This window comes from Vipera berus, assembly GCF_964194415.1.
Source record: "Vipera berus genome assembly, chromosome: 2".
Taxonomy (NCBI): Eukaryota; Metazoa; Chordata; class Lepidosauria; order Squamata; family Viperidae; genus Vipera; species Vipera berus.
Genome location: NC_138203.1, coordinates 131,416,575 through 131,704,932, shown reverse-complemented (window position 1 = coordinate 131,704,932; position 288,358 = coordinate 131,416,575). Strand labels below are relative to the sequence as shown.

At 42.6% G+C, this 288,358-nt stretch overlaps 4 protein-coding genes and 1 long non-coding RNA gene across 6 annotated transcripts in view; 2 read left to right on the top strand and 3 right to left on the bottom strand.

Annotated features, from left to right (window-relative positions):
• Nucleotides 1–30,273: 30,273 nt before the first annotated feature.
• NDUFA4L2 (NDUFA4 mitochondrial complex associated like 2) lies at nt 30,274–77,512 on the top strand (the record flags this gene model as incomplete). Its single annotated transcript, XM_081315700.1, has 4 exons — nt 30,274–30,312; nt 45,876–45,961; nt 77,046–77,103; nt 77,410–77,512. 4 exons carry the CDS (start codon nt 30,274–30,276, stop codon nt 77,464–77,466), a joined length of 240 nt encoding a protein of 79 aa, XP_081171826.1. The 3' UTR covers nt 77,467–77,512.
• A 16,897-nt stretch (nt 77,513–94,409) lies between these two features.
• On the bottom strand, nt 94,410–120,353 carry SHMT2 (serine hydroxymethyltransferase 2). 2 transcript variants are annotated; one of them, XM_081320887.1, is made up of 12 exons: nt 120,191–120,353; nt 116,189–116,380; nt 111,014–111,093; nt 109,131–109,331; nt 108,435–108,516; nt 104,527–104,649; nt 104,294–104,433; nt 101,455–101,620; nt 98,900–98,999; nt 96,969–97,124; nt 95,484–95,591; nt 94,410–94,826 (listed from the first exon to the last, which is right to left on the bottom strand). In XM_081320887.1, exons 1-12 carry the CDS (start codon nt 120,221–120,223, stop codon nt 94,699–94,701), a joined length of 1,509 nt encoding a protein of 502 aa, XP_081177013.1. In that variant the 5' UTR covers nt 120,224–120,353; the 3' UTR covers nt 94,410–94,698. The 2 variants fall into 2 exon arrangements, with proteins under 2 accessions (XP_081177013.1, XP_081177014.1); XM_081320888.1 differs by lacking the exon at nt 109,131–109,331.
• A 5,245-nt stretch (nt 120,354–125,598) lies between these two features.
• LOC308660873 lies at nt 125,599–147,743 on the top strand. Its single transcript, XR_014024835.1, has 3 exons — nt 125,599–125,687; nt 125,887–125,976; nt 147,473–147,743. It is a non-coding gene; the product is annotated as an uncharacterized lncRNA (long non-coding RNA).
• A 3,690-nt stretch (nt 147,744–151,433) lies between these two features.
• NXPH4 (neurexophilin 4) lies at nt 151,434–262,415 on the bottom strand (the record flags this gene model as incomplete). Its single annotated transcript, XM_081319913.1, has 2 exons — nt 151,434–152,201; nt 262,362–262,415. 2 exons carry the CDS (start codon nt 262,413–262,415, stop codon nt 151,434–151,436), a joined length of 822 nt encoding a protein of 273 aa, XP_081176039.1.
• Nucleotides 262,416–284,411: 21,996 nt separating this feature from the next.
• The window catches only part of LRP1 (LDL receptor related protein 1), a 323,131-nt gene continuing 319,184 nt past the window's right edge, over nt 284,412–288,358 (bottom strand). Inside the window, exon 90 of the mRNA XM_081319473.1 lies at nt 284,412–286,650. Coding sequence (XP_081175599.1) covers nt 286,510–286,650 — 141 coding nt within the window. The 3' untranslated portion in view covers nt 284,412–286,509. The remainder of the gene's footprint in view (nt 286,651–288,358) is intronic.

Here is a 288,358-nt window from a genome sequence, read left to right as displayed (position 1 = left end):
CAAAACCCTGAGAAGGACCTGCCTGAAATCCAAGAAGCTGCCACAGATCAGTCAGAGAAGACTGGAAGGCAGGATTTTTTCCAATCTCATGCTTTCTAGGGCAGGTTGGATTCGAACTTTTGTAAATCCAGCAAGCAGGGCCTTCAGCTCATTAGATACGATTTCTCAGATAATGCCAATTCAAGCTTCATGAAACTGGAGAACATCAGGCTGGGAAAAGCTCCCATTTGAAGTTATCACTCTTGGAGTTGCTGGTCCCTTAGAAATAGCCACCAGGTCTGCCATTCCTTATCTTTTTGAGATAGACCAAGCTCAGCAAGATGCTTGCTCTCTAGGTGGACATTTTCTAAGCACCCAGCTCAACAGAGATGTGCTCTGCATTCCTCAATAAATATACTGGTATTTCTTCCAGCCAACCTTGTTGAATAGTAATTAACATAGGAACTAAGAGTGGCAAATTGCTATTCCTGATTTTTTTTTAAGGAAACAACCAAAGTGCCCTTGATTTAAATTTGGGGAGAGAGAGAACTGTATTACAGGACCTAAACATTTTAGAAACCAATGTAAATCAGTCCTTTGGCTTTTCTGCATTTTGTACACTAAAAGAGCATTCTAAAGATGGATATGAGATACAGATTACAGTACAGAGTCTGGTGAGGGCCGAAGGGCATTTGCATGCCAGGTTCCCATATTCATTCATTCTCCCTCTCTCTCTTGCAGAATCCTGCCTCTTACCATCATTCTAGCAAATTCCAGCAGCACTGTTTTCTGTTTTTGGAATAACATTACACTCTGATAGACTCACTCGCCCATTTTTATTTTAAAAAGTCAAATTCCCCAAAAAATAAAAGAGGAACAAACAGACCTTACTCTCTCCAATATTGTTGCTGAGTCATGCCTATGACTTTCAGAGGCTGGAAAAAAGAAATACTTTCAAAAAAGGTTTTGCATCCAGAGTTGCTTGTTCTTATTTTGCTACATTCCCCCCTCCACCCCCACTTTAAACAGCCAGGTCATGTGGAATTTTTGGGACTGTAGAAAGTCAGCACCCACCCACCCTCCTAGAGAAGGAAATATTTTGTGGGATATTTTTTTTAAAAGGCAGAATATTATATTTTCCCAAAGGAATAATGGAGAAAAATCTTAATGGTTGGCAGAGAAAACCAGCCCCAGTCTCCCCAAGCAGAAACTTTACATATGCAGATTTTCTAATCCATGCAGGGAAACTGGGGCAGAAAGGCTATAGCTGATGGGATTAGGAAAACAAAGACTCCAAGGACAGGAACATGACCTTTAGGACATAATAGGATTAACCCCACCACCATTGGAATACCAAATGGGCACACTCAAGCTCAGGTCAAAGTACATTGCACAGAAACAACCACAAATACAAAGCCCAAAAAGGTATAAAAACCCATCCATTCCCAGCTCCATTTTGTCAGCCACCCCAGAAACATGCTATGTTACTGAGGTTTCTGGCAACTAAATTAGCAAGAACCTTCTTTCTAAGCAGCTTCCATTTTTATTTCTAGCATTTTAGCCTCCATTTTTGTTTACTCCCAGTTTGAAACTGGACCTGAAGATTTTTCTTTCAGCAATACCTTCCTGAAACCAAGATTTAAACAAGATTTAAACCAGAGGTCCCCAACCTTTTGGGCATCACTTAATGCCATTCCTGTGCATTTCCACACACACACACACAAATATGACTGAGCAAGTGAGTGGGACATTCAATGAGAGTCCTCAAAAGGAAGAAGCATGACTCTGGAAGACAAGCACGCCTGAGTCAATGCTATCAAAGAAGGGTTGGAGAGTCGGATTTCTGTTGACAAATAACTCTAATTTTAGACCTGATTCCTTGAATTTAATTTAATTTAATTTATTAATATTTCTATACCGCCCTTCTCCCGAAGGACTCAGGGCGGTGTACAGGGCAAGAATAAAACACAGAGATTTACAAAAGATAAAAGATAATTAAATACATGCCCAATTAAAAATACAGTAATACATAATAAAAAAAACCCCAATAAAAATAGTAAAAAAACCCCACCAATCCCCCCTCAGGCCAGGCCGGCTTGCTTGAACAAGTATGTTTTCAGATCGCGGCGAAAGGAGCGAAGATCGGGCGCCGTCCGGAGCTCAACCGGTAACTGGTTCCATAGCTCCGGGGCGCCCACAGAGAAGGATCTCCCCCTGGGGGCCACCAGTCGACATTCTCTGACCGGTGGCACCCTGAGGAGGCCCTCTCTGTGGGAACGCACAGGGCGGAGGGAAGTAGACGCCGGCAGCAGGTGTTCCCTAAGGTACTCCGGACCCCTGCCATGAAGGGCTTTAAACACCATTACTAGCACCTTGAATCTCACCGGAAGACAACTGGTAACCAATGCAGCTCACAGAGTAGAGGTGTGACATGGGAGTATCGGGAGACTCCCAACACAACTCTCGCGGCTGCATTCTGTACCAGTTGGAGCCTCCGGGTGGTCCTCAAGGGAAGCCCCATGTAGAGAGCGTTGCAGTAGTCTAAACGAGAGGTCACGAGCGCGTGAGTGACCGTGCATAAATCATCCCGGCTTAGATAGGGCCGCAACTGGCGCACCAGGCGAACCTGGGCGAAAGCCCCCCTAGTCACAGCCACCATGTGATCTTCCAAGGTGAGCCGTGAATCTAGGAGGACTCCCAAGTTGCGAGCCCTATCCACGGGGGGTAATAATTCACCCCCCATAGAAAGAGATGGAATATCCAAATAGACCCGGGATGAAGGTATGCAAAGCCACTCGGTCTTGTCGGGGTTGAGTTGAAGTCTGTTCCTCCCCATCCAGACCCGAACCGCCTCCAGGCAACGGGACATCACGTTGAGGGCATCACTGGGGTGGTTTGGGGTCGAAAGAAAAAGCTGGGTATCATCAGCATACTGATGATACCCAACTCCAAAGCCACGAATGATCTCACCCAGCGGTTTCATGTAGATGTTGAACAGGAGAGGCGAGAGGACCGACCCCTGAGGAACTCCACAAACGAGAGACCTCGCGGTCGACCTCTGCCCTCCTGTCAACACCGACTGCGAACGTCCCTGGAGATAGGAGGAGAACCACTGTAAGACCGTGCCTCCCACTCCCAATCCCCTGAGACGCCGCAGCAGGATACCATGGTCGATGGTATCAAAAGCCGCTGAGAGGTCTAATAGGACTAGAACAGAGGAATGACCCCTGTCCCGAGCCCTCCAGAGATCATTCACCAGCGTGACCAATGCCGTCTCCGTGCTGTGCCCGGGCCTGAAACCCGATTGGTACGGGTCTAGATAATCCGCTTCATCCAGGACCAAAGGGAGCTGATGCGCCACCACACTCTCAACAACCTTCGCAAGAAAGCGAAGGTTGGAGACCGGACGAAAGTTGTTCAATACAGCTGGGTCCAAGGCAGGCTTCTTGAGGAGAGGCCTCACCACCGCCTCTTTCAAGGCGGCAGGGAAGCTACCCTCACTCAAAGAAGCTGATATAACTGCTTGGAACCAGCTGCGTGTCCTCTCCCGGGCTGCATAAACCAGCCAGGAAGGGCACGGGTCCAATAAACATGTGGTGGAGCTCAGTCTCCCCATAATCCTGTCCACTTCCTCCGGAGTCACAGAATCAAACTCCTCCCAGGTGATATCGACAAGACCGCCCGTGTCCTGATCGCCAGACTCTGCCCAGTCAGAGTCCAGACCGGTCCGAATCCGAGCGATTTTGTCCGACAGATAATTGTTAAACTCCTCGGCACGACCCTGCAAGGGTTCCTCCCTCACCTCTTGATTAAGGAGGGAGCGAGTCACCCTAAACAGGGCGGCCGGGCGATTATCTGCAGACGCGATAAGGGTAGCGAAGTGATTAGACCTCGCCACCCTTATCGCAGCGAGATAAGACCTAATGTAGGTTCTTAGTCGCAATCGGTCGGATTCGGATCGGCTGGACCTCCAACCGCTCTCTAGGCCCCGTCTCCGACGCTTCACACATCATCTGAAGGTGTGCTGCTTCTGATTCTCTGATTAAACTTTGGCTCAGTACAGCTATCCTCACCTCTGATTTGAGATCTTGGCTTTAGCTGCATTTTGGAAGAAAAGTCTTCATCGTGGTTCAGTCCAAGCTGGGAATAAACATGGCAACTGCTTTAGAAAGAAGGTTGCAGTTTATTGAAGAGGAGAGCCAGACAGAAAGCTGGCTCTGGCAAAAAAAAGGAGGAGGAAAAAAGGCTGAGCACATGTAGGGAGTGGGTTTTTATACCCTCTGGAGCCTTTTGTTTGGAGGTTATTTCATGTTCCTGTGTCATGTATTTTGACCTGTGTCCCTTTGGCATCTGTGAGTTAATCCTATTATGTCCCTTAGACTTTGGGTGGGGTATGTAGATTTTAGGTGTCTTTGTCTTATTAATCTTCTAGCTGGGGCTTCCAACCTTCCTGGATGGTTTACATCTGCATTTGTACAGAGCTAGTTTCTACTTTGGGGGAGGGAAACCTGGGGCTATTAAGAAAACTGGGCATGCTTTTCTGCCTCTTTAAGATCCTTTGAAAAAATGTATTTTTCTGCCCTTTTAATATTTCCTTCTCTGGGGGGCTGACTTCCCACATGCACAAAGTCTCAGCTTCTGAAATAAGCTTGTTTGGGTTTCCCTCCCCGCTTCATTGTCTCTTGCATTCATACACTTTGGGAGATTTATAACTCTCAAGATTTGTGATCTCTATCTGACCTTCTGCACTTGTAACTTCCCGCATAGGACCCTACCAGCAGTGGTACAGTTCTCCTCCCCCTTCTCCCCCCCACCCAACATGCTTTGTGGAAACAAAAGAAAGTTGCATAAGAGTTGATAGCAGCAGACAGGCAAAGTTCCTTCCAGTAAAGAAAAGCAGATGCATTTAATTACCATCCCGGCTAAACTAGAAGCTACTAGCTCTATAACAAGCAGAGTGTTTCCTACAATGGCCCCTAGAGGATGCTACTAAGAAGTCTTCCTTAAGGATGCCATCCCAAACTTAAAGTTCATGTCTTACAGTTAATGACATCCTGATACAGAGTTTTACATTCTCACTCACATTTCAAGTGTGTCCCAACAAAAGAGTCTCACACACAGAGATCAGAAAATCAGCATCTTCTAAATAAGGATACTTAAGGAATTTGATCTGTGAGAATTCCAATATATATTGCCTTAATCCTGGCTTAAGAGGTAAATCAGAATTCAGTCCCTCTCTGGCTTTGGGAACTATTCCAAGACACCCAAAATATATCAAAATAGATTTACAAGGATATATTTCCCACATAATTTATTAAACTGAAAATTAATTCTGAGGGCGATCCAGACTAGAGGGCAAAGTCCCAATATAATATACGACAGGATAAGAAATTAAACTGGGAGGGGATGGTGGCTTGCAAGGAAGCACTGTATCATGTTAGGCACCAGTTTTGCTCCTTACACACACATACACAAGCAAGAAGCAAATGAGGGGAGATGCTAATGTTCTCTCCTCTCCTCTCCTCTCCCCTGACTCTTTTCCCCAAAGATGTATACATTTTCACCCAATCAATTAGGAACAGCTTTGTAGCACCTTGAGAAGTTATATGAGTGTCTGTGATAGCCCGGAGTGCATCTGCCAGACTCAAGATATATGCACTTCACCCCTCCCTCCCTCTTCTCCTGATATTGCCCATCATGTTTTTTCAAGTAAAGGGAAAGATTGCTCCGCACTCCAATGATTGCTAAACTCGAATTTCTGCAGCCATGGGAGCTGCATCAGGGAAGAAAGGATGCAATTTGTCTTGGGGAGTGGCACTTGATCAATTCTATTTCAAAACTCTAATTATATCAACAAAGAGCTCTACATGGTGCTGCTGGCAGAGATTCAAGTTTGTTTGTTTTTTTGTTTATTTATTTCCAGGCACATCCAAGAAAGTTCTCCCCTTTGTCCTTTTTAGACTTGCTGGAAGAAATGAGGTCAGGTTGGAGATGCATCAGCATAATGGCTCATGGAGGGGGGAGGGGGGAAGCAGGAAGAAGGGTTGGGATTGCTGGGGGCTGTAAATATATTATAATAATAATAATAGTAACAAGCAAGACTGAAATTTGGAGCAGAGAGGTGGAAAGGAAGAGGCTGGACTAAAGTAGAATAAGGTTTGCACAAGCCTGCTTGTAGCCGGGCTACTTTCATGTGTGAGCAGCCTGTCACAGAAGAGCAACAGAGATGATTAGGGGACTGGAGGCTAAAGCACACGAAGAACAGTTGCAGGAATTGGGTATGTCTAGTTTTATGAAAAGAAGGATGAGGGGGGTGACATGATAGCAGCATTCCAATATCTGCCACAGAGAAGAAGAGGGAGTCAAGCTATTCTCCAAAGCACCCAAAGGCAGGACAAGAAGCAACAGATGGAAACTAATCAAAGAGAGAAGCAACCTAGAACTAAGGAGAAACTTCCTGACAGGTAGAACAATTAACCAGTGGAACAACCTGCCTTCAGAAGCAGTGAATGCTCCAACACTGGAAGTTTTTAAGAAGAGATCAGACAACCATTTGTCTGAAATGGTATAGGGTTTCCTGCCTGAGCAGGGGGTTGGACTAGAAGACTTCCAAGGTCCCTTTCAACTCTATTATTCTGTTTATATCTTTGATCAGCTTTATCTAATGCTGGCTGGGGATTCTGGGAGTTGAAGTCCAACGTATCTGGAAAGCACCAAGTTGAGGAAAATTGCCATAGCTTTAAGTATTATGCAACTTGCCATGCAGACAAACCACACATCCAATTGCCAATGATATTTAAACTGCTGTCAAAACATCAGCCAGCACGCATGTGCTGGGAACTTCCCCAGAGTTCCATAAACTGATAATAGAATAACTGGATAGAGTATCTGGGTGAAACTTAAGGTTCATCCTTAAAAGATGTGAACCAGTAAAAGAGAGAGAGAGAGAGAGAGAGAGAGAGAGAGAGAGAGAGAGAGGGCTCTGCAGCACATAGACTCTTTCCCTCAACAACAAACCACCAAACACAACTTCTTCAAAGGCATCGGAACTGGTTAGTGAAGAATACTCTGTTTAGAAGATGTGGTTTTCAAGAATCCAACAATTCTCTGAATATAAGTATTAGGAGAGAGGAGGACAACTGAGAAAGTAGTGGGAGAACCGAGACTGGATCAAAAATATTGGGATGATTTTTGGAGGAGATAGGAATTGCAACTGGAGAGGGAGGCCAGGGGAAAGAGTAGGCAGAGGAGAAAGAAGGGGGGTGGGGAGGATATTAAACAATATTATTTCTAGGAGACGTTGAAATCTACATTGGCCAATCAGCCATATTCTTTTCCCAAGTATGGACCAAGTAGACTCCCAAAGCCACAAAGCGTCGAGTGTTAACCTGTGGCAAGGTCATGGATCTAGGTTCAGAATTTGTCAGAAAGTGAAGAATTCCATTTTATAGAACTTTGGTTTTTGTCTGCAGAAAAAAAGCGAGTTATCTTTTAGAGACATGAGGCTGAGCTTGTGAGTAATGCTTTCTGAAATTCATGAAATTCCCTAGGGGCCTGTCTAGACCTATTTATTTTCAAAAGCATTTATGTAGCATTTATCAATAGGTTTTCCACGGTAAAATTTTTGTTGTTGTTTTATTTTCCATACAAAGCATCTCAGCACAGCAATCAGCAACAGAAGTACTATAGCAGGGTAACTCAGCTTACATTTTTGGAGAGCCTGTTGCCCTAGTGCAGGGGTAGGCAACCTCGGCTCTTTTATGACTCATGGACTTCAACTCCCAGAATTCCTGAGCCAGCCATGCTGGCTCAGGAATTCTGGGAGTTGAAGTCCATGAATCACAAAAGAGCCGAGCTTGCCTACCCCTGCGCTAGTGCATTTGGGCAACAGAGCCCTCATCAGCTTTAACCTAACCAGGCAGTCCTTTCCCTCTCTTTCCTTGTTCAAGAAATTTAAAAATGTATGCAAGCCCCAGGCCAGGCATAGAGGTTTCCCAGTTAGAAAAGGGGGTTCAGAGGATAAGGGAGCATTGGATCCAACAGATCCAACCCTTTTGCTGGCACCACCTCTCTTGGAACCCCTTCGAATTTGGGGGTGGGTTGGAATTCCAGAGACCATTTTAAAACAATGAGAAAAAAATAAAGCAAAATACTCAGGGAAGAGCAGGCTATATAAATGGGTCAGTCAAACACATGAAAAAGTTACATAACGTTGCACCAGATTCGTGCAGTTTATATAAATAATAACATGGTTATTGTGAACAATGCTGTTGCATGAAACTACCACTTCCCATAGGGATGGGGACTGCTTATTCCCACCCCACATACGCACTTTTATGTTACTCAAAATCTCTTCCTCTGCTCCCATAAAACTGCCTTGTTCAATGAGACGAGAAAAGTCACTGGGAAACAACCTTTTCTCCCTTGTTTTTCTGATCAAATCTGTACTCGGCCATCATTGTTACTCACCACCTTTTTTAACCATGACTACGCTCCCTACTCTAAAAAGAAGACAGATTTCTCTTGGAACGAGTCCTCTGAAGATGGTCCAGGTCAAATCAAGTACTACTATGTTAAAACCATTTTGCAATTTTCCCAAAGTTTTCTTCCCTTATTAGACCCGGGGGGGAGGGGGGGAGAGGGAATTATACTCGTCATGCTTGCTTCCACAGCAGATATATTAAAATCAGAATGCTACAAAATTCATTCCCAGGTTGTTTGAGAATTTATTTGAAATATATCTTGGTGATGTTTCCATGCTTGCTTTATTGTTGGAGGTGGGGTTATTGTTTTCTGTTGCATGCTGTTCTTTACCTTTCAAATTCACTCTGGCTACCTAATTTTTTTAAAAAAAAATTCTTATGGTATTTAATTGAAATAGGGCTGAGGCCTTCAGAAGCCAAGGCTGCTGAAGACTGCTGGAGAAATGATTGCAGAGCAGATGGTGGGACATTTCCCAATTTACATAAACCTAGGTCAACTCATACTGTACTATCAAGTCAAATCTTACCCACTTGGGATACATTGTATTTCTGTTTATATTATAGTAAGTGTCCTTCTACAGCAGAGGTCCCCAGCCTTTGGGGCACCAGGGACCAGTTACATGGGGAGAGGTTTTTCTGTGGACCGGAGGGGGTGTGGTTTTGTGTGCTGCCTGCATCCTGCAGATGGGCCTTTTCTTGTTTGTGTGCACTGGTTGCTGGCATGCCATGGCCCGGTACTGGTCCACAGACCGGGGGTTGGGGACCCCTGTTCTATAGTATATTGGTGTGTTTGCATATGCTGTTTTGGGTGTACAAGTAGTTTTCAATTTATATCAATTAAGGCCAGAATTATGGTTGTTAAGTCATGCTGGCTGTAAGTGGATCGCCATGCCTGATTTTACAGCTATTTTTTTGTGGTGGTTGTTAAGTGAATCACTACAGCTGTTAAGCAAATCCATTGTGTGTAACGAGAATTTTTTTCACCAGAAATCTGAAATAAACGCCAGTTCCTGGCAAAAAATAAAATACCTCATAAATTGCAGTCATGTGGCCACAGGACACTGCAAAAGGCCATAAATGCAGGCTGGTTGCTGAGCATCAAAACTACAAACCCCTAACTGCACGGGGGTAGGGTAGTTGATAGAACTTTAAATCCATGTCTTAAGTAGCCCCAGAGAGGTCTGATGTAAGTTGAGCCCCACCTGTAGTGTCTTTTTAGGAGATGGCAGTATTCTGTCAGTTTCCTCTAAGACAAGTGTCAAACTGCCGGCCCGCAGGCCAGACACGTCACCAGGAAACCACGCCCACCCCATTGCCGGCAATGGAGAAAAAAACTCTGATACGGCGTGTGACATCATGTGACATCACGAGTTTGACATGTCTTATTATCTTAGAGTCTCAGATAATAAACTTCAGTCTTGGCTGTATCATTTTATACACTACATGAGATTACTTGACTGAACCCAGGTATATACTTCTAATCTGTGACTAAACAAAAAAAGGGGAAAATGCATAAATTACAGGGTGTGTGATGATGTCACAACACAGGTTTGGTCACACAGCCTTTTTTTTAAAAAATTCCATTTATATCCTGCCCTTCTCCGAAGACTCAGGGCGGCTTACAAGCTTAGCAGTAGCCTTCATTCTATGTATATGCCTGCTTATTAGGGCTTTCACACAAACCCCCAAGCGGCATTATTACAAAGTCAGCTTAATTGCCCCCAACAATCTGGGTCCTCATTTTACCTACCTCGGAAGGATGGAAGGCTGAGTCAACCTTGAGCCTGGTGGGATGCGAACCTGCAATAATTGCAGGCAGCTGGTGTTACTTAAGGAGGCATTAGCCCACTGCTCCACCAAGGAGCCTTACCCCCTCCCTGAAGATACCTATGTAACTAGGCGCTTCTCCTTCTCAGCAACACTTTGTAATGATTAAACTCTTCCTGTCATTGTGTTCCTGTAACACTTGCTTCCTTTACCCTTCATTCCAGTGCTGGACTCAGCCGGAAAGCGGGGAGCCTAATTGCAAAGTGACATAAGAAAGATCAAGAAGTGTGTAAGGCACGGGTGTCAAACTCGATCGCGTCACATGATGATGTTTTTTGCCTTTGTGGAACTGGGGAGGGCGTGGCCTGCATGTGACGCATCTGGCCCACGGACCGCCAGCTTGACACCCCTGGCATAAGAATGAAGCTGGTGCTGCAAAAATCAACAGCAGCAAAGGCAAGAACAGGGGTGGGCAATATGGACCCATTACGATCTGTGGACTTCAACTCCCAGAATTCCTGAGCCAATTGAAGTCCACAGGTCATAAAGGGGCCATAGCTGCCCACCCCTGATCAAGAGAATGGCCAAATATCTATTGATTTGAAAAGGCAGGAAAAAGGCAGTGGACAAACATTTCTGTGTAATACAGCTTCATTGTTGTCTTCATTAAAGAAACGTATCTGGCAGACTCTGTCTGAGAGTCTACAGTGTAGTAAGCCAAGTTCTAAATAAGAGTTTTTAAGGGTCTGAGAATTGTAATTTAAAGCCATGACAAGGTGTATAGCCTAACGAAGAAGTCTCCAACACTGAAGATGGCACCAAACGTACGCATCAGCTAAATAAAGTGACTTTGTCTGGCATACTGCTGATTCCTAGTTTCAGTTGGAACATCCATCTATAATATGCATATAACAGAAGACACCCAGTACACCCCCAGTGATGGTACCTGGCACAATGTATGCTCCTGCTAACCACTATGTTGTCTGGGCTCCCTTCCTGCCCCCTCTCTCATCCTTTTGTAGTAAATACCCATTAGGAGATATTATCTGTTGCTATGTAGGAAAAAAAAACCTAATTAGAATTACGTTTAAAGCCAAACCGGGCCCCTGTTCCTTGCTAGCATAATAGTTTAACAGGCCTCCTTTCAGACACACGTTCTGTCAATCTACAAATCTTTTGTTAAGAGTAAATGGATACAAATAGCTGTTTTCCATATGCACAGCAACATCTGTTACTGCCTGGAAAATTTGCATGGCTAAATGTAATTTGTATATTATGTCATTTATCAAAAAATATCTGGTGGGGGGAGAGAGAAGTGTGGAGAAAGAGAAGAGAAGTGATCAAAAGCTAAGGAGACAAAGAGAAGGAGAAGTGAATGTCCTGAAGGAAGGAAGAAATAAAGCAACTATGCCGATGTTTTTCTGACAGATTTCAATAATGAACAAGTATCAGCCGAGGAGCACTTATCTGAAAACTGGCAAAACACTGTGGGAAAGGTTTCAGTGAATTCCCACATGCACATTCAGCACAACCTTTTGCTCATGTGTGAATCACACTATTAAAAGAGACAGAAGTCTCACATCAAGCTACTGGTATCACCTCACATCCAAAACATTTCACTGGAACTTGTTCCTTCATATTGCTTACACCAGGAAATAACCACAGATCAGCCCTGGTTAATCAGCCAATTACTAAGTGATTCTGTACTTCTGTGGCATATGTAAGAACACTCTAATATGAGAATTTCAAGTAAGAGCATCTGCAGGAGGTCAAAAGAGTCAAGATGGTAGCAGTGACTGGGCAGTTGAAGTTCTTACACATAAAACTCTGTTCCTATTGCCTGTTTAATCTAGTGGTAAAGCACCAGGCTAGACACTAAAAGACTGTGAGTTCAAGTCCTGCCTTATCATGAAAGCCAACTGGGTGACTTTGAGCCAGTCAGTCTCTCTCAGGCCTACTTACCTCATAGGATTGTTCTTGTGGAGAAAAAAGGAGGAGGAGGGGGTATTAGGTATGCTCTCTGCCTTGAGTTATGTATAAAAAAACAATAAATGTGAGATATAAGTACATACATATATACATACATACATGACTGCGGCCACCATCTTGATTATTATTTTTCTTGCCACCAATGCACATGAACCTGAGTGGCTTTCAGTCCAGAGGAAGGAAAATGTGTGCATACTTTTATGTTTTTGTTTGTAAGAATAGTTGGGGTATGAGAGAAAGAACAATTGATGTACGCAGAAGGAAATCAATTCATGTTATAACTTTTACAACCTACATGTGTGTTCAGTATTCTACATATATGTTTGAATTGGTGTGAAGAAGGCAACAGTACATTGGGTTGTAGTATGTCGGATTGCAAGGTTATGAGGGTAGGACAAGAAGCAATGGGTGGAAGTTCATCAGAGGGAGATTCAACCTGGTAATAAGGAGGAATTTCCTGACAGTAAGAATGATTCATCAGTGGCACAGCTTGCCTCCTGCAGATGTGGGTGCTCCACCGCTGGAGCTTTTTAAGAAAAGATTGGATAACCATTTGTCCTGGATGGTATAAGACTCCTGGCTTGGGCAGGGGTTTGGACTACAAGACCTCCAAGGTTCCTTTCAGCCCTAGGAGTCCATGAATTTGCAGACATTGCAAAATAATGATTGGGTTGTTTTTTTCATAAGAAAGAGGGAATTAGTGAAAGGTGTGATGAAAGGTTCTGAACAGGAGGCACATCAGTATTTGCCAAGAGTAAAATTTGAGAAGACAGGGAAAGAAGAAACTAGACTGGCCGTAAAACAACTACACAGATAGAAAGTATAAGCCTTGTATGGAAACAAAAGAAAAAAAGAAGGTACATTAATTGCCAAACAGCATAATGTACGAAAAGAGGATGTGGAGTCTGACAGGGAGGAATCGAGTGGTCTTGCAAGTGTTATCTGGACTGAGTTCGATCCTATGACCCCCGATGAGGTGGACAGGATCATGAGAAGGCTGAGCTCTACCACCTGTTTATTGGACCCGTGCCCCTCCTGGCTGGTTTATGCAGCCCAGGAGAAGACACGAGGCTGGTTCCAGGCAGTAATAACTGCTTCTTTGAGCAAGGGTGTTTTCCCTGCCACCTTGAAAAAGGCGGTGGTGAGGCCCCTCCTCAAGAAGCCCACCCTGGACTTGGCGATTTTGAATAACTATCGTCCTGTCTCCAACCTTCACTTTTTGGCGAAGGTTGTTGAGAGTGTGGTAGCGCATCAGCTCCCTCTGTTCCTGGAGGAAACTGATTATCTCGACCCGTACCAATCGGGTTTCAGACCTGGGCATAGCACAGAGACGGCATTGGTCGCACTGGTGAATGATCTCTGGCGGGCTCGGGACAGGGGTTGTTCCTCTGTCCTAGTCCTATTAGACCTCTCAGCAGCTTTTGATACCATCGACCATGGTATCCTACTGCGGCGTCTCAGGGGGCTGGGAGTGGGGGGCACTGTTTTACAGTGGTTCTCCTCCTACCTCCTGGGCCTCTCGCAGTCGGTGTTGACGGGAGAACAGAGGTCCACCCCGAGATCTCTCGTTTGTGGAGTCCCTCAGGGGTCGGTCCTCTCTCCCCTCCTGTTCAACATCTACGTGAAGCCGCTGGGTGAACTCATTCGTGGTTTCGGGGTGGGGTATCACCCCGAACTAACCCAGTGATGCCCTCACCGTGATGTCCCGTTGACTGGAGGCGGTCCGGGTTTGGATGGGGAGAAACAGCCTTCGTCTCAATCCTGACAAGACTGAGTGGCTGTTCATACCAGCATCTCGGGCTGACCAGCCTTCTCCATTAACAATAGGGGATGAGGTATTACCCCCCATTGATAGGGCTCACAACTTGGGCGTCCTCCTGGATTCACGACTCAGTTTTGAAGATCATATAGGAGCCGTGACCAAGGGGGCTTTTGCCCAGATTCGCCTGGTGCGCCAGTTGCGTCCCTATCTGGACCGAGATGCTCTACGTACAGTCACTCATGCGCTCATGACCTCCCAGTTAGATTACTGCAATGCCCTCTACATGGGGCTGCCCTTGAGGACCACCCGAAGGCTTCAACTGGTGCAGAATTCAGCCGCACGAGTTTTGATGGGAGCTTCCCGATACTCCCGTGTAACACCTCTTCTCCGTGAGCTACATTGGCTTCCGGTTGCCCTCCGGGTGAGATTCAAGGTGCTGGTAATGACCTATAAAGCCCTAAATGGCTTGGGTTTGGACTATCTAAGGGAACACCTGCTGCCGGCATCATCTTCCCATCGTCCTGTGCGCCCCCACAGGGAGGGCCTTCTCAGGGTACCATCGGTTAATGAATGCCGGCGGGTTATTCCCAGGGAAAGGGCGTTCTCTGTGGGTGCGCCTGCCCTATGGAACCAACTACCCACGGAACTTAGGACTGCCCCCGACCTTCGCTCATTTCGCCGGGACCTGAAAATTTGGCTCTTTGATCTGTTTGGTCCAGACTGTGGGGTTGTTAATTTAACTGGGTTTTAGATTTACTCTTGGGGCTTGAATTTAATTTAATTGTTTTAATTGATTTAATTTTTTTGTATTTCATGGTTTTAACTGCCCTGTAAACCGCCCTGAGTCCTACGGGAATAGGGCGATATACAAATTCAATAAAATAAATAAATAAATAAATTGCTTAGAATAAAATGAGGAGGATTCTGTTACAGAGTATTGCAGAAGTACGCAGATGGGAAATTTGAAAAAAAGATGGTTAATGAAATCTGAAGTGACAGGAACTATGGATGAGAAAAACAAATGTGAGAATGATTGCTGCAAACAGTAAGGATGAGAAAGATATTGTCTAGAGTGTATCCAGAGACAAAGAGAGCTGCGAACTATGTAAACAAAGACAACAAGGAATGGTTAATATTATAATATAAAATGCTGAACAATTCTACTGGAAATAAGAACTTGCTTTGGAAGTGGAGGATTAAATAAGGAGCTACCAAGAAAGAAGATGGAATGAAAAGTAGAAGAGATCAGTTGAGGATGAAAATGAAGTAAGGAATTGGTGGAAGGATTCCCTTGTAAGAGAATGATAGGGGTACCACAAAGAGTAGAACAGAGGTCAGTGCTTTGTTTTGGCCTGAAATGAGCCTGAAGGTTGAAAAAATACTTTACTATTCTCTTATGCAAACAGAAAGGTAGCAGGAATAAATGCAAAAATCACAGAGGGGATTAGGTTGTTAAATGTACCCACGGTGTTATTTCACAGGATTCTGTTTTAAAGGGTATGCACGAGAAATAGGTGTGCAAAATCTGGAAGCACGGTACAAGCCAGTTTTTTGTTCTTCAGCAGGCTCTCTAGAATGGTGTGAATGTAAGAAAGTTTATTGCACTTTTCTTCCTTTAGAAAAAAGCATATGACTAAGTGAATGGGCTTGAAATACAGAATGTTTAGGTGAATATGGAATTGGAGCTTGATTGCCAATATGACAATAATAATATAACATAGGAATAAAGTATGCATGTGAATAAATGGAATGCTTAATGAATAGTTCCACGGTCAGCGGGAAGTGAAGCAGAGATGGATGAGGTCCCCTTGGTTGCTTAATATACTGCAGATAAAGGAATGCTTGTAGCGATAGCAGAAGTGGAGCCAGGGACGTGAATGGAAATGCAGTTTTGTATGCAGATAATGCAATATTGTTGTCTGAGAACATGAACGATTTGAGATGAATGTTACATAGATTCAGCATCAGAGAGATTCAGCATCAGATCTGAAAATTAATGTATTAGATGCCACAGTGCAAAGTCGCATGGTCACACAGAGAGACAGACACTGGAGCTGGGTAGTAACTTCTTTATTGGATCAGGAATGAAGCTGGGGCAAAGGGGTTACCTGGCGTCTATTTATACCTGCCCAGGTGAATCGCAACCAATAGATTCAAACCTGGGCTTCCCGCCAGTGCAGGTGGCCAATGGATTTAAACCCTGGCTTCCCGCCAGAGCTGACCGTGCCCTGGAGCTGTCAACGACTTGCTCTATTCAGGCTTTCCCGCCAAAAGCGGTTATAGCCTGGAGCTGTCCAGCCCCCTGCTGTGCTGACATCCTGTGTATGCTTAAGAGCATACACTACACACAGTAGTTTTGTTTGACAGAGAAAATTGAATGAACAATTGCAAGTTATGCACAAATGATAAAAATCTAATGTGAAACAGCTGAATTTGTGTGACTCGGTAGAACATTTATTTCTTCTGTGTCAAGATCAAACTTTAAATTGCCAGAATGAAGCCCTCTCCTTGGCTTTGTTATTGGCCAAAAATAAGTAATTATCAGCACATGTTTCTGGTAGTAACCGACATACTAGCAGGCTTTGTGTCCCTTCACATTCACACAGAATGTTGAGTCTTCAACTGAGCATACTGGTTTTATATTTAGGCACTTCAACTCTCAATCTATTCAGGGTCCTCCAAGTAGTGTAAAAGGAAGTCAGATCTTTTAATGTTATTCCTTGTTCGATGGTCTCCTTCCTCCATCTTTTAATTCAGTTTTGTTCTTGTGTACATTCTTGAGAATATTTATTACAGTTAGGGAAGCGGATGGAAGAATGTTAAGCCAAGCAAATAGTGCTAAGGTCTTGGGCAGTGTGTGATCTCTTGTGAGTCAATAATGCTTGTCCCAAGGAACAAAAATGGCTGTTTGTAAGAACATGCCCACTTTGTTATGTGGAAGTGAGAGTTGAGTATGTCAGAGGATACATAAAAATAAGTCGAATGCAATGGGAATGGGGTAGTTAAGTGTATGCAATAAACCAAAAAATGTAGAATGAATGAATTTTGAATGCAGGTAGGTTGAACACAAGACTGACAGTTACAAAAGGCACATGTGGAGGTTGTTTGATTATGTAAGAATACAGGAGGATCAAATCACAAAGCAAATATACAAAGAAAGAAAGAATGAATCCAGAGGAAGGAGAAGATTAAGAACATTCTGTTTGGATTAGTTTGTGATCTTCAGGAAGACAGAGAAGAAATTTAAAGTATAAAAGGCAGTGTATAATGCAAGGATGTTGGGGGGGGAGTGTGACTATTTTTGGATTTGAATCACCATGTAGACTTTAGTCCAACCCACCAAAGGATTTTTTTTGATAAATGTATTTATTTAGATAACATAACATTTATTGTCATTTTTCTGTGTGCAAAATGGCACACATTAAAATGAAAATCCTGTGCTCGCTCTATATCCATACACATACATACACACCTTCCCTAAAGCCTTACCTGGTCATGATTTATAAACTGAAAAAAATACCAAGATGCTTTTGGAAATATCAGCAGAATAGCTCACTTTGATCTGTACCACTTAGAGTTTGTCTCTATGGCTTTCTAGTTTTTCACTCACTTACTTTATCAATGACCATGGCATTATCTACCTTGTGTCCTATGTCACGTCATTAAACCTCCCATTTGCTGATAATTCACAATGCTCCCTAAAACCAGCTCATTATTTCTCCACATATTCCTCAAAATTTACAGGTTTCAATGAATGAAAAGTGATGCCTCAATGTATAAATTGGCAAAAAAAAAACCACCCAAAAAACCCCAACTGACTTGCTACTGTAGTACCGAGGTCTCAAACGCAAATGAAGATGGGGGCCACATTCCATAAAATTTGCTAAATAGTGGACCACTTTCATACAAATGCCAACATGCAGCAAATGTTAACAAAGAATTGAAAATAAAATTTGTATTTGGAACATACTGGATAACCTCAGTTAACACCGTGTCTCCATTGAGGCAACCGGCCCCATTTCCCTTTGTCCAGTGACTTTTTTTGCCCAGATCACTTTTTTGAGTGATAGGAGGTGCTAAAAACTAAATAATAAAAATATCAAAATTAATATTTATTTTTCCTGTATTTCCCACTGGCCTCATTTTTTTATCCAACAGCACCTCTGGCAATTCCAGGTACGGTTCTTTGTATCCCTGGAGGGTGGAATCAGCTGCCTCAGGTGTGAGAAGCAAAAGGCACCAAAGCTGGTATTGGTGAGAGGAGAAGTAAAGGTGATGTCAGGCAACCTTTCCCCACTATTACCTTGCGTGCAATATCCTTTGGCCAGCTGTTGTGATCTTATTTTCCATGGCATGGTTTGTACAGCACAGGCTTTGCTTCTCCCCCTGGCACCAGCTTGCACGGCATTAGCTTTACTGTGCAAGAGACAGAACTGGAGACAGTGCGGTGTAAGCCAGTGCTATGGGAGAGAAGCCAGTGCTGCAGGAAAGGGAGCCTAGGATGCAAAAATCTGGGATAAATGTTTAAAGGACATCTTTAGTATCTTAGCTTAGTTGGTAGAAAGTTGCTATGAGAAAAGATTGTATTTGGAACATACAACCACTGGTGGCGCAGTGGTTAGAACACAGTACTGCGGGATAATTCTGCTGGCGCTGACTGCCAGCAGTCCAAATCTCACCAGCTCAAGGCTGACTCAGCCTTCCATCATTCGGAGGTCAGTAAAACGAGGACCCAGATTGTTGGAGGGCAATAGGCTGATTTTGTGAACTGCTTAGAGAGGGCTACAAAGCATTATGGAGCAGTATATAAGTCCAAGTGCTATTGCTATTGCTTGTGAAATGGAAGCTTGCAGTGAGTACTCGTCACTCTGCTTTAAGCAATGCATTGTGATTGAATTGTTTACTGCTAGACAGTCCCTCCAATTCAAATTAACCATTAAATGGAAGTTGTTTACTTGATGGCTGTGCTGACATGAGTGTCAGCACTGTGTGTCACTGAGCCAAACATTGTAAAGATGACAAAGCGGGAAGAACTGCTTTGAGTGACCAAGAATGAAATAGATAACCTGGGATAGCAATCACATGAGAAAGGTTGATGAACTGATTAAGGACAATGAATGGATTGTTCTAAAGGAAATTGTTGTCAAGCTTGGCCTTTCTCATGTGCATGTGGGATCACATTATTGATGTTCTTCAGTATTGGAAGCTTTATGCTGCTGACAGCAGAGATGAAAGCTTCAGGAGTTCAAATTCGCCCACAATTGTTTTCACACTACAAGAACGTAGAGGAGGAATTTCTTTAAAGCACTGTGACACCTGATAAAATATAGACTCATCATTGTGACCCAGAAATGAAGTGTCAGTCCATAGAACATTGTCATAAAGCTTTACCGGCGGGGCGGGGGGGGGGGGGAATCAAAAGCCAGGCTTTACAGAAAAAAAATCATGGTTATAGATTTTTGAGGCATAGAAGGGTAATTCTATTTATCTCCTTGAGCCTGGCACCTCTATCATATCAGAGCACTACACTGCAACACTCAAAACTTTGAAGCAACAATTAAGCAATGTCTGGAAGCAAAAGAAGGACATTTTGATGCAAGCTGACAGCACTAGGCCTCACAGCACTGAGCCATTCAAGAAGCCATTGCAAAGTTGAATGTTGCCACCTTACTCCATCCAGTACACAGTTCAGATTTTGTTCCACGTGATTTCTACTTTTTTTTTCAGGAGTGGAATCTGTTTCACTACAACAGAGTTATTGTTGTAAGCTAGAGTCACCATGTGGTGAGATGGGCAGCGAACAAATTTTAAAAGAAAGAAAGAAAGAAAGAAAGAAAGAAAGAAAGAAAGAAAGAAAGAAAGAAAGAAAGAAAGAAAGAAAGAAAGAAAGAAGAGGAAGGAAGGAAGGAAGGAAGGAAGGAAGGAAGGAAGGAAGGAAGGAAGGAAGGAAGGAAGGAAGGAAGGAAGGAAGGAAGGAAGGAAGGGACAGTATCTAGTTGAAGAGACAGGGTATGAAGTTCTTTCAGGATGGCTTGAAACAGCTTGCCCATCTTTGGCAGAAAAGAATAGTAGGCAATATATGGAGAATATATACAGGTAATACAGGTAATAGAGAGATGGAGGAATTATTTTTCATTCGATGCTTATACATTTCTTATAGGGTTGACTATGTGCTTCCAAGTGAGGATTCTCAAAAACAATTTCAGACCCTCATTGCTGAGTCTGAGATAGCCAATAAGAGTGAACACTAGCAAACTGGAAACAAATAGGAGCAAATGGAAAATAGGAGGAGGAAGGAGTATTAAGGTATCTTTGCCTTCTTGAGTTATTTATAAAGAATAATAAAACTGGGATATAAATAAATAAAATAATCAGTGCTTCCTTTATCAGTTTTATTTGCTGAGCAGGCTGCCCTCAGAGATTCAGGCAGTTAGTGAATTAACAAACCAATTCCCCCTCCCTCATAAAAAGATAAATGTGTTTCTATATTCCTGTTCCTCAACCCATTTGATCTCAACAGCTTTCTGTTCGCTATGGCGCTGTATCAGTGTTACAGAGAGAAGGTGTAGGCACGTTCTGTGAAATGCGTTATCCCAGAAAATCTCGAGAGTGTTTTATAGCACCAAATCCTATGAGAATGGCAAAATTACATTTTCTCCTAGCTGAACTGAATGAGACACTAGCTAGGACCTAGCAGGTGGAGGAGAGCCTTGATAAAGGGTAAACAAGGAGCCCCAAATGTAAGGTGAATTTGTTGGAATATGAATTTCATCTGTCTCTGCAGTGAGGAAGAGAAAATGCAAAGGGTTTTGCAAGGATAGTGAAATCCTGAAACGTGGAAGTTTGCAGTGCATCAGTAGTGGCTTGCAGACATCATGCAAGCTATGTCTACGTGTAAAACCAAAGCAACAGGGGGAAAAAATTCCTTGGCAATGCTCTACACTACAGTATAATGACGCTATGACCCTTCAAAAATTGGAAATTACAATTCCCAATGTTGAGTAAATAGTGTGGGATACTAGAAGTTGTTTTTGGCAATGTAATAGATCCATAGGCTCCCTACATCTGCTATAGCATATGCCCCCCCCTCATCTTGAGTATTGAAGCATTTCCCATTAATTGTCTCCTTTTCTTCCCTCTTCGATTTCCATTGTCTTTCCTTTGGTTTCCCTCTCTTTTCATGTCTCCATATCAAGATTGGGAAATCTAATGTTCCCTGACTATAATTCCCAGAACTTTCAACTAGCTTGGTCAATGGTGAAGGATATTTAGAGCTTTGGGTTCAGTGGTATCTGGAAGGACAAAGATTACTAGCTGTGCTCTGTATCTGGTATCTCTTCCCTAACATTAACTGTATTGTTTTGTGTTAATTTTTTCTTAAATCCTGGCCAAATTGCCAGATTTTCTTTGCTTAGAGAAGCTAGCCGCAAATTCCTTTGTTCCATGCACTTGATGAAACATCACACTAGCTCGGCCAGTATTGGCAGTTTCACCACGAAAATATAATACAGAGAAATCATAGCCTTTTTCAGCATGCATTACAAATGGCTTTATGATCTCGCTTCCCAATCCATTCACAAGCTAAGTTGGGTGAAGAGGAAGTAATGACTTGCTCAAGGACACCCGTGAGCTTTATTGAATGGAAAATGGAAATATGATATGAGCCATTTTGATGTCTAAATTGAAATGGCCATTTCACTGGTTTGGCTGCCTTTATTTCTAATTCTGTTCCCTTCTATTCACTAATTCCATCACTGAACTGACAGCATGTTTCAAGAGTTCAGGGAGAGCCCGGGATAATTAGTTGCTTTCCAGAAGTAAAATATCTAATCATACTTCTCATAGTTTGGAAATAAACAAAAAGTTGACAAACTGAATGATCACGGGCTGCATCACTCTACTATCTGCCATAGAGTCATTCTAATGAATCTGATTTTCTGTTTTATCTGCTCCAGTCATAGAAACAGAGAATGTAAGATTTGGAAGGGATCCTGTTTCCAAAACGGTGCTAGTCTATGCTGCCCTGGTCACATCACACTCAGAACAGTGTTGGGTTCTGGTCATTCCAATGCAAGACATTTTGCTGAGGACTGTAACAAAAAGAGAAGAGCAGTGAAGATGATGAAGAGCTTGGAGGCTATGAAGGAACTGTGTACGTTTAGCCTAAAGAGGAGAAGATTGAGGGGATACAGGATAGCAGTTTTCAAATTCTTGAAGATCTGTCAGAGGAATAACAGGATAATAGAGTTGGAAGGGACCTTGGAGGTCTTCTGGTCCAACCCCCTGCTCAAGCAGGAAACATATCATTTCAGACAAATGGTTGTCCAATCTCTTCTTTAAAATCTCCAATGTTGGATCACTCACAACTTCTGGGGGCAAGTTGTTCCACCGATCAATTGTTTTGTTAGGAAAGTTCTCCTTAGTTCTAGGTTGGTTCTCTCCTTGATTAGTTTCCATCCATTGCTTCTTGCCCTGCCTTCAGGTGATTTGGAGAATAGCTTGACTCTCTCTTCTTTGTGACAACCCCTCAGATATTGGAAGACTGCTATCATGTCACCCCCTAGTCCTTCTCTTCATTAAACTAGACATACCCAATTCCTGCAAATTCTTTTTATGTTTTATACTCCAGTTGCCTAATCATCTTTGTTGCTCTTTTCTGCACTCTTTCCAGAGTCTCAACATCTTTTTTATATTGTGGCAACCAAAATTGCAATATTCCAAGTATGGTTTTAACATGATACTATAAAATGACATTAAAACTTCACGTGATCTTGATTCTATCCTTCTATTAATGCAGCCGAGGATTGCATTGGCTTTTTTCGCAAGGAACGAGAGCATGAATTTATTCTCCATAGTTCCCAAGAGTAGGACAAGAAGCCCCAGGTGGATGTTTTATACAGAGAGAGATCCCCAAAATAAGGAGGAATTTCCTGATTGTGTGAGTTATAAAGCAGTGGAACAATCCTCTTTATGGAATTGTGGGTGCTTCATCATGGAAGGTTTTTATGACAAATTTTTTTTTTAATTTTAATTCCATTTATATCCCGCCCTTCTCCGAAGACTCAGGGTGGCTTACAAGCTTAGCAGTAGCCTTCATTCTATGTATATGCCTGCTTATTAGGGCTTTCACACACACACCAAGCGGCATTATTACAAAGTCAGCTTAATTGCCCCCAACAATCTGGGTCCTCATTTTACCTACCTCGGAAGGATGGAAGGCTGAGTCAACCTTGAGCCTGGTGGGATGTGAACCTGCACTAATTGCAGGCAGCTGGTGTTACTTAAGGAGGCATTAGCCCACTGCTCCACCAAGGCTCTTTTTAGACAGCCATTTGTCTGGGATGGTCTGAGGATTCCTGCTCCAGACAAGGGACTGGACTTGAAGATTTCCAAGGTCTCTTTAATCCTAGGATTTTATAAGTCTATCCAACCTCCAGCCCAGGATGATTTTGATTTTGCTCTGAGGCTAGTGACAACAGGATCTTTACTTTTTAAAAAACCCAAAATGATTCTGCCCTGGCATCCTTTGGGTACCATTAGGGCTAATATAAAAAGTGATTAGACCTAGGCCCTTACAAGTCACTAAACCTCTTAGAGCCACTATCAGATGATAAAGCCAATGGGAATCCTTCTTAGCAATAGGACCTATCGAACACAATATCTTCCTGCTACACCCAAGCTTGCCACTTCCATTTGATTACATTGTATTTACTAACTAGAAGAGATGTTATCATCCCAAAATCCTTTATTCAAGTAAGAAGAAAATTCAGATATATCATGGCCCATCTTTTCAAATAAAATCTTGACTGAAGCTTAGCTTCTGTTGATTTCAAAGGACACCTGTGTTATTTTCTTGGGAGCAATACAGAAATAATTAGCTCTTTCTATCTTTTAGAGTGCTTTTTCAACTTTCCAGTGTCACCCATAGTCCTGAAATTTCCTTCTGGTTTTCCATCTGAGCACAATCAGGTCCCTAGTTTTAATTTGGGAGGATTAGGTGCTGCAGCTACAATAAAACACACTCATTGTTTCGATCTCTGTGTGAGCTAGAAATACTGTAAAACTAAACATTGTTTTAACTTCGTATTCCCTTACGTCACAGCTCTGTTCCTTTTCAGAGTCAAAACAACATTTTTCTATAATTACGAGACCAGCTTCTCTCAAACTTTAGGCTTCTAGTTCTGTTGGATTGCAACTCCCACCATTCCAAGTTAGACAGACTAGCTCCTCAACTGACCAGGGAGGATGATGCTTAGAAATTTAGCACATCCATAGATTGCGAGTTGAGAAAAATGGTATTAGATTCTGCAGTCTCTAGTAGCAACGGCTAGCCTGCCATAAGGAAAGGGGTTTTTTTCTATCCAAGCAATCAAGCAGAATGGGGAAAACACACACATATGTACGCACCTATCATATATACAAACCCTGCAGGTTGATGGCCCCATCAGTTATAAATGTCACCCCCGCCTGATGTGAAATGTAGAGGCCCAGAAGCAAGCATACCTGTGTTTTGTTTGTATGAAAAATAAAATTGATTGCCGACTGGCATATGGTGAAGAGACGTGCATTTTGTCAGTCTTGGCAAATAATTGCAGTTCAGCCCTGCAAGGGCTATGAAGAAGTGCAGTCATGAAAATTGTACATATTTGAAGACTGACATTGGAATCTGATCTTATAATGGGGTACTCCAGTGCAAGGAAGATGGGACAAAGTTCTCCCCTTCACAGTTGCTTCCTTAGAAGACAAGCGTTGGATTTTACCATAATAGACAGCTTAGCTACTTAGATAGAAAGATGTATATATCAGTCTCCCAGGAAAACTACTGATCTTCCTATCTTTCTTCTTTTTTCCCTTTAGGAAAAACAAATAAGAAACTTAAATTGCAAGGCAATGACATTTTCAAAACCCTGCCAGCCACTCAGAGAAGCTTCGATGGGCAGGACCCCCAGTGCACACAGCAAAAGGATTTTTCAAAAATGTGGAAAGAAGAACGCTATTCTTAGTTAGGAGTAATTCCAATGTTTTGAGGCACAACCATGGTAGTGCAGTGGTTAGGATGCAGAATTGCAGGCTAATTCTGCTGACTGTCAGTAGTTCAATCCTCACCGGCTCAAGGTTGACTCAAGCCTTCCATCCTTCCAAAGTCGGTAAAATGAGGACCCAGATTGTTGGGGGGGCAATAGGCTGACTTTGTAAACTGCTCAGAGGGGGCTGTAAAGTGCTGTGAAAGGGTATATAAGTGTTAAGTGCTATTGCTATTCTGAGTGTATGGCTTACAGGAGCTCTGATTCTTCAGCCTACCCTCCAACTTTCCAGTCTGATGCTACTGGCTTCCTTGCATTCCACCTTGTGGTGACTTGGCTGTTAGAGTTTCCAAAAGATTGTCCAATTGCCCTTGCTTCAGGCAGCCTTTCTGTTGTACACTCCATTCATTCTCAATCTAAGGCCATCAAGGTGGATTGAACTGCCCATCATCTCCAGCCAACATTACCAGCTCCTGAAATGAGCTGATAAGAGCTACCATCAGATGTTCCCCCTTTTCCCTCCCTACTGCGTTCTACTGTTTGCTTTTGTATTTTTGCATTTTATTCTATAATCTAATAAAACGTTGCAAATCGGATGTACAGATAGTCCTTGATCTATGACCATCATTGAGCCCAACATTTCTGTTGTTAAGTGAACCAGTGAAATCGTTATGTTTGTTGTTGTTGTTAGCTGCAAAGTCGTGTCCAACCCATTGCGACCCTATGGACAACGTTCCTCCAGGCCTCCCTGTCCTCTACCATCTTCTGGAGTCCATTTAAGCTCACGCCTACTGCTTCAGTGACTCCATCCAACCACCTCATTCTCTGTCGTCCCCTTCTTCTTTTGCCCTAAATCTTTCCCAGCATTAGGCTCTTCTCCAGTGAGTCCTTCCTTCTCATTAGGTGGCCAAAATATTTGAGTTTTAGCTTCAGGATCTGGGCTTCTAAAGAGCAGTCAGGGTTGATCTCCTCTAGGACTGACCGGTTTGATTGCCTTGCAGTCCAAGGGACTCGCAGGAGTCTTCTCCAGCACCACAGTTCAAAGGCCTCAATTCTTTGGCGCTCAGCCTTTCTTATGGTCCAACTTTCACTGCCATACATTGCAACTGGGAAAACCATAGCCTTGACTATACGCACTTTTGTTGGCAGGGTGATGTCTCTGCTTTTTAGTGTCCTCTCTAGATTTGCCATGGCTTTCCTCCCCAGGAGCAAGCGTCTTTTAATTTCTTGGCTACAGTCCCCATCTGCAGTGATCTTGGAGCCCAGGAAAATAAAATCTGTCACTACCTCCATTTCTTCCCCAACTATTTGCCAGGAATTGAGAGGGCCGGATACCATGATCTTGGTTTTCTTAATGTTAAGTTTCAACCCAACTTTTTCACTCTCCTTCTTCACCCGCAACAAGAGGCTCTTTAGTTCTTCTTCACTTTCTGCCATTAGAGTGGTATCATCTGCATACCTTAGGTTGTTGATATTTCTTCCGGCAATCTTAATTCCAACTTTTGATTCATCTAGCCCTGCCTTTCTCATGATGTGCTCTGCATATAAGTTAAATAGGCAGAGTGACAGTATACAGCCTTGCCGGACTCCTTTCCCAATTTTGAACCAATCAGTGCTTCCGTGTCCGTTTCTCACTGTTGCTTCTTGGCCCACATATAGGTTTCTCAAGAGACAAATAAGATGGTCTGGTACACCCATCTCTTTAAGAACTTGCCACAGTTTGTTATCATCCACACAATCAAAGACTTTAGCATAGTCAATGAAGCAGAAGTAGATGTTTTTCTGGAACTCTCTAGCTTTCTCCATGATCCAGTGTAAGTTGGCAATTTAATCTCTAGTTCCTCTGCCTCTTCGAAATCCTGCCTGTACTTCTGATAGTTCTCGATCCACATACTGCTGGAGTCTAGCTTGTAGGATTTTAAGCATCACTTTACTAGCATGAGAAATGAGTGCAATAGTGCAATAGTTTGAACATTCTTTGGCACTGCCTTTCTTTGGAAGTGGAATGTAAACTGATCTTTTCCAATCCTGTGGCCACTGTTGAGTTTTCCAAATTTTCTGGCAAATTGAGTGTAGCACTTTTACTGCATCGTCTTTTAAGATTTTGAATAGCTGTCACCTCCACTAGCTTTCTTGTTGCTCAACTTTCCTAAGGCCCACTTCACTTCACATTCTAGGATGTCTGGCTCGAGGTCAGTGACCACCTCATTGTGATTATCAGGGACGTTAAGCTCATTCTTGTATAGTTCTTCTGTGTAATTTTGCCACCTCTTCTTAATCTCTTCTGCCTCTGTTAGGTCCCTGCCATTTTGGTCCTTTATCATGCCCATTTTTGCATGAAACGTTCCCTTCATCTCTCCAATTTTCTTTTTTTTTTTTAATTGAAAAGTTTTACATACAATTTTTCCCTTAAAAAATCCCCCCTCCCCCCCTTCTCCCTCCCCCCCTTCTCCCTCCCCCCCTTCCTCTCCCCCCTCCCCCCCTCCCCCCCTGACTTCCCAAAGCTAAATACAAGGTATATATAAAAAAAAACAATCATAAACAACCATATACTAACAACCATAAACTCTAAAATCTATCACTCTCTAGCTTATATAGGATAAAACAAACCTTAGTAATATTAAATATATATAAATATATATTAAAAAAACTAATATAGAAAAAAAAACAAAGAAAGAAGACTTATTCAAATATAAAACTTCTTAACCCTATACTTGTTCTGAATAAACCCAAGCCATTTTCTCCCTTCCATAATATAACGTTCCTGCGAGTAATCTTTCAAATAGGCGGAAATCTTCACCATTTCGACCAGGTCAGAAACCTTTAAAATCCACTCCTCTATAGTCGGCAGTTCCTCTTTCCAGTACTATCCCCGTAATTAAATTCAACATCAACTTAGTATATTCCATCAGGCTTTTATCCAAAAAGCCTTGACTTTTTTACAAGTCTACCATATATGAAAATATGAAAATATGAAAATATATTACATCTTTATCACCACACCTCCAACATTTAGGCTAATAATTCAGATACATGCTTAGCTTTTTAAAATCTAAATACCATCTCTCCAATTTTCTTGAAAAGATCTCTGGTCCTCCCTATTCTATTGTTTTCTTCTATTTCTTTGCACTCTTCATTTAAGAAGGCATTCTTATCTCTTCTAGCTATTCTCTGGAATTCTGCATTCAATTGGGCGTATCTTTCTTTTTCTCCCTTGCCTTTCGCTTCCCTCCTTTCCTCAGCTATTTGCAAAGCTTCCTCAGACAGCCATTTTGCTTTCTTGCATTCCTTTTTCTTTGGGATGGTTTTGGTTGCTACCTCTTGTACAATGTTGTGAACCTCCGTCCATAGTTCTTCAGGCACTCTGTCTATCAGATCTAATTCCTTAAATCTATTTGTCACCTCTACTGTGTATTTATCAGGGATATGGTTTAGTTTGTATCTGAGTGGCCTAGTGCTTTCCCCTACTTTCTTCAGTTTAAACCTAAACTTTGCAACGAGAAGCTCATGGTCTGAGCCACAGTCAGCTCCTGGTCTTGTTTTTACTGACTGTATAGAGCTTCTCCATCTTTGGCTGCAGAGCACATAGTCAATCTGATTTCTGTGTTGACCGTCTGGTGATGTCCATGTGTACAGCCGTCTCTTGGGTTGTTGGAAAAGAGTGTTTGCTATGACCATTGTATTCTCTTGACAAAATTCTATCAGCCTGTGCCCTGCTTCATTTTGTGCTCCAAGGCTAAACTTGCCTGTTATTCCGGTTATCTTTTGGCTTCCTACTTTAGCATTCCAATCCCCCATGATGATAAGGACATCATTTTTTGGTGTTAGTTCTATAAGGTGCTGTAGGGCTTCATAGAACCGGTCAATTTCATCCTCTTCAGCACTGGTGGTTGGGGCATACACTTGGACTACTGTGATATTGAATGGTTTGCCTTGGATTTGTTATGTTAGTAACATGGTTGTTAAGTGAATCTGGCTTCCCCAGTGACTTTGCTTGTCAGAAGCTGGTCACAAGACCCTGCATCCATCATAAATATGAACCAGGTGCCAAGCATCTGAATCACATGACGACTGTTGTAAGTCAAGGACTGCCTGTATTGGAAAGGCTGGGGGAGGGTGCAGGTCCAGAGCCTTTTTCTCAACCCTCTCATTTCCTCCCTTCAGAGTCATGGGCCAAAAACACTGATGTCAAAGCTGGAATTGGGTATGTCTAGTTCAGGGTTAGGCAACCTTGGCTCTTTTGTGACTTGTGGACTTCAACTCCCAGAATTCCTGAGCCAGGCTGCCTCAGGAATTCTGGGAGTTGAAGTCCATGTGTCATAAAAGAACCAAGGTTGCCTACCCCTGGTCTAGTTTAATGAAGAGAAGGATGAGGGGTGACATGATAGCAGTGTTCCAATATCTCAGGGGCTGCCACAAAGAAGAGGCAGTCAAGCTATTCTCCAAAGCTCCTGAAGGCAGGACAAGAAGCAACGGATGGAAACTGACCAAAGAGAGAAGCAACCTAGAACTAAGGAGAAATTTCCCGACAGGCACCTGAGAGACTTGAGTCTCACAAAGCATTATCTTAATTCCACCTCAACTGGCCTTCCTTTTCTGAGACAGTACATTTTTCCCCTTCTTCCCCTTGAACACAAGGAGATTCTTGGCCCTTCCTCAGGAGAATCACCGATAGCCAAGCAAGCTGGGGTCCCAAGCAGGAAGGGAGGGGGAGTTACGATCAATGAGGTCCAAGGGATGAGCTCTATCTGCAAACGCTCCTCTGAAGGATTCATACCCCCAGCACTTTTGGCTCAAGACCCATAGGCCGGACACCCCCCCCCCACCCCTCCGCTCGCCTCACCTCTCCTGCAATCCTACCAAGTCCCCCAAAACAGACCCGGGCACCTCTTATTCCCTCGCAGGCAACCGCGCGCAAGTCCCGCTGCGCGACTGCTTTTCTCTCTGGCTAGTAGTTCCTGCGACTTGCATCTCCTTGTTCGTATTTACTCGGGATGCGAGCCCGGATCCCAGGACTGCCCCCGTCTCTTTCTCTCCTTCACGTCCCACCAACCCGCCCCCCTCCAAAAAAAAAAACAACAACAGGCGGAGGAATTACAGGGGGGGACCACCCCTCCTTCCCATCCTGGAGGCGGGGGCAGGCGCGGCTGGGATGCGCCGGGCCGGCGGGACAAACTGTTGCAGCTTCAAAAGCCGAGCCGTCGAGCCGAAGGGAATCCCCAAAGCTCCGCAGCTCGGCCCTAGAAGGAAAGACGCCCCGTCGAGCAACATGTCCCTTCGACTGAGACAAATCACGCGGGTTCCAACAGTGAGTCCTTTGCCTCTCCTATCTTCCTTGACCGGCCCTGGAGTCTTTATCTTGTAACTAGAAGGATCCCTGAATCCCCACGCCCCGTCCCCACCGCTCAGACTCTCGGTTTTGTACCAAAGCTTACCTTTCCTATCGCCTTTCCATAAAAAAAACCTCCCTTCTTTCTCCTTTCCGGGCTGTTTCCCTAACTTGCTGCAGGCGTGTAAGGTTTAACAGGTGGGAGGATGGGAGAGGGGAGAGAAAGGACCCAGTTGAGGAGAAGGATGTATAGGTGCCCATTGCCTGAGCAGGCAGGCGTCCCTTCCTACCCACATTTACGTCCTCCCCAATTCTGCACACAAATTCAGGTGAGCTGTCAAACTCTTTGGAAGGTGAGTTCGATCCTGACTGGCTCAAAGTTGACTCAGCCTTTCCATCCTTCCCAAGTTGGTAAAATGAGGACCCAGATTGTTGGGGGGCAATAGGCTGACTCTGTAAACCGCTGTAAAGCACTGTGAAGCGGTATATAAGTCTAAGCGCTATTGCTATCCTGGCTGTGCTTCATCGTCTTCACTGCTTTTCTTTTCAAAGGAAGCAGCCCTATTCGTAGGAAAGTCAAAGAGGCTTAAAAACCCTCCTCCTTTTTTTGTTTTGTTTTGTTTTGTTTTGTTTGGCATGTAATAGGAGCAAAAATGGAATATGAAGTTAGCCTGTGCATCCCCAGCATAATATTCCTTCTCTAGTTGTTACTTTGAAATAACTCTGTATGAAAACATTCTCTTCTATCATTTTCGACGTGCTCTGTCTTTGCTTGCACTTTGTGTTTGTTTGTTTGTTTTTAAACACTTTCAAGGAAGCAAAGGTGGAACTGCTCTGCAGTGTCTTATAATTAGGAGCACAATTAACCACTTTTCCTGGGAGCTCTGAACGCACACACCTTAGGAAACTACAGTGCTTTACAACATTGTGGTTCATATTTGCATGATTAAAAAGAAACCCAAAGCAGAATAGTTCCGCTTCTTGCCTATACCTTTACCTTACCCAGATTTTTTTTCGTGGGAACATTACAGAGATATTTTCACACATGATTTTGACAATTTGACTATACATACAAATGTTATTAGGGTAGACAACGTGTAAAAAGCGGCCATTCTTTCTTTCTTTATTTGCTAGATCACAAACTTTGTGACCACGTAATATTTTTTTAATCATGGAAGTTAAAAATCTGCATGTATATAAATGCAGTTCTGCCCATTTTATTATACGGAGGTGAAAACTTGGTGCATCGGGAAAAACACAGAAGTTGAATCTAGTGAGAATAAGATGCTTAAGACTTGCATGTACTATGCAACAAGGGGGGAAAGGGCCAAAAATGAATGGCAGCTAATTGAATGCCAGAGCGAGTCACTGGTGCGAAGAAGCAGCGTGAAAGAACTCTTTAGGCTAAAATCTAATCTTCCTGGCTTTCCCTAAATTCAAGATTATGCAACAAGCAATTATTTTGAAATAATTAAGAGTCATGTTTTCCCTTCAAAGTATATTTAATAATAATGAAATCAACATTCTCAAAAAGTCAGTAAGCAGAAAGAAAGTGTGCATTTGTCACATATCCCCAAGCTATAGATGTGGATAATTGTGTGGAACAAAGTGCGTAAAATCAGTGAGGTAGCATGAAATAAAATACATGAGTTCCAGTTGAGTCATTATACAAAGGCAAGCTGGCCATATAGAAACACCTAAAGCGAATCTAGACCTCTTGCATATTTTTCTAATACACTGTAAACTTTCTAATTCCTTTGCAGAAGGTCAGTGATGGGGAACTTAAGGCTCTCCAGATGCTGCTGGACTACAACTCCCATAATCTTAGCTGATCACACATGCTAATTAGGGTAATGGGAACTTGCAGGCCAAATATGGTGGTTTAGGAATCCTTTATCACCTAATGTTCTTTATGCTGTTGGAGTAAATATTTTATTTATTTTATTTTATTTTATTTTAATTCCATTTATATCCCGCCCTTCTCCGAAGACTCAGGGCGGCTTACAAGCGTAGCAGTAGCCTTCATTCTATGTATATGCCTGCTTATTAGGGCTTTCACACAAACCCCAAGCGGCATTATTACAAAGTCAGCTTAATTGCCCCCAACAATCTGGGTCCTCATTTTACCTACCTCGGAAGGATGGAAGGCTGAGTCAACCTTGAGCCTGGTGGGATGCGAACCTGCACTAATTGCAGGCAGCTGGTGTTACTTAAGGAGGCATTAGCCCACTGCTCCACCACTGCTCTAAACAAACGTGGTTTGTTTGCTTTTTCATAGTATATAGTACAATATATTAGTCCTGCTATTGTGGCTAGTTCAATCATTTGGGGGGGGAGGGGTGCTCTGAAAGTTAGCAGTTTAGGCCAAAAACGAACTTAAATTAAACCAAGCTAATTAAGTATTTAGTAAATAGATTACTGTATATGTATCTATGCTCCTCTTCTGACATGTTCAAAAGCTTACAAAGCTATTTTAAGGGACTCTGGAATCTGCAACCAAAGCTTAGGGCTCCATGGCACTCTGGCCTCAAGCATCATGCACTTTGCCCTAAAACAAAGGAAGGAAGGAAGGAAGGAAGGAAGGAAGGAAGGAAGGAAGGAAGGAAGGAAGGAAGGAAGGAAGGAAGGAAGGAAGGAAGGAAGGAAGGAAGGCAGGCTTCTGAGATTTGCTTCCCAGTCTAACCAACTACCCTGGGAGAAAAGACCATGGATTGCTCCAAGATCTGCTGCCAGGAAGGGAAAGAGGCTGCAAGTAACACTTGGTTCTTTTTCCTTTCTTGACTTTTCAAGAGACAGAACTGTAAAAATACAGATAGGGGTAAAAAAACAACAACATTGGCATTGCTAGCTTCAGTATCCAAAACATCCCACTGGATATTTTTCTAGGATTTTGTGAGAAAGAACCCCCTTTTGCGACTAGATTTCATGTCGATTCAAAGGACAGTACTGATCATTCCATCCCTTAAGTAGAACCTGGAAGGATTCAAAACAACTGCTAATTCTTCTCTCTTTCCAAAGACTATTTATTTATTTACATATTTGATGGCCCAGATCTTAGAACTCTTTGCTGCCTGCCTCCACCTGGATGGAAGCTTGTGTATATTTAATGCTGCGTACTTTGTTTTCTGACCCTAGACATCTGCAGCTGGCATGCACACACAATTGGCAAGAGGGGAGATTTGATGTGTTATTTACCTTGTTATATCTGATGCCTCTAAGGGGTTTTATTACACTCCAGAAATAAATCAACACACAGCAGGTTTCTAGCCTCCCGCTCACAAACATCAGCCTTCCCACTTTAAAAACCCGCTTAAGGTTTTAGGATATTTTTTTTGTAATGTGTTCCCAACGATTTGTCACCTAAATGCTCCAAAGCCCCACCTCACTTTCAGGATTTCAGTGTCAGAATGGAAAACGTACAACCCGCTCCCCCCCCCCCATTATTCCATCCCTCAAAACTATTGTCTCCTTTTCCATCAAAAATTCATGACAGGGATTTTGTTTAGAAAAATGAATAAACCCTAATAAATTATATATGCCTCTGAGGCCCTGATATAAATACAATTTCTCTTCTCATGGGCTATAGAAAAGGAGAGAAGATGGCCTTATTTAATATGTGCAAATACACACACACACACACACACACACACACACAACACAACACAAACTGCTTTTTTCATTCCCTGCGAAGTGGATATTGAATACATGAATAGCAGATTTTCTTCAAGGGTCCTTTCCCACCCATCACCTTGTCATAGATTTATACTTCATCCTGAGGAGGAATCTTTGTTCAAAGATTGGTACTAGTCTTTGAAATCCCTGGCCCCAAAACATGCTACCCTTCTCTACAAATTAAATTGCAATTAAATTACAATCTCAGAACTCAGCACGAGTAAGATCCTTCTATCGATGCTGCAGAGAACAAGACCCTGTGCAGATAGAAAACCAACATGTTGAGAGAGGAATTCAAGTCTTCCCTGCAACATTAATTTTCTCTGTTGAGGAAGGACTTTCTTCCCTCTATGGCAGACATGTCAAACACAAGGCCCAGGGGCCGGATCCGGCCCGCAAAGTGGTTTCATGCGGCCCACGAAGCCATCCTGGAAACAGTGAGGGAACGGCCCCCACTGCCTTGGCCCTGGCCCAGAGACCCTCCTTCTGCCAGAGACCCTCACATCTGTCCCACTCCTGCCCAGGCCCCCATACGCACCCTTGATGCGAACGATGTAGAGCTGGCCATGCCCACCCAGTAGGCCATATGCACTCTAGCCACGCCCACCCAGTAGGCCACGCCCACCCAGGCCATACCCACCCGGCCCCCGGAGGGCAACCGCAATGCTGATGCGGCCCTCAGTGAAATTGAGTTTGATGCCCCTGCTCTATGGGAAGCAGTCATGCATGCAACAAAGAAAACATGTTTGTGTGTTTGTATAAAACACCCTGAGCACAATTTCAAGGAGGCAGAGAGTGTGGTCATCTGCTAGCACCAACAGAAGAAAAGCAAGAGGGGAGAAGGAGAACTTCTCAGAGGTTCTGACATCCCATCATTTAACCATCCTGTTCAAGACTTAGCTCAGCTGTCAGGGCTTAAAGCAGCAGGAATGGAAGTAATAGGAAGCAGGAAGCTGATAAAGGCAGTCCTTGGTCACACTTCCCAACAACAATGAGATCCTGTAGCTTTTCCTCTTTGACTTGGCCCAGCATGATGGGCAGCATCAGCAGAACAGAGGAGAAAGATATTTTAGCCACCCAATGGCTTGGCAAGGGAGGTGATGTAGGTTCCTTGGAATGACAGAAAGAAAGAAAGAAAGAAAGAAAGAAAGAAAGAAAGAAAGAAAGAAAGAAAGAAAGAAAGAAAGAAAGAAAGAAAGAAAGAAAGAAAGAAAGAAAGAAAGAAAGAGAAAATTACAATAAACTGGGGTTTTGAGTGGAGGGTAGACTTGCACTAAAATATTTGCTTCGGTTGCAACTTCAGGACCTTGGATAGAGTTTGCCCCTCTCAATTCCTGTCCTTCCTTCCTCTCTTTATCATTTCCCCAGTGGGACTCCTCTCCCATTTCATCCTTTGCACCTCTTGCTCTAGGACCCATAGCCTTACTGTTTTCTTTTCGGGGGGGGGGGGATCCACTAGTGCAGGGTGTAGCCTAGAAGACTGTCCAGTCTCTTCTAATGTTTGTATTGAAATAATGTGGCATCCCACCTGGCAGATATAATGCAGGGAATCAGCTTAAGTAACGGCTGGTCCTGTAACCAAATTCTGCTCCTGCTGAATACCAGCTGGGTCTTTTTGCTTGCTTGCTTAAACCAATTTATTATCTTCTGATCCAAAGGTTAATACATCATGGAGACTAGGCAGCATGGGACATTGGACCTTGTGTGGTCCTACCTATTGTTAGCCAAATAGGTGTTAGTAATCTAGACCTAATGGTCTAGAAAGGGTAGCCACCCTTGTCCCTGAGGCTTTCATGACTTTTATTCCCAGACATCCTCTTCAAGATTTTGCCCTTAGGGGCATACAGCTTGTTCTGAAGGGTTAGGATAAAGACAGGGATTCTGTTTGTACACCAGTTGCTCTGCTGCCTAGTGACATCTTGGCTAAACTGATTCATAGCCTTTCTAGTGCTATCAGAGTCTTGATCTTGGAAATGTTCAAAACACAGAGATATATTTCAAGAGCATGGGAGAAGGGTTGGGAATCTGTGTGCTCTAGAACCACAGTCCCCAACCTTTCTGGCACCAGGGACTGGTTTTGGAAGAAAAAATGTCTTCCACGGACTGGGGTGGGGGGTGGGGATGGTTTCATGTGCAACCTAGATCCTGTGCATGGGCAGATAAAGCTCCACTGGGCTGTACAAGTGGCTCAACTGCTGTTTGTGTGGCCCAGTTTCTAACAGGCCATGGACTGGTACTGGTCTCTGCCCCAGGGGTTGGGGACCCCTACTCTAGAAACTTCATGGGAAGACAAGCTGAGTTGGGATTCCAGATAACAGACATTTGAGAAATTTGGCATTGGTGATCCCTGTGTCAATAACTTAAAAATTTGAGTTATTGCAATGTACTCTTTATGAAATAGCCACTGAAAATCCAGAAACAGCAACCAGTAACCAATTTTGCACTGATTACTGAGCCTACTGTATTAATTGTAAAGGACAAACATAAACCCCTTTCTCTTTAACCATTTAGTCCAACAAGCTTGAATGAAGCTCAAAATGCTTTCGTTTGTAATTTATGAAACTGTTTGCACAATTCTAGATTCAGTAAGCAAAGGCTTTATATTACAAAAGTGACACCCATCATTTTGTCTCTAGAATGCCCTAAAACAAAATTTTGCATGAGGCATTTTGGAAGGAGTATCAGGTACTGGTATCTAAGGATAGGTCAAGAACAAAAAGTGGAAAAGGGGGGGAGGGGGAGAGAGGGAAAAGAAAAATGACTACTATTTCTTTCACAGTCAATAATGATCCCATACACATTTCACTCTTCATCAAATAGGCCCATCCCTATCTCCAAGGTGCCCCAAATTTCCACATAATTTTATGCCAAAAGTTCTCACTTGAGATCTTTTAGCTTCTATAGTTTAATTACAGAACATCTGTTTAACATGCAGTCGATTTTGGCAATACTGTGGAAGAGAAACTAGTGAGTTCTACCGTTCTGCACAGCACTAGCCAAGTTTTTAAAAGACATTCCTGGATTCCTTCCCCCTCCCAAGAAACTAAAAAAATGAGGAGGGTTCGTGTTTACCTGAAACAGATGCCAGAAAATAAGGAGTTTCATCCTGAAAAAGAGGGCTGTTTGGAGGGCACAATTTGGTTAATTGCAAACATCTTTCTTTAATTGAAGCAAATGGGACAATGTAGGCTGCCGAAGAGATTCCTGACACACCATCCATTATCCATCATCAGCTGTTGTTTGCATCACCCGTGCAGATCAGCATTTTCACCTTGCAACAGCTACTCCTGCTGTTCTGTAGTTGCACTTCCTAGGGTGCCCAACTGCCTCAGCCTGCAATTAATGCCAACTCCACATCAAATCCCCACCAAGCCAAGGCAAAACAACAACAACAACAAAACACACACACACCATTTTACAAACCCAGAATTCTGCTGGTGGAATACAAATAGAAACAGAAACTGGCCATTTTAATAAAACGGAGCTAGAAAGGAGTGGCGGCTATATAATTCAGTGGCTGTGAATTTTTGAGGGCTTCTGACATTGTGCTTAGCAGGAGAGAAAAGCCTCGCCACCTTGACTAGCCTAGATGGAAGTCAGAGCTGTGGTTCACCTTCCATCCTTTGTATCCATCATTGTTTGGATAATCTCACAATGAAGCTGTCCCCATTCTCTTAGTAGGATATGAGTAACTACTTTACTCCAAGCTAGACCAATGTCCACATACTCCACGGTTGTTGGGTTTGGGGTTTTTGTTTTTGTTTTTTGTGCTGATAAGCAGTGACTGTGACTGATTACAGGCACAGTTTCTTTTTCTCATCAATAATTTGTCTTTGATCATCATCCTAATGGTTGTCATTGTAATTCCTGGCACATGCAATAATGAGAATGAGAAGGGTTAGTAAAAAAAAAATCTCACATTTCCCCAGGTATCTTCCATGCTTCCTTCTGGAGGTACAGTATATCAGCAGTGACAATACAATGGCAGAGTTTCTCCATTACCAGCAATGCTTCCAGTAATAGCAATAGCACTTAGACTTATATACTATTTCACAGTGCTTTAGTCATGCCCCCAACAATCTGGGCCCTCATTTTACTAATCTTGAACGGGTGGAAGGCTGAGTCAACTTTGAGCCTGGTGAGATTTCAACTGCCAAACTGCTGGCAGCTGGCAGTCAGCGGAATTAGCCTGCAGTACTGTGCCACCACAGCCACCACAGCTCAGCCCTGAGCTGTTGCTCCCACCTCTACCACCCAACCTGATGACAATACCCCAAACAAGGAACTCAGATGAATAAGTTAGCAGTAAACAACAGCCTAATCAAGGAACCACCAAGAACAACCCCACCAACATTGACATGGCAGGCCATTTGTATCTAAACCAAGAGCAAACTTCCCTCCCTTCTAGTACTGATGACGTTACCTAGTTGGGTATTGAAATGTATGTAAAAAAAAACAAAAAAAACCAACTGAACTCAGAGAGCACTAAGGATCCCACTGATGACATTGTCTAAGCTATCTTCCCACAGCCTGCCCTAAATAATAACTTTTCGCTACAAATGGCCAATCAGCAAATTGACGGATGGGTTCCTTTAGTGTCCTGAAAGCAAACGGGATCCTGTCTTTTAGGTTCCTTTAGGGCAGCTAATCAGGCTATTAATTTAAATACTGTATTAATCAAGCAGCCTTCCTGTTCCACTGGCTAACACTCTTCTGTTTCAAGATACTTTCTGCAACTGCACTTCAAGGGAATTGTGATGAAAGGGGGAGGGGATATCCATTCATTGCAATCCTAGAGAACAAGAAAATGTTGTTCGAACAAAAGCTTCTTCTTTGCTCTGTATGGTTTCCATTGCTGCTGCCATAAAGCCATGAGAGTCTCCTTCCAGGTAACAGCTTTAGTTAGCTAATTCATATGTTTATTCCCAGCGACTCACCCATCCTCAGATGTTTCCCCCATATTAATAAGCCAGAAGATGCCAGCAGCAGATGGTGAAATACGTCTGTAAACCCTGACTCTCCACAGAGGTGCCAGCAGTTCTTGGGACTGTGGCGTCATTCTTGATTATCCGGTGTATTGCGGCTAGCGGCCACTGCCAGGTCTACCTGGCACAGGGCCAGCACTCAGCGCAAAGAAGGAAAATGAGCATCTCCCAATAACTTTAACCTTCTGAATACACTAAACATCTGCTGAAACTAGGGTATGCCAAACCATGTTAATTCAGGAAGATGGTGCCTGAAAGTGAGCATGGAAGTATTAAAAAACAGAAGCAGAAATGGATGGGATGCTGTACACTAAAAATCCAAGGGGTCAATGGTAGACTGCTTATTCTGGATTTTCTAGTGGGCTCTTCCACTGTGGAAAAATGAGCTCCACATTTTTCTATTGTACTTTTAACTGTATCTGCTTCTCCTTAAATATCTGCTGGGGCTCTATGCCTCTTTTCCATGTTAATATCAAACTTCTAATTCTCATAACTAAAACTTTTTTTTTGTTCTCGTTAATGTCTATGGAGATCCTCAGATCCTCAATCATCCAGGGTCATGGTTGCCCCAAAGGTGTTTTCCAAAAGGCAAACTTTCTTGGGTTTTTTTTCTTTGAAAACCTTTTATATCTCATCCAAGATGCTTCTTCAGTTCTTCAGAAGCTTCTTACATGAGAAGCAAAATGTTTTCAAGGAAGTCCAGATGTCTTTTGGAAAGGCACTTTTGGGTTCCTCCTTAGTGTTCTTGCTGATTCACAGTTTCTACTATACTGTTTTTTTTGGAATAGCCATAATCTTCTCAAATCCCATGGGACATACCTACATTGTCCACCTTACTCATGTTTGAAACATGATCATCTTTGCTTCCATTTTACAAAATCTGGGGATTCCATGTCTATGAAGATCCTTTGAGTGGGGGACAGAGAAGAAAACAATCTTAGCATTTTTGTAAAATTATATAGTTCCCCTCCATTTTTCTGAAGGAACTATTGAGTCTCCATTTTATATTTTTCCACATCTGCTTGTAATCCTCGTTGGAAGGAGAGGAGCATATGTGTATTTGTGCACATGCACTTAGGCTTACATGTTTAATATAAGAAAAAATGATTAGTATATTCAGGTGGGGACTCAATTATACAAACAATTTGCAGGCAACTGATTTTAATCAGCAATTAATGTAATTGGGCAGAAGGGTGGCTGTTTTGTCCTTTTCTGTAATATGACTTTTAGATACTGCACACTTGTGCATATTTATTGCAAAGGGTAAAATTTTCTAGGACTGGTTTTAATCCAAGTGCACAAGTGGGGGAGCTGGACACAGCATCCTTTTTCCCCCTGTGTTTTTCATTTTTTTCTGTTTATACTTTTTTGAAGAGGTTCTTTGTAGGTAAATAGCTGCCAATCAAACATTGATTCATCTGTGAGTTTGGCCATTTTCTTACTACATGTTTCCAGTGACTACTTGTTAGATATTTTGGATCATGTAATGAATTGCATGGCATATTTTTAAAACACACATTGGAGGTGGGAGAGAGAGAGAGAGAGAGAGAGAGAGAGAGAGAGAGAGAGAGAGAGAGAGAGAGAGAGAGAGAGAGAGAGAGAGAGAGAGAGAGAGAGAGAGGCAAAACCATTTTGTAACAAAACCCCACTCTATACTATATTTGGCACCTATTTCTGCAACGAAGGATAAAAGAATAAACCTCCTGCAATGGTAGTCTATGAAGTGGACACCAAATTACAAGTGGTTTTTTTTTCTTCAAATGAGAAATAATTCTTGGTGACATCACAGATATTTAGGCAATCAATATGATGCACAGCCATCTACTGCTGTTTACAGTATTTGCAGAGTTAGCTTTGGTAATGTGCAGATTGAGTTCTAAATAAGCAGCAATGCCTTTGAGGTGTTTATTTTGTTTCCCTCCTTTTCTTTATGGGGCAGCTGTTAATTGTTTCCAGGAACTATTCAAAACGTTCAATTTCTTTCACCCTAAGGACCCCAAGAGAGTTTTCAGTCTCTGCCCTGCTTGTAGGCAGTCTATAATCATCTTCCCCAATAAGTAAGCCCATTAATTTCTCCTCTGTTTGTGCATTGCCTTGTTCAGGGTCCATCCTGATTTCCTGGGCTAGGCAATGATTTGCTTTGTTCTTATGGCAATTGTTAGGATTATATACATCTGGCTAGAGGGCAGGGGTGGTACCAGAAAGTTCATTATACTCCAAACACCTGCTTGGGCATGAAAGGCCAGTGCAATTTAGTAAAGGTCAAGTTGCTGATGTATCTGTTCAGATTGAGGCTTTCCACCTTCAGCCCCTTGAGGATTCACAGAGTAGGCTGGGAAGGAAATTACCTTGGAATTGGATACAAAAAGCTGTTGGCATTCAGGGTTACTTCGTTAAACAGGGATGGAGCCAGGGACCAAGAGTCAAGCAAACATTAGCATTCTGGTATGTCTTGGTGTATGTGGGTGTTTTTTTGAGCTGTACGTATGATTGCAGAAAATGGGAGAAAAGAGATGTAGGAAACAACTCTGTGGGCAAACCGAGAAGCTGAGTCCACACAGTACAGCAAAAGGGTTATTATATGGTTGGAAACCAGACTATATTTTTCTAGAAAGAGCAGTCTCAACTTTCAACCCTCCAGGTATACTGGCATCTCAACACCCAGCACTGCAACCAGTGCTGGCTAGGAAGAGAAGGTCCCACACAGATTGATTTGCTGGGAAAGCTATGTCAGACCCATTTTTTCCTTCAGTTTCACTAGCATTTTAATTCGGATAATATTTTCCAAGTTTGGGAAATACTACCCAAACCGGCAAAAACCTAGGCATCAAAAATAGCAGAGGAATGAGATATATACCAGGAACCAATCCTTTCTTTAACACACCCGAGTAGTAGTTGTGTAGCATTCTGTATTGCAGATCAAAAGTTCTACCTTTGGGCAGACCTAAATGGATTGGATGAAGCTAGACTGCTTGTTTGGACCATTGAATAGAGCCACAGGGAACATCCCCTGCCTTTGTGGAAAGCCATGGATCTTGCCACTTTAAAGGGCTGGAGAGATCAAGAAAAGAAAAGAAAAGTAGACTTGGGGCTTAAAATACAGTTGCTATTCCCAAGGTTGGAATAAAGAAGAAGACTGTGATCAAGAATTGATATAAATCTTAATAAATAGTGGATGGTCTGCCACAGGCCATTCTGATGACTAAGGCCAGAATCAGACTGGAAATTGTGCCTGTACTCTTTGAAGCAAAACAATGGCACTAACTATAGGGCTGAGAATATACAGCAACTCACGACTCCATGTCAAGCCCCAGCTCCATTTTTGCAACCTCTGGTGTCCCTCTAATATGATATTGCTGAATCTTAGCAACTAAACCCCAATTGGTGGAGCAGTGGGCTAATGCCTCCTTAAGTAACACCAGCTGCCTGCAATTAGTGCAGGTTCACATCCCACCAGGCTCAAGGTTGACTCAGCCTTCCATCCTTCCGAGGTAGGTAAAATGAGGACCCAGATTGTTGGGGGCAATTAAGCTGACTTTGTAATAATGCCGCTTGGGGTGTGTGTGAAAGCCCTAATAAGCAGGCATATACATAGAATGAAGGCTACTGCTAACCTTGTAAGCTTCCCTGAGTCTTCGGAGAAGGGCGGGATATAAATGGAATTAAAATAAATAAAAATAAATAATTTCAGCATCTTTTGTCATTTAGTGGAAAGAAAAACAAGAATACATGCATTAAAATGTAACCCATCCATTTGAGGTTGACACCTCAAATTTCATCTCCCAGACCAAAAAAATAAAAAAAGGTCAGCCTTGCCATTTCATCTAACTCACTGCATCATCAGGTATGCTTCCTGTAGCCCTTGGCAGCCATTTTCCTTTTAGAAGAAAGGGACAGAGCAGCCCCAGAAACAAAACAAAAAAATTGCTTACCCTTGGACACTCCAACATTGTCTTATCCAGAATACTTGTCCCTTCCATCAACCCTACCAAAAGCCAGGCTTTTGATAGATATGAAGAGGGGAAGGAGAGGTAAAGAAAAAGTAGCTATGTTGTTGTTGTTAGCTGCGAAGTCGTGTCCGACCCATCGCAACCCCATGGACAATGTTCCTCCAGGCCTTCCTGTCCTTTTAGAAGAAAGGGACAGAGCAGCTCCATCTTCTGGAGTCCATTTAAGCTCATGCCTACTGCTTCAGTGACTCCATCCAGCCACCTCATTCTCTGTCGTCCCCTTCTTCTCTTGCCCTCAACCTTTCCCAGCATTAGGCTCTTCGCCAGTGAGTCCTTCCTTCTCATTAGGTGGCCAAAGTATTTGAGTTTCAGCTTCAGGATCTGGCCTTCTAAAGAGCAGTCAGGGTTGATCTCCTCTAGGATTGACCTGTTTGATCACCTTGCAGTCCAAGTAGCTATAGAGCACTCTTTATTACTGGTATTTGAGAACATATCTCAGCAAAAATCCATAGTCAACATACAATCCTGATGTGAAAAGTGGATATAGATTGTCTGTTTCTCTCATAATGTTAGAAAACGAGCTTAACCTATGAATAGATAGATAGCAAATTCAGGACAAAGTAGAAATATTTTATTTCACATGGTAACAGCACGTGAAAGCAAGGAACTCTGTATCTATGTCTGCTGATCCTATCTATTCTTCTTAATTATCTCAACTGCTGTCTCCACATCAGCAGCTAAGTTTTTGTTATGCATTGCCAGTGTTTTTTCTAGCCAGTCTGTGCAAGCATGTGCTTTTGACAGTTGAAGTAATCAGAAAAATGAATTGCCTTTCTATACAATTCTGTACATCAAAATACTCTCAGAGCATATAACACCTTAAGGAATGCTGCTATCTAGAGAGAGGTCTTGTGCACAAAATTTCAGATTTATTACAATTTCACCCTTTATTATATTTGGTTCCTTGTATATAATACAGGTAGTCCTCAATTGAGCCCAAACTTTCTGTTGTTAAGTGAGACATTTGTTAAGTGAGTTTTGCCCCATTTTATGACTTTTCTTGCCACAGTTAAGTGACACTACAGTTGATTAGTTAGTAACCCAGTTGTTAAATCAATCTGGCTTCCCCATTGACTTTGCTTGTCAGAAGGTCACAAAAGGGAATCACATGACCTTGAGACACAACAACAGTCATAAATAAGAACCAGTGGCCAAGCATCTGAATTTTGATCACATGATCATGGGAATGCTGCAAAGGTCATAGCTGTGAAAAATGGTCATAAAGGGGGGGAGGGGTAGGGAGGGATAGGTAGGGGAGGGGGAGGGGGGGATTGTTAAAGATAAAATGTATTTTAAAACTTTTCAATAAAAAAAAATGGTCATAAGTCACTTTTTTCAGCGCCGTTGTAACTTTGATCACCAAACAAACTACTGTAAGTCAAGGACTACCTGTTTCCAGCATGAGTTTTAGAATATTTTATTATTATAATGGTGAAACTTTCTCTTATTTTTCACTGCAGAGGAGTCACCGCAAATTGGCTTACTTTTTTTAAAAAAGGGAATCCTTAAATAGAACAATTTAAACACTAAGAAGAAGCAAAAGCCGATTAATAGTTTCAAAAACAAGCAGAATTTCCTGTTAAATCAGCTTCTTAACCTTGGTGTTTTGGAGGTATTGGGAGAAGAATTTCCAATCACTGTAGACAGTTCCAATATATAGATCATTAGGAGAATAGACAGAATTCTCAAGGAATTTCATATGTTGGGAGCTGCACAAAAAGGCCCTTTGTTACATTTCTGAAAATTTATTTATTTGGATTCATACTTATGTGATATGACAGGGTAGAGAATAAAGATTACCTTGATGAATGCATGCAGAAGCCATTGTCTAGGCCAGGGGTAGGCAACCTCGGCTCTTTTATGACTCGTGGACTTCAATTCCCAGAATTCCTGAGGCAGCCATGCTGGCTCAGGAATTCTGGGAGTTGAAGTCCATGAGTCATAAAAGAGCCAAGGTTACCTTCCCCTGGTCTAGGCAAATGGGGCTGAAGCATTTTTAAAGGCTAGAACAAGAAAACATTTGGAAGTGAGTTAGGCAAAGGGCTCCCTAATTCATTAGCTATAAGAGGAAGATGTACAGCAGGATCAGACCTGGCAGATGCTATAATTACAGCCAGACTCAATGAAAGTGGTTTTAGCCTTCCTTTGGGGTTGATTTCCTGGTCTGGTCTACCTAGTGGGATTGACAGATGTAGAAGTAACTCAACGATGGGTGAGGTTTTATGGCAAGAGGTACCTCTATAGAAGTTCCTGTTTTTGTCATATACAGTTCATGGAATCAATGTTGTGTTCCATTGATTTGGGGAACAACAATTTAGGTGAAAGCTGGTTAAGAAAGAAATGATATTCAAAGGATGATAAATAACAGGATTGGAAAGGTTAAAATGGTGGAAGTGAAGGGAAATTGAATAAGCGGAGTCAAGGGCAGGTTAGTGCATAGTGAAAATCTATCTGAGATTACATCCTCACTGATAAAGTAAATGACATCATTGTCCATGATGAAATAAAATATCCCCGGCGGTAACAATTTTCAGCAGGTGGAGGAAGAGAAAGTGTTTGCCTTTTAAAGACTTTTCTCTTTAGTCCCCCTTGCAGAAAAGTCCTGCTCCCTTCTATCCTTCAAGATACCAGCCGCAGAGAGTAATTTCTCTTCCCAAGACACAGTTCCTCACCATGACATGGCGATTTCCCCTTTTTTAATTCAGTCACTCAAACTGACAGCTACACTATGTATAAGAACTAGGCTACACGATTGCTGTGCCATATTTTCACTGTAAATCTCTTGATGTGTAAAGCGCTCCCTTTCACTCCCCAATCCCCCTGATAAATATTCATTTTATTTAAGTATTTTTCATCTCTCTCGCTCTCTTTTTAGCTCTCCTTAATTCTCATCACCGGATTTGGACTTGTAGGTGGTTTTTATATCCTTGCAAGGAAGACCTTCTTTGTTCCTGAATTGAGGTACGTTTCTGGAGAAGTAGCTATGCTTAGATTGGAATGAGAGTCTCTGCGGTATTGATAAGGGATCCCTGATTTGATCTAAGCTAGCGCTTTAGAATCCTTGGTGATCTGCTTTGCCATTCCTCTTCACACACAACCAAATCCTGCCAGCATTAGTGCTAGAGTATCCGCAGAATGGGCAGAGCTGATCGATTTGAATGTTTGGGGCCATGTAAATGACCTGGGAAGTGGTCAGTATTTCTCTCAAGGCCTGTTGTCAGGCCAACCTGTCAGGTCAGATTTGACTGATGGGCCAAATGCTCCCTATTCCTGGCCCACATTATTCTAGGATTTATGCTAGCTTGGAGAGGAGAAAAAAAGTGAGGAAGGAAGGACTGGTTGCTATTGTTTATAGGAGTATAACTTAAAACATCTAGTTATTTATTTAATTTAAAGACCACTCATCTCACTCACAGAGTGACTTATCCTTGTTCATGTTTCCAAGAATCAGAGGTCAATGTAGAACCATAGTGCATATGGGTGTTTTCAGGTTTAGGATTAGAACATCTCTTCCTACTTCAAAATGTTAATGGAGATGCTTATGCTCATATTGTGTTTCCCCAAAAATAAGACCCAATTGGAAAATAAGCCCTGCCATGTTTTTTCAGGATGCTTGTAATATAAGCCCCACCCCCAAAATAAGCCCCAGTTAAGATTGTCAGCCAAACAGATGCATTTAGTACCATATTTCTCAAAAAATAAGCCCTAATGTGTCTTTTGGAGCAAAAATTAATAGAGGACCTGGTCTTATTTTCGGGGAAACACGGGTACTAGTAAATGGATCACAAGCTCCTTGTCTGACAAAGGTTTAGTACAGCTTTGGAGAGAACATGTTTTTGAGATTTGAATTTCATTCTTTGTAGCACTGCATATGTATTACCGAAGGAAGGAAACCTGAATTTAAGATGATACAGGCCCTAACCCCCAGACATGCAATGTCCATATGAAAAAAACACCTGTGAAATATGTAACCTCTTTACATATCAATCTAGAACTGCCAATTAAAGTTAAAACTATTCATGGTAATATTTCCCTTCCCAATAATTGTATTTATGTGCCACAGTTGTTACCAGTTGTTTAAGCACTAAGAAAACAGCTAATGTTTTCAGGAAAAAAATACAAATTTTGATGAAATATTTTACTGTCATTCCTGGTAATCATAAGATGATTGGTACTTTCATAAATATAAACAAAGGAGGAAAGAAGCCAATATTGTTTTAAAAATTGCTGTTGAATCAGGGAAAAACTCTAAAAATATAATGTGAAAATTGTTGATGATATCTGTTGCATAGTTGGAAGTATTATACCTAAAATCTAATGATGGTATTGGAATAAATTGGTAAGTTTTAAAGTTTACAATTAATTCAATTGTTTTGTCAAGGAAGATTTTAACAGTCCTTAAACTCTGCCAGGATTACTTTGATATGTACATTTCTCATTAATACTTCCTTGGCAAAAGAAGACTTGCTCCGTAGTGTTAAAAGCCACTCCACGCTTGCTCAGGGGTATTTTTGTCTCATTTTTAATTGGAATAAAATCTCAATGTTTTTACATCTTCAATCTGATCAATCTTGGCCCAGTGGAAATGGATGCCGAACAATGATGTTTTTGTTCTCGGTTATCTGTTCCTATAAGAGCAAGTAGAATGTCTGAGCAATACCTATCCAGGAAGGGGGAAAATGTTAGTGACAGCTACAGACTCAGGTATGTCAAGAACCTCCTCCAAAATGTAGACGTTCCATGAAAATGTGGAAGAAGAAAAAAGAAAAGGGTGGATGATTCTTGATCCCAAACTCTTGGGTTACTGATAACCTGCCTGATAAGCATCATGCTATGGGCCTCTGGCAAGCGTACTGTGAGTCACCCTTTGAAGATGTCTAATGCTTTTATAATAATATCTGTTTACTTGCTAAAGCGATCATTGATTCAATTTGGCACCAGCTGCCCAGGGCTCTTAGCACAAAAATTATCAGTTGTAGATTTCCTTTGTCTTTGACTGAACTGCAGATAAAAGTAGAATAGACATGTCTTCAAACAGCTTCTCAAGAGATACAGCCAAAATTAGCTCCAGGCTTGGGGGGAAGAGGTTGTTTATGGGTTCTCCCAGACATCTTCCATCCTTGAGAATACTGAAGTTCTTTCTCTTTCCTCTGGAGTATTCACAGTCAGCCCCAGAGGATCAGAAATTAAGGGGAAGGTTATTCCCCCTGAGTCTGTTACTTCAGTCTCCTAGATTGTGGAGTGCATAACTTCTCTTTGGTCGAGGAAGCCCTTGAAAAAGGTACAGAGCTACAAATTAAATGGATTAAATATTGCTGTTAACCATTTAAAATTAATTCTAAAACCATTCAGTTTTAGGACCGACAAAGTTAGGACGTGCGTCTCTTGAATTCCACGTTTGAAATAGATGAAGTGTGTGACCAAAAACGCCACCTCCCAAACAGACAAACAAACTTTATTCTCTTAGCTTCCCACATATACAAACACACACCAATCTCATATATACAAAAGAAGTGATGGGACAAGGAGGAGCAAAGTGACGATTTGGAGGGGCATCAGACTGGGGAACGTGACTTCCTAGTGGGCCAGATGTGGCCTTGGATTGCAGACTATGTGCCTGTTTTTGAAATCTGCCTCAAAGTGACCAGCTGAGCCCAGCAGCATAAGCAAGCTCAGGGGACACACAGTGCACAAATGACATCCATCTCTGGGTCTCAGCAAATTCATGATTTGGCAACAGCTATTGCTGGTCATAGTTGTAGAGTAAAACCCGGAGCTGGAATGGAGTGAAGTACATTTCTTTTTCTGCCTAGGCAACAACAAATCTCTTCTTTTATCAGACTCTGATTCCCAAATGGAAAGTTTGGTCTCTTGCTTCCTGCCAGGGGCCAAAGTGTTAGAGGAGCAGGAAAGAGTGCGTGTGTGTATGAGAAGGAGTTTCTCGTGGGAACTTTCCCAGCCTTGACTCCAGGGTTGTTTTTCTGGCTCAACTTCGCCCTATCCCCTTCCTTGCCTGATCACAAATTGTTTCCCCACAGACACCTCAAAGGGAAGAAAAGAGTAAAGAAAACAAAAGCAAGAGCTTAGAAATACTTGAGGTTCCAACAGCAAAACCAAGAGATTTTTGTAGATATTTTCTCCAGCCATCCCGCTCCTTGAAAACTCAGCTTCAAAATGAGAAAATCCCAAGTAGTGGCTACCAAACCCTTCCCATTACAATCTGATTGCCTTCTGAATTTCAATCTGTACCACCGTGGCTCTTTTTTCCCATTAAGGTACCTAAAATACGATGTTACAATATTTTATTAGCAATACTAATAAAATACTAACTAATGCCATAATAAAATTTTAGCTTTACATCAGGATGACACCAGCTAAAATTGCTTCCCCCTATAGAGCTTGTGGACTTAATTCCACTCCCCACTAGTTTTACTAAAGGATGGAATCAGAAAAGAAAAAATTGCCACCAGTTGATAAATAAATAACCACGGAGGGAGCTGATTTTCAACACCAATACAACTGCACACCTAAGATTAACCAGAACATTTTTTTAAGTTGTGCTAAACACACTAACTTTTTATTTATTTTATTTAGAGATAATCTGAACTGGCTGATGACCTTCCCCCTTCCTTTACAGGGGCCGCCAAACACTTGTGTCATGCAGGATTGCTATAAGCTAAAATATGAACTACACAAGACTTTTCAAAACTCTTTCCCCTTGCAGTTGCAATGTTGTTCATGGGTACAATGACACTTGACCACCTTATAAGCCCAACAGATATAATAGTGCTGTATTCATTATCATATGACCTAGCTGGAGTGTGAAAAATAACCCAAATTCTTCCACTGATCGATTGTTCTCAGTATCAGGAAATTTCTCCTTAGTTCTAGGTTGGTTCTCTCCTTGATTAGTTTCCAACTGTTACTTCTTGTTCCGCCCTCGGGTTCTTTGAAGAATAGGTAGCCCCTCAAATATTGGAAGATTGCTATCAAGTTACCCTTAATCCTTCTCTTCACTAGCCTAGAGGTACCCAGTATTTGCAACTGTTCATTGTACAGTATGTTTTATCCTCCAATCCCGAATCATTTTTGTTGCTCTTCTTTGTATTCTTTCTAGAATTTCAACGTCTTTTTTATATCATGGTGACCAAAACTGGATGCAGTATTCCAAGTACCATCTTACCAATCTTCATGTGATCTTGATACTATTTCTCTATTGATGCAGAGTAGGATTGCTTTTTTAGTAGCTAAAGCACACTGCTGGCTCATACTTACGTGATTGTCCACTAGAACTCCGAGATCTCTCTCATAGTTACTGCTGTTGAGACAGGTATCACCTGTTCTATACTAGTGCATTTGAGTTTTGCCTAAGCATAAAATCTTACTTTTCTACAATTGAATTGCATTTTATTGGATAGGGCTCATTGTTGAGGTTTTAAACCTATCTTCTAAAGTATTGGCTATTTTCCCCAGCTTGGTGTTGTCTGCAAATTTGATATGTTCCCCTTCTATCTCCTCATTTAAATCATTTATGAAGAGTTTGTTGTTGAAGAGTTTAATATCTCATCCCTAATTCATAAGAAATCCATGAAACATCAACATTTCAATTCTTGTTCCAGCAAAAATTCCATAAAGGATTGTCAGAATTTTGCAAAACAAAAAAAGTATGATTTTAACCTTGATTAAATAAACCAACTTTATATTCCTCGCTTCTAATAGTCTTAATCTTTAGTTCATTTAAAAATTGCAGTAACATTTAATTTTTCTTCAATTCTTTTTTATCCCCTCGCACAGGTTTTAGCAAGCCTCTTAGATAGATCCAATAAGAAAATATTTTCCATGCCATTCTTTTGGTTCATCAGCTATATTTCCCCTTTAATTTTTAAAACTTCACCCAATTTCTTTTATATAATCGATGAAGTGTCCTTTTCCAAATCATTTGTCAATGCTGATAACATCGGATGTTTTTGCATTGACAACAGATGGAGATGCAGCCATTTTCTTCTTTTTGCTTTTAGAGTTAGATGACGCTGGGGGGATAATGTGCATGAGAGTCTAGCTAGACATAATAACACTGAACCTAGCATGAGAACCAAGGTTATTGAAATAAGAGATGATAAGAATTGGCGGGCTGGAGAGCTGGAAGGGAAGCCCGTGCTTTAAACTAATTGGGGGATGTGATTTATGACTGTTAATTGGAGGAGGGAATTGTGCTTAGATACTATGTGCTCAGGGGAGGGGAATTCAGTTTTTGGCTTTGATTATGTTAGTGCCGATTCTATGCAACTCAAATAAAGATTCTTTAAGGTAAACAATGCCTTGAAGTTCTTTGAAGAGTTTCATCTGTCGGAACCATGGCATTATTCTCTTGGCTGTTCATTTGTAGTTCCACTTTCAGTACTTTCTCTGTCTTCTCAGACAAAATTTGCTCTACATCAGTCATTCCCTCATTAACATCTTTTTGAGATAATCTATATATAGAATCGACATCACATACTGATATTGTAACTAGTAATTTCTGACTCATTCTTCAAAGTTCTCTTTTATTATCTCCAGTGTTATGGCCTTCTGTAACATTTTGTAAGTCTCAGTTAACAGACACAAAAAACAGACTTGTCCTTTTTTCTACTTAGAGTCTTTAGTCCCCTTTAGTGCCCATTTCTAAACTCATAGTGGCTTATTTTTGTAACAGATAGTCAAAATAATTCTGAGAAGCTATTTATTTTTTATACTTAATTTTAAAATCTCATACTAAAAATCAATATTCCAAATTTAACTGGACTCTTAATCTATTTATAACTTAGATTTTTTTTAAAAAAATCTTATTCAGCTTTTTATGGTGGTCTATTTCAAATTCTTTCAGTTTTTAAGCTTGCAATTAATTTTTCATTTGTTCAGAGGTGAAGCTAAACCTACCTTTCAAACTTTTTGTTCCAAGATGTCTAATAGCTTTAAGATGGTTTATAGGCAATTTCGGCAAGTGATTAGCAGTTGTGAGAAAGATTACTGATACTGTCAACTCCCAGCACTCAAACCTGCAGAAAACTGCTGTCCTGTGGTCCCCTTGCAAAGACCAATCATAGCTGATTTCTGGTTATTCTATGGATAAAAGCTCTTCAAACTATGCTATCTCTCACCATATTATGCAATACTTGCAGGTGTGTAGTCTCCATACCCTGCCCATGGGCTTTCCTATTTACCAGTTGTTAAGCCTATCTGATTTTTTCCCTCAAAGCATCACTAGTTCCTTCTCATATTTTTCTCTCTTGAATATGATGACATCTGAATTGATCTTCTTGAAAAGTTTTTCCATGTATTCCTTCCATTTTTTTTCATGTTATGTTCCATCATTAACTCCTTTCCTGCTTGTTCCTTATGACAAAGCTTCTCAAACCTTAACAACTTTAAGATAGTTGAGCTTCGACCTCCCAGGACATCCCAGCCAGCATGCTGAGAGTTGAAGTCCACATATCTTAAAGCTGCTAATGCTGAGAAGTACTATCTTATGACATTGATACAAGCTTCAATGTTGCTGTGATTTCTCTGTATTTCTTAAACTTATTTGTAACCTCAATCTTATGCTCTTCTACAGCGGATTCTAGGTTATATCTCATAGGGAATGGATCTTTTCTGATCTTTGTGAGTCTGATGTGTATTTCTCTAATCAGTAGTTCATTAATCAGTAGCCACAGACAGCATCAACAGCATTTTGAAATTCAGCATAGAGCTTTTCTGTCCATTGCTACATAAAATACAATCTAACTATGGTGTTGTGTGTTTGGAGACAACAGGGTGTAGAACCATCTTCTCCTCTCCAATGTTTGCATTAAAGTTGCCAATAATTATTAGCACATCCTTCTTTGGTGTTTGATCTACTACTTGTAATTTTCATAGAATTCAATTACTTCTTCATCATCCATTGTCGTATGTACCCCTGTGTAATATATAAATTAAGCAGCTGCCCTGAATCTTGATGAAAATTATTCTGTCACTGATAGAGTTGTATCCCATTACATATGCTCTAATTTATTTTGGAATGATAATTGCTACACTGTTTTTCTTTGAGTTTCATTTCCAGGATAGAAAATTATAAATTTGTCTCATTGAAAATGTCACATTCTTATCCATTTTGATTCACTGACTCCTAGAATTTCTGTCCTAGTCGATACTTCTGCTTTAACACAATCCAGCTTCCCATAATTCATACAGCAGATGTTGCGTGCAGGTTTTTTGGCAAAATTTTTGGAATTAGTTTGCCATTGCCTTCTTCCTTAGGCTGAGAGAGAACAACTGGCACAAAGCCACCCAACTGACCTCCATGTTGAAGGAAGAACAAGAACTCTAGTCAGCTGTCTTTAATCACTAGCCCAGACTGGCTTTCTCAATATATTATATAGCAGGATAAAGAAGTTTTTGAACTTGCTTGTACCAACATCTTGGAAGCAGCTGTAGTGTGAGAACAGCAAGGAGTGTGACACTAGTAGTTGTCCAGAATGCTCTTCAGTGCTTCTAGAATATACTGCCTCACAATCCAGTTTCTTATTGTTTGGAAGTGAAGATGGATTGTTTACTAAATAATTGTGATCTCTTCACAAAGAATCCATCAAGCCTGATGAAAAACAAAATGATGCATGCTTCTCTGTAGGTGCTGTCACAACAGCCTACAAGATTCACAGATGATATTCAAACGATTTACTATTCCTGTATAGTGCCTCTAAACCCAGAGTGAAATGTGATCTTTAAGGAGGCCTCCAGCACATGCTCATTTGAAACCCAGAAACCAGCTGCAGTCTTTTCTATTATCCAAAACCATAAAGATGGCTCACTGCTGTAAAACTCAACTCTTCCTAAGCATTTTACAAGCCTTCCAGGATACCTAGGCTAAAGTCTCAGCTACATCATACAATATCTAGCAAAATATCTAATTAGCCGTGAGCTTGTTGGCACATGCCTCACTTAATTTGACGACCATCTCAAGAACAATAGAGCATTCAAAATTGTAGTCAAGCACTTAAATACTGGTGCAAATGAGGAATTGGACTAGTTGACCAAAAAAATGGGAAATGTGTCTTTATAGTACTTTATTCAGTGATTAAGATCACTGAATATAAATAACCCTAAAGAATAAATAAAAATAGCTTTTAAAAGATTGGGGAAATGCTAATAGCAGCCCAGAAACTATAGAACAGGCATTCTTCAAGAAAATAGTTTTCCTAAGATCTTTAACAAAGATATTATTCTGACCGGCTCAAGGTTGACTCAACCTTCCATCCTTCCAAGGTCAGTAAAATGATGACCCAGATTGTTGGGGGCAATATGCTGGTTCTGTAAACTGCTCAGAGAGGGCTTTAAAGCACTGTAAGTCTACATCTACTGGTATTATGAGGTAAGTGAGCTTGATGATGTACAAGATTGATTTATGTTTTTATATCTCTGTTACCTGGAAACAGTTTTTGGAGTAAATTCTGTAATTAAGAAAAATCATTCCATGGACCTCATGAAAAAAGGTTACACAAGATTCAAAGTACAAAGAGAAAGAACAAGTTGACTTTCCTGATTTATTTTAAAAGTTCATCCATGACCTAGTCAAGACAAAAAAGATCCAAGCTTCACATTTGAGATGATAACTACAAAGGATATGATAATATAATGGCTCACAAATTTCTGCATAACATTAACTGTATCTTTATATTTTTATTATAATTCAATTTATTATCTTATTAACTATATTTATTTTGTCAACCCCAAATCTAGCAGAAAGATAAGCATTATGGACAGATAAGGTCCTTTAGATAATCAATGGTATTTTCTAAGGAAGTACCAGGAGGGAACTTAGGGGGGGAAACCTGCAGAAAATTGCAAACAATGACATTAAAAAATGCTTCAGCTGTTTTCCTTCCATCCTCACACATCTCTTTAATCATTACAAAACAATGATCAAATATGCTAATTGTGGCAGTAACAAACCAAATACTACATCCAGATTTTTCCGAGTCTTTCAAGGTTTCTCTCTGTAGCTCAAAGCATGACAGAGAAAAAATAATTGACTGATGTCATAAGAAAATGCACAAATTGTGGTGAAGGTCAAAGTAGGAGTTCTGGTTTCAAAATGTACTAGTCAGAATGTAATACAAGAAGTAGTCTTATATGTTGAAGAAGTATGGATGCCAGAAGAATATAACTCTTTGTCTTATTTGATATCCATGAGGAGGATGCTCTAAACACATTGAACACTTCTGTGGAAGTGACAGAGACAACAATAAGAGAGGGTAGCGGTTGAAAGCCTCTACTCTGATAGAATGCATAAGATTGCAACCAGTCGGGGTGAGATTTGTCACTAAATGCTGCAAATGAAGTCCATAGTTAGTCCCATCTCACCTTTGGATTATGATGTCTACATCTTGATGCCTGAACCTTACTGTTTCATAGGAAATAAAAGGAGGAGAAAGTTCAGTAACAATGCAAACTTCAAATACAATGCTGCATAAGCTCAAAGATTTGATCTTGGATGGTTGATAGCGAGAGATGTTTGCGCCTTAGTCAATAAATACAATATGTATTTAAAAAAAATTGGCAACAAGCTTCTTCAGGCTATGTACTCTTTGTTATATTGGCAGAAAGCAAATTGGTTGCAAGGAATAAAATAATTGTACTGCTTAGCAGAACAGCCCCCCTCCCTCCCAGGAAAACATGCCTGGAATATGTTGGGATATATCTGGAATATGCAGTATTCTGGATGACAACAAATAACCTCTTCAATGGAAGACAAAGGATTCCTCAAAATGTCTTCTTTCGTGTGTAGATCAAATTTTAAACTGCCAGAAGGAAGCCACCTTTTTGGATTTGTCGTTTGGCTAAAAATAAGTCATTACCAGTACATGTTTGTGGTAGTAGCTGACATACCAGCAGGTGGGCTGGGCTCTGTTGTCTCTCCACATTCACACAGCATGTTGTTATTTGCTAAGAATCTCCACTTGAGCATATTGGTTTTATATTTAGGCACTCCAGTTCTCAACTTCAGGATAATGAATAAGGAATTCTCTAAACATGGTTCTAGCTGGCTTTGCTTCCATTCTGGACATTTAGTTGTCAACTACATGTCAAGAGAACTCTGCTTACAAGTTGCAATTCTGCACTGCAGCATAAACATGAAACAGCATTTGGACATGCCTTAATGCCTTAGAATGGACATTGAGAACTAGTTCCACCACACACAAACTGTAAGTAACCTCCAACAGTGGTAAAAATAGGTACAAAGATTGGTTAATAGCTTCTAGAATACTTGGAATCGGTATTCCCATCTCAGCAGAAGTATCATAAGTGGCAGTCCAGACAACCAATATTAAAGTTGATAATGTCCTTTTTTCTCCTAAGATTTTTATTTGCTTTAATATAGAGAAGGAGATAGAAAGAAAAATAATAAAAAGAGAAAACCAAAACCCCAAAATGTTATCAGACAACAGGAAAAAAGTATTTTTTACAGCATTAAATCTTGGCACACAGTAATATTTCATAAGATCAGTAGAAAACCAATTCATAAGTAGGGAGGAAACACATATCAAAACTCCAAGATTGTAAGCCCAATATGACACTGCCTTTTCTTTATATCATAATCATTCTATCTGCTATACTCCATTTTCATTAATCCAAAGTCGTTCATATATTGAAAAATTCGATATTTGCTAAATAATTCAAAATCATAATTCACCATAATATATTTTAATCCAAAAATATATAAACAAATTTATGAATATTAAACTAAATTGAACAATTATGGGGCAAGTGTGTAGTTTATATGTGTCGTATTATACATTCAGTATGAAGCTGACAACAAATTCTTTAAGACAAACCATTGATTTATTAATAAGGAATATTCCAACTTTTGCATGTAAATCTGATAAACATCGTAGTGATGATTGGATGGATGGATGGATGGATGGATGGATGGATGGATGGATGGATGGATGGTCATTTTCAACTTTTGGTGACCATATACATATTCTCCATGAACCCCTATCCTAACCTGTTCTTTCAAGTCTTCCAAAAGTGCACTAATTGCCACAATAATTGACTCCATCCCTCTTACTGTTAGTCATCTTCTCTTTCCTTCCACTTTTCCCACCATTAGAGCCATTTCCAGAGAGCTGGGTTTTTGCATAAGGTGTCTGAGGAGGCTAATTTCAACCTAGTCATTTGTGCCTTAAGTGAGAATTCTAGGTTGATTTATTTGATGATCCATCCACTTGATTCGTGACTGTCCAAATTATTATCAGGAGACTTCTGCAACACCAATGTTCAAAGACATCAATAGTCTTCCTATCCTGCTACTTTAAACCTCCACAGAGTGTCACGGGAATACACAATTGTGCAATTCTGATTCTTGTAACTATAGACACATCAAATTTGAATATCTTTTCTAAGGCCTTCAGAGATATCCTGCCAGATATTAATCTGACTTAGTAATACTCTTTAATGACTATAAAAACACAACAGATTTTGAATTCTCAAAAAGACATTTAATTGAACATATAGCCATTCCAAAGTTCTGGACAATACTTATTCCCCTAATAATATTTTGAAAGGTTTAAAAATTTATAGGTAATAAGCAGGTGCATATTAATACTCCTAGTAGATCATAAACTCCCAAAAAGAAAAAAAGGACATGCTATTTTCAAACTGGGATTATCCCAGAGTGTAAATTTATGATAATAATAAGGGTCAATATTAAAACTTCAGCCCAACATTATTCAAACATATTTTATAGTCTAGAGCTGGAAATGCAAGCGAGTTCCAACTAAAAAAGTCCCTGCAAAGATATCAGAAAGAACATATAATCACTTAATTGTCCATATAATGTTTTCTCAGTTTGATCGCTTGAATTCCTTTGAGAAATAAAATTTGAAATATATGCCCAGTAATAAAAATAAAGTTAAAATCCCTGTCATCCTATGTGAATTGCAATTTAGTTTGTGTTTATCCATCCCATGAAAATGTTCTTAATTATTTATTAACCTGTTTAAAGATATTAACATAGGAATCTAAGTACATACAGTATATCAGCTTTTTTCAGTTTCACAAGAATTGTCTTTTCCATAAACTCTTTCTGATTTTTAACCCTCAATTTATAACAACATTAATGTGAAATAACATTAATTTGGAATATTTTACATCTTTAAAGATTTTTTTCCTTTGAGGTAATTATTCTGAACTAGTTAAAAGAAATCAAACCCCAGTAAACCCTACAAATTTCCATAGATTTCTATAGACTTTATCATATGAGACTAAGTACTTAATATGTAGAAAGTAGAAAGATTCTGACTCACAACTGCACAATGAATTGTGAAAACCTTTGTAGAATAGAATAGAACCTTTATTTTAGCCAATGACCAGTCCATAAAACACTTGGATACTTAAAATTAATATTGATAGTATCTTAACTGATTAGTTTTAATTGATTAGTTAGCATCTCATATTGTAATATGATCACCATTTGCAATCTTCTTGCTGGTTTCCTACAAGCAAAGTAGGACCACATGATGTTGCATTTAATGACAGTGCCAGATTTGCTTAACAATTGCAACTGGAAGTGCCAGAACTGCCCTCGCAAAGTGGCATGGCCATGTGACATTGCACTTTACAATCGTGTAACTTAGCAATGGAAATTCTGGTCCCAGTTGCAATTGTTAACTAAGGACCACCTGTATAAGAGACTTTGGCACCAGATAAATCTTGACATACATCATTAGCAATAGCAATAGCTCTTAGACTTATATACCGCTTCACAGTACTTTATAGCCCTCTTAAGCAGTTTACAGAGTCAGCATATTGCCCCCAATAATCTGGGTCCTCATTTTACAAACTTCGGAAGGATGGAAAGCCGAGTCAATCTTGAGCCAGTCAGGATCGAACTCCTAGAGAATGAGCAGTGAGTTAGCCTGCAATACTGCATTCTAACCACTGTGCCACCATGGTGCATGGGAATGTAAAGCATATGGATGAGATTATTGACAATTGAAGAGAAATTGAAGAGATGCTTGTTCAACTGAGACATATGCAGGATGCACCATAAGTCAGGCTCCATAATCACAATACATTTTCTTAATTAATTTTTTTCAGAGAAAAAGTCACTTAGAAATGTTCAAAGGTCAGGTGTCAGGTGTCAAATGAGTATGGAAGTGTTAAGAAGAAAAAGTGATTAAGGCACCAGGCTAGAAGCCAGGAGATTGTGAGTTCTAGTTCCACTTTAGGCATGACTTTAGGCTGGGTGACTTTGGGCCAGTCAGCCTCTCTCAGCCCAACCCATCTCACACAGTTGTTGTTGTGGGGAAAATGGGAAGAGAAAGGAGTATTGGGTGTGTGTTCACCACCATGAGTTATTTATAACAACAGTAGAGCAGGACATAAATAAATAAATAAATAGCAACCATTTATTCAACATTTAACATAATTTATATGATAAATTATCTATGCAGCTTAACTTCAGGTGCACCCTGTGTATGTGGACAAATAGTTACCTGATGTAAGCAACTTAGAAAAAAAACACTTTGAACTTGAGCATGAAAGATAATCCCAGAGGAATTTAGAGCTACGAGGGCAACTTTTAGCTGACTAATATTATATTTGTTTTGAAGCTAAAATAATGCTGGCCTATAAGATTAGTAGCCTAGCGCACTGCAGGGACTAAAAAGATTTTTCAAGAGCCTGGCACATAGAGATGGGAGAATAAAATATATCTGACAAGCAGATACATATATCTGCATGGGATCAAATAATCTTGAATAGAGGGCATATGCATGATGTCAAGTTTCCGACGTATGGGCTTTTCAAATGTGGTTGAAGGGCTGAGGGCAAATGTGGTTGCTTCTCCAAGGGATTGTACAAACTTTTCTCCCTCTGAAACTACTATGCAAACAATTGAAGGTCTCTGTGGCTTGGGTGCCTGATGTTCTCCCCAACAGCTCATTCTCACAGCTACTGGATTCACAAGGAATCTTTCTTGCTATTAGTTTTTTAGTGTTGATTTTGAAATCTTAATTCCATCTTTTTGGCTTTACACACATAAATATCTTCATTCTCCCAGCAGTCTTTGTGACCATAGGGCAGAGAATTTCGTTTTGCATAAAACCTGTCCTTCATAGAAGAAGGATGCCGGGACTGGAATAATAGAAAGCCCCAATGACCTCGTAGCTAATTATTAGGAGGCACCATGGCCAGCTCGGAGTCACTCAGTTAACATCCATTTCTAAGGGACGACTAGAACTCATGGTGTCCCAGCTTCTACTCCAGCACCCTGTCACACCAAAAAGTTCTCTGCTGAATAGAAGATTCTAAAACAATGTTTCCCAACCTCAGCAACTTTAAGATGAGTGGACTTCAACTTCCAGAACTCTCAAAGTTGAAGTCTATTCATCGTAAAGTTGGTAAGGTTGAGAAATACTGCTTTGAAATCTGGGGCTAATGCCAATTTTCCAACCGACCCAGAGAATAGCAGGGGGGAGTGGTGAATACAGCTCACACACTCCCAGATTGATTGGTTGATTTTATATCCCACCTTTCTTTCTGGAACTCGGGGCAGTGTACATAGCGCTTCCTCCTATTTTCCACCAAGTGTATACATTTTTTGTAAGTTCTTCTGCTAGTGCTCCTGTAAAGAAAAGAGGGGATCATCTCAGCCACCATGAACCTGTTGTGGAAAGGTCAGGATAAAAAACAATATGATGCTATTTATAAGTGATTATCACTGACATATTCTGGGTATTTTGTCAGTATTTGACAGAAGATACACCACAGTTTTACCATTTGACAGTTGAGTTTGATGAGGTTTCATTTCTGACACCTGCCAAAAGTAAAGCAGGCAAGAAATGCCAACAACCAAGATGGCTAAAATTCTAAAGTAAAATTTTATATATAGATTGGCCTGAACTATTTTAAATCATATGCCCCTCATCATCAGCCTTAGGCAAGAGAGCCAAGTGGTTTCTGATTCAGAATGAACACAGAGGGATTGCCACCAGTCAGGCTGTATTAATTTCATATACAGTCTCCTTAAGAAGCCATTACTGAACCCAACAGTTCTGTGTAATTCATCAAATCTTCAACCTTCCTTTTCTAGGAAAGGATGTTGAGGAGGTGGTCAGTTGGAACATAGAATTGAGGTAGTATTGGTCATGCTTGTTGATGACCTCTGATGAAGCTGGGATGGGGGTAGTGCAACTGTCCTGGCTTGGCTTGGCTTGATTTCTCAGCAGCTATCCTTCTGGGCTGTCTATACAGATTAAAAGTAACTGGTATTGTATTGCAATAGGCTTCCTTCTTTCTCTGTGCCCAAGTCTCCTGAGGTATGGGGTGCCAGAGGGCTCTACTCTTTCCCCCTTCTTATTTAACATCTACATGAGACTACTGGGGACGTGAATCTGTAGTGTGAAGTAAAGCATCACCGGTATGCTGAAAATACTCAGCTATTTATTTTAACTCCAGGCCAACAAAGTGATGTGGTTGAATCCCACATCATGTAATGCTAATCCTACCGTAATGTGGCTGTGGGCCTGGGTGGAAAGGAACAGACTCAGGCTCAATCTTAGCAAGAGGTAGTAAGCTGCATTTGGACCAGTCGGCACTGGAGACTTCAGAAGAAAAGTCCCCAGTGGGTTATCTGAAGTTACTATGCGCTCTTCTTCATTTAGTCTTTGCATTGATCCACCACTGGATGGCATTCCTACCTGATCTTCCTTGGGCAGCCAAACTTAATTCAGCTGTGGTTTAACTTGCCACAAATCCACAATTTTGTTATTGGTGGAGCTGGAGCTCCATCCAAAAGACCTGAGAAGATTCTTGGGAACTTTCATCCCAGCCTCTTCTAACAATGCTCACCGGTAATTTTATAAGGGTAACTTAATCTTGTTGCCAATTCCTGCTAGCTTGCTTGCTTGCTCTGTTATTTATTTATTTATTTATTTATTTATTCATTTATTTATTTATTTATTTATTTATTTATTTATTTATTTATTTATTTATTCATTCATTCATTCATTCATTCATTCATTCATTCATTCATTTATTTAGTAAGTATATGCTGCTCATCTTGTGGTTTGAGGCGGCTCTTTTGGGCCCTGATTTTCCCTACGTATGCAAGCAGGTTGCACCTTGCCAGGGTCTTGCTTTACCTTTCTGTCACCCACAGCTTCAGGCCTCAAGGAAGTCTCTTTTCTCACATTCTACATCGTAACCTACAACCATGGTTGCAGTTAAGGAGAAAGCTGCAAGATCATGACGTCATGATGTCAGCTCATCTTTTGATGGGAACTGACATGATTTTTAAGTAATCCAAGGAAGCAAAATCTAAAGACAGAGAGAAGAAATACAAATTGATCTGTAAAAAGAATGCTCAGTAAATAGAAACTCAATTGGCTCTCTGTCCCATAAGCTCACAGGCTGATTCTGGACCAGAACAACCTTTAGGATTGTGGTAGGGGGGAAAAAATAGGAGAAAGCAGCACCTTGAATGAAAGATGATGGACTACACCAGAGGTAGGCAGCCTTGGCTCTTTTATGACTCGTGGACTTCAACTCCCAGAATTCCTGAGCCAGCTGGCTCAGGAATTCTGGGAGTTGAAGTCCACAAGTCATAAAAGAGCCAAGGTTGCCTACCCCTGGACTACACCATCAAAATAGACTCAGAGGAGTGTCTTGAACTCCTAAATGAACGATGGGACATAAATCAGATGAATGGATAGGTGAATGAGCCCCTTAGTCTTGCAGGAAGCTCAGTTGATAAACTTCAGTGTGCCTCTATTCTCCTTCTGATCTTACCTCACTGATGCGATGATTATTTGAGGGGGGGGATTCTACTCCCATTTCTTTTTTCCTTGAGCAGAGATGTTCCTAAGTTTTAATCTCTGTGTACTCCTTGGAGGGGGGGAGAAGAGATGCCTGCTAATAATAAGTGAGTAACAAGTGGATAGAAACAGCTGCCATCTTTATCATTATGGCTCAGGGCTTTTGAGTCTAAATTCTGGAGGAAATCCAGCTGCTTCTTCGCACTCAGCAGCTTCAATTTTCCCTATTGTTCTTCTTTACAATTGTGTTGCATTGGGAAAGGTGGTATAGTTTCAACCCTGACCTGGGAAGAGTTAATTCAGCCTCATTCAAAGAAAAGAAGGCTGCATCTGACAGTGAGGTTTCCATCCCTTGTCCTGGATACTAATTTAAATGGAAAGATCCAGGTTATTTCCCCTCTGGGCACCTTACCACAATCTCTGATTATTGCCTGACAGATAAATATGCATTAAAATGTATTTGTCAAGTCTATACCTTACTTGGCTAAAAGAGCCGGTAACCAGAAGGACTGAGCACCCTTTAATATATTTTTGCACATTTATTCCTAAGCATATATACGCATATAGTGAATTCCTTATCTTCATGCATTGCCTTGGTTCACAGAATATATGTGTTCATTGCATTGGATGTGTTTACCATTGTATTTGAGAAGATATAGAACAGGAAGGAGGTCAGATTTATAGCGTTTGAAAAGGTAATGTTTCATGGAGTTATGAAATTCTCACAAGTGTAGCATAGGGGTGGAACAAGGAGCAGAAACATACCCTTTCATCCTATCCCTTCGTCTCTCTTGCGTTTGTTATCCCCATATAAGTCCCACAATTCATATCTGGAGAGGGAAAGAATGTGTCTACTTCACTGATACATTTAGTATCTACAAACCACTATCATTGTTATGGTGGATTGCCTAATCAGCTCTTTAGACTGGAATTGGCCTTTTTTTATCCAGTTACTGACTCCTTCCCAAGGACCTGGGATGGGCATATGTGGATGTTTGATGGTGTTAAAGGTATCATCACAGGACGTAAGGCCTTCCAAGTAAAGCTGGGGTTTTTTTTGCAGTCAACTGATGTTGATTTTCAATGCCACTTGGGGTGTTCAAGTGATGCTCCAGATGTTTTGGGATTGCACCCAAGGCACCTATCTCTATTGGTACTATCTTTGCTTTCTTTTGCCTCAATTGTTCTATATGCAGGTCTTTTAAATTTTGTGATTTCTTCTAGTCAGGGCTTTTTTTGTCAGAACGCTCAGAACGGAGTTCCGGCACCTTTTTTGGATAGAACCTTAAAGGGTAGGCAAGGCGGGTTGTATGACATGTGTGAGTTCCGGCACCTTTTTCTTTTACAAAAAAAACACTGCTTCTAGTTGTTTCTCTTCTCTATCTTCAGGTATTACAAAGTGCACAATCCAGAGGATTTTTTTTGTCTTTCTTATTAACAATTGTTAAGACTGAAATAATAATAATAATAATAATAATAATAATAATAATAATAATAATAATAATAATAATTGCACAGTCAGCCAGATGTTCAGACTGGATTTGGCATTTTTGTCTACCTATCAAGTCCTTACCAAGGACCTGGGATAGGCAGATGTGGATGTTTGATGGTATTACAGATATTGTCACAGGATGGAAGCAGTTCCTAGTAAGGCCACCTTTTGCAATTGACTAATGGCGAATTTGTCAATGCCAATGGTGTTCAAGTGGTCGCCAGTTGTTTTGGGATTGCACCCAAGGTGCCTATTACTATTGGTACTACCCTCGCTTGCCTTTGCCACAGTCTTTCTATTTCTATTTGTAGGTCTTTGTATTTTGTTATCTTCTGCAGTTCTTTCTCATCTATTCTGCTATCTCCAGGAACTGCCACGTCCACTATCCAGATTTTTTTATCTTTCTTATCAACAATTGTTAAGTCCGGGGTGTTATTTTGCTTGTCTGTTTCAATTCCGAAGTCCCAGAGCACTTTAACTTTATCATTTTCTATGACTTTCTCTATTTTATGATCCCACCAGTTCTTGCTTACAGGCAAATGATATTTCTTGCAGATCTTCCAATGCACCTTTGTTGCTACTTGGTCATGCCACCGATCTTCTTGTAGCAGCTTACCAGGTGGTCCACTGTTTCTTCAGCTTCTTTGCATAGGCAGCACTTACTTGTGCAGCCAGAATTAGTCCCTCGGTCTCTTTCTTCAATTTTCCTGCTCTTAGCCATTGCTAAATCTTGTTATTATCTGCTTTCCCAGCTATTTTTTTAATGTACTGGCCATGTAGTGCTTTGTCTTCCCATGCCTCTATTCTGTTCTTCATTTGGTCTTTCTTGTAGGCCAGTTTGGTCTCTCCAGTAGTCAGTAAGCCTTCCTGATATACAAATTTCAGTGCATCTTCATCATTGTCCTTCAGATATTCTTCTAAAGCCATTTTTTCTTCTTCAGCCATCTGATGTACCTGCAGTATTCCACGTCCACCTATTTGCCTTGGTAGATAGAATCTGTCAATGTCACTGTGTGATGAATTCATTGTCATTATTTTTCTGGTTTTCCTATCCTTTGCTTTTAGTTCTGCTTGAGTTCAGTCCACTATTCCAGCTGTGTATCTAATGACTGGAATTGCCCAGGTGTCGATTGCCTTCACGATATTTCCTCCATTGAGTTTGGACTTTAAGATTTTCTTCACTCTCTTGATGTATTCACCTCTAATCTTTTTCTTGACTTCAGTGTGCTTGTTGTTGTCAGCTTGAAGGATACCCAAGTATTTGTAGTAATCTTCCTCATCCAGACTCTTAATGTTATTTTCGTGGAATTTTCGTTATTTTTTTTATTCCTTTATTCCTTCAGTTTTCCCTATTTTTCCTTGTTTGAGAATAAGTGTGGCACATTTGTCCAAGCCAAACTCCACTGCAATATCTTGGCTATATATACGCACAGTGTTCAGCAGCAATTCTATTTTGGATGATGTTTTTCCATACAGCTTCAGATCATCCATGTAAAGGAGGTGGGATAGTCTGGCAGATGTTTTTGATGTTTGATAGCCATGTCCTGAGTTATTCAGTATTGTTGACAGAGGAAACAGTGCAATAACAAATAGTAGTGGTGATAATGAATCTCCTTGAAATATTCCTCTTTTGATATTAACCTCTCCCAGTCTTTCACCATTGACCTGTTACTGTGTCTTCCATTGTGCCATCGATCTTTGCACAAATTTTCTGATGTTTCTACTGACTCCTGTTATTTCTAGGCACTTGATTATCCAGTCATGTGGCAGAGAGTCAAATGCCTTTTTGTAGTCAATCCATGCCACATTCAGGTTGGTCTTCCTTTTCTTGCAGTTTTCCAAGATCATTTTGTCTATTAGGAGTTGATCTTTTGTTCCTCTGCTATTGGGACGGTTTCCTTTCTGCTCGGGTGGAAAGAGATTGTTTTCAACTAGATGATGTTGTATTGCATCAGCTACTACACCAGTTAGCAATTTGAAAGTTGTTGGTAAGCAGGTAATTGGCCCGTAGTTGCCTGGTGTTGCCCCTTTTCCTGGATTTTTCATTATTAGGTAGGTTTTCCCAGTTGTTAGCCACTTTTAAATTTCTCCTCCTTGTAGTGTATTGTTGAACTGCTTGGCAATGAGTGGGTATATAACAATTAGATGTTTCAACCAAAACCCATGCAGTTCATCTTCACCTGGTGCTGACCAATTTTTGATCTTCTTGCTCTTTTTTCTACCATTTTTGTTGTTATTACTAGTTCTTTCATTTCAACTTCTGTTTTATTTGCATCCACCTCTTTTAAACAAGCCGCATCCTTGTTGTGTTTCTTTGGGTTATCCCATATCTGCTTCCAGAACTGCACTGTTTCTTCCTTGTCAGGTACTGACTTATTCATTGCTGTTTCTCCATTGATGGATTGGTAGAAATGTTTCTGATTGGATTGAAATTGGAGGTTCTGCCTATAATTTGCAATTCGAGCTTCGTATCTACTGATTTTCCTGGCTATAGCTATTATTTGCTGCTTTATTATTTCCAGTGCTTCCTTGATCTTCCTTGTTTCTAACTGGTATTTCTTGATTAGGTATTCTTTGGTCTTCTTGTTCTTCAGCTTCTTTTCTTTCATCTGTTCTAGCTTGCTTGCATGTGATCTTAACTTGCTGATCTTATTTTCTAGTCTAACCTTCCATTTTTGTGGTGCACTGTTTGTTTGTTTTTCTTCTTTGTTGATTTTGCATCCCAGGTATTCAGTTATAACTGCAGCTGTGCTGTACATTAGTTGGTTTGTTTCTTGCAGTGAATTAGTGCTTATACTTGATATTGCAGTATTTGCATCTTTTAATGTTTGCGCTAGTTGTTTCTTTGGAACAAGCTTCAATGAAGGCAGCCTTATTCTGTTGTTTTTGTGCTGTTCTAGATGCTCAGTTATTCTTTGTTTCAATTCTTTTATTTCTTTAGTTAGAGGACTTTGTTCTTCCTGAGGAAGAGGTGCCTGGTTTCCAAATGAGAACAGTTGTATATCTCTGCTGGATTCCTTCAATGCCAACTACCCCTGGCTTGCCTCTACATTCTGAATTACTCTGGCAAGGCTTTGATTTCTTTGCCCTGGGTAAACCTTTGCAGTTTGTCCAATTCTGTTTCTGTGAATACTTTATTTCGTATTATAAATTGGTGTTGATCTGCTAGTCTCTGTTCTTTCTGATTCTGGATGTTGTTCTTTCCAGAATTGGTGCATTCGTTTTAGATATCCTCTTCTTGTTGGACTTGATTTGTAATAACAGATCATTATTTCTTTGTTTTCAATCACTGTGTATTTGTGATGGGTAAACACCTTTTCTTCCAGTAGTTCTGCAGCTGCTGCCCCTGGTTGCTCAGCCAACAGTCTTGAATCCTGTAACCCATTTTTCACCAGATATCCAGGAACTTGCGAGACCACCTGCTGCCATTATCAACCCCCCCGTCGCCCGGTTCACTCCCACAGAGTCGGCCTCCTCAGGGTGCCATCAGCTAAGCAATGTTGGCTGGTGACCCCCAGGGGGAGAGCCTTCTCTGTGGGCGCACCGACCCTCTGGAACGAACTGCCCCCGGAGCTGCGGATGGCCCCTGACCTTTGGTCCTTCCGCCGTGACCTGAAGACATGGATGTTCCAACAATTGGGCCTGGACTGACTGTAGTTTTAAATTTGGTTTTATTGGGTCTATTGTTATGTATTTACTTCATTGTTTAATTCTTTTTTTAATTTTGTATTTTATGTTTTTAACTTTTATTGTTGTGAGCTGCCCTGAGTCCTTAGGGAGAAGGGCGGCATATAAATTTAAAAAAACAAAACAAAAAAACCTCCAATATCTAGTGCTGACCTTGTTAACCCGGGCAACATCCGAGCTGGTATGGCATTCTGAAATTTACGTCTTACCATATTTTTTATGGGAGAGACACTCTTTGTCTGACTCCTCTGATGAGACCTGTCCAGTATGGCTGAACCTCTGGCATAGCTCTCATCTTCCTCAGAGTACACAAGCCTCACAACCACGTCAAGGCAGTGCCTCACTGGGGGTTGTTGTTGTTGTTGTTGTTGCCAAGGACCTGGGATAGGCAGATCTGAGTGTTTGATGGTATGATAGATATCATCTCAGGATGGGAGCTGTTCCGAGTAAAGACGTCTTTTGCAATTGAGTGATGGTGAATTTGTCAATGCCAATGGTGTGCAAGTGGTGCTCCAGTTGTTTTGGGATTGCACCCAAGGCACCTCTTACTATTGGTACTACCCTTGCTTGCCTTTGCCACAGTCATTCTATTTCTGTTTGTAGGTCTTTGTATTTTGTTATCTTCTCCAGTTCTTTCTCTTCTCTTCTGCTGTCTCCAGGTACTATCACATCCACTATCCAGATTTTTTTTGTCTTTCTTATCGACAATTGTTAAGTCCGGGGTGTTATGTGGCAGGTGCCTATCTGTTTGAATTATAAAGTCCCAGAGCAATTTAACTTCTTCATTTTCTATGACTTTCTCTATTTTATGGTCCCATTATTATGATCATGATTATGATTGTCAATTTATGACACCTTGCAACTGCCTGGACTAGTCCCTGCAGTTTTCTTGGTAGGATTTTGGAAGTGCTTTGCCCTTGCCTTTCTTCCAGGGCTGAAACAGAATGACTAGCCCAAGGTCACCCAGCTTGCTTCATGCCTAAAGCAGGACTAGAACTCACAGTTTCCTGTTTTCTAACCTAGTGCCTTAATCACCCCACCAAACTAACTCTACCACTATGAGTCCTGCTTAATCAGGATTCCTACTAACCGCTGTATTAATTCCACGGGTGTGCATAGACTCTATCTTCACTTTAGTTCAAAATAAACTTGGGGCAGCCCCTCTTGCCCATACACAACCTGAGATGGTCTCGTGGTTGAAGTGAGAGAATTTAAGGCAGAATACAATTGTTTCAAGGAAACACATTTAGCTACCCTCAAGGATGGCACTATGAGGAAAAGACAAATCTGCCAGCCAGATTCAGGAGAAGCCAGCCAGCAGAAATCAAGAGCAGAAACTCCTAGTAAATTATGTCTCCGTGTTACAAAAATGTCCCATTTTATATTTTCTGTCTCCGAAATTTTTTTTAAAAAAGCTAAAAGAAAGCAAAAATAAACCCATAACTGTATGTTGGGTGCTCATTACTGTAAAGTTCATCAACTTTTGTGAAAAGGAAGGAGATGGCTGAACAATATACAGCTGATTTCACAACATGAATCAGAGGTGTAGGGCAATTAAAAACACGTTCAGGTAAAATTGATGAACATGAATAAAGAATTTAAAAGCACAAAGAGGTAGTAATTATATAATCTGGCATTTACCAGAATGGAAATGTATCGAGAGGCAGCATGGCGTAGTGGTTGAGGGGTTGGACTGTCACTGAGAGACCTAGGTTCAAATCCATTCTTAGTCACAGCAGCTTATTTGGTGTCTGCCTCTTGACAGCAAGATGTTTTCAAGGGGTTCCTGATCAGATTTGCTGAAAGGTTACAGCAATTTCAAGCACTAGAGGAAAAACCACTTTCTTTCTTATCCTGCTAAGCTGGGGGGGGGGTTCCAGCTTCTTAACCACAGCCTGCTCACAAATTGGCAGCAAGACCATTCTTTTGACTAATGAAACAGGAATGCCCAGATGTCCAGAATGGGAATCCTTCTCAGACTCTGATCATACCATGATACTGGACACCTTTGAACTAGACCTTTTCTCCCAGCCTGACTTAGCTCACAATGTTGTTGTTGTTGTGGGCAGAAATGGAAGGCGGGAAGTGCCTTGAGCTCATAAAATAAAAAGTGGGATATAAATCTTACAAATGAGAGGTGTCACTTATTAATAATGGACATTTAGTGATCTCTGCAGGATGAAAAGAGAGGTTTGGAAAGTTGAATTTTATTTATCTTTCATGTACAGCCAAGTTCATAAGAGCAAAAACGTTTAAATTTTAAAGGATCAAAGAAAACATTTGTTGTTTAGATCTCTTAAGCAATGTTTCCCCCTATCCCTGTGTCAATGGAACACCTTACTAACCCATTTAATAATTGACGTAATATACTGAGGCCAATAATACAATACTTTTTTAAAAAAAAAATAGTAAATATACAGATGAGATTCTCCCTTCTCCTATGCTTTCAAATATTTTTCCTAATGCATATGTTTAGGGTCAGTTTCATGAGTGGCATATTGGGATCCTGTCTGATCTCTGTAAATTCTTAATATACTATTACTGCACCTAGGAAGGTATTCACTTGGGTAGATTACTCACAGATTCCCTACAAGGTGAGAGGAGTAGAAATGAGAGGAGTAGAAATTTATTAGAAAGAAGAGTGACCTTATACTACCAACAGAAACTAAGCTACATCTTTCAGTATCAGGCAAGAAATAAATCTGTTTCTTACTTTTCATTAGCTTTTCCAGTGTGGTAGGCAATTTTACATGAGTATAGTAGAAATCTCCTTCAGGGCTCCACTCAACTCTCCCTGCCTCAATTATTCATTCTTTAATAGAGTATTCTCAACGGGCTCAACCAATCTAGTTTCACCAGAATTTCTGCCATCATTTTACCAAATACCAAATTGTTTCTCTACAATCTCTCCCACTCCTGCTGTCTCTCAATTGGCTGCTTCTTTGGGGGTTTCTAAAACTTACCTTTTCGGAATCTTATCACAAAACCCGGTTGTCTATGATTACATCCTAGGACAGAGTCAATCCATAAAGCTGACAGTGGTGAAGTAGTTAAGATGCTGAGCTTACCCTGCAGAGATCTATCGTGTAAAAGCTGCCTTCAGTCGAGACAATCCATTGCCTCACCTGATTCAATACAGTACAGATAGTCCTTGTTTAGCGACCATAATTGGGAAAGCAACTAAGTCATTAAGTAAAGTCACTGCTAAGTGAAACCGTAACTGTGCTTACGATCTTCCTTCAGCTTCCCTTTGCTTTGCAGACCTGCAAAGGTAGTAAATCAGGGGTGTCAAACTCAATTTCACTGAGGGCCGCATCAGCATTACGGTTGCCCTCCGGGGGCCAGGTGGGTATGGCCTGGGTGGGCGTGGCTAGAGTGCATATGGCCTACTGGGTGGGCATGGCCAGCTCTACATCGTTCGCATCAAGGGTGCCTATGGGGGCCTGGGCAGGAGTGGGACAGATCTGAGGGTCTCTGGCAGAAGGAGGGTCTCTGTGCCAGGGCCAAGGCAGTGGGGGCCGTTCCCTCACTGTTTCCAGGATGGCTTCGCAGGCCACATGAAACCATGTGTTTGACATGTCTGTAGTAAATGAACACAATTGATTGCAAAGTTACTTTTTCATTACTGTTGTAACTGGAAAAGGTCACTGTCAAAGGCAGTAGCTAAACAAGGACTACCTGTACTGTCAAATAATACAGTTTACAGAAGATCTATAAAGGCTTAGGGAGAAAGGTTTCTTTCAAAAAGCAATTTTCAAGGCTACTATATGGAAAGCACATGCCCAAATAGTTTCTTGCCTATATAATCACTGATGTGGGACTAGCATCCTTACACTATAACCTATCACAATCCAAAACATAAAATTAAGTTCAATATCCCAATCCTTTTCCTCACAAAAAAGATCATCAATTACATTGAAATTTTAACAAGTTTAGATTTGAATGAAATATTCCATCAAGTTTAACAAGTTTAGATTTGAATGAAATATTCCATCTAACAAGCAGAATACTTTCATGATCTCAGCTTTAAGAGAATTTTAGAAATATCAAGGAGTGTACCCATAGTATTGTAGGGCAAGTATTAAGAATTTAAATCTAGAAGAAACATTCTTTAACCACATTTTCCTTTTTAAATATTTATTTCATAATCTTGTTTGCAAAACTTAAATATGGGCTATTACTTAAAAATAACATTTGCAGTTAAGAATGCTGTTAGGCTTAAACGTTTATATCAAATGAAGCAGCATGGAGGTTCTTACTAGCTCAGGATTCACTAAAATATAGCTTTGAAAAATAAGAGTTCAATAAAGAGCATTCAAGATGATTTTTTTATTTTATTTTTTTAAAAAGAATGATTTGGTAAATTTTATGCTTACTATGCAATAAACTCAGTTTAAATGATGTTAAACATTTGGTAGGACTGCAATGAGCTAATTGCCAGGGCTTTTTGAACCATCTTGCAAATACTTCTCTGCAGAAATGACCCGTTTTTTTCCGTGACTTGGGACAATGATTTTCCAATTGTGTTCTTGTTCACTTCTAATATTTATTATACCTCAAAAGGCAATTTTGGGCAAAAAGAAATAAAAAATAAAATCTCTCTCTACATTGCTTATACAGTTAGTATAGTTGAAGGAAAAAGATTGTAACAAGGGTTGGCAGATTCTGCCTTACAACCATAATCTTGTTAGCTCATTGCATTACTTACTACGGAGCCAGTGTCAGCAGCAAAGCAGCAACACAACCCTGACATGTCTGAGATTGCTAGGGGGAAGGGGAGGCAGGACTGCTTCACCCATTCTCCCCAAAAAACAGCAAGATAGGTCCATGGAGCAGAAACTCTGAGGTGCCTTTCAGTTGCCCTCTGTGTGTCTTGGTTAACAGGAAAACAAATTGTGGGAAGAGGTTAAATGTCCACTAGTGTAAACTGGATTCTAGGCTAGCTTTGCTCTTGTTTTCTTCTTCCATTACAATATTTTTAATATATAGTATTAGAATACTATATATAGATAGATACTGTAGATAACCTTTATTGTCATTTTTTACTGTGGGCACAACAGCACACATTAAAAATGAAATTTAGTTGCTTGCTCTCAAAGTGTACACATACATAACACACATTTAAACATACTATATACAACATATGTAGAGACCTACACCCTTACATATAAGTAACATACAAATATTAATCACTGTCCATCTGAGCATTTATACTTTTACCAAGGCTCAGAAACTACCTTTCCTTTTGCTTTAATATTTGTAGGCTGACTTGCGCTTCATTGTTCACAAACCTTGTAAAAAATTTACTCAGAGAAATGAGAAAAGGTACAGGTAGTCCTCGACTTACAACGGTTCGTTTAGTGACCATTCAAAGTTACAACGGCACTGGAAAAAGTGACTTAGGACTGTTTTTCACCCTTACAACCTTTGCACCATCCCCATGATCACGTCATCAAAATTCAAACGCTTGGCAACTGGTTCATATTCATGACGGCTGCAGTGTCCCAAAGTCATGTGATCCCCTTTTCCGACCTTCTGACAAGCAAAATCAATGGGGACTCACTCCACAACCAGGTTACTAACTTATCAACTGCGGTGATTCACTTAACCATTTTGACAAGAAATGTCATAAAATGGGGCGACACTCACTTAACAAAAGTAATTTTGGGCTCAGTTGTGGTCGTAAACTGAGGACTACCTGTGTACATTCAAGGATTCTCCTTAGATCAGGGGTGTCAAACTCAATTTCATTGAGGGCCGCATCAGCATTGCGGTTGCCCTCAGGGGGCCGGGTGGGTATGGCCAGGGTGGGTGTGGCCTACTGGGTGGGCGTGGCTAGAGTGCGTATGGCCTACTGGGTGGGCATGGCCAGCTCTACATCAAGGGTGCCTATGGGGGCCTGGGCAGGAGTGGGACAGATCTGGGGGTCTCTGGCAGAAGGAGGGTCTCTGGGCCAGGACCAAGGCAGTGGGGGCCGTTCCCTCACTGTTTCCAGGATGGCTTCGCGGGCCGCATGAAACCACTTCATGGGCCGGATCTGGCCCCCGGGCCTTGTGTTTGACATGTCTGCCTTAGATAATTATTCTTAGAAACATTAGAAGCCCTGGCAAGGAAGGGAGTTCCTTATATGGGATGATGTGAAGAGGGGAGCAAATGAGTGAATGAATAAGGGGTGGGGGGAGATTGTAATATATATAATCTGTGCTGGATGGAGAGGATCTTTGCAGCTGCCCATCTAACAGCTTCCTTCTTGTCACTCTTGGGTGAAAAAAAAGAAACTTAATTCATGCAATTGCCCATTTCCTCGATCCCAGCTCAGAAACAAATTTCATGAAGAATAACATATTCCCACAATTTCATGTGCAATCCACTCCAGTATGTGGCAACCTTATTGCATAGCTATAACCTATGCAGGAGTGTGGTAGGACAAACAAACTTTATTAAAATGTACCAGCTTCATGCATTTTAATCACATCTGTTATTCTGAAAAGGTGCTACCATGCTGCTCCTGGTTTTTGGCTCTCACAGATGAGCACTACAATAATCTATACAGTGACTTATTATGCACCGTGCTTTCAAACTGGAATGAAGAATGTGACTATAAGCCTCCCTACCAAAGTCCCCAGTGTATCCGTTTGTCATTCACTGAAAGGCATGAAGGAAGCCAGTGCAAGTGCTTCAGGTTTCTGTGCTTATCAAGAAAGGGGTGGGGGGGGGGTTCCAAAGGAAGGAAGGTTAGATAGGGGAGGGTAACAGGGCTTGGGCCCAACCCAGGGATGTTCTTAGGCCATCTACAGTGATACTTGGGAGATGGCCTGACACATGCAGCCAAATTTAAAAAACCATATGCTGAGGTGGGTGCACACAATCGTGAGGCTTGCCAGTCCAGGCTTTCCCATCACAAGAAAAAAATCAGACTTCTAAATGGGTACAAAGCACCTTTACCTCATTCCTGACTATTTGGAAACATGATTGGCCTGGAAGGAAGATCTTCCAGGAAACAGATACACTTGAGGTTCTGCACTTTTGGTCTTGGAAATGATGTAACTGACTCAAAATCTACTCAGGACCCTAAATTAAATGTGGTCTTATACCAAGAAGAGTAGCAGGCAAGCCCAGGAAAACTTGGGCTGCAACAAGCAGCATTTATAAATGGCAACCCGCCTTGACAGCAGCCATTTTGTAATCTGGCATTGAGGACTTTTTCATGAGGCTCCTCTGGCCAAATGAGGTTGCAGATAAATTCATGCCCTTTTATCTCAAAATAGCTGAATTAATTACTGCTAGCCCATCTTGGCTGATCTCAAACAGCTAAGCAGACTTGGACCTGGTGAGCCCTCGATGGAAGATGACCAGACAATCCCAGGACTGTAACCTAGACTGGAAAGTCCTAAAAGCATCCTGTAAGGAGACAACAGTAAACCAATTTCATATATTCTTGCCAAGAAAATTACACAGATGTAGTTTTTATTATTGTGGGCTCAACGTGGCAGGCTGGCTGGAGAAGAAGGCTGCAAATACATATACAGTATTATCCAGTGCCGATTCTCCATTCACACACAGATACACACACCATCATATTCTGCAGCAGAAATAAGGTCATTTTTTTTACCACAAACCAATTCAGAGAGACTCTAACTTCCCCTGTCTGTTTTCAATTAACCATCGTTTATCAACTTGCCTAGAGGCACTAGTTAATCTTAATTGCATTTTATTCAAGCCAGCCAGCTAGATTCAGAATCCATGATTTGAAATTGAGTGGCTAGAATAAAACATAGTTAAGTGAACTTCGTGCAGGTTGAGAGATAAAATGAATGTTTATCAGTTTAACTTATTTATATCCTGTTTCTCAGGGCTATTCTGGAAGGAAAAATAATTACAGCATACAAAATCAGGTGGGCCTAAGGTTTATTCTTGGAACCGATCAAACTTTAACCCAACTTCCAAATTTATTGGATTCAACTCCCATAATGCTCATCCAGCATGGGTCAAAGAGAAAAGGCTACTTTACCTTTCCATTGATGGCTGTCACCTTACCTCTTATATTTGCCCACTAATAGTTTTGGAAACAAAGGGAGTAATCTTGCAAGAACATCCAGATAACCCAGCATTGCATAAAAATGAACAGTGCCACCAGCGGATGTAACTTTCACAATTGTTTTGGCTTAATTATTGTACAAGGTCTTAAAAATGTACTTATTTTGTTATTCCCCATTTCCTATCATTCTGAAATGGCTTATATAAACTGTTTTTATAAAACAATTAGTTCAAAACCTTTAAAAAAACCCAACCCAACAGAATTAAAATAGCAGGAAGCTTTTAAAACCTTACAATAAAAACAACATTATTTCCCCCTAAAATCCAGTTTATGTCCCAGTCTCTGAAAGAATGGGCAGTATAGTATATCTCTTGTCTCAGGATAATAATCCATGGAACTAATAAAGCAGACCATTGTCCGTAAAAATCAGACTATTTCAAATTTGCTATTTTTAAAGTGCCAGAATAATATTTGTGGGTTTTATCTAAACCATTCGTTCCCCTTAAAAGTGGAAGATTTGAACTACAAGTGCTCACAGTAATCGCCCTTTTAAAAAATGTATTCATACATTTATACCCCCCACGTACACTTCAGGGTAGCTCACAGAACAAAGAGTGATGTTTTATTGTCACAATCCTATGATGTAGATTGCAGTAAGAAATGGTGACTAAGTGAGGACTATAATTGTCTCCTTGGTCCCAGTCCACCACTTGTAGCTATATGACACCCATTTTGCCCACACTAGGGCCCCTTTTTATTAATGCTTAAAGTGCCAACATGAATTCAAACTATAACACATGGGTGGGTTGGTGAGTCCAGGTCCCCTTAATGGTCTTTCTGATCAAGATATCTTCATTGCAAGAGAATTCCCAAAACAGGCTGGGGATAAAAGCTTTACAAGCAGCAGAGCCAGGAGCAGCTCAGTTGCAAATTCCAGATGACGCACTCATTAAGTATAACTTCATTTTGGTTTTTTGGTGTTTTTTTTTCCAGCTGGGAGAAGACAAACCAAGAATTATGGAATAATCGGGGGCCCAATGACCAGTACAAGGTAGGTAGGTGCAGGGCTACAATGAGCACCCCAGCATAAAATTAATAGTCCGATAATTAATCCTGGAAAAACCTTGGCAGACATGGAAAGGAAGGGTTGGGAGTTAAGTGTGTGAGGATTTAAGGTAGTGTTTTTCAACCCCGGCAGATTGAAGATGTGTGAACTTCAACTTCAAGTTGCTGATGTTGAGACACACTGATTTAGGGAGTGCATTTTAAGGAAAAATGTTCGTTCCCTCACACCATAGTAACCTGATCAAGGTGCAGAAAAGGATTTGTTGTTCATGAATAATACCTTCTTCCTTAGTTATTTGCCATGACTATGGACTCCAAAGATCTGAAGAAGGATCGTCCAGACTGCTGAAAGTGTCACATTGAGTCAGTTCCCTATTCCTGCCATGTTGAAGGAAAGTTGCTGGACTTGTCACTGGCACAGCCGCATCTTCTGCCCTCTTGTCAAGCAGAACATGTCAGCCTTCCAAGCGTTCTCGATTAAGCTTCTGCCTAAGCCAAGATAACTTTGCAGCTGTTCTTCCCTGCCTCTGCAGTTTGCTGGTGTCAACCGCAAAGATCACCAATCAACATCTGCAGCTCATCCACCAGCATCAAAAGTGCACAGTGACCCGTTCTACCTCTGGGAAATGCCCCTAAATATTGAGCTGACAACAACTTGTTTATAAAAAAAAAACAGGAGGGCAGGGGGGGGAGAGGGAGAGACAATGTGACACAAAGCACATTCTTTTTGGTCCCATTTGTGCAAACTTCTTGGTTCAGTATTTTTCCTTCCCTTCCTACAAAAATCCTTGAACTTGACGTGTGGTATTTCCTGCCTCCCACGCTCAGTTTTACCATTCCCACAGAGACAGGACAATCCCAGCACCTAGATCAGTGATGGCGAACCTTTTGGGTATGGTATGTCCAAAATTTGAAAAATGCCTAATTTGACTCACTACTCCCCCACACCACCAGATAAAAGAAAAGCGATTCTTTACATATTCATTTGTTTAAAAAAGCATACTGTCGAATCATGTGTGTGATTCCCAGGATCTGCTGTATACTACTTACCCTCAGGTTGTGTTCTCTTTCTATTGACAGACCTCGGCGGCAGTTCTGAGTTGCATCAGGCCTTCATTCTCGAAGTGGCTTAGGAGAAGGCTTTTCCATGGCCTCTGCACCCTCCAAAAAAACACACAAAAGCACGCCTCATTTTTGTATGATTTTCAGAGGTTCTGGAGGCTGCAGAAATCCACAGTCCTTTCAAGTGACTTCTGGAGGGTCCAGAGGCCTCCAAAACATGTGCAAGAATAGGGTGTGCTTTCAAGAATACAGTATAGCCATGTGAAGGTTGGTGAATGTTGGCATGTCACCCAAAACATGGTGTGTCACTCTTGACATGTGTGTCATAGGTTCGCCATGATTGACCTAGAGATTGGAACTAATAATGTCAGTTGAATTCTTGGAGAGGACACTGCCCATCACCAATTCTGAAAGGAGTCTCAGGTGATCCAGTTTAGTCTGCAAATGTATCACATTATCACAGAACCTATCTGGGCCTCATTAGGAGTAGTTCAACATAAGTTTGTATGAGGTGCGTTTGAATATTAGTAGCTCGGGTTGGTAGTTGGGCTGTTGGTTTGATCTCCGAGCTTGGCAATTTGGCTGCAAAGGTTTCGTCTCCATTGTGGTCATCTGTCAGAGCACTGGCCTTTAGGTACCTTTTGTATCCTCTGTCATGAGTAGTACTGAATAGGTATCCACATTACTTGTGCACTTCTACATTTTTTGCACACTACTAAACTGTTTCAAAAAGAGTTGAATCTGTTAACTGACATAACACCAGCTAGCTCTCTTTTGTCTCACGCTCTTCTTGCCTCACAGGCTCTCTGGGGAGAATATAAGAAAACCTGTAAGACCATTTTCTCAGAAGCAAAGTGAGGTGTGGATATGCAGACCATAACCACCCAGAGACACTGGGAGTCATAATAATTGCATGATTCTCTTGCAAGCTGTCTTCACCTTTGGGAAAATTGTGTCTTGCAATAGTGGCTAATATCTGTAGCTCGGGTGCAAGATGAAGGCGAAGGTTTGTTCTCCGAGCTCATGGGTTGGTTTCTGAACGTTTCGTTACCAGGCTAGGTAACATCTTCAGTGGAGTTTAGGGGATGTCAGTATTCTTCTGTTTATAAGGGCTTCAGGTGTGGGTGTGTCAGGTGAGGGTCTTGTGATGGGTCAGGTGTGAGTCATCAGTGAGAGGCTTGTGATGGGTCTTGTGATGGGGAGGTTACCTCAGGTCAGGACCATTGGAAGGTGAACTGCTGGAGGGGAGGAGAGAGGGCTTGTATGGGTTGGTGCTGTCTCTGTTTAGCTATGCAGACTGATTTGGATTCTGAGGGTGTCTGTTGATGGAATTGCTTGTGGAGTGCCAAAATTGTGTCTTCCCTATGTGGCTTCTTTGGCTCCAATCACAAAACATAAATACAGACCAGAGACAGACCAACAAAAAGGCTACAAGTAGTAGCCTTATCTTATGACATTCGAAGTTATAATGGCACTGGGAAAAAAGAGACCTACAACCGATCCTCACTCTTACAACCACTGCAGCATCCCCACAGTCACATTTATGAAATCCAGGTACTTGGTAACGAGCACGTATTTACAACATTTGTCACCTTCCCAGTCAGCTTTCATCAAGCACGAAGTCAATGGTGGAAGCTGGATTCGCTTAAGGATCACGTGGTTCACCTAATTTGCTTAACAATAGTGTCAAAAAGGATGTAAATCGGGCACGACGCATCTTGTTTAACAACAGAAATTTTGCTCCCACTCGTGCTCATAACTCTAGAACTATCTGTACAGTGCAGATCCCAAAAGCTACTCAGAATTGAGCCCCAAGGCCCCGCCCTCTCCCCCACTCACTTCCTGCCCCTCCTCTTCCTTTTCTCTGGGTCCTGCAGCAGTAGGGAACAGAGTCACTTCCCCCTCTGCCGTTCAGCAGGTGTGTTCTGTTGCTACAGGACGAGACAAAAGGGTACCTGCCATTAGATTGTTCCCTGTTTCTGTCTCTCTTAAAATAGCAGTGGAGAGAGATTCCCCGTTTTCATTCCCATTTGGGGAGGGAAACTGTACACTCTCTTCGCCCCACAGTTTTCTGATGGAAATTATCAGCTCTGAACGAATTATCAGAATAATTCTTTCTAAAGCTGTTCTTTGCCTACTGGGTGTCAGAAACATAGGCCCAAAGCCTCCCCCCCATGTGCAAAAACCAACCAGAGTTATGAGAAAGGGTAACTTGGATTAGAAAATAATACAGTGTGAAAACATTGTCAGGAACTTACCTCTAGAGCTGCTGCTTCAGTCCCAACAGGATTTCCTCCTTGTTGCAGCTCTTTTAAAATAGAAATAAAAATAAATAATTAGCACCAAGGAACTCCATCCCTAACTCTCTACATTATTTTACTTAAGGTTCTAAGCTCTCTGGATTCTTTAGCTTCCTCCACTTCATGATCTAGGATCATAAGCAGAACTCAGTGACCCCAAAGCCAATCTTTCAGAGACTCCAAAATTTCAACTTTAATCTTTAGTTAAAGCACCAGCATCTACACTGGGGCTTGCAGGTGTAGCCTGCAATTTGGGGGAACAGCAGCAGTATTGATAGCACTAGGCGGTATGCTAGAGACTGGGAGACAGCGAATTCTAGTCCCACTTTTGATATAAAACCAGCTGGCAGACCTTGGACAATTCACTTCTCACTGGAAGTTTTTAAGAAGAGATTGGACAACCATTTGTCTGAAATGGGTTTCCTGCCTGAGCAGGGGGTTGAACTAGAAGAACTCCAAGGGCCCTTCCAGCTATTCTATTCTATTCTATTCTATTCTATTCTATTCTATTCTATTCTATTCTATTCTATTCTATTCTATTCTATTCTATTCTATTCTATTCTATTCTATTCTATTCTATTCTATTGAAAAGTTTTAACATACATTTTGTCTTTAACAATCCCCCCTCCCCCTACCATACCCATCCCTCCCTACCCCTACCCCCTTCCCCCCCCCCCGACTTCCCAGAGCTAAGTACAGGGTATAAAAACAAGAAAAAAACAATCATAAACATCCAAATGCTAACAACCACAAACTCTAAAATCTATCACTCTCTAGCTCATATAGGATAACTACAAACACTCTTACTATTAAATATAAAAAAAAGAAAAAAGAAAAGAAAGGAAGACTTATTCAAATGCTACATGAAACTTTTTAGTCCCGTATTTGTTCTGGATATACTCAATCCATTTTCTCCACTCCATAATGTAATGTTCTTGCGAGTGATCTTTCAAATAAGCCGATATCTTTGCCATCTCTGCCAGGTCTGAAACCTTTAAAGTCCATTCTTCTATAGTCGGCAGTTCCTCCTTCTTCCAATACTGACCTTATTCTATTCTATTCTATTCTATTCTATTCTATTCTATTCTATTCTATTCTATTCTATTCTATTCTATTCTATTCTATTCTATTCTATTCTATTCCTCTACTCTACTCTACTCTACTCTACTCTACTCTACTCTACTCTACTCTACTCTACTCCATTCCATTCTATTCAATTCCACTACTCTACTTTTATTCTATTCTATTCTATTCTATTCTATTCTATTCTATTCTATTCTATTCTATTCTATTCTATTCTATTCTATTCTATTCTATTCTATTCTATTCTATTCTATTCTATTCTATTCTATTCTATTCCTCTATTCTACTGTACTCTACTCCATTCCATTCCACTACTCTACTCTACTCTACTCTACTCTACTCTACTCTACTTCTATTCTATTCTATTCTATTCTATTCTATTCTATTCTATTCTATTCTATTCTATTCTATTCTATTCTATTCTATTCTATTCTATGTAGACAATCCACTTTCAAAATCCTGCCAAGAAAGCTGCAGGAGTCAACAATGACTCAAAAGTGCACCCATACACAAGAAGGAGCAGTGAATAAAGAAATTGCTATGGCTGAATTAGCAATTTTTTAAAAAAGAAAACTGCCATAGAAAAAACACGACAATCTTGCAGAACTGGGATTCAATCGTAAATGTAAATATAGTGTAAATAATCAGCTACACAACTGTAACACTAGAGTATAAGTTAGGACTGCAGCTTGTGTTGTACTCCCATTTTACAGTTATTACAACTGATGGCCCTTCTTCCCGAGATTGGTCACATTTCCTATAGCTGTTGTCTTTTAGCTCCAAAAGCAAGAAGGAGAGGGGGGGGATGACCCGCCATCTAACAAGTCTGCCGTGAAAAAGTGGCATGTGTTGTCTCCTGCTGCTCCCTTAAATCTCTAGTTTCCTGCCACCCTGTAAGAACAGATGACAGTTCTGTTTGGACCTGGGAGAGAAATGCAACATTCACTATTATTTGTGATTGCCCTCCCACTCCATTCCCCCCCACCCCCACCTAAGCCACACACGCCGAAAGCAAAATCCAATCGCGTTGAACAAATCCAATTTGCAGTAGCAGCTAATAGAGTTTGTTGCTGGTTTAAGCGATGGCAGCGTCAAAAAGGCTCTGAAAAGCATCTAAGCCTCAGGCCAAGTAGAGAAAGAAAGAAGCTGCATACCGAACCATCCACACATATGGGGCTGGCCAAGCTGTGCTTGATTTTTTTTTCCCCTTCAGCCTTTGATTGGACTCCAGAAAAAATGAGGACACAAAATTTACCAGGAGAACGATACAATTACATCTCTATGCCGTCTCCTGTTTCGACTAAGATTGGGCAAAGGCAAAGAGGAAAATTGAAGCGGGGCTGGGATCAAACTCCTGAGGGCAGCCCTCGCCTCTGTTTCTCTCATTAGTTTTCCTCTTCCTTCCTAAAGGCGACATAGCATTTGTGGGTCATAAATGCAGCCCAGCCTCTTTTGTAGAGGCCTTCCCTGCTGGCCCTCTCTTCTTCCCTATAATGCGACCTCTGCACTTCTGAGAGGTCAAAGGTGATGGGTTCAGGGCCAGAGGTTGAACAAGTTTCTATATGTCTAGGACAGGAAGATCCTGATTTGCTGCTGAGTACATCAGTCTATAATGGCAAAAGAACTGCTTTTTAGACACATGTATCTATAGGTACATCTTTACCACCTAGAAGGGAAAGGTAATAAAAAGCAGCCTTGGTGGCGCAGGTTAACTCTGCTCACATTGCCAGGAGTTTGGTTCCTTTGATCCTGACCAGCTCAAGGTTGACTCAGCCTTCCATCCGTCCGAGGTCAGTAAAATGAGGACCCAGATTTTTGGGGGCAATATGCTGTCTCTGTAAACCGCTTAGAGAGGGCTGTAAGGCACTATGTAGTGTTATATAAATCTAAGTGCTATTGCTTTTAGTAATGAAATGTTCTGAAATTATATTAAGACAAGCTTGGGGGGAAAAACCACAGCCAAAATCTAAAACCCGAGCTACAAGTATTTGCTATTATTTCAAAGAACTATTTCTTCTCCATCTGCTCTAGCAAACAGCCACCTTCCTACCAAATGTAAATTCATGCTTAACTGAATCATGTTACTGAATTAACCCAATTGCGTAGATGTGCACAATATACTTAATCATTAAGTCACCACACTGAGCCACAGGGAAAGCAATTACACTTAGATGCCCTTAACAACGCCCAGCAAATGCCTCGTTCCTGAAGGACACTTCTACACGATGTAGGCTTCCTCTCATCTTCAGTTCGTAATCAAGGTCAGTTATCTGATACCACGTTAAACTGGTGCCTTGTACTTTTCCACACCCAGGTGTGATACAATTCATTTCAGTACAATTAGTTCTCGTTTACTGACTGCCTCATGCAGCAACCGTTCAAAGTTATGATGCCGTGGAAAAAATAACTGTGTGACCAATCCTCACATTTACAATCATCGCAGCATCCTGCAGTCACATGATTGCCATTTGCTTACTTCATAACTGGCATGTATTTTTGCTGGAGTCAAGCAGAGTTAATACTGTACAATATGGAAGGAGGAAGTAAAATTATACGTCATGCTCACATAATTATTTACTTAGTAACCCTATGTCTTCACTTAATAACCAAAGGGGAAATAAGAGTATACAGTGTGTTCAGAAAGTGTTTAGACCCCCTTCATTTTTGTCTGCGGCCTGATTCTACAGTTGTTGAATTCAACCTAAATTTTTAAAATACTGTTTTCACTTTGTCATTATGGGGTACTGAGTGTAGACTGAGAGAAGAAAATGAATTTCAACAACCGTAGAACCAGGTTGCAGCATAAGAAAATTGACAAAACTGAAAGAGATCTCAATACTTTCTGAATGTACTGTAACTCCAATCATGGTCACATGGGTTTCCACCTAGTGACCATGTTGCTTAGCAACTGAGTTACCGGTCCCAACTCGCCATGGAACAACTCATTGCAGGACAATTCAATGTGGAATAACTCAAGAGAGGGACAAATAGAATTGCAGCTTATTCCAGTCTTGAGGACTTCTAACTTGAGAAGGTTCAAACCTAAAACATGACAAGGCCTGTGGCAATTCCCTTGTCCCTCTCTTGAGTTATCCCATGCGGAATTGTCCCACAGCAAGTTGTCCGGTGGTGAATTGGCCGCAGTGAGTTCTCCTGGGCAAGTTGATCAGGGCGAGTCAGCCACAGGGAATTGTCCTAGACCTGCTGAGTGGTGCCCAACTCACATTGACTACTTTTAGCCACTGCAAGCCCATCCTTCCCCTTGTGTTGCTGCCAACTTCCCTCTGTGACCATTCGGGTTCAGGCAGCAGTAATGCTTAGGCAGCCAGCAAAGCAGGATGGGTTTTCCCCCAAAACAAATAAAAGTATGAGAAGCAGAGCAAGAGAAAGGGAATGATGAGGGAGAGGCAGGCTGGTGAGAGCAAGTGAAGCAGAAACACACACTCACTCACTCACACACACACACCTCATTCCAAGGAACAGGTTCTAATGGATAGCTTAACCGATGGTTCTGGCCATCTGTCAAAATTTGTCTCCTTCCAGCCCAAGGCCATTAGGGAGAGCAACTGAGTGAGACTGGAAACAGGGGTAGGAGAGAAAATGCTTGCAGCCACTAATCACTGTCTTCTCTCTTTTTTAAAATCTTGTTCTGCATTAAATTGCCAAGGAAAGTACCGCTTGTTCCTTTGTTAATGAAGCAGAGTAAAGGTCAATTGTAGGAACAGAGCAAATTTACCCAGTCATCTTTTGTGCTACTTACAGAATGGAGGAAATTGGAATGGTGCTAACCTTTAGGCACTGCTGCTCGTCCTCGTACAGCAGAAAGATTTTGGCAAGTTTGGAGAAATCTGCAAAAGAATATTGAAATAATCTTATTTGAAGAAGATCCCTGAAAGCTGTTCAGTGGGAGTGAAACATATACAATGGCTGCAGAATATTGCTGGGATAATATTAAAAAAAATGTACAAGAGGAGGTGGAATGAGGTGCAGTGTTTAGAGTTTATGCCTGGCTGGATTGCCAGAGCCCTGAACAACCTTGCAACTTTTTGTTGCAGTTTGTTTTGTTTTGGTTGCTTTGGTTTCCATTACGAAAAGGATATACTTAGATAATAGAGGTCTTCAGTCACTCCATTGCTAAACCTATCTATTGCTCCAGACTTCTGAGTCAAGAGGAAAGACAAAAGGAGACCTGAATTCCTCTTTACTGTTATCAAATCATTAATGCGATATTAATGCAAGGTTGTCCAGGTTGCAGCCTAGTAGCCTTATGAAATGCAGTTCATCATCACCATGTGGACAGTGATCTACATCTTCTAAATCTGAAACTCTTCTACCCTATTCATGTTTCATGCAGCCAGTTTTCCTCAAGAATCAGGATATTTGAGGGTGAAGATTCATTCTCTGAGCTTGTGGGTTGGTTTCTGAACGTTTCATTACCAGGCTAGGTAACATCTTCAGCGGCGTTTAGGGGATGTCTGTGTCACTGACATTCGGAAACCAACCCGCAAGCTCGGAGAACGAAACTTCACCCTCATTCCTACACCTGAGGTACAGATATTCGCCACTATTGCCAACCAGGATATTTGCTAGACTTCCTAACCCATTCTATGTTGCCAATTAAGATAAGCATAGTTAAGAGCTACCTTTCCTGGATCAATAGCTGCAACAACAAAAACAAAAATGCCACCATGGCGAGCAGCTTTAAAAGCAAGCTTTGCAATCCCTATTAGCTGTTAGGATAGAATTTGCAGTACTTTAGTTGGGTCAGTGAGTTAGTTCAGTGACTGCTGCTACATTTTATGTAATATGTCCATTGCCATGATATCCTGACCATTAATCCTGGCTTGATAATTAATATTTTTAGAAAGTACCTAAGTTGCATAACCCACGTAGTTCTTTACAATGCATTGTGTTCACTTAGCTATGCAATCCCCCCCCCCCCCGCAACAAAGTTTAACTTCTTCTGAGTTGGCAAAAATGGATCTTTTCCATCGAGATGTAAGCAATATGAAACATATTTTTGTTTACTTTATTCCTTTAGTGGAAATGGATCATACTGATATGGATGGTAAGCCGTGATGGAACAGAATGGGAATCTTATGTTCTGCAGCTCTGGGATATTTTTCAGAGAGGTAGTGATTGTGTCATCTGTCAGTGTGCCAGAGCTCCATGACAGCCTTGTTCTGACAGGTGAAAGAGGTGATAACAAGGCTTTCAAGTTGTACTTCTGTGTCTGACAGGTTAACACAGAAGAAGTCAAAGAATGAGAAAAATGATAAATCTGAAACTGAATACCCTTTTTCTTTAAAAGGGGTTTTTACACCATGCTATTCGTTTAAATGTTAACACCACTTTGCAAGATTGTTTGCATTTCTAATTAAAAACTAAAGGTTGCATTTCAGCTGGCTGAAGCTCTTTTGTTTAAAGCTCAGTGGGATTTACAGGTTAAACCTCGGAAATCAGAAGTAAGCGCTGTGTGGAGTTCAAAGAGATGGAATCAGCGGTTGTTTGTTTTGGGTAGCTGTGTTGAATAAGGGATCGATATTACTTCTTGCTTTTGTGCTTCAGAGTGTACATGCCTTTTCAATTTCCTGGGGGCTTGAATATGGATGGAGCCTGTCATGATGAGCTCTTGCGGTGCCAAATTGACCATTACACAGATAATGAATTTCTGAAGGGGAGGGGGGAACTCTGCCCTAATGTCATTGAGGATTGGGGCAGGGATAGTATGATGGAGGTCAGGTCGATGTTACATATATATCAGTTGCACTCTCCCATTTCTTTAAGCAATTTTGAAACTGAGTAGCTGAGAAAGCAAGATTTTCATATGTACCTTCAGCCTTTTGGCTAGAAGCTCAATCTTTACTAGCTAAATACAGGTAGCCCTCAACTTACAACCACAATTGAGCCCAAGCAAATTTCTGTTGCTAATGAGACACTTGTTAAGTGAATTTTGTCCTGTTTTATGACCTTTCTTGCCACAGTTGTTACGTGACACGATTATGTGAATCTGGCTTCCCCATTTGACTTTGCTTGTCAGAAGGTCACAAAAGGGAATCACATGACCCCGGGACACTGCAACCATCATAACTATGAATCAGTTGCTAAGCATCCAAATTTTGATCACGTGACCCTGGGGATGCTGCAATGGTCGTTAAGTGTGAAAAACGGTCATACATCACTTTGAACGGTCACTAAATGAACAGTTGTAAGTCAAGGACTACCTGTATCCCAAGATGCTATGGCCCTTGGAAAGGAAAGGTTGTTGTAGTTTAATCCGAGTTGGAATACAGGGAAATAAATGTTTCAGTATTAGTATCACTTTATAAAGCCCTAGTAAGGCCACACCTCAAATACTGCAGCCAATTTTGGTCACCATATCACAAAAAAGATCTTGAGAGTTTGGAAAAATTTCAGAGAAGAGCAACTAAGGTGATCAAAGGCCTGGAGACCAAAACATACAAAGAACAGCTGCGGGACTTGGGTTTGGCTAGTCTAAAGAAAAGAAGAAATAGGGGAGACATGATAGCAGTATTCCAATATCTGAGGGGCTGCCACAAGGCAGAGGGGGTTAGGTTGTTCACCAGAGCACCAGAGGGAAGGACAAGAAACAATGGTTGGAAACTGATCAAAGACAGAAGCAACCTTGAATTAAGGAGAAACCTCTTGACAGTGAGGACAATCAGCCAGTGGAAAGCTTACCCCCAGAAATCGTGGGTGCTCATCACTGGAAATTTTCAAGAAGAGACTGGACAATCACCTGTCTGAGATGGTATAGATTCTCCTGCTTGAGCAATGGGCTGGACTAGAAGACCTCCAAGGTCCCTTCCAGCTCTATTCTGTTCTAATTTACACTCAACCAGTGACAGCTGTCATATCACAGGGGTCTGAAGAAGATTCTGATCTTGTGAATTTGAAGTGACCTGCATCTGCATTATAAAATGGGCTGCCTACTTTTCTGCAAGAGAGGGCAGACAGCCACATTGCATTCAAGGTATGTGTATATTCACAAATGAAGCCAGCCTCAGAATCCAGATGCAAATATTCAAGACATACTGTAGCATACATCAGGTGATAATGATTAAAGCAGATTATATGTCCACTGACTTTTATTTGTATATAAGGAGGAATACATTTCACCTCTGGAAGCAAAAGCTCCACTCTAAGGTAACAGGTGAGGAATGCTCCAGTAATATTATAAAATGAGCCATGGTGGCACAATGATTAAAATGCAGTATTGCAGGCTAACTGAATTCCACTGCCAGCAGTTCGATCCTGACTGGCTCAAGGTTGACTCAGCTTTCCATCCTTCCGAGGTCAGTAAAATGAGGACCCAGATTGTTGGGGGCAATAGGCTGTCTCTGTAAACCGCTTAGAGATGGCTGTAAAGCACTATGAAGCTGTATGTAAATCTAAGTGCTATTGCTACTGCTACTCCTTTTTTCCCCAGTGGGGTGGGGGAACAGTGAAAGGATTCTAAAGTAACAAAGAAATGATTTTCAGGACACCGAACTGCAAACTAGCTAACCATATCTTATGAAAAAACCTCTCTGATTTGTTGGCTTCATAGTTCATGCAAATCCACCCACAATTGGATTGACTAACTCATGGTTCAGTTAATTATGGACAAATGCCTGAAAATATTCCGTGTGATGACCTTATAGAATGAGAAAATAAAAACTCTTTGGAAGGCCATGATCATAATCATTGCATTAGCATTACAGGGATAATCTGCTAGAAGATAGAGCCTCATAGGGGCCATTGACTTATGACAGTCTTCCCCAACTTGGTGCCCTCCAGAAGTGTTGGATTATAACTGCCAGCATGGTCATTCAGGCAAGACAAATCTTCGGATGCAAGCAGCATCATGTGATTACAAGCGTTGCACAAAAAATAAGCTTAGTATCAAAATTACACAATCAAAGCCAGCTGTGGTAGAAGAAACAGAACATCTGGAAGTGGAGACCAGAGCAATTTAACTAAGGCACCAGTTGTCATCAGCAATAATAATTAATCTTCAGGATAAGCTGGCTGGGTATGCAGGGAGGAGGAGGAGGAGGGAATAGAATTTCCTGTAATGTGCAGTTTTCCAGTGATTTAAGAACTTCCCCCATAAAGCTAGATTTGAATGAAGTTGTCTGATTTATTAGTAAGAGGAAAACAGTATGCTCCCCAAACAAGGGGGAAATAGATAATATTAGAGAGATTATTTACCCTACAAAACTATTAATCTGGAAGTTAAAAAGATAGGACAGCACATTATCCCAGCCATGAGGTTCAAAAGCACCCGTCTTATGTGTTATTCCAAATATTATATATAGAATATACAAATGTTTGTGTCCTGAGGTGGGGGTAGGGAAGAAGACCGAGAAACGTTCCCCTGGAAGCTGTGCCTCGAAGCACATTGTATCTGCAATGGTCCCCTTGGGGTAGTAACAGTAGCATCACCCCCGACCCTTTCATTCTATTGCTGGATCCTCAAGGACAAAATAAGACTTTCTCACGGAATTCTGCTGCAGCCACTGCCTTCTTCCCAAGTTTATCACATCAGCCTCAACCTCAGCTTGCTCCTTCACGTACAATTAAAATTCATATGGCCAAAGGCCACAGTGAAAATATGTATTAATAATAATAATAATAATAATTTAATTTTTATACCGCCCTTCTCCCGAAGGACTCAGGGCGGTGTACAGGGCAGTACAATAAAATACAATATATAAAAATTAAAAGAAATATTAAATACAGTAGCCCAATTAAATAGATTAATACAAAATGTTAAAATACCCCTAAACCCATCAGACCAGGCCGGCTTGTTCAAATAAATATGTTTTTAGGTCACGTCGGAAGGAGCAAAGGTCGGGAGCCGTCCGGAGCTCCACCAGTAAACGGTTCCAAAGGTCTGGCGCGCCCACAGAGAACGCCCTCCCCCTGGGGGCCACCAGTCGACACTCTTTGACCGACGGCACCCTAAGGAGGCCCTCTCTGTGGGAGCGCACTGGACGAAGGGAAGTTGATGCCGGCAGCAGGTGCTCCCGTACGTAACCCGGACCCATGCCATTTAGGCCTTTATAGGTCGTAACCAGCACCTTGAATCTTACCCGGAGGACAACCGGAAGCCAATGCAGCTCACGGAGTAGAGGTGTTACATGGGAGTATCGGGAAGCCCCCACCACCACTCGCGCGGCTGCATTCTGCACCAGCTGGAGCCTCCGAGTAGTCCTCAAGGGCAGCCCCATGTAGAGAGCATTGCAGTAGTCCAAACGGGAGGTCACGAGTGCTTGAGTGACTGTGTGCAAGGCATCCCGGTCTAGATAGGGCCGCAACTGACGCACCAGGCGAACCTGAGCGAAGGCCCCCCCTAGTCACAGCTCCTATATGATCATCCAAGGAGAGCTGTGAATCTAGGAGGACACCCAAGTTACGAGTCCTATCTACGGGGGGTAATATCTCACTCCCCATAATTAGCGATGGAATATTCTGAATTTCCCGAGACGCCGGCACACACAGCCACTCAGTCTTGTCAGGGTTGAGTCGAAGCCTGTTCCTCCCCATCCAGACCCGGACCGCCTCCAGGCAACGGGACATCACGGAGAGGGCATCACTGGGGTGGTTTGGGGTGGAGATAAAAAGCTGGGTATCATCAGCATATTGATGATACCCAACCCCAAAACCACAAATGATCTCACCCAGCGGCTTCATATAGATGTTGAACAGGAGAGGCGAGAGGACCGACCCCTGAGGGACTCCACAAACAAGAGGCCTCGAGGCCGACCTCTGCCCTCCTGCCAACACCGACTGCGAACATCCCAGGAGGTAGGAGGAGAACCACCGTAAAACGGTGCCTCCCACTCCCAACCCCCGAAGACGCCGCAGTAAGATACCATGGTCGATGGTAACAAAAGCCGCTGAGAGGTCTAATAGGACTAGGACAGAGGAACAACCCCTGTCCCGAGCCCGCCAGAGATCATTCACCAGTGCAACCAATGCCGTCTCTGTGCTGTACCCGGGCCTGAAGCCCGATTGGTACGGGTCTAGATAATCAGCTTCCTCCAGAAACAGAGGGAGCTGCTGCGCCACCACACTCTCAACAACCTTCGCAAGAAAGCGAAGGTTGGAGACTGGTCGAAAGTTGTTTAAAACAGCTGGGTCCAGGGCAGGCTTCTTGAGGAGGGGTCTCACCACCGCCTCCTTCAAGGCGGCGGGAAAACTACCCTCATTCAGAGAAGCAGTTATCACTGCCTGGAGCCAGCCTCGTGTCCCCTCCCGAGCTGAATAAACCAGCCAGGAGGGGCACGGGTCCAATAAACAGGTGGTGGAGCTCAGCCTCCTCATAATCCTGTCCACCTCTTCCGGAGTCACAGGGTCGAACTCCTCCCAGATGACATCGACAAGATCACCCGTGTTCTCACCGTCAGACTCTGCCCAGTCGGAGGCCAGACCGGTCCGGATCCGAGCGATTTTGTCCGACAGATGCTGACTAAACTCCTCGGCACGACCCTGCAAGGGCTTCTCCCTCACCTCCTGATTCAGGAGGGAGCGAGTCACCCTAAACAGGGCGGCCGGGCGATTATCTGCGGACGCGATGAGGGCAGCAAAGTAGTTTGACCTCGCCGTCCTCATCGCCGCGAGGTAAGACCTTGTAAAGGACCTTAGTCGCAATCGGTCGGATTCAGACCGGCTAGACTTCCAACAGCTCTCTAGGCCCCGTCTCCGACGCTTCATCTCCCGGAGCTCTGCGGAGAACCACGGAGCCCACTGGGATCTGCACCGGGTCAGGGGCCGCATGGGTACAACTTGGTCGAGTGCCTCAGTGGCTGCCTTTTCCCAGGCTTCCACTAGGGGTATTAGGTGGATTCTTCCATGCATGTATCTTCTTCTGTGGTGAACATTCAGATTAGAGTCACATATGCCTCATTTAAAAATGACATGCATTGGCATTTGAGGAACTCTTACAGTTCTCCTTTTTTGAGTATTATTTAGTAGTGTTCTTTCTACAATATGTCTACGCCAATGGAGCTTTACTGTACCACAGGCTTGCCAGGCTGATGCTATCCAGCTCCTCGTTGAGTAGCAAATCTTGAGAAATGCAACAAACACTTCAGGGGAAGACACCAGATTTATGACGGCTGGTTGATTAGGTAACAACTTGGCAAGAGTGTCCACACAGCCACTTACAAGCTGATGCTCAGCACTGCCTCAATGAGCAAAGGCCTACCCCACAGCTGCACATTTGTTAAGGTTTAGGTTATGGATCTCATATTTTTAATCATTCTTTTTGCCTGGTTGTGAAGGAGCTGGGTGGATTAGTCCACTTGCAAAGCTCCACAAGACTTTGTCATGGTAGATAGTTGCCTTTTTAATGATGATGATGATGATGAAGTTGGAAGGGACCTTGGATGTCATCTAGTCCAACCCCCTGGTCAGGCAGGAAACCCTATACCATTTCAGACAAAGGGCTGTCCAGTCTCTTTTCTAAGGAACTCCTTCAGGGCATTACCCTGCTTCTCAACATGTGGCTCAGGCTGGCTTCTCCATTCCACATGACCCTTGGGAGAAGGGCCTCTCCATTGCACTGCTGGTTTCCGATGCTGCTTAGCAATCTACCATGACTAAGTGAGGAGGAGGAAGAGGTTCAAGTATAGATGCACTGACCTGATGACATCTAGGGGAGGAAGGCTCCAAAGCCTATCTCCCTGCTTCCCACAGACCCATGATCCACGCAATTGTGGTTTCATTTGCTGAAGGTTTACACTGGAGAAGAGCTTCTGTGAATAGCACAGGTCAAACTTTCAGGAATGAAGGGAATGGCAGCAAGATGACTGTCCCCATTTAAATAGATAGTGCAGACTACCACCTTGTTGTGTGATAAACCTTCACTATTAAACCATGATACACCTATTCAAAAAAATGGAAATAGGTTACCATAGATGGCCACCTGCATTCACGAAGTGAGAGAAGCGCAAAAGCGTTTCCGCAGAGTTTATGTTGTGTTTAGTGGTTACTAGTCACAATGGCTCCACGCTGCCACCAACATCAGAAGTCACATATTTTTGATGCCAGTGGCCGGAGGACAACAATGGAGAGGGTGTTTGCCCTTTACCTTCATCTTCCTTGTGGAGAGTCAGCAGGATCTATTTAATTAGAAAAGCCTTTGATATGATGCAATGTGTATGAGGTGATCTATTGTTTCAAGGCATGATGTTGTCTACTTCTGTGGTATGTCAAAACATTACTATGATGAACAAGGGTTACATTCACCTTCACATCTTTGACTGTGCATATCCTAGAGGAGATCAGCCCTGACTGCTGTTTGGAAGGCCAGATCTTGAAGTTGAAACTCAAATACTTTGGCCACCTAATGAGAAGGAAGGACTCACTGGAGAAGAGCCTAATGCTGGGAAAGATTGAGGGCAAGAGAAGAAGGGGACGACAGAGAATGAGGTGGCTGGATGGAGTCACTGAAGCAGTAGGCGTGAGCTTAAATGGACTCCAGAAGATGGTAGAGGACAGGAAGGCCTGGAGGAACATTGTCCATGGGGTCGCGATGGGTCAGACACGACTTCGCAACTAACAACAACATACATGCAGAGAAACATTTGCATTATATACGTACATATAGAAGGCATCTGCAGGCAGAAATGATTAAAGCAGCAGTTCTGCTAAGTACTGCTAAGCTTGTAAGCCGCCCTGAGTCTTTGGAGAAGGGCGGGATATAAATGTAATAAAAATAAGAAAGAAAGAAAGAAAGAAAGAAAGAAAGAAAGAAAGAAAGAAAGAAAGAAAGAAAGAAAGAAAGAAAGAAAGAAAGAAAGAAAGAAAGAAAGAAAGAAAGGTTCAAGTGTCTTCATTCATAGAAAGAGGTGAATCACTTTAATTCTTAAAAGTCATCCCGCATAATGTGATACATGTACTGTCAATCAGAGCCAAGTCCTGTTTTTACACAAGTAAGTGTTTTTTTTAGTCATTATAAAATGGGGGTTAGGAACAGAGGGGGGAAAATGGCCAAGGAGATCACCTCTCTGAAAAGGGGCTCCACTAGACAAATCTCTTGAGAGACAAGGCTTCAGGGGCTCTTCATGTCTAGCTTGTTAGCCATCTAGGTGTAACGGCTGGCCAGTTTTTGGTGGAACCATATCTCAACGTTTGTCAAAGCCAGGCATGGGGAAGGCACGGGCAAAGGTTTCAACGCGCTGCCGAAGATCTGACAACCTCTGCTTTGTCTCTGGATCAGAAAGCAAAAAGGATTTGAAGTCTTGCAGTTTGGCTGTGGGGGGAAAAAAGAAAGCAGCTCAATAAACTGGAGGTTGTCAACACATGGAAAAATATGAGTCACAGGAGAAAACCCTCTGATCCAGCAATTCTCCCAAATACTTCCTACTTCTCTATTATAATTATAATCCCTAAGGCAGTTTTCCCCTGCCCTGACTGGTGAACATGGGAATTCATCCGCTGCATCTGGAGGACATTATATTGAGGAAGGTTGCCTTTTGGCTACTGGGTTTCCATTTCCCCTTTGGTATTATATATTTGCTTTCCCTCTATTCCAGGACAGAGAGAAAACTAAAACAAAAACAAAAATAACTAGACTAGTTGGTGTTAGCACATTAATCCATTTTCATTTTTTGGTGGGAAAATTTGAATGTATGTTGAACATATGCTGAATGTATGTTGACATTACATAGCCAGATCACTAACAAGATGGTAGGCAGCATTTACAGGATGCTTGTTACCATGTGAGTCTCAGCTGAATCACAATTAAAATATAGCAAAGGATGTAATGAATGCACCAAACATAACCAAGTAGTTCCACCATGTCTCCCTTTTTTCAACCAATGCAATTTCTACTTCAGCTCGCTGACTAGAAAAGAACTTGGCCAATAAGTACCAGCAGATGCTGGCTTTGTATAACACATTGACTTACAGGTCTTCTGCTTGACATCCAGTCCAATCTGGATTCCTTCATCAATAAACTCAACAACCTTTTGGAAATCAGCTTCCTGGAACCGCCGGGAAGTAAGCGCAGGTGCTCCTGTGGAAAAAGTCGAAATGAACTCCAGAGGTGTTGCTTTTACCATCTAAAGACCAAACATACAAATAAATACTATACTGTGAAACCCTGGGTGGGTAAGGCTGTGTGGTGCATAAGGAAGACAAGAAAAGTTCCCACGTATATGGGAGTGTAAATTCAGTTTACGAATTCCCTTGTGTATATACAAGTTCTTCCACAGCAAGGTAAGGGATGGAGATTAATGTAAAATGTGTATAAGAAATGGTCAGCAACAGATGATTCAACATGAAGAATGGTGTGCAAATTTGCCACATCTGGGAGACGTTGCTGCAGAATCACAACCTATAATTGTAGAAGCTCTCATCAATTCTTAGCCTTTGAAGCTCTGAGGGAAGTCTTGAAGGAATGAGCAACAGGGCCAGGTGTGCAGAATGAGAAGGCTTCAATGATCTGTAGAACAAATCTGAATATTCCACAGCCCATGCCTTATGTGTATATCTGAGGGAGAAAGTAGTTTTAGCCTGTAACAAATAGAAATCTGCCTTCTATGGCTATTATTATATACTCACCCACTCTGCTTAAATTTATTTGGCTAATAAGGCTTCTGTGACATTTTTGAAGCTATCTCTACAGGACTTTAAAAACATAAAACTCTCAATATTCTGAATCTTGCAACCTCAGTGTTTGCAAGGATTATATCTAAATAAGTTCAGCAGCTAAAGGAATAGTAGGCGTTGAATGGATTCTTCTTCCCAGCCCCCATGGGTCTTCCCAAAATAGCTTAAAATGCTATAGATTGAGGATGCCCAAAAATGTCACCGTATTTGCTGAACAATGTTTGTGTAACCTTGGATGTAGTGCATTCTGTATTAATGAAACATGCACCCATTCCTGAATTTCTAAATTAGTTGGCCATTATTGGGAAAAGCAATATTTTCAATGCATCTGAAATTAGGGTTGCTATGGTGCAGAATCATCATTTCAAGAGATTATCCAAAGCTATGAAAAAAGCTAAGATAACCTTTACTGTCATTTTTTTTACTGTGGGCACAACGGCACACATCAAAAATGAAATTTAGTTGCCCACTCTCAAAGTGAAACACATAGATGACACACACCTAACCATACTATATACACATATGTATAGACCAGTGTTTTTCAACCTGGAGCCCTTTAAGAGGGGTGGACTTCAACTCCCAGAATTCCCCAGCCAGCGATGCTGGCTGGGGAATTCTGGGAGTTGAAGTCCACCCCTCTTAAAAGGCTCCAGGTTGAAAAACACTGGTATAGACCCACACCCCTACGTATACATAACAAACAAATATTAAATACCGTCCATCTTGAATATATGACGGAAAGAGGAACAACCACAACTTTTTTTTAACTTCTTGCTCTTACCAAGTCGTAAACCTCCAGGTGTCAAAGCACTTTTGTCCCCAGGACAGGTGTTCTTGTTAGCAGTGATGGACACTAGTTCCAATACTCTTTCAGCCCGGGCTCCGTCAATGCCTTTTGGCCGCAGATCCACTAGTACTAGATGATTATCTGTGCCACCTAGTCCAAAAGAATGAGAAGAGTTAAGTTTTCTCTAGGCAATCTGTCTAATCGCCAGTAATCCTCCATAATGCCTTTGCCCAGCCTGGTAGGGTATCCTCCAGATGTAATGAACAACTCCCATATTTCCTATCAGCAAGTGCAGACTGCTCTATACCTCTAGAATTAGAAGTCCATTCAGAATTTTTTTTGATGACAGTTAACATGCAAATAAAATTTGCCCTGCTGATTTTCAAGGCAAAAGTGCTTCTTGTCCAGCTCTTTCTGTCTAAATCACCTCTTGATCACAGCTCAGATACGGTGCATATCTCCTTCATGAAGTAAACAAAGTCTTTCAGGTTACTGACTGCATACTCCAAGCCAACCAATCTTATGTCGGTGATTTCCATAGGTTAACTATGTCCTCCTTGAAGGTCTCAGAAAAGGGTAGAGAATTCACCTTCCCTTCAGCTCCCAGAGCAGAGATGCAGATAATAAAAGCTGCCCTGCCCCCCTGTACAGGTTGGTTTACATGACTTCTTTGAAAAGTTCATTTTCACATCCATCTTGAACTTAACGTTTATTCCTTTTTATAAGCAATAGCCGAAACTGCTAAAAATATATATATCTCTAATCTGATTTTCCTGAAATTGTTATAACATAAGAGAAGGCAATTTTTACTAGGAAAAGATGACACAGAAAACTCTTAGAAAAGCATATTTTTTTTTACTATAATGGGCAATATTTTTACTAAATCCCTGATTCACCTGGGGACAATAGTGACCTCCATTGTACCCACTAAGAATTACCCCATTACCAGGCACATAGCTCTGAAAACTACATATACAGCAATATTAAGCAAACACCTCCCCTGACACAAATCTCATGTTATGTTTATCTCAACATAATAGGGATTCTATCTTGCTTGAAAATATTGTTTAGTCCTTGACTGAATATGCCTTGCCTCCTATCACAATATTGTTCACATTCTTTCATTGACTGACTACATTACCAAGCACGCATCTGCCAATAACTAAAGACCTTCCTATCTGCACTATATACAGGTAGTTCTCGACTTACGACCACAATTGAGCCCACAACTTATGTTGCTAAGCAAGATATTTGTTCAATGAGTCCCATTTTACAACCTTTCTTGCTGCAGCTGTTAAGTGAATTATTCCGTTTGTGAAGTTAATAGCACAGTTGTTCAAGTCAATCTGGCTTCCCCATTGACTTTGCCTGTCAGAAGGTCACAAAAGCAGATCACGTGACCCTGGGACGTTGCCACGGTCATAAATACGAACCGGTTGTCAAATGTCTGAGTTTTGTTCATGTGACCCAAGGAGATGCTGCAACGATCGTTAAGTGTGAAAAAAGTGTCATAATTCACTTTTTTTTCCTGTGCCGTTGTATCCTTGAACGGCCACTAAACAAACTGTTGTAAGTCAAGGACTACCTGTACAGCCCCTTCTTCATGAATATTGCCTGAACAACCAGTCTCTTCATTCATCAAAAGAAGGAGGACATGGTGCAACTTAGCTGGGTTTTACCAATTCAGACTGCTGGTGGAGATTTCTATCCCACATGAAAAAAATCCATCCACCCACCCATCATATGGAAAACTAGCCTAGAATTATCCTCTCTTACCTAAGAATCATTCTATATGGTGGCTACTAACAGGGGAGAACATTAAAACACATTATTTTCACATAGTGTGGTCAACACCTCAGCCCAGACAAAATCTGCTGCTCCCATGTGTGCTCTTGCTGAGCGGAAACGGCAGGTCTTCACTATACCTGAAACAAGATTGTATCCTCGTTGTAGCAATGCCTCTGCCATGGCCTTGGAGTTCTTCAGGACTTGCTGACAATACTCTCGGAACATGGGTGAGCTGGCCTAAAGAGAAGGAAATGCAAGGTTGGGAAGAATCAGCGTTACTTCTTCTACAGTGTAACTTATGACATTATAGGACATCATGAAGGCTTAAAGAACAACTTTATAGGTGAGTTCCCACATTATGCTAAGCTTACTCAGAATCAATCACAATTTATTTTAGGGCAACAACTCTTTGTTAGAAACCATGATTTGTTCGTGGCTTACCAATTAAAGGAGGGGGGATGGTAGCACAGTGGTTAGAATGCAGTATTGTAGGCTAACTTTGCCCATAGTCTGGAGTTCAATCCTGACAGGCTCAAGGTTGACTCAGCCTTCCATCCTTCCAAGGTCAGTAAAACGAGGACCCAGATTGTTAGGGGCAATATGCTCAGAGAGTGCTATAAAGCACTATGAAGCGGTATATGTAGTATGTCTGTGTCTATTGCTATTAAAACTATACTATTATATGAAAATAGGGGCACATGGTTTTAAAGTGTATCTGGCGATACTGTCCCTCACTCACCTCCCTAACCAATTCAGAGTTATAAGACAAGAGCAGCTTAAAAAGTTAGACAAAGAAGCCAAGATGTCTGCAAGAATAATTCTGCCTTCTTTACAGCTTGTTCAATTGAGCATGCTGAAAACAAGCATGGCTTAGTGTGATGTATTAATAGAATCTATTTATCTACCCAGCCAAACTAATATATCCAAATAACTAAGGCTGCATTCCAGAGAATCTCTTAAACTGCATTACACTGTTGTTGTTGTTGTTGTTGTTCTTTAAAAAAACACAACCAACAAATGTATTACTGGTAAATGTTAAATTACTAGGATATTGTATGTGTAACACAAGATCACAGTGCATGTAGGCAATTTCACAATTTCTCAGTGCATGTAGGCACACATGTAGCATCTGTCAGCAACTCCTTGAATCAAATGCATCTTTTCCCAGAATTGTTCTGCAGCTGCAAAGAGCAGCTGCATAATCCTGGGGAAAGGTGAAGATGCTTTAAGGAGTTGCCAACAGATGCTACCTAAATGTCTCTGCATTCTGCGTTCTGAAGCAATTTTTTTTTCTTTTAAATCCAAAATGTTGCACAGGTGTAGCGTGCTGCTATGTAAATCCAAAACCTCCCATCCTCTGGATTACTCAGATTCAGTCCAGGATTCCCTAGCTCCTGGAATTCCCACCCAGCATGGAACTGAAATCCAATGAACTTGTGGAGAGCACCAAGTTGGGGAATGCAAGTCTTAGTTTCTCCCAAGAAGTATTACAGCCACCATGCTGAATCAAATAAGGAAGACAAAATGCAATAAACGCAGTTGTAATTGACTCTCCACCGTGATGAATTCATGTTTGTTTGCCCCAAAGTAAATCCAATCTAAGTTGGTCACCAGGACTAAAGGTTTATTCTTCCAAGCTTTCGGGTTTGTGCTTGAGCTCATCCTCAGAATGACACATTCTGGAGAGAGAAAGGTTTCCTGAGGATGAGCTCCAGCACAAGCCTGAAAGCTTGGAAGAATAACCCTTCGTTCTGGATTTACAAGTAGATTGAGGGATACAAGTAGGATAGAGAACTTGAAAACTATCCACAGGACAGCAGCGACCTAGTTGGCCATATTTTGCAATGGTTGAACAAGAGACGTTGTTCTGGCACCTCAGCAAAGCAGGCTATAAACACAAAGGACCAAGGCAGGTTAGTTGCTCTTAGCAAAATTCTTCTTAGCTGCCTGTTGGGAGCTTCCCTTTTCTAAAGGCTGCTAGACGGCCAAGACTTTAGAAGACTAAGTTTTGCCCATTCCATGTCAAATCAAATCAAAATCTTTATTACTGTTCATGGGCCAGAAAGCCCAACATAAATACATCAACCTGTAATTATGAATAAAACTTTTTTTAAAATATTGCAATCGAAGTACATAAAACACACTGTGGTAACAATCATCGTAGCATAAATAGCAGCACCAATCACAACATTTGTGCTGAATTTCAACCACAGGTAGGATGGATGCAACGACAGCACAAAATGGGGCAACCTGGAAAGATGTGTCAGGGTCTTGCTCAGATAACGGCAGTGACGGATAGACATTGTGCTGTTTATCAGGGTAGTTTTTTTTAAATGGAATGAGTATATATCTTCCTTGATTCCCTATAGAGAGAACAACAAAGGGGGAAATGGCTTAGAGATTCTACAGAGCCATCTCCACAGAGACATAAGCCCGGTTGGAAAGGGATGTGCAGAGGTTGGAACATCCACGTCGGCCAAGGTGAAAGGCCAATTAAATTTCCGACTTAGAACTGGAGAGAGATAAGAGGATGCTACGTGCCCACTTGAGAGGAATCCATAAACTGAAGGCTTGACTACCAATCTTAAACTGGTTCAAAAATCAATCTCTTATGCCAGTACCAGTAAGTGTGCTAAAATCCACTCAAGACCACCCCACACCCCCTAAAGAGAACAGGGCCCTTCTTCCCTACCTGTTTCAGTGCCACTGCCACTGCAGCAATGGCATGGTTGTGGGGGCCGCCTTGCAAAGAGGGGAAGACTGCAAAGTTGATTTTGTCCTCCAGGTTGTAAAGGGTCTCCTGGCCACTCTTCTTGTCCACGGAACGGACACCCTTGCGATAGAAAATCAGCCCTGATCTGTGTGCAAAACAAAGATGCGAGCGTCAAAACAATAGTCTCTTGGCTAGATGCTTATTGCAAAAATTCTCAGATATTGCTCCAAAAGGTGCAAGGCTGAACATATTCCCGCTTTGAAGTCAGAAAAAAAAATCCTGCATCCGTATCATGTCCTCCATCAAGACCACGTGTTTGCAGTAATTCTACAGAAGCAAAAACAGCAGCAGCAATTATAGTGAGAGCAAATTCACCTCCTTTTTGATTCCATTGATAAACAAAAAAAGCAAGTTTCTTGTTTTCGTAACTACTGAAATCTCAGAAGTCATCAAAGAAGGTAAAACAGAAACCCCCAAGAGCTGTTGGCTCTGAATCACCTTGGGGTGAGATGGGCAGCAAACAAATTTAATAAATAAATAGTCAGAGCACACACAGTCTTATTGCACTGAGATAACCCAGGAGTAAACACAGTAAACAGTGTTCTATATTAAATGGCGTTTTATCTTACACTATCTACAATATCATATACCAGGAACAATATACATACACATGTTAATACAGCAATCTCCAACACGCAGCAGTTACAGCAGGAAACAGAAGAGACACTCCAGCAAAAGCCTTCTCTTTTATATTCATGCTCTTAAAGGGATACAGACCCTGCTTGCTCTTAAAGAGACACAGACCCTGCTGAGTCATTCCTATCATTGTATCATCCACCTTATGTTACATTACATTGTTACATAAGCTGTTTAGCTATTAAATCATTATCTTGACATAAATAAACTAAAAATTCTGTATTGTTACCATTCCAAAATTTGATATATAGATTAGATTAGATTAGATTTATTGAATTTATATGCCGCCCTTCTCCCTAAGGACTCAGGGCGGCTCACAACAAAAAATTTAAGAAACATGGAATACAAAATTTAAAAAAGAATTAAACAATAAATGTAATAGATACATGACAATTTAACTCAATAAAAGCCAAATTTAAAAAACATAGTCAGTCCAGACCCGCTTGTTGGAATAACCAAGTCTTCAGGTCACAGCAGAAAGACCAAAGGTCAGGGGCTGTCCGCAGCTCCGGAGGCAGTTCATTCCAGAGGGTCGGCACGCCCACAGAGAAGGCTCTCCCCCTGGGGGTCGCCAGACGGCATTGCCTGGCCGACGGCACCTTGAAGAGGCCAACTCTGTGGGAGCGAACCGGGCGATGGGAGGTTGATAATGGCAGCAGGTGGTCTCACAAGTGCCCCGGGCCTAAGCCATGTAGGGCTTTAAAGGTTATTACCAGCACCTTGAATCGCAGGCAAAAAGTCAGGCAACATTCAAGATTGTACTTTCTTTGACTAGCAATTTCACTTATCGCTAGTCAGCAATGCACCATCCTTTTCTGACTTCATACTGAACTCCAAAGATAATCTCTCTGAATTATCTCTGACATAAGTTTACAGGAAAATGCTAATGGCAATAGAAGGCAATAGAAGAAGGGGACGACAGAGAATGAGGTGGCTGGATGGAGTCACTGAAGCAGTAGGCGTGAGCCTAGATGGACTCCAGAAGATGGTAGAGGACAGGAAGGCCTGGAGGAACATTGTCCATAGGGTCGCGATGGGTCGGACACGACTTCGCAACTAACAACAACAACAATGGCTTGAATCTGGTAAAGCTCAATCTGCTTGCTCAACAGACTATGCACAGGCAACACAATGCTTCCTATGTTTCCCTAGTAACTCACACTTTCTGTACTGAAAATGGCAGAGAAACCACAGAACCTATAAACCTAGAAGATACAAGTAGGTCAAGTGAAGAAAAATGGTTTGTGCATTGCATCAGACCCTTCATTATATCTGTCTCAACACTGTATGGGCTCCTTGGTGGTCTCTGCAATAGCACTGATAATGTTACCTAGCTGGGTAATGAAACGTCTGCAAGGAAACAACCAAGCTCAGAGAATACCAAGACCCCAAAGTTTGACCCTGCACTACAAATATTCTATTCTATTAGTCAACACTGTATATAGTGATTTGTCCATGGGGTTGCGATGGGTCGGACACAACTTCGCAACTAACCACAACATATATATTGATGTCAACTACTCGCCACAGATTCAAACAGGAATCTAGCCCAATATTATCTATAAATGCCAGGTTATAAACATGGGATTTTTGAATGCAAATACCTTGAAGTCATAGTCCTTGGCACAACTGCACAAAAGGGGGATACCATGGCTCTTAAGATATTATTAGATTACTGTAAAAAGGTAAAGGTAAAGGTTCCCCCGCACATGCGTGCTAGTCGTTTCCGACTCTAGGGGCCGGTGCTCATCTCCGTTTCAAAGCCGAAGAGCCAGCGCTTGTCCGAGGACGTCTCCGTGGTCATGTGGCCGGCATGACTAGACACCGAAGGCACACGGAACGCTGTTACCTTCCCACCGTAGTGGTCCCTATTTTTCTACTTGCATTTTTACGTGCTTTCGAACTGCTAGGTTGGCAGAAGCTGGGACGAGTAACAGGCGCTCACTCTGTTACACGGCACTCGGGATTCGACCCGCCAAACTGCCGACCTTCTGATCGACAAGCTCAGTGTCCTAACCCACTGAGCCACCGCGTCCAGCTCCCAAAATCCTTGGTCCCTGGTTGAGAGGCATATATTTGCTGCCTGGATAAAATGGCACATGCCCACCTATATCACACTTACCTTGCACCACGCAGAGTCTTGTGAGTGGTGCTAGTCACCACATCAGCATAGTCAAAGGGTGATGGGATGACTTTGGCTGCCACCAGACCACTGATGTGGGCCATGTCAGCAAGCAGGTAGGCCTTCACCTCTTCACACACCTGACAAAATGGGACAGATGAGGACAGGTAAGCTCACACCACTTTATTTTTGTCCAGTTTAAACTTTTGTCCTCCCAATCCACTAAGACATACCTTCTTGATGCGGGCATAGTCAATCAGACGGGCATAAGCACTGGTGCCAGCGATGATGATACGTGGGTGGAACAGCCGGGCTGTTAACTCAAGCTGGTCGTAATCAATGAGTCCTGTTTTCGGCTGGACAGTGGACAGAGAAAAAAATCAATACAGGTAGTCCACAATCTACGACCACAACTGAGCCCAAAATGTTATGTTACTAAGTGAAACATTGGTTAAGTAGTTTTGCCCCATTTTAAGGCTTTTCTTGTCACAGTTTTCTTGTCCCCACAGCCAACCTGTTACCCTTTCAAGAAGCAATCTGCCAGAGCCAGAGGGAGGTAACCCATGGGATACCTTCAGCCTGTCCATCTGAGAATCAGGCAAAATCCAGAAGCTTTTTGTTGTTGTTCAGATCCTGATCTGAATGCAGACTTGCTCCCTTTGAAACTGAAACAGTCTTCATTTGTTGAGAGAACAGGGATAAAGGCCACCACTGGATTCAAAAGGGTGAGATGATGATTTTTGCCAATTCTCCAAGAATTACCCAACCACCCAAACCCCCACACTCTATTGTAGAATATCTTTTGATTCTCTCTCTCTCCCCCACCCCCCCAAAAAACAGCTTTTCAATGGACACAAGATGCTACAGAATAGTAAGGTAAAGGTAAAGGTTCCCCCGCACATGTGCGCTAGTCGTTTCCAACTCTAGGGGCCGGTGCTCATCTCCGTTTCAAAGCCGAAGAGCCAGCGTTTGTCCGAGGACGTCTTCTGTGGTCATGTGGCCGGCATGACTAGACGCCAAAGGCGCACGGAACGCTGTTACCTTCCCACCGTAGTGGTCCCTATTTTTCTACTTGCATTTTTACGTGCTTTCGAACTGCTAGGTTGGCAGAAGCTGGGATGAGTAACAGGCGCTCACTCTGTTACGCGGCACTTGGGATTCGACCCGCCAAACTGCCGACCTTCTGATCGACAAGCTCAGCATCTTAACCCACTGAGCCACCGCGTCCCTTACAGAATAGTAGAGTAAGCCAATATATGGGGCCTCACCTCTTCATTCACTGCGATTCCGCTCAGCGTTACAGGCAGTCCTTGACTTACGATCAGAACTGAACCCTAAGTTTCTGTTGTTAAATGAGACATTTCTTAAGTGAGAACTGCCCCATTTTGTGACCTTTCTTGCCACGGTTAAGTGAATTGCTGCAGTTGTTAAGATAGTAACACGGTGGTTAAGTGAATCTGGCTTCCCCCATTGACTTTGCTTGTCAAAAGCAGATCATGTGACCCTAGGGCAGGGGTAGGCAACCCTGGCTCTTTTATGACTCGTGGACCTCAACTCCCAGAATTCCTGAGCCAGCTATGCTTGGGACGCCGGCTTGCTTGGCTATCGGTGGTTCTCCTGAGGAAGGGCAAGATAGGGCCGAGAATCTCCTTGTGTTCAAGGGGAAGAAGGGGAAAAGTGTACTGTCTCAGAAAAGGAAGGCCAGTTGAGGTGGAATTAAGATAATGCTTTGTGAGACTCAAGTCTCTCAGGTGCCTGTCGGGAAATTTCTCCTTAGTTCTAGGTTGCTTCTCTCTTTGGTCAGTTTCCATCCATTGCTTCTTGTCCTGCCTTCAGGCGCTTTGGAGAATAGCTTGACTGCCTCTTCTTTGTGGCATCCCCTGAGATATTGGAACACGACTATCATGTCCCCCCTCGTCCTTCTCTTCATTAAACTAGACCAGGGGTAGGCAACCTTGGTTCTTTTATGACTCATGGACTTCAACTCCCAGAATTCCTGAGCCACACTGGCTCAGGAATTCTGGGAGTTGAAGTCCACGCGTCATAAAAGAGCCAAGGTTGCCTAACCCTGCCCTAGAACACTGCAGCCGTCATAAATATGCACCAGTTACCAAGCATCACATGACCGTAGGGAATGCTGCAACGGTTGTAAGTGTGAAAAACGGTCATAAGTCTCTTTTTTCACTGCTGTTGTAACTTTGAACAGTCACTGAATGAACTGTTGTAAGTTGAGGACTACCTGTACTGTCCTCTTCCAAACACTGGCAAAATTAGTACAAATACTTGTGTAGATCAACCTACAAGAAACGCATCATCTCTAGAGGCTTGCATTAAACCCAGCCAAGATATTGAAATAGATATTTTTTAGACATCACTTCCCAGCCACTGTAGTTAGGTTAACACTGCCAACCATCAGTTTCCTGACTTTCTAAGAAGGTTAAAAAAAAACCTGCAAGAGAATCCAAACAAGGGCATCCACAGAGAATCTGGCTAGAACTAAAACCAACAGAAATCCCTTTCAAACCATACTAGATGCCTAAATATATTCTGATGTTCTCCTTCCTCCTTCAGTGCTGACAATGAGGATCCTCAACCTCAAGCCTCTTTCTATACCTCGATGGTAGAAAACAAGCAACTGGGAGTGGGAATGACAGATAAGATCCTTTGAATTCGCCTTCCTCAACCAGACATCATCCAGACACATAGAACCGCAAGTCCCAATGTCTGGAAAATTCCAACCAGCACGGTCAAAAATCCTGTAAACCACCTTGAAAGTTGCAAGATCATACATTTCACATTTAACACACACACACACAGATGTACCAAAGGGCACCAGTTGAGAAAGTGATCCCATATTTTAATTAAAAACAAAATAACAGCTGACAGCAGACATCGAGGTTAGATTTAACCACCCAAGCATAACAGTGATTGCTTCATCCAGAATCTAAACTTTAAAACATAAACTTAAAAATTTAAATAAAATATAATTCAACACAGGGCTCTAGGTTGGGACGATTGTTCCACATTTTTGCAAAAACAGAAGTTGAGAGTCACTCGTGAAGGTTGGACGAAGCCATCAAGTACAAAAAATACATAAGTAGAAGAACACGGACACCGACACCCCAAACTCCACTGAAGATGTTACCTAGCCTGGTAACGAAGCATTTGGAAACTAACTCACAAGCTCGGAGAACGAACCTTCACTCTCAAGTGTAAAAGATCTAATTTACTCAGAAGAATGATCTTCAGGCACAGCATATCCAGAAGAGAGATATCAAAGCTATTAAGAGTGAAGGGATGATACAATACTGAATTGGGGGCACAAATGAATGAATAAAGTTGGTGCTCATGAATCCTATTTCTGTAACTTAAGCATATCTCTCCAATATTTCCTTTTTTCACAACTTAATCTACAGTTTACCAATATGGCAATTTATTCTAATTTCTGTCAGCTGCAGGGGAGTCCAGTCCATGTGTAAATGAAACTTCCCACCATCCCCTCAGCTACTAGAAAACGTATTCAGCTGTAACTCTGATTTCAGAAAATATACTGCTCACACACTTACAAGGCTACCTTGGCAGTGCAGAAGCTAAACTGTGTGGTTTGGTTTTTTGTTTTTTTTTAATCTTCTCTGAAGACTCAGGGCGGCTTACAATTTAAAGCACAAATCAATGTGCTTAGCAATAGCCTTCATTCTATGTATATGCCTGCTTATTAGGGCTTTCGCCCCCCCCCAAGCGGCATTATTACAAAGTCAGCTTATTGCCCCCAACAATCTGGGTCCTCATTTTACCTACCTCGGAAGGATGGAAGGCTGAGTCAACCTTGAGCCTGGTGGGACTCGAACCTGCACTAATTGCAGGCAGCTGGTGTTACTTAAGGAGGCATTAGCCCACTGCTCCACCAAGGCTCTCAATGACCAAGGTTGGTCATTGAGATTAACATACAAATCTAGATTTTTACAAAATTCAGTTTGATCTTCATCCCCATCTTCTGCATGCATCCAAAATCACAGGCTCCATTAGGTTTTGGTCAGAAGCTCTTTAAGCACAGCATTCTAGACCTGCATTTTCACCCTGCTGTCAGAAACAGAAAAGAAAATCAGGGCCCTGCAAATATTTTGAACTCCTATTTACTCACACTGAGTTTGTAAGGCATGGACTCAAAGAAGATGGACGTGGCCGAGATACGCTTGACATCAGACATGTACCCGTGAGTCAGGCTGCCAAGAAAAAGGAAGACGTTCTGTCAAGACAAAGCTTCAGCCTCAATCATAGCTCAACTCAAGGCAAGAAGCTAAGAGAACAAATTAACCAGGCACTTTCCCCACAAGGCTATCATGAGATTAAGCAGCATGGAGAGAGGTGTCGTTTATTGGGGGCGGGACGAGAGACAGCAGTCCCCAGAAAGAGAAGAGCAGATGCTCTTCAACATCAGCCATGGCCGGAGAAGAGATCAGAAACGTCTACAGCTCAAAACTGAAGAAAACACGGTCATGACTAAATCAGAGACAGACAGTGAGGAGGTAAGCCTTATTCTATGAGTTTTGTATATTTCTGGTCAAAAAAGGGTACTCCAAAAATGCCACTTTTGAGTCATTCTAGGTCTTCTGCCTGTCTCTTCCAGCTTCTTCAAGCTCCTTCGTCTCGTGGATCAATAAGGCCTTCAGATCCTCATCCTCCCAGTTATTCTTTGCACCATCCTCCTCTCTTTCCCCTCAGCTATCCCAGCTGTGGCAGCCCAATCCTCCCTTTCCACCTCTTCTGATATGCTACTAGACTGGAACACCTCAGAGGCTTTTCTCCCCAATTATCACTCCCCAATCCACACACGTACTGGCCCCCATCGGGTAAATCCAGGCCCATGAGACGTTCATGCGGCTGCAGCAAGGCTGTATAGGCAGCAAAATTGGCCGGGGATCCAGAATAAGGCTGGACATTCACCCCCCAGCGCTCAGGATCCAGGTCAAAAGCTTCGAGAGCGCGGCGTTCACAGAGCAGCTCAATGCGGTCCACCACCTCAGAACCACCATAATACCTGCATCAAGATATCAATAGCCACAAAGGAAATCTTAGTAATAGAAAAACCCACAATGCCACCATAATCTCTGAAACAGAGAAAAACTGGAAGAAAATTTTATCTATCTCCTCCATGCCATCACACTGTACAAAGAATATTACTTTGGCAACCATTCCTTAATGAAACGTTCTGGACACCCCTTCTCTTCATGTTAAGTCTCTGCACCTCGTCCATAATAACTGTTTATACAACACTTTCCCCCTTGTTTCCAAAATATAGCTATAACCTGTTTCTTATCTTCACCATCAGGATCAGAGGTCAGTTTCAGAGCCAACATATAACTGCATTTGGCCCGAAATGGACCTTACCAGGCATCTTCTGACAGCAAGTCATTTCATCTGGCTGGCAAATGTCAGGCATGTGGGAAGGATTCAGTAGGATCTACCTGTTCCCTTAGCCTTCACTCCCAGATAATCCAAGAGAACAGAAAATAGGGCTTCCTTCTCCTGACAGAGGAATGAATAAGTGACTACATATATCTGTACCTGTAAATAGAGAATAGAGAATAGAGAATAGAGAATAGAGGATAGAGGATAGAGGATAGAGGATAGGGGATAGGGATAGGGATAGGGATAGGGATAGGGATAGGGATAGGGATAGGGATAGGGATAGGGAAAGGGATAGGGATAGGGATAGGGATAGGGATAGGGATAGAATAGAATAGAATAGAATAGAATAGAATAGAATAGAATAGAATAGAATAGAATAGAATAGAATAGAATAGAATAGAATAGAATAGAATAGAATAGAATAGAATAAGCGTAGAGGAATAGAATAGAATAGAATAGAATAGAATAGAATAGAATAGAATAGAATAGAATAGAATAGAATAGAATAGAATAGAATAGAATAGAATAGAATAGAATAGAATAGAATAGAATAGAATAGAATAGAATAGAATAATGGCAATAGAATAGAACAGAACAGAACAGAATAGAATAGAATAATCTTTATTGTCACTGTGCATCTCACAACGAAATTAAGTGCTGTCCACAGTGCACACTATACACAAGTAAGAACCACAAGTAAAAATATACATCATATACACATATCCTTTACATTCTATTCACCATTGCTCTGCCCCTAATATTGCACTTCAACATTGCACTATACAGTGGTATTTAATACGGTTACAGCTCTGGGATAAAAACTATTTTTCAGCCTATTTGTCTCTGTTTTTGTTAAATGAGTTTTGTTCCATTTTACGACCTTTCTCATCATAGTTGTTAAGTGAATCACCGCAGTTGCTAAGGTGGTAACATGGTTAAGTGAATCTGGCTTCCCCATTGACTTTGCTTGTCAGAAGGTTGCAAAAGCCGATCACGTAACCCCAGAAGACTACAACTGTCATAAATATGAGTCAGTTGCCAAGGGTCTGAGTTCTGATCCTATGACCATGGGGATGCTGCAGTGGTTTTAAGTGTGAAAAATAATCATCAGTCACTTTTTTCAGTGCTGATGTAACTTCGAACAAACCACTGTAAGTTAACTAAACAAACTAAACAAACCATTGTAAGTTAAAGTCTACTTGTATTTTCCTATTCTAAGGCAAACTTCTGTCTCTTTTAATCCATTCTCATGTCTATTATCAATCTATTACTATCTTTTTCCCTACATGGTCCCATAATAAAGTACATTACCTCTTGCCTGGATATCCTTCTGAATACTTGTTGTTGAGACAGGATCCCAGGGCCTCCAAAGCAGCCCGGCTACAGAAATTCTGAAATTGAAGAAAGTGAAAAAAGAAAATGAAAAATGCAAAAAAAAAAAAGTGAACCTCAATGACATTTCTGGTTCTCTTATGCTAAACAAAAGAAAAATGCCATATTTTATGGAGTGACAAATTAATTCAGATAAAGACAATAGGAAGATCAAGCTGTTCCTTCTTTCAACCATCCAAGTGCAGCCAATGCTGTAATGGCCGCTTTGGAAGCAAAGCAATAAGTAGGTGGGGGTGAATATCCAGCAGAAGGCGAGAAGGAGCTGCTGTTTTTTCCTAACTCCAAATCCAGAAAGAAAGAAAAAATGGTTTGTTTTTTTTAAACTCTGGCTAGGCAGTATGAAAATATAGGTTGTTGGTTTCTGGTTAAAGGCAATTATAATCCTTTCTTCATCCATTAATATCGCAAGACAACAGGAAAGGCACTCCAGACTTGTATACTTCCTACCACAATTTCATAAGATAGTTTGCAAATGTTGTTGTTGTTAGCTGCAAAGTTGTGTCCGACCCATAGCGACCCCATGGACAACGTTCCTCCAGGCCTTCCTGTCCTCTACCATCTTCTGGAGTCCATTTAAGCTCACGCCTACCGCTTCAGGGACTCCATCCAGCCACCTCATTCTCTGTCGTCCCCTTCTTCTCTTGCCCTCAATCTTTCCCAGCATTAGGCTCTTCTCCAGTGAGTCCTTCCTTATCATTGGAGGTGGCCAAAGTATTTGAGTTTTAGCTTCAGGATCTGGCCGTCTAAAGAGCAGTCAGGGTTGATCTCCTCTAGGACTGACTGGTTTGATCGCCTTGCAGTCCAAGGGACTCGCAGGAGTCTTCTCCAGCACCACAGTTCAAAGGCCTCGATTCTTTGGTGCTCAGCCTTTTTTATGGTCCAACTTTCACTGCCATACATTGCAACTGGGAAGACCATAGCCTTGACTATACGCACTTTTGTTGACAGGGTGATGTCTCTGCTTTTTAGTGTCCTCTCTAGATTTGCCATGGCTTTCCTCCCCAGGAGCAAGCGTCTTTTAATTTCTTGACTACAGTCCCCATCTGCGGTGATCTTGGAGCCCAGGAAAATAAAATCTGTCACTACCTCCATTTCTTCCCCATCTATTTGCCAGGAATTGAGAGGGCCAGATGCCATGATCTTGGTTTTCTTGATGTTAAGTTTCAACCCAAGTTTTGCACTCTCTTTCTTCACCCGCAACAAGAGGCTCTTTAGTTCTTCTTCACTTTCTGCCATTAGAGTGGTATCATCTGCATATCTTAGGTTGTTCATATTTCTTCTGGCAATCTTAATTCCAACTTTTGATTCATCTAGCCCTGCCTTTCTCATGATGTGCTCTGCATATAAGTTAAATAAGCAGGGCGACAGTATACAGCCTTGCCGGACTCCTTTCCCAATTTTGAACCAATTAGTGCTTCCGTGTCCGTTTCTCACTGTTGCTTCTTGGCCCACATATAGGTTTCTCAAGAGACAAATAAGATGGTCTGGTATGCCCATCTCTTTAAGAACTTGCCACAGTTTGTTATGATCCACACAGTCAAAGGCTTTAGCATAGTCAATGAAGCAGAAGTAGATGTTTTTCTGGAACTCTCTAGCTTTCTCCATGATCCAGCGTATGTTGGCAATTTGATCTCTAGTTCCTCTGCCTCTTCGAAATCCTCCCTGTACTTCTGGTAGTTCTCAATCCATATACTGCTGGAGTCTAGCTTGTAGGATTTTAAGCATAACTTTACTAGCATGAGAAATGAGTGCAATGGTGCGATAGTTTGAACATTCTTTGGCACTGCCTTCCTTTGGAATTGGAATGTAAACTGATCTTTTCCAATCCTGTGGCCACTGTTGAGTTTTCCAAATTTGCTGGCAAATTGAGTGTAGCACTTTTACTGCATCGTCTTTTAAGATTTTGAATAGCTCAGCTGGAATACTGTCACCTCCACTAGCTTTGTCGTTGCTCAGCTTTTCTAAGGCCCACTTTACTTCACATTCTAGGATGTCTGGCTCAAGGTCAGTGACCACCTCATTGTGATTATCAGGGATGTTAAGCTCATTCTTGTATAGTTCTTCTGTGTAATTTTGCCACCTCTTCTTAATCTCTTCTGCCTCTGTTAGGTCCCTGCCATTCTGGTGCTTTATCATGCCCATTTTTGCATGAAACGTTCCCTTCATGTCTCCAATTTTCTTGAAAAGATCTATGGTCCTCCCTATTCTATTGTTTTCTTCTATTTCTTTGCATTGTTCATTTAAGAAGGCATTCTTATCTCTTCTAGATATTCTCTGGAATTCTGCATTCAATTGGGTGTATCTTTCTTTTTCTCCCTTGCCTTTCGCTTCCCTCCTTTCCTCAGCTATTTGCAAAGCTTCCTCAGACAGCCATTTTGCTTTCTTGCATTACTTTTTCTTTGGGATGGTTTTGGTTGCTACCTCTTGTACAATGTTGCGAACCTCTGTCCATAGTTCTTCAGGCACTCTGACTATCAGATCTAATTCCTTAAATCTATTTGTCACCTCTACTGTATATTCAACAGGGATATGATTTAATTCATACCTGAGTGGCCTAGTGCTTTTCCCTACTTTCTTCAGTTTAAGCCTAAACTTTGCAATGAGAAGCTCATGGTCTGAGCCACAATCAGCTCCTGATCTTGTTTTTACTGACTGTATAGAGCAGACATGTCAAACACAAGGCCCGGGGGCCGGATCCGGCCCGCGAAGTGGTTTCATGTGGCCCACAAAGCCATCCTGGAAACAGTGAGGGAATGGCCCCCACTGCCTTGGCCCTGGCCCACAGACCCTCCTTCTGCCAGAGACCCTCACATCTGTCCCACTCCTGCCCAGGCCCCCATAGGCACCCTTGATGCGAACGATGTAGAGCTGACCATGCCCACCCAGTAGGCCATACGCACTCTAGCCACGCCCACCCAGTAGGCCACGCCAACCCAGGCCATACCCACCCGGCCCCCGGAGGGCAACCGCAATGCTGATGCGGCCCTCAGTGAAATTGAGTTTGACACCCCTGGTATAGAGCTTCTCCATCTATAGTCAATCTGATTTCTGTGTTGACCGTCTGGTGATGTCCATGTGTAGAGCCATCTCTTGGGTTGTTGGAAAAGAGTGTTTGCTATGACCATCAATTCTCTTGACAAAATTCTATCAGCCTGTGCCCTGCGTCATTTTGTACTCCAAGGCCAAACTTGCCTGTTATTCCGGTTATCTTTTGGCTTCCTACTTTAGCATTCCAATCCCCCATGATGATAAGGACATCATTTTGGGGTGTTAGTTCTATAAGATGCTGTAGGGCTTCATAGAACCGTCCTTTTGGCTTTGGCCCAGTCGCTTCATTCTTTCTGGTGCTACTAGTACTAGCCCTCTGCTCTTCCCCAGTAGCATATTGGACGCCTTCTGACCTGAGGGGCTCATCATCCAGCATCATATCGTTTTGCCTTTTGGTACTGTCCATAGGGTTTTCATGGCAAAGATACTGGAGTGGGTTGCCATTTCCTTCTTCAGTGGATCACGGTTTGTCAGAACTCTCTGCTATGACCTGTCCGTCTTGGGTGGCCCTGCACAACATAGCTCATAGCTTCATTGAATTACACAAGCCCCTTCGCCACGACAAGGCAGTAATCCATGAAGGGGAGTTTGCAAATAGAGAACCTAATTCAGTGGAACAACAGTCCCAACAAGGTTCCCTAGGTAGCTGCAAAGAGTTGAACCTAGAGACTTTCAATCTGCACTTAAAAAGAAAATATTGGAATGAGACAAATGAACGGACATCAGACCAGTTTACCAATGGGCATTTGCCATGCTTAGGGATAACATATCCATTGCAGAGGGAGAATTACTTCCATGAAAGGATGGGACTCTATCACCTTTGAAGAGTGTGGATTTTCAAGAAACGTCTGACTCGCTACTGTACTAGGAAGTATGATGGACATAAGAAAAATAGAACCAAAACTTCTTAATTTGTACTCTTAAAGATCTGGGTACATTTCTCGTTATGAAGTAAAGTACCTAAGCCTCTGCTGAATACAGGTAGTCCTCATCTTACGGCCACAACTGAGCCCAACATTTATGCTGCTAAGTGAGGAATTTGTTAAGTGAGTTTTGCCCCATTCTATGACTTTTCTCGCGACAGCTGTTAAGCGAATCTGGTTTCCCCACTGAGTTTGTCAGAAGGTCGTAAAAGGGGATCACGTGACTCCGGCACACTGCAACCCTCATAAATGTGAGTCAGCTGTCAAGCATCCAAATGTAAATCACGTGACCATGGGGATGCTGCAATGGTCATAAGTGTGAAAAATGGTCATAACTCACTTTTCCAGTGCTGCTGTAACTTCGAACGGTCACTAAATGAACTGTTGTAAGTCGAGGATTACCCGTATATGTTTTTTAAGAATCAAGGAAGATGACAATATTTCCTCATTGGAAAGATCCAAATTAAAATGCATCTATTTATTTATTTATTTTAGAAAAATTTTATTGCCACCTACTCGCACAAGCGGCCTACCTAAACAGAAAAACACCCTGTAAGAAAATAAAATAAAATAACAAGAGGAAAAATAAAATAATATAATAACCCAACCCACCCCCCCAGCAACAACACACATTAAACTAGCCATTTGCCGGGCTCTATCCCGCTCTGGGTTCCCCAGGCCCACTGGCAGAACTGGGCCTTCAGTGCCTTCCAAAAGAGTGTTAGAGTGGAGGCCAGTCTAATCTCCAAGGGAATGATGTTCCAGAGAGAGGGAGCCACCATGGAGAAGGCCCTTCTTCTGCATCTTCTTAGGGGATGGGACCCAAAACATTCTTTGCCTCCCCATTCTAGTGGGTCAGGTAGATGTGACCGGCAAGAGACCAGGCAACCTGGTCCCAAGCCATAAAGGGCTTTAAAGGCAACAACCAGCACCTTGAATTGCACCCGGAAGCAAATCAGTAACCAATGCAGCTCCTGCAGGAGAGGTGCACACCAAGGTCTGCACAAAGCCACGCGGGCTGCTGCATTTTGTACCAACTGGAGCTTCTGGATGCAGTTCAGGGGCAGCCCCATGTAGAGCGCGTTGCAATAGGGTTGAGGAAGAAGCTGCTTCTCTCACTCACCTCTGAGGCAATGAGTTCTAGTCCCCGGCACTGGCGATCCTTTTCTTGCTGCACCAACTCCCACATCTCAGGGTCACTTTCTGCCAAGCTCTCCTGTCCGGTCCAGCCCGATGCCTCCTTGGAAGAAGCTACAGCTGCCTTGCTGTGTTGGGCCCGCAGACTCCCCCTTGCCTGGCAGCATCTTTGTAGGGGCTGAGAAGGTAAAAGAGCAGAATCACAAGAGAGCCAGCATAAGCCATTCCAGTCAGAAAACAACCAATTCTTCAAAAATCATATACATGTACTGTATATTATCTACAGGAGGCAAAATCCTTTACTGGAAACCCCATTAATACATATTCAAAATGGCCACCTGGGACTGAAAGCTTTGTAACTCCAGATGCGGTGGGATAAGAATGCCAATCAATCCCATCCCTTAGGACCCAATGATTATAGTTAAATTTCATTTGAGAGCCCAAACCTGGAAGCTACTGTGGTCAACAATCTGAATAAGGAAAGAAAGCATGACATTGGGGAAAGTCTAGGGGGAAATGACTGGTTTAAATAAGAAGATTGATCTCTCCCCTTGCCAGGTACCAAGACAAGCAAAGTCTTATTTTAAAAGGAAGGGTTTGGAGATTTCCTATAAAGCAGGGTTGAGGGGGGCAAATACGTCTCCAAGGACAACAGATTCTTCAGTGGAAGGGCTACCATAGAAAAATCCTTCCTACTGGTCCCATTCTTCTTAGATTATTCCAGAATGGGACCCCGGGCCTATTATCTGACAGAAGAAACAGAACAATTGTAGAAAGAGAACAACTGAGCAAAGAGACAAGTCTTCCAAAGCAGTAAAATAGTTATTTAAAATAAAAACCTTCATAGCCAGAAGAAAAGCATTCTGGGAACAGAGAGTTCTGGTTCCCAAATCATCACTCGTAATAGTACATAAGATGCAGTGCCTTCAAACAGTGTTGCAAGGGAATTATGACAGAAAAGAGGAATATCTGGCCTGTGAGGCCCAAAAACATCTGACTGGCCTCTGCGAGAACAAAACGCTGGACTAAAATGGCCCTAGATCTGATCAGCAGGGCTAGTTTTAAGTTCAGTGAAGCATCCCCAGGTGATTGATAGCAATCTTAAAAGGCAATGCTTGTCCTTCTATTGGGGGAAAGGCTGCTCGCATATAGAAAATCTCCACTCCCATATGTTTAAAACAGCTTCCCTTTTTCAAGACCAGTGAGGGAAGAGCCAGATCCCTCAAAGATATCCTTTGCAAGGCTTAGGGTACAGTCCAATTCTTCCTTCATGTAATTAAGATCACATGAAAGATACTGCCAAACTAGGACTTGGCAGTTGTTGTGATTCAGGGTCAGCCTGTGGGTTCAGCAGTTGGGTTGGACGACTCAGAGGAGGAGGGGGGTGTTGAAGAGCTTGCTGAGGGGGTTGAAGATCTTGCTGATGAGAGCCCTCAGCCAGGCCCCTCCCACCTGGTCACGACGCAGACCCAGCTGTGTGAGCCTGACAGCGTGGATGAAGATGACCCACAGCTGGCCCTGTTTAAGGACGCCCGACGCAGGAGGCAGTCAATCAGGAGTAAACAAAGGAAGGCAATGGGGCACCTCGGAAGGAGGCAGAGAGAAGCCACGCCCTGAACTGTATAAAAGGGGAATGCGTGGGAGGGCTGGTTTGCTGAAGGCAACCGCTTGAATAGTTCCTGTTTCATAGCTCCTGTTTCATGGTTGGTGTCTTGTTTTGCTCTGTTTTATGTTAATAAATTTGGCAGGCTTAATTCCAGCCTCTTGCCGTTTGTAAAGGGGTTGTCCCTGCCTTTTCTGCAGGGCCAGTAGCAGACTGGTACAGAACAGCAGTAATCTCCACCCTTGGGTCCCCAGATCTTACTGCTCTACTATCAGCATAAGCAATGGCAAAGAATGGTGGGAATTATATTTAAAAAGCATCTGGGGCCATTCAAGTTTGGAAATTATTGCCTATGAAGCTTGAAATTCTCCAGATATATTAATACCACAACTCCGAAATAGTGCATTGCATTTGGAGGCTGTAAGGTAGGAGGAGGATGGTGTAAGGACTAGGTTACCCAGTAAGTTACAGTGACCCAGCATAGATCTTCAGCCAGACTCTATCACTCTGCCATGCTGGCTCTTGCAGCAGTGACCAGTAGCAATTATGTTCATGTCAGAACGAGACTATTAGCACACAAATCAGATGGGCAGCAAGAACCTTAAATCACAAGTTTCTATCTATTGAGCTATTGAGCACAGTGGTAGTTTCTGAAGATTGGGGGGGAAGGGGGTCATGCAGGCAAAATATTACTTTTGCTAACGTTAAGGAACACGGTCCCATATACTGGAAAGAACGCAACCCAAAATTGCCGAAGCCAGTCAACTTCTAAGTTGTCTCAATGAATTTGCAGAATGGCATTTACATTCCTTACAGCATGTTACCCAAATGGAACTCAGGCAAGGAATTATATTTCTAGCCATTTGACTCAGTGAATGAGCAGTGGAGTGAGAACTCAAAAGACAAAGCTAGAGGGATGAGCGGGACAGTCAATTTCAAGGTCTGGTAAAACAGAGATGGTTCTGTGCAGCAGATGGGCAAGTAGGCCTCTTTTGAGTAAAACAGCAGAATCTTCTGTTTGTGCTGCTGAGCTAGTAAATCCAGCTGGAGAAGAACTTCTGGCTACATGTGTGCAAACAAACCTGAACCAGTTCCCTCATTCCCACCACTAAATTCATTTCAAAGTAAGGCAGTCACCACAAATGACAGGCACCTTGAGGGGAAAAAACAATTGCCTTTCATTTCCTTTATTAAAGGGATTATCATCCAACCATCATCTCCTCTGCAGATGATGCAACAGCCTCATATAGGTTGCATCAGCAAAGGAGCAAAACTTAAGAATGCATCAAGTTTGGCTTTAAGGGTGGAATGCTCCAACACTGTTTGCCAGGAAAAATAAAATAAAATTCCTTTTTAAAAGGAAAGGAATATTTGACAGGTTGCAAATATTTGCCACACCATCTTTAAACTTTCATCTTTTTTTTTTGTTTTTACACAGGAGAGTTATAATGACATCATCTAATCGAGATATACAGTCTGCAAATCAAAGAGCAATTTTCAAAGGAGCTGGTCATTTTATTGACAGTTCCAGGGTACAACAAGAGCTACTGCCAAGGGACCTTTAGTCAGGTCACCGAGTAGCTGCAAAAAGTTAAGTTTTGTCTCTGATCTCTCCCTGTTCTTTTCTTCCTGCCGCTGGAGGCCCTAACCAATTCTGAAGTCTTCTGTAATTCCTCTCCTCAAAGCTGCAATGTCAGATAGGACAGTATGTGAAAGAAAAGGGAGATGCTACAAAAATTAGCCCATAAAAATCAGCAAAGCATGACTGCTTGGAGAGGTTTCCGCTGATAATAGTGTCTCAGCCTTGAACGTCAAGATAACTCTTCGCCTTGCTCTGTGCCGCTTCCAAGAGCTATTAGCCAGAATTAAATAATAATTGAGTAGCAGAATGGCAACGATCTGTGCCGCTATCAGATCCCTGCTATAAGCCCCAGGCGGGCATATAAACTCCTTACCAAAGAAACTCCGATTTCTAAACTTGCACACTTAACAGTCCCATTCAAAACAAAAGATATAAAATGGAGGGGGGGGGAGGGAGGAGATGGCTCTTTCCTGGAGCAGTGAAACTTTTTGCTGTTCAGAGAAGAAGCAGAAGAATTGAACAGAATGTGGGAATCTTTTACCCACCCACCCTCCATGCGGGTTGGGGGAGGGGAAATGATCATTAAGGTCAGATCCCCGCTACTCTGCAATTCAAGTCATCCGCTCCCCATCCCAAGAGGCTCCACACATCAAAGACCGCCGGCTCCAAAGCGCTCCTCAGAAGTTACCAATGAAGTAACCACCCCTCTTCTCCGCACCTCTGCTCCCACTTCGAGTGGGCAAAGCAACTTGCTCTCTTCCCCTACTCCCACCCCCCCATCTGTCATTCGCACCCTATCTTACCTTGGCAAAGTGTCTAAAAGGAAAAGACAGCATAGCAGCCTAAGACGAAGAAAGTGCAAAGTGTTGCACGAGCTGTTTGTTCACGTTAAGTGTGTCCAAAGACCAAAGAAAATTGCTGAGCTTGGGGAAAAGGAAAAAAAAAAGGGAAACGCGTGCCTCTTCCCTCGCCACTGCCAGCTACTACCGGGTGCAAAAGGCACTATGGGAGATGTAGTTTTTCTTTTGCTCTCGATGCTCCTGCTTGCACTTATCTGACGCCTGGCGAGCGGTGGCTTCAGGACAGGCATCTACGGCGATCGCCGTTGTGCGAGGAACGAACTTTCTTTAAATCTGCCTCGGTGAAAGCGAAAGCAAGTGTCCGTGACGTAACATCGAAGGATATGTTCTTAATGTAACATTAAGACCCATAATAGGGGTTGTTGCATCTTTCGGGATTGAATTTGGGTCAAAACATCGCCCGTTTACCCAGACAGAAGATCAGAAAGGTGATTGTTTTTCCGCAACATTGTTATGATTGCCTGTTTAATTCATTAATTTATTCTCATTCCACCGCACAAGCTCCTACACAGTGTTCTCCTATACTTTCTACAGCTGCAAAATAAGTCAAAATTCAACAGGCAAAGTTCCACTGTTGCATCTCCACCAAAGTCATGAGCGATCAGGGATCCAGAGAATTAGAATCTGCATTACAACAACATCTGTAATAGATGCTGGCTTACAAAAAAGCACATGCTTTTTTGAATTTCCAAGAATTTCTCTATGAGTGAGAGGGTTAAAAATCCAGGTTAGAAGAAGTGGAAAGTGGCACAGTAGTGGTGTTTAGATAGCTTACATACATTTGTAGATAGCATACTAAAAATGGCCATTATCAACAAAAGATAGTGCAGCCTTCATTTTTAAAAAAATGAATACAATAGCTTGCTGTTAAAGAGAGATGGAAAAGAGGAGACAACAATCATATCTCCATTACCAACATGGAGCTATGAGACAGGCTTGGAAAACCATTTCTTTCTTTAAAGAATGAAAGAACTAAAACTGTCTAACCAATGAGGATTGTCTGATGAAGGGAAAGACTAAACTGTTGGACCTCTCACTTGCTAAACTCTATTTACATGTTTTGGGGGTTTCTATGTGGAATATTGAAGATCAATTGCGAGCCATTATACTGATTACATAAATGTGAAAAGGGCTTTCCTGCCAAATGTCGATAATCCGATGTGGGTTGCAAAAAAATAGGGGTTGTATTCCCCTGCTACCATCTAGTGGTCCTCTGGATTTTTGCCACCTACATCTGGCAGCCCTACCTGTAAGGTGGGCAACAGCTGACCTACAGAATCACATCATAAAGATTTCCTTAAATTTCATCACTTCTGTTTCTGTGTGTGTCCATATGTAAAGCAATTAAATGGGGGGGGGGAATCACTAGATGAATAGGCTACTGCTTCACTTCCATATTATTCATTCCAATTTTAAAACAGAATTTATTAGTAAGTTTTTCCTATTTAAGGATATTGTGCCACAATGCACATGAGAACAAAAGGGTTGCAAGTTAGGATAGTGCTCATCCTAGCCCCATAAAAGAGAGGAATATATAAAGGGAATCCTGTTATGCTCGGTGGGGAGGAAAACTCCCTTATTAAACCAGGTGGTGTCATTCTACCTGAATGGGGAAAATAAATTCTGCTGTAGGAAGAATGAATTCAGAATATTCTCACTTGGCCAGGAATACCAAGCAACCAAGAGAAAAGAGTGAGGAGAGAGCCGTACAACATAGGATTCAACACTGTCTATTTCCTGATGAAGTTGAAGCAAAAGTTCTAGTGGGAATTGGGCAATTCAAAAAGATGAAAAATAAATAAAAATAAGGATAGCAACAAACCAAAAAGGAGAAATTCCTGCTACTGTATATCAAGAATGGGCAATCAAATCTCATTAACTTCCAAGATATTCCAGTATGGCTTTGCTGAGAGAGGACGTTTACTGCAAAATGTATGTCTGCCTGTGTGTCCAGATAGCTAGCTAGATCAGAGGTCTTCAAACTTGGCCCTTTTATGACTTGTGGACTTCAACTCCCAGAATTCCTGCCAGTTTGGTGTCATCTGCAAATTTGATGAATTCCCCTTCAATCCCCTCATTAAGTCATTGATGAAGATATTGAAGAGTACTGGGCCTAAGATGGAACCTTGTGGTACCCCACTGCTTACTTCTCTCCATGTGGATGTAGTGCCATTGAGGATGACTCGTTGAGTATGGTTTTCCAGCCATCTACAGATGCATCTGGTGGTGATGTTGTCTATTCCACCTTTTTTTTAGCTTACCAAGGAGTAGGTTGTGGTCTACTTTATCAAATGCCTTACTGAAATCTAAATATACTACATCCACAGCATTTCGCTGGTCTACTAGTTTAGTCACTTTATCAAGGAATGAAATAAGATTGGCTTGGCATGATCTGTTTTTAACAAACCTGTGCTGGCTACTAGTTATAACTTTGTTGGCTTCTAGTTGTTCGCAGATCAGTTTTTTGATTCTACAATCTTCCCAGATATTGATGTTAAACTGATTGGTCTGTAGTTTCCCGGGTCCGTTTTTCCCCCCTTTCTTGAAGATGGGAACCACATCAGCCCTTTTCCAATCCTCAGATATTTCCCCGGTGCTCCAGGATTTTTGAAAGATATGGTGCAATGGTTCTGAGATAACATCTGCCAGCTCCTTCAGAACTCTGGAATGTGGTCTTTCGGGTCCCAATGATTTATATTCGTCAAGGTCGGATAGGTGTTCTTTTACCATTTTCCTGCTTATTTTAATTTTTGTTTCTAGTTTATCTTTTGCAGTGGTTTGTTTTTTTTTTGGTATGTTGGGCTGTAGTTTCTTTGTGTGTGAAGACTGATGCAAAGAATGAGTTGAGCAGCTCTGCTTTCTCCCTATTGCCTGTTATTTCCTTGCCATTCTCTCTCTTTAGTGGGACCTACAGTTTCCTTAGCTTTTTTCTTGTTGCTAATACGTTGGAAGAAACTTTTTTTATTATCCTTGATTTCTGTTGGAAGTCTTTGTTCATTCTGAGCCTTTGCTTTCCTGACTTCGTCTTTGCATGTTCTGGCTGTCTGCTGATAAGCCATGAATATCTGGATTCATTGTTGTTGTTGTTAGCTGCGAAGTCGTGTCCGACCCATCGCAACCCTATGGACAACATTCCTCCAGGCCTTCCTGTCCTCTACCATCTTCTGGAGTCCATTTAAGCTCATGCCTACTGCTTCAGTGACTCCATCCAGCCACCTCATTCTCTGTCGTCCCCTTCTTCTATTGCCCTCTATCTTTCCCAGCATTAGGCTCTTCTCCAGTGAGTCCTTCCTTCTCATTAGGTGGCCAAAGTATTTGAGTTTTAGCTTCAGGATCTGGCCTTCTAAAGAGCAGTCAGGATTGATCTCCTCTAGGACTGACCGGTTTGATCGCCTTGCAGTCCAAGGGACTCGCAGGAGTCTTCTCCAGCACCATAGTTCAAAGGCCTCAATTCTTTGGCGCTCAGCCCAGGAAAATAAAATCTGTCACTACTTCCATTTCTTCCCCATCTATTTGCCAGGAATTGAGAGGGCCAGATGCCATGATCTTGGTTTTCTTAATGTTAAGTTTCAACCCAAGTTTTGCACTCTCCTTCTTCACCCGCAACAAGAGGCTCTTTAGTTCTTCTTCACTTTCTGCCATTAGAGTGGTATCATCTGCGTATCTTAGGTTGTTGATATTTCTTCCGGCAATCTTAATTCCAACTTTTGATTCATCTAGCCCTGCCTTTCTCATGATGTGCTCTGCATATAAGTTAAATAGGCAGGGCGACAGTATACAGCCTTGCCGGACTCCTTTCCCAATTTTGAACCAATCAGTGGTTCCGTGTCCAGTTCTCATACAGTATACTAAACCATAAAGTATGATTGCAAGCTACAGTGATTGGGTTTATAAAACAAGGTAAGCAAAATCAAGCAAAATGGATTATGACAAAGTGGTATCATGTAATTTGGTGCCATCTGAGTCTATGTGAACTTCTGCAATCCCATTTTAAAACCATCTATGTTAGAAATTCCTATCATCACACTTTTTTAGCACTGAAGTCCATAAATGTTGTTTGAAGAAGTCCTTCCTTTGTTGCTCTGAATCTATAGCAGATTACTTTTACTGGATGAGCTGGAATTCCAATATTCCCAGGAGCAAACCTTTTGTTCCACCCCCTGTGCATTCTGGTCATTTTTTTCCTTTAAATTAAAAAGACCCCAGAGCTTTCCCGCTTCCTTCTCCAGAACTTCTTTGATCCTTTGACCATGTTGATTATTTGTTTGCGCCTCCTTCAATCTCTAATGAATTCTTTTAAAGGAAGAGCAAACAGACTTGCAGGGAAATCTTTAGAAGAATCCATTAGAGATTGAAGGAGATGCAGAAAATGTAACAAACATGTTCAAGGGGTAGTGGCAACAGATTTATGTGGTGGTATTCTGATGCCAGCAGTTTTATTTTCAAGCTTTAATAATCCCTAGCATGAATTTTTTTAAAAAGGTATTATTGTTTTGGATATCTGCCGCTAAGTGTTAAATTCACCCTCATTCAAACTCCTCTTTTTTATTGCAGAACTATTGTATCCAATTTGGATTTTATCTTGATTCTTAGCACAATCTAGATAAGTGACAGTAAGATTGCACCCTTAGACCAGAGGTCCCCAACCTTTTGGGCACCAAGGACCGGTTCCGTGGAGAGAGGTTTTTCCACGAACCAGAGGGGGCGTCGTTTTGTGTGCTGTCTGCATCCCACAGATAGGGTTTTGCTTGTTTGTGCGGCCCGGTTACTGGCATGCTGCGGCCCAGTGCCGGTCCATGGACCAGGGGTTGGGGACCCCTGCTTTAGACTGTAACACTTGGCCTTTGCTTGATTCAGGAACCTATGTTCTTTTTGTCTGGAAGACTTTGTTTTTGGAGCCTTTCACAACTCACACTGACTTTCTCTATCCAAAATCTCTTGACCACCTCGATGCTTTGTCTTACCCTATTTTTGCACGACTTAACTACCAAACTGAGCAGTTCTTAACCAGAATACAAATTCAAAAACAGATTTTTGACCCTTGCTGTAACTCTCCTCCTAAAGTGAAGCAGCTTCCCACACACACACACACACACACTCCTGCCGTCTCGCCCAATTGTGTCCTTTGCTCAGTCTTTTTGTGTTTTGTCTATGGTCCTGAAAAAGTTTTAAGTCCCCCACTGAGCAATACCTAAGTAATTTTGCAAAGTCAAAGTTATCAAAATAATCCGGAGCACTGCAATATCTCTGTCACACGCTAGTTTGTGGCATATTTGAAATCACTCCGCTGCCCAATAAAACATGCTGATTAGTTGCTGAACTGGCTCATTCCTCAGTTTTAATATTGTGCTCCGCTGAGCCAAGCCAAACCCAAGCGACAACTCTGGAAACAAGTGATGTATTTTTCCCTTCCCTTATCCTGGTGATTTCTTATCACGTGGTGATTTTATTTTTTATTAAACAAATAAATATATGGTTCCCCCGCAAGTCATACAGGGTGACTCCTGTTGGGGATAGATGCTACCCATAAAGTTGCTACTCTGATTTTGTGAGTCGTAATGATTGCTTGCTTCCCTTAGAGGGGTGGGATTTCATTGACTCAGACCTATTCCCTTGAATTGTTTGTTTTGATTTTGCAGAAAATCCAAGGAGGGGAAATTTTATGATCAGATGGATTTGATGTCATGTTCCCTGTAAATCTATCGCTGTCTGCAGTTTTTGACAGAGAGGTAGGTCACATGCTTGATTCTGTATTTTGATTTGATTTCTTCTTCCTTTGAATTTATTCCAGAACTCTAAGCAACTCTCATGGTTTCCAAAATTAATTATAAACCCCCGGATTGATAGGTAAACAAGGAGTAAAGGTAGGGGAGGAAAAAACAAGTGATAAATATAAAATGTAACTGATAGATGGAGTAAAAGGGATTGTGGAAACTAACATTTGCATATCTGGCTGATTCTGTTGCATTTATTTATGTAGCATATGGCATGTACCCCTTCATGGATTACTGCCTTGTCGTGGCGAAGGGGCTTGCGTAATTCAATGAAGCTATGAGCTATGCCGTGCAGGGCCACCCAAGACGGACAGGTCATAGCTGAGAGTTCTGACAAAACGTGATCCACTGGAGAAGGAAATGGCAACCCACTCCAGTATCTTTGCCATGAAAACCCTATGGACAGTACCAAAAGGCAAAACGATATGACGCTGGAAGATGAGCCCCTCAGGTCGGAAGGCGTCCAATATGCTACTGGGGAAGAGCAGAGGGCTAGTACTAGTAGCGCCAGAAAGAATGAAGCGACTGGGCCAAAGCCGAAAGGACGCTCAGCTGTGGATATGTCTGGTGGTGAAAGGAAAGTCCGATGCTGTAAAGATTTTTTCTCCATAGGAACCTGGAATGTAAGATCCATGAATCAAGGAAAGCTGGACGTGGTCAAACAAGAGATGACAAGACTGAACATCGACATCTTAGGTATCAGCGAACTAAAATGGACAGGAATGGGTGAATTTAATTCAGATGACCATCAGGTATACTACTGCGGGCAAGAATCCCTCAGAAGAAATGGAGTAGCCTTCATAGTCAATAAAAGAGTAGGAAAATCAATACTGGGATACAATCCTCAAAATGACAGAATGATCTCAGTTCGAATCCAAGGCAAACCATTCAATATCACAGTAATCCAAGTCTATGCCCCAACCACCAGTGCTGAAGAGGATGAAATTGACCGGTTCTATGAAGCCCTACAGCACCTTATAGAAGTAACACCAAAAAATGATGTCCTTATCATCATGGGGGATTGGAATGCTAAAGTAGGAAGCCAAAAGATAACTGGAATAACAGGCAAGTTTGGCCTTGGAGTACAAAATGAAGCAGGGCACAGGCTGATAGAATTTTGTCAAGAGAATACGATGGTCATAGCAAACACTCTTTTCCAACAACCCAAGAGACGGCTCTACACATGGACATCACCAGACGGTCAACACAGAAATCAGATTGACTATATGCTCTGCAGCCAAAGATGGAGAAGCTCTATACAGTCGGTAAAAACAAGACCAGGAGCTGACTGTGGCTCAGACCATGAGCTTCTCCTTGCAAAGTTTAGGCTTAAACTGAAGAAAGTAGGGAAAAGCACTAGGCCACTCAGGTATGAATTAAATCATATCCCTGTTGAATATACAGTAGAGGTGACAAATAGATTTAAGGAATTAGATCTGATAGACAGAGTGCCTGAAGAACTATGGACAGAGGTTCGCGACATTGTACAACAGGTAGCAACCAAAACCATCCCAAAGAAAAAGAAATGCAAGAAAGCAAAATGGCTGTCTGAGGAAGCTTTGCAAATAGCTGAGGAAAGGAGGGAAGCGAAAGGCAAGGGAGAAAAACATAGATATGCCCAATTGAATGCAGAATTCCAGAGAATAGCTAGAAGAGATAAGAATGCCTTCTTAAATGAACAGTGCAAAGAAATAGAAGAAAACAATAGAATAGGGAGGACCAGAGATCTTTTCAAGAAAATTGGAGAGATGAAGGGAATGTTTAATGCAAAAATGGGCATGATAAAGGACCAAAATGGCAGGGACCTAACAGAGGCAGAAGAGATTAAGAAGAGGTGGCAAAATTACACAGAAGAACTATACAAGAATGAGCTTAACGTCCCAGATAATCACAATGAGGTGGTCACTGACCTCGAGCCAGACATCCTAGAATGTGAGGTGAAGTGGGCCTTAGAAAAGCTGAGCAACAACAAAGCTAGTGGAGGTGACAGTATTCCAGCTGAGCTATTCAAAATCTTAAAAGACAGTGCAGTAAAAGTGCTACACTCAATTTGCCAGCAAATTTGGAAAACTCAACAGTGGCCACAGGATTGGAAAAGATCAGTTTACATTCCAATTCCAAAGAAAGGCAGTGCCAAAGAATGTTCAAACTATCGCACCATTGCACTCATTTCTCATGCTAGTAAAGTCATGCTTAAAATCCTACAAGCTAGACTTCAGCAGTATGTGGATCGAGAACTACCAGAAGTACAGGCAGGATTTCGAAGAGGCAGAGGAACTAGAGATCAAATTGCCAACATACGCTGGATAATGGAGAAAGCTAGGGAGTTCCAGAAAAACATCTACTTCTGCTTCATTGACTATGCTAAAGCCTTTGATTGTGTGGATCATAACAAACTGTGGCAAGTTCTTAAAGAGATGGGAGTACCAGACCATCTTATTTGTCTCTTGAGAAACCTATATGCGGGTCAAGAAGCAACAGTGAGAACTGGACACGGAACCACTGATTGGTTCAAAATTGGGAAAGGAGTCCGGCAAGGCTGTATACTGTCGCCCTGCCTATTTAACTTATATGCAGAGTACATCATGAGAAAGGCAGGGCTAGATGAATCAAAAGTTGGAATTAAGATTGCCGGAAGAAATATCAACAACCTAAGATACGCAGATGATACCACTCTAATGGCAGAAAGTGAAGAAGAACTAAAGAGCCTCTTGTTGCGGGTGAAGAAGGAGAGTGCAAAACTTGGGTTGAAACTTAACATTAAGAAAACCAAGATCATGGCATCTGGCCCTCTCAATTCTTGGCAAATAGATGGGGAAGAAATGGAGGTAGTGACAGATTTTGTTTTCCTGGGCTCCAAGATCACTGCAGATGGGGACTGTAGCCAAGAAATTAAAAGACGCTTGCTCCTGGGGAGGAAAGCCATGGCAAATCTAGACAGCACACTAAAAAGCAGAGACATCACCCTGTCAACAAAAGTGCGTATAGTCAAGGCTATGGTCTTCCCAGTTGCAATGTATGGCAGTGAAAGTTGGACCATAAGAAAGGCTGAGCGCCAAAGAATTGAGGCCTTTGAACTATGGTGCTGGAGAAGACTCCTGCGAGTCCCTTGGACTGCAAGGCGATCAAACCGGTCAGTCCTAGAGGAGATCAATCCTGACTGCTCTTTAGAAGGCCAGATCCTGAAGCTAAAACTCAAATACTTTGGCCACCTAATGAGAAGGAAGGACTCACTGGAGAAGAGCCTAATGCTGGGAAAGATCGAGGGCAATAGAAGAAGGGGACGACAGAGAATGAGGTGGCTGGATGGAGTCACTGAAGCAGTAGGCGTGAGCTTAAATGGACTCCAGAAGATGGTAGAAGACAGGAAGGCCTGGAGGAATGTTGTCCATAGGGTCGCGATGGGTCGGACACGACTTCGCAGCTAACAACAACAATGGCATGTACAGAGGCCATGCAATCACTGATATACAAATTTAGTTTAAATAAAGCGTCAGCAGTTATAGACACACACATACACAATACAATATAGGACATAATATATTAAATTAAGATAAAACCATAATAAAATCACCATAGAATTGCAATGAGATAGATGTTGTAATTCAATATCTAAGGAGCAAACCATCTAACTGCTTCTGGTGTGGCTGCAGTGAGATCATCTCATGTGCCTTTCCTAAGGAGACATTCTTGAACTATGTGTGTTATAGTTTGTTCCAGTGCACCATAGGCTCTTGGCCATTCCCCACTTAAAGAGCTTTGTCTTAGTTATGGCATGGCTTGTCTTGAATCTACTTGAATGGCTCCATATTTTGGGGGGCAACCAGTGCTTTTTTTGTAAAAGAAAAAGGTGCTGGAACTCACACGTGTCATACAACCCGCCTTGCCTACCCTACAAGGTTCCATCCAAAAAAGGTGCCGGAACTCCGTTCTGAGCGTTCTATGAGAAAAAAAGCCCTGATTAAAACAGTCACCATTCTTCATTTAGATTGTAAGACTGTGGTATGTTCTTCCAAATTGATTTCCTAGATTTAAGCCCAGTGAGAGGTAGAGAGTCTAAGATTTTGTGTATTGGAAGATCTCTAGGAGTTGGTGGTGTTTCATGACTTCATATAAGGATGCCTTCAACTCTAGATGGTTTTTTTTTGTCTCAGATATCATCTTCATTTCCCCTCACTATTCCTATAAGATTTCCAGGCAGCCCAGAAGCATTGTGGGGAAACAGAAAAGATGGTTGCCTTGAAAAATTACAGAGGTCTGAAGCATTTCTTCCAAATCATTTTTGAAGTATTCATAGTCTTAATAATAATTATGGCTCTTCCTTCGGTGCCCTAGTTTACCCAGCACTATAAGCCATGATATGTTGTTGTTTTCCCTTTTGTGTCGTGTGACTCCAGTGCTCAAGAAACAGGGCAAAACCGCTATAGCACAGGGGTCTTCACACTTGGCCCTTTTATGACTTTTGGACTTCAACTCCCAGAATTCCTCAGCCATTCCTGGGAGTTGAAGTCCACAAGTCATAAAAGGGCCAAGTGTGAAGATCTCTGTGCTATAGCTTGATCAGTGTGTGATCCCTGCCATGGGGGCAGCATAGCCAAAGATGGTTTGAAGTGGCTATAAGGAACTTCCACAAGTACTTTGCTGAGAACAAATAAGGGTTAAGAATATAATTTTAGCCAGCCCTGAGTTTCCCATATCACTGTTTTAAAGCAAATTCTGGGGTGGAGGGGGAGAAGGGTAGGTGGGATTGGAAACCTTATGAGCTCTTCATTTTGTGCTGGCATCTCTAGTATAGAACCATCATGATGATGGATAGGATAGACTTATCATTACAGCTGCAAACATTCATGTAACAAAGCACCGTTTGCAGATAAAAGCAGACTGAATAAAGCAAATTTACTTGCTGGCAGTTAAAATTAAGAACGTTTACTCCAGGGTTAGCAGCAAGATTCAACTGTGTTTTGGTCATTAACTGATGAACGGGTTGCAGGCTACCTAAAATCAGATGATTTTAATCAACTAAAACCACGGAATGAAATGACAGGGCATCTTAGGTGTACATTTATTCCCCTCCTGGTCTAGCATGCCTCCCAAGCTTTGATTTATCTGTTTCTACAGAGCTAAAACCAATAGGCGAGCAGCATACAGGAGCATGAGGTTTCTTACTGTCCTGCAATGCACTTGCATTATGCATTAATTATTGCTGTTAAGTGATGACTATGTTGTGTGCTTAATCCTGTGGCAACAGCAGAGCAACATTCAGCAGAGAGGTAATTAAATGCCACATGTGGCACTGCTTGCTACTGGGAAGGCCCTATAGGAACTTCGTCATAAAAGAAGGGAATGGGCGCAATCAGGCACTAAAAATGAAGACATACTGAAAGCTCTCAGGCGGTTGTTGTCTTTAAGAGCAGCATGTCCTGCAGATCTTAGGCAGTGATAATATTGTCTTCTTGTGCCGCGGAAAGCTTCACCTGTAGATTTTGGTAGATGAAGATGCTCTTAAAGGTACAGAAAAAGAAGAAAAAGGGGATGGGGGGTGTTGTTTGCTTCGCAACCCTAGGACATTTTCACCATTTGTGATCAATAAATATTTGCCACTCTAACCTTAGGCTAACTGAAAGTCTTCTACTGGGCTCTTCTTCATGGCTGTATTCCTGCAGTCCTTGAGTGGGTAGAAAAGTATCCTTGTGTGTTACCTGATAGCCAAATTCTATTTTGCCTCATTGACAGGATTAGTGACTGTCTATAAAGTTAATGGATTCCCCTGGCAGTGTTTTACTTCCCACCCTGTATTATGGGCTAGCAAGGAAGTAGGCATCAATCCCCAACATGCGATGGTGCTGGTTTCAATGAATGTGGGTAGATCCCTGGAATAGAAGTTTTCGCTACCTTTCAGATTGCTGAGGGGCTAGCAAGGAAATTATTCCCCAAGCCCAACCCAGTGAATAGCCAGTTTGTGAACTGGATGGGATAGGGGTAGCCAGTGCTTTTTTTGTTTTTTTTAAAAAAGGTGCCAGAACTCACACACGTCATACAGCCTGCCTTGCCTACCCTACAAGGTTCCATCCAAAAAAGGTGCCGGAACTCCATTCTGGACGTTCTATGACAAAAAAAGCCCTGGGGGTATCCACAGCAGCCAATAGGAATTGACTCTAGCCTCTGACTGCGTTATCACCATCATCGGTGAAGAATCATATAGGTCATTCATATGGTTATTCATATGGCCTTTTGAAGAAGCTGGAGACTAAACTCTTCAAAGTAGTTGGCTGGGGCCAGAATGATAGTTAAAACTGATTTAATTTCATTTCTGTTAAAATTGAATAAAACTGAAATATACATAACCTAATAACAACTACAACAATAATAATAATAAATAACAATAATAATAAAGTTGGAAGGGACCTTGGAGGTCATCTAGTCCAACAACCTGCTCAGGCAGGAAGCCCTATACCATTTCAGACAAATGGCTGTCCAGTCTCTTCTTAAAAACTTCCAGTATTGGAGCATTCACAGATTCTGGAGGCAGGTTGTTCCACTGATTAATTGTTCTAACTGTCAGGAAATTTCTCCTTAGTTCTAGGTTGCTTCTCTCCTTGATTAGTTACCATGCATTGCTTCTTGTCCTGCCTTCAGGTGCTTTGGAGAATAGCTTGACTCCTTTTTCTTTGTGGCAGCCCCTGAGATATTGGAACACTGCTATCATGTCACCACTAGTCCTTCTTTTCTTTAAAATAGGCATACCCAATTCCAGCAACCGTTTCCTATAAGTTTTAGCCTCAAGTCCCCTAATCATCTTTGTTGCTCTTCTCTGTCCTCTTTCCAGAGTCTCAACATCTTTTTTACATCATGGTGACCAAAACTGGATGCAGTATTCCAAGTGTGGCCTTACCAAGGCATTATACAGTGGTATTAACACTTCACGTGATCTTGATTCTATCCCTCTGTTAATGCAGCCTAGCACTGTGTTGGCTTTTTGGGGCAGCTACAGCACACTGCTGGCTCATATTTAAGTGATTGTCCACTTGACTAGGACTCTGAGATCCCTCTCACAGTTGTTACTATTGATCAAGGTACCACCTTTACTATACCTATGCATTTGGTTTTTCTTGTCTAAATGTAGAACCTTACTTTTTTCACCATTGAATTTCATTTTGTTACTTCACTTTTGTTGCTTGTTTTGTTACTGGTTACTTCTGCCCATGTGTCTAATCATTGTCTCTTTCTGTCATATGAAAAGCTATAGTTTAGTCACAAATAATTAGGGGAGCCATCCACAGGAATTTTGGAGGATGAACGTGATCCTGCAGTCTGAGGTTGGACCTCTCTGGGCCTCAAAGCTTGGTACTTTCACCCTGGCCTGAAGTCCTTGCAGGTGTGTCTGTTACCTTTTCAAATGCATCTGGATTTGGGGGTGAAACCAGTGCAGTTGGTCATCTTTCCCCCCCCCCGCCCTCCCCTTATTTCACTTTGCAAAGACCAAATACCTGGCCTTACGCTCTCTGGCAGCTGTTATGTTCTTGAGACTGCTTGATTCATGCTAACGTGCCCCAGGGCCTCTTGTTCAGGATGAAAGGTGCTTTATGATGTAGTTACTGTACAAACATATCCCAGCCACTAAAGATCACCCCTTGCAAGAATTGTGGCTTTAGTTCCAACAGCCCGCTGGCTTAAGCCCAACTTGGGTTATTGCTTTCTCCTTTGTACTCATCTCCTCTGCTTTCCAATGGACATGTTTACACTTAATGGAGATTATCAATAACTAATTATGCTTGCCCTATCCTGAAATGGGCTGCATTTCAATCCAGGGCCCAGAGCGAATCAGGTCTAACAACAGTTCAGGAAGTTGAAACCTGGGCCATGGTGAAAAGGAAAGCTTCCATTTATTTCCTTGAGCCATCAGGAAGATTGCTGCAGTCCGGTCTTTGAGACCGATAGATTGCAGCTATTGGTATCTGTCCAGGTTTTGTGTTTCGGACTTCCTTGGAGCAGTTAGATCTGGCAGCACTGCCCATTCTTGATACTCTGCTTCTGTGCAAAAGTACTCTAGAGCAGGGGTCTTCAAACATGGCCCTTTTATGACTTGTGGACTTCAACTCCCAGAATTCCTCAGCCAGGCATGCCTGGCTGAGGAATTCTGGGAGTTGAAGTCCACAAGTCATAAAAGGGCCAAGTTTGAAGACCCTTGCTCTAGACCAGGGGTGTCAAACTCAATTTCATTGAGGGCCGCATCAGCATTGTGGTTGCCCTCAGGGGGCCGGGTGGGTATGGCCAGGGTGGGCGTGGCCTCCTGGGTGGGCGTGGCTAGAGTGCGTATGGCCTACTGGGTGGGCGTGGCCAGCTCTACATCGTTCGCATCGAGGGTGCCTATGGGGGCCCGGGCAGGAGTGGGACAGATCTGAGGGTCTCTGGCAGAAGGAGGGTCTCTGGGCCAGGACCAAGGCAGTGGGGGCCGTTCCCTCACTGTTTCCAGGATGGCTTCGTGGGCCACATGAAACCACTTCGCGGGCCGGATCCGGCCCCCGGGCCTTGTGTTTGACATGTCTGCTCTAGACCATTTAGGATAATTCTAGCAAAAACAGAATTCACTTTTCTCTTGAGTAAAGGCTTGAGGAAGTCATGAGCACTGGATGCTAGAAAAGGGATATTCTGGTGCAATTATCTAATTTAATAGTTGGGCTTAGCCAAGCTTCACATTTCCAAAGTGCCCCAGAACGATGCTTGTTCAGAAACATCAGGGACATTTAAAAGTTTGTTAGGTGTAGTTACTTAGTACAACTCAGAATGCTGGGCAGGAAACATAATAGAGGTTGCATCCATGACTGGCATTAGGATTGTTATACACAACTCAATCTTTCAAGAAAGAGGAATGAAGCTGTTTCTTCATAACAGTGAAACTGCTCCATTCTATCTAGTGGCAAAATTTGCCTCATCCAGTAAACCACAGTTCTCTTTCCCTTGCCCTTTTCCATAGATCAGTCACCTTATCTAGGAAATTGCCAGGAGGAATATGAGAAGCCATAATCTCAGCACATCTGGGGGGCATCATGTTGAGGCAGGTCTATGTCAATGCCATTGGGAGCCCTTAGCGAAACAATAAGTTCCTGCATCTCCTGTTTGGCGACACATGGTTGTGGCCACAAGGTTCGTTTTTATCTTTTTCCCCATTTGGCAATTATCAATCACTAAAAACTGTAATTGCCTTCTTTTTTTTCCCCAATATCCCTTTTCTATTCGCTGGGACCCCCTTCCTTTTCTCCTGCTAATGTCTGGCACTCTTTTTTACTGTGTTCTTGAAGCAATAACGAGACTTTGTGAAAGCAGTAGCTGAACAGAATCTAATTAAAATAACAGAAGAAAAACCAAACATCTGGGCTCAGGAAATAAAGATTTCACAGTGGGAAGCAGGGAGATAAATTGCACGTGACCTGTCATCTGGCAAGAATCACACTATATAGGAGCAGATGAGGAGCAGAGAGGAAAGAAGGAAAGGAAAGGAAAGGAAAGGAAAGGAAAGGAAAGGAAAGGAAAGGAAAGGAAAGGAAAGGAAAGGAAAGGAAAGGAAAGGAAAGGAAAGGAAAGGAAAGGAAAGTCCACAGGGGTGGGGGTAGTCAATTCTATTTATTACTAGTGAGGATTTGAATGTGAGTGGTTTGTTTGTTCCAGGCAGATGGGCATATCAGGATATGTTTCCAGCAGGGTCTCCCAATGCATTCCATGTATAGTTAATTTGCTGCACAGTTATGCTTCCCATTAGTAATAGGACTTGGAAACTCATAATTTGATTTAATGCTGATTCACTGATTTGACAGAAGATTCAGGTTATTTCGGGTGGAAAACTGTGGAGGCTGAAGTAGCAATAGCAATAGTAGCCTTTTTTTTAGGGAAATTTGGGAAAGATGCTTAGGGCTTGCTTACAGAATAAGAGTCAGCATACAGTTTCATGCTATAATGGGCAAGCTGTCCTCAATTAAAGACAGACTCTACCCAGTACTTGGGAGCTTTGTCAACACATTTTCAGAAAAATAAATAACAATCCACTTTTGTGTTCCTAGGGTTTTTGTCTCCCAGCTCAAAATATTGGCACATGCAAGTTAATTTCACATTTTGTGCTATGAGTCACAGATGTCTGTAATAAACCCCAATAATGTCACATGCATTTGAGATGTCCTATGCATCCCAATGTCATTATGCAAGTGTCATCATGGGGCATATGGCATTTCCTACACACACACACCCACACACACACCTCCTTTGTGGACCTTTATGTATACAACCTGACATTCCCAACATCTTGTGCAGTTAAGAGCCACTTGGAAACCTAATTCTCTTATCTGAGGAATAAGACAAGTTGGAAGACAGGAAACAGCAACTCTGAGATGTGTGCAAATTGCAACAAAGGAAACAATTCCAAATGATAATATATATTCCAGATAAAACAGTGATTAGCTAGAGAGGCACTATAATCATGTAATTCTTGTGTTTTGAATCAGAGAAGAATTTTTGACAGGGAGGGAAATGTATGGATCCCTCCAGATTTTGCTGATCTACAATTGCCAAAAGAGTTGTTTGGGAGCATATGAAGAGTCACACATTCTATCCCTCTCTCTTAAAAGGACATGCCTGGCATATTTCTTTTATATCTATATCTATATCTATATCTATTTATCTATATATCTATATATCTATCTATCTATATATAATTTTTATAACATAACAGTCTTTAGTATTTAGCAAACAGCATATTGTCTGGATTCATGTGTTTAAAAAACAATAATAATGAGTTTCTATATTTTCATAATCAACATGTTAGTTAATAATATATTTCTTAAATCTTCTCTTCACCTGATCGTCGTCTTCTTACTAATACATATTTGATATGTATTAGTACGTATTACGTTCCTTTACATAGTACATATTACGTTCCTTTCTCTCTAGCTCATTTTTGTAGCCATTGATAAAAATTGTCCCATGTTCTAAAGTATACTGAATCTTCTTTCTCTTTTACCTTCGATGTTAAATCTGTCCATTTCTGCACAATCTAAAATTTTCTTAATTATTTCTTCCTCCGTTGGTAGATTTTCATTTTTCCAATATTGAGCAAATACTATTCTTGCTGCAGTTAATACATGTAAAATTACGTCTATACATTCTTTCTCCTAGTTTCCTTCTATTATGCCTAACAAAAACAATTCTGGCTTGAAGTCTTATGTATTTATTAATCATTTTCTCTGGCATATTTCATGGGCCTCTAACCTTCTGAGGATAGTGGTGGAAATCTAGCCCTGCTTCACATTCATGGAGCAAAACAGGTGTTTCCAGAAGCGGGACCTTGTGTGTGTTGCTGCTTTTCAACACGGCTGTTGTTCATTGCTGAGTTATTGCTAAATGAGCCGGGTCTGTTATTCTTCCTCCCACCCTAACTGCAGGGGAGAAAAGTCTTGTCAGATGGTGGGGGCAGGGAAGCACTCCCCTCCAGTAGCTGGAGCTGCCTTTCAAGGTCATCCCTTCCGTCAGAGCTTCCGATGGCTGACCATGAGAGATGGCCACTGACTTCATCTCCTTTGCTCCAGAAGCATTTTCACCTCATCCCACCTGCATCTTCCCTAGTATAACTGATCAATGGGAAAGCACGACCATTCCTTCCAGGCAATGCTACTCTGCTCCATTGCCATCATTGTTGCAGTAAGGAAGCAAGCGGTCAACCCTCTGGTTGAGATGATGGATGGGTGCTCCCCTTGATTTCAGTAGGGGAGGGAGGATGGCCAATCAGGGAAGAGCTGGGACAAAAGCGAAAGTTCTTTTGACGGAGCATAATTGTGCTCACCCTGCAGTTCCAGCATTCATGCTGCAGGATTGTTCTCATGGCATTTGGACTGGAGGCAGAAGGACTTTAATTGGTTCGCTTACATTAGAGACGCAGAGCCAATCAATATTGTAGGAATATAGGGTGGCACCAATTCTGGATGTGGAAAAATGTTTAAATAGACCTATATCAGATTGTAAAAATGAAAATAATCCCTAAAGGGAAGTAATGAATAAGTCTGCCTCTGTGCTCTGTGCTGCCATCTAGTGATTCTCTGGATTTTTGCAGATCAGCTATGGTATAACCCAGGGGTCTTCAAACTTGGCTCTTTTATGACTCCTGGACTTCAACTCCCAGAATTCCTCAGCCAGTGTGCCTGGCTGAAGAATTCTGGGAGTTGAAGTCCACAAGTCATAAAAGGGCCAAGTTGGAAGACGCCTAGTATAACCCTATTATAGACCTATTGCATAGTATGGGCCCAGTTGTGCTTGACAGAATCCATGGGGTGGGGGGATAATGTTTTAAACATACATTTATGAATGTGATATAAATGGATTCTGACAGTCCGCTCTCCTTAAAAGAAAGATATGTCCATCTGTAGGGAAAGAAAAGAAAAAGAAAAAAAACACATATATAAATGTTAACTTGGTTTGTTCGGATATTCTGTATGAAATCTCTTAAGCAGCTTTGGTGCTTTAACGTGGCGTTTGCTGACCCATTCATTTTCTGAGGAGGGGAGGTGTTTCCAAGCCACTAAATATTGGGTCGTTCCATGATGTTTTCTGGAATCCAAAATTTCTTTCACCTCAAAATGTTGTTCCCCTTCCACCATGATGGGAGGTGGTGGTGGTGGGATTTTTGTTCGTAGGGGAGATTGTTGTTCTCTCTTTATTAGGCTGCAGTGAAAGATTGGGTGTATTTGTCTAAGATTTTTAGGTAGTACTAATTCAACTGTTACTGGGTTTATGATTCTTTTAATTGGAAAAGGTCCAATATATTTTGGTCCTAGTTTTTTACAGGGTTGGAGTGATTTAAGGTATTTTGTGGACAGATATACCATCTCTCCCACTTTGAACGGTGTGGGATCGGCTCTTTTCCTGTCTGCCTGTGTTTGGTATGCTAGTCTAGCATCTGTTAACGCTCTTCTGACAATAGGCCAGGTGTATTGTAATTGAGCAATCCATTCCTTTAGTTCTGGAATTACCGGTTCTTTTGGAGTTAGTTCAGGTATGGGGTTGAAGCTTTGGCCTGTAGCTACTTGAAAAGGAGTGTAACATGTGCTGGAGTGGACTGCATTATTATATGCCACTTTTGCGAAAGGCAGCAGGTCTGTCCAATTGTTCTGCTGAAAATGTACATAACATCTTAAATATTGCTCAAGTACTGCGTTAGATCTCTCACATTGCCCGTTAGCTTGAGGATGATGACTAGATGTCAATCCTTGGGTAGTTCCTAACAGGGATAAGAATTCCTTCCAAAATGCCAAGGTAAATTGCACCCCTCTGTCAGATATGATGCGTAGTGGTGCCCCGTGCAATCTGTAAATATGCTGTACAAAAAGTTTTGCTAATGCTGTTGCAGTTGGAATTTTTTGGCAAGGTATGAAATGAACTTGCTTAGAGAACAGATCTGTGACAGTCCAGACAACAGTGTTTCCGTTGCTTTCTGGTAGTTCTACGATAAAGTCCATGGCTATTTCTTTCCATGGGGCTGAGGGATTCGCCACCGGTTGTAATAGTCCTGGCAATTTCCCTTGCAACCTCTTAGCCATCGCGCAAATTTGACAACTGCTCACATAGCTTTCTATGTCTTTTTTCATAGATGGCCACCAAAATTGCCTTTTAGTTAAGTGTAATGTTTTTACAAACCCGAAATGTCCTGCTGATTTTGTATCATGGCACAGTTGCATGAAATTGATCCTCTGGGTGGTAGGTATGTATACCCAAGGTAACCCATCTTTAATTGTGCACACATGCCTATTTTTCTGGAACCATTTGTCGCTTTCCAAGGACTTTCGGAATTCTATTCCGGTTTGGCTATTCACTTCCGGCTTCATTTTTACTTGTGCCCTGGTGGTGACTGGTGCTGCCAGTTGTTGTTCTGGTACAAGTGGTTTAAAGTCAGTTACTTGTGTGCTGTTATACTGGGGCATGCGAGATAATGTGTCTGCCAGGAAGTTGTTCCCCCCCCGGCAAGTGTTTGAGAGTGAAATTGAATCGGTGAAAGTGTTGGGACCAGCGGGCTTGCTTAGGAGTGAGTTTCCTGGGCGTCTTTAGTGCTTCTAAATTTTTGTGGTCTGTCCAGACCTGGAAAGGTATTTTATTCCCTTCCAAAAATTGTTGCCATGTTAATAACGACCACCTTAATGAGAATGCTTCCTTCTCCCGTATTGGCCACCGTTGTTCTGTTTCCGTGAGTTTTCTGGATGTATATGTGCAAGGTTGCAACGTCCCCTCATCATTTTCCTGTAATAATACAGCTCCGACTGCTACATCACTTGCATCTGCCTGTATTACAAAAGGTTTGTCGGGATCTGGGTGTTTTAGTACAGGTTCAGCAGAAAAGAGTCTCTTTAGCCTCTCAAATGCTGCTTGACATTCCATTGTCCATTTTAGAGGCTGGCTGGATTTCACGGGGTGGGGGGCCTTTCGTTTTCAACAAGTTTGTGAGGGGCATGGCTATTTGGCCAAATGTGGGGATGAATTGGCGGTAGAAATTTGCAAACCCCAGGAAACTTTGCAATTGCTTCTGTGTGCGGGGGGGGGGTGCCCACTCTAATACTGCCCTGACCTTCTCAGGGTCCATTTCGATGCCCTCTGGAGATATGTGATATCCCAGGTAGTCGATTTTTTCCTGATGGAATTCACACTTCGATAATTTAGCATATAAGTGGGCAGCTCGCAACTTTTTCAGGACTGCTCTGACTAGTTTGATATGTTCCTCTTTGGTCTCCGTGAAGATAAGAATGTCTTCCAGGTAAACCAGGACCCCCTTATATAGGTGCTCCCTTAGCACATCATTAATTAATTGCATAAAGACTGCGGGGGCCCCTTGCAGTCCGAATGGCAATACTTTGAATTGGTAGCACCCCATTGGGCAGTTGAATGAAGTCTTCCATTCATCTTCTTCCTTAATCCTAATACCGTAATATGCTTCCCTCAGATCTAGTTTAGTAAAAATCCTTCCTTTCGATAGGTGGGATAGCATATCCTTTATTAGGGGTAGAGGGTACAGATTACATTCACTAATTGTGTTCAGATTTCTGTAATCTACACACAAACAGAAATAACCATCTTTCTTCTCCCTGAACAGGACTGGGGCTGCCACTTTGGGTTTGGCAGGCTCGATGAAGCCTCTTTCTAAGTTTTTCTTTATGAATCTTTCCATTTCTGCCATTTCCCTTGGGCTCATGGCATACATCCTGGGTTTTGGGAGTTTTGCCCCGGGTTTGAATTCTATGGCGCAACCTCTTTTTCCTGTGGGCGCCTTTTCATGGAGGTGTCTTTGCAGAAGCTACTTTTCCACTAACAATTTTTTTTTCTTTCCATTTTCTTTTCCACTAAGAAGGGGAGGGGAAATGTAATGATTTGAGGAATTAATGCCTTAAGGTGTGCTGAGCAGAGGTTTGTTCCTCAGTGTGAAGTGTAGCTGGATAGCTTAAACTGAGAGAGGGGCTTCGTGCAGTCTCAGCAAGCTAGAAGGTTAATCTAGCAGACTGTTCAAGATTACTATTTAAAACACCAGTTAATTCAGTGTCAATGAACAAAAGTAGACCCCGTGCAATTTCATTTTTATTTACGAAAGTATAAACTCCTTCAGTTGAAAGATTCTAAGTAGTAACCAAGAACAAAAGCAAAGCCCGAGCAAGGCGGCTTTAGGCCCTCTGCTCCTGTTGGGGATATTTAAAATATAATTCCCATTCTGGATAGAAAATATCACTCTTTAATTGCCAATTCACCAGGAGGGAGTGCGTTTACCTACCCTCCATTCGGGTCCCTCCCAGCTCTAGCTAATGGGTGAACTTCTGCCGTGTATTCAACAAATGTTCTCAAATTGTAATTTTTTTCCCCTCCTTCATGGAAAGAGGAAGGAAAAGTTGCACTGATAATGATAACCACAAGAATAACTGTGACCATCACAAAGACACAATGTGGAGCTTTAGAAGATGGACTAAATAATATTTAGTCCTCCCTCCAAAGGAATTCACAAGCCTGTGGGACATGGTAAGATTGGGGAAACTCTAATGAATTAAACTGCATTTTAAAGCAAAATGAAAAGAAGAGTCTAACTTGGAAAGGCTAACCAGTTGGGTCCACACATATTGATAAGAAACACAGAAAAATATGGTCAGAAATACCAAGCTGTAATCCAAAAGATATATTGAACGCTGTATGACTCTTTGGGCCAGGTTTATATAGTGATATCTCTATATGTTGAGTGAAAGAAACTAGCCTAACTTTTCCTAAACATTCACTCATAATGATTTTTCAGGCAACAGAAATGGGAATTGTGAGGATTGAAGTCCAATACATCTGGAGGTTTCCAGCCTGGACCCGAAATGAAGAAAATAACAATAACAACTACCACATCAACCATAATGTTGTTGTTAATCAGAGCGAATCAGTCCATTGCAGGACAAAGGCCCTTTCATTGAAAGTTATATATGATGATCTATCAGGCTTGTTCAATGCAGATTAGTAGGCAGACATTTCTTTAACTTCCCAGTCTAGGCTGGAGAGAGCCTAGCCTAAAGTCATCCAGTCAGCTTCCATGCCTAAGGAAGGACTTAGGCCATAATCTTACCATTTATACCAGGGGTAGACAACCTTGGCTTTTATGACTCATGGACTTCAACTCCCAGAATTCCTCAGCCAGCCATGCTGGCTCAGGAATTCTGGGAGTTGAAGTCCACGAGTCATAAAAGAGCCAAGGTTGCCTACCCCTGCTTTATACCATCATCTTACCCATTATACCAACTCCCCCCACCCCCCCTCTCTCTCTGTGTGTGTGTGTGTGTGTGTGTGTGCGTGTGTGTGTGTGTGTTGGGTTTGGTGCCTTTGAGTCAGTCTTGGACTACCCCTGGAGTTTTCTTGGCATGATTTCAAAACTGTTTTACCATTGCTTTCCTCCCTCGGGCTGAGAGAAAGGGTTTTCTCCAAGGTCACCCAGCTAGCTTCATGCCTAAGGTAGGACTAGAACTCACGGTCTCCTGGTTTCTAGCCATCAAGAGGACAGAAATCTTGAATCTTAAATCATGGACTCAAAGCAGTGTTGCAGATTCTGCACATATATTTGTATCCTCTTTTACTCAGACCTGCAATAAATATATCAGTGACTAGAATTTATGCAAATTTTTCTCTGGCAATGGTTAAATATAAAGAGAAGCTACTGCAGATAGAAACATTTTTTTTTAACAACAGCGGCTTGCTTTGTTCTGCTGCCTGGAGGGTAAACAGAAGATTGGACTAACAAAATTGGTTTGACAGGGGTGGGGTGGGAAAGCTGGACAGTGGTGCGGTTCTTGGAAGAGACACAAATATCTGAGTTACTATTTGATGACATCCCATGAATGCAAACGTTTCATCCCACGGAAAAAATTCAGAGCAATAGCCAGGAACCTTGCTTATTGGTTTTGTTGTATTCTCTTTGCTCTGATATGATTCACCCTATGATTTAAATATCTGGCTTTTGGGACATAATCCATGAGCTGCGAATTTAAATTGGGGGTGGGTTGGGTGGGTGGGACTTATTCCTTCTCCACAGATATATTTGAGAAATCTCCCGAGTCAATTCCCCCTCTTGTCTCTCCCAGAACACCCAAAATACCAAGTTGTATGCTGAAGTGGTGTTATCCATTGCTGTGTGGTTGAATAGGAAACCTATGTCTCTCTGCAGGTCTATTAATGTAGGGCAAGGAGCAATATAACACAAGCTTGCAGCTTTGTGACAACCCCTTAAATATTGGAACACTGCCCTTGAATTCTTTCTAGGGCTGAGAGATATGCAGAACCTTGGCTCTAACAAAGTTCACTAGCACAGCAGCAATCTGTTCAAAGCTTCGCAGGTCCCAATCTGGAGCTCTTTGCTTTCATCTTGAGGGCCACGAGGCCTTTGCCCTTTTATTCGGCAGCCAGGTGCTGACAGCCCTTTGAAGGGAGCTGCTTAGAAGCTTTTGCCCATATCTCCCAGCTGCAAGTCCTGCCTCCTTCCCTTGAAAAGCAGGGCCCTTTGTGCCATGCCTTGAAGGCAGCATCTGAGGGCTTTCATAAAGTCCTGGTTCTCTGTGCTTTCACCTCCTTTCAAGTGTGTCATTTCAAGTACGGGTGTGTGAGTAGAACATGTTGTCGTTCTCTGCCTTCTGCCACTGACAGGACAGTCACCACTGCTTATCTCAGGAAGTGAGGGGGGAGAAGGAAGCATTGGGTTATTTGAGACAGAAATGGGGGGGGAAGCTCTTCTGAATACGAGGAAGAAATGAGAATTGGCAGAAGCCCAGTTTGAATTTCTTAGACAGACCGTGGGAATGCCTCCATATACCTTTAATACTTTCAGATTTGTTTCAGTTATATGAAACTTTCCCTTCAGGAATTTTGCCCCATTTTACAACCTTCCTTGCCACAGTTGTTGAGTGAACCACTGCAGTTGTTAAGTTAGTCACACGGCCGTTAAATGAATCTGGCTTCCCCATTAACTTTGCTCGTCAGAAGGTGATCACATGACACACACACACACCTGGGACACTGCAACGAATGAACTAAATGAACTGTTGTAACTCGAGGACTAGCATTTCCAATTTTTCCTACACAATCTAGCGAGATAGTGTGAAGTGAGAGCGATAAACCCAAAGCCTCTGATATGCTTAACCATGAAGAATATTTGACAGTAGTTAAAATAGCAATACCAATAGCAACGAGACTTATATACTGCCCCATAGTACTTTACAGAACTGTCTGGGTGGTTTGCAACATAGAAGCATTATGCGCATATTGCCCCCCAACAATCTTGGGGCTCATTTTACCAACCTCAGAAAGATGGAAGGCTGAGTCCACCTTGAGCCCCGTCAGGATCAAACTCCTGGCTGTGGACAGAGTTTGCCTGCAATACTGTACTGCATTCTAACCACTGTGCCATCATTAGTGTTTGAAATCAAGTCTCCATTCATGTCCTGAAGATGGTAACTCATCAGCTTGTGATCTATGAAAGGGTCTCCCCAATAACAATAAGAAAAAGGTTTAATGTCACCACTGGAACACAAAACCTATTAGATACTCGTTATCTACAGCTAGATTATCGGGGGTTGCATTAGAAATCTGGCATAATAAAATCTTGTTTGTATCTCTCCTTGAAAAAAAATTAACATGCAATTAATTGTTGAAATACAAATGGAAATATGGACCTAGTTAAAGAAATTTGGGACATTTTTGATAAATTATATGAATGGCAAAGAAGCTGAAACTCATGTGAAGCTTTGGGAACCATAGTCTGTTGTTCAAAGCATAAATCACTTTGTAATCCCAGTAAATCAGCCCGATAGTTAATTAATTTGTAGACTTTTTTTAAAAAAAAGTTGCATTTTTTCCTTTGCTAATTTGATCTGAATGCCTTATTGTAATGATGTAAAGACTTAACATTTATTATACTTCATAATAATAAAAATGAGTAATTAAAGATTTCAAGTAAAAGGACTAGCTTTAAGGCAGGAAGCCCATTAATAACAAGGGAATACACACACTTCTGATCAGTTAACTGCATACATCTGAACTACTAAAAGATCTTAAATTTTCCCCCTTGCTTTATGCACACAAAATGTGAAAGTGTTTCAGGTAAATCACTAAAGTCCTAGTAAAAAGCACTTGAGAGTAAACTCAGCTCACTCCTGCCTGAGGCAGTACAATACAGCAGGTTAACTCCTGAAATGTAAGCTTTACTAATGGGCAAAGAATTCAGGGACAAAGCATATGCCTTTGTCCACAGAAGGTCCTGGGTCCTTGATGGACTGATTGTCTCAACTGATGTTGAGGTAGCTTCAAGGTCAACTCATCTTGACCTTGATGGACTCATGTCTCAATTGATGTGAGGTAGCTTCCCATCTCCAGCTTAGATGTAAGCTTGCTTCTCTATTTCATGCCCATAAAAACAGTACACCGTGGCTTCCATTTATTCTCTTTTATTTAACTTAAATATATAAAAATATGAGGAAGTCTCCATCCAGGCAAAGGGCACAATCAAGGCAAGGGAATGGGAGATACTTTGCAGAGGGTGCGACCATCCTTGATAAAGTCCAAACTCAGCCCCTGCCAGCTTTCCCAGTTCAGCAGCTTCCAGCTCCTTTGCAGACTGCGGATACTCTATAATGACAGTGGAAAATGATTGACGGTCCCAAAAGATGGAATGGGAAGAGAATCCATAAAAGAGTCAATGACAGTTCACTCTTGCTTCCTCATAATCTGACCTCATTTGTAGGCACAGAATTCCTGCTAATTCCAGGCAGAAATGGTTGTGGCTCATTTCTATATCCAATTCTTGACTTGTCCTTCCAGCAAAAGGACCCATATTCTTTACCCATATACAAGCCTCTTGCAACTTCCCCAAGAGGGTGCCACGTCTGTCACAACCAGGTAGTTTGTTTGAGGCATGTATGCCTCCTGAACATTCCCTGGTGCACCTTATCCAGTAGTTACCCCAACCAAACTTGCTCATACGTAAGTAGATGTGTACATGCATCCTTGCTCGTGTATACCCCTCAATACACACAATAGTCTCACAAACGAGTGTTGGAGCAACTAGACAGATGCAATTGGAATAATCACCTAAGAGGATTTAGACTCACAAGTGCACCATACGATGCTCAGTATGATCTGATGCATGAAATGGATGTTAAAGGCAATGTAACAGGAGCTCAAGAGCAAAAGCTTATGTAATGATGCTTCTTATGCTGTCAACGGCAGCAGACAAGAGCCCAGATGTAGAAATAAGACAAGAATGGAACAGGCCAACCAAGAAAAGGGTTGTTTCTGTATCTGTCCCAGTGCAGAGACAATATTGCACTGCCACAGTTCTGATTTGCCCAACCGTCAGTAGAGCTCTTTTCTCAGCCTTGTGTTTCCTTCCTGAAAGTGGGATTAAAAAAGGAACAAAGTGTTTGCAAGTATATTTGATTTATTGGTAGGCCAGTGATGTAAGCTATATTAGTAACGGCTGGCCTGCTTCCAAGTTTGGCTACCTTGCCAACTAAGGGCTTATAGTTCTTTCAAGGTGAAAACAGTGTTAGGAGTCACTGTGCCATAGCACAGTGGTATTCATGCAGTCCTAGATCCAATTTTTGTCTCTTTTTTGAATGGATCATTGCTAGGATGAGCCCATATCCTTGGTCCACCACCAGAATTCAGCGTGAGAATATTTTGGACTCAAGAGCCTTATCGGGGCCCTTTAGAACCGACACCAATCTTGCCCGCTTCCCCTGGTGGGGTTACATGATGGTATGACATGTTCCAGTGTAGCCAGGTGACTGCTTAGCTCCAATCTGCATCGGAGAGCCTTCATTCATAGTTTCTTAGTACTCAATATCATGGATTGCCTAACATAACAGGGTTATTTTCACTTAATTTTAAATTTATGATTTATTGTTTTAATGTTTTATAACAGAAGTCCCCAACCTCCGGTCTGTGGACCAGTACCAGGCCGTGGCATGCCAGCAACCAGTCCACAAACAAGCAAAGCCCCATCCAGGGGATGTAGGCAGCACACAAAACCACATCCTCTTCAGTCCACAGAAAAACCTTTCTCCATGGAACCAGTCCCTGGTGCCCAAAAGGTTGGGGACCTCTGTTTTACAGTACATTTTATTTCATGTCTGTAAGCCGCCTAGAGTCACCTTTGGCGAGACGGGTGGCATACAACTGTGAGAAATAAAAATAACAGGAGTATTTTGAATGATTTGCGATGGCTCCCATAAAGTCTGAAATCCAAACAATACACATACATTCTTGGAAGACATTCAGTGAATGAACCATGCTTTCATTTGGAATTCAAACATAGTAAAAAGGAAATTGTGTCCTTTATATAAAATGACTGAAAAACCTAGGTGGAATTAGGTAGATTCATCCATAAAATTGCCTAATCTCACTTGTTTAATGTCAAAAGCTATTGCACAGTCAGTAATGGACACAATCACCTGCATAATTCTCAGATAAAGGTAGCTGCATTTTGTGGCAGTGTGTATGACACACCAAATATAATAGCCAAGAGACAACTCTCACAGAGTGTTGGCTGCCTGCAGTTTTGTTTTAACTTTGTTGTAGTTAGTAGAAGTCTAGTTTGTAGACTAAAACCAATGTGGGTGTGATGATTCACCATTGGTCAGGCAGAAGCTGGGATAAACATTTGATTCATGATTTCTAATGTATGCATTTTCTTTGCATCCTTTCTTTATGTGTAAACATTACCCACAGAGCTTCCCGAGATATCAGCCCTAAATGGGAAGTCATAGTATCTTCAGATTCGACACCTGTCATTAATATGAGTTTACAATCCCTCATTTCTGAACCTGACACGATAGAACTTGCCTAACCAGTATTGGATCACATATTCTTCACTTGTGGAAGTAAATATATTTAGGTGAAGGGAAAGTAATTTTTTCTAGGCCAAAACCGTCTTCACTAAAGGTGCAAGTTAAAACTCAAGCCATCCTCCAAGAAGTCAGACTGGGTTCCTAGGTTTGATCTGGACACTTGAACGGCAAACCATTTCTAGTGTTAACTCCTGTAGCTGAACTACACATTTAGGGATATCATGTAGTCCTGGGACTCCGTTTATTTGGGGAAATAATTAAATGTTTGGATACTATTCTACTTCAGCAAAATTAAATGAATCAATCCAAGTTCTGCATTCAGATTAGACGTAAGCAAAAGGCTTAAGTATGTCTCTTCTCTTTGATGTGCTAGATTTATAAAGGCAAGAAATGTTTGATGTAGGAATGGAAGTATTTCAAGCATGTGGTTTCTTACCTACTTTTCCTAAAGTAAGGCAATTCAGAAAAAATGAGATATTCCGTATTTGTTCTTTTTAAAAATAGCGGTATTTTTTTTAGTATAGTAGAAGATAATGTTCTCAAAACACAAACTTATCCTTCCTCTATTTACACACCTCCATAACTGATTTTTGTAATCTTTGCAAGAAGAGCAGCTGATGAGCAATAAGAAATATAATGAAAATTCAACATCAAAGAGCCAGAATATAACCTAGTCATCCTGCTGCCCAAATTACCAGGTAATCCAAAAAAAGTATCTCGTATATTCTTTTAAAGCCACAAAGTGACAGAGCAGAAACATAATAAGTTGCTTTTAGAATAACTCTTCCAAGGAAAATAAAACTCCTTTCGATCATGTGTTGAGCAAGGGAAGAAATAAAAGGGGACTAATGGGGTTTTTTTGGGGGGGGTGGGGGTGGTCTTTTTTGTCAGAGTTGGAGAGAGCAATCTTTCTCTGGTAAGGCTTACATTATAAACTAAACCTAAATTAATGAAGGTTAGTCTGCAAGTTTACAGAATATGATATGTCCAAACAAAATAGATCATATTCTGACTTAACCCAATGAACTGCTTTATATAACATAACCACCCAATCCTGTTGAGTGTGTTGTATGAAAATAGCTTTTCCATCCTTTAAGATCAAATGAAAACGGGTATCAGGAACACTGGTACCAATGATGTATTCGGTACCCAATCTTCATCTTGGGAATTGCTGACTGAAACATTGCTCCAATTGCAAAAAAAAAAAATTCTTTGTGCCTATTGAAAATTGCTGAAGGGATGTCCTGGATTTCTATTAAACAAGAGGATGGTTGCAATTTGATAAGCAAACATAACTATTTGTTGCTCTGAAAAGCCTCTTTACTGCCTCCCCGATACAGAGCATCTCTAACTATAGCAGCACACCAGAGCCAAAATGCCTTTGAATCTGAACAAGCTCCAATCTCATATGTAGTGGAGAATCTACATTTAAAAGACAGCTGTCACTTAACGGTAAGCACTCCCGATCCTATCTGCACTGGACTCTGCCTGCCATAAGGAAAACCCAATTGTACCACAGTGGAACGACTTGCCTCCAGAAGTTGTGGGTGCTCCAACACTGCAAGTTTTTAAGAAGAGATTGGACAACCATTTGTCTGAAGTGTTATAGGGTTTCCTGCCTGAGCAGGGGGTTGGACTAGAAGACCTCCCAGGTCCCTTCCAACTCTGTTATTCTGTTACATTAAATCCAGTCAGTTGATTTAGGAGGAAAACTGGAGAGAAAACCAATCCAGTACAAGAAAAGACTTGCTACACTTGTCCCGATTACCTTATGGGGTGCCTTTCAATCTTGGGCCTGCCAATCAACTTTGAATCTGTGATGAAAGATCTAGTTAAGTGATCTGCTAAATCAATCACTGCAACTCTGCAGACCTAATTCAACTCACATGCACCTGCACACCTGACATATATACAGTGTATGTTTCTACCTACATACTCATACAAAATGATCTTGTGGGTACATGTCACTAAGGTGACAAGTAGGTGCCTAATGGGATACAAGTTCCTATACATACACGCTTTAGGTTTTGCACACACATACTTATTTTTGATTAATTTCAATCACTGTCTTACACATGGCTTGGATGTCATGGTTCTACTCTCTCTCTCTCTCTCTCTCTCTCTCTCTCTCTCTCTCTCTCTCTCTCACACACACACACACACACACACACACACACACACACACACACAGACATAATCAATAATGTCCTGTCAACATACTATCTTACAACTTCCTATTTCTCCTGCTTTGCTCAGGCATGTGCCACATGCCATGATCTTACTCACATCCCAGCTACCCTCTTTAATTCCACTTGCCACATATTCCTAGATTTCATATGACGCTTCCTCCACATTTCACCTCTCCTTATTGGAACAGGAAAGTTCGGGCAGCTGAATTTCCCGCCCTAGGCAAGTATCCCTCAACCCTGCTGACGTTTGCTCTTCTATGTTATCCGATGAGACTTGAATTAGTGCACTTGGTTAATATTCTATTCCCCCACCCTGTTAGGCCCATGAAAATTCCAAGGAGAACTCAGCTGGATGATGTATGATGTAGCCTGAGGAAGAGAGATATCTGTCACCGCTACCTGAACCTTCACATTCCATCTGGGAGGTATGATCCTGAGGGATGTGAACATGTAGTCAGTGTAAGAACCCCACCAAAGCAGCAGGGGTTATGTATGCACAAAAGAGATACAGCCACAGCAAGCTATTTCTTCATCTTGCAGGGAATCCCCATGAGATGCTCACAAATGGCATCAGAAGCAGGAAGAATGAGTTGTGAAAACAATATTGTCCCTCTGGCCACTCTTCCTCTTCCTAATGTCCTGGGAAATTCACTGGCTACTGGAAGTGGAGTGTCTGATGGAACAACATCCATTTCCTAAACCAAACCAGCTGTTTTTGTACTATCAAGCATGGTAGGGAGTTCATATTTTTCTTCCCCAGTCATCCAAAGTTCTCACTCTCTGCTGGATAAAAATCACAACTTATTTCATCCCCACATCCCCATCCCTCCAAGGCCCAGTCCACTCATCAGCCAAAGTAAGGATTCTCATTCTGGAAGTTATAGTCTGGACAGACTTTCTGAACCAGCTTGTAATCAATGCTGAAGAATGAGATGAAGATGCAGATGACCTTGAACGGTTTAGCACAGAGCCAGGCTGCATGGCTCTGTGTATGCTCAGTGAAACAGATCTTGGATGGGTCGTACAGGCAGGGCTTATTCTTGCGTGCCCGGTTGGTCTTCTCATACTCCACATGACAATTGAAGGTCTTAGATTCCTTCGGCTCACCTAAGGTGGACTGCTGGGGATGGAGATGTTGGGTGGGAATAGGAGGAACCAAGACATCAAATTCTACGACTTTGGTGGGTGGTACAATGCTTACTGAAACATTGCCCAGGCTGGAGGAGTTGTGTCGGAAATAGACACTGAAGGTACCATTAATGTGATCCACAATCTTGCCTGTCACAAGGAGGCTAAACTTCAAAGTCTTGATGTTGAAATAAAAGTCCCCCCATCCAAAGATTTTCTTGGTACGACCTGCCTTCATTGAGGGCTTCCTTTTGGCTCGCTGATTGAAGTGCTCCATGGCTGTCTGATTCTTGGTCCAGTCCCACGGACTCAGTGCACCACCAAAAGGGTCCAGCTTGGCTTTGGATGGCTCATTGGAAAATATCCGGCCAGGGCTGAGCGAGTGGGGTTTGAAAGAGCTACCGTATGGTCCAGTCTTCAAGACACTCGAAGGACTCATTTCAAGGTAGTTCAGGGTCTTGGTTACATGGCCCTCGGCACATACAACCTATCAAAGAGTAAACAAAGGAGGTTATATTAGATCAGCGGCTCCCAACCTTTTCTGTACCCCGCGCCCCTAGAACGCTTCTCATATATTCTCGCACCCCTTACAAAAGATCAAAATAAGGGCAACGAATTATGTATGTGCACTATAATTTTGAAAACCCAAGTTTTTGCACCCCCTGGAATATCGTCTCGCACCCCCAGGGGGTGCAAGCACCCCTGGTTGGGAACCCCTACATTAGATTATACATACTATGTGATTCTTCAGTTATCCATATGATACACCCTACCTGAATCATGCTGAGTGCAAGTCATACAGAAATCTATGGAAGAGCTGCCTCCATCAAGGCACTTTCCAAATTCATAGAATAAAAATCTCCCATAATCCATAACCTTGTGGCCGACCAATATGTGGAATGAGGGTTATAGGAACTTCAGTCTAAACACCTGAAGGACATCAAATTTGGAAAGTCTGATTTAAAGTTTGTGCCATATTATATTAGTATCTCAATGGGAGGTTGCATTGCTCTGAATCACTCCAGGCTAATCTTCCCAAACTAATGCTCCCCAGGTATGTTGTGGTCCAACTTTGACACTTTTCAACCAGTCGATAGATCTGGAAGGGTGTGGATTAGAAAGTTAGAATATACTGTCAGAAGATATTGACTCTGAAGCTGGGTAGCAAAGATTCCAAAACTCCACAAACTCCAAAAACTGGATCAAACTTCACAACAAAAAAGGGTGCATATATTTATCCACACTGCATGCTTTTGGACCATCAGAGAAGTGCTGCCAAAACAGTGGTGATAAATAAGGTCCATGAGAAGCCATGTTTAATTTGACCGCCATTAGATAAAATACAAATATGCTTAAGGCTGTTGAGTATCTTTCATAATAGCCAATCCAGTACAGCAGTTAAATTCAAAAGAATAACAGAATACCATCATATGTGAGTGGCCATCAGCCTAGATGGATAACAATGTGTAGGACATTGGGAACAAGCAACTAATGCTAAACAGCTTCTGTTTCTCATAATCATTTCTCAGAAGCACCCAATTCTGTCACAATTCTGGAGTCCAAGCTAAATGAACCAGCAGACAGGCTAAGCCTAGCAGCTTAGATCTGCTGCAATCAATTCTTATAGTACGCTGGTTTTCTGCATTTTCGGAGGCATCTTCTTCTATTTTTCCAACTCCTCTTGCCTCTTTCATTTGCATTCCAACCCAGCTTGTTTCATAGAATCTGTCATCTCCTTTCCCCCCTCCTTTTTTTTTGCCAACACAACAGCTGGCTGACATCCCATGATGGATGAATGGTATTCCTTTGCCCAACAGCAGAATTATTTGATTTGCAGGCATGCCGCCACCACAACAGCAGCAGCTTTTTGCTGGCCACACATGGACAGGTGAACCCTTCCAAGTGGAAAGTCTGGTGGGATGATTCATGAAGGGGAATTTATACTTTCAAACACAAGCTGGAACCAAAGGCTCACAGGTAAGGGTGGGTAAAGCTGGGACTGCAATACTGCTTTGTGCTTTTTACTGGAACCTTCCTCCAACTGAAGGAAAACTGAAAACAGCAGTGAGGGAGATACAGCATTTTATTTTTTATTTTTTTATTTTAATTCCATTTATATCCTGCCCTTCTCCCAAGACTCAGGGCGGCTTACAAGCTTAGCAGTAGCCTTCATTCTATGTATATGCCTGCTTCTTAGGGCTTTCACACACACCCCAAGCGGCATTATTACAAAGTCAGCTTAATTGCCCCCAACAATCTGGGTCCTCATGTCCTCCCTAGGACAGTGATGGCGAACCTTTTAGAGACCGAATGCCCAAACTGCAACCCAAAACCCACTTATGTATCGTCGGGTGCCGGATGGGTGTGGCCCACTGGGTGGGTGTGGCCAATTGGGTGGGCATGGCTGCGGTGGTAACGGCAGACTGGGTGGGACTAAAAAGTTCAATCAATTCCAACTTTGCGAGATTTTTTTTCCCCCATGATAAATTGAAATTGATTGATTGAACCTTTTTTTTTTTGCACATGGTGGCGGAGGCCCAAAGCGAAAAGGTTTTATAAAACCCAGCTGAAGGCCTAGGCCTGGGGCGATGGTGTGCATGCCCACAGAAAGGGCTCTGCATGCCACCTGTGGCACGCGTGCCATAGGTTCACCACCATGGCCCTAGGACAAACTGTACCTCTCAAAGCACCCATGATTAAAACCTAGGAGAAACAGAAAGTGGTTCAAGCCTGGAGGCACATATGTCTATTTCAAAGAACTTTCCTGAGACCACAGCCAAAACTACGTGTCAGCGCTGCTAACATTGGATGTTTTTGCTTTGACAACAGAAGGAGATGCAACCATTTTCTTCTTATGTTTTACTCTTAGAGTTAGAGTAAGATGATGGTGGGGGGAGGAATGTGCATGAGAGTTTAGCTAGACATAACAATACTGAACCTAGTGTGAGAACCAAGGTTATTGAAATAAGAGATGATAAGAATTGGCGGGCTGGAGAACTGGGGGGAAGCCTGCATTTCAAACTAATTGGAGAATGTGATTTATGACTGTTAATTGGAGGAGGGAATTGTGCTTTGATACTATGTGCTCAGGGGAGGAGAACTCAGTTTTTGGCTTCGACTATGTTAGTGCCGATGCTATGCTACTCAAATAAAGATTCTTTAAGGTAAACAATGCCTCGAAGTTCTTTGAACAGTTTCATCTGTCGGAACTATGGCACTATGTATCAAATGCTCAGTTCAGCTCAGCCTTGGTCTTGATCTGGCAAAGTTTGTAGGGGGTGAGATACCTAATACTTGTCATTCTATGTCACTGTCCTCAGTGCTTAATGGCTGGGAGGGAATAATGTCCCGAAATGATAACCTGAGTACAATTTGAATGCTACCAGTTCTTGCCCTGCCTCCTCTGGGAGATTAAGGAGACCATTGGTTCCTAATACTTCACCCAGTGGAGGAAAAACATGCAGGCTGTCACCCGTCTTTTCCTATAGAGGGTGAGGAGAGGGACAACAGGGCAGAAAGGTGAGGGGCAGCTCCTCAGCAAAGTTCTGCAAAACCTTGACAAATGCCCCCCACCCCTTGGTTTCCTTCATGGGATGGAACAAAATCAGTCTATATTTGCTGGGCCACCAAGTCCTCCCTGAGGAAGGAAGCCTCAAGGAACCATAAATCTCAGTCCTACAACCCTTGCGTACGAACAAAGGCCATGTAGTCATCATTATTGAGCGGGTGGAGAGGAGTAACAAGAGACAGCGCTGTTCACAAGGAGAGGGAGTACATGCTGGGATATTCATTAAAAGAGAGACAAGAGCAATGAAAAGTGATGACTGACTCTGCAGGGAAGTTTGCCGGCTTAAGGCCTAAACAGTGAGGAAAATGAAAGGGCCAAGGCCAGCTCTGGTGTAAACCTGGTTAAATCAGCCCCTAATGGCAATACTGGTCACTTCTGAACTAGGAGATAAGATGAGTGAACATCTGAATCCGCCATTTTGTTTACCATCAAGTGTGGCTCATCCCAAAGATCAGAATGACTTGTCTAACAGCATACTACAAATATACCTATCCACCAATTTTATATATCCGCTTGGCATAAAAAGTTTTTAAAGTAACTTCCCCTGCCATCCAGCCCACTTCTTTTAAAAATTATTCCTTAAAAGCAAATGATGGAAGTTTTGTAGTAGGGATTCTCAGCATGTTTTATTTAGGTACGGGTATATCTGGTCAGTTCCAGTCAATATTCATTTTCTGAGCATTCAAACGTAAGTCTACTCCCTGCAGTCTTTTTAGAACTTTTAAAAATAAGTTGTATGAAAATTATCATTTAAATGATGTGCATCGCCTCCTGGATATCACTTGGCCAGGCATCTTGATCGGAGAGTCTCATAAAAATTTGGAGACACATAAAATTTGTAGGCATTAATGAGACACTAATGAGGTTGAGTTCACTTCCAGAGTGTGCCAAACAACTTGACAAAGTACTTAATGTCTTCCTTCCCTTTTCTTCCCCTGACAGAAATAAGAGAAATAACCCAATATTCTTAATACAGAAACATCTACGGGCCTTGAAACCTGGATCTACTCCTTACTCCCCACTTCCACACTAACTATAGTGATGCACACAAGTAATACATCATATATTCTCTGCAAATCAAACAACTGGATTCAGCTGAGTTAAAAGTCCAGTCTTTGCCCTTGTGTGCATATGTATACATACATGTATATCATTGTTACTCCCAATTCTGGAGTTGAAGGAGAAGGATAGGACAGTATTTCTGTCACTTCCATCCAAGTAGCTTATTCAACCATCACATTTTTTCCCTACTTGATCCAAGATGAAATTAAAATCCCATTGCTCTGCCAGACAGAAAAGCAATGAATGAATCATTCAGGCATGGGACAAAAGGCATACTATTCCATAATGATTTGCTACTGTCTCCTTGTAATTAAGCAAACCATTTGGAAGAGATTCAGTGGATGTTCCCACTTTAACTGGGACAATCCAACCTTGGGTGGGGATGGCAGCTCTGAATTAACCCATGACCCTTGGGAGATTTTATTTTAACTTACATTGCAGCCTAATGGGCTTAAAATGCCAAACTAAAATATCTTGGTCTGGAGCTGCCAACCGAAGAAGAGATCCTAATTCTGAACATTGCTTTTTTCGCCATTTAATCCACTTCCGGAAACAGCAGGACCACTTTGGAGTTTCAAATTTGTATATAATTTGCCCTTCTTGTTTTTACTCTTTGGCTAGAAGCAAAAACCACACATTCCTTGAAATGCAGAAACTTCCTGCCCCCCACAATTCGAGTTTCTCCTCCTTTCTAGTGGTGTCCACAGCAAACTCTTATAATAACAAAAGGACAACACATGCTGATGATGTCACTATTGTGGTGGCACAGTGGTTGGAATGGAGTATTGCAGGCTAATTATGCCAACTGCCAGTAGTTTGATACTAACCCGCTCAAAGTTGACTCAGCCTTCTATCTTTTCCAGGTCAGTAAAAGGAGGACCCAGATGGTTGGGGGAACAATATGCTGACTCTGAAAACCACTTAGAGAGGGTTGTAAAGCACTGTGAAGCAGTATATAAGTCTAAGTTCTATTGTTATTGAAATACCTATGCTATGTACTTTGTCTTGACATCTGAAGTATGCTGAATCAGGTATGTGGTTAGTTCCACCTCGCCCAAGTCCATGTTCAGTTCTCAGGTTCCATGCACACTAAATTTTAAGCCTGTTTTAGTTCTAAAACATTGTGAGTGTTACAGATAGTCCTCGACTTACAACCATTTGTTTAGTCACCATTCATAGTTACAATGGCAGTGAAAAAATGACTTATGGCCATTTTTCACATTTACAACCTCTGCAACAACCCCATGATTACATGATCAAAATTTGAACACTTGGCAACTGACTCATGGTTATGATGGTTGCAGTGTCTTAGGGTCATGTGATCACTTTTTGTGAGTTCCTGACAAACAGAGTCACTGGGGAAGACAGATCACTTAATAACTGTGTTACTAATTTAACAACTGCAGTGATTTACTTAAGGATGTTAAATGGGGCAAAACTCACAAAACAAACGTCTTACTTAGCAACGGAAAGTTTGGGCTCAATTGTGGTCATACAATTGAGGACCACCTGTATCAAATTCTCTCAATGAGAGCAGCAAACATTCTGAGCAACCTTAGAAAATATAGTTGTGCTTATGGATTTTCCATTTCTTCTTCATCATCACCATCGCTGTGGAGCAAAAGGAAAGCAAATGCAAAACATTTTTTTGCAATAACAGATGAGTCGAGTCAGTGAAGGAAGAAATTCACCGCTTTGTGTCTCAGTGAAACAAAGGAAAAGAAAGCTCTCAAGAGCAATTGTTCTGTAGGAATTTACCCGTGAACGAAAGTCTTGCTCTGAAACACTACAGCGAAGTCATGTTCTTACAACAACACATTTAACTGGGAGAATGGGAGGAGTGGCTGTGTTGAAATTATCCCTAGTCTATTATCTCCAAAGGGTAAAATTAACTTCAAACAGATCCATTGATCAGTTAAGCCCCGGGGTAGGCTGGCTCAGGAATTCTGGGAGTTGAAGTTCACGAGTCATAAAAGAGCCAAGGTTGCCTACCCCTGACCTAGCCAGTTAATCTTATGGAACGTCTAATTCCAAACAACTGGTATATTGTACGAATGAAGGCAAATATATGTGTTCCAAGTTTAGTCTTCCAAACTTTCAGACTTGTGCTGGAGCCCATCCTCAGGAAATTACTTGCGACTAACTCAGGTTGGATCCTGGCCCATCTGCTGTATATAGTCTTCCAAGAAAAGGAGACAGAGAGAAAAAGGGGGTTGAAAAGGGAAACTTCATTTCCAGAATTATGAGTGGCAATCAAGAACTCTCTTCACAGACAGGCGCTGACTTCAACAATATTAGACATGGTTACAGCTACCCAGCAAAGAGGGAAAAGGTATATGACGCTTTGTCAGTACTTTCATGTGCAAGAGTCAGCATATTGTCCCCCAAACAATCTGGGTCCTCATTTTACCAATCTTGGAAGGATGGAAAGCCTGAGTCAACCTTGAGCCGGTCAGGATCAAACTGCTGGCAGTTGGCAGAATTAGCCTGCAATACTGCATTCTAACCACTGCGTCACCATGGTTCATAAATTGTGGAATGAACATGGAAGAGTAGGGAAGTTATCATTTGCTGCCTGTATAAAGAAATGAAAGGGAATCTTAAATAAAAATACTGCTTATGGTTGAGCTCCCTTCATGACTCTGAACCTTATTTTATTCAGTTCAGGTTACACAAGGATACAATTAGTAGGAGGGCTACAGGAAAGAACTAGAGGTGAGAGACAGTATTTTGCAGCCAGACCCATGCCTTTCCTGCTGCAATGCTGTGACTTAATTGTTGATACTTTTCCCTCTGGCTGATAATGTGCTGAAAAGAGAAAGGAATCAACCAACGTCTTTAGCTATCACACACTACACACACGTAATCACCACAGTATCATTTGCTGGGGATTTGGAACAGAGTCAAGAGAGGCACGATAGAGGCAGCTTATTTCATGCCACCACAATTTTCTGCTCTCTCAAAGGTAGGTGGAGAACACCAATTTAACTCTGATCAAAAACTCAAGACATTTCCTAAGCTATCACTGACCAGGCCAGTATCCACCCTGGCCTTTCTTTCCTGCTAACAAAAAAAAAGGTGTGTGTGTGTGTGGGGGGGGTATTTAAAACTAGTTTTATTTTATTTTCTTGACATCAGTTATATATTTCTGATTTTAGCACCTAACCTGTCCGCCTTTCCTGGTAGATCAGACAGGCAACACAACCAGATGAGGTAATTCCACTTTACTCTAAGCTTACATGAACAGAATATTGCAAGTCTATACGAGCAAATCTCCTGCTGTCTCCTTTACAGTTTAAGAAGCTAGGGAAGTCCCTCTTTCTCCACCCAATATGCAGCTGTAGGCTATGTCCTCTCTTATCTGACCATTCCATAGGCAGCACTTCTTTGCACCACTGCATCACTGCTTCAGACAGGAAGGGGGTGCAGAGAGTGGTGAGGATGGCTGAAAAGATTATTGGCAGTTCCCTCCCCTCCATCCAGGACATAGCACATAAGCATCGCTTGAGCAAGGTCCGGAAGATTGTCTGGGACACCACACATCCTCTTTGTGACCTGTTTTCCTGGTTACCTTCTGGGAGGAGGCTCCATGGTATCCGAAGCAGAACATGCAGATTCAGTTTTGTTCCACACAGTATTTACCTTGTGGACTCTCAAGCTTCCTCCTTCCGTTATGTATTCAAGATGGACAGTGATTAATATTTATATGTTACTTATATGTAAGGGTGTAGGTCTATAAATATGTTGTATATAGTATGTTTAAATGTGTGTTATGTATGTTGAGAGCAAGCAACTAAATTTCATTTTTAATGTGTGCCATTGTGCCCACAGTAAAAACAATGACAATAAAGGTTATCTACCTATCTGTCTGTCTGTCTGTCTGTCTATAACCCTATCTTATTCCTTCCCCTCCTTTATCTCTAGAAATGAAATGACTTATAGGCTAAAGCAGTGGTGGCGAACCTATGGCACACGTGCCAGAGGCGGCACTCAGAGCCCTCTCTGTGGGCACGCCCACCGTTACCCCAGTCCCGCCTCCCTCTGCAGCCCCCTCCTCACGAACAGCCCCCGGGAGGAGAGTCGCCCAAGGTGTGGCCTGTGTGGAGCAGCGCACCCAAGGACATGGCAGCCAGGCAGCAGAGACAAGACTCTGCACTCGTGCCCCATTGCATGAAGATGATGCTGCGGGGCGGGGTCAGAGGGTGTGGCCGCCATGACACTGCAGGGCCACCTGGGCGATTGGCAGTGGGCTGTTGAGGTGGTGGGTGGCCCTGCAGGGGGGCGGGGCAGAGCAGGGGGTGGAGTAGGGGCGGGGCGGTTTTTGGACACTCAGTCTCTAAAAGGTTCGCCATCACTGGGCTAAAGTAAGATATGGAAAGTCTAATAGCACTCTTATTGTCCTCACACAAAGAATTTAAAGGACCTGTTCTAACTCAAGGCCTGGGGGGAAAAGTAGTGTTTAAGGATCACTTGATGGCAAGAAAAATATTTGATTAGGTTTTCGCCGGATAAATTAGCTGCAGTTAATTCTCACCAATATCAACAAGAGGTACTAGATTTTTTAAAATTTACTTTAGTGGGATTTAACATAACTAATTTAGTCTATCCTGTTTCTTAGAGTACATGTAGATGAATATTTGGTTACCATGCAGTACATAGAAATTTATTCTGATAATATGGGGTTGGGTTCCCCCATCACATTGTATAATAGTAATGCTTTCCCAGCCTTTCTCAGCTTAATACACCACAATTCTATGATGGGAATTGTTACCCATCACATCTGGAAGGTTAGTCCTGTCTCTTTTATAAGAACAAATAGTACTGAGTATTTTAGCATCAGAGGCAGAGAAAATATTTCACTAATATGCAATACAGCAGAAGTGGTAGGACTTCAAGCAGTAATCCAATTATAAAACAGAGGTGATACAAGTACACTCAATTTATTAATGAAATGACAGCAAATGATCATGTTTGTTCCATCCTCTAATTTTTTTTAGGAGTCTTCCAGATAATCAGCCTTTCTACAATATTTAGCAGCCCTTTTCAGGCAACCTTAAAATGCCTCCAAAACTGAACTGTTTTGGGCTATTTGCAGACCTATTCAGACTGAGCATGGCCATTATGATAATCTGTGACTCAAGAGCAGTATGTCTCAACCTTGGCAACGTTAAGATATTCCCAGAATTCCCCAGCCAGCCGTCCACAATTCTTAATAGTTCCCACACCTTAAAAGTTACCGAGGTTGAGAAACGCCGCACTAGAATTTGCACAGAACCACCAGCCAATTCTTGCTTGCCCTTTTCGGCTAATTGCTTAACTCAAGATAATAGGCAGCTCAACTCTGCTCATTTGCTTGCTGTCCTTTCAAGATGGCCAACAGCTGAGCACTTTTTCCTGCCATCTCAGGTTCAACATGTCCAGGTGGAAACCTCAGCCTTTTTCTCCACCAGATAAAAAAAGAAGGGAAAATAAATTGCAAATATTTGCCCCTCTCTCAACTTTCACTTTTGGTTGTTGTTGGGGTTTTTTTTAATAAGAAAAGAAAACCCAGAGGCCATTTGAGTAAAAACTGTACAAGGGAAAAAAGTGCAATAGATTGAAAACCGGGAGACGTTTCCAATTCACCCACAGCCACAAACCATCGTGACCTCTGATGACAATAATTCATTCAGGCACATTTCCCTGGCCAAGCCAACCTTGCTAGGAGAACTGAGGAGCTGAGGCGAGAATCCCTTCCAGTCAGAACTTCTCTTTCAAGCTCAGGGCAGGGGTGCATTGAGGCAGGAACTGCCCTGCGAAAAAGAATTTTGCCCCTCCTGGATACTAAATCCACAAGAATTTCATTAAGTCTTTCCAATTGCAAATCTTATCTTGTTCTCACGACCTGGAGTGTCCTTTTACAAGTTACCCTCGACTTTGCAACAGTTCGTTTAGTGACCATTCAAAGTTATGACGACGGCCCTGAAAAAAGTGACTTAGGACCGCTTTTCACAGTTACGACTTTTGCAGCATCCCCACGGTCACCTGATCAAAATTCAGACCCTTGGCCACTGACTCATGTTTATGACCGTTGCAGTGTTCCGGGCTCATGTGATCCCCTTTTGCGACCTTCTGACAAGCGAAGTCAATGGGGAAGGCCAGGTTCACTTAACAACTTATTAACTGCTGTGATTCCCTTAACAACTCTGGCAAGAAAGATTATAGAAAGGGGGAAAAACTCGCTTAACAAATGTCTCGCTGAACAACAGAAATGTTCGGCTCAATTGTGGTTGTTAAGTTGAGGATGATTTAGTAGGCTTCCTAGTATTTAAATCCAAAGAAAATCATGGTTGTTTCCAACGTATCTGTTGTGACTCAGGGCCAGCCTGTGGGTCCGACAGCCGGGTCCGATGTATCGGAGGACTCAGATGTGGGGGAGGAGGGAAACGAACCGGCTGATGATGATTTGGAGGCTTTGCAGAGTCCTCAGCCGGGGACCTCTTCTCAGCTGTGTGAGCCCGAGAGTGCGGAGGATGATGACCCACAGCTGGCCCTGTTCAAGGACGCCCGACGCAGGAGGCAGACGAGCAGGGACAAACAAAGAAAGACTATGGGACTCCTCGGGAGGAGGCACAGGGAGACCACGCCCTGAGCTCTCTATAAAAGAAGTGTTTGGGGAGGGGCTGGTTGCTGAAAGCAACTTTTCCGCTTGAGAAGACAAGCTCTTGTGTTTTTGTTAACTGCGTAATTAAATCTTGGCAGAAGCCTTTTAGCCTTGGACGCTTTCCAGACTCTTCTTTTAATTAGGGGTTGCGAGAAGAGGGCTGGTTCAGAACAGTTTGCTTTCAGCCACCCACCCCTTAATACTACGATGGAGCAGCTTCTTGCCGAGAATGCCCAGCTCAACCAGCAACTCACCTTGCTGGCCACTCGGGTGGCACAACTGCAGGCTCAGGTACATGCTGCCCCCCCACCCAGGAGGAAATGTCAGATAGCTATGCCGGATAAATTTGCTGGTAAACCAGAACTGTTTCCTGCCTTCCTGGGACAATGCCAGCTTTATATCAGCGTGAGAGCAGCTGATTTCCCCACTGACCGAGATAAGGTGGGATTCGTGTTGAGCCTTCTGTCGGGAGATGCAGCTCGTTGGGGCACGCCTCTGTTGGCACAGCCTAGCCCTTTGTTGGATAACTTTGGGGGGTTTTGTGACCATATGCGCCTCATGTACGAGGACCCGATTAAGGCGCAGACCAAGCTTTGAGGCAGGGTCAGCGCCCCCTACAGGCCTATATCAGCGATTTCCGGCTGCTTAGCCAGGATTCCGCCTGGAATGAGGCTGCGCTCGTGGATGCCTTTCAGGATGGCTTGTCAGAGGAGATGTTGGATGAGCTGGCCCGCGTGGACATTCCCTCAGACCTGAATGGGCTGATCCATCTTTGTCTGCGGATCGATGCCCGGCTGCAGCAGCGTAAGAGTCACCGTGCCACCCCACAGACCCCTGCCGCCCCTGTTGTGCGTGAGCCCCCAGTCCAGAGGGAGGAGCCAATGGAGCTGGGTGCCGCCAGGTCCCGTCTATCGGTGACGGAAATGGACAGACGACGATCGGAGGGGTTGTGTTTTTACTGTGGGGACCCTGGACATTTGGCTGCTTCTTGCCCGAAGAAGCGTCAGCGGGCGTCAGTGACCAAGCCGGCCCTGAGAAAGTCCCCTGCTTTGCTGTCGGGAAACAGCCCGAGCCCGATCTAGACGGTGTGAACGATCGGGCGAACCACAACGACCACGCCGAGCGACGCCGTTCCGACGGTGCCTGTGAACCTCCACGGCATTTGATTCTGGAGGCACGACTGATCCTTCCTGGCAAGCCAGAGGGGATTCCGGTCCATGCCTTAATTGACTCTGGGGCTACCACTAACTTTATGGATTCGGCCTTTGTGGCCAAATGGGCTGTTCCCCAGTGTCCAGTGGATCCGCCCATGCTTGTGGAGACCATCGATGGTCGAGTGCTCCTGTCCGGGCCTATTACGGCCGCCACGCAACCCGTGTGTATGGCCATCAGTACCCATGTGGAGGCCATTCAGTTCTACGTCACTTCGGAACTGCACTTCCCCGTGGTCTTGGGACTGGCGTGGCTCCGGGCGCATGATCCACAGATCTATTGGTCTCAGAACCTGGTCACCTTCCCAAGTTTGCAGTGCGTGGACCACACCCGCCATATCTGTGCCGGCCAGGTGGAGGGTTCCCCAGGGGTTTCCTTGCCTCCCGAACTGTCCGACTTTGCTGACGTGTTCAGTGAGTCAGAGGCGGACCAATTACCCCCGCACAGGCCCTACGACTGCTCCATTGACCTAGTCCCTGATGCGCCTCTCCCAGTGGGGCGTTTGTACTCCATGTCGGAGCCCGAGTTGGCTGCATTGCGGGACTTCCTGACAAAGAACTTGGCTCGTGGTTTCATCCGGCCCTCGTCCTCGCCAGTGTCTGCGCCCGTGCTCTTCGTCAAAAAGAAGTCGGGCGAGTTACGACTTTGCTGTGACTACCGGAAACTCAACGCCATCACGGTGCGTAACCGCTACCCGCTGCCCCTCATCCCCGAGCTCTTGGACCGACTCCGGGAGGCTAAGATCTTCACGAAACTGGACCTGCGTGGAGCTTACAACCTCGTCAGGGTTCGGCCGGGTGATGAGTGAAAGACGGCGTTTGGTACTCGCTATGGACATTTCGAGTACACGGTGATGCCGTTTGGCCTGACCAACGCCCCCGCTGTGTTTCAGCATTTTATGAACGACATCTTTCGGGATCTGTTGGACCAGTTTGTTGTGATTTACCTGGACGACATCCTGATTTACTCCCCGTCGCGTGAAGCGCATCATCAGCATCTCCGTCAGGTCCTGCAGCGCCTCCGGAAACATCGGCTGTTTGCCAAGTTGGAGAAGTGCCAGTTCTACCAGGTGACCATTGATTTCTTGGGCCACCGCATTTCTCCTGAGGGCATCGCCATGGAACCGAGTAAAGTTGAGTCGTTGCAGAGTTGGCAACCCCCGCGTCGCGTGAAGGATGTTCAGCGACTTCTTGGATTTGCCAACTACTATCGGACATTCATCCCTGGCTTTGCTGCCTTGACAGCCCCCCTCACCCGGCTCCTGCAGAAGAAGACTCGGTTCCAGTGGAACGCCCCCGAACAACAGGCGTTCCAAGCTTTGAAGGACGCCTTCATGAAGGAGCCCATCTTGAAGCATCCTGACCCGCAACGGCCGTTTGTCGTGGAGGCGGACGCCTCCGACATTGCCATTGGGGCCGTGTTACTTCAGGCAGCGACGCCCAACGGTACCCTTTTCCCTTGCGCGTATCACTCTCGGAAATTGAACCCCTCGGAGCGCAACTATACCATCTGGGAGAAGGAGCTGCTGGCCATCAAGGCAGCGTTCGAGGCTTGGAGGCATCATCTGGAGGGGGCGCGGCATCAGATCGAGGTCCGGACGGACCACAAGAATCTGGAAAGCCTGCAGACCGCTCGGAATTTGAACCAACGCCAGATCCGGTGGTCCCTCTTCTTTGCGAGGTTTGACTTCCGGGTGCGGTACATACCAAGCGGGCACAACCAGAGAGCGGATGCTCTGTCCAGGAAGCCCGAGTACACCCGAGTGGAAGACAAGCTTCCGCCCAGGACCGTGATCCCCGTCGAGTCTTTTGCTGCGGTGCGGGAGCCGGTGGATATACGGGCTCGGATCCGGGAGGCGCAGCAGCAGGAGGCGTGGGTGGCTCAGCGGAAGGAAGAGGTGGGGCCAGATTCGCCTTGGTCGGTCACGGATGGACTCCTGTATTATCGTGACCGGCTCTATGTTCCAGGAGGGCCACTCAGGGGACTCGTCCTCAGCCAATGTCATGATAACCCGGCTGCGGGGCATTTTGGCCTGTTCAAGACTCTGAACCTGGTCTCCCGTACATTCTGGTGGCCCCGAGTCCGACACGATGTCCAGTCTTATGTCACCTCCTGCGTCCCATGCAGGCAGGCCAAGTCAGCGACAGGGGCCCCGCCTGGTTTACTGCAGCCTTTGCCAACGCCCAAGAGACCCTGGGGGGCTGTGTCCATGGACTTTCTGACGGATCTACCCCCATCCTCCGGCTTCACGACAGTGTTTGTGGTGGTGGACATGTTGACCAAGATGGCGCACTTCATCCCCTGTCGCGGCTTACCGTCAGCTCGCGCCACTAGTCGCATGTTCATCCAACAGGTGTTCCGGCTGCACGGCCTTCCCGATAGAGTCGTCTCCGATAGGGGGGCCCAGTTTACAGCCCGCTTCTGGCAGGAGTTGATGCGGGCGTTGGACATTAAGGTTTGCCTCTCGTCCGCGCATCATCCTCAGACCGACGGGGGTACCGAGAAGGTTATCGGCATCTTAGAGCAGTATCTGCGCTGCTACGTTAACCTGCAGCAGGACAATTGGGTGGACTATTTGGCCATAGCCGAGTTTGCCTTTAACAACTCGCAGCACACCTCCACGCAGATGACACCGTTCTTGGCCAACGTGGGTTATCACCCTCGGTTTTTCCCCCTTTCTCCCGTGGACTCACCGGAGCCGGCAGCGAACGAATTCATGGCGGAGTTACAGGCGATCCATCGGTTGGTGCGACGGCAGCTGGAGAAGGCCAAGGCCGACTACAAGAGGTTCGCCGATCGGTCGAGAAGGGATACGCCTCCACTATCGGTGGGGGATCGGGTCTGGCTGTCCACCAGGAACCTACCATCCACTCGGCCGGCGAGGAAGCTGGACCACCGTTACCTTGGACCGTTCCCAGTCGAGGCCGTCATCAACCCGGTCGCCTATCGTTTAACTCTGCCACGTTCCCTGCGCGTGCACCCCGTCTTCCATCGGTCCTTGTTGGTCCCCGAACAACCGGCCTGTCCACTTCGCCAAGCGGAACCTCCCCCATCAGGAACTCGTGATGGAGGCAGCACCCCCGAGTACGAGGTCGCCAGCATCAGGGATTCCCGCTGGCTGAAAGGTCGCTTCCAGTACCTGATCGAGTGGAAAGGGTACGGGCCGGAGGACTTCACATGGGAAGACGCGACCGCCGTTCATGCCCCTGCGTTGGTGACTGCTTTTCACGAACAGTTCCCATCCCGACCGCATCCGGATCGGCAGACCCGGGGGAAGGGCCCTGCGGTGCGGGATAGTGTTGTGACTCAGGGCCAGCCTGTGGGTCCGACAGCCGGGTCCGATGTATCGGAGGACTCAGATGTGGGGGAGGAGGGAAACGAACCGGCTGATGATGATTTGGAGGCTTTGCAGAGTCCTCAGCCGGGGACCTCTTCTCAGCTGTGTGAGCCCGAGAGTGCGGAGGATGATGACCCACAGCTGGCCCTGTTCAAGGACGCCCGACGCAGGAGGCAGACGAGCAGGGACAAACAAAGAAAGACTATGGGACTCCTCGGGAGGAGGCACAGGGAGACCACGCCCTGAGCTCTCTATAAAAGAAGTGTTTGGGGAGGGGCTGGTTGCTGAAAGCAACTTTTCCGCTTGAGAAGACAAGCTCTTGTGTTTTTGTTAACTGCGTAATTAAATCTTGGCAGAAGCCTTTTAGCCTTGGACGCTTTCCAGACTCTTCTTTTAATTAGGGGTTGCGAGAAGAGGGCTGGTTCAGAACAGTATCTAGGCTGGAGAGGAAAGGAGCTTGCAAGCACTACAGGAAGTCCTCGATATACGACAGTTTGTTTAATGACCGTTCAAAGTTGCAACAACAGTGAAAAAAGTGACTTAGGATTATTTTTCACACTTGTGACCATTTTTAACAACCCAATGGTCATGTGATCGCTTTTTGAGACCTTCTGACAAGCAAACTCAATGGGGAAGCCAGATTCACTTAACAACTGGGTTAACTATCTTAGCAATCGCAGTGATTCACTTAACGGCTGTCACAAGAAAGGTCGTAAAAAGGGGACAAAACTCACTTGACAAATGTTTCATATAGAAACAGAAATTTTGGTCACAACTGTGGTGGTAAGTCAAGGACTACCTGTGTGCTGCTCCCTCCCATACATACATTCATGCTTACGTTGAGCTCGATCTCAAAAAATGAGAAGTTATCACAAGCACTTGGCTTTCTAATTTCAGGACTGTGAAACAAATGTCGTCTTTACTTATAGGGAGTCTGGATATTATACTAAAAGGTCTCTTGACAGTATTCCGAGATACTGAAAGGAAATGTGGGGGGAGCAGCTCTATTTCAGCTCCACTCCAAGGAAACCCAAGTGCAGGATTTACAGTACCTCATGGCAGTCAGTGAGAACAAGACACTGAGCAATGTGTTAACACCTGCTCAGGGGAGCCCAGAAGCCCATTAAAAGGCCGTGGGGGGCAGCCTGCATTGCCTTGAGCAGACGCCACAAAAGCCTTTAATTGTGTTATTCTACCAAGGCTGCCGTGACTTGAGCCACAAAGCTCCTGCCCTCCTTGAGTGCACGCAGCGTCTGTGTGACATAAAGCTTCCTTGGGGGGCATGACATGTAGAGAATTGGAGAAGTGGGAGGGAAGGGTGTCTGAGGCACAAGGCAGGTGTGAAGTTGCAAGGCCGCAGTTTGCTAGAGCTCTCTGGGGCCCAGGCTCTGGATGCACAAGGAGAAAGGAGGAATCCTCCACGAAGCCGACTCATGAATGCTCCAGTAGGTAAAAAACGGCCACGTGTGGTCCATCCCACTGGAGAAAAAAAAGGGAACTAGAACCAAAGCAGGAATTCCTTTTAGGACGAAGGGATCTGCTCCTGGCAACTGCATAATAGTTGATCTTGGTCACATTTATACATCTGAGAATTTTAACATTCTGCCTAGCGGGCGCTCAAACACTCCCGGTGTTTCAGGAAGTCAAGATTAACCAATCAGCATGAAGAACATGCACCTCTGTCCAACACACAGTTGGGATTTGGGAGGTGTGCACATTGGTCCATCTGCAGCCACTGGCAACCCAGCCTTACCCATCAACCCCTTTGCAATGTAGGTATGCAGTGATGCTTGCGCACAATTGCAGACAACTCTAAATCAAGCTTAATTCTGCACCTCAATTCTCCTTCCTTGCTCCCCCAACTCCGAGACCCAGTTTCCTTGACCATTGGACTCAGTCTATGGCAATCACACTTTTTCAGTTCCATCCCTGCCGGTATGGAGTTGTGTCAGGGCGAAGCAATTGTAGGAGTGGGCTGCTGCCAAATGGATCTGGATTTCTGCATGCTGCTCCAGCTGCCTTGAATGTCAGGTCAGCAGCGTTTCTCTATCGGGATCCAATCTGGCTTTCAGCCTGCCATGCTTTAATAACAGACTGAGCTGGAATTTTAAATCAGCCCTGCTATGGGCTGAGATTGGCCTTAGGGAAACTGGCAAGAAACCCAGCTTTAAATAATAATATTGTCATTTCCTTAGCCCACTCTTCTTAATTATGGAACTCACCAATGGCAGAAGATTCCACAAGCCACTGTAAGGAAAATAACCAGAACGCCTGGATCTAAAGAGCAATCAAGCTTTTGAACAGGCCACTGCTTCTTCTGGAGCTAAAAGCAGCTGAAAACGAATACACTGGTCTTTCCTGTTTCTATAATCAAGTTTTAATCAGATTGTGCCATGATGTGGTTTATTAAACTTTCACCTAGCATTACATTTTAACCTAGCTGTTATGGTTTACAAATCGTATGTGTGAACCAGGACATAATGCCGCTTAAACAAAAGGTTAAAATACTAGCTATTGCATTTTTGTTGTTGTTCAGTTGCTAAGTTATGTCCAACTCTTTGCACCCCCCTGGACCATAGCACCAGAGGCCTCCCTGCCCTCCACTGTCTCCTGGACTCTGCTCAAACCAATGTTTTTTGCACTGATGACACTATATAACCTCCTCATCTCTTCTGTCCCCGTCCCCTTTCACCTTCAACCTTTCCTAACATCTGGGTCTTTTCCAATGAGTCTTCTCATTTGGTGGCTTCAAAGAATTTGAGCTTTAGCTACTTTATCTGTCCTTTCAGAGAACAATTAGGGTTGGTTTCCTTTAGGGTTTACTGATTTGGTCTCCTTGCAGTCCAGGGGACCCTCAAGAGTCTAGCTCTTGTATTACACAGGATTAATTTAGAATAATAGATTCTCCTGATTCCTGATTCAGATTAATGATTTTGCACACAGAAGTATCAACAGAATATGGTTTTTGCCAGTTGATGCTAACTTATTTGTGGTTATCCCAGAACATATTGCACTGTTCCTTCCCTCTGTTTCTAACTTCCTTTGCTATCGTTATTGCTTCCTTTTTTATTACAACCACACCTGAGCTCCACTTTACACGGAATCAGAGAAGTCAGCAACTGCAGCATTTTATTCATTTAAGCAGTTTATATGTCACCTTTCACCAGTGGTTCCAAGGCGAGATGCAAATATTTCGCAAACAAGAAAAGCAACAGTAAATGCACACAAATCTTATAGGGGGTATACATATAATTAAAAACCACAGAACTGCAAAGATGCAAAGATTATTTTCAAACACCCCAGTGAATTATTTTGTGAAAAATTAGCACCAGGCAAGCCTCCTTCGCAAAAACATTGCATAGCTTGGACACAATGCTAGAACCTTCACTTTTCTTTTTGGACGAAGAGGAGGCCAGATGCAGAGAAGGGCTAGAAGGGAAGTTGAAAAAAGATCCCGGAAGAAAGCAGTGGCACTTTACAGTCATATCATGGCAAGGAAACTGCATTGACGGATCTGGGTAAGTCACTTGCAACTGAATTTTACTCTTATGGCCTGAACCTCAGGGTGATGGTGATTCCATCACATACTTGGGCTCCAAACAGATGACCTGTGCAATTAATTTGGGTTTGTACATCACACATACTTAAGACTGACCATTCTTAACACAGAGATGGGAAGTTTCAGCCCTCTGGGTGTAGCTGAATCCAGCATCCTTCATGTCAGTGAGACTAGCAAGGTGATCAATGTACAGGTGGTCCTTGACTTATGACTGCAATTGAGCCTGCTCATTATGGTTCTAAGTTGTGACAGTTGCAAAGGGGGACACCGATGTGACCGACCTGATTTTATGACTTTTTTTTCAGCAGTTGTTAAGCGAATGTGGCTGTAGGAGATGACCAGGCTGACCCTGAGGGAGGGGTTAAATGCGTCATAATTCTCGAGTTCATGAAATCTAAGTCCAGCCCACCTTGAATTCCTTTGATGGTTGCTGGAACTGGATATGTCTAGTTTAATGAAAAGGAGGACAAGGGGTGACATGATAGCAGTGTTCCAATAGCTCAGGAGCTACCACAAAGAAGAGGGAGTCAACCAATTCTCCAAAGCACCTGAAGGCAGGACAAGAAGCAACACATGGTAACCTAATCAAAGAGAGAAGCAACCTAGAACTAAGGAGAAATTTCCTGACAGTTAGAACAATTAATCAGTGGAATGACTTGCCTCCAGAAGTTGTGTATTCTCCAAGACTGGAAGTTTTTAAGAAGAGATTGGACAGCCATTTGTCTGAAATGTGGTATGGGGTTTCCTGCCTGAGCAGGGGGTTGGACTAGTCTCATAGAGAGCTTAAGCTTAAAATAAACCTTTATATTCATTCTAAACAGCCTGGACTTCCTCATTTCCCTGTGCTTGACAGAGGCAGTTGTAAAGCAATTGCAGTGATCATTAAGTGAAGGCAGCAGTCATTAAGTGAACCAATTGTTTGCTCTGGGCTGGTGTTGTCAAAAACCAGAAGCAAATGCCAGGTTTGGGCAAAAACGTCATAAATACAGTCACGTGACCATGGGATGCTGCAAATGGCCATAAATGAAGGCCATTGCTGAGGAGCTGAAATGCAGTTATGTCATCACAGGGGGAGCTGTCGGAACCTCAGAACTGGTTCATAAGTACCCCTGGGGAGGACCGTTGTAACTTCGAAAGGTCACTTAGTCCTAAGTCGAGGACTACTTGTATGTCAATAAACCATGTACGTTTGCATCCGTAGGAGGCTAATTTTCCAGCATCCCCAATGAAAAGAGCTTGGAGAGAAGCACATAGGCAATTCCCTACATCAGACCCGGCAAGCCACTGAGGGGCCATTGCAGCACATCAGACAAAGCACTGGTCTCTGTGACAATATCCAACAGCTCATTATAGCTAAGCTTTTAAGCTCCGAAGTCTTTTAAATCTTTCCACAGAGGGACGCTGCCTACATCTTCCCGTCTTGTGCTGGAGGGCATCGGCCCCATCTTCAGAACTGCTCAATTTTTTTTTCTTCTCCTAAAAGAATCTGACGGAACAAGACAAATGTATTCTCCGCAGTGATAGAGTTTAAGGCACAAAGAAAAGTGGCCGTTAATATCATATAGACCCAGCTGTAGGAATACAGGTATGGATGATTTATCCAATTCAAACAACAGCCGTTTCATTAAAGAAAAAAGAAAGGAACGTATCAGGATAAAAGGAGGGAAGAGTCTAGCCAAGTAGCCTAAGATGCTAGCTTTCCATATGGAGGGAGTTTTTCATTTACATTCAAACATGCAATCGTAACCCCTCACTTTGAAGATGTTAAATAGGAACAGGGCTGCAACCAAAGATTATTAGAAGGAGCAGACGCTTTATAGGCTATAGTCCAAACTGTAGCAACGCAGCAAAGCCTGTGCTTGAAAAAGCTTCAAGGGGAGACTTTTTAGCCTCCAGCAAGAGATAGCTAAGCACGCATCTAGGTAGCTGGCTTTGTAGTCAATTGTTCTGACCATCAAGAACTTTCTCCTATTACTTCAGAACAAATCCTTTCCCCGGAGGAAGCAAAATACTCGTTCTTGTCCTCTTCCATTGACAGCCCCACTGGTATTTGCTTTCATATCCTACTCCAGGCTCTTTTGATTCCTACAAATCCTATCGCTGAATATGCATTATGTAATTGGATTAAGTGGCCATTGCAAGAACTACTTACAGGTGAGTTTGCTTCTTTTTCCTCGTCTTTCCCCTTCCCTTTTTCCTTTTCTTTCATCTAATTCTGACAGCAAGGCTAGTCGCTTTTTTAAAGCCATATATAAGTTACCGTACTGCTCTCTTTTCAAATAAGGAGAATGCTTCAAGCAAACAAACAAAGGTATCTTAAAACTGAATACATAACAAAATGATACCTACTTGCCTGCAGCCTGCAAGTTTTTAAGAAGAGATTGGACAGCCATTTGTCTAGAATAGTATAGGGCAGGGGTCTTCAAACTTGCCCCTTTTATGACTTGTGGACTGGCACGCTGGCTGAGGAATTCTGAGAGTTGAAGTCCACAAGTCATAAAAGGGGCAAGTTTGAAGACCCCTGGTGTAGGGTCTCCTGCCTGAGCAGGGAGTTGGACTAGATGACCTCCAACTCTGTTATTCTGTTAATTCTTACTCTGCTGTATCTGTAAATGACAGAATTTCAATCCAGGAAAATGTGAACATCAAGAATTTCTGCCTGTCGTCTGTTGGTCTGTCTCTCTATCTCCATCCATGCACATACAAGGTCCCAAAAGCTTCATACCACTCATGTAATTTCTACTTGCCAGGTCTAAATCTGTTATGGTAACCAACTTCAAAAAAAGAATTAATTCTGCAGCTGCTTTTAAGAACATATCAACAACTCCTATTGAAAAAAAAACCTGTCTGGCACCCAATTCCCAAATTTAGACTGGTGCTTTTGGGAAGCTGTTCAATTAAAAGAAAGAGTTCTTACATATGATGCTTCATTTTCACAATTTTTTCTTTAGACAGGACAAATCTGTTTCCCAAATCAGAAAAAAGTGCCAGTCAGATGTTCTGTGAAACCCAGGGATTCAGTTCCCAGCAGTCAAAGAGAAGAAGGGCTTATCTAAGGCAAATCAAAGTGGCCTATAGAAGCTGAGCAGATGCCAGTCCCTCGCCATATCATTAACCACCCTGTTGATGAAACATGGCAGATCAGGTCCAGAGCAAAAAAATATTGGGGGATTGGTAAAAACTGAAATAGCTAAGGACGACATCAAGCTGCCTCAGCTATGGGTTCAAAGGAGACAGAGGCAATGGCGTTGGTCCACAGCCCACTTCCACCTGCCACTCTGCATCCATTTGTCATGTCATAATCCTCAGCAATAGCAAGAAAAAGGAAAAGGAGAGGCATTTTTGAGAAGCTCAAAAGATCTTAGGAAAATTTACAGCCCAGGGAGTGCTTCCCAAGGTTAATCATGAAAGCAATCTAATGGAGGCAAATGAAATTAAAGGAAAATGAAAAGACGTATGCTGAGAAACGTTCAAAAATGGGATTACATAATGAAAAAACAGAGAGAGGAGATATTGAAGAAGCAACACTATTAAGGGAAGTGAGAAAGATAATAGACTAGGCATCAAAAAGGAGAGTATCAGACATAAAGGAACTATTTAAAAGTTATAGGAGAAGAGTCAGTTTAAGTGCTAATAGCTCCATGTCAGCAAGCATGGGGCCAAAGAGCCAAGAGATTGGAAAGGAGGCAGAGACACACAGAATAGCTTTATCAAAGAAGGGGGTACAAGTGAATGTGCAAATTAGCCACCCGTTGCACTAATCCACAACACAAGAAGTGCTTTCTTCAAAACGTACAAAGAATACAGCTGTACACGTAGAAGTAATGCCAAATGAACACGGGTTTTGGGGAAAAAAAGTAGAGGGACATGAAATTAGAAAGATAAAAGAAGAGGGATAATGGAGACAGCAAGAGAATATAAAGAGGAAGAACCTTTATAGTGAGCCAGAAGGTGTTGTAAAAATTGAATTTAAAAAAAAATCAAAGTGATTTAGAATAGAGAAGGGAGTGAGGCAAGGATGAATATTTCCCCCCTGTATGTTTAATTATACAGCAAATTTAAGGATAGCAGGATTGGGAGAGAGGACAACTATAATCAAAACTGGAGGTTTAAAGAACATGAGATATGCAGGTGACAGCACTTTGTTAGCTGAAAGTGAAAAACACTTAGAAGAGCTCATTATGAAAGTAAAAATGGAAAGTGAAAAATCTGAGTTAATGTTAAATATTTAAAAGATAAAGGTAATGTTTAGGAACTTACAATTGACAGCAAAGAACTTAAGGCTGACAGTGAAGAAGAGATTAATCATAGAAAAGAAGGAAATAGCAGACGAGATCATGAAAAACAGGGATAATTCTATGACAACAAAAATCAGAATATCTAAAGCAAGAGTTTTCCAAGAACAATGTACAGTTGTGAAAGCTGGACTTTGAGAAAGAGTGAGGAGAGGGAAAAAGACAGATGTCATTGAATGTTGCATCTGGGGACAATTGAAGAATGCCATGGGCTGAAAACCGGTCAATCAAAAATTATGGAGCAAATAAAACTAATTCCTACATTAAAATTAGCAAGCAGAAGCAAGAAAAACCAAATGCACAAGTACAGTATAGGTGGTAGCTTGCTCAATAGTAGTAACTGTGAAAGGGATCTCAGAGTCCTAGTGGACAATCACTTAAATATGAGCCAGCAGTGTGCTGCCTCTGCCAAAAAAGCCTAACACAGTGCTAGGCTGCATTAACAGAGGGATACAATCAAGATCAGGTGAAGTGTTAATACCGTTTTATAATGCCTTGGTAAGGCCACACTTGGAATACTGCATCCAGTTTTGGTCACCACGATGTAAAAAAGATGTTGAGACTCTAGAAAGAGTACAGAGAAGAGCAACAAAGATGATTAGAGGTCTGGAGGCTAAAACATATAAGGAACGGTTGGTTGCTGGAATTAGGTATGTCTAGTTTAATGAACAGAAGGATGAGGGGTGACATGATTTAAGATTTAAGATTTATTGAGATTTTTATACCGCCCTTCTCCCAAAGGGACTCAGGGCGGTTCACAGGGCATAAATATAAACAACAGTACAAACATTAAAAAATAATTAAATTAATGCCCAAGTTAAAACCAGAATAATAAAACAAACCTATAAAAACCCAAGTACCCCCATCAGGCCAGACCCGCTAGTTCGAATAAATGGGTCTTCAACCCGCGACGGAAGGATCGGAGGTCTGATGCCATCCGGAGCTCAACCGGCAGTTGGTTCCATAACGCCGGAGCACCCACAGAGAAGGCCCTCCCCCTGGGGGCCACCAGTCGACATTCCCTGACAGGAGGCACCCTGAGGAGGCCCTCTCTGTGGGCGCGCACAGGGCGGAGGGGAGTCGACGCCGGCAGCAGGAGGTGGTCCTCGAGGTATTGGCTATGTTCCAATATCTTAGGGGTTGCCACAAAGAAGAGGGAGTCAAGCTATTCTCCAAAGTGCCCGAAGGCAGGACAAGAAGCAACAGATGGAAACTAATCAAGGAGAGAAGCAACCTAGAACTAAGGAGAAACTTCCTGACAGTTAGAACAATTAACCAGTGGAACAACCTGCCTCCAGAAGCTGTGAATGCTCCAACACTGGAGGTTTTTAAGAAGATATTTGTCTGAAGTGGTATAGGGTTTCCTACCTGAGCAGGGGGTTGGACTAGAAGACCTCCAAGGTCCCTTCCAATTATTATTATTATTATTGTTGTTGTTGTTATTTTGAACAGGTGATTCAAGTGGATGATGAACTAGAAAAATAGTACTGGGAAGGATGAGGAAAGTAGAAGGAGATCAGATAAGGAAGATGTACAGGACCTAAGAGATAATTTAAGTGACCTTGGAAGAGTGACATATTACCATTGCAGATGCTTGATTGGGCCCAGCTCAGTGCTCTAAGTATAGTTGGACAGATAGTTGTTAGATACTTGTGGAGTCCTGGTGGCACAGTGTTTAAAGTGCAGCATTGCAGGCAAACTCTGCCCACAGCCTGGAGTTCAATCCTGACTGGCTCAAGATTGACTCAACCTTCTATTCTTCCAAGGTCGGTAAAATGAGGACCCAGATTGTGGGGGCAATACAGTATGCAAATAATGCTTCAACATTGTAAACTGCCCAGAGAGTGCTGTGGATGGTATATAAGCCTAAATGCTATTGCTACACCCAGTTTAAAACCTCCAACTCCACCTTTCTCTGAAATGGTAGTAAGCTAGCAGTAAGCTACATCATATACCATGAGGGAAGCAGATCAAAAATCAAGGAAGCGGGCAAGGAAAACATAACATTCTTTTTTTTTCCAAATAACTAAAGTCAAAATAGCTGTTTTCTAGACTGGGATGTGGGAACAAGATTCTTCTGCTTACCTAAGAAAAGATAGCCTGCCTTTACCATTTAATTTATTACCATTAGCTTAACCTGACCCATCACAAAATCCTAGAACTAAGGAGAAACTTCCTGACAGTTAGAACAATTAACCGGTGGAACAACCTGCCTCCAGAAGCGGTGAATGCTCCAACACTGGAAGCTTTTAAGAGGAGACTGGACAGCCATTTGTCCAAAATGGTATAGGGTTTCCTGCCTGAGCAGGGGGTTGGTCTAGATCACAGGTCTGCAACCCGCGGCTCCGGAGCCGCATGCAGCTCTTTCAGCTGTCTCCTGCGGCTCCCAGTCCTCTGCCATGTGCAGTCCAAAAAAAAAGTTCAACCAATCAATTCAAATATGCAGGGTAGGTGCATATCTCGCCTTGGCTCCACTGTTCAGTCAAACCCTGTTCTGAGCATGCGCACATGTATGCGCATATGCACACATTTTTTGCAGCTCCCAGTTTTTCCTTTTGTGAGGGAACCGGTTCCGAGTGGCTCTTTCACTGTTTCAGGTTGCTGACCCCTGGTCTAGATGATCTCCAAGGTCTCTTCCAACTTTTTTATTATTATTATTATTGTTACCCACACCTGAAGCCCTTATAAACAGAAGAATACTGACATCCCCTAAACTCTGCTAAAGATGTTACCTCGCCTGGTAATGAAATGTTCAGAAACCAACCCACAAGCTCGGAGAACGAACCTTCACCCACATTTAACTTATTTTTCAGTGATCCTTGGTAGGTTTCATTTTAGTTCCCCTAACCACAACACACACCCCCGCTTAATTTCTAAATCTCACCCAATCCCTATTACATTTAAAGCAAACATAATATTTCCATGGAGTCATAAAACATACACAAAGGGACTAAATCAATCTAGGGTTAAACAATGTCTAGACTATTCATCATCACCACCTCACTCTGTGGACTATTTATCAATCATAATTTATACCACTCACTGCTCTGGCCCGCTACTCCTTCCTGCCCGCCAGCCACAGGCAAGATTTTTTCCATTCTCCACCTGGGCCTGTTACTCTCCCATCCATCACTTGGAGATCACTGGCTATAGTAACTCTCTGTTCACCCTCTCCATCATACAGGCATCTGCTCTGGTGCCATATTTCTCCCCCCTCCTTCCCCACAAAGCGTCCTCTCCGCTTCAAGCTGATTCCTCTTGCTTGTTTTTTCAGCTATGCTCTGATGGCTTTTGATCATCATGTAGGTCTGTGTCAGCTTCGTCAATCAATGTCAACCACTGTCACATCTGACTTGGCAGACTTTTAACTTTTTTTTTGTCCTTTTTAAAAATCCTTAGGCTTGATCATAGGCAGCCCATCATCTTAGAAACTGATGTGTTGGACCTTTTCAGAAATGGAAAAGCCGCAGAAGAAGTGGATTGTCACTGGAGCAAGACTTGGAAATAAGGTAGCTTAGCAGCTGTATCAATTCTAATTTGCTCCCTTGACTAGAACCTGTTTTTCTGCTGGCGTGATAAGTCGCCTGCCTCTCAGCATAACTCCCTATCAACAAAAAGTCTGGCGATTTAGGTCTGTAGCCCCATCCAATTTTAAACACATCTTGTCCATAGAATCATATAACTGGAAGGAGTCTTTTAGGATATCAACCAACTCTCTATTCAGTGCAGACATTCTGATTAAAGAATCTTACAAGAAGATTCAGCCTCTGCTTGAACATATCTAGTGAAGAGAAGCCAGCCAGCACTCATCCTGTCCCAACCCCCAGTCCAGACGACACAACTCAGTGCACCGAGCCACCACAGCAATCCCATGAAATTAAAAATAATTCTGAAATCTTAAAAATGGCTGGTGTAAATAATTCATGAGAGACGGTGATCCATTTTATGCCAGAGATCTTAATTCAGTCTCTTGTGATGAGGTAAAAATCTGATGTAATTCATACAAGCCTATCTCAGTGTTGGAAATTTCAACCCTAAAGTATCATGGGATCCTGTATGAGAACATAAACATCTTATGAAATTTGGGGAAGCCCATAAGATGATTGCTATTTCTTCTCCCCTGTTCATCAGCCCATCCAATGAGATTGAATAGGTTCAGTTGCTTCTGTGCAAGATGGTCATCTGACGGGACCTCAGATGCAAACATTTTTTACTCCTGCCCCCTCTTCTTGGATTCCGTCCTCATGGAAATACAGTCTGCTTCTTCTCCTCTGGGATTTAAGAGAACAGATAAAACCTGGTGCTCCATTGAGAACAGGAGGAAGCCATGTTTGGAGTGAAGGTTAGAATGTTACATGTGCATAACTCTGTATATTTTCTGTTTACTATTTTGATGTCAATTTCATTTATATTATTGGTGGCTGTATTATTTTTGAGGGCTGCTTCTTATTTTATGATGATCTAGATTGTTGGCTACCCAAAGTCCTCAGGAATGGGTGTAAAATAAGTAAACAAGAAAGTAACCAAGAGACATCATGTTATATTCCACAGATTTCACAGAGTGACAGAGCTCATACTCATATCATGCTTACCATGAAGACTGTTGTTGTTAGTTGCGAAGTCATGTCCGACCCATCGTGACCCCATGGACAATGTTCCTCCAGGCCATCCTGTCCTCTACCATTTTCTGGAGTCTATTTAGGCTCACGCCTACTGCTTCAGTGACTCCATTCAGCCACCTCATTCTCTGTCATCCCCTTCTTCTCTTGCCCTCAACCTTTCCCAGCATTAGGCTCTTCTCCAGTGAGTCCTTCCTTCTCATTAGGTGGCCAAAGTATTTGAGTTTCAACTTCAGGATCTGGCTTTCTAAAGAGCAGTCAGGATTGATCTCCTCTAGGACTGACCGGTTTGATCGCCTTCCAGTCCAAGGGACTCGCAGGAGTCTTCTCCAGCACCATAGTTGAAAGGCCTCAATTATTTGGCGCTCAGCCTTTCTTATAGTCCAACTTTCACAGCCATACATTGCAACTGGGAAGACCATAGCCTTGACTATACGCACTTTTGTTGGCAGGGTGATGTCTCTGCTTTTTAGTGTCCTCTCTAGATTTGCCATGGCTTTCCTCCCCAGGAGCAAGCGTCTTTTAATTTCTTGGCTGCAGTCCCCGCCTGCGGTGATCTTGGAGCCCAGGAAAATAAAGTCTATCACTACCTCCATTTCTCCCCCATCTATTTGCCAGGAATTGAGAGGGCCAGATGCCATGATCTTGGTTTTCTTAATGTTTAGTTTCAACCCAACTTTTGCACTCTCCTTCTTCACTTGCAACAAGAGGCTCTTTAGTTCCTCTTCACTTTCTGCCATTAGAATGGTATCATCTGCATATCTTAGGTTGTTGATATTTCTCCCGGCAATTTTAATTCCAACTTTTGATTCATCTAGCCCTGCCTTTCTCAGGATGTGCTCTGCATATAAGTTAAGCAGGCAGGGTGACAGTATACAGCCTTGCCAGACCCATTTCCCAATTTTGAACCAATCAGTGGTTCCATGTCCAGTTCTCACTGTTGCTTCTTAACCCGCATATAGGTTTCTCAAGAGACAGATGGTCTGGTACGCCCATCTCTTTAAGAACTTGCCAGTTTGTTGTGATCCACACAATCAAATGCTTTAGCATAGATAATGAAGCAGAAGTAGATGTTTTTGTGGAACTCCCTAGCTTTCTCCATGATCCAGCATATGTTGGCAATTTGATCTCTAGTTCCTCTGTCTCTTCAAAATCCTGCCTGTACTTCTGGTAGTTCTCAATCCACATACTGCTGGAGTCTAGTTTGTAGGATTTTAAGCATAACTTTACTAGCATGTGAAATGAGTGCAATGGTGAGATAGTTTGAACATTCTTTGGCACTGCCTTTCTTTGGAATTGGAATGTAAACTGATCTTTTCCATTTCTGTGGCCACTGTTGAGTTTTCCAAATTTGCTGGCAAATTGAGTGTAGAACCTTTACTGCATCATCTTTTAAGATTTTGAATAGCTCAGCTGGAATACTGTCACCTCCACTAGCTTTGTTGTTGCTCAGCTTTACTAAGGCCCATTTCACTTCACATTCTAGGATGTCTGGCTCGAGGTCAGTGACCACCTCATCGTGGTTATCAGGGATGTTAAGCTCGTTCTTGTATAGTTCTTCTGTGTAATTTTGCCACCTCTCCTTAATCTCTTCTGCCTCTGTTAGGTCCCTGCTATTTTGGTCCTTTATCATGCCCATCTTTGCATGAAACGTTCCCTTCATCTCTCCAATTTTCTTGAAGAGATCTCTGGTCCTCCCTATTCTATTGTTTTCTTCTATTTCTTTGCACTGTTCATTTAAGAAGGCATTCTTATCTCTTCTAGATATTCTCTGGAATTCTGCATTCAATTGGGCGTATCTTTCTTTTTCTCCCTTGCCTTTCGCTTCCCTCCTGTCCTCAGCTATTTGCAAAGCTTCCTCAGAGAGCCATTTTGCTTTCTTGCATTTCTTTTTCTTTCGGATGGTTTTAGTTGCTACCTCTTGTACAATGTTGCAAACCTCCGTCCATAGTTCTTCAGGCACTCTGTCTATCAGATCTAATTCTTTAAATCTATTTGTCACCTCTACTGTATATTCGTCAGGGATATGATTTAGTTCATACCTGAGTGGCCTAGTGCTTTTTCCTACTTTCTTCAGCTTAAGCCTAAATTTTGCAATGAGAAGCTCATGGTCTGAGCCACAGTCAGCTCCTGGTCTTGTTTTTACTGACTGTATAGAGCTTTTCCATCTTTGGCTGCAGAGCACATAGTCAATCTGATTTCTGTGTTGACCGTCTGGCGATGTCCATGTGTACAGCCATCTCTTGGGTTGTTGAAAAAGAGTGTTTGCTATGACCATCGCATTCTCTTGACAGAATTCTATCAGCCTGTGCCCTGCTTCATTTTGTATTCCAAGGCCAAACCTGCCTGTTATTCTGGTTATCTTTTGGCTTCCTACTTTAGCATTCCAATCCCCCATGATGATAAGGATATCATTTTTTGGTGTTAGTTCTATAAGGTGCTTTAGGGATTCATAGAACCGGTCAATTTCATCCTCTTCAGCACCGGTGGTTGGGGCATAGACTTGGACTACTGTGATATTGAATGGTTTGCCTTGGATTCGAACTGAGATCATTCTGTCATTTTGGGGATTGTATTCCAGTATTGCTTTTCCTACTCTTTTATTGACTATGAAGGCTACTCCATTTCTTCTGAGGGATTCTTGCCCGCAGTAGTATACCTGATGGTCATCTGAATTAAATTTACCCATTCCTGTCCATTTTAGTTCGGTGATTCCTAAGATGTCGATGTTCAGTCTTGTCATCTCTTATTTGACCACATCCAGCTTTCCTTGATTCATGGATCTTACATTCCAGGTTCCTATGGAGAAAAAATCTTTACAGCATCAGACTTTCCTTTCACCACCAGATACATCCACAGCGTACTTTTGGCTTTGGCCCAGTCGCTTCATTCTTTCTGGCACTACAAGTACTAGCCCTCTGCTCTTCCCCAGTAGCATAATGGACGCCTCCCAACCTGAGGGGCTCATCATCCAGCGTCATATCTTTTTTCCTTTTGGTACTGTCCATGGTGTTTTCATGGCAAAGATACTGGAGTGGGTTGCCATTTCCTTCTCCAGTGGATCACGTTTTGTCAGAACTCTCTGCTATGACCTGTCTGTCTTGGGTGGCCCTGCATGGCATAGCTCATAGCTTCATTGAATTACACAAGCCCCTTCGCCACGACAAGGCAGTAATCCATGAAGGGGACCATGAAGACTATTCACTCTTTTGAAGGGACATGTAGTTACAGGAGGGTTTATAACAGAGAGGTTAAAAAAAATCAAGATGGCAGCCAGATCCATGCAATCTCGGCCAGTCCCATCACAAGCTACATTAAAATGGGTAGGTTTGAAATGCATGATTATGCTTGCAATCTTGTTTTTTTTTAACCCCTTCCCTGCACTTGTCATAAACATTTAAGACTTTTCCCCCTCTCTTTTCCTGACCAAGTCTTGCTGTTCTAACCATCTCTGATGCCTCAGCAACAAGGAGGGTGAAGACATAAGATCTGTGCTGCACCTTTTGGCCACTTAAGGCTGCCGGAGGACAGTGGTCAGCGGGTAGTGTACTCTGTCCATTTTGCCTTTAGAGAGAATCCAAATGAGTGGCCTAGTGCTTTTTCCTACTTTCTTCAGCTTAAGCCTAAATTTTGCAATGAGAAGCTCATGGTCTGAGCCACAGTCAGCTCCTGGTCTTGTTTTTACTGACTGTATAGAGCTTCTCCATCTTTGGCTGCAGAGCACATAGTCAATCTGATTTCTGTGTTGACCGTCTGGCGATGTCCATGTGTACAGCCATCTCTTGGGTTGTTGAAAAAGAGTGTTTGCGATGACCATCGTATTCTCTTGACAAAATTCTGTCAGCCTGTGCCCTGCTTCATTTTGTATTCCAAGGCCAAACCTGCCTGTTATTCTGGTTATCTTTTGGCTTCCTACTTTAGCATTCCAATCCCCCATGATGATAAGGATATCATTTTTTGGTGTTAGTTCTATAAGGTGCTTTAGGGATTCATAGAACCGGTCAATTTCATCCTCTTCAGCACCGGTGGTTGGGGCATAGACTTGGACTACTGTGATATTGAATGGTTTGCCTTGGATTCGAACTGAGATCATTCTGTCATTTTGGGGATTGTATTCCAGTATTGCTTTTCCTACTCTTTTATTGACTATGAAGGCTACTCCATTTCTTCTGAGGGATTCTTGCCCGCAGTAGTATACCTGATGGTCATCTGAATTAAATTTACCCATTCCTGTCCATTTTAGTTCGGTGATTCCTAAGATGTCGATGTTCAGTCTTGTCATCTCTTATTTGACCACATCCAGCTTTCCTTGATTCATGGATCTTACATTCCAGGTTCCTATGGAGAAAAAATCTTTACAGCATCAGACTTTCCTTTCACCACCAGATACATCCACAGCGTACTTTTGGCTTTGGCCCAGTCGCTTCATTCTTTCTGGCACTACTAGTACTAGCCCTCTGCTCTTCCCCAGTAGCATAATGGACGCCTCCCAACCTGAGGGGCTCATCATCCAGCGTCATATCTTTTTTCCTTTTGGTACTGTCCATGGTGTTTTCATGGCAAAGATACTGGAGTGGGTTGCCATTTCCTTCTCCAGTGGATCACGTTTTGTCAGAACTCTCTGCTATGACCTGTCTGTCTTGGGTGGCCCTGCATGGCATAGCTCATAGCTTCATTGAATTACACAAGCCCCTTCGCCACGACAAGGCAGTAATCCATGAAGGGGACCATGAAGACTATTTACTCTTTTGAAGGGACATGTAGTTACAGGAGGGTTTATAACAGAGAGGTTAAAAAAAAAATCAAGATGGCAGCCAGATCCATGCAATCTCGGCCAGTCCCATCACAAGCTACATTAAAAGGGGTAGGTTTCAAATGCATGATTATGCTTGCAATCTTGATTTCTTTTAACCCCTTCCCTGCACTTGTCATAAGCATTTAAGACTTTCCCCCCTCTCTTTTCCTGACCAAGTCTTGCTGTTCTAACCATCTCTGATGCCTCAGCAACAAGGAGGGTGAAGACATAAGATCTGTGCCGCACCTTTTGGCCACTTAAGGCTGCCGGAGGACAGTGGTCACCGGGTAGTGTACTCTGTCCATTTTGCCTTTAGAGAGAATCCAAATGTTTGCTTTGCACAGCACCAGGCTAAAAACTGGGAATGGGGGAGGTACCAATTGTGCCATAGGTAACCAGGGCAAGCCACTGTCTCTCAGTCATAGAAAGGAAGCAGAGACAAGGAAATAGTCTAGGTCAGACATGTCAAACACAAGGCCCGGGGGCCAGATCCGGCCCGCGAAGTGGTTTCATGCGGCCCACAAAGCCATCCTGGAAACAGTGAGGGAACGGCCCCCACTGCCTTGGCCCTGGCCCAGAGACCCTCCTTTTGCCAGAGACCCTCAGATCTGTCCCACTCCTGCCCAGGCCCCCATAGGCACCCTTGATGCGAACGATGTAGAGCTGGCCACGCCCACCCAGTAGGCCATACGCACTCTAGCCACGCCCACCCAGTAGGCCACACCCACCCAGGCCATACCCACCCGGCCCCCTGAGGGCAACTGCAATGCTGATGCAGCCCTCAATGAAATTGAGTTTGACATGTCTGGTCTAGGTAATCACCAAGAGTCAAGATCCTCCTCCTCCTCCTCCTTCATTTTAGCACAGGCTGCAAAAGAAATCAGAACAACACCTTGTGCAGAGTACACTTTTCACTGGGTCATTTTGCGGGGGATTATTGATCTATGGGGAAAAAGAAAAAAGACTTTCTGGCTGACAGACCATGGGGGCAATGGAGAAGCATGGGATGGAGCACCCCACACCTTCTAACTCCGTGTGTCACGTGTTAGGGAAAGCAAGTGAGGCTGGTGGGTGGGAAAACAAAACTGGGGAACTCACCATTTCTACCCTAAAACATCTCTACGGGCAGCCTTCTTCTACCCTCTCATTGCTGAAGCTCAACCATGGAGGCAGCACAAATGAGATCAGTGTGCTTTCTGGTTGACATACGGATAGGAGGAATACATTTTATGGCAGTCATGAAGCGTTGCCCCAGAGTATTATGTGGACCACACGTTATGTGCTTATGGAACTGTGATGAAGCAGACAATTTCGTATCTTGAAAGTAGAAAGAAATTGCCGAGACACTGACTGGGAAACAGTACCATTTGATTAGTGTGGTTGAGGTGTGATTTTATAGGGATGTGTAACCCTGCCAACTGGCATCTTATCAAACAATATGGTATGTAACACCAATGCTCTTGGGATTTACTCCGCTCACAAACGGCAGGCAGTGAAACAGAGTGTGGCAAGAATTCCAGCCATGAGGCTGGTCCATTGTGTGTTTTCTTTATATCATTGGGAAGATTAGAGAGGACAGGTATCCCTTGTCATGTACCCTGTACTTTAAGCATGGCCCTACATTTGTAACAAAATAAAAAAGAAATCACCCATACGAACAGATATGCAAGTGACTCAGAGCCATGGTACTTTATGCCATTATGTAAAACAACTTTTATATTTAATATAATCAGTCAAGTAGGGTTTAGGACGGGCTGAGTGCTGAAATAGCAGACGTGAGAGGAGCTTAGAGGAGTCATGTTAGGTTAAGTTCTAATTGCATGATAAAGAAGTAGAATCTATAAAACTACCATAGCAGGTAAAAAGAACTGAGGAGGGATCTGGAGGAACTGAGATACTACAGAGGTGCACCTATGAAGACTTTCATCCTGCCACGAGAAACGCTTGCCAGATCATTTTGAGAAAACTGGGCTACAGATTACCACGAACCGTATGTTACGTATTACTTAACTTTCCTTGCATTGAGAATCTCCCTCCATCTCCAGGATAATCACATGAAGCAGATTAGGTTGGAAGAAGGACTGGCCCCAAATCACCTAGGGAGCTTTGGTGGCTGAGGGTGGACAAGAACCTGGATCTCACAGTCCTAGACCAGCACCCTAAGCACTTACACCCTATCACCTCTCATTATATTATATTATTGCAAGCCATTAATGACATAATCCTATTTACGCTTTTGCAATAAAGTGGATGAAAAACCGATTTCAACACTACTCGTTGAGTACGGTTTGCCAGCCATCTACAGATCCATCTGGTGGTGATGTTGTCTATAAGTTGCTTGGAGACTCGCTCAAAATAAAGAATGCTGGCTTGGCTTCCAGAATCACCTGCTTTTTGACCTATATCTTCCTAAACAGGGATGATGCTTTTTGCTCCCAATTGCTCTCTCCGATCCAAATGCTCCTCCTGCCACTGAATACAGCTTGCCTGCCACAGAAAAGCCCGGGTGGGTGCATGTGTAAACACACTAACCTTTTCTCAAGGGGAAGAAGCCAGAACAACTGTTCAACTGGGCTGCATAGCGAGCGAATTCATAAGAGAGATGGGAGTCAATTATAAGTAATAATTCCACTCAAAGTTTCCAATACAGTATCACTGGTCTTTCTCCAATCAGCAGGAAACAGAAATTAAACTGTCTTTCCAAATGGCACTAAACAGAGATATTATATTCCCTATGGCAGGCACTCAGTGAGGCAAGTTCTCAAGTACATCTTCTCAAAATGAAGTCCTATTTGATTACTGTATAAAAGACGGTGATGAACTTCTCAAATTTTAACCTCCCACATTGTAATTCAAGGGGTTATTTTTTTGGTGGGGGGAATTTTCAGAAGCTTCTGAATATATGCATCTGTAAGAAATAATTTTAATTTATGGATGCTGGCTTTTGATGGCCATCTCTCTATAATTTTTGCTACCAGCTGTGGCAATGGAGTCCTCGGGGAGTGTAAGCAAAGGACAACATTTATGTAACAACATGCAAATGCCACATGACACAAGTGTGTAATCCCAGCATTTGTGTGATGACATCATCAGGCACTATTACTGAAATGTTACCACAGTTTTTTACACGTGCTGATGGAATGGTATGAGGGGATTACCTTAGGAAATATGGGGAAGAGCCAAAGGCCAGGGGAATGGTTGTATAAGAGGCAACGTAGAGCACAGAAGAAATGTGGGTGCAACAAAGATTTCAGAAGGGACCCCCCCCCCATAGTTTCTAGAGCAGTAAAGGCAACAGGGGAGAAATATTACTTTCAGTCTTGCAAGATTCTGTCCATGTAGCCTTACAATAAAGTAGAATTAATTCATCTGAGAATGCTTCCTTTCTGGACTACTCCACAAGGGTAACAGCTGCTGCTGGTAATATATTTACTACTATAAATATTCTGTTTTATGGTAGTAAATTTCTATATACTATATTTAGTATAGAAAGAGACCTGGTGATGCAGTGGTTAGAATGCAGTATTGCAGGCTAACTCACTGACAGGAATTTGATTCTGACCTGCTCAAGGTTGACTCAGCCTTCTATCGTTCCGAGGTTGGTAAAATGAGGACCCAGATTGTTGGGGGCAATATGCTGACTCTGTAAACTGCTTAGAGAGGGTTGTAAAGCACTATGAAGTGGTATGTAAGTCTACGTGCCATTGCTATTTATTATTATATACAAAATAATGTGTATATCAGTTACCAGTTCATTAGCTGGTGTTGGCCTTCATATGCCCTGAGTTCTAGAAACTAGGAATAATGTATTAGCACAGTAGATGCACAAATCCAAACAGTGTGGCCTTTTGTAAATGTAAGATGGAAATGTTGTTAATACGCGGATTATATTGCTAAAATTGGGACCTATACAATTGTTTCCTGTCAGCATCCTATCTCTAGCCACTAGCCTAACTAAAAACTGCCCTTAGCTAATCTACTAGATTATATATCAGGGGTCCATGAATTCTACTTCTGCCTTAGGCACAAACTTAAGTCTAGTGTGACTTGGGACCAGTCATTCTCTCAGCCCTAGGAAAGAAGGAAGGGCCAATAACTTCCAAGATCTTACCAAGAAAGCTTCAAGGACTTGTCAAGGAGTCAAGACTGATTTGGATGCATGCATTTTCATACACATACATGCATGCACACACACATACACAAACACATAGGACTTCACTACTTGAATGATAATTTCCTTTTTTTCACATCTAAGATAAATAATTCTTCCATTACTTTTCTCTAATTCTATAGCAATGGCACTTAAGATATATATTGTTCCACAGTACTAAGTACTTTACAGAGTCAGCATATTGCTCCCAACAATCTGGGTCCTCCTTTTTCCAACCTTGGAAGGATGGAAGGCTGAGTCAACCTTCAGCCCTGTCAGGATCGAACTCCAGGCTCTGGGCAGAGTCAGCCTGCAATACTGCATAGTAACCACTCCGCCACCGTGGCTCCAAGTCTATGTAATTTTCATGCAACTGAGATTTAGCGAAAAATAAAATATACATCTGTTTGAGAGTCCTTCTGTTTTCTTACAAATATGAAATGAAATTACAGATAGTCCTCAACTTACGGCCAGTTATTTAACAACCATCGGAAGTTACAACAGACTCCTCCAAAATGTACTTACAAGCTGGTTCCAAAGGCTGCTCCCTCCACAATGATGTGACAGCATTTTGGGTGCTTGGAAACTGGTCTGCATTTATGGTCTTTTCCAGCATTCCACAGTCATGTGACTGCTATTTATGTTTTTGCCCCAAACCGGAAATTATTTCAGGTTTTTGGTAAAAACTTCCCAGAGCAACAATAGGTTTGCTTAATGACCACAGCATTTGCTTATTGACTGAGGATTCACTTAATGACCATGGAGATTCACTTAACCACTACCACAAAAAAGGTCATAAAATCAGGTCAGTCACATGATGACCTACTTTACAATCATCATAACTTACAACTGTAATAGCAGACTCCTATTAAAACATCAAAAGGGACGCGGTGGCTCAGTGGGTTAGGACGCTGAGCTTGTCGATCGGAAGGTCGGCAGTTTGGCGGGTCGAATCCCGAGTGCCGCGTAACAGAGTGAGCGCCTGTTACTCGTCCCAGCTTCTGCCAACCTAGCAGTTCGAAAGCACGTAAAAATGCAAGTAGAAAAATAGGGACCACTATGGTGGGAAGGTAACAGCGTTCCGTGCGCCTTTGGCGTCTAGTCATGCCGGCCACATGACCACGGAAAGGTCTTCGGACAAGCGCTGGCTCTTCGGCTTTGAAACGGAGATGAGCACCGGCCCCTAGAGTTGGAAACGACTAGCACGCATGTGCGGGGGAACCTTTACCTTTACCTTTATTAAAACATCAAGAAGACAAACCTTTGGGTCTGGAAGGAATGGTCTAGCAGGGTATAATGAGCATTGCCTGGCAAGGAAGGGCAGGAAAAACCAAGGAGAAGAGAGGCCAACAGTTATACAGATTGTCCCGAAAGTACATCAGTAGCTTTTAACATCATTTAGAAATGATGATTTCTTTACATCTTTTAGAAATCATAAGCTGTTTGGTTAGCACTTTCCCTAAAAGATAGGATAAAATATACTAAACAAAATCATATTCCTCAAACTGGTCCTTCAAAAAGATGAGATGTCAAGATGGAAAGGACCAAAGAGCACAGTATCATGAAAATTTACTTGTTTGCATTTTTAAACAATACTTATCCCAGCCTGAAAGAGATCCAGTCCAATAGCCCATTAGAAACTGACAAGGATTTGGACTTCCGTTTTACATCGTGGTGATGCAGCCGAAGGAAAGCGGGGCTCCACTTCTCATGGCTGATTTCTCCCTGCCAGGGAGTTCTAAATGGGCCTAAAGCCGCCCTGGAGAGGCGATGAAGGAGGAGGAGACCCTCGTTGATCACGGAAAGACAGCGGTTGATCCATTTGATCGGAGGAAAGTCCTCTAAACCAGCAGGGGAAAAACTGACTGCAGTTCTGTGACTAGTCCAAGCTACTGACAACTGAACAAAGAAAGCATTTACCAGCATCTTCAACAGCGTACTTGGAACTGGGTGAGAATATTGGTCCTTTCTCTACTATCTCAATACTTGACTCCCTGGAAAAGACAGATTCCCAAAAAGCAAGAAGTCCCCAAATGTGAGAAGGAAGGAGATTTTTACCCCACTCTTCCAGAGAAATGGAAGCAGTGATCTAATTCTCTTTTGTGAACAAAAATAGAGAAGAATATAATACTAAAGTGTAAGTAATATAAAGACATTGCTTTGATAAATTTGAGAACTTAGAAAACTGTTAAGATCTTTTTATTTTTGGAAAGAATATTGGGGTGAAATTCAAGAAAATTTAAAGTTGAAATAATTCTTTGCTTTAAGTACTGGAAAAATGGATATCTAAGGACATCTAATGGTGGCAGAGAGGTACAGCACTACTTTTTGTTGTGTCAAGAGTGGACTTGGCACAAAGCCACATACAGATAATTCCTTAGGCTCTTTGATCTTCAATGAAGCTCTTAGTTCAACACAGAGCAGCTGGCAACGGAGAAAAATATTTTGGATTATTTTCTGCATGGTGGGAGTTACAATGGTTTTGAAACTTGTTGATCCTTTTGGACTACAAACATCAACTTTAACTCTTGACTTTTTGCCTCTTGAGGGAAACTTATGGACTGATTGTAGGGTGGTTGGACACTTTGGACTACAAATATTGATTGACTGATAATTCTTGGATTCCTGGACAAAAGAACTGTTACAAAACACCTCTTTTGGTGATGGACCTATATTTTGGATGTTAAAGTTAAATTTAAGTAGTGTACTGTTGCATTGATTATACATTTGGTCATGTTAGACAAGCTTAGCATCTGGAAATATGTTAGAGGGTGGGAACAAAAAGAAAAATGACTGTTCCATACCTAGCTAAAAGTGGTAAGAAACCATCCCCATTATCTGCCTCTGAAGCCCCCAACCCAGTATGTCAGAGAGAAAAACCTAACAACTTTCAGAAGGAAATGCAATCTATATTGCAATGAATTCAAGAGGCAATTGATTCACATAAAGAAGACTCAAGAAGAAACCATGATGAGACTAAAGATAATGTGAATAAGTTAAATGAATAAAAGTTTCTAACTTAAACTTACAATTAGATAACCTTCAGAAAATGATTATAAAGAAGGAACAAGGAACTCAGAAAATAGAAGACAAACCAGAAGAAACTGATCCAAAGATGGAGAATACAAAGGAAGGAAATTACAGAAATGGCACAAAGAAAAACATGGAAGACTTAGTGATAATACCAGAAATGGAAAAGGCATATCATCCCTCAAGATTTCAGAAAACATTTGAAGTAGGGAAGAAGATTTTACAGAACAGATTATACAGCTTTCAGGAGAAACGTTAGAAACTGGGAAACAAGAAATGAAAAGAGAAACTTAAGAAGAAGGAAAGTGGGAGATCTCCAGTGAATATAAATGGGTTGAACTCCCCCTCAGAAATATCTTACCCAAATGGCCTCTTCTACTACAAATAGTACTCATAAAAACAGAGAGAAAAAATCCTTTGACTTAAATACACTGATTTGTAAATTTATCTGGCAAAGGAAAAAAGCTAAAGTTAGATTAAAGAAATTAGAGGACTTGGCCTATTGGTGGGGGCCCTATACCAGGGGTCAGCAACCTGAAACAGTGAAAGAGCCCCTCAGAACCGGTTCCCTCACAAAAGGAAAAACTGGGAGCCGCAAAAAATGTGTGCGCATGTGCGTACATGCGCACATGCGCAGAACAGGGTTTGACTGAAGAGTGGAGCCAAGGCGAGATATGCACCTACCCTGCATATTTGAATTGATTGGTTGAACTTTTTTAGTCCCACTTTTTTTTTTGGACTACACATAGCAGAAGACTGGGAGCCGCAGGAGATGGCTGAAAGAGCCGCATGCAGCTCTGGAGCCGCGGGTCTGGAGCCGCGGGTTGCAGACCTGTGCCCTATACTATCAAGGTGTTTGAATACGGCTGAAAGAAATAAATAATCCTTAGATATTAAAAGATTAGTATACTTAGAAAGATATGATTTATAATTAGGATAGCACACTTTTCTATGGGATGGGAAATAAGGAAATATCAGGATGGCTTGTAACAAGAGAAGCTTTTACTCGCCCAAACTTAATCAACTTTGGAGAAACTGTAACCTATAAAGATATTTTGAATATGGACGGGGAACTAAAACTGAAACAAGAGTTGGAAAAACAGGTTATTGGTTCAATAAGGTGGCCTCAACTGCAAATATAATTGAATATGAGCTGGATAGAAAAGATGTTATAAATCGGAACTATTTTTATTAGATATATTAGAAAAATATGATGAGGAAGTATATACTTAACGTTGTATGTATTAATAGCATTAACAACTGTATTTGCTGAGTGTTTGAAAAAACAAAGAAATATTACCTGAAGAAGAGAGAATCAAGAAAACATTGGATTGTGTAGAAATGGAGAGTGATATTGAAGGACAAAGAAAAAGAAGACATAGAATAATAATTTTAAATAACTCAATATGTATTTTTAAGTTAGAAATAAACCCAGACAACACATTGTTTACTAAACACATGATTTGTAAAAATAGAAAATTAATAAAATATATTTAAAAAGACAGAAACTGACAAGGATTTGAAATCATTGTATTAGATCTAGCATACTAAGAATATGGAATAGATATAACTTCAGATTGTGCTCCAAAACACTTTTATGGATCTCAGTTCAAGAAGCATATCATAGAAGAGAAACAGCAGATAAAGATAAATGGTTGATGTATCGGGAATTATTGGAAAACCATCAAAGGGTTTTTAAAATTAAAGCAAGTGAGCAATTAATAGCAGAACTATGTTGTTATTAATGGTTTTCCCATTTACAGTTATCAGAAAGATTCAAAATGGACAAAAAGACTTACAGCACGGAGCAAAGTAAGAAAATTTGAAGAACATTTCTGTACCAATGTTTGCATTGTGTAATTCCTAAAATGTATAAACTTTTGCTGAAATTTGAAATAGAGGAAAAAACAGGTTAAAGAATGTATGATAAAATGGATTAAGAATTCTGGTTATAATATACAACCAGAAAAGATGTGGTTAAAAGTTTTGAAATTTACGTTGTTACAATCTGAGATAATTTTTATAAAATGTCATATTATCATATCAGCAGAGAAATTATTTAGAATCTAGACATTTCAAATATATTTGGTAATGTGAATAACATGAAGGGACATTTTATCATGCTTCATTGACATATAAAAAAGCTTAAAAATGGATTCAAACATATGCACTGATACAGAGGATTTTAAAGTTTAATATTCAAGTGAAGTTAGGAATTTTCCTTTTAAGACTGATATATAAAATTAAGAAAAAAATCAGAAAAGATTATTTCAGTATATGATTACTGCAGTGAGACTGTGATATCCATAGATGGAAAGATTCAATACTACCTACTATGGAAGAATGTGAAACTGCTGAGATGGGTAAACTAATTTCTTAAATCAGAGAAAAGGCATTATCTATATTAGTGCCTGGAAACCTCTTATGGACTTTTTGCATAAAAATGAAAAAATGAACGTATGATTAACGGCTTTGATGAATAAACAGGATAGATTATAAAAATAAAGTGTCATGAGGTAACTTTTACAGAGAGGTTGAAATATACTTGGACTTATAACCGCTGTGAATATTAGTTATTTCTTTTATCTTTCTTCTTTTTCTGTGTTTCTTTTAACTTCTTCCATTTTGCTTTTTCTTTTCTTTTTCTTTTCCCCCCTCTTACTTTATATTAATTTGCATTGTTTTTTTTCTTCTCTTTTAGAGGGAAGATTTATACGAGATCAAATCATGGTCAATCACCGGGACCAGAGGCCAAATTATGGATTGTAAAGAGGGTTTGGAGGTGGGAGATACTTCCAATGTAATCTACCTTGCATGGAGATTGCAAGAACACAAGCGAGTGGTCAGACAAGGAGACCTAAGTTCACTGTTAGCCTGACATTGCAATGAACAAGAACACATATTTAATTTTGGTGCAACTAAGATCATTAGCCATGCAGGTATAAAGATAGCCAGGGAAATGACTGAAGCTTGGGAAACAGGCCCCTTGTCAGTTAACAGGAGTGCTGATTTACCACCAGTAAATACTTAGGAGCTGAGGGCTTGGAAATGACAGCCAATCACCAGCCATCAGCCAATAGGAAGGCACCACATAAACACGATTCACAGAACAGCTCAAAGCACGTATTCCGTCACCAAACCCAATTCAATCTCACATCATTATCCTGGGACACATATATTTGCCTTCATTCGTGGAAGATTTACATTTATATATCAAATAGCTAAGCCCCAATAATACTCTATTTTGGAACCTAATGGTATATCTCACTGGTGGAATTAATGCTGGTGGAGGATTTTTACTGAGTTTGATTAAATGTTCCTGTGGCAACTTTCTTTGCTCCCTCAAGACTGACCATTTAAGGAGAACATGCAAACCCTGCCCCCCCCCCCCAGCTTCCTGTAGTGGACAAGCAGTCTAAGGCTAGCCAAATAGTTTTGAATTAAGCACTTACTTTTATGAAGGAAGAGAGCACCCAGATTGCATTAGCAACGTGCAATCCCTTTGCAACAGCCTATCTTTTCCAGGTGGTTCTTACATTTACAAGTCATTGCAAGAAATAGGCAGCCATAAAAGTTAAGTAAGCAAGCAAGCAGGTAAGTAAGTAAGTATTTAAATATAAAATCTCTATTTCTTTTGTTCCATTTGGTTTAGCTTTGAGGTAGTAGCCAGTTACAGCCAGCTTTCTTCTACTACTTTCATCGCCTGTTGTTTTTAAGTTTTTTTTATTGATTTAGAACACAGCATTAATGGCACACGGATTTGCCAATGAACGTGGCTACGCGCACTGTGCTTGTGGCTGCTCGTTGGTTACACAAATGCAACTTTTGCTCTCAGGCTTAAAACGTGGCTTCTTGGGGGCCTTGGACTTCATTCTGAACTGACTGTGGCCTTTCCCTTCCCTCTGTTTGTCTTGGCAACACCCTAATAACGTAAAATAAAATTCCTGATGGAAAACCCAACACATGGAAGCAGAATGAATCATTCACAGCCAGGTAAATGTATGCATATATATTTAATCTCTGCGATTCCTTCTGATCACAGAACCTGAGCTTCTTGAAGAGGCCAATTTCTTTAAATACATTAAAATGAGATGCCGGGGGCTCAAGTGTAAGCCTTTCTGTGCAGGAGCAAACGGTTGGTACTTGGGAGAAATAAGCATCCCATAAGATCAAAAGAGCCATTTTCTTTAGTACTCTTTTGGCTGCAAAATGTCCCATATTAAGGTAGATAATGAGGAGGAAAGGCTCTGTGTTAGGGAGTTTTCAGGGAGGGGCATAACACGCTTTGCATGCTCCATTGTGTCCATCGCAAGGAGGTCAAGCCACAGCAGGAGAGATTGTGTTCCTCTCCCCTCAGCAACAATCCATATGGACATTGTGTCTTCTTCCCATGGAAGAGAAGGCCAGCCTTTCATCCTAGAAGCCCTATGGATCCTATAGGAAGGATAGGTGACCAGTACACATCCTTCCAGCTTCCTACTTCATGAAGGTACCCCAAGGAGCAAAGGCTTACAGAGCTGCTTGGCTGCAAGAGAGCAGAGACCCAATATGCTTTTCAGGCTGAGGGCAACATTAGAATTTTTAAGGATCAGGGAAGGAACGTTCCCACAAATGGGCAAATCTAGAAAAAAATATGGATGGGGTCAGGACACAATGGAATTATAATGCTAGCATGTTGCCCCACCCCATGCAATATTTTCTTCCGTGACCTTAAGAATTAAGAGCCATCCACTTCTAGGTGAGACACTCGGCTGGGCAAGATCAGGGAAACAAGAACAATACAGTCTCCAGGGAAGATTTTTTTTTAATACAGGTAGTCCTCGACTTACAACAGTTCATTTGGTGACAGTTCAAAGTTACAACAGCACTGAAAAATGTGACTTACGATCGTTTTTCGCAGTTGCGACCTTTGCAGAATCCCCATGATCATGTGATCAAAATCCAGATGCTTGGCCACTGGTTCATATTTATGACCGCTGCTGTGTGCCTATGACCGCTGCTGTGTGCCAAAGTCACGTGATCCCCTTTGATGAGCTTCCGACAAGCAAAATCAATCCATGGGGGAAGCCACGTTCACTTAACAATCGGGTTCCTAACTTATCAACTGCAGTGATTCAATTAACAACGGAGGCAAGAAAGGTCGTAAAAATGGGGCAAAACTCAGCTAACAAAGGTCTTGCTTAACAACAGAAATTTTGGGCTCAATTGCGGTCGTTACGCCGAGAACTACCTGTAGTAGGGTTATTAGAGAAATACCGAATCTTGGAAAAACATGAGGAATTTCCAGCCCTCGTTTATCACTGAGCTCGTTAAGGTGAAGCCTCTCTGGAAGATTTGAAATGCTTCTTCCCAGGTTTCCTGCCACCTGGGCTGAGATGCCATTCATGAGATCAGCTGTCAACTGGCTCATCCTCTATTTTTTATTTATGAGTATGCTTCCTTCCATCCCTTCCCAGCCTCCCCCCAATCTTGCACAGTTAACAAATGCAACCTTCAAGCAGGAAGCTTAGCTTTTACTCTGCCAAATTGTTTAGGGACTGGCTATCATAAGGCATGCATGAAGGAATGATGGGAGTCGGGGATTGTGGCACTAAGCAGGCCAACCAAGTACAAAGAGTTCCCCACTAACCTGCTCTACCCACCTCTTTCCCCTTAACTTTTCTGCATATTCTCTCCCTCGGCTGCACCGGGCCTTATCTATATTTCAATGCATCTTCAAAGGCAGGTGTCTAAAGAGAGAGACAGTTTGGAAGATAGAGAGAGGTAAAGGAGTGGGGGGGGGGTAAGGGGGGTGCAGGAGAGGTTAATAGCTAATTGAAGAGCTGAGAAAAGAATTTAGGTGAAAGAGGAAAAAAATATGATACAGCAAAACTGATTAGGAACAGAGAAAAGAGCAAACTGTAAGAGAAGCAGAGAAAAGCAGGAAGACTGTGTTGTGGCTGCTGTCTGTCCAATACTCACTTTGGAACGGGGAGGACAAAAATCCCTGGGTTCTGCCAAAAACAGACCAGGGTGAGCAGGGAACCATCATCCTTACCCTCATATTCCATGAGGATAGAGAGAGACCCAGTGGCGTAGCATGGGTTGTCAGCACCCGGGGCAAGCACCTGGCCGCTGCACTGTCCCTCCCCCAGATAGTCCCTCGCTCTCTCTCCGCACCACACTGCACGCCTGGCACCCCCCCCCCTCCACAGTGGGCGGCGACCCGGCGGCTCCGATCGGATTCGCACAGCCAGCACTGCAGTGAGAGAGAGTGAGTGAGCCAGGCAGGGGCAGAGAGCTGCGAGTGCGAGCGCCCCCCCCAGATGTTGCGCCCGGTGCGGCCGGCCCCCCCTGCACCCCCCACGCTACGCCACTGGAGAGACCAAAGGGGAGGGGGTGAATCAGACTCAGAAATAGAGTCTGGAGACTCTGGACAGGTGTAGACAGTAAGAAAAATGTCCTTCATGGAAATATGAAGAAACTCTCACTCAGGCAAAAAAATATAATGGGATGAAACATTTTTAAAGTCCAGAATATCACAATGACATTCAGAAGGAGCTCAGGCAGATGCCTCCCTAATTCGCAGGAGTATAAGAAGCAGGAAGAGGTGAAGCACAGTCAGGCTTACGAGAGTCTGTTATTATAATCAAGGTCAATAAAAAAATAGTTTTAGTCTTCCTGTGGAGTTGACTTCATGGTTAATTCTATCTAATGGGGCTGATAAGAAGGAGGCAACTCATGTGCACACAGTGTCACAGTTTCTTTAGATTGAGCTAAAGGGAGCAGGCGCCCCCCCCCCCCGAAAATAATTTACCCAGGAATATTGTTATAGCTGGTCTTTTTTTGTTTTGTTTCCTTTCTTTCAAAAGGAAACTATCTGTTAACTATTGTATATATCGGGCATAAATTATTTAATTGTTTTTAACTTTTGTACTTTGTTTTTTAATATTTATTGCCCTGTACACCGCCCTGAGTCCTTCGGGAGAAGGGCGGTATAAAAATTTAATAAATATAAATATAAAAGTTTGGTCCTGAACAGAGCACAATTAAGCTGGACAATTTAATAGAAGCTACCAACTCTATTTTCCCAAATACTTTTTTTCTCTGATTTAACCCCTAACTTAGTGTTGTTAACTGCAATGAGAAATGAAATACACACACGCACGCAGAGAGAGAGAGAGAGAGAGAGAGAGAGAGAGAGAGAGAGAGAGAGAGAGAGAGAGAGAGAGAGAGACAGAGAGAGAGAGAGAGAGAGAGAGAGAGAGAGAGAGAGAGAGAGAGAGAGAGAGAGAAAGAGAGAGAGAGAGAGAGAGAGAGAGAAGGAGAATAAATCAATCCATGCAGGATGAAGGTCTCTCCACTGAAAATTATGGGCCATAATCTGATTGATTATAACTGTTGATTATGATTACATGATCCAGGGCAGATTGAGAGGTATTTTTTTGTACTGGTCCAAAGTGGCTCAGCTGACTTCCATAATCCATTCCTAAGAAAGGATGAGAAACTAGGTCTCCCTCCTCCTCGTTCAGCACATTAACCACTACACTACACTGGTTCTCATATATACTACAAACGTGTACAGGTAGTCCTTGACTTACAACAGTTCGTTTAGCGACCGTTCATAGTTACAACTGCATTTTTCACACTTACAACTTCTGCAGTCTCCCCATGGTCACACGATCAAAACTCAAGACGCTCGGCAACTGGTTCGTACTTATGACCGTTGCAGTGTCCCGGGGGGTCATGTGATCCCCTTTTGTGACCTCCTGACAAGCAAAGTCAATGGGGGAGCCAGCTTCCCTTAATAACTCAGTTACTCACTTAACAACTGCAGTGATTTGCTTAACAACTGTGGCAAGAAATGTCGTAAAATGGGGCAAAACTCACTTAACAAATGTCTCACTTTAGCAACATAAACTTTGGGCTCATTTGTGGCTGTAAGTCAGGGACTCCCTATATGCCTAAGCCAGGGGTAGGCAACCTCGGCTCTTTTATGACTCATGGACTTCAACTCCCAGAATTCCTGAGTCAGCACAGCTGACTCAGGAATTCTGGGAGTTGAAGTCCATGAGTCAAAAAAGAGCCAAGGTTGCCTACCCCTGGCCTAAGCCGTGTTTCTCAAACTTAGCAACTTTTAGATAGGTGGATTTCCAACTCAAGGAAATAATTAGGGCGCTAGGAATTTAGAAGCCGAGATGGATGTGCCAGGTGCATGTAAAGATAACTGGGAGAAATAAGATAATTAAATCATGGGATAAGACCAGGTGCTTCTTCCTAGGCAAAGTGTAGTCAGCATACAAAACATAATTGGGGACCATGGGGAGGGGAGGGGAGGGACACAGAAGAAATAAAAGTTGTGAAGCAGTGAGATGTGGAAACACAAAAGAAAGAGCGGGACGCAGAGACCGTGGTAGTCTACTTGTGACAGACGCTTCTGACGTGGAGATTGCAGCCCTGGATAGGAGAGAGTAAAGGAAGTGGCTAGCGTAGGAAAAGCTCTTCAGGGGATAAAAGGGCAGGAGAATAAAAGACGGAAAGGTTAGGTAGCTTAAGAAGAAGAAAGGGAGACAAGAGACAAAGTGCTTGAGTTCAGAGACAGTCAGAAGGACAATTTTTGAGCAGGAAGCAAAGGAAAACATCCACAGGTTTTCCTCCTCGCTGCTCTACGGACCCAAGTGGCATGGTAGCAAGCACGCCCTGTGGAGGGAGTTGCCCAGTATGTTGGCTGGGACAGAACTGAAAGTATTACATGCTCTTTGTGTGATGGCTGGGAGGGCAAGCTGGGACTGGTAAAGCCAAGGAGGAGATAAGCAGCTAAGCTAGGTTTGGACTGGAGCCACCAACGAGAAGTTTCAAGAATTTTCAGATCACTAAAAGACAAGACTTTTTTTTTTTTTGGCAAGACAGCTATGGCTGAGCCATCTAGCTAAGTCAGGGGTGTCAAACTCAATTTCATTGAGGGCCGCATCAGCATTGCGGTTGCCCTCAAGGGGCCGGGTGGGCGTGGCCTGGGTGGGCGTGGCCTACTGGGTGGGCGTGGCTAGAGTGCATATGGCCTACTGGGTGGGCGTGGCCAGCTCTACATCGTTCGCATCAAGGGTGCCTATGGGGGCCTGGGCAGGAGTGGGACAGATCTGAGGGTCTCTGGCAGGAGGAGGGTCTCTGGGCCAGGGCCAAGGCAGTGGGGGCCGTTCCCTCACTGTTTCCAGGATGGCTTCGCGGGGCGGATCTGGCCCCCGGGCCTTGTTTGACATGTCTGAGCTAGGCGAAGAAATGGACTCTGCTGTATATGTACTTGTGTGGTGGAAAACGTACAGGTAGTCCTTGACTTGCAACAATTCGTTCAGTGAGCAAAGTTACAACAGCACTGAAAAAAAGTGACTTATCGCCATTTTTCACACTTATAACCGCTGCACTATCCCCAGGGTCACACGCTCAAAATCCAGGCGCTTGGTAACTGACTCATATTTATGACAATTGCAGTATCCTGGTGTCATGTCATCCTCTTTCGTGACCTCCTGACAAGCAAAGTCAGTGGGAAAGTCAAATTGACTCAACAACCCTGTTCCTCACTTAACAACTGCAGTGATTTACTTAACAATTATGGCACGATTAAAATGGGGCAAAACTCGCTTAACAAATGTCTCAGTTAGCAATAGAAATTTTGGGCTCCGTTGCGGTGGCTAAGTTGAGGATCATCTGTTATTTCCTCTTTCAGAAAAGTATCGGGCAATGGAGACACTGAGCAAGTCTCCAGTCACTTGAGATTTCAGGCTCTTGAATGCCTGCATGAAAATATTCTCGCATCTGGGATGAGAGATGATTTCTCACACACAAAATACAGGAAAGGAAAGCTATGTTTTCTCTTCATCTCTAGAAATCTCCTGGGTCTAACTGGATCCATGAAGGGAGGGGACATGCCTCTTAGACCTCCTGGTTGGCTGGAGAGTTAGCAGCAGGTAAAGTGTTTGGTGTTGTGGATAGGAATTAGGAAAAACAACTGACAAAGGACCCTATTGCGGGGGTGGGGGGGTGGGGGTGGGGGTGGTTGTTAGGAATTCAAAGACAGTTTCTTGAGCTCAGGACTAGCCACTGTGGACAAAGCAGAGTTTCCAAAACAGCTGCGCACAATAACTCCTATAATTTGGTTATATCAAAGAGTAAATGAATGACTTCAGAAAGGATTGTTGCTGATTCTGCTAACGGGCAGGACTTGGCTTGGTGCTGCTATGGTCTATTGCTAGGAGTCACATGGCATCTCAGATGTGGGCTTGCAGGACCAGCAGCACCAACATCTCAGGGCTTCAGGGTAGGCTGGACAGTCAGGTAAACATCCAAGAAGGTTATGGCAACCCTCATCAAGCTGAGCTCGATATCTGAGGTCTTCCCCTTAAGGCTGTTGCTTGAACAGAAAGCAAGAAGATGCAGAGCTGCTTAGCTGTGTTTTAGCTGTGGAGACAGAAAAGAAGCCTGGCCCTGCAAAACCTCAGACATTTTGTATGCAGTGCTCTTGGTGGCTAAATCAATCTACCTGCCTGGCAGTGCAAAGCAGAGGGCAGCAAATATTTGACAGGCTGAAATATATGGTGGCAGAGCTGCCTTTCACTTGCTGGGTGACAAATTATATAGACCTGGCCTGGTGAGTTTAAGAAGGCTGGTGATCACAGATCTTTCTTTGCCTGAGGCAACAAGCAGGCGTAACTGCCAGCCGAGAGCTTGAAAACAGCAGACTCACCACGTGAACAAATAATAAAGTGGATGAGCAGGGACTAGAAAGATAATCTGCTGTAATCTTTCTGCAGTTATTAAAGTTCCAGTTTATGCATATTTATGGGGCCTTTTCAATACCTTTTGCAGGGGACCCAGCCGACAGCACAGGAAATTACCAGGAAATTAGCATGGGCGCTGATATGCGATCAAGGCTTCCGTTATCCAGGGCCTTTCTCGCTTAAAATGCATCATATTTGCAGAGGCAATAGCTGTGTCTGCCCTGTATCTTCTTAGAGAACCCTGTGAGGTAAAAGACTGGCAGTTCAACAGGACAGATGGCAATGCTGGCAAAGCCAGCTTCCCACACAGGCCTGTGATCCCTTTTTTCTTGGCAGGCACTCTGGCCACCTGTCTATCGTGTGTATTCCTAAATCAGTCTTCCCCAACTCAGTGCTCTTGACATACATTGGACCACAAACCCCTAATTCCACTACTGTCACGGCCAGCCTAGATGATGTCGTTCAATGCATCTGGAGGGCATCAATCTGGGAACGCTGATTTAGCACGGCGAAGGTCTCATTTTGCCTACCGTAATCCAAAAGCCCAGTAATGATGGGATAGCTCTCCTTTCTTCAGGAAAGATGGCATTTGCTTCACGATATTCCACAAGTTTCTTTGCCACATATTATGAATTGGCCCTTGGTGAATATCATTAGTTTATGGAAACCGCAGACATGGAGGGAAGTCTGGAAAATTCATACCCATATTCACAATTCACCAAAGCAAGGGAGGCATGGGTTCTTTTGCTAATTCCCTCTCCTGCTTTGTGGCAACTGTCCCCCTCCCATTAGAAAAGATTGGGCAAAGGGGTGAATGACGGGAGGAAAGAAGAAGGAATAGGAGAAGCTATAGTTGCTTGATTTCTTAACATGAAGAGAGGTTTTAGCCATATATAAGCCTTCTCTGACTTTTGTATTGGTAACGCCCTCCTGCTACCCTTTTAAATTGAGCAAAAGCAGTGCATGGCCCCTTCCCTGTGGGAGATTTCGTTTATCAACCCCTTCTTCTTGGTGGGGGAGCAGAGGTGGGCTCTGCTTGAAGGCCCTTCTTGAAGGTCCCACCAAAATTACACACTTCTTAGCATGCCTACCTGTTAAGCCCTTCTGGTCCATTTTCTACTGAAAAGTTTTCCAAAACATATTGATGGCACAATCAATTTGTTTTACCACGGTACCTTTTTCTGTACTTTTAATCAATCGTACATTATCTTGCTTTATGCTGTTATTTTTTTAAAAAAAATGTTTGACAGCTAGATCCATCAAGATAGTATTCAATGGCAACAAGACGTTAAATTCCACGCCAGGGTTTAAGGGTTGCTACATGGCAATAATTGAGAATATTCCGCTCTGCCTCCCCAAAAGTAGCGTAATGCTGGAAAGGTCACAAAAAGAATAGAATTATAGCCTCTTCCCTGCAAAGAAAGGCTGACATTTGGGGGCAATTTTTTTTTTGTAAAGTTCTGAAGGTTAAAAAAGTAAAGGCAGTTACAAGAGAGGTACTGCTGGGCTCAGTAAAATTATGAACAGTGTGGCATAGGGATACAGGAAGACATTTTCCCTCTTTTTAACATTAGATCATAATGGTACATAGGAATGACCCTTGTGAGGAAGAGTTGTGGCCTTGATCGCAATCTGATAAAATCTGAATCTGAAGGAGAGGTTGGGTGGAGGAAATGTCTCAAGAGCTTGAGAAAGCTAAACTATGATTCTGTTACTGTAACTTTACCACAAACGTAGTGTAAGCACTCGTGGTCGATGCTTCTTTTCTGGACTATTTTGAAGGAAGGCATCAATCCTGAAAGCACCTCTCCCTGCTCTTACTTTTACTTTCTTGAAAACTAGGGAGAGTCCCTTCCAAGGCACTTTATCCATCCCCACCTCTCCTTTGGACTCTGGTTTCGTTTATCAGACCACTGTTTAGATTCCAGCTCTTCCTTCCGTCTCCCAAGGTGATTCTCACATACATCACATGGACCTCAAGGCCACGCAATGAAATGAGGTGGCAGCAGGTTTGAGATGGACAATAAAAGATACTTTCTTTCAATAATGCTTGATAAACATAGGTCACTCAGGACCACAGGATACAACCCCAGATATTAATCTAGCAGAAGAAAAAGCTAGGATACCCCATCACCAATTCAAAGAAGGAGAAATAAAGGAAATGGTATGATAATAGATGGCCAGCAGCAGAGAAATCATTATTACTGTTTGGTTCTAATAGACGAGGACTCAGAGTGGTTTAACAAGGAATGAGTTTATTGAATACACAAAGTCAACTGCTAACTGTCAAATGTTGCAACCCTTTTATAGAGAAAGCGTTTGAACTGTAACCAATACAAACAGTCTCTTTTCCCGCTCCTTGGTTGTGGCGTCCAATGATTGCACCTTATTTTCCCGCTTTAAACCTTGCAAAGCTGCACTGTGTTTGCAATCTCTTCCATGGCTTATTGCTAACTATTTACATACATAACACCCCTTACCTCCCAGTTGGTGTCATTTCTTTACGAAATCCATTAGGTATTTTGGTGGCCTATGTAATCTGGACGGGTATCTGTTGCTTTGGCTATTAGGGACCCTTCTTTCTGGTTGACTGCTAGGCTGCTGGTTACTACTGGACCTGGGCTCTGGGTTACTGGCTGCAGATGTACTGTCTTGAGTAATAGGTTGTGTTTGGGATTCAGTGGTCACTGGCCTACTTCGCAGGGGTATTTCCCAATCAATTGGACTGAATTGTGGTTGTTGGGCATCAGGGAATGTGTTATCAATCCCAACCTCTACATCGCTTTCAGGCCTAATGTTGTCTGTACTGTTTCCCCTTACTGATCTTTGGTCCCCCTCAGCAGGCACACATCCCCTAGATCTTTTCCTCAGCTGGTCTATGTGTCTTTTACAGATCCTATTCCCTTCCCCCTCAATGATGTATGATAGGGGACCTAAGATTTCAGTTACCACCCCTGGAATCCATTTGTCCCCTTGGCCGTAGTTCCTGGCCCAAATCAAGTCCCCCACCTCAAATGTTCTGTTAGGAATGTCTAATTCAATGTTTGGTTGGAGTCTGTCAGGGTGTAATCTGTCCAACTTGGTCAAGATTTTCCTGCCCCACCTCATTTCAGCTGGACTTTTCCCTGTAGCCGAACAAGGGGTTGTGTGTTGAGCCAACAAGAACGCAGCTAGTCTCTGATGCCAGTCTCCTCGAATGATTCTTTTAAGCGCGTCCTTCGTGGTCCTCACATTCCTTTCAGCCAATCCGTTGGAGGAGGGGTGGAAGGGTGCAGACGTCTTATGCTTAATCGAGTTGGCCTTGAGGAAATCCTGAAATTCAATAGATGTGAATTGTGGCCCGTTATCCGACACTATTAAATCCGGCAACCCATGAGTGGCAAAGAGGCCCCTTAATGCCTGTATTGTTCTGCCTGCCGTTACTGAACTGACCGGTACTACTTCCAGCCATCTAGAGTAGCTGTCGACCACTACAAGGAACGTTAACCCCTGGAAGGGTCCAGCGAAGTCAATGTGAATCCTGGACCAAGGATTCCTAGCCAGCTCCCATTTATGTGTGCGGATGTGTTGTTGTTCGGGCCTGGAACGTTGGCACAGATAGCAATTGGCAACGCATTCCTCAATGTCGTGGTCCAAACCTGGCCACCACAAGTGACTCCTAGCCAGGGCCTTCATCCTTACTATTCCAGGGTGTCCCTCATGCAATTCAAATAGAATAGCTGATTTGTGGATTTCTGGAATTACTACACGAGTTCCCCAGAGTAAGCAACCCATATGAACTGATAGTTCATCTTTCCTTCTGAAAAATGGACTGTATTTTACATCCGGGTTGGCGTTGGGCCAACCACTCATGACCCAGGCCATTACTCTCCTTAAGATGGGGTCCTTATTGGTTGTCTCAGCTATGTCTTTAGCAGTTAGGGGTAAATCAGGAATATCCTGTAGGGACATTATTTGTCCCACAGGTGCAGGGTCCTCCTCTGTTATGCTAAGGGGCAATCTGCTGAGGGCGTCAGCGTGTCCCATGTCTTTGCCCGGTCTGTATTGGAGGGAAAATGAGTATGCTGAGAGGAAAATGGACCATCTCAGCATCCTGGGAGACATAATTTGGGGAGTCTGTTTATCTGTGGTAAACAGTCCCAGCAGGGGTTTGTGGTCTGTCAGTATTGTAAAGTTCCTGCCATACAGGTAGTCATGGAACTTTTTAACTCCTGCCACAATGGCTAAAGCTTCCCTGTCTATTTGGGCGTAGTTCTGCTCTGCCTTGGTTAGTGTGCGGGAGTAGTAAGCAATGGGTCTTTGCATTCCCTGGGTGTCTAAATGGCTGATTACTGCCCCAACGCCATAAGGCGAAGCATCGCATGCCAGGTAGATTGGTCTGTTTTCTATAAAGTGGGTTACTGTGGAACTACTGGAAAGGATGTCTTTTAAGGTCTGGAAACTCGCTTTGTGCTTGTCTTGCCAATGCCAAGGGGTTTTCTTATCTAAAAGCCTGTGCAGTGGTTCTGCAATGGCAGCCTTATGTGGCACAAAAGTGTGATAAAAATTTACCAAGCCTAGGAAGGCCTGTAGCTCCGCCTTGTTCCTTGGTTCAGGAGCCCCTTTTATTGCTTTAATTTTTTCAGGGGTAGGGTGGACCCCGCTTTTGTCAATCCTGAACCCCAAAAAATCAGTGGATTTAACCCCTATGCTACATTTTTCCTTTTTTAATTTTAATCCAGCCTTTCTAAATCTACCCAGTACCTGTTCCAGCCGCTCTACTAACATTCCTTCATCTTTTCCAGCTATTAGGACATCATCAAAGTAAGGGCATACTCCTGGTATGCCCTTTAAGGTCCTCTCCATCACTTCTTGGAAGATGCCTGGAGCTGCTGCAATTCCAAATTGCAGTCTGTGGACTCGGAACGCCCCCTTGTGGGTAACAATTGTCTGTGCCTCTGCAGCCTCTTTGGAAACAGTCAACTGTAAGTACGCATGCGCCAAATCAAGCTTGGCGAAGATGGCGGCGTCCTGGATCGTGGCGAGGACCTGCTTCACCGTCGGGACCGGGTAAGCATGCTTTTTCATTCCAATGTTGAGGGTGGCTTTGTAGTCGGCGCAGATTCTCACGTCCCCGTTGGGTTTGAGGGGTGTGACAATCGGCGTCTCCCACAAACCGCCCTCAACAGGTTCTAAAACTCCGAGGCCTACAAGCCGGTCGAGCTCGGCCTCGATTTTTTCTTTTAAGGCAAAAGGTACCCTCCGGGCCTTTAGCCTAATTGGATTTACTGAGGGGTCTAGGTTAAAATTAATGGGGGGCCCTTTGTACTTGCCTAGAGACCCATCGAATACGTCTGCAAATTCTTTGCAGACGGATTCGAGGGTCTTATTTCTAATCACTGAATTTATTCCCCCTATCCAAATTCCCAGGGCAGGGAACCAATTAAGCCCTATTAAGCTGGTCCTATTCCCCTCCGTAACTATCAACTCTAAGACCCCCTTAAACCCCTTAAAATTTACTTTAAGGCTGGTCTTCCCTTTTACGATTATTGGACTTTTTTGGAAGTCCATTAATTGAATATTTGTTGGTTTAAGTGGAATTCTTTTTCCGCTTAGTTGTTCAATTTTCTCAAGGGTTTCAGTGGAAATTATCGACACTGAAGCCCCTGAGTCGATTTCCATTCTGCAAGGGACCCCTTGCAGAAGGACTGTGATTTTTAATTTTCCGTCCGGAAAATTGTGCCCCCTTTCCCGCCGTCTCTGATTGACGCGGGCCACCTCCCTTAGGGTTGGAATTTTCACCCGGGTTTTAGGGGTCTCCTTGCCACTAGCATTGGGGGTTACCTTACCCTCTGGCCACACATCGACTTCGTTCAGACGGGTGTCCCGAACGCGATTTCTGCAGATGGCCTGGATGTGGCCAGTCTTGCCACAAGCCCTGCACTTGGCGGTACGAAATCGGCAGGAAGCGCGGGAATGGTTGCCGCCGCAGCTGCCACATCGGTTCTGGGTTTCGTTGTCGCGTGGTCTGGTTGCTGTGTCCCGCCATGGTCGTTGTGCCCCGGTCGGTGGTCTTTGCGGTGTTGCGGGTTGTTGCCGGCGGCCTGGTTCAGGCCCCTCGCTTCTGAGTTGTCTTGGTGCCATCTTACCGAATCGCCTGGAGACTTCGGCGATCTCTTCCTCCCACTGCTGATCCACCTCCCCACAGTCCACATAGCCCTCTTGGTTAATTTCGGGTGCTGCCGCCATGCTACTGCGGGGGGGGTCGCGATAGCCGGTTGACTCATACGTTAGAAGTTCGTCGAGCACGTCCTGTAAATCGCCGGTTGGTTTGGCGATTATTCTATTTTGTAATTGTTCGTCACGTAAGCCCAGCACGACTCTGTCCCTGATTCTAATTTCTAAATTATCGTATTTGCAACGTACTGCGGCTTCCCTGACGGCAGCGACGAATTTCTGTATGGACTCCCCCGGTCTCTGATTCCTCTTCTCGAAGATGCGCCGCCAAAAGAGTTCGGACCTTCGGGGAGTAAAGTGAACTTTTAATTTTGCGAGGAGGTCGGCATAGGGCACGCTGGAGACTGGTTGAGGCTGGCACAGCCCGACAGCAACTCTGTAGACCGGTGTGCCGCAGATTGTCAAGAGTGCCGCCGCTTTTTTCCGGTCGTCGGTGATTCCGTTCACTAACAGGAATCCTTCGACCTGACCGATGTATTCTTCCCAATCCTCGGGGAAGTTAGGGTCGAATTCCTTCAGTGACCCAATCTGCGCCATTCGGAGAATTTTTTTTTTTTTTATTCTGCCGCGGCCGCTCGGTTGACTTTGACACGTATTCGAATTTTTGCCGCCTTTGCGCGACAATTCCGCCAATTCTCTGGTCTTCTGTCTATCCCACCCTCGTCGCCAGTTGTTTGGTTCTAATAGACGAGGACTCAGAGTGGTTTAACAAGGAATGAGTTTATTGAATACACAAAGTCAACTGCTAACTGTCAAATGTTGCAACCCTTTTATAGAGAAAGCGTTTGAACTGTAACCAATACAAACAGTCTCTTTTCCCGCTCCTTGGTTGTGGCGTCCAATGATTGCACCTTATTTTCCCGCTTTAAACCTTGCAAAGCTGCACTGTGTTTGCAATCTCTTCCATGGCTTATTGCTAACTATTTACATACATAACAATTACCACTTTTGCTTTCACACTAAAACATTTTTGAATAAATAATGTACCTACCTACACACACCATTTTTCCATTCCAAAGAAAGCCACTCATAACTATATTTTGCCTATTTCCTTGCATGTGTTTTCAGAAAATAGCAGTATAGCAATGCAAGCATGTTCTTTGGATATGCACGAAGTTATCATCTCTCGAGGTTTTTTTCTTAACGTTTATTTAATTTATCAGATTTATACAGTCACATCTCACAAAAAGTGACTATGGCTGGTGCACAACAATTAAAATGATAAATATATAAAACAATCATTATTAAAAAAATATAAAAGTCATAATTATTTTTTAAAAAATAGAAACCACCAGGCATAGGAAAGAGTAGATATTAATGATGGAGCCATCTTAAAATGTCACCTTTTCTAGTGGAAGACATTTGCCTAACAGCCTTTGAAGTCTGGTAACTACCAGCTTCTCCCTTCTGCTTGTGAGTAGATCTGAAAGGAGCAATTTGGCAGTTTGGCACCAAGCCAGACAAAGTGGGAAAAAACAAAACAAAAAAATGTGCTTGGGCTTTGCATCTGGATGACAAGCAGCAGCCTTGGGGGAAACTGCCAGGCTACAAACTTGTGGATAAAACAGATGTGACTGCCTGCTCTACTCAGTTCCCAAATTAGCCAACATTGCAAATTTCCAGCATCTTCCTCAGCTCAAAACACTGAGCCGGATATGCTTTTCACCCATATACTTTTTTCCTTGAGCGAGCCCACTCCAAAAGGGTCTCTTCTGCTCAAAGTCCCTGCATTTAAAACCGTCATATTGATTTTATTAAAGCAGTCTAGAGGGCTGTTAAAACAGAGTTAAGCCACTTAAATACCACGCCTGTATACACACCTGTTCACTAGTGACAGGAATCGATGTCAAAGCTCACCAACCTCTGCCATGTAGACTACCACCCACTTCAATATTTAATCCAGTGAAGCTCGCTGTGTGTGCAATTGAGAGAGAGAGAGAGAGAGAGAAACAACAGTGCTTTGAGATTCCATGGCATATGTAAATTTATCAGTCTCTCAATGTTATGATAGCCGAAGAGGGAAAAGTCCTGAATGCCTGGCCGGCACAGCTCAGAAAAGTTTGATGCTGCTGCTTGCACATTTTTAACCTCCTTTTTTTAAATGCAGAGCTGGTTCTTAAATATCTGTTTGGTATGCTTTGGATGAGACTTGCAAGATTAGGTCTTGGTGCTTTAATTGAATGGGGCTATGCTTAAAAGGATCCATGACAATTCAAGAGCCAGTTTGGTCTAGTGCAGGAGGTCTTCAAACTGGCCCTTTTATGACTTGTAGACTTCAACTCCCAGAATTCCTCAGCCAGCATGCCTGGCTGAGGAATTCTGGGAGTTGAAGTCCACAAGTCATAAAAGGGCCAGGTTTGAAGACCCCTGGTCTAGTGGTTAGATTGGGAGTTCTAATCCCACCTTGGACATGAGAGCCAGCTGAGTGAATTTGGGCCAATCACTCTCTTCTCAGCCCAATTCGCCTCACAGGGTTGTTGCTGTAGAGAAAATAGGAGGAGGAAGGAGTATTAGATATTCACCACCTTGAGTTATTTATAAAAAATAATAAAGGTGGCTTTTAAAATAAAATAAATCTTCTTTTTTAAAGTATCATTTAAGAACCAAAGCCTTTTTTGAATCATCTACTACTAGCCAAGAAGCTATCTTAACTCTCACCGCACATTTATCTTCTCAACTAGGAAACCACCAAGTACTACCACCTTCCATCTTGGAAGGGTCGTCACCAATTAATTATGTTTTTGTTGTTAGTTTTAAGGTTAGGCTCCTCTTTTGTCTGAGTATCCTGAAAGTGATCTGCATGTTTAATGGACAGCTGGAAAACAGGACCGGCTAGACTAGCAGTTCTACCCTTTACTTGAAGAGGGAGCCAACCTATTCTCCAAAGCACCAGAAGGCAAGACAAGAAAAAATGGATGGAAACTAACCAAGGAGAGAAGCAACCTAGAACTAAGGAGAAAATTCCTATCACTGAGAACAATTAATCAGTGGAACGGCTTGTCTCCTGAAGTTTGGGGTGCTCCAACACTGGAGGCTCCCAAGAAGAGACTGTCACTTGTCTGGAATGGTAAAAGGTCTACTACTTGTGCAGGGGGGTGGACTAGAAGACCTCCAAGGATCCTTCCAAATCTGTTATTCTGTTAAGTGCAATTACTCACAGGAGTGTTGTGAGCCCCATACCCTCTCTAATTACTACATCCCGATAGCCAAATGGGTCCCATGCAGATCGAATTTCTACTGAGTGGTTCAACATCTAAAGGGAGCTGGCGGGATCTTTATATAAATTCTAGATTCTTCATATAAGATTGCTAACAGGCATTGTGCTGAATTGGCACAGAAATGATCACCCACAAGCTCCTACTTAGTAAAATGGCCTGGAAGTTTGGACACGGATCTTTTCTTATCCTGAACAAATTGCAAGTTCTGCATATGCTTCCTCAGGTAGACAGATTCTACTGTTTTGAAGAGGTGCTTATTCCCCCATTAAAAGGGCAGAGAGGTTCAAAAGCGCAAAATCCCTACAGCGACACCAATTTTAAATATTAAAATGAAACCAGAACTTGGTTGATGGGACCAATCAACAGGCAAGTAGAAAAGACTTGCAGAATATTATTTTTGTGCATGATAACAGCAGCGAGATTATTACATGCACAGCAATGGAAAGACTCTGAAATACCCAAAAGGGCTGCTTGAAGGTGACAGAATTTGCAGAGGTGGCAAAACTGACTTGCTTGATTAGGGAAAAGACAACAATAACATTTCTTCGTGATTGGAAATCCTTTGCAGACTTTTTGCTGAAAACGGGGGAAAAAATGAGCTTGTGATTTATGGAATGGATGATTAGAAAGCGTTCTAGATGGAAAGAAGGGGAGCCAAGATGTACAGCAACTTTAGAGAGAGAGAGAGAGAGACGATAACATATAAATGCATTTATGACTGCTGTAAAGAAGATCAGAAGCTGCTTCTTTACTTCTTTTATTCTTTCCTTTTCTTCCTTTTGTCTTTCCTTTTATTTATTTCTCACTTTTCACTTTACTCTCATTTTTTTTAAAAAAAATTATACTGTTTTTATTTTGTTAAAAGAAATTCTTGGTTAAAGTCAATAATAAAAGAGTGCAAAATGCCCTCTTTTACAACATAATCAAAGACACAAGAGCCACATCCTCTTTTTCTGTCTTGATTGGGTAACCTCAGTATAGTAAAACTGCCAGCTCCACTCACTCACAGAACCTAATGCATGTAAGTTCTGTAATAGGCTTTTCAATCAATAATTTGTAACGGTCTGCTTATTACTATAATATAGACATCGCACACTGTTACACAAACATCCCCGCTCAGTGAGAGTATGTTTCTAAGCATCAGTTACGGTGAAGAAAAAACAAGGAATGGTGATCATAACCATGGCCATGCCAGTTGCAAATTTCAGTTGTCACACACAAATGCGGGCACGCACACGCGCACGCACACACACACACACACACACACACACAGAGAGCAGATCAGGGCTATGTTCCTTACCTAGTATGGATATTTCCTTGACCTATGTGGCTGCTTGGTTGTTGCTTATTCATTCATTCATTTATTTATTTTATCTCGCTTTCATGTCTATTGGCAGAAAAATTCAGAATGAGGCACTCTCTTTAATGTGTATTAATTTTCTGAAGAAGCTGGACACCAGGCTGGATATCATTTCTAATGGCCAGGGATGATGGGAGCTGTACTTCTCCAACATCTGGAAAGACTTTGAGGTTTGAGCAGAAAAAACCGCTCCATGGGAACAGATTAAGTAATGTACAAGGCTCAATCTTGAAGAAACTAATTCAAATACAGAGTGGTGTGCCCAAAAGCAGGGTGATCCGCCCTGTATGTAAGCAAGACTGTAAGCAAGACTCCTTGGTGGAGCAGTGGGCTAATGCCTCCTTAAGTAACACCAGCTGCCTGCAATTAGTGCAGGTTCGCGTCCCACCAGGCTCAAGGTTGACTCAGCCTTCCATCCTTCCGAGGTAGGTAAAATGAGGACTCAGATTGTTGGGGGCAATAAGCTGACTTTGTAATAATGCCGCTTGGGGGGGTGCGAAAGCCCTAATAAGCAGGCATATACATAGAATGAAGGCTATTGCTAAGCACATTGATTTGTGCTTTAAATTGTAAGCCGCCCTGAGTCTTCGGAGAAGGGCGGGATATAAATGGGATTAAAAAAAAAGAGATGCATCATCTGGTGAATTGGGGACAATAAGGAGGCTTGGTGTCAGTTGTGGAGCTGGGTCATTGCTACCAGCATGCCAATCAATTGTTTAGCAGAAGGGTGGATGTGGGTGTGTAAATTATTAGTTCCAGACGTCAAATAGGTACATTATTGATTCTCTCCTTTCAGCCTTGTCTACATTCAATCTTCTCATTTACAGAATTAAGTCAGTGGAGGGAACCCTTATTTTGGGAGCAACACACTGCCTCTCTGAACACGGTATCGTCTCTCTTGAGATTTCAGAACCCCACTGAAATCTCAGAGAAGCTCGCAAAATGTATATTGGTATATATGTGCTTTGTTGTATCTTATGGGGGGGGAATAGAGCAAAAATTGCAAAAAGTATTTATGAGGCTCCCAGTCCCTTTTTCATGCTTTCTTGGAAGGCTATGGCTAAGACAGAATATTTATTTGGTTTATTTGCGTATTTAATTTGGATTTGAAAGGAAAAAAGGAGGTTCAGTCCACATACTGATATCTGCCAACATCTCTTCAAACCAAATGGGTCCTTTCCTAGGATATAACTGCAGAAGGCAGATGCCTGATCCCAGGTAAGGAAAATTTATTTATTTTTCTTAAAATCTACTTTTTCCTTTCAAATCTACAGTGCCGCCTAGCCCTAATATTTAGTGAACCAAATATTCATCTCTATCCTTTTAAAAATTGCTTTGGCCTTGTTTTCAGGGATGGGTGGGGGTGAGTGGGAACGGAACAAAAGGGTAAGCACAGATAAGCAATCAGGAGAGAGAGGCTGAGTCAGTTGGCAGCTTATCTCACAAGCAGCAATTCAGCCCAGGTGGCAAGGAACCTGTGGAAGCATCTCAGAACAATCAAAGAGACTCCGCCTTAATGTACTGCCCTCAAAGGAAAATGGAAAATTCTTAATTTTCCAGGGCTTTCCACTTACCCCGGATTAGCATTAAAGATGTCTGACAGAAATCTGAGTGTGTGCAGATTTATAACTGTTCACTCAGCAACTCAGAGCCTCCCCCACCCCCTGAGGGACTCCATGCTCCCTATAATGGATGCAGTGAGGAGATCCGGGATTGCAGAGTGCCTTGCTTAATGACAGCAACAATTTAATGGTTCTAATGCTGGGCTCAGTTGTTGTTGTTAAGTCAAGGACTTGTTGGAATACAGTGTTCATGTATTTTGTACAACCACAGCGACCCTATCTGGACCTGGATGCCTTGCGTACAGTCACTCATGCACTTGTGACCTCTCGTTTAGACTACTGCAATGCTCTCTACATGGGGCTGCCCTTGAGGACCACTCAGAAGCTTCAGCTGGTACAGAATGCAGCCGCGCGAGTTCTTTTGGGGGTCTCCCGATACTCCCATGTTACACCTCTGCTCCGTGAGCTGCATTGGCTTCCAGTTGCCTTCCGGGTGAGATTCAAGGTGCTGGTGATGACATATAAAGCCCTACATGGCATGGGTCCGGATTACCTATGGGAGCACCTACTGCCGGCGTCAACTTCCCTCCGTCCTGTACGCTCCCACAGAGAGGGCCTCCTCAGGGGTACCACCGGTCAGAGAATGTCGACTGGTGACCCCCAGGGGGAGAGCATTCTCGGTGGGCGCACCAGTCCTTTGGAACCGCTTACCGGCTGAACTACGGATGGCCCCCGACCTTCGCTCCTTCCGGCGTGATCTAAAAACTTATCTATTCGAACAAGCCGGCCTGGTCTGATGGGTTTGGGGTTTTAACATTGTTTTTAACTAACTTACTACATTGGGCACAATCATTTAACTTTAAATCTTGTATCCTGTATTCTTATTTTTATTGCCCTGTACACCGCCCTGAGTCCTTCGGGAGAAGGGCGGTATATAAATCAAATAAATAAATAAATAAAATATTCTCCAACCAGTAGATGGCAGTGTTTGTAAGTTTGTAGTTGGTATACTCTATGGCTTTTCTCTGTATAAAAGTTTCCTTTTCCTTGTCACAGTTAGACCGAAAAGCACATGTTGATTGTACACTGTTTGTTCTGTAGAGCTGTATACAGAATTTCTAACAGGACTACCTGTAGTGCTTGCTTCCTTAATATTTGCCCAGCTGGGTGGGGCTTAACACCCATTTCCTCCTTTACGTCCCACCCACTTTTGGACTTAGATCTCAATACAAACTACGAAGATAAAAAACATGTCGTAATGTAGCCAATGACTGAATGTCCTACGAAATATATAGAATGGGGTTTTGTTGAGACATCATGAGACAGATTTTGCCATTTGCTTCCCTCCCCCTCACTCCAGATATGTTTTTGAGTGCAGTTCTAGACACATTTCACAAGACTGTTTCCCCCAAATAGCTGCACACTGCATTCTAGGGCATTATAAATTTAAATTTAAATAATAAATAAATTATATAAAAACTCAGATTAGTGTTCCTTCTAAGCTTCTGGAACCTTAATACTTCTCACTAAATTGGTGTAATTAAATTAACCAAGGCTTGGAAGGAGCAATCCCTCACGGTCCAAGTCCCCTGCTCTGTTTGCCCCTTTCTTCTTGCCTTCCCACCCCACTCCCTGTAGCTTCAAGCACAATTCAGAGCCAGGCACTGTGGTAGATCCAAAGGTTAGGAATGAACACACAGCAGTTGACAGATACCATTTATCTTGGCTCGAGCAAGGACGCCAGAGAGTGCTTTAATGCGATCGCCTCAATGAGGCCAGAAGAAATGGCACAACAAGGCACATCTGTCAGGGCCTGACAAGAACAGACCAAGAACAAGCCTTGTTGGGACATGGGAAGGGAGAGGAAAGGAATAAGACATAGAGGAGTCCTGTTGTGGGTACACCAGAGAGAACAGAAGTAAGGCTGACATCTGCTCTCTTGACCAACCAATGCCCCCCTCCCGAAGAAGTAAATAAGGTGCAGAAGCCTTGCAGTTTTAAGTGCAGGACCGCAGCGAAGACTTCCAGACTGGGGACTGTTCACCAAGAGGGGACATCAATGCAAGTCAAGGTAGCTATGTCAATCAAAAGAGAGGGTCTGAGCTGGTACACCAGAAACCCTGAGCATAGCTCAAGGAAAGAAAATAGGTGGTACACTCCTCCAGGAACAGGAAGGGAGATTGAAGGATTTTCAACATGGGCTCAAAGAGATTGAAATCAAAGAGCACTCCAGGGTTGAATTATTTCTCCCCCATAAGCATTTACCCTGTAAAATCTTGATAGAACCATATGCATTTTCCACTGAGGTTGAGAGAGAAGGAACTGAAAATGTTCAATTTTGAAATGAACAACCCTAATAGAGCAGAAAAACTACCAAAAGCATGCAAGCAGTCCAAGAACGATAGTTCAGAAGTGTTAACCATCTTGTTGGCGTGCTAATCTTCTGACAGCATGGAGGGTTTTTTAATTATTTTTCATGGGGACATTTATCATGCTAGACTGGACATCGAACAGGGACATCGGTGTGAAGGAAGCACAGTATCCTAAGCCGAGAATCCATGTTGTGATAAAGCAAGACTGTGATAAGAGCTTTTTTAAAAGGGGATACTGCTATGCAATGAATTCCTCATAATTCATTTTGGTTTTCAGCCACCCTAGCACGCTTGTCAATGCTGACTTGCCATTTCAATGCCTGGCGATCAGCTAATGCACGCTTCCCACATCAGCAGCTTGTGTCAAGATACGCCCATGTATACATCCCATCAAAGATCAGGAAACATGCAGAAAAGCAGGAAAAGAAAGAAATTTCATTAGCTGTCACTCTATGATCCTGGAAGCTTCATGCAGGCATTGAGTCTTTGTAGAATTCACTGAGAATTACATTAGCAACCCAGGCAAGCTGTCTCAATATCTAGGTTCAAAGTGTGTGTGCAAACAAATCACACATGGGCACGTGCACAGGCGCGCGCGCGCACACACACACACACACACACACACACACACACACACCAGGTTTATATTTGGTGTCTCCTGAAATCAGGACACATACTCCTGCTGGTTGAAATGTGCATCCTAAGATAAGACCTTCTGAGGTTGAAACAGATGTCTCTAGGGAAAAAGGGCTAGGAATTCAGGTGTTTGTCATAGTCTCAAAAGCTACCAGGAGAAGTTGCAATTTGGAGGTGACAGGCTTGGGAAGATCCCTTAAGCCTTTCTGCAAACAAGCACAAACACCCTTCTCACAGAACCCCCTCCTTTAAAACCATATTTTGTTCCTACCTCAGCAAATATGTCTGAAACTCTTGGTTAGATGGATGGGGATGTTAAGAAAAAAATAATAATGGGCCCATTCTGCTCTCAGTTCTGCACAGCCTCTTGGGACTGGTAAAGAGATGGGAAATTCGGAGAGCATGTTATGGGTATTTTTTTTAAAAAAAATAGCTTTCATAAGTGTGGGGAGGTGGGAGTGCTAATTTAAAAAAATGGATGCTATGTCACAAAATGCCCTTTTAACAACAACAAAAATATATACTGTAACCTACTCTCTGTCTCTTTGACATTTGTTTCTGGGCAAGGAGGCCCATTTTTAAACAAAGCATGGGGGCTGCAGCCAATCACATTTTTTTTCTGTTTCCAATCAGGCCTAAAGAGGTGCATACATCCAAGAGACATAAATAATGATGATGCTAAAGATTGGTGCTTTGCTTCAGGAAAATATGGGTTTCCTGGGATATTTTTGAAAAAAATATTTAAAAGATTCTAAAATAATTCAAAAATTGCCTGGAGCATGCTAGGCAACAAGAAAGGTGACTGATCTGACCTATTCACTCCCATTTTTTTAGAGCTTTCTTTTGAGTGCTGAGTTATAACCAAACATCCAATCTGGCTATAAGCTCTGATTTACGCCAACAACAGATAAAGAAATAAACATTAATAAATGCTAAAATGGACTGTTCCACTTCGGGTCGCTTCAGAAAAACAGATTCCAGATAAACAAGCACACTTTACACATCAAAGAGAAAGATTTTTCCAAGTCTGCCTTTTTTCTACTTGCAGGTTGTTTAGCTTTTTTCTTTTTTTTTGTAACACAGAAAACCATTTAAGCATTTCTTCTTGCCCAATATTGTGGTTTACTCCACTTTTCCATCTTCTAATGAGTAAATCAGATATAAGCATTGTTTTCTGATCGCTCTCCTGAACAGCATTAGAGTGGGCGGCAGTATCTAGTTGAGTGTAGCAAGACTTGAAAAGAACTACTGTAGAGATTCAATCCTTTTAGTAATGGGAAGGAACAACACCAGGAAATTCAGGCTTGTAGCAGACTAAACTAGGAAGTTAAAAAGTATCCTGAGAAGGCAATGGTAAACCACTTCAGTATTGTTATTAGGTAAGGAGCTGATCGGGACGCAAAGTCCTTTTCATATTCACTGAAGGTAATACCTTTCAACTGTTAGCACTGTATGTATGAGCTACATTTTATTGCAATATACCACCTCTTAGAAGAAAGTGGAATGTTTAGAAGAGAAGTAAAGAATAAGAACACTTAAAGTCAAGTTTACGCTTTTTTTTTCAGGCTGCTAGCCCCATTTGCCTAACAGTCCTTTTGTCATGAGGACAGAACAAGGAGATCAGCCAAAAATCAATGTAGATAGTTCTCGACTTACATCTATTCTTTTAATGACGATTCAAAGTTACAAACGGCATTGTAAAAAAGTGACTTATGACTTACAGCTCACAAACCCACAGCATCAGCATCCCCACAGTAACGTGATCAAAAAGTTGGGTGCTTGGCAATCAGTATATATTCACAACGGTTGCAACATCCTTGGGTCATGAGTGACCTTGCCATCTGGATTCCGACAAGCAAAGTCAATGGGAGAAGCTGGATTCGCTTAACAAATGCAGTGATTCATTTAACAATTGTGGCAAAAAAAAGACATAAAATCAGATTTAACAACTGCCTTGCTTAGCAATGACGATTCTGGTCCCAACTATGGTCATAAATCAAGGTTTACCTGTAAAAATGTATACCTGTTAAGTAATTAAAACTAAATTTATTAAATTTAATGGAGTACTCCCAACGTATTTATTTTATTACAGAGAAAAAAGAGCAAACCAGAGGGCAAAGGTCCACAAAAGCCTACATCTCCTACATACTAAATAAAGCTAGTTTTACTTATATCTTCATGACATCTTCTCAAATTATTTACATTTAAAATGGTTTTTCTTAAAAATGGAACATTAAACATATATGCATTGCTCACACAGCCCAAAGTTCTAAATAATCCTGAAACTGGACAATAAAGTCCTTGTTCCAATATGCGAAAAGAAGAGAGTCCTTGAGATTTTATTAGTCAGAGAATAACCTTCGCATCTATTTCCACTATCATAAAAACATGTAGTGTCCATTCACATTGTTCTCCAAAATGTTGGTAAGAAATTCAAAAGATCACAGGCATACATACAAATCAGTGAGTCTTCCCAGAATTTTTGACATATTTCCTGTATTTGGAACCTACCAACGGACACAGTTTTTTTGGGAGCTGGAGCTGGTGGAAAGAATGATCATAAAAGTGATTGACATTTGATGTGCAACAGTGAATTGCTAAGATGCACTGTTTGCTCACATCTGAAAACTGTAATTTGTTTTTCAACAATGGACCAAGGAAGAGCAGTAGGGTCAAATGTTTTACAGTTATTCTGTTTGTAATACAGTTTTCCAGGACTTTTCTTACTTTTCTTCCTTTCCTTTCCTTTCCTATTTGTTTTGAAGCCACAGTATACAGCAGGGGTGTCAAACTCGTACGGTCACGTGACATGTCGTGACGTATCACAACTTTTCTGCCATTGCCAGCAATGGGGTGGGCGCAGTTTTGCTATGATGCATCCGGCCCATGGGCTGGCAGTTTGACACCCCTGGTATACAGTATTGCTAATACTGCTGTATGTATCTATTCAATTTCTTCTGAACATCTTCAGTTCATCAAATCTTCCCAAAGAAAATGAATGTAAAATTGCTGCATTCCCAAATGGAGCACACAACCACAAATCGCTCCTTTGGGGAATGTAGCAATTTGTGTACCATTACTGCATTTTAATATATCTCCTACAATTAACACCCACCCATTTCTTCCTAAAAATGTACCTGTGTGTGTATGCGTATGTGTATTTTCAAGGCCTATAATAATCATTCAGTTCCACATATGTATTGAATAATTTCTCCCTTCCATCACATGGAAAATTCCAGCTTGCTGCCAAGTTGGAAGCTACCCTCAAGGCTCTTCAGAGCTACAAATGACTTTGGGCCATCAGTCGGGCAACCAACTTTCCTGAGAGGAAAAAAGCCCTCCACCAGACAACAGCTGACTCTTATTTAATGCTGGGCATCATAGAAACCCAGGATAAGATCTGGTTCTTTAAATCATTGTGATTTCTCTATATTTAATTCTTAGGGCAGCTGCCTCCGTATGCTAAAAGATAGGGCCAGTCTTCTAAGAGGGAGAATTCTAGTAAATAAAATATTGCACATTTTAAATAGGAGGTTCTCTGAACTCTTAGGAAAAAGACATTATGGAGCGATTATGTTATTTCCCTCTTTCTTTTGGTGTGAAAATAAAAAAAGAGCAAAACAGGAAGAATACACAGGAACTTTACCACTGAAGCATAGCAATCATAGAATAAAAGTTACACGGAGGAGTTCATGATATAATACTCATAATCACCCTCTGTGGTAAATTATAGGTTAAACTAATCCAGCCCATTACCAGGGCCAAATATTTATCTCATCCATGCAACACTCATGTTTGATTGCCGTTCAGCAAAGGCTATGGGAAAACTGCCCTGACGGGATCATCAGGCTTAGAAGTCAGCCTGGAAATTGTGATGAAGTCAGGGAAGGGAGCAGGAGATCCATATCTCAAAAAATAGGAATGTCCTATATTGTGATCTATGGGAAAGGTGACACAAGGGAAGAATGATCCCAAGCAAATAGCAAGGAAAAGGAAGTGGAGTTGGAAGAGAGGAGGAGGAGGAGGACGAGAACTTTGGCTGGGTGGGGCCAAAATCTGAGATAGGACCATCTGAGAAGGCTTTCAACAGCTGGTGCTTAGTTTATCTCCAGCTTTTACAGTTATTAGCCTTCCAAAGTCATTCCAGGTAGAACAATGACAAAAGTTTACCCAAACATATCACTTGTTCAGCTAAGAGTTGATTTAAGTGTTTGCTTTGGCTAGGTACAAGATTTTGGGTTTACTAACAAGAGTGTTACAGAATGCCTCTGTAATAGACGTCTTTTTTCTTTAACGTATACAATATTTTTAGACAAGGCATGAGGCCCAGAAACAGAGGGAGAGGCTGCCTCAGTCAGGGTAGGGATCAACTTTCAGTGAATTGGGACTGTGGAGTAACAAAGTTGTGAAAGCCAAGCCAAAAAAAAAACCACCCTAAAAGCTCAATCCTTTGAAACAGAAATGAGCAAAAGAGAGATTGGGATCTACTGCTAGATTTTAGATAGCATAACAGTGAATAGGTTTCTTCATGAATGAATGAACAGTAAACACAGCTTTGGTAAGTGAAAGTAAATGCTTTTCTTGGAATATGTTCAAAGGGAAGGGCTACCAGTTTTGGGTCGAAAACAGCTTACAATTACTAGAGGGCAGCAAAGAGTCACATAGTGTTCTCTTCTTGTTGCCCTCTAGTGTTGACCCACACCTTTGTACCTCAGATCTGCTAGCCCACGGGTCGGCAACCCGCAGCTCTGGAGCCTTCCACTGTGGCTCCCAGCCCTTCTCTGCCATTTGCAGAGAGAGAAAGAGACAGAGACAGAGAGAGGCACTTGCGCTTCGCTTCTCTCTCTCCGTCCCTCCCTCTTCTGGAGAGAGAGAGAGAGAGAGAGAGAGAGAGAGAGGGAGGGAGGGAGGGAGGGAGGGAGGGAGGGAGGGAGGGAGAGAGAGAGAGAGAGAGAGAGAGAGAGAGAGAGAGAGAGAGAGAGAGAGAGAGAGAGAGAGAGCTGGCTGGATTCTCATCTCAACCCCAAACTCATATGTGGGTGGGGTTTTTTGGGGGGGAGGGATCAAAGGGATCCCAGATTCCAGACAGGAAGAAGGTTTTGGGAGGGAAGGGAGGAGACGAGTGAGCCCACGCAGCCTGGGAGACAACAGACACACCCAGGCCAAACGCAGGGAAACTCTGAAGCACTCCGATCCTTCCCAAAATGAAATGAAGGCAATTGATTGGTGGACGATGAGCAGACAGAAGTCCAAGAGAAAAAAGGGGTTTTCACCCAGACTGTTTTCAGGCGAAAACTCCAGAACTGGCTCTGCTGCTTCTGTGCCTCTGTGGGTTTAATCTCAGTCCAGTCCCAGGAGTTTCTTTCACTCTTGAAACTGACCGGACGGTGAGCAGAGGCTGGGACAGCAGCCTCACTCCCGGCTGACCCCGGGAGCCCCAGACACGGAAACTCGGGGGGGGGGGAGAGCAAAGCCCCTGAGTGGCAAGAGGGGTTCTGGGATGATCACTGCCCATCCATCTCCCCTCCCCGGGGGTCACATCAATAAAAATGCCACAATTGATGAAGGTGCAAGCTGAAGGCTATGAGGACAAACTTTACAGAATGCTGGAAGAAAAAATGCTATGCCTTCCATAATACTGTATTGATTCAGAGATATCTTTTTAAAAATAATAATAAAAAAAACACTTTTAAATACATGAGAGAAAAAGAAAGAAAAGAAAAGAAAAGAAAAAGAAAAGCTTGATTGGTTCAAGCCAAGGCCCATCTTTCTCCTAATTTTCTCCTGTGTTTCAATCACTTTTCAAAATGTTTTATTTGGAGAAAGAAAATTTCTTCCTTTCTTTTTTTGCCTTTGTGGCCCACAATATACACAAATAAACAAAATCCAGCAGAAGATTCAAGGGGGAAAAGTGCAAAGTGTGAGGTGGCTGCAAAATCCAACATTTTTAGGAAGCATCAGCACAAAGAGACATTTTTAAGGAAAGAGCAAAGGACCCCAATGAGGGGCAGCCATTTGCTCCCCATTGCTGCCAGAATCCCCTGAAGAAAGAGCTTCTCCCCCCCCCCCGGCTGAAGACTGACAAACCCCAAATCCCCCTTTCAGAGCAAGATGGACAGAAGAGATTTTGGGGGATCTCAAGGGGGGGCTTTGGGGGGATTGGGTGGGAGATTCCCCCCCCAGGCCACCCTCTGCCTGCAGCCGGCAGGCCTCCTTCCCAGCCACAGGAACCGGCCATTCCTGAGGAAGGAGGTGGGGAGGGGTCCCACCACCTGATGGGAACTTCTGCCCGGGATGGGGGGGCGGGGGCAAGGGGACCCAACTTGCCGCAGCCAGCTCAATGCCGGACAGCTTGCCACGGGATATGTTTCTTATGACCTGAATTTTAGTTTAAATGTTTGTGGGTGTTTTTGGACTCCCTCCCCCAAATCAGGAACCTTCCCAGGTGTGAAGATGGAAGCAATTTGGCTGCAGGTGAAGCTGAGTCTATTGCCAAAAAGGAGGTTTCAAGGGGGGGCTTTCTCCCAGACCCCCAAAATTGGCTGAATGAACTTTCTCAGCCTTTGAATCAGTTTCTTCTCAAGGCAGAGGAAACAGAGAAAGAGAGAGAAGGGAGGGAGGGAGGGGGGGAGAGAGACAGAGAATATATGTGGTTGTCCTTACTAGACTTTTAGTAAAGAACGTATAATGAAATATTTTGATTTTTTTTAATTAAGAGATGAGGTATGGGAATAATTTTATTATGAGTATTTTATTTGAAAGTAACCTTCAACCCAGCATGTTTTTTTTAGAGTTGTAAATGTTTTTGTTGCATGCAAAAATAAAAATTTGTTTTCTTTGTAGCAGTTCATTGATTTCATAAATGCAACACAGTATAGGTTTTTTTTATACATACCATAAAGGTAAAAAACGATATATGCAGTGTTATCTTCATTTTAGATGTCAAAAGGGTTTTGTGGCTCCCAGTGTTTTCTTTTCTGTGGGAAATGGTCCAAATGGCTCTTTGAGTGTTTAAGGTTGCCGACCCCTGTGCTAGCCCTTAAGCAATGAAGAGTGGATTAAAAGCTTCTCGTACATTCAGCAACTCTGAAGTCTGCTTGTTGAAGGCTTCCCTTGGCTTGTTGTGTGAAACACTTTGTATGACCACAACAAAGGCAAACAAGGCAAACCCAGATAGATATTTGCAAACTTCACATGCTTATTCTTTGGGAAAACCTCTTCAGCTTTTTCTAGATCTTAAACTCTTTGGTGTTAACAGCAATACTTACAAATGTCCCGCACTTCAGTCCATTCCCAAAATTTTCCACTGATCAGCTTGCCCCACACAAACCTTTCAGTTCTCCATTTCACCATCCCATCCCCATGGATGCTCCCCTCCATTTTGCCCCTCCCCTTCCATCCCAACATCCCTCCTCAAGGCAGACCTTTGGGATGTCAACCCCAGAGCCTGCTTGGCAAAAAGGCACGCCAACAATTCTCAGCTCAGAAGAGCTGCTTTACTGGCACTGGTGGGATTCAGCCAGCTCGTACCAGTTCAGCAGAACCGGTAGCTAATTTTTTGTTGCCCAAGCCGAGAATGGACTTCCAGAAGCGGCATCCACACAGAGAACCGGTTGTTCACATGTTTGAATCCCACCACTGTTTACTGGGTTTTGCAGGAAGTGAGAAAAAGCTTCTTACTATTTTTAAAAAAGGGGGGGGAGGGAGGCAGGTGCAACACAATTAAATCTGGGGGCTAAAAATATTGACACAGTGCTAATTCCTAGCAAAGTACATCTCCAATCAAAGACACTGAAAGGTAGCCAGCCTCTGGCTATATGTGGAACCAGCCAGCTACTTTAACTCCCCTCCCCATCTCAATATTTAATCACTTCTTGCCAAGGAGCGGGGCCCGGACACAGTGTGCTGGATCTGCTTATTCATAACCTTGGCAGACCCCAACTTTAAAGACGTTGATCTCAATTTCAAAACCACCCTATTAGTGGAGAGGGCTAAATGATGGCGTGTTTGGTTTCTGCTTTTTCCCCTAATTCTTTCTGCTTTCCTTTCCCCTTTCATTTGGAGCTACCCAACAAAGCCACTATTTCTGGGAAAGGGAACTATCTTACCCCAAAGGGATTGGCTTGCTCCACCTGCTCCAGTAGAAAGGGCACGCTGCAGACCCCATCGGCCAAGGAATTCTAACAGACAGGTTCCAGGAGAAGAGCTTTTTCTGCTTTGACTCCCACCCTCTGGAACATTGTACCTCTTGAGGCGAGATCCATCCTCCCACCCTCTTAGACCCCTGAAAGGGCCTTAAAACCCTGGCTTTGCCAATTGGCTGGGGCCTGGATGGGGTATACCACTCTGAAGGCAGTTACTGGATTAAATGGAAGATCCCACTTCCACCCATTGTATACTCCCCCTATCTTAATAAATTCTCAGTTAATTTTAATGTTATAACAATAGCAATAGCACTTAAGAGTTATACACCACCCCACAGTGCTTTCCAGCAGCACTTCCCAACCTTTTTGGCACCAGGGTCCACTTTTGTAGAAGAAAACTTTTTCCACCGACTGGGGGGAGGGGGGAAAAGCGTGCAACCTAAATCCCTCACCTGTGCAGTTTACGGTAGAGTTTGTGCTCCTGTGATAATCTAATGCCTGATGACCTGAGGAGGAACTGAGGTGGTGATATTGGGGAGCGGCTGCAAATACAGATGAAGCTTTGCTCACTTGTCTGCCACTCATCTCCAGCTATGTGGCCCAGTTCCTAACAGGCCCCATACCAGTATCAGTCTGTGGCCATGGGATTGGGGACCCCTGCTTTACAGCATCCTCCGGGCAGTTTACAATGTCACCATATTACCCCCAATAATCTGGGTCCTCATTTTACTGCCTGGGAAAGATGGAAGGCTGCGTCAAATTCAGATCAAACTCCAGGCTCTGGGCAGGACTGGCCTGCAAATATTGTGTTCTGCACTATATTCACTGTTTTATGATGCTGTTTTTCTTACGCTGTAAGCGGCCCAGAGTTGCGTGAGTTGGGCGGCATATACATTTAATTAATTAACAGGATTCCTAGATTCAATCCAGGACATCCGCACAAAAATGGGTATGGTCCCCACTCTGCTTAAAACACAAAATGACAGTCCAGGCTTCAACTGGCTGATTGCAAGACTGTGCCCTCCTACTGGGACACTTTGTCCCTCTAGAGCAGTTGATTTGGCTGTTTTTGAATCTGGTTTGGAGGAGAGGGGGGAAGAAAACTTTTAGGAATACGGAGAGCAAGTTTGTGGAGAGCAAGTTTGTAACCCTTCTGAAATCTTGGCAAGTTTTAGATATATTAAATATGGATCTTCATGTTCCCCCTTGAAAGCTGCCAGATGCAGTTGGTTATTAATAGGTAAGGTGCTAAAATTTGATCCAAATCACATGAGAAACTGATGTTGTGAAATAACTTAAATTTGAAGGTAGTGGGGAAAGGGGTTTTATTGGAATATTTGGGACAAACAAGAGATCAATACTTCGAACTATTTGATTTATTACGGTTGCTTTAAAGATTTTGAGAGATTGTGCTATGAATATGATTTACCTGTAATATCTGCTTTTCAATACATAAAACTGAAATATGGACTGACTAAACAGTGTGGCTCGGATGCTTAATAGCCTCAGAGGTACTTGCAATCTTAGGATCTTTAAGAGATGCAGCACTTGAACTGACAACAATCTAATTTTATAAGAAACTATAAAGCAGAACAAAAGTTAGTATTAGTTCTGTAATTAATTCTACGACTGAATTGTAGAATGAAGACTTGCAGTATCAAATTTCAGAAAATCAAAGAGGTCCAAGTTTTAAGAAGTGACTTGTTTCATTTAAAAATGAAATACATCAAAATGTTATTTCATATCTATTGAGCTCCTCAAAAAGTGTTTAAAATTATTGGACGTTAGATTTCTCTCTCTCTCTCTCTCTCTCTCTCTCTCTCTCTCTCTCTCTCTCTCTCTCTGTGTGTGTGTGTGTGTGTGTGTGTGTGCGCGCGCGCGCGCGCTGGCATTTTAAGAATGTTGGAAGTCTTTCTAACTCAAATTGATATTGCTTTGTCCAGCTATAGATTTCTTTTGCTTTCAAATCATACCATACAGCAGTATAATTTTGGAAATACAATAGTTTTGGAAGATAATTTTGGACTACAGTATAATACTTAAAATCATAAGGCTGAACAATGTTCCTAAAATGTGTAGTTTTTCATTTCCAAAATTGGTGCAAGAACCATACAAGTTTCAGAAAGGCATCTTTAATGCTAGCTGGGGGCAAAACATAATCTTGAAACTTTTAAGAGTAAAATTCCACGACAGACTTTATGCTAAGTCAGACATGTCTAACTCGCAACGTCACATGATGCCGCGCGACGTATCGGGAGAGTTTTGCCATTGCCGGCAATGGGGTGGGCGTGGCTTCCGGATGACGCATCCGGCCTGCGGGCCGGCAATTTGACATCCCTGTACTAAAGTCAATTAAAGCAGAGTCTTTTGAAACACATTGCCTCTTGTTGTGTAAACTGGCTGTGAGCCAGCCAGAGATTTGTTTTTAAAGAGGTGTTTTGAAGTCGCCAAGGCTGGACAGCCCTAGTTTAGACAAAGAAACAAATAAACAAACTGGTCTCCTCCTCCCTACCTCCTTACCACAGTCAGGTGCCAGATAAGAAAAGTGTGTGTGTGGGGTGTCCGGTGGCTAGCCCTGCCAGAAATCAGATGCTGAAAACAGGAGCCCTTGGAAAGGCTGATATTGCAGGTCTTCTATTACCATAGTACGAGTCTTATTGGTTACCATTTTGTAGGTACATTTCTTTGGCATGCCAGTTTTATGGGACTTAACTCCTAGTAATCTCTGGCCTTTCTCTTACCTAGGAAATGGGTCAAATTTGACAAAGCTATTTTGGCTACAAGGCGGGCACCTCAAGGACCCCGCGTGCTTTGAGCTACCCAGGAAATCTATGCGCTAAGACCCACGAATGATAAATGTGCATGAACTCTGCCAGCAGAACATGCTTATTTTCAGAAAGCAAAAGAGCATTTTGGAAGGAATTTCCAACTCCCCCCCCCCGCCGCCATTTGCTTATTCTCCCTTCCCTTCTCCATGTCCTGCAGACAGGAAGTCTTCCAGCGCTCAGAACACCCCAAACAGCCTGGCGGTCATACATTTGAGGACACTCAAATTGGGAAAGTGAGTCAGGTTGATGTAGTGGTGCTAGCCCTGCGAGGTAGTCCAGACAAGAAGCACAGCCAGCCGTACTAACTCTTATCTTTATTGACAGGTTATATTAATCTTGCAAACCAAAAGTGTTTCTCCCCTTCTTTCCTTTTAATGCCTGGAGGGTCCCTTCTGAAAAGTTTCTCTCACCCTGCCTCCTTCTATAGGCTATCTCTTACAAGCTGGTTGGCCGGTCTGTGGCTCTCCTGTCACCTGAAGTCATTCCCACCTACCGTTACAAGTGGTTAAGACACCAGGCTAGAAACAGGGAGACAGGAAGTTCTAGTCCCACCTGAGGCACAAAGCCAGCTGGGTGACCTTAGGCCAGTCACTCTCTCTCAGCCCTAAGGAGGAGGCAAGGGCAAACCACTTCTGAAAAATCTTGCCAAGAAAACTGCAGGGACGTGTCCAGGCAGTTGCCAGGAGTTAACAATGACTTGAAGGCATGACTCCCCCCACAAAAAAGCTATAGAACACTGCTTCAGAACAAGCCCCCCCTCACCCCCATTATAAGATGTAATCAATGAATCACACTCAAAACTGGCCTAACCTAGTACCTGTTTCCCCAGTGGCAAACCAGCTCACAAACTGGTTGCAAATATGTTGTCCCTCCGCACCTGTTATTAAATGCCCTACTGAGGCTCCAGCTTCCACAAAGCCTGCAGGCCAAGGAACCATCCATCCACCAGCCTGCTGCACTGTTGGCAAAGCAATTTTCCTATCCCTCCAGTACAAAACTGGCCTCTCCCTCTCCCAGACTCCATTTCAATGTATTCCCCTTCTCCCCCTGTCCTCCACCCCATATATACATGGCAGCATCCCCCACAGGAGACCAAAACTGGCACTGTTATTAATGTGCCCGGCACGCACACCAGCTAATAAATATTTCATCTCTACTCCCACCCCGCTCCCCAATTTCTCCAGCGCTTTATTTCTGCCACTCGTTTTCTGCCTCTTTCCTTCCCTTTATTTCTCTCTCTGTTTGAACATCGTGGCTGGGAGGTAACTCGGGGAGGAGGACGGGGAGGGGGGAGCAGCACTTGATTTAACTCCCCCCTCCTCAACATTATCAAGCACCAAAGTCTGGAAATGGAAAATTGGGGTGGGTGAGACGGGGAATGCAGTCGCAGAGAGGACAATGAATCTGGGCTGGGGCTGGGTGATTCATTGGGTGCTTTAAAAAAATGAAGAAATAAAGGCGAAAAATATGAGAAAGGAATAAATGAACAGTCAATGGCGGCAAAGGAAAGGCAGGGATGTGATACGCGGAAGGTGGCAAGAGCAACTGGGCGACTGGTCAAAAGCAGGATATGTTTGGCCACAGGCACGCCTCTTCCCACAGAAACAGCAGAACTGGAGCCCAGATTTAAACCGGCTGAAGAAAATACAATTTCTTCATGTTTTTAATCTAAAGCACCAATGGGAGCTTTGCAGCTTCAGGCTGTCAAATTATGAGGGGACAACAATATTGGGAAAGTGATGGAAAGGGGGGGGGGTCCCTGGCTCAAAAGTTGACAGGATCAGCCATGGTAAAAAAAACTCAAGATGGAGGGCTGGGGTGTTATTATGGAAACGCTGTGCATAAAAACAGGCCAGGCTTTGGTCAGATAGCCACAGCCATCATCTTGACATTTTCAATCATACCCTACAGATATTTCTGGGATCTGCCTTATTGTGAGTCTAAATGAGGCAAGGTCCAGGAAGAGAGCCAAGTAAAGATAAGACTTTGCTTGAGTCAACTTCAGGTCCTGATGAATACCTGGACAAATCCATGGGGTTTTTTCCCCTGCAGTACTAATGGGATTCCTTTTTTTTTAATGTCCTAGTTCAGCCTTTACAGTAGTCCTTAGATTTCCTAGTGGTGCCCATGCATAGCTTAACTTGGCCTGGTCCTGTTTAGCCTTTTCAAAGCCAGCTAGGTGCTATGCAATCTATCCTGCATGTCCTAACCAAAGCAATCTTGCTGAATCATAACCTGTTTCGAAGGTAGTTTCCAGACAAACAGAAAGAGCCCTAACCTTCCAGAATAGAGACTTTTGTAAGGAATTTGCATAGCAAAGAAGATACGTAGAAATTTTGGGACTATAAGGGGGCAGCTGGTTTGCCTGCCAGAATCTAGGGAGACAGAACAATTAATTATATTGTCTTTTCCCAAGAAAAGAATACCACGCTGTCTTCTAAATGAAAGAAGGACCATCTTGGCCATGGGTGGGTTTTACAAAGGGTTTTATGCAACTGTTAGAATCACGTAGCTGCTTCTTCCACCCAAACATTGGTGAGTCTTGATCAACGTATAAGAAAACTGCTAAAGTCCCATATTGGACTATGACCAAGAAAGCCAGGTCCAAATCCATCCTTAGCCACTGATCCTTATTGGCTAAATTTGGACCAGTCATAAACTTAACCCAAGGTACTTCTTAGGGATGTTGTGGGGGGGGGGGAAACTAGCATGCTAAGTATGCCAATTTAAATTCCTAAAAGAAAGGCCGGTTATACATCTAAAGTAAATAAATATTAGGTGGCTCATTAATCTTTCAATTCATGTTCGCACACATTAGAGAGACAAAGAATTAGGTGAGCTATTACTGGCTGTCTCTGAATATTCATGCACGGTCCAACATGCATATGCATGCAGGCAGCACATCCCAGCTAATCCCGTGCCATATTATGTTGGGGGGAAACATATTGGTGGGTCGCAAAATAATTATTTTATGTTCTTTAGATAGTGGGAAAAATGTGCCTAGTGTTTGAGGGTAAGCGATGTACTTCACACGAATCAGACAAATCAAGAAAGTATATTCTGAAATATAATTGAAAAGGATTCTTTGAGGGAAAACTCATGGTCAATGATGGCTTCCTCTTTGTATGGAAAAGGTCCGTATACAAATGTGGTAGGTGTCCATTGCCCACCTCTGTAAGCTGATTTGCTAAATTTATATAGCAAACCATGACAGGTACATGAGGCTCTAAGCAGTTGTCCAAAGCATAGTTAACAAGAGAAGAAGGGCAGTATAGGTAGTCCTTGATTTACGGCCACAATTGAGCCTCAATTTTCTGCTGTTGAGTGAGACATTTGTTAAATGAATTTGCCCCATTTTACAACCTGTCTTGCCTCGTTATGTGAATCATTGCAGTTGATAAGTTAGTAACCTGGCTTAAGGGAATCTGCCCTCCCCATTGTCAGAAGGTCACAAAAGGGCATCACATGACCTTGGGACACTGCAACAGTGATAAATATGAACCAGTTGCCAAGCATTTGAATTTTGATCACATGATCATGGGGATGCTACAAAGATCGTAATGGTGAAAAATGATCATAAGTCACTTTTTTCCAGTAATGTTGTAACTTTGTACAGTCACTAAGCAAATTGTTGTAAGTTGAGGATTATCTGTACCTCCCACCCACATGTAGGAAGAACAACATAGTGCAAGGTCCTCCTGGACGCTTTCAAGATAACAGGGATTGCTATGAATTTGCTTAACACCCAATCTGAAATAGCACAGCGCCTGCAAAATAAGGGACTACGAGGGAGAAAAATTTGTCACATTTCTACAAGACAGTGTGATAGACACTAAAAGCAATACCATAGATTAAGACTTGGTCCCAGACAGCCATTTGCATAAGTAGGGGAAGAAGCCTATATCCTTCCAGCCAGAAGTGTTTTCCAAGTTTTTATGTTAGCTGATTACCTGCAGGAAGAGACAATCCCATTCCTTATGCAAAATCAACTTCTCCAATCTCTTGGGCTGGGCTGGGTAGTTAAATTTTCTGAAATGCCTCTAATGACTGATACGCTCCCCACCCCCATGGCTAAAATTCAAACGAATACAGATTAAACCTATTTTATAAGGCACTTTACAACAGTAAAGAAACTTAACACTGATTGAGCTGGTGTGATAGAATGGGATGATCTTAAACATTTCGACCATTCATGGGCCAAGATGAAAGAAAGGGAATACGGAGCAGGGAAATGAGATAAAGGAATAATAAAAGTCTTATGTCTGTAATAATATAAAAAGAGCATCTGCTGTCATTGCAGATAGAGAGCTAGAAATCCAATATTAAAAAGGCAGTAAGAAGGGGTGCCAAAGCTCACCTAACTAATTTGAACTATCTTACTGAAAACTATGGCTACAGGATTCTAATATCCTCTTCTATTTTTCCTTGTTCTTCCTATTTGCAGGCTGGGCCAGCTGAGTCCTCCTTCGAGAACTACTGTTTTCCCCAAAATAAGATCCGGTCTTACTTTTTTTTTCCCCTCCAAAAGAGTCATCAGGTCTACCACAAAGAAGAGGGAGTCAAGCTATTCTCCAAAGCACCCAAAGGCAGGACAAGAAGCAATGGATGGAAACTAGTCAAGGAGAGAAGCAACCTAGAACTAAGGAGAAACTTCCTGACAGTTAGAAAATTAACCAGTGGAACAACCTGCCTCCAGAGGTGGTGAATGCTCCAACACTGGAGGTTTTTAAGAAGAGACTGGACAGCCATTTGCCTGAAATGGTATAAGGTTTCCTGCCTGAGCAGGGGGTTGGACTAGATGACCTCCAAGGTCCCTTCCAACTTTATTATTGTTATTATTGTTATTATTATTATTGTTATTATTATTATTATTATTATTATTATTATTATTAATTATTAATTATTAATTATTATTATTAATTATTATTATTATTTTCAGGGGATGTCTTTTCCAGTCTCACCTTGCGGCAGCGGCACCGACAGGCCCGCCCAGCCGGCCCACTTCTTTTGCAGCCGCTCGCCACCGCTCACACACATTGCCCCCGGCCTCTGTTTTGCCATCAGAGGCCTTCAGGAAAGGCCTCTGCAGCCGAGCACTGAGCTCTGGATTGACATGTATGGCGCCCCCTGGAGGCCACGGAGGTGACACACACATCAATCCAGAGCTCCGTTCTTGGCTGCAGAGATATTTCCTTAAGGACTCTGATGGCAAAATGGAGGCCAGGGCCGGCACACGCAAGCGGTGGTGAGTGGCTGCAGAAGAAGTGGGCTGGCAAGGCAAGGCAGGTGTCAGGGCTTGGGAGGCCTGGCTGCAACAGTAAGCAGGTGCAGGGCACGTGGGGCAGCTCCACCCCCCACCCCTGCCCTAGCTTGATTTTTAGGCCTGTGCCTCGCCCCAAAATTAGGGCTTATTTTTGGGGTAGGGCTTATATTAGGCCCACCCACCCCCCACAAAAAAATCAAGCTAGGGCTTATTTTTCAGGGTAGGTCTTATTTTCAGGGAAACACGGTACTACAAAGCCCTAAACTGGAGTATATACACTGTACACGGTGTTAGTATTTAGTGTACTTAAAAAAGAGGGAAGCATATTTTTTGTAGTCCTTTGCATTTTTATAAGTGTTAGGGAACTGTGAGGAAATCTGGAAGTTTAATGAAAAAAATAAAGGCCTGCCTTTTAGGTAACATGATGCTGTGCTTTTGTCATGCATCTCCTAACAACAGTAGCGCATCAGTCTTGGTTAGGAGTATGCTTCCATATCTGTGAGACCATATACCCATCACCATCAGTGCCTTGATCACGTAAGAAATACCAGAGTCAATAACATGGATTCGGAGATAATGCAAGGAAACAAGAAAAGTAGGCCAAAGGGATTGCAAAGCAAATGAACTGAAATGTGTTATATTGTACTATCTGGGAGAGTTAACAGACTCATAACTAATTGAAAAGAGACACCTGTAAATCAAGATCAAAATGTTAAGCACCGTGGATATGTTAATTGGCTAATATGGATTTGCAACTAAATTTTGTGCATTAGCAGTGAGTATACAGGACATGTGCAAAGACAATAAAACAAAACTGGTAAATCAGAAGCTCAAGAGGGGACTCAAGAGCTCCACTCGCCGCAAAACAAGAACTATCCCATTAGCAGATTTTATGAATGCAGATGGGTGATGGAGACACACAATAACTGTCAGTTACAAAAGTTAAAATGTCCATCTAGTACACTTCAACATCCCTGGATGGTTCTTACAAGGTTTTGAATCCTGATCTTAATTCCATAAAATGTTACAGAAGCAAAAAAAAAAGTAATTGGGAGCCAACCTTTTTTTTTCTTTCTTTCATGGTTCAAATCCTATGGTTGGGAGAGCAGATTTCTTAGAATGGCTCTGCGCCCCTTTGCTTTAAGCAAAGTTTAATAATAGGCAGAGAATTAATCCTTGTTCAGGATTAATCAAGCTGCAGGTGCCTTAAAGCAGAAAAATTGCTGCTTTAACATGGGAAATGTTTTTCCACCCCAGATTTCTTTGGTCTGTCAAGTGGACGTTGACCTACTGGAATGGGGGAATCAGGGCAGCCATTTCTACAATATTCTACCTGGAGATGGGAGAAAGGATATCATTTTCCTGAAAATGACAGGAAAACTTGGGGCAAAACATGTGAAAGCATCAAGAAATGAGGCTGTGTGAATCCACAGCTAATGTGGGTAGCTGGGACTGAAATAGGAGAGAAGAGAATCCCCTAAGCTACGTCTCCTCTCTGATGGCCGTAGATCGATAAAGGCCTCATCATTTAGAAATCCACCCTCTCCTCTAAGCACACACTTTGGAAGCTTGTTAAGACTTTTGCTTATCCTTGTGAGAAGGTAACGAGGCGATGCCCTGGTTCATCCCAGCTTGCTTCTGGAGATGCCAAGGCAGGACCTTAATCTCCTTCAGGCAAGTTTCCCTGCTGTGAATTGAATATCCAGCAGTCAGATGATTTGAGAAGCAATCATGACTTGTGTGCTTCAGTAGAGCCATCTCTCTCATCAACAGCCCAGCAATGTACTTGCGTTTGAAAGCTAACGGAAAAAATGGCAGCTGGAAACAAACATAACCATATCAGGCTGCAATTCTGCACAGATTTTCCTGGGAATAAATCCCTTTGGAATCAAGGGGACCTAAGGCTAAGTAGGTATGAGATAGGCTTTGTTGTTGTTAGCTGTGAAATCGTGTCCGACCCATCACGACCCCATGGACAATGTTCCTCCAGGCCTTCCTGTCCTCTACCATCTTCTGGAGTCCATTTAAGCTCACGCCTACTGCTTCAGGGACTCCATCCAGCCACCTCATTCAGTCGTCCCCTTCTTCTATTGCCCTCAACCTTTCCCAGCATTAGGCTCTTCTCCAGTGAGTCCTTCCTTCTCATTTAGGTGGCTAAAGTATTTGAGTTTCAACTTCAGGATCTGGCCTTCTAAAGAGCAGTCAGGGTTGATCTCTACGACTGACCAGTTTGATCGCCTTGCAGTCCAAGGGACTTGCAGGAGTCTTTTCCATAGTTCAAAGGCTTCAATTCTTTGGCGCTCAGCCTTTCTTATGGTCCAACTTTCACTGCCATACATTGCAACTGGGAAGACCATAGCCTTGACTATACACACTTTTGTTGGCAGGGTGATGTCTCTGCTTTTTAGTGTGCTGTCTAGATTTGCCATGGCTTTCCTCCCCAGGAGCAAGCGTCTTTTAATTTCTTGGCTACAGTCCCCATTTGCAGTGATCTTTGAGCCCAGGAAAATAAAATCTGTCACTACCTCCATTTCTTCCCCATCTATTTGCCAGGAATTGAGAGGGCCGGATGCCATGATCTTGGTTTTCTTAATGTTAAGTTTCAACCCAACTTTTGCACTCTCCTTCTTCACCCGCAACAACAGGCTCTTTAGTTCTTCTGAGATAGGCTTTAACCTTCACCAAATTTAGCGAAATGTTTGCCTGAGCCCACACGCTTCATCGGAAATATTCCTGTTTGTGGAATTCTTACAGGGCACTCTGAGGTGGATATGATGTCTAACCCAGCAAACCTAAATATGGAGAAGGAATGCTGACCTCAAGGAAAGGCTGTTGTAAAAGGGCCACCAAGACAATGCCTCTCAAGAGGTCAGAACGCTCTAAACTTTCTGACAGCCTATGTGAATGTTAAACTTCATTTTCCAATGATTTTCAAGCATTAAGTAAAAAGAGAGTGAGGAACATGAAGCAGGGTGGAACAGAAAGATCTCTAGGCTGAATGCTAACAGGGAGCATCTTTTATTTCTAAAATGGAAGACTGATCATGCGACAGTGGGGCGAGGGACCATTCTGAATAGAAGGAGTAATTGAGCTGGTGCAAAGCTGAGAGGAAAAGAAACAGAAATAAAACAGAGAGACTAAAGCACCTTATTATCCAGATAGCTAATTTCCTGTCTTGCACTAATATCTCAGAGACTGACTACAGCAAAGAAATCAATGTCTCCACTTGCCCCTCATTGATAGCACTGAAGAACATGTTCTTTTATGGTCTTTTTCCCTCCATTCTTAAGGCAAAAGGGTCTTAAGGAAAGGGCAGTACATATTCTAAAAAAGAAAATTCAAGGCATTCTTGATACTGAAGAGTGGAAGGGACCATACCAGAGAAAAAAGAGCAGATACAGTAATAAATAGCTACCAGATCTGGGATACAAAACAAATTGGTTTCATATATCCCTTTGCTGCCACCTATTGATTAACTGGGTTTTTGCAATCTTAACAACTTTTGGCTGCTGCATACACCAAACATAGCAGAGGAGTCTCCAACTTCCTTTTCCATAACTCTTGTCCAGTTACAAGTTAGGGATTGTCTGAAGATGAAAGAGTACAGCTACGTTGTCATCTGCTCTATTATTTCTGTCCCTGCACTACAGCCTGGCCAAGATAGCCTACTTCACTGCTACAGCCATTTCAGAGGTTGCACTGCTTGGTTGAGAGAGTCGTTGCTTATAATATAATATTGTAGTAGATCATAAAGGGGGCTGAGACTGGTATGGTCTGGCAAGGCTGGATTATAAGTAGTCTTCAACTTACGACAATTGGCACCAGAATTTCCACTGCTAAGGAAGATGGTCATTAAGTCAGTCGCACCCAATTCTAGAATTTTTTTTTAACCACAGTTCAGTGAATCACTGCAATTGTTAAGTGAATCTCCTCCTTCTTCTAGCAAATCCAGCTCCCCCCGCCCCAATTGAGTTTGCTTGTTGCAAACTGGTGGAAAGATCACTAACGGCAATGATGTGACCCCGGAATGCTGCAACCATTGTATATACATGCAGATTGCCAAGGGCCCAAATTCTGATCGTCACTGTCATAAGTGCAAGTACCAGTCATACATCACTTTTTTTTCCACTGCCATTGTAACTTCCGGTGGTTGCCAAATGAATGGTTGTAAATAAAGGACTACTGTCCTTAGTTTGTTCCCAAAGCCCAATTCCGAACCAAAATCAACCATTGTGCAGTCACAGTTTCCATCTTCTTGAATGTAGATAGGCTGCCTCTTCCAGTATTCAAAACAGAAGTTGGCATACAAATTAAGACCAAACACTGAATCAGGAACCTCCTTTGTCGATGCCAGCTTTTGTATTCAACCTAATTTATAAGTTTAAGTACTGTAATGCACATGGGGATAATCAGAAATACGCAACAATCCTTCACTGAGGGAGCCCACTAGCTATTGCTAATCCCAGGTTCTAGCTGTCAAATTCTGGTCACTTGACAATGGAAAATAAGCTTTGCGTATGCTAAAGAGCACTCTTTTCATTGCTGTATTGCATCACATGTTGGAAGACTGAGTGCAAGTTTAATAAGTAGACATTAACTAATAGCCCCTAGTGCCAATTTACAGCAAGATTGAACAGAAACTGCCCGTGCTCCTCATTCTCTGCAATTGGCTCGCAACTAAAGGCTCAGGGAAAAACCCAGGAAAATAAAAGCAGCACTTCTCCTCTTTATGTCACCTTCATTTTTGCAAACCATTAAACAACGACTCTGATAGGCAACAGCAAATGCTTTGGAAAGCAAAGGCATTTTTCTCCTAATGTAAGGCACCCGTGCCCGGCAGCTGGGTCATTCTTGCCAAGGAAAAACAAAACTTTTGCCTGATGCTAAACTTGGGGCGGGGTGGGGGAAGAGACAAATGCCCCAGTGTTTCTGGTTTTCTCCGCTGTACCACCAAGCTCACCATTTCACTTTATTATTGCAATAAATGTAGCCATAAAAATGGCAAGTATCATCTACTCAAGGAGATCGGTGCGAGAGAGAGCTATGGAAACGTAATTCCGACTGTGCCCAGGAAATTTTATAAGATCTTATCAGGAAGGATCATAAATTGCATTTCTGAGGTGCCTTTCCTTGCATCATGGTGCAAATCCCTTGATTTGTCAGAAAGCCGACTGAGGATGGTATATAAGCTTAGATGTGGGAATGAAAGAGTGGGAAGCAAAGGGACACATCAGCTGCCTGCTATTCTCCAAAGAATTTCAAGATGAGGAACGAATTAAACACTGTAACTGCAGCACCGTTGCCCCAAATAATCCTGGCAATCTAGCCAGACTAATTTCCCCCACATTCCTTTTTGGTGGGTGGCCCATAAGGCTTCAACTTACGACAGGTCACTTAGCGACCATTTAAAGTTACGACTAATTTCCCCAAAACCTACTTACAACCTGGTTTCAAAGATCCAACATGCCCCCCCCCAGTCACGTGACTGCATTTTGGGCCTTTGGCAATCAGCTCACATGTACAGCAATTTTCAGCGCCTCATGATCATGTGACCGTGATTCACAATGGTTTTGCCGGAAACCAGCATTTATTTCCAGTTTCTGATAAAGGATGCCCCCTTGTGAACTAGTGGTTCGCTTCACAACTGCGACGTTCACTTAATGACTGTGGCATTCACTTTAAAGCCTCCACGAAAAAATGTTGTAAAATCAAGTCTGATCATACAGTGACCCGTTTTATTACTGTCACAACGTACAACTGTAATTGTGGGGCTCATGTAAGGTCCATAACTCAAGGATTATCTGTATTCCAGTTTGCCCTCCATCCTGTCTCCACCTGTCGCTCCACTGAGGAAGGACAGAATATATCAATCCTTGAGAACACAAAAGCTACCTGCAAAAGATATCAAGCTCAGACATTGCATTTCTTACTCCACATAGTAGGCGCAGGGCTGGGGAAAGTCCATGGAGAAAACACAAGAGAGCCATGACTAGCCAAACTAGAATTTGATGCCCTCTAAATGTATTCAGTTGGCAAAAGCCAAGCTGGCTGGTCTTTCTGAGGGATGCAATTTAAAGACATTTGGAAGGGTGTGAATTGGGAAAAACTGATGCAGACAATGTGGACTTAAGATCTGAATCTGTCTAATGAAGCTCCTGATGCTGAGGCCTCATCCAACCATGTTTACCCATTATGATGAAAGGTTTCTGTCACAACAGCTTTAAAGGGTGGAAGAACGCTACTTCCGAGCCCGTTGCAGTGTAAAAGCCTGTTAGGGAACATAAATTTGCTTGCATAGGTGGACTGAAATATTTGTACACCTTCTCTGTCTATATAGCCCACTCTCCCTTGGGGTAGGAGGAAGGAAAATAGGAGCACAGATTAAAATCACCATGGGAGAAGTCTTGCTTTAAAAAAAAAGCAATCAAAGCAGACGAGCCAGAGAGAAAATTTGTTTTGCTGATAAATATAGTCAAACAAAAATAGCTGAGTTGGAAAAATGTGGAAGGGTGAAGCCCGAGGCATTTGGAAAAATGAGGCAGGGGACAGTGCTATTATCCTGTATGTATGTATGTATGTATGTATGTATGTATGTATGTATGTATGTACGTACGTACGTACTTACTTATTTATTTATTTATTTATTTATTTATTTATTTATTTATTTATTTCTCCCGGCTTTGCTCCTGAAATGAAATGAAGTGTTTTAGAAGATGTTGGAAAGATAGTGAAGAAATAAAAAAACTTTCTTATTCTCATGGCAAGGACCAAATATTACGATGGAACAGAGTCCTACAATGAAAAGTGGAAGAAAAAGATTATTATCTGCATGCATCTGTGATTTGTTTCTGAATTTCTAAACCAGAGTTGCTCTCTGAGGGAGATGGGTAGATAGATAGGTAGAGCAGATGACAGATAGACAAACAGACAGATTTAGCTAGAGAATAGAATTGCTTATTTAGATCTCTGCATGCTGTCATGTCAGAAACAAATAACAGCAATAATCCATCACAAGTCTGTATAAATCTTAGGACCAACTTCCACTAATTAATCTCTCAGCCAAGGAAGGACTCTCCTTTAACAAACACCTTCAGGACATAGTATGTTTAAGTAAAACAGTGAAATGTCGTGAAAGGGACTGTAGGCTCTGTCTGTTCTGATTCTTTCCCCCTGAAACTCACCGATGGTGTCACAGAGTTGCATTCCCATTCAGTGTGTATGCTACAGATTGCCCCTTGCCTTATTAGCAGCTATTTCTATCTGCAATAGAAATAGCAAATTCCACCCAGAAGCCCCACCATACAAAAATGGAAGTTTTGAGCTCATTATAGTGCAAACAAAGTCATATGAACTGACTTCATTTCATTAGCCTTGCAGGAAAAGTTCAAGAATTACTAAAAGTGAAAAACCGGAACGTACTCTGATGCAGAAGCTTCGTATTAAATAAGATGTTACAGGAATGATGCCTTTTCCCCCTCTCAGGGCTGCTTCCCGTGACATTCCAGGATTAGAGAGAAAAGGGACAATGAAATGACAAGGCTGACATAATTAGCTCCTACATCAGCCAGAAGCCTGCCTCAGGGAACCAGTCACAGCCTGTAATACAGTCATTTCTCACCAATCGGCCTGGAAGCATTATGTTCAAAACTCAAAGTGGTGGTACATTCCCAAAGCCTCTATTTTGCTGTCTGAGAAATGGATTCTTCACATAATGCAAATAACGACTCTGGGAGCATAAGGCCCTTCTGTTTGGCAAACATATTTGAGGTAGATAAGTGAGCTGTATATTAAACTATTCTGAAGTCCCTTTATTCCAACAAAACAGACCCAGTTTGCTTTGTGCACAAGCCCACACGGGCACAAAACCTTCTCCTTTTTTCTATTCAGGCTAAGTACAAGTGGTAAGACAGTTACTTAAAACTTTCTTGTCCCTGATCTGATACAACCAGGTTTCAGTCTCAAGCCCCAAATACAGAAAGGTGACCATAAAAGGATTGTGGTTGCTAAGTTACTGAAGCCTAACACAGACCAAGTTCCAAGGAATGGAAAAAAATTAAGTCCACCGGGCCTGGATGTGACTGGAATCTCTCTCTAATGGATTCTATCGAAAGATGAGGAGGCCTCTGGGGTTAAAAGAAGGCCACTGTGTGATCTGTGGCTGAGGATAGGGCTGTTTGTGTGGTACAAGTAAGCAATCCTGAACAGAGTACACACACAGAGTGAGCAAGCACCAGAATACATGCGCTCCTAGCGGTATCCCTTAGGGAAGGGTGTCAAACTCAATTTCATTGAGGGCCGCATCAGTATTACGGTTACCCTCAGGGGGCCGGGTGGGTATGGCCAGGGTGGGCGTGGCCTACTGGGTGGGCATGGCTAGAGTGTGTATGGCCTACTGGGTGGGCGTGGCCAGCTCTACATCGTTCGTATCAAGGGTGCCTATGGGGGCCTGGGCAGGAGTGGGACAGATCTGAGGGTCTCTGGCAGAAGGAGGGTCTCTGGGCCAGGGCCAAGGCAGTGGGGGCCGTTCCCTCACTGTTTCCAGGATGGCTTCGCGGGCCACATGAAACCACTTTGCGGGCCGGATCCGGCCCCTGGGCCTTGTGTTTGACATGTCTGCCTTAGGGTGCTACTTAGTGGTTCAAAGTTATCTTTCTTTTCAAAATGGGATGGTCTCCATGCTATTTTCTAGGCAGGATAAGCAGAGGACCAGATTCTGCAATTGTCCAGCTGCATTGTGAACCTTTAATGTTTATCCTGGCTCCTTGAATAAAGGTTCTTGCGAGCACTTCAATAAGGAGGCTGAGCACCAAAGGGGTCACCTGCACACCGTCTAAACCAGGGCTTTTCAACCAGTGGTACGGGTACCACCTGTGGTACATTGCCACCTGGCAGGTGGTACGCGACCATCCTAGAAAAGTGGTAGCAGGGGAGGGGAATGAGCTGAACCGGTGGCAGCACCACACAAGCCTGAGCAAGAGATGACTGGAGCTGCAGGGCTGTCAGGGCTCAGTGGAAGCGCCAGGATCAGTGCTTCTTCGGGGCTGTCAGGGCTCAGTGGAAGAGCCAGGATCAGCGCCAGACTCCAGCTGGAGCTCAGCACTGATCCTGGCGCTTCAGCTGAGCCCAGAAGAAGCACCGATCACCTGGAATGTTGCAGCATCTCCAGGGTCTTGTGATTTACATTCAGATGCTTGGCAACTGATTCATATTTATGACGGTCACAGTGTCTCAGGGTCATGTGAAGTGACCAAAACCTGCTGCAACCACCCAGCTGATGGGGGGAATAAAAACCAAACACCCCCACCCCACCCCCACTGCCAATCCTCAACAGAAATGCTCACAATGAAAACCTCGGACAGGAGGAAGAGCGCTGCCGGGCGGGCAGGCAGGTGTCTTGCTCGGCTGTGGCTTGGGGGGCATTTTTTTCAGTGCCATTGTAACTTCGAACAGTCACTGAGTGAACTGTTGTAAGTTGAGGACTACTTGTACTTCATCACTTTTTTCCCTTTTTTTTTTGGTCATCAAATTTTTGACACCTTGCTAGGAGAGTGGTGGTACTCAGATGTTGCCATATCCTAAAACTGGTACAATGGGTGAAAAAGTTGAAAAGCCCTAGTCTAATCCAGGGGTAGGCAACCTTGGCTTTTTTATGACTCTTAGACTTCAACTCCCAGAATTCCTGAGCCAGCCATGCTGAGGGGAAAGGGAGAGGTTTCCAAGCTGAACCATGCTGGCTCAGGAATTCTGGGAGTTGAAGTCCACAAGTCATAAAAGAGCCAAGGTTGCCTACCCCTGGTCTAAACCCTTCAAAGAGGTAGTTCAGCCTTATTGCTTCACGATCTATTCAGACTGAATTCAGTTCCAAAGGATTGTTCATCCAAAGCAATCCACACTACAGGGAGTAGATGGAGGCTGACTTCTGGCTGCTGCTTCTTTGTATTCCTTTCCTGATCTGGAAGATAAGCTATACTAATCCTTGACAAAGTCCCACAAGATCTAGACCTTTCATGAAGAACTAGTGATGATGGATAAGCATAAAGCCAGGAAAACAAGGTATTCCATGTCATGGGATCCAAATTCTTCTTATACCAGATCAGACCCCTTGCCTATTTAGGTCAATATTGTTCATTCTGATCTGCAAAAGCCTTCCGGGGTTTCTTACCACCACTTCTTACGCACTTCATTCGGAGAGGCCGAAGATGATCCTGAGCCTTATGTCTCCCACTGAGCTGCATCGATATTTTTCAAACTTAGAAACTTTAAGATGGACTTCATCTCTCAGAATACCTCAGTGAGCATACTGGCTGAGGAATTCTGGGAGCTGAAGTCCATAATCTTAAAAGTTGCCAAGTTTGAAAAATGCCGAGCTTCATGAACTCTCTCTGCCAAGAGTCGGTAACTTTGCATTCCTTTCTTTCTCTCCCACAGCTTGTATCTATACTTGGCCAATCATCTGAGCCAACAATGTAAGTATATGTGTGGCTTAGCATACAAGAAGACATGCCAATTGGCCACAGCTTTAATAATTCTGTATTTGTATAGGTAGGTCTGAAAGACCCTCTTCAGAATAATATTAAGGCAGAGACTGGGGTTGGGGAGACCTTACCAGCGACCATATTGCTACATTATTAGCAATTATTACCACAAGACATGTTTCTATTCACTTTTCATGTGTTTATCAAATAAAGGCATCCTGTGTATTTGTGTATTCGCTGCTTGGGTTAAGGCAACAGGTATTATGTTTTGTGGACTTACATAAAGCATGAAATGGTATTAGTAATCTCATAGTTACAGGCCAGGAAGAGGATTCTGAGCAGAGAGATGCGTGCTAAGTGTGAACTAAGCCAGTTGAGAACACTGAGTAACCTGGAAATATCAAAGGCAAAGGATTATGGGAAACACATCCAAATCCACATATCTAAACACTGATTGTTTGATTATGTGCCATCAAGTTGTTCTCAATTCATCGCAATCACAGAGATTTTCTCCATCAGAGACTGCCAAACATTTGGTGTTTCAAGTTGCAGCATTTGCAAAATGTCTCACTTCAAATGTGATACCGACCACTTCAAGAATATTGAAAGCGTTTCAGATCTCAAGCTGGAGTGTTCCAAAACCTTGCTTTTAAGCTTGCAATCATTCCAAAAAAGCTTCAGGCGACCCATTTCACAACATTATGACCTCAGAACATTTTGAAATGAAATATTGTGAGCTGCTTATTTATTTTGCTTGCCCTCCACTGACAAAAAAGCATATTCATTGCATTTATTTATTTATTTATTTATTTTTATCTAACCTGATTCTAACTTGTACATTATCCTGGCCACACCTTGTATAATGTTTTACACCAGGCTTTGTGATTCCAGGGAAGAAAAGAGGGAGTGATTCTGCATATTGAAACTGGAATGCATGTGATTTGTTATGGGTTTTTTTTAATAACAATAACAAGTGAAATTCTGAAATATAACTGATTCTGAATGACAACATCTGGCTCCAATGTGTAATAACTAAGGAAACGAGAGAGGGCAAAGGAAGGAACAGAGGCATACATAAATGTTCATGCAGCTCTTTTAAAAATAAGATGGATCACCCGCCTGAAGCGCAGAAGCATTGGAAGACTGATATGCAATTCACTGATATCTTCATTGGTGTTTTATTTGTAGAGTTGGGCTCAACCAAAAAGTTTGCTCCCTTATTTTTTCCACATCCCAATTTTTCTATAAGATAGCACATAAAAGTACACTTTCCTGTTTTATCTACAAAACAAATGCATGAAGTGAATTGGGCTGAGCGATGATAACTGGTCCAGATTCATCTACTCTAGATTCATAGCAAAACAAGGATATGAATGGGGACTTTTGGAGATTACACTCCCCCCACCAACTTTATTTTTATAAATTGGTAGGAAGCTTGCCTGCACAAAATTCTCTCCAATCCTTACAGTTTAAGCTTCTTAAATACTATCAGATGGGGTCTCAAAACAATATAGGCCAATTCTTTCCTAGCACAAAGTAGCAAACTTTTAACAATGTCTTGGGTGAACTTGACAAGTTCATAAGGCTCCAAGGGAGAAATTGTTCCTTCAGCTTTTTATGTCTTGAGTGCCAGACCAACCTCCCAGCTCCATTCTTTCCTTGAAATGCTCTAAAGGGAACTTCTCAAAACCGATCTCTTGCTTGGCACTTACTAGAGGCCTTCTTTAACAACATGTCCCTTTATTCAATGATAGCACTGATGGATTGAAATGAGGAAATGGTTATGTTCTGTGAGCACAGATGGTGGTGGACATAATGGGATTTGATACAACAGACCAGTCTAGTCTTTGTCATCTCAGTTAGGTTGGGTATCCTGACAACTAAAGTTTTCCCTTTACAAGTCATCCTTAGATGATAGTCTAGTGCAGGGGTGTCAAACTGCCAGCCTGCAGGCCGGTTTCATCATACTGAAGCCATGCCCACCCCATTGCTGGCAATGTAAGAGTCACGATAAGACACGACACATCACGTGACATGGCGAGTTTGACACCCTTGCTCTAGTGCAATTCAGATTTGACTTTGCTGAGTCCAAGTTTTTAGAGAAGGTAAATCAGCACCAAGCTGAGAGCTTGTGGTACTTTTCAGAAGCAAAATATTGTAACTTTATATATTCCAAAACATGTACATACACACAAAGAATTTTCCTCCTTACCCCCATTCGAATCCTTACCATGCTGGATATTAAGAAATTGGCTTACATAGGGCTATCAAATCAGGCCTGCAAAACTGCAGAGGTCCATTAGGTAGCACGAAAATGATAAGAGACTCTTGTAGCTATCTCAATTCTGAGCAACCAGATGGAAGCTTACGAGTGAGTATGAAGTAGAAAATACACCTTGTTTCTAACCTGAAGCAAAACCACTGTGTTCTTGAAGTCCTAAGGAATCATTTTGGTTGGCTGTGGTTTGGCAGAAACAAAATCTGGAAAGGTTTTGAGGAATCCTTGGTGCTCTCTGAGCTTGTTTTCTTGCAGATGTTTCATTACCCAAAACAGGTAAGATCCATCAGTGCTAGAAAAGCTTTAGTTCCTGGTCTTGACTGAAACAAAGTCTAAAAGGATCCTGGGGAGTAGGACAAAACCAGTGTGTCTTGACCTGTCTTGCCCTATTTCTTCATGACTTGTGCAACTCACCCATCCTCAATTCCAATACTTTTCCTCTACTTTTTTCTCTTGAGCCACTGCCAGTGTTACGAAGACATGAGCTTTTCCTGGTCTTCTCCCCCACTGTTATTTCTACCCAGAATCCAGTATCTGGAACAGAACCAACCTATTTTATTCCATATGTATGACAAACTGTCCAAAACACAGACATTTCAGTTCAGGCACAGGCCAGCTGTTCCAGGCGCAAAATGGTTTGTGCACAGAAAAAAACTGCACATCCCTATGGTAGCCTCAGGCTTTCAAAATCTAGTCTGTTCAGCATATATAACGTGTGGGAGGGGGGCACATATTTTAATCCTCTTCAACTGAGCAAAAGGAAGGAGGATTTGTCCACTGTGAAGGACAAACGTACCTGGGACACGTTTGGCAAGAGACAGCAGGCTACAACAGGACAGTCCCTACTGCATCGTTCCCCCGAGTGTGAAAGCAACAGTTTTTACAGCATCCCCTCCATAGGAGGAAGAAGAGGAAAAATAATTCCAATTCTAGAATGGGGCTTGGCAGCTCTTAATAGCCAAGATTGCAGTCTCGGCGCTCGTTTGCCGAATGGCTTTTTGCCCAGCGATCTGGGGGTTGATTATTTCTTTAGCATCAATCCAGCCGGGCGCAGAGAAAAGTTTTCATCTTCTGAGGGCCATTTAGCCTTAGAGACAGAGGAGAATGCTGAACAGGAGAAGCAGTTGGGGTGGGAGAGAGAGGGAGAAGGAACAGCTTTCCAACAACTACACAGGAAAGAGACACTGGTCATTTGTTCTAACGGTCTCTCGCACAATGATCTTTAAAACCTGGTGTCGCCAATGCACAAGACTTTTGTAAAAAGGGATAATAATTTTGCCTTCGACGTTCATTTGTGGCCGATTATCACGCTGTTAAGAAACGGAGCATGGCAAGATAGCATTGTAAACGTTGGGCTAAGAAGCCACCTAATTGAGCCCCACAGCTGGACCACCAGTCTCCGGTTTCATCCCATGCACCTACCCATCCCACGGTTGTACTCCCCAGGTGTGCCGAAATTATCCTTCCCAATTAAAGAAGGCTGGGATCCATGAATATCTTTACAGAAGGAATAGTTCTAAGAGCATATAAGCAAATGGAGTCACTGCAGTACAGAGAAAAGTGCCACTTGCCTTTCCACAGAGGACTTTTGCCTACCTCGTGCTGTACTCACATTTTAGTGTTGTTTAGCCTTTTACCTAACATGGTGCAGAGCAGTTAGCTGTTCACTGTGGGGCTGGTTGTGTGTCACTTAAATAAATGTTCTTGCTACTGCCCAGAATCATCTCAAATCTCTTACCTTTTTTATACATTCACCTGACATGCAAAAGGCCTTGGATTCAAGCCCCGGTGTTAGTCCTGCCTGCAACCTTAATGCTGCTGCCAGTCAGTGTTTCTTAAATAAAAAGTGAAAGACTTAGTTGGTATATTACACTAATCATATCTATGGAGATTCTCAATCATCCAAGTCATGATTGTCCCAAAGGTACTTTTCCAAAAGGCAGCTGGACTTGATTTTTTTTTCCCTTTGAAAACATTGTGCTTCTCATCCAAGAAGCTTCTTCAGTTCCAACTAGAGAAAATCCAGTTAGTTGCCTTTTAGAAAAGCACGTTTGGGACAATCATGACCTGGATGATCGAGAATATCCACAGGCACAATTAGTGTAACATACCAAACCTAAGTGTTTCACTTCTTATTTTAAGAAACTGGAGAGCTCTTGGGTGAATATGCATATAGCGGGAAAAAAGCATCATTATATTATGAAATACCTAGCACATATACAATAAGTAATCACTACATATGAGAGCCGTGGTGGCACAGACATTAGAATGCAGTATTGTAAGCTGACTGCTCACTGTCAGAAGTTCGATCCTGACTGGCTCAAGGTTGACTCAGCCTTCCATCCTTCTGAAGTTGGTAAAATGAGGACCCAGATTGTTGGGGGGGGGGGCAATATGCTGACTCTGTAAACTGCTTAGAGAGGGCTGCATGAGCACTATGAAGCGGTATGTAAGTCTACGTGCTATTGCTATATACACACACACACACACACACACTTAATAATTATATTATACACACACACATATATACATACTGTACACACACATACGTATATATGTTTTCCCCTCATAAATTTTTCTTCTATAGCCTCTCTAAATGAACAGCATCCATGTATGGATTTCAGAAGAAGAGAAGTTCACATTAGTAGCTAAATCCCTTTTCTGAAACATCTTCAATAAAAATGATGTGATTGATAACCTCAATCCTTAGCAAACCCTAACCTAAAGCACAGTAGATCGGGGTGGCAAACTGCCGGCCCACGGGCCAGACGCATCAAGTGAAAGCTCCACCCACCCCATTGCCGGCAATGGCAAAACTGTCCTGATACATTGCACGACGTCACGAGTTTAACATGTCTGTAGTAGATGGTTGGAATGGCACAGTGACACCAGCCCTGCTCTCATTTTTCCCAGATTCTTCCAGGAAATTTAAACCTCTATGCCTGAATGTTTGAATTTTCCCACCACCCTACCTCAGAGATGCTGAAAATCAGGCCTCTGTTTCCACATTACGGAATAAGGCCAAACAGCTGTTGTGGGCTCTACTGCCTGATGGCCTGCCCACCAAGATACCATGCTCTGCTTCCCACCACATTCTCTGTGCTGTCAATCTCTTGCTGCAACTTTTCATAACCTCCTTCAGATGGGTCTCCTCAGTTCTGACCTCCAGCCTCCCTGCTGATTCCGACTCCTGAATTGCTTTCAAATATAATCAGCTGCAGAAGGGAGGGGGGAACGAGGGGGAGCAGCAGCAAAGGGAGTATATTTCCTTCTTATTAAAAAGCCGTGTTTTTCATGGAAAAGAGGATTTTGCCCCAGCGTAGCCCCTCCCCCTCCCCACCTTAGCTAGCAGTTCATTTCCATTCTCAACGAATGTAGCAGACGGGGTCCTGTGCCTCTTTATTGAATTGCTTGCAGCCAAGGGTTTAAAGGCCACAGCAGGGGGAGTATTATTAAAGGAGGGAAATGAGTCATATTGGAAAGCTTCAATCTGAATTAAAGTGTGTTTGTTCGGCAATATATTAGCTCTGGAGATGGCTTGAAAAGAGATTCAGCACTTGAGTCTCTTAGAGACAACTTTTCAATCAAGAGTAGTCCTTTGCATCAGCACCTTGGCTAGCACCCACAGAGGCAGAAATCAAGGCAGCATGCACTGCTTATAAAATTATTATTTATTTTATATGTACCAGGGCCCAGGGCCCTATTGTATCCCTCTGCTTGCAAGCATAGTAGGTCAAAAAAAACCCCACCAAAAAACAAAGATTCTATAATCAGAATAAATTTATACAAATGTAGGTATTTGCCTATTTGACCTTACTTGCATAATTCATTCAAGACTTTTGTGTTTTGTTCTGTTTTTTGTTTGTAGTGAGAGGTAGTGATCAGAAACCTCGACTAGAGAGAAATTTATTTAAACTGCTATCCTTTAACCTATGAGATTTTACCTAGTATTACCCATACACTTATCAGCCCTCAGGGCTAGAAACACACATTAAAAAAAAAGAAGAGGATACTAAATTCTGCACAAATTCGTGCTTTTGTGAGATATTCATGGAACTTCCCCTACCCCAGACTTCCTATGCCCATCAATAAGGGTAGAAGCATTTTCCATAAGTCTTTCTTTCTCACGAGAAATCTCCAGCTTAAACCACAAGGGTTGCAGTTTTTACTGTATAGGCATTTTTCCAATACAGTCGTTTCTCTAACACAGTGACAGCGAACCTATGACGTGCATGTCACGGGTGACACACCGTGTCCTTTTTGGTGACACGCCAGGCCTCCAGACCCTCTGGAAGTTACACGAGAGGGCCTCGTTCTTGTGCCGCCTCTGGAATGTCTGAAAGTCAGACATGAATGGACCACATTCTCCTGCTCTTTTGGGAGGCTGCAAGGCCAAACAAGACCAGCTGAGTCAAGGTAGGTGTATTTACTGCTCCAGGTTTCTTTCTGTCAGGAAATGGGCAGGGGCTTACACCAAGAGCCCCTCTTAGAATGGAGAACAACATCCTCCCTCTTTTAGGAGCACAATCTAAGGAAAGGAGTGGGACAGGAAAGCAATGGCTGTATAGAATGAAATGGGCATATCTTCAGGGACCAACTATTTTGTTTACATGTATACAGACTTCTCTTCAGAAGTCTAGCTGTATGCAAGACACAGAGAAAATAACAGAAAGCAGAGAAGTAAGAGACTGCAAGAGTTGATAAAGATCTGGCAGCATTCAATTGCTGTGTGTTGCTGTTATTTCTCAAGATGCCGGGGTGTCAAACTCGCAACATCACATGACGTGTCGCGACGTATCGCAACCTTTTCTCCATTGCCGGCAATGGGGTGGGCACATGACGCATCCAGCCTGGGCTACACTGTACCTTGGGAGAAGAGAGACAGTTTGGTTAGTGGTTAATGTACCAGACTAGAAAGTGGGATGCTGTGAATTCAAGTCCCACCTTAAGCCACGAAAGCTGGCTGGGTGACCTTGGGCCAGTCACTCTTTCTCTCAGTCCCACCCACCTCACAGGGTTGTTGTTGGGGAAAAAATAGGAGGAGGAAGTTTATTGGATATGTTTACCACTTGTAAAAATAATAAAGGCAGGATATAAATAAATAAATAAATAAATAAAACCTATATAGAAGGGGATTCCCCTTACGTTAGCTATTTATTTCATTTATAAATGTGTAGCCCATCCTTGATATATATACCTGACATATCTGGAAATCCTATGTAGCACTGAAGTAATGTGGCACTATGCAAGGGAGAAGAGACCAATCCCACAGCTATTCCGTCAACTGGATAACTTTTAACTCAAGCCTTTTTGTCATTTATTTATTTATTTATTTATTTATTTATTTATTTATTTATTTTATTAAATTTTATTAAATTTATATACCGCCCTTTCCCGAAGGACTCAGGGCAGTTTATTGCCAAAGGTTGGTAGTGATTCTGCACACAGAAGAAATTCCGAGATTTGTTCAACTCAGAATCAATTATATTTTGGATATAAAACTTCCACTTGGAGGGCAGGGGCAAGAGAAGAGCCAAGGCCAATTAAAAATACACGCACAGGAAATGGGGGAAAGGTTGCCTTACTTCTGAAGACCAATATGCTTTGAAGCATTTCTTTCAAACATCGCAGGGGCTAGAAATTTATTTTTAAAATGCGTTACATAACAATTTTATATTAGAATCAACTCTATATTCTATTCAGAATTTACGTTTCTATTTAGAATTCATGTATCCATATTCCATATTGGTAAAAAAAAAAAAGTTGGAAAATTATTCTCAAGAAACTTCCAGGGGGAAAAAAGTTAAGGGGGGAAGGTCTGGAACAAAAGATTGAAAGGAATGGAAATCAAGAGCTCCCCCTAATGGACGGACATGGAGCATGCAGGGAACAGTGAAGATGGAAAAGAAACTCAAAGCACAACCATCTCAGTTACTAGAGACAATGGCTTAAATCCTTGCTAATCTAAAGAACAAGGGTGGCAGGATGGCTTGGGTTAGCAGCCCTTGGGTTTCAAGGGTGAACAAACCATTTCATAGTGATATCCCCTAACTCATCCTAGACACATACTGTATTCTTAATTTTTTTTAGCAGTGTTTGCATGAATTAAGGTCAAGTGCAGGGTGATCAAATTATAGATATACAGGTCCCATTTTATTTTTTACTGGGACCCCAAGACGCCACAAGGCAGCCTGGTTCAAGAAACACGCTTATAAATAAAGAATTGCAAAGCCCAGGGCTGTCTTTTGAACATTAAATGAATTAATAAAAAATATAAAAATAAAAAAATATAGTTCTAGTTAACTGTGCCTTTAAAAATGTATTCCAACAGCATAATTTGTGAGTAGCGTTTGGGGGTTCTCTTTGTTGCTGTTGCAAGTGTTCGTAGAAACCAGGGAGTCAGAAAAAAACCTGCTTAAGAATTGCAAATCCCTCTCAAGACTATTATTATTGCAAACCTCAATCTTACCTTCGGCTCACTGACGATCTAACACAGAAGCTAAGATGAGAAATGAACTCCAAGATCAGGCTGGAAAGAGGGTGGACTAAATTCAGCTGAAAGCCCATTATGCTTCCTAAATGTGCGTATTGTATTTACCTGAAAGGAAGGCAAGCTGTTTTGTTCTAAATACTTTATCATTGAAATGGAGGATTGTCTTAAATTCACGGAAAATACAGCAAGGGAGCTTTAAAACAAAAACAAAAACCTAGTTTTCCTCTGGCAGGGGGCCATCTTAAATTCAGGACCATCTCCTTTTCTAGTAATTATTTTACAATTCAATGTTTATTTCAAATAGGAATATGTCTTTATTCCAGTCCTCCCAATTACCCTTCAGAATAAGCCATCGCTAATTGTTGTTTGAATAATAGATCCTGAGGCTGCACCAAAACTCCCCAACCAGTCATTTCTCCAAAATTAAGCTGGATTTTAACTTAGCCTCAGTATCCTACAGACCTCTATTTCCTATACAGGTGCTTTTGAACCACAGTTACTTTAAGATATGCGGACTTCAGTTCTCAGAATCCCCTAGCCACCATGGAATTCTGGGAATTAAAAAGTCCACATATCTTAAACGTAGCCCAGGTTGAGGAAACACAGTTCTTCTACAGGCTTGACATTTGCTCAAGATGGAGACTTTGAAGAAACAGAACAAACATTAGGAGAGTGAAAATTGTTTTACACAAGAAGGGCCATATGAATATGGAATGCCCGATGTACAGAGAACGATCCTAGGCCATTCAGATATAGCCAGCCTACTCAATATGGGGCACCAGTCACATGCGTCTAACTTTATTCAGCCATTTGGCAGAAAATTAGCCACTAAATGCTCAACTATACATCTCCCCCACCTAGCCCTTCCACATCCTGGCTTAACTCTTAGTACCCCTTACTCTTCTCCTTTTCCTCATCATCCAAACAGTCTTTCTGGCTGAAACCACTTGGTTAACAAGGCTGCTTCCTATGGGACATAAGATGCACCTCCCTCCAACTAAGAGTTGCTTGCTGGATGCTGTTTTCTTGTCAGTCACCATTCTGATGTAGCTGTGTCAAAAGTGGGTTCCCTTCCAAGCAGGGAGTGTGGATCCGGAGCACGTAGGTCGAGAGCCACACAATTCAGCTAAGTAGCCCAATTCAGACCGATAAGAAGGCCCCTGCATTTAGGGGCAGGATAATTTTAACTGATCTAACATTGCTGCAATGAGGAAAGCAACGGACGCTTCCATGCTCCCACCCTTAACCATATTACATGCACAAAGGCCCAGATATTGTGTCCTATGATGCACCAGCCAACTAGAGTGCCTCAACTCATCCAGGTAGAAATCAGCCCCGTTTCTCTATGGGATTCTTTTAAAATAAATAAATAAGTAAGTAAGTAAATAACCCCTCTGCCTCTCCAGATCCCGTGGCAGTGCACTGTGTACATGGATGGTATGCTCCTCTGTAACCATGGCTGAGAGCAGAAAGAGCCAGGAAGTAGTTAAAACTAAAGAGGGAGGGGGGAATTTATTATTTTATCAAAATGAGGCTATGACAGCTGTTTAAATGCAGGAACATCTGGCAGTCGCATGACCCTGAGAAGCAGCAGGGCCAGAAGGGGCTCCAGGCACCCATCAGCTACTTTAAGTGGCTATTGAGCGTAATAAATGGAAAAGAAGAAGAGAGCCAGTTCTTTTCCCTCAGAACAGGGCAGTGCTAGATGCAGCCAGTGAGGAGACCCAGTGAGAGGATGAGCTGAATTATCTGGGAAGGAGGACATATGCCCTTGTCCAAGGGTCGGAAGTATAAAAGATGGCCATGTGCCATTATTTTAGGAAACTATTTCATGACCAGTTAAGTGAATAACCCTGAAGTAAAGCAGACTGTCCCATTTTCAAAGGAGGGGGGCTGCTTTCCAAAATAGGTCTTGGTGAGATAAGCATGCAAGTTCAACAAGCCTCAATACAGGTAGTCCTCAACTTACAATAGTTCACTTACTGACCGTTTGATGTTACAACGGCTTTGGAAAAAAATGACTTATGGTAATTTTTCAATGTGTGTGACCTTTGCAGCATTCCCATGGCTGGCTCAGGAATTCTGGGAGTTGAAGTCCACGAGTCATAAAAGAGCCAAGGTTGCCTACCCCTGACCATGGTCATGTGATCAAAATTTAGATGCTTGGCAACTGACTCATAGTTATGACCACTGCAGTGTCCCGGGGGGTCACGTGATCACCTTTTGTGACCTTCTGACAAGCAAAGTCAGTGGGGAAGCCAGATTTCACTTAACAGCTGTGTTACGAATTTAATGACTGCAGTGAATCACGTAACAACTGTGGTAAGAAAGTCCACTAAATGGGGCAAAGCTCACTTAACAAATGTCTCACTTAGCGACAGTAATTTTGGGGCTCAATTGTGTTTGTAGAGGCTGCTCCAGGTTGGAAACTCAAGATGTTCGGTGGAACCAGGAATAAGAAATCCTGAGAAACTCAAAATCAGTCACCGCCCTTCTTCCTCCTTGAGAACTGAAGACAAAATTGACCTTCCCCTCAAAGTTACGCTCTGCCCGATGAGTTGTGTGATCAATGTGTCTAAAGCCCCCGACGCTCACCAAGGGGATACAGGGAAAAGCGAGAAATGCAATCAGGCAATAACATCAAAAATTCCCCTTGCAGAGCAAAACTGGAAGCGTGCCAGTCTGCTTTGATGCAGATTCAAATTGTAACACGAAGGCGCTTGGATGCAATTGAGTCAAGAGCTTACTCATTCTTCCCAGCCACGCCAGAGTGTGTCAGTCCATCACACCTTCAACACTTAAAATGTGATTACAGGAGGAAGGGGGTCACAGGAAGCAAAGCTGGATTCAAGGAGGAAGGAAGGGAAAAAAGGACTTGGTGTATCAGAATCAAAGTAATGTACCAGTTGCAATTGCCTCTGGTTTAACCTAACTTGTTTTTTTTCTCTTAAAGACAGTTTTCTTACAACACTGTCTCATAATGCTGAATTAATATATGAGGACAGATTTCAGAAAATGGCTTCACCACAGGTATAAAACTCAGTTTTCTAGAGTTCCAGAGTGTTTTTTTTTTCTTTTTAAGGTTTTTTTTAATCCTACCTTTATTATTTTTATAAACGGCTCAAGGTGGCAAAAATGCCTAATACTGTGTCCTCCTCCATTTTCCACACAACAAAACCCTGTGAGGCTTAGGCTGAGAGTGAGCAAGTGACTCAGGTGGTTTTCATGCCTAAAAAAAAGGGCCAGAATTTACAGTCTCCTGGTTTCTAACCTGGCACCTTAACTAAACCAAACTGGCTTGCTTTTAGTTCATCTGTGCCTTTATTTTAACCCCCCCCCCCAAAAAAAAACAATCTTCCGCCAAACATAGATAACTTTTCCCCATCATGCAAAAGCAAATGCTTTTTTTTCTAAAAGCTCAAAAAATCAGATGGTTACATATGGCTCATGGTAAGTCTAGTTCTTGTCCTATGCTCAGATGCATCTTCAGCCACACATCTTCTAATCGTGTCCTTTCCAATGCCTTTACTTACTCAGTCACTATTATCCCCTCCCCATAGTACAGCCTGGGTAAGTAAATTCAAAATTGGGTAGTCTCCACTACACTTACAAAGTATGCATTCCAAGCAAAACTGCACGCTTCTTTCTCCTTGCAGTGTGTTTGGGGTGTTTTAAATTTATTTTATTAGTCACAAGCTCTGGATCTGCCTCTCATAATCTGCAAACATCTGTTGACAGTATCTGCTCAAAATCAAGGTAAGTTAAAAAAAAACACCAACAACTGAAGATGCAAAACCACAAGAGAAGTAAGGCAGCCACAAACATTCTTTAACTACCAGCGGGCATAAGTATAGCTAGAAATTTTCCAAAAGTTGGTTCCCTGATTAAGTACCATAAGTAACAAATGGGGTGTAAGGTAAACCTCACCTGAACAAATTGCACCCAACCCTATAGGTCTTATTAGCAGAAGATGCCCCCATTTTATTTTTATTTATTTATATTTCATATTTTAAAACTGCTTGACTCCCTATATTCAGTGTACGATTGCCAGCTGGTCTACCAACTTCATTTCAACTTGAAGGCAGATCACGGTGGCAATGGGACCCTGGGCTTCAAGCAGAATCACCTTGTAGTGCCTGCGCTAAGATGCCGCCCTCTTTGGAAAGTGGATGGACATCCGCTTGTTAGTAACTGCCCTTAGCACCCATCTGCCCTGGCTGTAAAAGACAGCCTCTCAGCAATACACTTTTATGCCAGGTAAAGAACAGGATGCTTGTAACAAGGCACTGTTATGGAGCTTATTTGAGACTGTGGATAAATCCTAGAAAGTCATCTGGATTTTTGCAAATGTTCTCTTTTGGGCAGTATCACTAATGAAATTTAGCCTTCGTTCATCACTGGAATAAAAAGTAAGGCCTATCTTTTATATTAGTCAACAGATATAGCCAGCAGTGACTACCGATCAATAGTAGATAACACACTTTGCATGCCAAAGATTCTAAGCTGGTATCTCTCATTTTTTTGTTTAAAAAATGTAGCAATGATATGGAAAAAGCTGGCATTCTGACATGTCATGGTGGCCACATAGTCCAATCTAATGCAAGTAAGCCTCCTAGATTTATAATGCATGAAAGTGATTCTGACTCATTCATAGGTAATCTAAACTTAGGTAATCTAAACTAAACAAAATCCAGATCCAACTCTACATAAAAGTAATTGTAAATTTTGAACTGAATAGGAAGGGAGAAATCCAGAAACCGGAACCCAAATTCTGAATTCACTGGACTGCGTTCGGTTATGATCTCATGTGCCTTAAAGGAGAGACATCACTTCCCATGAATGTTGTTCTAGACTTCTTGTAAAAAAAAAAGTGGTTACTTGAAATTCTGTGCTTAACGAAAATCAATAGCAACAATTATTAACTAACAGGAAATCTGTAGATGCTAATATAGTGTTTTAAGGATGGATTCTACCATCTGAAGACTAAAAAGCTGGTCTTTTTCTTGCATGGACTGAAAGGAGATGTCAACATGGTTAGATTGTGAGCATGGAGTGGAAACTACTGGATTCCACATGATCACATTGTATTTTAGATTCTACAATATGAAATTGAGGCTTTACATTCTTCCTTCTTTTTTGTTAGATAGGGTTCCAGTGGGTTTGAACAGTAACTGTATCCTCAGATAAAAGCATCTTGTTTTTCTTAGGTCTAAGACCATCATGGAGGACTGTGGATAGGGAACGCTTATTTCTTCCCCCAAAAAAGTATGGAAGACAGGAAAAATACAGAGGTTTAGAATGTAGCAGCTAGAAAGGAAATAAAACAATGTCTGAATTAAAAACAAAAACAAAATATAAAGCACCCTCAGAACTACACAAAAACTAGATTGAGGATTACAACTAAGAAAGGTCACGCAGACCAAGCATATATCCACTAATGTTTTAATACCTGGCAGGGCTTTCCACATTTCTTAACTTGGGTTTAAAATAAAAACCAGTTGCCAGCCATTTTCCAATTTAATTAGATGTACAAGGGAAGGAGGGCGGGTCCCCTTCCCAGAAAAGTGGGAGAGGATGTCTGCGCTCATACTGTGTTTTTACACACACAGACACACACTAGGTGGTTTGAAAAGCATCTCAATTTATGCTTTCCCCCTAGATGCTCTTTTTTAATGCAAGGTATAAATAAATAAATAAATCCTAAAACAACTAAACAAATACTAAACATTTGCATTAGCAGCTACATCTCTTTTTCAAACTCGACACAGATCTACTTTCTTTTATCTCCTTTCCCACTCCCTCACCACCACCCCACTCCGCAAAAAGTATATATTATCTGTTTAAAACAAAGGTTTTTACCATCTTAAAAGCAGCCTTTTTTGCTGATGAGAAAGGCTGGAGGTAGCCTGCAAAGAATTTCCTCCTTTCCTCTTCCTGCCTTAAAGAACAGGATAAGCCAAAGAGCCTCAGCCTAGTTAGATCTTACTTCCTGGAAGTCTGAATGCAATGCCTTGAAAGGGGAGGTGGGGGAGCAGATCAGCCTTCATGAAATTGTTGAAAAGTAAAAATTGATTGTTATGAAATCCGATTCTCACCGGCCCAGTGCTTAATGAGCCCATTCCTTATTTCTCCCTGCAACATTATAATGCCATAAAAAGAAAAATAAGACACACAGAGAGAAAAATTAAAAAAATGAAGCTGAGGCGCTTCGACTCCTGATTTGCAAGCACTAAAAATGGCAATGCCATTTACCTGTGAAAGAATTATTTTTGCACACAGGCGGCTGTGGATGCAGCAGGCAGAGAAGAATCAAAATTTTATGATCCTTTCTGGGTGCTATTGTTTGTTCTAAGAAGAAATAAGGAAGTTATAAAGTTCCAAGCCACCAGAAAAAGAGTGTGTGAGAGAGTTTGCTTTTAAAAAAAAAAGACTTTTTTTTAAAAAAAATGGCACCTGATTTGGTAGAAGGAAGAAAAACATTCAAAGCCTAAGGGGATGGTAGCAGAAAAAGGCGAAAGGTCTGGGTAAAAAGGCCTCTGCAATTACTTAATATCACTTGCATTAAATGCTTCTTTATTCAGCTTAACTGGATAAATTGGAGGCACGAGCTTCCAGGTTAATAGTTAGTGGGACAATTATATCCTTGGTTTAACAAAAAAAAAATCCAGGCTAACCTATTTATAATACACTTGGTGTGCTGTCTTATAAGCAAACTAATCTGGAAACATTGTCTGCTGCAACACAATTGCCCCTCCTGTGTATTATAAAGGAAATGATTGGGAGGGTTTTGGGGGGGGTGCGTCTCCTTTTTCAGCCATATTGCTTCAGAAGATGGGGTGCAAGTGGCTCATAACATCAGGAGGGGGGCAGGCAGGTTTTGTGCCAGCAAGAGGTTTACAAAGCCAGCTCCTTGGACCCTGTGTTTTCATTGTGTCTGCCTAGCCAAAATTCTTCCCTATAGAAATCTAGGGAAGCTGGCCTGGAAAAATCTCCTGGGGAGACTCAACAATGGATCAAAGGCTTCTCCACACCTGAGACTATATTTACACTGGTAGAACTAAATTCACAATTAGTAAAAACAGGTACAAAATTACTCTGTTTAATTTGGATGCCGGGAATAACCATTAGCATCTGAGAAGGTCGGGGGGGGGGGCGGAAAGACCAGGAAAACGGCCTCGAAGAAAGCTGTACCCCTTCTTACTCCTGCAGCTGTGCTCTGAAAAAGTGATGAATTTAAACAAAAACGTCTTGGATTGCGGTGGTGATCTGGCGATACAAACGATCCGTTCCCTACAGCCCAGGAAATCCTCCTACACATATATAGGTGGATGGATGTGTGGCACTTCCACGGAACCCTTCCCAAGAAAATATATATATATATACATATATATACACATCGATTGGAATTTCGGTGGGCGGGCTCACACGTACAAGTAGACAACGCACCGCTCCCCGCTATTAGCTTGCGTGGTCTCTCCACCGCGTTGTATATGAACGCAAACGAGCCACGGTACCTCCAAAAATGCCCATTCCCACGTTATCAACACTGCATACCGTTACAATCAGGCGCGGATCAACCCGGCCGCACAACAGCTAGCTAGCGGGAAGTGCACGGCCACGTGCCTGCGTTTGTACACACAACCAGTAGTACGTGACGGCGCAGCCGAGCTTCAACAGTTGGACCCGCGGGGCCCGTAAAGTAACGCTATCCTATTCCGATCCGAGCGGAACCCGACAGCTGCTCCACTAAGAAGTCCCGGGCGAGAAAGCGGGCAGAAGTCGCCCTGCCGGCCTTGGCTGGCCGGATCAGCCGCTCGAAGGGGGGGGGGAAGGAGGGCGAGCGGGTGTTTCGCTGTCGGCCAAGAGACGCGAGGGGAAAGCGCGCGTCTCGTCCCGGGCTTCCACCTGAATCCGCCCAGGCCAAGCCGCTCTGCAGGCGAAGATTAAACCCGACTTGGCAGGCCAGGCTATCTTTTACGCCAGCGTTTCCCAACCTTAGGAGCTTGAAGATGCGTGGACTTCAACTCCCAGAATTCCCCAGCCAGCATAGCTGGCTGGGGAATTCTGGGAGTTGAAGTCCACGCATCTTCAAGTTCCTAAGGTTGGGAAACGCTGTTTTACGCCATTGACGGGTCGTCGTCGCCCGTCAGAAGGTGGTTGAGTTTTTGTTGTTTTTTTTTTGGGGGGGGGGGTTGGTATTGTTTTTTTCCACCTCGGCAGTCGCGGCCCTCCTCCAGCGCCCGCCGCCCCACTTTGATCCTGGGGGTGAAGCAGGCGACTTGCTGGCTGCCTCGACGGTTTGTTTCCCCACCCCCCCACCCCGCGAGAAGGAAACGGGACTCTTCTACGCTTCCCCCCCCCACCCCTCCATCCATCGCGGTTTGTCCCGCCACGGCGAGTTTCTCCCCCCCCCCCTGCCCCGCGCTCCCCGGGTTCCAGCCGGTTCCCCCAGCCCCCCGCGTCAAGCGCGAACTTTGGAGACACGCGTCGAGTCTCCTCCGTTCGCTTCTTTTAACAGCCCAGAGTCGAGTCAAAAGTTAGGAGAAGAGTCGTCGGGAGAAGCTCCCGACAAACGCGCCCTCCCGATCCCCCACCCCCGGCGGGAGCCAGTTTCCCATCGAGCCGGCCGCTCCCGGCTTCTCGACGCCCCGCTCCCCCTTCCTCCCGCCCTCCGGAACCAAGTTTGGTCCGGGGCGAGGCTGCCGTCCCCCGGCCGCACCGACTTCCCCCTCGCTCGGCGCTTTCCCCGCATCCGCCGGCCGTCCTCCCCGCGCGCCTTACCTCTCGCACAAGCCACTGGCTGAGGGCGAGCCGTACCCAGCTGAGGACCTTCATCTTCCAAGGGAGAGACCGTTCACCAGCATTGAGAGCGGGGAGGAGGAGAGGAGAAAAACGGGAGAGAGCCAGAGGGAGAAAGAGAAGGAGAGAAGAGGCTGGAGGGAAAGATGTGGGGAGGCCGAGCGCTGCTCCTTAAGAAAGACCCCCCCCTCCAAAAAGAGAGAGAGAGAAAGAGAGAGAGAGAGAGAGAGAGAGAATCCTCGGGGTGGGTGGGGAGCGGAGCGCGAAGGAGCTGAGCGGGAGAAGAAGGATGAGCAGCAGGTTCTCGGAGCAGCAACCCAAGATGCACCGAGCCCTGACACGAAGGGAGGGTGGGTGGGGGGGGACAAATGCAGAAAGTTGACTCTGCACTTGGTTGGGGAGGGTTGGGGGTGGGTGGGCGCCAGCACAGGCGGGGGTGAGTTGCACGTGCCCTGTCCAAGGAGCCCGGGGAAAGAAAGGGGCGGGGTGCCGAGTTTTACCAACCCCACCCACCCTTAACCACAGCCCTGGTGGGAGAAGATGTTGCCATCTTCTTTCGGGCCGTTCTGAAGGAGGGGGGTGGTGGTGGTGGTGGGAGGAGTAGGATTAAGGAAAGAACCCTCTCTACCATTTTAATAAGCGGCACGGGTGGGAGAGAGAAAGAAAGAGCAAGAAAATGGGGGGGGGAGCAGGGTGTTCTTAAGATGCAGGGTGCAGCATAGGAGATTTTGCATAGGAGGATGGAGAGGTAGCTGGGTTGGTTCTGAACATGTGATCTCAAAGGGGTGGGGGGTGTCAAAGTATATATATATATATATATATATATATATATATATATATATATATATATATATATATATATATATATATATATATATATATATATATATATATATATATATATATATATATATATATATATATATATATATATATATATATATATATATATATATATATATATATATATATATATATATATATATATATATATATATATATATATATATATATATATATATATATATATATATATATATATATATATATCTTCGCATAACCCTTGCCTGGTGTTACACCTTTATTCCATCTGGCAGAAGAAATGTTGGGGGAGAGTCAGAGGGATCCACAAATAGAAAATGAGTTTGTGTTCTGAGCCTTGGCGGCTGTTCTCAACCTAAGGTCATATCAAAAGAAAGAAATACATAAGTACATTTTCATCCAGATCTCTTTTTCCAGTGTGAGAAAGCGGTTGGAAGGGTTTCTGGGATGGCTTCTAGCCTGACTCAGAAGTGCCTGCCTGTCAGAGAGTGCATCGTACATTTTAAGGAGACTTCACCTCACTCAATCAAAGCATCTTTGACACACGTCCCCCTTGCTTTCTATAGCATCTTCTAGCACATCTGAGATTTCGGAAGAGGGAGAACCAGAGTAACAATTAAGAAAACAATGACCAGTAGGGCATGATGATAAACTTGTTCATCTGCCACCAAACAATATTCTCCAGCTCACGCAGAGCTTCCTTCGTTCGCCTTTGAGACATTACAAAAAATTTGGGAATGCCGCTTCCCCATGTCTAGGCCAGTGGTGGCGAACCTATGGGACGGGTGCCAGAGGCGTCACTCAGAGCCCTCCCTGTGGGCACCCGTGCCATGCCTCGGAGGTGGCAACTGTCCCTCTTCAACCAGCTGCCCCCCATAGGTGTCCCTCCCCACGAGCGACATTGAGGTGACCACACCCACCTTGGCCACACCCATCCAATCTTCCATGGCCACCACAGCCACACCTACCCAGTAGGCCACGCCCACCTGGCACCTAGCGATAAGTGGGTTTTGTGTTGCAGTTTGGGTACTCGGTCTCTAAAAGGTTCTAGGCTTAAAGTCCAGTGCTCTACATCCACCTGGTTGGACCCCAGGTCATGTGGCATCCCTCTGGATCTTCAAATGCACGCAGGCACACATACTACAGAGAGTTACTTAGATGCCAGTCCTTCTAATTCAGAGTATAATTATTGCAGGCTCTTCGTCTGCCCATTCCTATCCTCAAGCCGGCATGAAAAGGTTGCCTCTTGTATATGCGGAAGGGGCTGTCTCATTGGCAGGCAGTAATTCTTTCATTTCAGCCTAAATAGGTATTCAAGGGTTATTTTTCTTTTCCCTCCCCTTGAAGGCTGACAGGGCTCTTCTTAGTGCATAGGCAGCTGAGGCAGAGGGTGACTTGGAGAAAAAAAGAGGAAATAGAGATGGGGGGGCGGAAAGACGGAGAACTCTCTGCCCCCCAAATCTGAGGGTTTTTGGCTGCTGGCACCAGCAGGTGCTTAGCCTTTAATTGGCCAGCTGGCTGGTTGGCAGCTGGTGTAGCAGGCATGCTGTTACCCCCAAAGGTGGCTGTCTGACCTGCTTGGTGTATGGAAATGGGAGCTCATGCCCAAGCTGAATAACAGATCTCCCATTCAGCGCTTTTCCAGGCAGGGAAGGCATAGGGCTTGAGAAAAAGCTCCGATGTAGCCTGCGGTGGCAAACCATATATTCTCAACGCTGTCTGCTTCTTGTGGCAAAATATTAGCTTTTAGCCCAGGAGATTATGGACATCCTCTAGACAGAAAAAGACTGGATGTTCTATCTCATTACAGTCAATGAATGAATGGTAAAACTGGATGCTTTTAGTCCTGGGAAACTTGATTAGCCAGTTCCAAGTATCATCAAACTGTCCCCGTTTGCTAGTGTTCTTACTAAAATACCCAGGTTGTCCGGCATCTCTAGCTTCTCAATTGTTTAATTGTTGGTGAGGGGGTATAACCTCCTTGATGCTCCTGAAATAGAGGGCTGACGGATGTGCCTTCAGGGCTACTAGGCGCAGTACAAACCAGATTCGGGGTCCAGAAGAGATCAGGATTGGCTGTCCATCCAATCTGGGGCATTGCAGTGGATGATTAGGAGAGCTTGGGGATCCTGGTGGTGGACTATTTCCCTTGCTCCTGTTTGTTTCACCAGCCGAGCTGACCGGCCTGTTCTTGGACAAAAGAGACCATGAACTTCTGCAAAACAACTTTTGGGACACACTAGCGGCAGAGTGGCAGACGGAAGAATTTCACATCCACACGTGAGTGGCTGAGATCTCCCATGTTACAACATGGCCAAGGTGAATCCCTACATTCTTCAGTGTGTTTTCTTTTTAAAATCTTCACTTGTTTCCCTCAGAAAGGCTTGGTTGTAAGGGTCACACACTTTGAAAATTACCACAAGAGCAGTGTTAGTTGCATCTTCCCAGGGTCACAACTAGAGGAGAAAGGCTCTTTTGCAGCAGATTGCAGCTGACCTTTTTGCTGGTGGAATTATCTCCTCCTGAGTGGTTTTTCCTGGTGCTGCGGCATCTACAGGACCAACAAAGGCTTCTTGTTTTGGTTTTTCTCAACCATTTCATTTCTTCTAAAACTTCTAAAATTCACCCCAATACATAGTTATTACTTGGGAGTTCATTTTATTGATTTTATTCTCACTATCTATCTAAAGCAGGGGTGCCCAACCTTGGCAACTTTAAGACCTGTGGTCTAATTTGCCAAGCTTGGACACAACCGATCTAAAAAGTCCCATTATCAGGAGGCATATAAATATTGTAAATGAAATAGATTTTCTGATATTGACTTGACATTGAGTTCTCAGTATGTTCCAGGTCTGTCTCAGGTGTGGCCCTACTTATACATTGCTTTTTTATAGAGTTCCACGTTTTTGATTAATATAATTTAAATACGCTGGGGGAAAATACGAACCATCTATAAAGTCTTTGGTGCAGTTGATATGGTATATGATATACCATGATATGGTATATCTTGAAACAGACCGAATCCTGCTCTGGGATGTTATTTAGAAATGTGCCTGTAGGTCATGATGGCATTCTAGCAACCATCCCAAACGGATGTCCTCTAGATACCTTGAAATTACAGCTCCCAGAACTTCCGTGCAGGAATGTATTACAATCTGTAGCCACTGGATATATATATCAAAGGGTTTTGTATTTTTTTTAACGTTTGCATTTGCCAGGGGTATATTTATTCCATCCGGAGTGAAAAAACCTAACGTTAAATTGATGTTTTACTTGCTTGGGGTTTAGCTTTCCTTTCTGAATGGATGAGCTAATTGCCATGCGTCGATCTTACAGATGCAGGCCTAAGAATATAAATACCATAAAGATCGTGAGAGACCTTTGTCCAAAGGTACATATGAATAGTCTTGAGTATGAAATATTGAGCTAACTGCCTTGCATTCAGAGGGACTCTAGCATGACTTCCGTAAAAAGCAGCAGGGCCCAGAAAGACCTCAGCCTAACCCTGGCAGCAGTTAGATGCCATCAAGCCAGGCCTGAGCCTTGATTTCCATCTTGCTTTCTCTGCTCATAAGCTGCAGTCCTTCCAAGCAATTTCCAGGGATCTCCTTCATCCCAGTTAGCCTGTTGGCATTTGTGTTCCATCACTGGAAGCTTTCAAAAAAGAGACTGGTCAACCATGTGTCTAAAATGATATAGGGTCTCCTGTTCAAGTAGGAGGTCGCACTAGAAGACCTCAGGCCCCTTCCAACTCTGTTATTCTATGTTCTATGTTCCTATTTCTTAACCACGCCAAGTGGAGACGCGTATTCTAGTCTAGTCCACCACGAAAGTACGTGAGTTTAGTTCGCCAGTCCTCAAGAGGGCATTCAGGGGCATTTGATCTAAGACCATGGACTGATTTTTTTTATGGTACTCCTGGAGTCTGTTTTGTGAGAGTGGGAAAGAGTTATATTCTCCAGTCAGCCAATCAGAATTAGGACTTTTCATTTGTCTTTGGGATAAAAGGAAGTGAAGGGGCTTCAAAAGTGGAGTAAGAACTTTCCTGAATTTGTGGCCAGGTAGGATAACTTGAGGGACGCGGTGGCTCAGTGGGTTAGGACGCTGAGCTTGTCGATCAGAAGGTTGGCAGTTTGGCGGGTCAAATCCCGAGTGCCGCGTAACAGAGCGAGCGCCTGTTACTCGTCCCAGCTTCTGCCAACCTAGCAGTTCGAAAGCATGTAAAAATGCAAGTAGAAAAATAGGGACCACTACGGTGGGAAGGTAACAGCGTTCCGTGCGCCTTTGGTGTCCAGTCATGCCGGCCACATGACCATGGAGACGTCCTCGGACAAGCGCTGGCTCTTCGGCTTTGAAACGGAGATGAGCACCGGCCCCTAGAGTCAGAAACGACTGGATAACTTGGCCAATCAGATAAAGCCTGCAGGCTAAAATTTCTCCAATCTTATGAACAGCATTATTCATACACCGTGAAGCGTAGGTCTATGAAAGAATGAGCAGATATGAAGAATTCTAGGATATGAGGACAGTTGTAACATTGAACTATAGAAGGGCATTTGTAAACTACTCTCGCCCACCAGCAGGGCCGTGGAAACCTCAGTTAACTTTGGACTGACCAATCCTCATCTCATTATGCCTCCCAAGAAAATGAAAGCCATAGAGCAGCAGAGAATGCAAGAGAAAAGGAGCCAAAGAGCAGTGATCACGCTCATGGAGCAGTAAATCAGTCCACGGAGACTCTGGTTTTCCAAACAGCCCTTTTTCAGTGAAAATGATTGTACACTGCCAGATCTAAAAAGGCAGGAGCTTTTTTTTTTTATTAATTCCATTTATATCCCGCCCTTCTCCGAAGACTCAGGGCGGCTTACAAGCTTAGCAGTAGCCTTCATTCTATGTATATGCCTGCTTATTAGGGCTTTCCCCCCCCCCAAGCGGCATTATTACAAAGTCAGCTTAATTGCCCCCAACAATCTGGGTCCTCATTTTACCTACCTCGGAAGGATGGAAGGCTGAGTCAACCTTGAGCCTGGTGGGATGCGAACCTGCACTAATTGCAGGCAGCTGGTGTTACTTAAGGAGGCATTAGCCCACTGCGCCACCAAAGCGCAGTGAGCTAATGCCTCCTTAAGTAACAGTCCACAACTGTTTTGCAAGCACAGACTGAATGTGCATTTCCAGAGTCATGTATTTGAGATGGTCAGCTATGTAAATTGAAACAATCAACAAATAAAACAAATGTATATATGCATACCTGTTCCGGTATCTTACACAAGATTAAAGCGTTTCATTGGGAAATAGTGCATTGTTTTGTTTTGTTTTTAATTAATGGAATGCACTTTGAGGATTATGGCATTTAATAATGAAAAAGTGCAGTATAAATGGTAGAAATACATACCCATTGTACATACATACAAAATAAAGACATTTAATCAATACTGTTAAGAACTCAAATAGATCCCTACTTAGCAAATCTTCTCATAACCTCCTAGGAGGAGCCAGTGTTAACTGTATCTTTGCAAAGTCAGGTAATAAGCCAAGCCAGTAAGAATGTGGCTGAAAGGATTGGCGAGGGACAAGAGGGACCCTGTGTGCTTGGGAAACATTTGAGATCTGCAAAATTGCAGAACAAAATAAAATCCCGAAGGGAGAGACCGGGTGGGAATCCTCTTAAACCCCAGAACATTTCAGTGAAGGCTGAACCGTGGTTACTAGTCACAAGTAGCACAAGATGCAAAGGAAGATAACAGAAAAATCTGGGGAAATTGGGGGTGTTGTAGCCTGAGAAAAGAATCCCGGAGAGCATTGACTGTTGCCGAAAGTGTCTATGTAGATCAGGGGTGTCAAACTCAATTTCATGGAGGGCCGCATCAGCATTGTGGTTGCCCTCAGGGGGCCGGGTGGGTGTGGCCAGGGTGGGCGTGGCCTACTGGGTGGGCATGGCTAGAGTGCGTATGGCCTACTGGGTGGGCGTGGCCAGCTCTACATCCTTTGCATCAAGGGCACCTATGGGGGCCTGGGCAGGAGTGGGACAGATCTGAGGGTCTCTGGCAGAAGGAGGGTCTCTGGGCCAGGGCCAAGGCAGTGGGGGCCGTTCCCTCACTGTTTCCAGGATGGCTTCGTGGGCCACATGAAACCACTTCATGGGCCGGATCCGGCCCCCGGGCCTTGTGTTTGACATGTCTGATGTAGATTCTCAGTCATCCCATCCATTCTGACTGCAACTCAAAAATGCTTCTTGGATGAGAAGCGAAACGTCTTTAAAGAAAAAAACGAGGTCCAGTTGCCTTTTGAAAAAGCAGCCTTGGGACTGACCCTTGCCACATTTTCTTAGAGGTTTCACTTTCATATTCTAAATACATTTTGTGGATGGAATAGAAAATATTTCTTCAAAGCCAGCTGGTAGAGTCAGAGGTGAGACTCCCTTTTAGTTAGGGATTTCCAGATGACATTATGTTTCACTTTCTCTGGCGTAGATAATTATGGCTGGCTTTTACTCAATTCTATTTCTCATCTAGAAGTCTATTAATTTTGTTCCCAGGTTACATATTTTCCAGAGTAACTGAGCTTCTCTTATTTGTGTCTCCCAGGCTTTCTCCAGCTCCACCTTCCTCACGATATACGACAGATGTTGTTCCATCTTTGTTGTCAAAGTTAGGTGATACAGAAGTAATATGCTGGCTGAGTGTATCATGTTATTCACTTTTTTTGCAAATGAAATGACTGCTTCCTCATTATTGTGTGTGTTGCATGAAACAGGTTACCTTGTCAAAACGTTGATATTTATTTAAATGGGTTCTTCCTTTTTTGTCTACAAATGTAAACATCCCTGTGGAAACAATTCCGTCCCTGTAATTTGGGTGTCTTGAGTGTAAATTGAGTAAATTTCCCCAAAGTAATAAATCGGAGGGAACTCTTTTCCCAAATAGCAAAACCACTCCTTTCCAACAGTTCCGTAGACCGATTCCTGGCCAGACATATGATACATTGGACATACAAACACGTTGGAAGATGTGTTACTTCCAGCAACTGAGATGACACATTCAAAATCACACAGCAAAGTTTCAGCTGAAGTAACTGTTGAATCCGAGACATCTGTCTCCATTTATTCAATCCTTTATTCATCTGATCGGCAGATTGTAATGGCTGAAACAAATCTACAAAACCTAGTAGAAGGACACGCTCAGAATTCCCAGGCATAAATTCCCAGGATCTCATCTTTGACCCTCTGACTCAAAAGTAGAGGATGAGGGGGGGGAAATTAATGCTTTTGGGTGATAAAGGAGAATCTTTAATCATGAAAAGGAGCTGACCTCAGAGTAGCTATTGTTGAGAAATATATATTAAGGTTCTTGTTCTGAAAGATGTTCGGCCTTTAAGATCTGCTGGCAAGTAGGTAGGTGTTGTTTTCTTTCCAGCTTAATCTATTTTTGGTGTCGGACATTCGATGTTGCTCTTTCAATGGTGATTATTGATGTTGTTATTTTAATTTCCCTTCTCTGCATCCACATAGATTTTTGCAGGCTGCCTTGTCTTGCGTAAAATTGCCCTAAAATGTGCAATGAATAGGGCAGATCAACATCCGAGTTTCATTCCCATCCTATTGAATAAGCAGATGTCCAGAGCCACAGAAGCATTTAGGAAATGGAAAAGATAGTTGGGTACCTTCCACAGGGACCTTTAGTGTGGCTGAAGAATAGATGCAGCCCTCTGGGCATTTTTATATATATATATTCTACCATTTCTGCTACTATTTCTGCTATCCCTGCTGAATTATTTGTGATGCAGTTGCAGTGTGACAGAAAACACAAAAAGAGGCAGTGGCATTGCTGGAATTCCTCAGAGCTTTGCAGAAAGGAAGGGGTAACACCAGACCTACCCCCCCCACACACACACACACAAACACTTCGTTCATCTTTTGAATGGGTTTCCTGTACTAAGCAGGGAGGTGGTGCCACAGCACCTCATCCAACTCATCCCCTCCCTTCGAACGTCTGCATTTAATCTTCAAAATCACCAATAAAACCAACTCAATGTGGAGTGGAGGCAGACTTATAACAGACTTATAACCATTCATTCAGCGACTGTTCAAAGTTACAACGGCGTTGGGGGAAAAAAGTGACTGATGGCCATTTTTTTTACACTTAGAACCATTTGCAGCGTACCCCACGGCCACGTGATCAAAATTCAAACACTTGGCAACCGACTCACATTTATGATGGTTGGCTTGTCCCAGGGTAATGCGATTCCCTTTTACGACCTTCTGACAAGCAAAGTCAGTGGGGGAAGCCAGATTCATTTAACAACCATGCTATTAACACCTGCAGCGGTTCGCTTAACTGTGGCGAGAAAGTTTGCACAATGGGGCAAAACTCACTTAACAAATGCCTCACTTGGTTGGCAACAGAAATGTTGGGCTCAATTGTGGTCGTAAGACAAGGACTACCTATATTTTTCTCCCTGTGATAGGTTGGCTGGAGGGACAGCACTCTGGCTTCTCAGATTTCGACGATGGAGGCACCACAAGAACATTCAAAGTGTGTCTTAGCCTATTCCACAGGTTTAGAGAATCAGAGTGGTGGTAGCATAGAGATATCCTTAGATGTGGTTAAGAATGAATGGAATAATCACCTGAGGGAGAGAGCTGTGGACCATATCTGAAGAAAAAAGACTTCACAGCTTCCAGCGACTCAGGTAGCGGTGGTGTTCAGAGGATTGTAGCAGGCCTTGCAGAAGCTGCTCAGATATTTTGTGGCATCCTTACCTATAAAACTGCACGCCTGCTCAATCCAGTGAAAATTATTCTGGCTCTGAACTAGCATTGTTTTTCCTCCCTGCCAGTAAAAATGCAATAGTAATAAATAATATAGTTAACAATGTCCTGCTGTTTCGTAACTTTTTGAATCAACTCTCTGGAATGAACTACCCCCGGAGCTGCGGAGGGCCCCTGACCTTCGGTCCTTCCGCCATGACCTGAAGACCTGGTTGTTCCAACAAGCGGGCCTGGACTGACTAGGTTTTTTAATTAGGCTTTTTACTGGGTTAAATTGTCTTGTATTTATTGCATCTATTGTTTAATTCTTTTTTAAATTTTTTTACTTTATGTTTTTTTTTAAATTTTCATGGTTATGAGCCGCCCTAAGTCCTCAGGGAGAAGGGCGGCATATAAATTTAATCAAATCAAAATCAAATCATTTATATAGGGTGCTATTTCAAATGATATCTTTGAGGTCTTAAGGTGCAAGAGTACCAGAGTTCTGAATGCCGAGGTAAAGCAAATGCCTGGGAAATAATTTTAAAAAAATGGAATTGTGAATAATGAGATATCTGAATTTTGCTTCTAAGCACTTAAGTGCACGAGAGCTGTACTACATTATCAACTATCGCTTTCCACAGGAACTCTGGAGTTTGGGGCTTGGGTGAAAAATTTAGGAGAGTGCTTGTTTTGCTTTACCTCACCCAACCGCGGAAGGACCATTGAAACTGTCAGAGGTTTCTTTGGAAAAAAGAAAAATATATGACATATTTAAAGTTACCAAGTTTGAAAAACAGTGATCTCTAGAGCATACAGTACTTGAATCCGTGATATCCAAGGTGGGCCAGTGAGGGGCATTATACCATAAATACTTTAGGAAATTTGGGTTTTTGTTTCTGAAAAGTAACATACGTTTTAAGGATCATTGACTTAAAAACCGGTTGCATTAGGAAAATGTTGACTTCAATATGTTTCTTGCTTTAATGCAACTGAACAACATATACATGCGATATATAAATAAATATCAATGTAGGTCAGGCATGTCGAACTCGTGATGTCGTGCGACATATTACGACTTTTCCCTCATTGCCAGCAATACGGTGGGCGTGGTTTCAGTATGATGCATCCGGTCCGCGGGCCGGCAGTTTGACATGCCTGATGTAGGAGATGGGATGAGCGGTAAGGCCAGCCCAGTGATTAGATAAATAGTTGGTTTTAGGGACAGGGGTATGTTTATGTGTGTTTTGGGCCTTCCGTGAATCTCCTCAGGTGGCCTCAGGTGGAGTGAAAGAATCAACCCACCACTGAACTGAAGATAGTGTCAACTGACTGTCTGATCAACTTCTGTCCATGCACAATTTGTCCTTGGACCTGGGCAACCAAATGTCTTGGCCTCGCCATGGTGAGGGTTAGTTTGCTGACTTCCCTTCTAAAGTGACTTCCTGGCTGGTGTGGGCAGTGGAATTCAGCATGACAGCTGTAGCCTCTGTAGATGGGTGAGGACGTATCTCAGTTTGGGGACATGCTACTGATGGAACTGCAGACAAAATCATAACGGACATCTCTCCCCTGGAAGCAACAATGTCAAATTGGGTGTGACAGATGGGAAAGGAGCGAGCAGCATGAAATTGCTATATAGAATGGCCTGTGTGGGTGGAGAAAAACAAGAAAGGCCATCCACATTACTGATAAAGAGGAAGTCACCAAATATTTGTTAGGTTGGGGGCAAGATGCCCCATTCAAAAGAGATTTCAAGGATAATTGGATCAGCTGTCATCGCCTTAGCAAGCTCTTATGTTCTCCAGCATTTCCCACATAACAGAAGAAAGTTCAAGCCATCAAAGGTAGCCTGATGTGTAATGGGCTCCTTAAGATCTATGACATGGGTGTCAAACATGTTACATGATGTGTCACGACGTATTGCGACTCTGCATTGCCAGCAATGGGGTGGGCGCAGCTTTGGTATGATGAAACCGGCTCGCATGCCGGTAGTTTGGCACCCCTGGTTTATGAGATGAGATTAGAATTAGTTACACACTTATCACATAAAGAATCTACTGATTATAGATACTCTCTTGAAAATATCTGAACTCCATTTTTGTGTTAGATTTATATTCCACCTTTCATCCAGGAGACTGAGATGGTATAGATCAGGGGTCTTCCATCTTGACAACTTTAAGACTTGTGGACTTCAATTCCCAGAATACCTCAGACAGCTTTGCTGGCTGAGGCATTTTGGAAGTTGAAGCCCACAAGTCTTAAAGTTGCCAAGGTTGAGGACCCCTGGCATAAATAACAGTCCCTCTAATTTTATCCCATGATGACAATTTATGAGTAAAGTATGTTGAGAAAGTGTTGCTGGCCCAGAATCTGCCAATGAATTTCTATGGCTGCAGGTATATTTGACTTTGGTCTCCTTAATGCAGGCCAACATCCTACTCTTTACAGTCCCTGACTCTCAATTTATTAAATCCTGGCCATCTAGGTACCCCAGACAAAAGTATAAGATGCCATAAAAGCACAATACTTTGTTAGCACAAAAGTAAAGGTGGCATTCTCTGTGTTCTTTAAAACATCTACAATTCTACACTGTACACCTATAGTAGATAAGAAGGGCTGGGTAACCATTATTGACTAAGCCCTCCCTGGCTGAGGAATGCCTTTGCCAAGGCCCGTGACCTGGTTTGCAATTATGGCAACTTCACCTTGCCTGTTTGGTGAACCAGATCAGCCTGTGAATGAGATCAGTGCATGACTTACTCAAATATTAGGCTAAGGGCATCCAAACCACAGCACTGTGAGTATTTGTGAGATGCCTGAGCAGCAAAGGAGATGCCAATTTATGTTCTTAGTGTCTTCCTCAGGCATGACCTTGCCAGATTCCCTGAATTAACCAGAAAATAACAGAAATCCTTTCCCCCCCCAAAAAAAAACCAAGGGAGAGGGGATGGAGGGAGAAAACACTGGCAATCTCAATAATAATAATAATAATAATAATAATAATAATAATAATAATAATAATAATAATAATAATAATAACAACAACAACAACAACAACAACGTTGGAAGGGACCTTGGAGGTCATCTACAACAACAACAACAACAACAACAACAACAACAACAACGTTGGAAGGGACCTTGGAGGTCATCTAGTCCAACCCCCCCGCTCAGGCAGGAAACCCTATACCATTTAGGACAAATGGCTGGCCAGTCTCTTCTTAAAAACTTCCAGTGTTGGAGCATTCACCACTTCTGGAGGTAGGTTGTTCCACTGGTTAATTGTTCTAACTGTCAGGAAGTTTCTCCTTAGTTCTAGGTTGCTTCTCTCCTTGATTAGTTTCCATCTCCATTCTGATAGCATTTCCCTCCCCTTCTCCCCGTTTGACCTGCAATGTGCCAAAAATGCTGCCTGGCACTTCAAATCGCTTGGTACCTCTTCATTTTTTTGGTTGTCCTCACCTGAATTTTTCTGGGTTACCTGGGTACCCCATTAATACATGGCTGAAGCCTTCCCCATTGTCTTCAAAAAGTAAGAAATACCTATATTAAATGGGTTGACAGCAGTTCTGAGCCTCGGATCTATTTTCATCTCAGCTCTTTGTTCGGTTATCGGCTCTGTAAAATTCTTCTAAAGGGTTTATTTTAGAAAAGGGGGAGAAAGAAACGGTTTCCCCCCCTCCTCCCCGTTTATTTCCTTCCCTTTTTTAAATCTTCAAATGTTTCTTAGAATCCTTTTAATTCAACGATTTCCAGCCTCTTTGGAATATTAAGCTATGAGGACATTGAAGCCTCATTGCATATTCCAGGGTTTCAGGTGGCAAGGAATTGCAGTAGCAGACAATCGTTTAATTTTCACCCTCTTCAGCTCAGGAATAGCTGAGGTTAGGGAGGCAGGGGTGGGAACTAAGGTGCTAGACCGGAGGCAGAGCTGCACGCTGCATTTAGTCTCCCTTGGCGCTGGTGCAGTTCTAATTTCTTTCTGGCCAACACATGTGACACGTGCTTCTTGCTTTGCCCTCATTTGGGGAGCCCCCAGATAGACGACAGCTTCTGAGAGAAGATACACAATAGGGCTTAAATCCTCAATTCTACCACGGACAGTTCCACACAAGAGTCTGGGATAATAGGAACTTGATGAAAAGCCTTGAGGTTTTACTTCTCCTGGTCCTTCAAGTGGTTGTTCTCGGTCAGAATTTCCAAATTCATCTCATCAGATTCCTCAAGTCAGGTAGTCGCAGCTGCCTACATAACGGGTATAATTTCTCAATTACCCACCGGCGGCCTCATTCAGGGGCAGGGAGAATACAGATAAGTTTCATTTCCAATAGTATCATTATTTACCTGCGGGATTGCCTGTCACCCTCTGCCTTTCCCTGGCCACACCAGCCCTCTGTTCTCTGAGAAACTAGTTTGGGAGGTGATTTAAGGAGCTGGTGCTGGTGAGGGATGTATAAATTCAGGAGTGCCCTTTGCCCAAAGGAGTCGTCACACAGGGCTGTGTGAGATAGCCCAGTACTGTCTACATCAGAGGTCTTCAAACTTGGCCCTTTTATGACTTGTGGACTTCAACTCCCAGAATTCCTCAGCCAGTGTGCCTGGCTGAGGAATTCTGGGCTTTGAAGTCCACAAGTCATAAAAGGGCCAAGTTTGAAGACCCCTGGTCTACATCATATTTCTTCAACCAATGGCCAGGCTGCCTGTAACCGAAGTCTAGCCCATCCAGAGAGCAACCATTTCAAGAAAACTGGCTTAACTGGTTTTTAACTGATCTTTAAGTGGATTAGGAAAGACTGCTGGGATGAAGTCTTTGAGGGAGTTTACGGTAGAAAGTTTGGATGTGTTTGTGGCAGAGGAGACAAAAGCTTTCTCCAGAAATGGCTGTTTATAGTGTCAGCCCTAGGATGATGCCTGATAACTTCCTGGTTGTGTCAGATCAGGCCAAACAATTTGATCCAAGGTTGGTATCTTAGAGCAAATATGAATTTTTTAAAGTCTGGATTCTACCTGGGGGGTGCTTATCTGTTTGTCTATCTATCATCTTATCTTCTCTCTCCTTTTTTCCATTAATCTTCCTTTTCTCTTAAATTATATTCACCTCAGGAGGAAAGAATAATTCCCCATTAATGGAATTATTATTCCTTCTTGCTAACGTATGATTTTTGTTCTATATTAGTCTTATCTGGTATAATTAGCTTTTACCTACAATATCAATAGAAGCAATAGCTTTCTTCTGGAACATTTATAGAAAATGATTCCATTCTGGGCAAAATCACATTCCTTTGTTATGATTTTAATGACATATTTAATGCCTTCTGTGTGCTAGGTGTTGTTGACCCTTCTCCTTTCATTTAATCTACCCACACTGGGAAAAGTAGTAAACATTAGAACAGTCTTTCTATGTTTACCTTACATGGAGAGGGGAAGAATTTCATAGGTTTTGCATTCAGAAGCTAGGAGAGTGATCCACCGACCCTGTCATTTATTTTATCCTCTGCTTTTAACTGGAAACGCAAAGCCCAATTTTAATTGTAAGGTCTTTTCTGCAAGTATCAAGTATCTCTTACCAAAATCTAGACATTGGGAAAAAGATAACATCTGAAGTGTCCATGTTGTTGTAATTATATTGATTATATTGGAGAAAAGCAAGGTTTCACACTTATGCAGGAAAAACCAAAGGTACAAGTACAGAGTCGGTGAAACCTGGCTCAAAAACAGTGACTGTGAGAGGGACCTTAGTACTAGTGGATGATCACTTAAATATGAGCCAGTATGTGTGGCAGCAGCCAGAAAAGCTGATTCAACCCTTGGTTGTATAAACAGAGGCATAGAATCAAGGTCACGTGAAGTATTAGTGCCCCTTTATAAAGCCTTAGTAAGACCCCACCGGGAATACTGCACCCAGTTTTGGTCATCACTTTACAAAAAAGATGTTGAGGCTTTGGAAAAAGTGCAGAGAAGAGCAACTAAGATGATTAAAGGCCTGGAGACTAAAATATAAGAATGGTTGCAGGATTTGGGTTTGGCTAGTCTAGAGGAAAGGATTAGGGGGGACATAATAACAGGGTTCCAGTATTTGAGAGGCTGTAAAGAGGAGGGGGGGTCAACTTAGTCTCCAAAGCACCATAGGGCAGGACAAGAAACAATGGATGGAATCTAATCAAGGAGAGAAGCAACCTGGGATTTAGGGGAAACTTCCTAACAGTGAAGACAACCAGTGGAACAGCTTGCCTTCAGAAGTTGCAGATGCCTCATCACTGGAGGTTTTTAAGAAGAGACTGAACATCACTTGTGTGAAATGGTGTAGAGTCTCCTGCTTGAGAAGAGGGTTGGACTAGAAGACCTCCAAGGTCCCTTCCATGTTGATTCTGATTGATTGAGAATGTGGGAAACTCTAGTCTCACTGGTTTGCTGTGGAGTATGAAAGCTGGATAGGCTCTGAATATAGGGACAATCAAGTCCATATCCATAAATAAGAAAAAAACCTTTACAGAGATACAATCTTGGCTTGGCATGTATGCCTCAGAACAAGATTACATCACCCAACAATACTGTAAATGCTGAAGTCAGGCAACTATAGAACCTGGTTTGTGCATTTCAAATTGGTTGTCTTTTTTCTGCTCTACAAATGAAGAAATTAAAACTTTGTAGCTGGATTTCAGGATGACACATATTTCTCATGCTTGCTCCCAGTCACCCTCTATCCCTTATTTCACACCCACAGCCCCACCTGTTGTGCCTTGAGCAATTCCGTGACAGACTGATTTTTTGGGTGGCATGCTTGTCATTTTTGTCACACCATTAACTAAGAAAGGAAACAGCTGTTGAACCTCTGTCTCTTAAAGGCAACAGTTGCCTGTTAGCTGTGCGAGAGTGGAGAAATTGTAGAGAGGAAATCAGGATACATAAAGGTGTAAACTGCAAGAGCAATGTTGATAAAGATCCAAACCAAATTTTGGATTTTGCTTGAGGCAGAAGTATAGAGCTGAAGACTGCAGGAAAAGAAAAAGAGCAAAAAGATGGTGAGGTTTTATTCAGAACAGACAAGTTTCTTATTGCACCTATTAATTACAGTATTAGATTACATCTAGAAGTTTTCGTTCTGTTCTGTTCTCTCATTAGATGAGAATCTCTAGTAGGGCCCTTCCTTCCTTCCTTCCTTCCTTCCTTCCTTCCTTCCTTCCTTCCTTCCTTCCTTCCTTCCTTCCTTCCTTCCTTCCCAGATTTTACAGTGTTAATATTTGCTTCACTGCTCATTTTCCATCTGGGCTGCCCACTGTGCTAGCAGGAGACACATTTCTTCCATCCAGACATCTCTTTTGGACTATTAACATCAGGGTTCTTTTCACCTTCCTGATTCCTTTGCTTTGCTGGACTTATATTGGGGGGTCACCTTAACAGGAGTGACAAGACACCATTCCATATTAATATATGGCTCTACCCAATCCATCATGTATTGATTTTTAACTTCCAGTGGGAAACAATTTGCTCTTACGAGTTGCAGAGTCATGTGAGAGCAAGATGTATACTGGGATGCACACAACCTCTTCAAGGAGGATGGAGCAGAAACTAGATAAATGACCTGTAGGGAGGAGCACGCCCCTCTGGGCCTTTGTGAGCTATCCATCCACCCCACTGACAAAGCCAGATTCCCTTTTGTCCTTGTCCTTCATGTTCTCAAGCAAGGCAGATACAAAAGAGAAGCCGGAAAAGTTGACTTGTCTGCTTACCTCAGGCATACCTAGATAGAGAAGAAGGTATGGGTGAAAATGCGAGGTGGAGCCCACAGGCATTGTATTACTTGCCTTGGTTTATTAGAAGATGCATCTTGTGGCTATTCGCCATTCTGGTTCAGTTATTTGGCGGGTTTTTTTTATCCTGCCATTCCTCCAAGAGTTCAAGGCAACTAGATAGCATTCTCTTCTCCCATTTTTCCCACAAGGACTAAGAGAGAGCATGTGGCCCAAAGTCACCGGAGCGTTCTGTGGCTGAGGGTGAGTTTGAACCAGAGTTTCCCTAGTGTTAGACCATCATCTTGACATCATAGCCATGATAGCATCATAGGCATTCAAAGTAGGCCAGGATTTGTGTGACGCAACCAAATTTTCTGGTAACGAAGGAGAAAGTAAGTTCCAACCTCCCATTTCTGCATGACATTTTAAAAAATATAGGTGAGGAATGTTATTTGTAGTTCCCTGGCATCTTCCAACAGAATCTTAAGCACCTTTTTCCATCACAGTCTTTCCCCTTGAAAGAGTGAATCTTTTTTTTTCCTGTCAGAAAGCAGAACATTTCTTAGGCTTACATCCATCATCCAGATTGTGAAAGGCAATTGTAGCCTACTGTGTTGTATACATGCTTCCTAAAAATAAATCCTACTGAAATAAGTGAAGAGAACTTCTGATACACTACCATGCCATGTCTCTCTGTTATGTAGTCATCCATACTTCAGACCAGACAGTCCAACTATTGTTATTCCCCAAACTTCTTTCCATCCAGGTATAGACAACTTAGTGTTCTATGTTCTGGATTTTAGTACCCATTTCATGAGACTTTAGGAGATTTACTTCAAAACATCTGGAAAGCAGTAACGTCCACTCTTGGACTGATCTGCCTTGGCCTTCCTCATATTCCAAACTTGGCCTGTTCCTGGGGGGGGGGCTTCTTTGTAGAGGATGTTTGCTCTCTGCCAAGCGCAATAACCAAACATATAAACCACTATCGTAAGAGGGAATTGTAGAAAATGACATGCCTACTCAAGCTGAAGAAGAGCAACTTTGCATGTGTGTTGGGATATATAAGGAAGTCACAAGAGGGTATAAAACATTTGACAGTATTGGGGATGAAGTATTCATCACAGAACTACATTTCAGTTGAAAAAGGTCAACCTAATGTCCACAATGATAAATTGGCAGTGGCTGAGGTGGGATTAGTACAAATATTATATTCCAGATATTGCCTTGAAGGTCTTTCAAGCAACCATTGTTGCTATGTGTAAGCGCCCACAATACGTCCTGCATGACATAACGTACAAGTTAAGAATAGAGAACATTCTTACTGATAAGAATTGCACATTTAAATTTTTAATAGTGTCTGGGGATATGTTACCACTGGAATTGAGAATTAGGGGGGAGAGAAATACTGTAAAATACCCTTTTTGCTTCTTAAACCCCTCCAACCCAGGAAAAACTGTACTCATCAATTCTTGGAGGAGATCATGGATATTTAAGAAATGAAGATTCTGTATGCTTCAAGGTTTAGGGCAGCGAATTTATTCTCGGAATATTCCCAAAGCACCAAGTCACCAACACTCTCATCCTCAAATCCTGGCCTCATTCACTCCAGAGGTCGTTGGGTTGCACAAAATTTATACATATTGGGGGGCACTGCACACATACAGTAACTCATAGTTGTACCCCTCTAAACTAGGTTAGTGTGTCATTTGGCTTTTTTCTTAGCATGTAGTTTCTCATCTGTGATTAGCACATTCTGTGCAACTAGCCCTTTCTAATTTTTCAATAGTTTAACAAACCATGCCTTAATGCAACAATGAAAAGCATCTAGTGAGTTTTCTCCCCCACTCCCCAAACACACAAATTTGTGTAGTCATCCTGTTCACAGAATCACAAAGAACCCGATTACCCAATTTTCCTTTAATATTCTATTATTCAACCCTGTCAGCCAAAACTGAAGACGTAGTAAGAAGTAATCTGATCATAAAAAAGGCAGCTCTGCTACTCCAGTCTGAGAATTTGTGATCTTGAGATTTGTTGTAGGTGTTGAGAGAAGAATAAAAGCAGGGTTGCCTTTGGGGGAATGTGTAGGCTCAGAAAAGATAAGGCAAATCTCTAAATGTACATATTAAGCCTCAGATCACTGCCAGAGGTTGTATGAGGAAAGCTGGGGATTTATATGCTCAGAAAATGTCTTGAGTAAAGTATGGGACTTTATGTATAGATTGTGAAAGGAGAGGAGAAAAACTGAAGGATAAAAATTTCCTAATGTGTGTGGGCTTGTAGACTAGAGGTGTATTTCTAATGATGATTTGAACTCCATGATTTGGAAGCATTTGGGAAGAACATTCTTGGTGGACCTGAGTAGCCTGCAAAAGGCAGATTGAAATCTGGCTTGTGCTTGGATTAGAAGATGGTAAAATCTTAGGATGTTAGTTGACTGTACAGATGCTAGATGGTACCATTTTGAAAATTAAAAATCTAACACTCCTTTGGGCATTGAGAACACATTATTCTAGCCTCATTTTTTCTGAGATTATTATTTAGTAATGAGAGTTAAAGAAATTCTTTCACTGACAAACACCGTTTTGTCCATTCCTTAATTTGGCTCCAACATGCAGATCATATTCTCTGCACGGAGAACAATCGAATCCCCAAGATGGCAACACATACAATGCCAGGTAATGAGGCAAGGCAAAGTTACCAACTTTGACAACTTCTGGACCAGAGAAGTCCTAGATTTTACTGCAGAAGTCAAGCTCATCTTGAAATGTCTACCTGAGATGCTGTCTTCCTCATTCCCTAAAACTGGAAGTGGATTGTGTATACATGACACTCTTACTATTAATGGGGTAGCCCTCACAGAAGATTCCTTGCTCAAACCCTTCTTACTTTGGATGTCATTGCAAAATTGAAAATTGGAATGCCATATAGATTCAGTATGGTTGTTTTGAGTGATTTTTTCCCCCAAAAGAAACCAAAACTCACCTCTCAGAAACTGAAAGGGGTTTGGCAGAGATTAAGAAATCTGACTCAATTGTAAAGTTCTTTGTTGTGATATTGTGCATAAGGCTCTTACTTTTAACAAGGGGATCATAAACTTTAATTTCCTATTAGGCTCAGCTTTGGTCTGCACAATCTTTATCCGAAGTTGTTGGTGCCACCTGGTGATCAATATGGAGATTGAAATCATGTTGATCCTCCACGAAGTTTATGGAAAATAGAGGAAACATGGGGAGGGAGGTGAATTAAAAACATGGGTCAATATTTATCAAGATTTAGTTCAAAAGTAGAAAACTGTAGAATAAATTTAGAAATGGAAGAATGTATCATCATAATCATAGAATCACTGGGCTGGAAGGGACTGTGATTTTTTTTTCAGACCTCGTTTTAAGGAGTCCAACAAGAATATGGCTTGGAACCTACATTTTGTAACAAAATTCCTTCACACCATCACAGTTTCATCCAGGTGAATTGTGGTAGCCAATGGCAGAATTCTTCCCACAACTTTGTCCTTCCTAATTACCCGTTTTCCTACAATAGGTTGTTAAGAGATGAAGGGAAAAAAAGAGGGAAATACAATGTCTATTAAAATGAATATTGCTGGAGTAGCAGGGAGGAGACTTCAAACTAAGCTGGTGAGGTGCAGAAGGAAGTTGTGCATTTTGTAGAGCTACAGGAGGAATTTCAGCTGCTGTTGCTTGAGTGATCTCATTGCATCTGGCTCCTTGTCCTTGCCATCACTCCTAGTATTTGATGTTAAAAAGGGGGAAAATATTGGCAGTTTATTGGGATACTCCATCCATACTTAAGATAGATATGAAATTTCATTAAAAACTGTTTTGAACATTCCACTATCTTTGGGGATTCCATCTTTAGAAGAAATTAAAATTCTGTGAAACAGCCTTCATTAATCCCCAGGTATGTTTGTTACACTAGACAGGGAATTCCGAGAACTGTAGCTTCTCTACACACAAGACCCCACGTTGAGGAAGAATGCTACTAATCAAACAAAAGCTACAGACTCCTGCTTGACTCTTGCTAACTGCATGTCCGTGTGTGTGTGTGTGTGTGTGTGTGTGTGTGTGTGTTATGGCAACAGCGCAGAATGGGCTTGTCATTTTCTGGAATATTTTCTGACCTTTCAGTCTAGAATCCATCCCATATTACCCCACAAATCAACCTGACAACTACGAAAGCTTCCCTACACAGTTTTGGAGAGGGAGAAAAGATGACATCAAGGGGTTCAAATCTCAACTCAAGAGAAAGCAAATGTAAATCGGGGAGGCGATTTCTCTGTCTGCCTGATACCAAACTGAAGCAGAGCAAAACTTTGGAAAGGTTAGGGGCCAGGGGTGTCAAACTGCCGGCCCGCGGGCCAGATGCATCATGGTAAAAACGCGCCCACCCCATTGCCAGCAATGGAAAAAAAGTCACAATACATCACGACACATTCCCTGACGTTGGGAGTTTGACACCCCTGCCCGAGGCTGAGGCCGCCCAGACCATTTGCTTTCCTGAAATACGGGCATCTGCTGTTTAGTTGGGATTTTGTTTTCCTCCATGCCTTCAAGCTGACTCTTAAAAAAAAGTCCCTGCACTTTTCTTAGCAAGTTTTTCAGAAGTGGTTTGTCCTTGCCTCCTTCTTAGGGCTAAGTGTGAGTGATTGGCCCAAGGTCACCCAGCTGGCTTTCTGCCTCAGGTGGGGCTAGAACGTGCCACCTCCCAGTCTCTGGCCTGGTTCTTTAACTGCCAGGCCGCAAGTCGGCTTCCCTGCTGTTTGGGATACACGTGACAAAACTGTTCAGAATTTGCAATTTCCCATGGAATAAAATCAGCCCCAAATGAAATAAAAGAAGAAAGATTTAAAGGTGTTAAGTTTTTAAAAATTTTATTTATAACAATATCTGTTTTTTATTTTTAATGTTTTGTTTTTAGTTGTAAAGTAATCTGGCAAAAATTATTAAAACATTTGGGCCCCCTTCCCAGGGAAGAAAAAAAAATGAGGAGGAGACCTCCATCCCTCCCCCCCCCACCTACATGCGTGTAATTTCTACTATAAAAGCTAAGTTCATCTTATTTACTTCTGATCCAAGTTCATCTTTTTTTAAAAAACAAAACAAAAACAAAACCCAAACAAAACAGGTTGGAGAGAAATGAAAGTTGAAAATAACGTTTGAACCTCTTTCCAGAAATAGGAATGATGGAAATTGTGGTGATGGAGGGAGGGGGGGGGGAAGGTCAGAAAACGGGGGAAGAAATGGGAACTTTGTTGCAATTCACAATTTGTAAACTCTGCTTAGTCTTAGACACAGACACTAAAATAAAGTGAGATACAGTCAAAGTAATAATTCTCCAAAAAAAAAAAAAGAATATGGTTTCTGGAAATAAAATGCTTTTTGGGGGGGAAAAAATTAGCGGAAAGGTGAAAAGATACAAGAAAACCAGTTTGGGTGGTGGCTGACGGGATAAGAGTAGATTAAAATCGTACTGGTAGGAAAAAAGAAATGATTAAGGCGTTGCAAAGAGAAGATTAGACTGGCTGGGTGCTGTGAGAGAAAAGGCCATTGTTGGAAATACACAGGGAAAACTATTGGGGAAAAAAAATTAGAATGCACTTGATGGGAAGAACATTTACACCAGTGGTTCTTTAATTCAACTCTTAAGATAGCCAAGGGGCCTTTTGTGGACTTTTGGGTGATCTGTGAGGACCTGATGGAATACAGAAAGAAAACGTTGAAGGGTTGGCTTTGGGGTTTTTGTTTTTTTCCCCAATGACAAATGGTCAAATTAAGAGTCAGCTCCTTTTGCTCACTGGTCAAATGGAACTGCTGCCCAAAGGGGAAGGAGAAGCAGGCCAGGATAAGCTATTGCCACGTCTGCGCACTGCAGAGAAATCTGCTCCTTAAGAAAATCCTGATATAAGGCTTCTTTGTGTTTTTTTTAGGAGGTATCACAAAACTGAACAAGAATTTGAGGGTTCCTTGGGGAAACCACCTTATTTTTCACAAGGGATGAGTTCACAAACAGTACATCCACAGGTTACTGTGGGATTTTCTCCAACCCCAGTTTGTGATGGATGTGCAACTACCGACCCACTCCCCATTTTCTTCTCAAATGGGTCAGGTTTGTGGAGGGAGGAAAAAAAATTGTTCCAAGTTGACTTGCACACTAAGAACAAATGGAAACGAGCAAATTAAAATTGTGGTCCCCCAGAATTAAAGGATCACTGGTGTGTCTGTCATGGGTACCTCTTGTCCGACAAACCAATATTGAGCTATTGTCAATATTGGCATCATATTGTGATCCACATTCAGTGAAACCAAGTTTCAGTGTGCATGAGAAGGAAGATGTTGCCCTTCCCTACCAGATCTAACATGCACGTTTCAATATGGTTCATCTCCGACTTCTAGCAAGAGAAAGTCTTCCCCAAACATCTCCCTTGATTCATCAACAGCACCCTGAGAAGGGTGGGAAACTATTGCAAAACTTTAAAAGGCTAGCAGCCTAAAGCCGTCTGTAGAAGAAGCAGAAGTGGATTGATTTGTGCAGCAAGCAAAAAGATCCAGCCCTTTAATCTAAAGTGGGGTCTTCTTACAATTCTCCCCCTATTCCCTACATTGCCTTAACTTCAACCACCCCCGAGTCCAGTGACAGAGATTCAGTGGCTGGTAGATGAAAGGGAATATACAGGTAATAATACTGCTCACATATAAAAGTAATAATCCTTCATTTGTACATTTATACAGTATCTCTTGCTCCCTCCCCATCTGGTCTCTTTCCATCTGGTCTCTGGTCTTGGGCTGATGGCCCATTCCCCCATTCCTTATGCCAGGGGGTTGCCAAGGTCATCATCTGCACCTCTTGACAGCAGCTCCCGCTTTTCATCTGTGCTGGCTAGTGAATTGCGGCTGTTGTGGGCACCCATGTAGAGTGTGGCGTACACTGGGTTTGTGAAGTTTGTGGGCTAGAGGAGAGAAAGGGAAAAAAAGAGAGTAAGAAGATGGCTGGGAAACGGATAAGGCCAGTCTCTCTGATACTTCATCTTTTTGTTATCCCCACCATCATCACTATCTCAGAGCCTGTCGTTCCCTTCCTTCCCAACCACAGTATGGCAACAACTAGCGTGGCTTTAATACGGTTTGAATCTCATGTCAGAGCAGCACCTTTCTGTATTCGTGAAGGGAACATTATTATTTTTTTCAAGCCTCTCCATAATACTTGTTAAAAAAAAAGCTGCTTCTAGCTAGTGACACTCTTACGTGAAGACGTCTGACAAAAATGGGGCAGCTTTCATGAGCGCTGGAGAACTGCTGTTATTATTATTTAGATTGATAACATTTATAACATGTTATGAACATTCGGAAGCACTTATTCCAAATGCTTTCGTAAATCTGAGCATCCTTTTTATTTATCACTTAGTAGAGCTGCCCCTCTCACCAAAAAGTGACTCTGAGTGGCATACAACACTCAAGTGAAAAGGAAAACCAATCACTTATTCCTTAACGGCAATAATGCTGGAGAGATGGCATGGATCATTTCAGCGAAGGTGAGACCTAGCCACTTACAATCCAAAACTTGGGCTTTGGTCAAAGTTAATGGCTGTTCCACACTACATCCAGTTGCCTCCCTTCTCTGATTTAATTTGGTCATTCAAAATACTAATTGAAAAATGTATTGCTCAAATTGTTGGGGTTTGGGGGAATAACAAAGCAGATTACTAGTTGTTGTTTTTTTTGAAGTTACTATAAAAACACACCCCAATACTAAACAGTATTGTATGGTTAAGCATGAAAGTGGAAGATAATGCTGCTTAAGTTTTTCCAGTTCCCTGGTGCAAGTACATCCATTGCCAGGTAGTTTAAGGCTAATATTTCTGCCCAAACATCTGCCTTGGAAAACTGCTAACAATCTAGTTAGTAATAGGCTATAAACAAATGGGATATTAAGCCTTAAACCCGGAGCTAGTAGATGCCAAGGCTCCCGTAGTTTTCCCAGATACAGTCTACAGAAACACTAAATAAAACCTCCTTTTTAAATTGCAAACGTAAGATTTAACAGATTTGAAGTAGGTAAGGTGAAATTATTGAAGATTTGCAAATTTATGGTCATTTGAAAGGGGATATGTTTTCCAACACCCACGTCATTGTGCGAAAATCACACAATGGCATTTGATCTCTGTCCTCAAGGGCGGCCCTTTTAATCTATGAAGATCCTGGGATGGGAGGGGAACTGTTGGCTTCATGTCATAAAATGTGCAGTTGCATTTTGGGTATTAATATCAATTACAGGTAGTCCTTGACTTACGACCACGATTGAGCCCCAAATTTCTATTTGCCAAGCAAGACATTTGTTAAGTGAGTTTTGCCTCATTTTATGAACTTTCCTGCCACAGTTCTTAAGTAAATCACTGCAGTTGTTAAGTTAGTAACATGGTTGCTAAGGGAATCTGGCTCTTCCACTGATTTGGTTTGTCAGATCACAAAAGGTGACCATGTAACCCGGGGACACTGCACCACTCATAAAGATGAATCAGTTGCTAAGTGTCTCAGTTTGGATCACGTGACCATGAGGATGCTGCGATGGCCGTATGGAAAATGGCCATAAGCCATTTTTTCCCAGCTCCACTGTAACTTGAATGGTGACTAAGTGAGCTGTTGTAAGTTGAGGACCAC

Bases quoted from the DNA above. Each gene is read 5' to 3' on its own strand.
- SHMT2 (XM_081320887.1), bottom strand. From the start codon at position 120,223: ATGCTGTCTTTTCCTTTTAGACACTTTGCCAAG. The intron at 109,332-111,013 runs GTAATGTACTTT...ATCTTGATGCAG, and splicing joins GAAGGATATCCAGGCAAGAG to GTATTATGGTGGTTCTGAGG. The intron at 108,517-109,130 runs GTACGTGTGTGG...TTTTCTTGGCAG, and splicing joins GATTTACCCGATGGGGGCCA to CCTGACTCACGGGTACATGT.